We start from the raw sequence: 288,358 nt of genomic DNA on the forward strand, positions 1-288,358 counted from the left end.
TTTCTAATTCGTTCTATGTGGCAAAATGCATTTTAAAAATGCAATCACATATTAGGGTGCTTTATACATTGCTTTTTATCCATTTCAATATACATTTTTAAACATCTCCTTGGGTTATAGAATTGCCTTTTACCTTTTTAATGACTGAGTGATAACCCACTCTATGGAAGAAACGTAATCTACTCCACTGTCCCTGTTGTTAGTTTAGACTGCTTGGGATTTTCATTTTTTTTTTTTTTAAAGATTGTATTTATTTATTTGAGAGAGAGAGCATGAGAGAGAGAGGAAGAAATAGGCTCCCCGCTGAGCAGGGAGCCCAACGCAGGGCTCTATCCCAGGACCCCAGGATCATGACCTGAGCCAAAGGCAGACGCTTAACCGCCTGAGCCACCCCAGGCACGCTGGGATTTTCATTTTTAACAAACGCTTCATGTTATCACAAGTTTAGTCCTCCAGAAGCTGAAAGAAATGGAGTTTGAAGAGCAAGATATTTATTAGGGATTGACCCCCGTGAAACGAAGAAGGAAGAAGCAGGAAAGAGCAAGGGAGAAGTTAACTGTGACCCAGGCCTCATATTTATGGAAAGGGCCCATCAAAGGTAATCTGTTTTGGGTGGAAATGACTGGACTTTTGTAGTGTACAGTCACTCAGTCACCAGATGAGAGCAGCTCTGAGAGGACCATGAGCTCAGAGGAGGCTGCACTCTGCAGCTGAGGCAGACTTCAAAGGGGCTGGTCAGCAGGAGGCTATGTGCTGACCACACTCCCCCAAAAGAAGATTTGGCCAGTGACTCTGTGTCCACCACAGTTGCTCATTTTGTGCACAGTTCTTTCTTCATATTCTTAGGATAAATGCCCAGAAGTGGAACTGCTGCAACAAAGTATGAGTAGTTATTTTTTTTTAAATATTTGTCAAATTACCTTCAAGAAAGATTGTATCACTTTCTCCCACCAACGGTTCATCACCAATGTATAAACACATGACAACTGTACTGTTTTTAAATATTGGAAGGTACCTCAAATTCTTTGGGAAAATGAGTAATATTCTTGGTGTTTTATTGTTGTGAATTTAATTTTAAATTCCTGCAGTAGGTTACTTTTCTCTCTGGAGCTGTAGAAATCTTTACAGAAGGATAAAACACTCTAATGACTGATAGTAGAAGGCAAAGATTTGGATTTGGGACTTCTGATATGTAAACTGCATCATTAAAGAGACAGAAATGGTTGGTGCCTGAACGGACTTGAAACAGAGTTCACAGTACCCTATAGCTCTTTCCATCTGAGTATTTGAGCAAATAAATGAAATTACCATTTATAAAGAAAAATTCATATTTGACGCAGTGTTGTTAGAGAGAGACTAATGGAAACAACCATCATTTATTAAGTGCCTACCCTCTGCCAAGCAATGCCCTTAGGCTTTTACATATACCATCCTATTTAATTCTCACGACTTCCCTTTGAAGTAATTATTATCAGCACATTTTTCAGATGAGGAAATTGAAGGTCAGTACGTCTGGTGACTTGGTAACCTTAGTCATTCAGATTCCCGTCTATGTGCTCGTTACCATCCTGGGCTGTTACCCCCAAAGCTTTAAGTCAAGTTACATAGCAGCGGCTTTAAACAGTATAGTATATGTACATAGTAACTGTAGTAACAATAATTCTCATGAAGCCTGGGGAATGTCTGTCCCTCTCCTGAACTGGAAGTACACGGGAGTCAGTGTCTAACAAGACAATGCTATCCAAAAAAAAAAAAAAAAAAGGCAGGAATTTAAGAAACAAAGCAAAAGAAAAAAAATAAGAGAGACAAATCAAGAAACAGATTCTTAGCTATAAAGAACTGATGGTTATGAGAGGGGTGGGGGGAGGGGAATGGGTGAAATAGGTGGTGGGGATTAAGGAGGGCACTTGTCCTGATGAGCAGAGTGTGATGTATGGAAGTATTGAATCACTATATTGTACACCTGAAACTAATATAACACTGTATGTTTACTGAAATTAAAAACTTAAAATTAAAAAAATATTTTAGTAATAAAAAATAAAATAAAAAAGCCATGTGGGGGGGTTGGTTGAAGGAGGAGGCTATTCCAGGCTAAAAAAAGACCTAACCAAATGCAATTGTGTGGTCATTGTTTGGATTCTGGTCTGAGTTAAGACAGCTGTAAAAGACATTTTGGATCAGTGGAGGAATTTGAGTCTGGATGGGGTATAAAATGCTACTAGGTAATTACTGTTAGCTTTAGTTAGGTGTGAAAATGGAAATATGATTATGTAGAAAAGTGTCCTTTAAAAATCGAGATGTATATTGTAATATTTACGGGTGAAATATAATATCTATCTTTAAGCAGGAAATGAAGGTGATGAAGTAAATAAGGCAGAATGCAAACAATTGTTTAATATAGGAGCTAGGTTTTAGCTATTCATTAGTCTCCTGCTTTATGCTTGTTTACTCCGTATGATGAAAAACGACGTCAATTAACCGGAAAAAAAGAAAAATAAGGGTTTGTTTCCTTTACGAGAGTAAGAGCCGATCTTTACCTTCCTCCAAAGGTGACGCCATCAACATGTGGCCTGAATAGGGCTTCAGGAGCATCACGCGAGGTCCCAGGGAGACTGGACCAAAGAACACGTTCCTTTCCGAAGATTTGATTTTTGTGTGAAAAGAACTCACATAAGCCAAACCAGGAGCCTCCGACCCTCCAGCCCTGCGCACCTACCCAGGACCGCTGGGGACACTGAATAACCTGTCACCTTACTGTCCGACGCTCTGGGTTAGGGCGGGAGACATACCAGGTTCCCCTCCGCTCCCACCCTCTGCGGAGAGACGGGGATGGAGTGGCAGGTACCTTCCATCTCACCCACCTGGAAGCGGGGCGGAGTGGGGCCGGCCTAGACTGGGGGGAAATGGGCGGCACACGCTCAGGCCACTTCCCTCACCTGCCACCAGGAGGGCTCGGGCGGCTGCAGGGGCGGAGAACTTGGGGTAGGGAAGGCCACGCACCTGGCGGCGGGGCCGCGCGCAGCGGGACAGCGGGACGGCTGGCTCAGCAGAGCGGCGCGCGCCGGGCTCAGGCCGCAGGTGAGGCGGCGGGCCGCGCTCCTCCAAGGGGGAAGTTTCTTGGCCCGGAAAGGTGCAAATGTGTGCAGCTATTCCTGGTATGTCAGGCGGGTCCGGCGGCCGCAAGCCGAGGGGGCGCCTCTTACCCGGGTCCCCGGGAGAGGGAAGGCGGCCCGGCGGGCAGAGACGGGAAGGATGCGGGTGTCGGGGGCGCAGTCCCACCGGGAGGAGCCGCGGTTTGGGCGGGTAGCGCGGGAGCGTGGCTTTGGTCACGGTCTCTTGGCGGTCGGTGGCATCTCCTGGTTCAGACAGTCTGACCACAAAGGCGGCTGCGGCCAGGAGCCCCCGGGAGCCGCAGGGGGGCGGACGGAAGCGGCGACTCTGCGGCTCCGGGTGGGCGGTGGCGGGGTGGGCTGGGGCGGGGCCATTCCGGGGAGGGCGGCGGCTGCAGCGCTGCGACTTTTGAAGTCCAAACAGTTGCCGGGCTGGTGCGGCGCAGCGCCTCTAGTCCCCGCGCCCTGTCCGGCTGCCCGGGGCCCCGGGGTCGTTTTCGGGAGTTGAGAGGAAGCCACGTCTTCAAGTTCTTGCGGGTTCGAAACTTCTCCAAACTGCAGAGCGCAACAAAAGGAAAGAGCCCGGGCGCCTCGCAGCTTGAGCAGAGGCCGGGCGGCAGGGCCAGACGCGCGCGGGACACCCCGCCCCTCCGCGCACTCATCGCGTCTTTCTCTCTCCCTCTTACCCTAGTCCTGGAAGGGATGGAGGAGGCCGGGGCCGACTGCGCCTTAGCTTTCGCCGAGGCCCAGAGATGGGTGGAGGTGAGTGCCTTTACTTTTTTCCGCACGAGTTCGTGGCCTCGAGGCCGCTCCCGCAGCCCTGCGCTTCAGCCCCCTCCCCGGACCGGCGCCGGCGCGTGGCAGCCGGTTGGTTTGCAGTTTGGGGGACTTGGCAAGTCCTGCTTCTCGTATTTTTCAACGTCCCTCTAAGCCTAGTGCTGCCCTCCCTACGACGGGCTCGCTGGCTTCCCCAGAGCTCCTGTGCCAAGGGCAGAGTCCGGCGCTCGCCCACTTGGATTTGGGGACCACAAGTCCTTGTGCGCCGGACCACGTCAGCAACGGGGCAGAGGCGGCCCGCGGCCCAGGGCCCTCGGGAGCGGTTCTTTGGGGGTGGTTACAGTGGGAATGCCCGACTCTTACCTGCACGGGCAGTGTGTTGTGTGCGTTGTGTGGGAAGGCAGGTGGAGGAGCTTAGACACTTGAGGCGCACCTGGAGGGACGTTTTCTCCCGCGCAGCGTCTGCAGCCCGGGGGTGGGGGTAAGGATTTTTCCTTATTCAAGGTTGGCCTTGATGAGACTAAGATCTCCTGGGGTCACTCACTGAAGTGTTGTTACTTTCCCAGCTGTGCTTTAGAGAGGGGATCTTCCATTCCACCGAAATGAAGATGGTCTCTAGGAGGTTTCTTCCTCAACGTCTTAAGGTTACATTTATCTGTAAAAAAGTTAATACCAGGACTTCTATTCGTTATTCTACTGGATGAAAAAGGTGACTTTTTAAATGATGCTAGGGAAGTCTTCAGAGCAGATGTGAACCAGGAACAACGGCTTGTTAGAAAATTGTTGCCTCCACCAGCCTTGCAGTTACTTAGAAGTTATTGATGCCACGTGCTGGCTTGTTCAGAGTACTTAAAAATGCAAATTAGGTTTAGAGGTTATTCCAGAGCAAAAACAACGTATTTAAGAATTCCAAAGCACACAGTGCTTAAACATAACTCATTTGTGTGCTCGCTTCGGCAGCACGTATACTAAAAAACATAATTCATTTGTCCTTAAAGAAACAAATGTATATATGTGTGGGAAAAAGGAGAATAAACTTTCAGTGTTACATTTCTAACAGTAAAAGGAATGTGAAATGTGAGTAGCATTACCCACTAGACAGTAGAGGGGGGGTCAAGAAATTCGCTCTTGGTGTCCTTTTTGGACTGAACTTTGAACTAGTCTGAAGGTGATTTAGAAAGGTATGGAGGGAGGGGGAAAGATGTGAGGGGAGGGCATGGGGACCTTGAGAGAAGAATAAACACTGTATTTTGAATTGAAATGAGAGTGGAAAAATTCTAGCAATGCAGTTAAGAGAAATGACTTCCCTCATTCATAAACTTGGAAAAGCCAAGGCGTCCAAAGGTAATTTTCCATTTGTAGTATTTGTTCTGCATAATTTTAGAAAAGAGATTAAACTTGTCTTTTGGTTTTTGAGTGTTGGGGGGATAGGAGAGAGAAAGAAATAGGACGTTTTTAGGTCCCGGAAGGGATGGAGGAGGCCGGGGCCGACTGCGCCTCAGCTTTCGTGGAGTTTGTATCTGCGCGCTGTGTATTGGCTTCAGGAAATCTACAAATATGGAGGATTTCACACTTTTCTTTTTTAGTGTACAGATTTTTGAAATCTAAAGATTCCTTGCTTGTTGTTGTAGCTTGCTCGTGATTGTGTAGACTTTCTGTGAGAAATTTCTAATAAACGCAAGGGAAGTGTGTTGCAATAAAAGATATCATAGTGCACGGTACACGTGCTCATCTTTCCACTCTCATCCATCCCATCTAAACGTGTTTTGTTCACCTTTAGCAGAGAGACAAATGTTGTAAAGGACTTGCCTTATCATTAGAATATAGTTAATGAGATTAAAATTCAAATCATTTTTTCCCTAGTGCCACTGGGAGCAAGGCAGTATGTTCATTGAATATACGTGAATAGTTTACATATTCATGTACACTTTCCGCATGCTCTGGACATTCACAGTGACAGCAGTGTGCTCACTGTTAGGTTTGTTTTATTTCTCCAGTTAGTGTCCAGATTTATTTGCCTTCTTTGCTTTGCCTTTACAACTAAAGCACATATTTTAAAATACTGTTCTTGCCAAAAGAAGCAGAATGGATGACTCCCTTGTTGCCACAATTGCCTCTTAACTCTGAGAACCCCTAATTTAAAGATAAAATATTGATTCCGAAGTGTATTTTATAACATATTTTGGAAAGTGGGGAAGATTATGGTGTAAGTCTTTCTTCTGCTTGCTAATATTCTTGCTTCATTTTCCCTATCATACTTTATGTATAGTGAGGCATAAGTGGGTCGTTCATATATATAAACATATATATATTACATAATCTACTTTGCTGTTTTTTATTCTTAGCTGCAGCTTTGACTATCCTGAGATCAAGAAACTCCAATAACCTTGTAAAAAAATTTTTTTATGATTTTATTTTTTTTATTTTACAGAGAGAGAGACAGCGAGAGAGGGAACACAAGCAGGGGGAGTGGGAGAGGGAGAAGCAGGCTTCCCGCTGAGCAGGGAGCCTGATGCGGGGGCTCGATCCCAGGACCCTGGGATCACGACCCGAGCCGAAGGCAGACGCTTAACGACTGAGCCACCCAGGCGCCCCAACCTTATAAAATTTTGAATGATGGCCAGTGTCCATGTTAGTATGTTCTTGTCATTTCCATTCTCTATGATTTTAAATAGCTAATGTATTATTCTCACAACCAAAGTTAAAGTTTTATTTATTTTATTTTGGGAGGAGAAGGAGAAAGGGCCGGGCAAGGGCTAGTGGTTGTTGTTCTACCAGTTAAAATTGTATGACTATTTTAGATTGTGCTTAAATGGTTTGGAATGTATATATATACTTCAGGTTAGTTTAATATTTCAATTTAAAGCAAATGTAGGAATGTCACCCTTTAATGTAATTCAACAGAATAATACTGGATTATTGTCTGGTCGAAATGCTGTTTGGAATATTAATAATGTAGCAGAGCTGGTTTATGATTAAACGCTGTTTTAAAACCAAATAATGTAATAGTTTAAAGGGAGAGGCGGAGAGGAAGCCTGATTCCAGCAAGGTCATCGAGTTGGTGATGAAGTAGAAATTGCCGGCCGGACCCTGTAATTTTAGACTTTTTCTCTAGCACCTTCTAATTTTCTACACCTAACAGTTGCCTCTGTCTCTCTGTTTTGGGGCACTAAAAAGCTTTTGTAGTGACCAGACAAAATACCAAGGAGATGGAAAACTGGATCTATCACTCATTGCATTGGCTGGTCATCAGTTTCCAATCTGTGGGTTCATGTTGCTGTCTGGATTGAAGTTTAAATATAGTAGTAAATACAGGATGGTTGGAGCAGAACAGGCTAACTTCATTCCCCACCCCCTTGCTCACCTGTACTTCCTGTTATCTCTGAGTTTGATTCTTTCCGTATCACTGTCAGCCTGTGGAAGGACGTAAGGATGCCAAGTTGAGCTCATTGCCAAACCTGGCACCGGAATATGACTCCTTACTCAGTTACTTCCAGTTAGTCTGTTTCTCCACCTACCCCCAAATCTTTCTAAGTGGTTTTTCTCTTTCTCTGTAAACTGCACCCTTTCTGCTAGTGGTTTCCAACCTGTGGTCTGGTTTGAAAGGGTTTGCCTGGGAAACATGAGTCCTCAGTGCACACAAGCATTATCTGTGGACTAAATGAAGGTTGCATGGACTTGTACTATTTCTTTTCAAATGTGTGTAGAATGATGTAAACATTGAATTCATAAAAGCATTTTTGGGGGTGCCTGAGTGGCTCAGTCATTAAGCGTCTGCCTTCAGCTCAGGTCATGGTCCCAGGGTCCTGGGATCGAGCCCCGCATCGGGCTCCCTGCTCCGCGGGAAGCCTGCTTCTCCCTCTCCCACTCCCCCTGCTTGTGTTCCCTCTCTCACTGTGTCTCTCTCTGTCAAATAAATAAAATCTTTTTTTAAAAAAAAAAAGCATTTTTGGTAATGACGTATAATTTCAATGAACAGATATTAAACCTGGAAATACTATGATGGTAAAAATTTATTTAAAAATTTAAATGTTAGGAAGCAGTTCTTATAGTAGCTGTTGTAGCTAAAATTATTTTTTCAAAATAAAAACCTGATTTTGTTAGTTCATTCTTTTCTGAGAGTCATGAAAAGATTTTAAGTCCACGGTCTTTATTTACATTGCACTGTGAAGCGTACCATAGGGTTGACAGCTTTTTACAATCTCATCTCTGCCTATGTATCTATTTTTATTTTTTTCTCTTCTCTGTAACTCTTTGCCTAGCTGCCAGATAGCAGAGAGATTAAGAGCACTGTTTTGTACATTACATACCCAGTACTGCTTTGTCTTAAAATTGGAAGTTTGTACCTTTTGACTACTTCATCCAATTCATGATGATTGTAGTTAATGCTGCTGTATGGTATATTTGAACACTGCTAAGAGAGCAGATCCTAAAATTTCTCATCGCAAGGAAAAGAAATGTTTTTTGTAACTCTTCGAGGAGGTGGATGTTAACTTTTTGTGGTAAGCATTTTGCAATGTGTGTATGTTGTGTCGTTATGTGGTACGCTTTAAACTATTCTACTGACCGGTGTGTCAATTATATCTCAATGAAATTGGGGAAAAAAAAAAAAAGAAGAAGAAGAAGAAAACCCTCACAGGTTTGGGAACAAACCATGGTTCAAGTCCTGGCTCTGCTCCTTAAATGCCGTAGGGCTCCGTTTTCCTCCTTGACCCTTGTGTGCTGGTGGTGCCTGTTCGGTGACCTGCGGACTGTAAAGCAATTAGTGCTCCCTCATCCTTGCTTATGTTTTCCCACTGCCTGGAAGCTGTTCTCTGACCTCCAGACTACTGTGCATGGAATTCGGGTTGTTCCTTGTTTAAAAAGGAAGGAGGAGGTAAAAGGAGCCAGTCAGTCTCTTCTCCGTTGACCTAACACCCATTACTTCTCTTCAGTCCTTCCTACTTGGACTAAAATCAACCTTTCTGGGGGGCCTTTTCTGAGCCAGCACACCTCCACTCCACACATTGCTTCCTCTCCCCTCTTGCTTGTCTAGATCTTTTTGCACTCTGCGGTATAATTCTATCCATTTTTCCATATTAGACTCTGAGGTAACTGAGGGGAGGAACAGTATCTTTATTTCAGGGATTTGGCATGGTGCCTGGTAAATGCTTATTGAATAAGAGTATAATCTGAAGGCTACAGCTTTAACAAAATTTAACAATAGGGTTTTTCTTTTTTTTAAAGATTTTATTTATTTATTTGACACAGAGAGAGAGAGAGACAGCGAGAGAGGGAACACAAGCAGGGGGAGTGGAGGAGGGAGAAGCAGGCTTCCCACGGAGCAGGGAGCCCAGTGCAGGGCTCGATCCCAGGACCCCAAGATCATGACCTGAGCCAAAGGCAGACGCTTAATTACTGAGCCACCCAGGCGCCCCAACAATAGGGTTTTAAAGACCACAACCTATTTTTCACCCCGGTGGAAACTTGCTTCAGTGCCTAAAGCTGAGTTCATTGCTTGGGGGTGGGTTGGTCTGGACCAGCTACAAGATAAGCCTTCATCTGGGGGCCGGCGAGTACTTGCCTATTTACCTAGCATTTTCTCTGCTGCTCCAGCCCTGCTGCGGAGTCCTGTCACTCTCTTCCTGCATTCTGATTAACGCTTGCCCTCATGGGGACTTGCATTCAGTCAGTGTGTTATCCAGAAAATGCCTATTATGTGCTTACTCTGTCCCAGCCACTTGCCAGGTTTACTGATTCAAATGCCACATTCTTAGCCTCTCTGCTGGACCTCCAGCCAGAGGCATGCCCCACAAGGAGCAGACACACAAACACACCCAGCAGCGCTGTTTGATAATTGCCGTAGCAGACGTTTGCCCAGTGTGGAGTGACAGCATGTAGGAGGCAGCCAGAGTCTGCTGGGGGAGCCGAGCAAGCTCGGCTGTAATGTAAATGCTCGAGAGGCAGCATTTACATCAGGCTGCAGTGGGGCTAACACATTTGCCCACTTTGTGGCTTTATAACTTGTAAGACCTTGAAGTTGTATACAGCACAGCTCTTAGGAGTTGCTGAGAGTAGATTATTTTCACTCAGGTCATGTTTACATGCAGAGAAATGCACAGATTTTAAGTGTACAGTTGTAGGAATTCTGTCAAATGTTTATATTCATGTAGCCAGCAATTTAATCAACATGTAGAACATTTTTATCACTCAGCAAAGTTCCCATCCAGAAGGGCACATGAGACTCTACCTCTTGTAGGCAACCATCCTTTTGATTTCCAGCATCTTAGATTTCTTAGTGTAGTTTTGAACAGCCAAGAAGTATCTCGATTGTCAATTCGTTCCTTTTTTCTTTATGTAGCATTTTACTATTACTTGAACACAATGTCTTTGCTTGGAAAATAGGGCAGGAAGGCTGGCAAGAGATGATTGTGCTCACAAAGTCCTCTTGAGAAGGAACTGATTCACACAGTTGTGAATGGGAACCAGGGCGGGAATGCTGTTAGAATAGCCTGACTCCAAGAGGTATATAGGCACACATGTCAAGGTATTTCCTGGGCAGCTGGGAGGATTCCAGGACAGTGCTATTTTGGATCTTTCCAGTGTACTCATGCACTGAAAGTTAGGACCTCTTCTTAAAACGGGGGAAGGTACAAAGAACTTGTATCTTTAATAAAATGGAGTGTTCTTGAACCAGTTTGAGGAGTAGACTCACTGGGTCAAAGGGATTAAATGATTTTTTTTGATTCTTGACCTATTATCAAGTTACCCTCTGAAAGGTTTGTGCTGGTTTGCAACCATTAGCAGAGGTTGAGGGCCCCAGCTTCTCCATCTTCTGGCTAGAATTGGAAATTATCATTTGAGTTTTTTCTCTATAAATAAACAGATGAAAGATGCATGTTTTTCTCCCTCTTCTCAGATCCCTAGTGATGTTAAACATTTATCTAACAGACGACTCTTTGGGCTTCTTCCCACTGAGAAAGTATGAAGCTGAAACAAGGAGGTTCTGTCTCCTCTCTATGAGCTTACGAAAGGCTCAGAGGGCCCCTGGCCTGGTGAAGCACATCACCAAGGTCATGGGCATGGTAGAACCATTAAGGAAGTGTCTCCTGAGTTGTCTTATTTTTCTTTTGGGTTATTTGGAGATAGACCGTCTGAATTCTCAACAAAATTATAAGATGAGGAATGGAACAATTGGCCATTTTGAGGATGTTTCTTCAGCCATTTATAAAGCACAGAAATCCTTAAAGCTTCTCTTAGCTTTAGGAATAGTATCCTGAGTGTGTGGCAGGACATATGTTGCTTCATTCAATTCATTTGGTTCTTGTCCTTCTATGCAGTGCTTTAGCATGCTTGCTGTCTGGATGCCAAGAGTGCTTTGTCTGGAAAGGGACTCCTGTTGAGATTAATTTTCTCCTTTTACTTCCTCCTTCCTTTTTAAACTGCTTGTCAACATAACAGCATTTGAGTCAAAGAAAAGTACTAGTTTTGAGAATGTTAGTTAAGAAAAACAAAGCAGCAAGGGCGCCTGGGTGGCTCAGTCGGTTAAGCGTCTGCCTTCGGTTCAGGTCATGATTTCAGGGTCCTGGGATCTAGTCCTGCATCGGGCTCCCTGCTCAGCGAGGAGTCTGCTTCTCCCTTTGCCTCGCCCCCCCACCCCCGCTTTTTCTCTCTCCCTCTCTCAGATAAATAAATAAAAACCAAGAAAAAACACCATTAATAGATTTGTCCAACCGTTTTGGTTTCGGGAAAATAGATGTTGTAGGAAAACCATTTCATTTGTTAGCATCTGCAGACTGAATATTTTCTGTTGTTCTATATCCCAGAGTTCCTGGCAGAAAGTTCTCAAAAGCTTGTTGAAGGAATGAATGTTTTGTGTGCTGTGAAGAGATTGACTTCTTTAATTAAGGCTTGCACATCTCCTTAAGCCTGTTAGCTGTCAAAAGTGTATTAGAGCCCGAGGAAATGATAAAATATGTGTACCTGTGCTTACTCTTCAGTTTCTGAAGATAATTATTGGGTGTGTTTTTTAAAAAACACTTTTGATGTACTCAAAGCTCTTAAAGGGGTAAGAGTTGTCATCTGTGCACAACTTTGGGAACAGAGGTTTAACATGCTCAGTCTGCCGCTTTGCTCTAAGTAGATAGGCATTGGCACATTCTGCAGCTGACTCAACGCAGTCTCATGAACAGCCTTTCCAAAGGTTGCAGAGTCCTCCCGGATAGGCTGCTTGAGACTGGTTCTCGTTTCTGTGTATACAAAGGTCAGTTTGGTGCTTGGGTGCTTGAGTGCGCTGATATGCTGGTGCACAGCACTAGACATTATGTCTGTTTTTAAGTACAGCGGGGATTGTCAGAGAGAGATTAGAAAAGTTCTCTGTGGGTTCAAAGGGCAACACTAGTAATAACTGACCAGGCACAGTGAGACTTTGGCATCAAGTATTTTGTTGTTTTTTAATTTTTTTTATTCTTTATTATGTTCAGTTAGCCACTGTATAGTACATCATTAGTTTTTGATGCCGTGTTCAACGATTCATTAGTTGCGTATAACACCCAGTGCTCATCACAATACGTGCCCTCCTCAATACCCATCACCCGGTTACCCCCTCCCCTCTGAAACCCTCAATTTGTTTCCCGGAGTCCATAGTCTCTCATAGTTCGTCTCCCTCTCTGATTTCCACCCCCTTCAGATTTCCCTCCCTTCCACTGTGGTCCTCCACACTATTCCTCATGTTCCACATATGAGTGAAACCATATGGTAATTGTCTTTCTCTGCTGGCATTGAGTGTTTTGAAGGTGTTGCTCTAAACAAAGTTCCGTCCTATGCCAGAATAGGCTGACATGAAGAGCGAGTTACCTGCTATGAAGGTTCTACAAGAGAAGGTGAGTGACAATTAAAGCAGCTAGTACTTTTTTCTATAAGTGCAAGATAGGTGGGCAAGTGTATTATCCCTGCATACTCTTATAATGAAGGACTGTTATTAACCAAGGGTGTTTTCTCTGAGGAAAAAAAGGGGTGAGAGGTCAAATAATTTGCTCAGGGAAACACTTAAAACTTGTAAGTAGTGGTTGGGATTTGAACCCAGGTAATTTGATTCCACAGCCTGCCCTCTTAATCACTCCACTGTACTGTCTCAGAGTGACACTGGTCAGTAAATCGTGGTAAAGGATTTGTAAATCAGAAGAGAATGGGCTCTCAGCCCTCATTCCATCTAAAGCTGTAAGATTAGCTATTTTCTGTTTATGACAAGTCCTGCACCCTAGAACAGCTTCTATCTTGTTAGGTTAGCGCCTGGAAAGCACATGATGATCGAAAATATTCTATAAATTATAGAATTGCTGATAGACATTCTTGATCAATTGCAGATTTTAGATTTATATGTTCTGGTATATCTAAGTGAATACGTTAATGCTCAGTAAACCATTTAAAGTGTTATTAAATGGAAGCACTTTTATATGATGAGATTGAGGTATATTATGAGCTAGAAGAGGAGATAAATTATATCTAATTAGTTTTTCTCTAAGACTATTTACAGAAGTATCAATTTCTTACTGACCTACATTTCAGTAGCCCAAGACATACCAGAAATTGTACAGACTGTTACTGTACAGTGCTTCAAAATACATGTCATGTTTTCAGTGAGGATACATTCTAGTTAGTGTTTCATGTGTGTAAGTTCTGCTGAAGGGAAGACCAGGATCAAAGATTTCCTCTTCTTAACTAGGTTGCAATTTGATCTAGATGTCTGAGCTGGGAAGGAAGTGCCTTCTTTTTGTTATACCACCCTTTCGTAACATTCAAGGAAGGGGACTCATGGCCAACCTTGTTATCAACTTGGATTCTGGAATTCTTTCTCATTAGAATTTACAGTCTTTCATTCTACCTGAGGAGGGAGAAAATAAGCAAACATTTTGCGTTTACTTCTTGAGTGGTATGTAATCAATTTGGAACTTACCATATTGTCCAAAGAAAATATTGTCAGTCTGTTAAAAGCATCAGACACAGTCACACCTTCCTTCTTGAAACATTTCCTTCAACCATCTTTTGGATTTTTCTCCCATTTTACTTGATGTTTCTGATTTTCCTTTGCTGAATCCTCCTAATTATTTGATCAGTAAGTATTAGAGTATCCCTGGGTTCATCTTCCCATATCTTCCTTTATTTGTCTATAATCTCTCCCTATAGATATTATCAAATCCATAGCTTTATATGCCTTCTATATGCTGATGACTTCTTTATTTATATTCCTGGCCCTGATGTTGTTTTTAACCTCCCTTTCCCTCCCTCCCATCTTCCCTCCCCCTGGACCGTGTGTGTGTGTGTGTGTGTGTGTGTGTGTGTGTGTGTGTGTGTGTGTGTACATATGTAGATACACACGTACACTCAAGATTTCCAATTGTAGGTCAAATAGGCACATCCCACTTTGTTCAAAACAAAACTCTGAGTTCCCCCCGTCACCTACCTACTCACCCCCCCAGTGTTTCCCATCTTAGTAAATGGCACCACTGTTAACCCACTTGCTCAGGTCTCCACCTTTGAAGTCATTATTGACTCTTGTTTTTATCACACTCCACATCTAGTATGTCAAGAAATTCAGTTGGCTGTATCTTCAAATATATCCAGAATCTGACTACTTCTTGCCATCTCCATTATCCTCTCTGCTTCTAGTGTAACAGTCAGATTCCCCTTTAAAAATGTAAACCAGGGGCGCCTGGGTGGCTCAGATGGTTAAGCGTCTGCTTTCGGCTCAGGTCATGATCCCAGGGTCCTGGGATTGAGCCCTGCATTGGACTCCCTGCTTGGCGGGGAGCCTGCTTCTCCTTCTCCTTCTACTGTTCCTCCTGCTTGTGCTCTCTCGCTCTCTCTGTCAAATAAATAAATAAAATCTTTTTTAAGAAGTGTAAACCAGAAAGAAGACAAATGAATGTCCAACAGACTCATGAAAAGATCCTCAGCATCAGTAGTCATCAGGGAGATGCAAATCAAAACCACAATGAGATGTCATCTTACACCAGTCAAAATGGCTAGAATCAAAAAGATAAGAAATAACAAGTGTTGCTGAGGATGTGGAGAAAAAGGAACCCTCCTGCACTGTTGCTGGGAATGCACTATTGCTGGGCACTGTGGAAAATGGTATGGAGGTTCCTCAAAAAATTAAAAATAGAATTACCATATGATCCTGTAATTCCACTACTGGGTATTTACCCAAAGAAAAACACTAATTTGAAAAGACATATGCAACCCTATGTTTTTTGTAGCATTGTTTACAATAGCCAAATTATGGAAGCAACCCAAGTGTCCATCAGCAGATGAATGGATAAAGAAGATGTGGTATATATACAATGGAATATTATACAGCCACAAAAAGAATGATATCTTGTTATTTGCAACAACATGGATATACCTAGAAGGTATAATGCTAAGTGAAATAAATCAGAGAAAGACAAATACTATATAATTTCACTCATGGAATTTAATAAACAAAACGAACAAACAAAAAGGAACAACAACAAAAAAACTCAATATCTTAAATATACAGAGAACAAACTGGCAGATGCCAGAGGGGAGATGGGAAGCGGATGGGTAGAACAGGTGAAGGGAATCCAGAGCACGCTTACTGTGATGAGCACTGAGTAATGCATAGAGTTGTTGAAACATTCCATTGTACCCCTGGAGCTAACATAACACTGTATGTTAATTATAGTTCAATTAAAAAAAATGTAAACCAGAGATTGTACTTTGAACTCTGCCCTCTCCTCCCCCCACAATGGCTATCCATTACATTTTGAATTAAATCTGAATTTTTAAACCATGGGCCATAGAGTCATGCATGATCTGTTTCCCACTTGCTGTCTCATCTGCTCTCACTCTTTCTCTTACGATTCTCTCATCATACTGGCTTCCTGCTCTTCCTTGGATGTGCAAAGATTTGTATTTTAGGGACTTGGTGTTGCTGTTCGTTCTGCATGAATATGTTTCACTTATTCAGGTCTCAGTTCAAATGATACCCCTCTTCCCTCCACCCTTCCTCCCTCCTTGTAAAATAACATTTCTTGTCACTCCATACTCTTATATTTCATAGCATTTAACACTTATAGGATATAGGTTTTGGTTTGGCTATTACTTTCACCAGAATAGATAAGTGTCTTATGTGCAAGCGCTTACTTTGTTCTCAAGCCTTAAATAGTGCCAGGTATTTAGTAGACACTCAATAAATATTTGTTGGGTAAATGAATGGATGAATGAACAAATGTCTTTTAATTCTTTATACCTGATACGTTGTTAACCCTGTGATTTGACTGCCTCTCTGGCTCTGTTTCCCTGAACAAGACAAGCTGGTTCTGTTATATCAGGTTTTTTGTTTGTTTGCTTTTCTTCAACTTCAGTTCTTTATTGAGCAAGTTCAAAGCAAGTTTTTGGAAAAACAAGTTTAAAGCATGAGAAATTGACTTTGTTCAACCAATTGTAAAAATGCCTGGAGGTAAGCAAGTATAAGATAATAAACATCTCAGAACATTTGAAGAACATTTGAACTTAGCTGAATATCCTGCACTGGGGACAGTATTTTGTCATGCAACTTTGGAGTATTAGTCATGAAAAAGATATTGCCACTCACTGATTAGTGTCCTCCAGCTTGACTAGGGACCCTGGTACTAATTGGAGACAAAGAAGCAGAATACAACTATACCCTGTTTGTAAACAAACAAAAATAATTAAAAAAAAATTGAGAACAGGAACATTTCTTTCTCTGCCCCACTCACACATCAGAGGCCTACCTCATGCTTGCAAAGTGCTATACTTTTTTTTTTTTTGGAATTATTCTGAAATGGCACATAAAACTGAAGAGTAGAAGCTTTCTAAAGAGCTCCCCTCTTTGGAGCCCTTTTTTGGGGGGGGAAAAGGGAAGCTGAAACTCATCATCTGTTTTGATGCAAACTGACTTTGTCTAAATGTACGTTTAAAAAATTACTCCTCCAAGATGATGTCATGAATTAATTGATACTATTCTTTTTATAAATATAATTTTTTTAACAGATGCGAAAAGAGTGGTTCAGAGAAGTTACGTTTCTCTCCCAAGACCACACAGCCGATACCGATAGAACCAGTATTTGAAGTTAGATTTTTCTAACAGAAAAACTCAAGCTCGGAGTCACCTCATTCACCTTTTCTGTTTCTCTCCTGTTATGGGTGTGCCTGTGGTTTTGGCACATACACACCGTTTTGTGCCATTAGTTATTGTGCATGTCTGCCTCTGTCTCTGTTTGACTCTTGCTCGCTCTCTCTCTTTTTAAGATTGGAGTTAAGTTAAAAAGCATAGGAAAGTTTTCAGATTTAATATAAAATGTGTAAATTCACACTAAGATGTGCACAACTTCCTGCTATTGGAATGCAGTGGGTTTAAAGGCAGGGTATAAAGAGAGGGGGATGGTGAGGGCACTTGCTGTGGTGGTTCTTTCTGGGACTTGTCCTGACAAGGAGGAGACAATCCCAAGACAGTGCGGGAATAAATGTGACCATGTTAGCAAATCTGCAGGGACTTTGGGGATCGGAAAAGCATCTGGAAGCTAATAGACAAGGTCCTTCTTGAGCTTGACCAAAAAGATGATGGTGGAAATTAATGCGGAGGGCAGTTGCGTTAGGTGGAGATGGTGCTGGCACAGGCGTGGGTCCACTGGATTGTCTTATGGATAAGACGTTGAAGCTAGTAGTCGACTTGTTGTGGAATGTGCTTATTTGAAGGTAGTGAGAGTTACAAGACGAAATTGTGGATACAGAATTAGAATTTTTCCTTGAAATGACATATCAAGTGATGTTGGAACTCCAGGGACAGAATGGGTCAGTGGAGGGGAGAGACCACATCACATTGAGGATCACGGACTGAGCCTTGGGATAGGTCTTCTATTAAGAAGACAGGAAGAGGAAAGGGAGATCAGGTTCAAAACGCTAGGCAGAAAACCAGGGCAGTGTTAGAAGTCTTAAGGAAGCATTGGTCTCATGAAAGATAGAAAGGAAGGAGTAACAACAGTGTTCAGGATTAGAAGAAGTGGTCATGGGAAAAGAAAGTGGGAACAAGGCCATTGAATCTGACAGGACAGTAATGTCTCACTTGTTGAAAGTATAGCTGGAAAGTGTTAGTGTGAGAGTCAAATTAAGCTTCAGAAAATCCTGAAATTCTTAGCATAGTCTTAGCTTAGGGGCAAGAGGGCCATGAGAGAAGAGGTAAGAAGAGCTACCAAGAAACCAATATTCTGTCAAAAAAGTTATTTATTTGTGTTAGCAAAACTATCTCCAGTTTATATTATTGGGTATATTAGAGGTACAAACCCTTCATATTTAGGGGAAGTGTGCTCTAGGACAATGGGTCTGAAGGAATCATTGTGGTCTGCTATGTAAAGTACTCTTAGTGTATTAAACATCATCTAAGAGTTTAATCTTCTGAATTTAATTTCCTTTAATCTTCTGAATTTAATTTCCTCTCTCCTAAACTGGGAAAATGCCTCTCCTGCCCCCAGGGTTTTTACCTGACAATAATTTGGTGAAGATATTTTGTTTTTAACATTCAGAAAAAAGTATCTTAATAGTTTTGATTTAGTGAAGTCATGTTAATATGAAAACAGACAGTAATCAGAAAGGAAATAAAACACTTCTAACTCTTAAATAGAGATACAAAATAGTTACCATGAAAACGCACAGTTTCAGATCGCTGTGTCTGTTTCTCTTCTGTGTTCTAGCACGGTGTAGTGGCGAGAGTGATGAGGTTTCACGGTGTAGTGGCGAGAGTGGTGAGGTTTCACGGTGTAGTGGCAAGAGTGGTGAGGTTTCACGGTGTAGTGGCGAGAGTGGTGAGGTTTGGGGTAATACTGGTTAGGCATAGCACCGGGCAGACGCTGGAGAACACGTGTCACCGTGGGCAGAACCTAAAGCTTCTCTAAGCCGAAATTCCCACAACTATAAAATGAGGATTGTAAGGTGGCGATAGGTTTAGAAAAAAAGAAGGTGGAATATATGTAGGTTTATTTTAACCTCTGATTTGTGAATACGGGTATTTATTAGTCCTTTTTATAATGTTCTTAAGCTGTGATGAAAATCCCTTATGAGACCTTGAGTTTGGAATGAACAGATGCCTTAAGAGTAATGGCTTCTGTTTCTTTACAGTACTTCTGTCATTGTCTTCTCTCTAGGGATCCCCATGTGCATTTTAGCCCTTCTTTGCTATTGATTCTGTCGGTGGATTTATATAAAACTCAGGCTAGTCGACTTGCCTGAGACTTTTCAAGTTGAAGAATCCCATATGCACTGCATTGTTGAAAACAGAGCCGTATGTTCTTGTCGTCCCTGCTCCTTTCCACTTAGCTTCTATTTGAAGTTCCAGATTAGAGAGTAGGGTGTGTAGATTCCATGTGTTAAGTTTCTTCTTTTCATATGAATTTTTTCAAGTTCCTTTACATTTCTGTTATCTCATTTATTCTTTATCCTTTTACTTTTCATGTTTTATGTGTGTGTCTTTGAGTCATCTTGTTTAGCTTTTCTGCTGTATTCAATTGGAAGAGGCAATTGTAAGATCTTTCTAAGATTAGAGGACATTTTGTGATGTCTTACTAAAATTGAGCCTAATGAGCTATTTTAGAAAGAGAAGCTTTTATAGTTTCCATGAAGAAAGGAAATACATTTTTAGGTGTTTTATTTGAAGGACAGAGTTTAAATGCCTGTTTTTAAGCCAATTTGCAAACATTTTTAGACTGGAAAATGTAAGTCCTAAAAGGTATAACTTGCCAAATAGCTGATACTTTTGAAATTTGGCCTAAGTTCTGGTAAAAAGAATGTGGTTGACAGCCACACTGCAATTTACAGTAATCCTTTTTGTGTAAGGAAATGAATCTACTTGGTTTAATAAATTCCAGATGAGTTTCTGGCTCCTTGATTATTACCAAGTCATTTAAAATTCAGGTTTCATTATTCAGTCAACAGCAACCCTCTCTGTGCTTGCAATGGCCAATGTGATGTTAGAATCCTTTGCAAAACTGAAATGCGTTGGGAGGAAATTGCTTTTTGGCAAGAGTCATTTTGGGGTACAAGCTTATGAGATGACCAGTGACTCAGTATTCGGCATGATCTGGGACTAAAACGTGTCAAGCATCTCTGCTTCTAGCTAGGTAACCCAGGCCATAAGGAAATCAAGGTGAAGACACATAGGAAGTTCTCCTAGTGGCATAAAGGAGAACTTTCTTGGAAGCCCGGCTAAATATTTCTGCTGATTTTTCATTGGTCACTATTATCTGCAAGGGAGTCTGGAAAATGTTATTAGCTGGATACATCACTGCCTTTAACAGTATGGGGTTTCTGTTACTAAGGAAGAATGGGTTGCCAATGTTGGGTTGACAGTGAAGTCTGCTACATGTATTTGCTTTCCTACAGCATTTTGCTTTGTTATGATGGCAATCAGATGTCTTGCTTTCGGAAGAGACCGTATTAGGTTTTTTTTTTTTTTTTTTTTTCCCTCTTACTCCCTGCATCGTCTCTGTCTCTTCAAAGTTCCTTTTCTATTTTTCCCTTTTGGCTTTGGTCTCTTTTAAACCAGACTTTTCTTTTAAACCTCTGATAATCATTGTCTACCAATTTCTGTATATCAAGCTGTGTTCCTCACCCCCATTCCTATCTGAAGAACTGGTTGCCTCCAGATTCTAAATCTTTCCTGGGGAAACTTGACTGCTTTGCTTTCTGTAGCATCTCTTCACATGTCCTGAAGTTGAAATGTCCCGCATTCTGCTCGGTCAGCTACCAGTCCTCCATCTACTTTCTATCTTCCAAAAGTTTGTTGAAAGTTTTCTTCTACTTTTTAGATTCCTTTTGTTCTTGTGAATTAATACCTCAAATTTCTGTGCTGTCGGAGGCAATAATGAAAAATGTGTAACCAGTTCATTGTGTTTAACCAGACAGAAGTCCTGTGTGTGTGTGTGTGTGTGTGTGTGTGTGTGTGTGTGTATTTAAAGTGCATCATGGAATAAGAGAGTAGAAAGACGTGGATTCAATAAAGATTACAAATTTCATACAAGTAAAATAAATGCCACCTTATTTAAATTTAAAAAATCCTACCATACTGTAAATTTGAATTGAGAGGGCTCATATAAATCTTAAATCCACACAGTGCCATAGATGAGTTGGAATTTCTGCCCTATGTTGTAATATTTGTGCTAGTGGTGGGCTCTACGTCTAGCAGTCAGTTCAGAGAGAGCCCTGGTCTCACCCATGCCTTGCACAGCCTGGCTGCTAGGCCCCCTCATTGACCTGGAGGACAGAGTATGGGGGGGGGGAGCGGAATAAGTAGTGACTAGCATGTAATAGCTATTCAATAAATGAGAGTTTCTTTCTTAAACCTCCGAAAAATTTGTCTTTCAAAGAAAAAAGGGAAGCTAACATATATCGAGTACCCATGTTCCAGTCACTTCAAACAACTACATTCCACAGAAAAGAAAACTGAAGATCAGGTAACATTAACAACCTGCCCCAGGAAGAATAAACTGTACACCGAGACCCTGGCTTTAGTCCTCATGTCATCTCTTCCCCATCAGAATTGTTTCCAGTGATGTTCCTTCTGTGAGTGTTTCCCTAAATGAGAACAGTGCTTCACTTGTTAGAATTAGTTGTCTGTCTTTGCTACAAGATTCTTTTTTACTTTTTTCTTAGTTAATAAAACTTTAATATTTTATTTTTTCCAGTTTTGAGATATAATTGACATATAACTTTATTAGCTGCAAGTGTATAATATAATATGCATACATACCGTGAAATGGTGATCACGGTGTTAACATCCGTCACCACACATAGTTACAGACCTTTTCTTTTTCTTGGGATGAGAATTTTTAAGATACTCTCTTCACTGTCAAATACACAATACATTATGTCAACTAGAGTTACCATTAACTCTAGGCATCACACTACACATCATGTTACAGGCTTCTTCAGAAGAGCTCTCAACCACCCAGGACCGTGCCTGAAGCTTTGATGATGGCTCAGGAGAAATTTCTTGAAAAAAAAAATTGTTGAATGAATTCAGTGTTTTGCCTGTACTGTAAGTTCTTGTGGAATGAGACCTGAGCCTTAGTGACTTAGATGTGTAGCTTCTGGAGGGAAGAACTGCTGAGCGAGACGAGGAAGCCATCAGGACAACTGGGAGCAGTCTATAATGGGTCTGGTCTTTCGTGGCTGCAGGGATCATAGTCCACATCTCTGATGACAGATCCCAATAAATAGTTTTCTCTTATTCTCATGAATTTAGACCTATAATTCTGGCGTCATTAGTCAACAGATAATTCACAACCTGACACTCGGAATGTGAGGTGTTTATATATTACTCGAATACAACCTTAGGTGAGATTTCACTAATCACTTAATGTATAGTGATCTTAATTCTGTTTAGTGATCATCTCATATCTTTTTTTTTGTAACTCCTTATGTTTGCATTTAGGTTTCCCACAGCTATTCCCAAAATCTTTTCATGTTTTCTGTCCCTTTGTAGTTTTGCTCTGTGATTGATATTTTTTTTGAGGCCTCTAAACTTGGTAGTGCTGATGCCTCAGTTTATGTGCTAATTTTTTAAGTTCATGGAATATATATTATATATATATCCCATATATATAATGTATATATTCCATATATATAATATATATTCCATATAGAATATGTATTCTATGTATTCTATTTATATTTCCATATATAATATATATACACACACACACATATATAGTTACAAGAAGGATTTTTTAATATTGACTCAATTTCTTGAAGTGCTCGTTTTTGCTCAGGTTGTCACCTGTGACCTCCAGTAGGTCTAATTCATGAAAAATTGAGAAGATTTTGTTTGTTCTTTCTTTGGCTGCTGGACACCTACACGGTTATTTTTCCTTGTCTCCTTGTTGCCGCTCAGGTCCAGCTTCTGCGCTGCCTCGTGTGGGGGAGACTCAGTGATTTCTGTCCATGTGGCAAGCAGTGGATCTGCAGGCAGGTTCTTGTTCCATCTTGAGACACCAACAGGACACTTCTCTGCTCCTAGGTTTCCTTATGCTCTTAGACCCTTGTGTAGAGGGTGCACATCCCTACTTGCTCTAATCCTGGCGACATGGAAGCTGACATTCTTGTTCCCGTGGGGATCCAGGTCTGTTTGTGCATCACTTCTTCCTGGAAGCCGTTGTGGTCACAGGCTTACCTGGGCTCTTCCACTGTTGGTCCTCTAGTTCTCTTGTGCTGAAGGAAGACAGTCCCTACGACATCTCTCTTGTTTGCTCTCTGGGGGCCCAGTACCTTGCTTGGAACTGAATCCAGGGGAGATATATGGCTTGGATTTAAAGCTGGGAGAGAAAGGAAGGCAGTATTTAATATACTTACTTCCTGGTATATATAAAAATGTTTTAGGCTTTCTCTAGACACACTATTAATATTTATAATGTTTTTAATTATTCAGCAATTCAAAATGGTCATTCACCTTTGAAATGTGTTTTTTTTTTAATTTTGGCATTTTTTTAATGCATGAAGATGTTTTTGTATTTCAAAACCTAGACTGTAACATTTTGTCTTAAATTATGACTTTGGAATAAATGTAGGCATATTTTGTATATGAAGGGATCATCCTAGTTATGGTTTCTGAGATGCCACGTTTAGCCTGTGGTTGGTAGACTATAGAACATTTATAGTTACAGCCAGTGGGGAGAAACCCTAGCCAACAAGTTTTATTTGAATGTAAAATATAGGTTCTTGGAAAGGTTATAGCAGTTGGGTTGGCTGTGAAAAAGCTTAGTTTTAGGATGGGCTCTCTGGCAGTGTGAGGACCTGTCTGTGAAGAATAGATTTCAGGATCCTCCTTTCTCTCCCCTTCTTGAGTCACCAGCCTACCTATGAGCCCGACATCACTCTTTAATATTATATTATGTGAATTTATAATATATAATATTATAATTATATATAATTAATAATTAATTTTATTAATAATTATTAACAATCCTTATAATTAGTATAATTATATATAATATAATAATACATGTAATGTAATATTATGTGAATTTTGGACCAAAATGATGGTCTTATTCTTCTGGAGTATTGGTTCTCAACTGGGGGTGATTTTGTGCCCCAGGTGTTGTTTAGGAATGTCTAGAGACATTTTTGGTTGTCACAGCTGTGGTAGGGGGTGCTACTGACTCCTGGTGGGCAGAGATCAGGGATTCTGTGAGCCATCCTACAGTGCACACGTTGGCCCGTGTATCAGATATTTATCTGGCCTCAAATGCCAGTAGTGCCTAAGTTGAACAATCCTGTTCTTGAGTCTAGACTTTTCCCCCAAATATTTTTTGGCACAGTAGTAATTTTTAAAAGTAGAATTACCCTCAGTACTTGAAAAGTTATACTCGACTGTTGTTTTGCTTATTTCTTGTCCTGTGGAGAGCTGTATGTCTGGACATTACAGCTGTAATAGCATTATCAAAAAACTGAGTGGCTCGTACAGGTGATTGTGAGCAGCATGATGTTCCGGGTATTGTTGTGGGAATGTAATGAGGAGAGTGTAGTCCACTTTCAAGGACTGATTAATGAAATGAAGCAATACAATGAATCTGAAAGATAAAATACAGTTTAAAATAGCATACTATCTATAAATAGTCTCCAAGAGTCAAAGAATGTGTATCATGTTTGGAATCCTCCTTGATTCCTTAGCTACGTCCCCTTGAATAAACCCAAGTTATTATTGAACACCCAGCAGTTCTCCGGCGCAGGTTAATACACATTGTTAGGATAGGGAAACCCATGAATTGATGATATACATATTATACCAAAGAGAAAGATTTGATGTGACTGTTTTAAATCACTCCTCTATTCCCTTTATTTGAGAAAAACAAACCTGTTAAGACTTGTGTCCTGATCTTCAATAGTCTTGGTAAGCAAGTATAATTTTATGTAAGAAAAAAGTGAAAATGATATCCAATTCACAGAAGCTCATCACTGGGGATGGAAGTTATTACTAAGTTTTTTGTCATTCACAAGTAATCTTGACTACTAAGTATCATTTAAAAATAAGCTTTAGTGAGCTTCAGCTTTGTCTTTTTTTTTTTTTTTTTTGATCATTTTTATTTTGCTCTTTTAGTACATTTCCCTGTCCTTCTGTTTCAGACTTCAGGTCTAGAGAGTTGAATTAATGACACTTTGTAGTTTAGTTCAGAGTCTGTGATCATGGTACACTAGAATCCTTTTTACTCCCAATCCTTTTTCCACATAGGCAAACAATATGTTTGGTCTGTAGACTTTTGTGTTCTTATAAAATAGGTACTGTTTTCTGTGTACCTGTGCATTACTGTCTTATAAATTTACATATTTTAGATCCCATTTTATGTATGTATTATTTATTTACCAAGCTCTGTTTTATGAAGATTGAACCACGTAGACAAATGGGGTTGTGATAAACATCCTCAAACTTGTCAATGTGTGCCATGGTATATACTTGGAAGTGAGATTGCTGTACCATAAGATATACACACCTTCGTTTTCACCATTAACTACTTGCCAGATTGCCTTCCAGGAGGTTCCCACAGCTACACACTTGCTAGCACTGAACAAGCATTTCTCCTTGTAATTACCTCCTGTCCTCACTGTTGAGGGTGAGTTGTGTCCCTCCAAAAAAGGTATGTTGAAGTTTTAACCCTTAATACTCCAGAATGTGACCTTGTTTAGAAATTTAGTCTTTTTTTTTTAAGATTTTATTTATTTTTTTGTCAGCACGCACAAGCAGGAGGAGTGGCAGGCCTAGGGAGAAGTGGGCGCCCTGCTGAGCAGGGAGCTGGATGCCGGACAATTCAATCTCAGGACCCTGGGATCATGACCTGAGCCAAAGGCAGAGATGCTTAACGAACAAAGCCACCCAGGCATCCCTAGAAGTTGAGTCGTTACAGTGGTAATCAAGTTAACATATGGTCATTTTAATCCAATATGATTGCTGTCCTTAGAAAGATGGTAAGTTTGGACATGTAAGAGACACGCCCACACTAACCATGTGAAGGTGGAAGATTGGAATGATGTGCCTACAAGCTAAGGACACCAAAGATTTACAGCAAACCACCAGAAACTAGGAAGAGGCAAGAAAGAATCCTTCCTTTACAGGTTTCAGAAGGAGCATGGCCCTGCCAACACCTCGATTTCTGACTTTCACACGTTAGAAGTGTGAAACAATAAATTTCTGTTTTCTAAGCTGCTCAGTTTGTGGTAGTTTGTTATAGCAGCCCTAGCAGGCTAATACACTCCTCATCACTGATATTATCCAACTTTGTAATTTTTGCCAATCTCACTGGTGTAATGTGGTATCTTAGATGTGTGTGTGTGCGTGTGTGTGTGTGTGTGTGTTTTGGTGACACCAGCAGTCAAGTTAGTGATCCAGTAAAGAAACACCTGAGGCATAATTCTGAAAGTCCTTGACTGCAGTCTTTAAAGAAAATGAGGTCTCTCAGATTTCGTGATCTAGATCCCTACTGAGTAGAAGAGAGGGAGAATACTAACTCACACAGAGAATCATATTCTCTTTAAGGGGTGACATAGTAACCCTCAAAAACTGTCTCAGGTTTTAATATGCATTTCTAGAATTAAAAATAAGATTGAGCATCTCTTCATATACCTGTTTGGGTTTCAAATATCTTCTGTATGGCCTTCACCTACTACTTCTGTTCTATGAGGTCTTTTCTTGCAAAGAAAGTCTTTACTTTGATCTCACATTCATCCATTCTTATTTTATATTTAAGTATTTTGTGGTTCCTTAAACCATGAAGATATTCTTCTATATATTCTTTTGATACCTTTAGAACTTTACATTCACATTTGGGTAATTAATCCATTTGGATTTTATGTTTGAGGTCGTAGGATGGTATGAGGTAGTAGTCAGCCTTTCCCAGCACTGGTTTTTTTCTTCCAGGTTTCCCAGTACCATATATGGAATCATCTAGTCCTGTTTTTGTTGCTTCCTTGAACATGTATCAAGGTCCATATATACACAAGTTGTCTATTGTGTCTGTATCAATATCACTGTGTGTTTTCTTTAGTTGACTTTGAGCTATGTCAAATCTTAGGTGGTGTGAATCTCTTCTTTCTGCAGTATTTCAAGGTTGATTTTGCTTATTTGTCAACTTGCATTTTTTTCACACAAACTTTGAAATTAGTTTAGAGAGTCCTTCAAGTAATCCAGGTAGGATTTGCTTGAAGTTGCCTAAGTTTCTAGATCAGTGTGGGGGAGAATTGGCATCTTAACAGTTTTATCCCATCTGTGAGCAGGGTTCTTTTTTTATTTTTCAAGTTTTTAACATATTCCTTTAATATGTTTTAAAAATTATGGATGCAGTTCTTACATATCAGGTTAAGTCTAGGAACTTCATAGTTTTTTGCTGCTCTGTGTGGTATTTGATTCAATGATGTCTTCTAATTTAATGCTGACATTAAATTAGTATTGACAGATGTGACAGAAGTTTGTCTTCAGCTTGGGAACTCAATTCTCTCATTAGTTTTTAGGGTTGATTGATTTTTCCCTGCAGATAATCAGATCATCTCCAAATAATGACAACTTTATCTCTTTCCCTCCAGTCTTACAGATATATATACATATATACATACACACACACACACACATACATACATACATACATACATACATACACACACACTTACATTTGTCAGGATCCACAGCATGATGTGGTATCTTTGACTTGTTCTTATCTTAATAGGAATTCAGAAAAGATTACTCTTTTCTACTATTGTATATGCTCTAGTTTGGGGTATATAGCATCAAAAATCAATTGAGTACTTTCTTCTATTTCTGACTTTGAGAGTATTTATCATAATCAGATGTGGAATTTCATCACATACATTTTTGGCATCTTTTAAAGTTATGTGTTTTTTTTCCCTCTAATTCATTTATGTGGTGAAATATACTGATAGATATTCTAATATTAAGCTACCCTTGCTTTTTTGGAATAAATACTTTGTGATGATGATTTAAATATTCTGTTAGCTTTTTTTACTGTATATTTTTCTAAGATTTTTCTCATTTATGTTCCTAAGGAATCAGCCCTGAATTTTTCTTTTTTGGGCTTAAGATTTGGAATCAAGATTTTATTAGCCTCATAAAAATGAATTGTGTGGCTGCTTCTCTTATTCTGTCATGTGTGAAAACCATTTAGTATGGGCTCATTTCAGGGAAGGACTGATTAAAAATCCATTTCTTTTTGCATTTATTTTGGTATTTCATATGACTTCAGAAATCTACCCATTCCTTTTAGATTCTCAAATTGTAGTTGATAGTTTATAATATTCTTGTAAAAAAAACTTTGTGTATCCACTGAAAAAAATGTTTATTGAGTGTTATTGAGCACTTGCTGTATTCTAGACAGTATGGTTGGTGGGAGAACAGCAACAAACAAGTAGATAAAAGTCCCTAGCTTCAGGGACTTACACTTACAAATGAGATGACATTATTAGATCTTTGCTTATTGTCCCTTTTGAGACTGTCTTTTATTTATTTTTTTTTTAAAGATTTATTTATTTATTTATTTGAGAGAGAGAGAGAGTACGTGAGAGGGGGGAGGGTCAGAGGGAGAAGCAGACTCCTTTGCTGAGCAGGGAGCCTGATGTGGGACTCGATCCCAGGACTCTGGGATCATGACCTGAGCCGAAGGCAGTCACCCAACCAACTGAGCCACCCAGGCGCCCTTGAGACTGTCTTTTAGTCATTGTAGTCCTTTCTTAAAAATCTCACCACATTATCCAGGGGCATGTGGAAGTTACTGATCATTTCAGGAAAGAGTTGTGGTTTTGTCTACTTTTTTTGGTATGCATACAGGCACTTCATTGTTTCTGCCCTTCTCTTCAATATCAGTCTTACCTTTTGTTTCTTGGTTTTTACTCTACTCTTATTTTCTAACTACTTAAATCGTTAGCTGACGGGTATAGCGCTTAAGTTACTGCCCTGGGAGACTTACTGCATCTTGCCCCTTCTCTTCTCTCAGTGTCTTGTCTTTTACTGTTTGGTTTTTTTCAGATCCCTGCTCACCAGTGGGATCAGAGCAACCTGGCTCCTGGTAGAGGAGGTCACATGCTGTGCCATAAGGAGAAGGAGCCTTCCTTCCTAAATATCGCTCCATAGTTTGTTACGGTTTCTGCCTTTAGAAACCCATTCGGTGGAGGTTTTGTGATTTTATTTCTGAGTCCTCCTCCTGAGTAGTAGAAGAGATGCTTTATCCCTGTCACGAGTTTCAGGTGGGGTATAGGGTTGGCTGAGAACAGGTACTTTGCCAGTGGAATTTAGAATGTCAGAAGTGTGGAGTCCCCAGGAGGAGAGTTAGTTAATGCAAGACCATGGCCATTTTTATAGACTTGTATTTTCACATTTTGTCTTCTCACTGTGTGCTCTAAATCTCTTATTCTAAGAAGTTTTGATTATTCTCTCCAGCAGCAATTCTTCTATGTATTATTCTGCTTTATTTTTACCTCTAGTGTCTATATCCGTCTCTTTTAAAGTAGTAATTTTTGCTTAGCTGTTTCCCATCCTCATGTGGAAACACTTAAAGGGCTGAGACCCTGGCTTTTTCATCTTTGTGTTTCCCATAGTACTGTATATACATAGTAGGTGCCAAAAAAACCCCAAAAAGGTTGAGGTTTATTAAACTAAATATTGTCAAATGCTAATTTTAGAAAAGGTGGCTTCTTGACATTGGACAGCCAAGAATAAAATTTGTATATATATGAAAGTGCTTTGTAAACTACCAAATGTGACCATGAGCAAGTTACTGAACCTTTCTGTAGTTTAGTTTTCTTATTGTAAAATGCTTGTAAAACCTTTTTTATGGTGTTCAGAGGATGAGACATGTAAAAAGCTCTTTCGATTAGAGCAATAGAGGAATGCAAAAGATGTGGACACCAGAAGCAAGGAAAAGGGTGAGGTTCTAGAAAAGGTAACACAGACACCATGGGGCGTGCCCGAAGAGTGCCTGGCCACCAGACCCACCTTCCAACCACTGCCACCTTCTCCTCTGTTGGCCAATCCAGGAGGCACGGAAACTTCCCTCTGCTGGGACTGTCACGTTCCAAATGTATCTGCACTTGAAGCCCATGATTCCTGTCTCTTTTCTTTTTCTTTTCTTTTTCCTTTACCTTTTTCTTTTCTTTTCATTTCCTTTTCCTTTCTTTCAAGATTTTATTTATTTATTTGAAGAGAGAGAGAACAAAAGACAAAGCGCATGGCGAGCCTGGGAGCGCATGGGCTAGGGGAGGAGCAGAGAGGGAGGGAGAAGGAGGGAAAGAATCTCAAGCAGACTCCCTGCTGAGCTCAGAGCCAGGTGAGGGGCTGGATCTCAGGACCCTGAGGTCATGACCTGAGATGAAACCAAGAGTGGGACATTTAACCTGCTGAGCCACCCAGGTGCCCCAATTCCCGTCTCTTTCCATGCTTTATTTTTATTTTATATTTTACCAACTTTGTTGAGGTATAATTTGCATCCTGTAAAATCCTGTGCTTTATTGAAGATTCTTAAGTCTCCCCCCTGACGACACTGTTGTAATAACATAGGGTTACTTTTATAGGTGAACAGTCTTATTTTTTTTTAAGTGGGTGTGCTTTTTTGACACTGGAAATTGTGAATTATAAATATTTTTATATGGAATTTATAACTTCAAATTCTTATTCTCCTGCCATTTTAAATTTTCTTCTTTTGTTTTTAAAGTTCTTTTCTACTTGCCATTTTAACGTTAAGTAAAAAGTGACAGGTTTCTCTGTTTGTTTTTTTTGTTTTTTTTTTTTTTTTAGTTTTTAAAATTACATTTGTTTCGGGTGCCCAAAATAGTGATGTGACAAGTCTGTATGTGATGCGGGGCTCACCATCTGTCACCATACAATGCTGTTACAATACCATTGGCTGTATTCCCTATGCTGTACCTATCATTCCCATGACTGATTCATTTCGTAACTGGAAGCCAAGATCTCCCACTTCCCTTCACCCATTTCTCCCATCCCCACCTTCACTGTCCCCTCTGCTAACCACCAGTTTGTAAAAGTGACACAGTTTAACTGAGTGGCTACTCATGTCTGACCTTGACTCACCCTTAACCATATGTTAAACTAAATCTCTTAATGTTCAAAAAGTTCTTTTGTGTGGTACTCATGGAATTTTTAGAAACTGATCATTTAACAAGCACTATATAATTTTCATCTGTTTCCTTGCTTTCTTATTTACCTTTACATTCCTGAAGTGGTGGACCATTTTCACAATTACCCTGTGAAGGCCAGCGAGGAGATGATTAACCCTTGGAAGACGACTGAGCAGAGATGTTGATTTAAGCGTCCCAAGTTCACATCTCTTACATTGCTCTTCATACTTTTAGGCTTATACGGTCCTGTGCATTCTCATCTGGTCCTTCCAAAACCCCTCTCCCCTATGAGTGGCAGATAAAGTTCCCATTTTATAGATAAGGAAACTGAAGCCCACTTAAGGGACTTCTGTATAGCTTCCAAATGGTGGAGCTGAGGGCTCCGTTTTTTTTTTTTTTAATTATTATGTTATGTTAATCACCATACATTACATCATTAGTTTTTGATGTAGTGTTCCATGATTCATTGTTTACGTATAACACGCAGTGCTCCGTTCAGTACATGCCCTCCTTAATACCCATCACTAGGCTAACCCATCCCTCCACCCCTTTCCCCTCTAGAACCCTCAGCTCCGATTTTAATCTAATGTCATTTATAGATTGAGTATATTTTCCCATGTTGTTCTTCTAGTTCTTAATTAAAAGAATAAGTAAAGTTTTTTAATTGTCAAATTTAACTCAGTAAGTATTTACTGATTTTCTGGTATATGCCTAGGAGAAAGAAATTATCTTTATGAGGAAACCAGCTGGTTTTTGGGAATAAAAGCAAGTCTTGATCCTGTTGGTAAAGGAGGGGAACCTCTTATTAATTCCCTTTAATTACCCCCAACCGTTTTTTTTTTTCCTTCTGGAAGTTTTCTGATTTTGATTAATCCTGAGAGTTTAAAGGAGTGTTGGTAGCATCCTCTAGCTAAACAGTGCCTTTAAAGTGACAGGTGTGCCAAGTTTTCCATTTGCTGTCGATGCTGATAGTAACAGATAAATGACCTACATTATGGAGGGGGCAAGAATACTGATTATTACTAAGGAGCTTTTGAGTTATCCTTCATGACTGTATGTATGGTTTACCTGATTCTAGGAAATGTAATAATTTTGTTCTCGTTGTTAAATATAAGACTTAGCTATCGAAGATTTTCTCTGAGATATCTGTATTTCATTTATTATTTTTTTGGAGCTATCTATATTTTAAATTCAGATTTGTAAAATGTTTAGTCAGAGTTCAGGCATACTTTTGATTGCTTTTTATATTACATGCTTCTTTTTTTTTTTAAAGATTTTATTTATTTATTTGACACAGAGAGAGAGAGAGAGACAGCAAGAGAGGGAACACAAGCAGGGGGAGTGGGAGAGGGAGAAGCAGGCTCCTGGCTGAGCAGGGAGCCCGATGCAGGGCTCAATCTCAGGACCCTGGGATCCTGACCTGAGCCGAAGGCAGACGCATAACGACTGAGCCACCCAGGTGCCCCTATATTACATGCTTCTTTAATATAACTTAAAGTTCAGTTTTGGATTTAAATTTTGGAGCTTTAATATGCTTTAAATATCAGCCAAATGCTAAGTGTAAGATTAAATGGATTTAGATTTACCTTTAATTGTCTTTAATCATTTACAAAATGTTACACTGAGGGAAACAAGATAAAGACACTGCATACTGTTAAAAGGTAAAAACAGCAACAGGATTAACTGCAGCAATAACAAAAATTCTTCCTGAGGTGTAATGAAAAAAAAGTGATAAAATTTATTGTATTACAAATTTAATTACTGCTTGTTTTTTCTTTAAGAAACAAAACAGGACTAGGCGGCTGAGTGGCTCATTTAGTTAAGTGTCTGCCCTCAGCTCAGGTGTCCCAGGATCCAGTCTTGCATTGGGCTCCCCACTCATTGGAGAGTCTGCTTCTCCCTCTGACCCTCCCCTCTTTTGTGCTTTCTTGCTCTCTCTCTCACTTTCTCTCTCTCAAATAAAAAAAATCTTAAAAAAAAAGAAAACAGGACTTCTAAATATTTAGAACATAAAAACCTCTTATGTTTCAAAAATCTTGTGAAGCATCAGTGCTAATGATGAATGGTGGTATATTTTAGTTCGGGGCCATTTCTGGTCTTTATGTCAAATTTTTAAGATCTAAAACATGCCTGTATCACTTGTTATAAAATTAGAAAAATTTGCATGACTTTTTTAATATAAACTAAATCGAGTTACACAATGACTGAATTTTTTTATGTAAACTAAAGTAACAAAATGACTAAAGAAAAATGAATATCTTTGTCCCTGTGTATTCACATCTAGAAGTTAATATATGCCAAATGAATTTTTTTTTTTTTTTACTAACGGCATGATACGTTTAGAATCCAATAACAAAGCTGATTTTAATTTAGATAACTTCTGGTCCTTGAAAGGATCTTTCTAAATATCTTCATAAGGCAATAATAGATATATGTGTTCTTGGGAAAAATTTGTTTCATAGTTGATAGCTGAAAAATATTTCCAACTAGGAAAAAAGCTTACATCTCTCATTTATGTTTAGTGACTATGAAAATTTAGAAGTGTTTGACTTCTAATTCTTATTGAATTCAGCATGCTATGTAAAATAAGTACTCCAGATTAGACACAGTGCTAGAGTAAAATAAGTTTATCGACTTTGAAAATATATGTTTTTTAGGATTGACTATTTCCTAGACTTTTTTTCAGCTAGTTTCTTTCCAGAAATTCCCTTGATACTCTTCCCTGTACCAAGATTCTTTCTCTAGTGCTGTTTGCTGTGATATTTGCTCTCTCCAGTGGTGCCTCAGATTATTTTGTTTTTATATTTGGTAAATGGGATTTGGGGATGGGGAAAGATGAATGTGAGAAGTCTGTCAATGAATTCTTAAATGGTTTTTTAAAAAATATTTATTTTTTTGACAAAGAGAGGGACTGCGAGAGAGGGAACACAAGCAGGGGGAGTGGGAGAGGGAGAAGCAGGCTTCCCTCTGAGCAGGGAGCCCGATGCGGGGCTCGATCCCAGGACCCTGGGATCATTACCTGAGCAGAAGGCAGACGCTTAATGACTGAGCCACCCAGGCGCCCCTTAAACGTTTTTTTTTAATCTAAAAGGTTGCTTGATTTTAATTTTACTATTCAGGTTGGCTAAGAGAACATAAGAATGTGACCTCTTATCAAGTTGGGCTTCTTGCTTTCTATAGAATTACAAAGAAATGTTTTCTAGTCCTTAAGATCCACCTTAATATAGTTAAACATTTAGAGTGGATTATATACTTATGGATCTCATAATCCCCATCTTTTATACATTATATGTTCATAGTACAAAATTAGTATAATTTTCTTTCTTTTTTAAAGATTTTATTTATTTATTTGACAGAGAGAGAGAGACAGCGAGAGAGGGAACAGAAGCAGGGGGAGTGGGAGAGGGAGAAGCAGTCTTCCTGCTGAGCAGGGAGCCCGATGCAGGGCTCAATCCCAAGACCCTGGGATCATGACCTGAGCCGAAGGCAGATGCTCAACGACTGAGCCACCCAGGCGCCCCTGTATAAGATGATTTTCTGCAGCCAACTTGGCAAGCCTTATTTTTTTTAAAGATATATTTATTTATTTTAGAGAGAGCGTAAGAGAAACACGTGTGCATGTGAGTGGGGAGAGGGGCACACGGAGAGGGAGAGAAAGAATCCTCAAGCAGATTCCCCACTGAGCATGGAGCCCATTGTGGGGCTTGATTCCAAGACCCTGAGATCATGACCTGAGCTGAAATCAAGAGCTGGCCACTTAATGGACTGAGCCACCCAGGTGCCCCAAGCCTTATTTATATGATCATACCTGAGGTGTCCTAAAGCTGGTATTACCCCCATTTAAATTAGCATAGGGCGCCTGGGTGGTTCAGATGGTTAAGCGTCTGCCTTCAGCTCAGGTCATGATCCCAGGGTCCTGGGATCGAGTCCCGCATCGGGCTCCCTGCTCCTTGGGAGCCTGCTTCTCCCTCTGCTTCTCTCTCTCTCTCTCTCTCTCCCCCCCCCCCGTCTCTCATGAATAAATAAATAAATAAAATCTTTAAAAAAATTAAAAAAATTAGCATAATGATATGAAGGTCAGATATGTGTGTAGAATGAAAATTTTTAAATAATATTGTTTGTTTTTGAGGAAATAGAAAGGCTATTATGAATTAAATGCTTCATAGTTTTAAATTTGTTTTCATGCTCTTGGGTAGAATATATTAGATTTTTTAGTAATTTCTTTAGAAATTTAAAGCTTTTTGAAAATTCTCATTTTTTTGGAAGATTTTATTTATTTTGAGAGAAAGAGAGTGGGAGGGAGGGACAGAAGCAGAGGGAGAGAGAGAATATCAAGCAGACTCCATGCTTAGCAGGGAGCCCCACATGGGGCTTGATCTCACAACCCTGAGATCATAACTTGAGCCGAAATCAAGAGTTGGATACTTAACCGACTGAGCCACCCAGGTGCCCCCTCAAATGTTTTAGTGTAAATTTTAGAACTAGTTAAAGTTCAGAAACAAATCTGTTCTGATAGTTTCTTTTCCTGTTTTAAAGGCTATGATTTCTTTTCCATAGCTTAGTAATTTTTCCTTATATATTTTAGATATTTGTGCGGTGCCTGCATGGCTCAGTCGTTAAGCATCTGCCTTTGGCTCAGGTCATGACCCCAGGGTCCTGGGATTGAGCCCTGCATTGGGCTCCTTGCTCAGCGGGGAGTCTGCTTCTCCCTCTCCCTCTGTCTCCCTCCAGCCCCCCCACCCCCAGCCCCACTTGTGCTCTCTCTCTCTCTCTTTTTCAAATAAATACATAAAATCTTTATTAAAAAAGTTCATATTTTGGATATTTGCAAGTTGTCATTTAGATATTTATAAACTTTATATGATGAGATTTACTTTTGGATTGTTATTTTATAAATTAATTTTATTTACTTTATTACTTTATTAAATAAGTCTTATTCTGAATGTATTAAATAACTTAATAGAGTTCTAATTCAGAAGCATTTTTTATCTACCTGGCCTATATTTTATGTGTTCTATAGCTATTCAGTGTTGGTGGCTAGAAACCAGATATCCATATGGTAGGGATTTCTACAAGTGTTGATTGTTACTCAACTAAATGTATAATTTTGATTTAAGATTCTATTTTCCAGGTAATGAAAAGTGTTAGAGGATATTTAGATTAAAAAATCATAAAGTATTAGGACTTTTTTCCCAATGTTTGTTCTAAGAATGTTCTAATGTGTATCTGTCTTAATTTGGAGTCAAAATTTAAAACATTTAACTTGGTAATTTTTTTTGTTATTGACATAGAGCATACTTACAATTTACAATGAAATACATTTTTTAAAGAAATTTTTTTTATTCATTTGAAAGAGAGATACAGAACAAGAGAGAGAGAGAGCAGGAGCAGGAGCAGTGGGGAGGTGCAGAGGAAGAGGGAGAAGCAGACTCCCTGCTGAGCAGGGAGCCCGACGTGGGGCTCGATCCCATACAGTTTTTTGCCACCCAGGCGCCCCATCGATCCCATACATTTTAAAATTTGATAACAGGGGCGCCTGGGTGGCTCAGTCGTTAAGCATCTGCCTTCGGCTCAGGTCATGATCCCAGGGTCCTGGGGTTGAGCCCCACATCGGACTCCCTGCTCCGCGGGAAGCCTGCTTCTCCCTCTCCCACTCCCCCTGCTTGTGTTCCCTCTCTCGCTGTGTCTCTCTCCGTGAAATAAATAAATAAAATCTTTAAAAAAATAAAAAAATAAAACTTGATAACAGACTGGTTTATATTTGGAAGTTGGATATTACTATGGATAATTTTTAATTTTTATTTTTCAAAATGAGATTTCCCCAATGTCTTAATTTTTTTTTTTTTTGGTTAGGATTTAGAAACTTCAAAAAGTAGAAACCTTCCTAAAGTGTTCTCATTTCTGCTCTTAATTCTAGAATGAGGTGGTGTGCTCAGGGAATTGCCCCAAGTTTGGAATAGCTGAACCTTACAGGGGCAACTGGGCACCAGAGGGAATCATGTAAAGCAGATGTGGGCTCTGAGACCCCTTTTTTGGGAGGGGTCTACAAGTTCAAAACTATTTTTAAAACAATACTAAGATTTTATTTGTCTTTTCTTGCTCAATCTCTCAAGTGTATGCAGAGAATTTTCCAGAGGCTACATGATCTGTGATGACATCATTGCTCTCATGTTTAATGGGATATGCACTTATGGGTTCTTGTATTTGAAAAGTTTCTCATTTTAAATTGAATTTTTTAAAGATTTTTTTAAGATTTTATTTTTTAAGCAATCTCTATACCCAACGTGCAGCTCAAACTCACAACCCCAAGCTCTAGAGTTGCACGCTTCACTGACTGAGCCAGTCAGGCGTCCCTCACTTTAAATTTCTAAAATGACAAATACTGATACGTCAGCCTTACATAAACAAGAGCTTTCTGGGGCCTTCAATAATTAAGAGTATAAAGGGGTCCTGAGGCCCAAAACTCTGAGAATGCTGTTCTAAAGAGTTTGGATTTTATCTCGAGTGTGGTAGGGAGTCATTGAACGACTTTTGCAAGAGGTTGACATGATCAGTATTCCTAGCGTGGCTTGTGATGTGAAACACGAAGTTTTGGGGGCCAGAGAGACTAGTTAAACAGCTATTTCTATAATTCAGGAAAGATGCGAGGGCTCAAGCTACTTTTTGTTGAGATAGATGTGGTAGTGCCAAAAGACCCAAAGGAGGTAGAATTCGTTGTCCTGGGAGGGGTTGAATGGGAGGAAGATGTCCAGCTCACTCCCAGATTTCTGATGTGGGATGCTGTGTGCTATTATGAGCCGAGTGGATGTGTAATTTTTTTTTCAGCATTTTAAAGGTAATGTGTGTGTGTCTGCCCACCCCTCCCACCCTGCAAAGATGAATGAATGAATGAATGAATGTTTCACTGTTTTGTGGCTTTTATTGCCCCGATGAGAAGTAACTTGTAATTCAGATCAGTGCACTACACCACGCAATGTGGCATTTTTCTCTGCTTTCAAGATTTTCTGGTTCCAGTTAGTTTTTAGCACTTTGACTCTGATGTGCCCATGTGTCACGTTCTTTGTACATACCCTGCTTAGTAGGATTTGCTTATCTTCTTGACTCACTCCTGGTTTGTAACCCTCCTGGAAGCTTCCCTGGTGTAATCTGAATTTGGCCCCTGTACTCAGAGGGCAGGGAGAGACCAGAGAAAGAGGCAGGCCACTCCCCAGCTGGGCAGGTGGCAGTTTTAATAAGCAAAGAGAACTTACATATGAGTCTTGTATTGGGCAGCGTGAGATGTGTAGATCCCTGTACCTACCTGCCAAATCCTGAAAGTGTATAAAGAGGCCTTAACTACGTTCAGTTACATATACTGTTCAGTCATAGCACAGTCTCAGGACTGTGTCCTTGGAGCACTCTCTGAAGCAGGAGAGGCAAGCAAAGGCCACATTCCAAGGACGGGCAGGAGCTGAGGAGCCTCCCGGTGCCCAAGCCCAGCTTATGGGCCCTTTGAGGTCACATCTTTTTGATGGCACTCCTCAACAATCACCAAACACCTTTCCCAAATTTTGAGAAATTTTGGCCAGTATCTGGCCAAATGTTTTTTCTGTTCCATTCTCACTCTCCTTTTTTCTGGGACATCGGTTGCAATTGTTATCCAGTTATGTTAGACATTTTAATGTTGTTCCACAGATGCCTAGAATTCACTTTTTTTTAATGTTTTATTTATTTATTCATGAGAGTCAGAGAGAGAGAGAGAGAGACAAGCAGAGGCAGAGGGAGAAGCAGGCTCCCCGCCTAGCAGGGAGCCCGATGCGGGACTCGATCCCAGGACCCTGGGATCATGACCTGACCTGAAGGCAAATGCTTAACCATCTGAGCCACCCACGTGCCCCTAGAATTCACTTTGCAATCTTCCATCTTTCTGTTCTTTAGATCGAATAATTGATATTGATCCATCTTTAATGTGTCCTCAATATCTTCAGCGAGTTCACTGACTTTTCTTTGTCATCTCCATTCTGCTGTTAATCCCACCCAGTGAAATTTTTATTTCCGATACTTAATTTTTCAGTCCCTGAATTTTCATTTGGCTCATTTATTGTCATTGTTCTTCAGTTTCATAGCTTATATTTCTCTGCTGAGATTTTCTTTCAGTGTTATGAGCATTTTTGCTTTCTATACTCTAGTGTTGGAATGAGAGCTGCTTCAAAATGCTTGCTAATTAGAGCATCTGGAACATCTTGGAGTCTCCCTTGACTGTCTTTTCCTTTGTGAATAAGCCCCTGTTTCATGGTTCTTTTATGTCAAGTAATTTGGATCATATCCTGGATGTTATAAATAAGTTGTGGAAACTCTTAGTTCTGTTACATTTTGCCAAAAAATGTTTGTTTGGGTTTTGTTGTTGTTGTTGAACCAGGCACTTAATTTGGCTGCAAATTCTGTTTTCTCTGCAGTGATGACAGCTTAGCTCTCACTTCACTTGGTCTTGGCCGTAGCTGCGGCCCTTGGAGCCTGCCTGCACGTCTGTGCTTCGGAGCCATGTAGAGATTTGGGAGGAGTTTTGATGATTTCCTCTCTCTAGCCCTCTCTTGCTTGGCATTCTGCTTTCATTTTCCAGTTACTGTGGTTGCCCTGGACGCTGTTCTCTAGTTCTGAAGCCCAATGAGACTGTGGGTTTTTTACCAGAATTTTCGGCATGTGCCTGGTATAGACAGGGGCCTTTTGTCAGGCTGTCAACCCTAACAACTGAAAACTCATCTGGTGTAGTTCTGTCATCCACATATCGACTCCCCTCCAGTGATTGCCTGCTTTAATCTGCTCTCCAGTGCCTTTAAATACTATTTTTTAAAAAAATATATGTTAATCCTGAGTTTATAGTTCTTGGGTTTTTTTTTTTTTAAGATTTTACTTATTTATTTGAGAGAGCGGGAGATAGAGCACAGGGGGAGAGTGAGAGGGAGAAGCAGACTCCCTGCTGAGCAGGGAGCCCGACACGGGGCTTGATCCCAGGACCCTGAGATCATGACTTGAGCTGAAGGCAGACGCTTAATGGACTGAGCCACTCAGGCACCCCCTGAATTCATAGTTCTTATTTGTGGGAGAGTTGGTCCGATAGGAGCTACTTGGCCATCCATGAAGTGGAATCATATTGTGTTGACATTATTAACTGAGAGAGAGAGAGAGATTATAGAAAGACAACGTAATTCACTGAATTTAATTTTGGCCATGTTGAGTATGATGTTAGCCAACATGGATTTCTCCCCCAAGTGGTGGTTATGGAAGTGGGACTCCTAGACGTGAAGTTTGGGCTGCAGATACAGATTTGGAACATGTAAGCCTACCGATGCCGACTGAGGTCATGAGGATGGATGAATAAGGGAGGAGTGTTTTGAATGAGAGGACTGACCTGAAGTCATAACCCTGAATTCATAGCCATGTTTAAGAGGTAGGCATAGGAAGAAGAGCCCAGGAAGGAGATAAAAATGTAAGTGGAGTAATTTGTAAAGAAAAATTGTTACAGAAACTAAGCAAGTGGTCAGCAGTTCTTAACCTAGGATCTGCTGATCCAGTTGGCTTAGGATTCGGTTTCAGGAGGTTTCTGGACTCTCTCTACAGTGTATGTGTGTATGAATTTTCTAGGGAGCAGGTTTACAGCATTCATCAGCTTTCCAAACAGGTCTGTGACCCACAAAGAGTTAAATGTTGAAATAAACAGTATCAAAGTTCAGAAAAATGAATGAGAACCACGAGTGGCTTCATTAGAGCAATTTCAGAGTGAAGGTGGAAAACCAATTGGAGTTCACTGCAAAGTAAATTGGAGACGCAGAGGTAGTGATAGGGAGTGTAGAATTCGCTTTCAGGAAGTCTGGATGATAAGGTGAGGAGAGATTGCTCCATAGAGGGGAATGAGATTAAGAAAAGCATAGCATTGCCCTGCCTGGCCTCATCTATCACAGGCCATCCTAGCCCTTTTGTGCTTATGCACTGAGTCTTCTAGTTTGTGAAAACTGCTCTTGTGAAAAGCCAGGGGCTGCTTGTGTGGGCAGGCATGCATGCGTTCACAGCTTCGGATCCCAAAGAGGTTATGAGATCCGTGACAGCGAGGACTTCTTTTTTTTTTTTTCCTGTATTTTGGGTGTTCTTTCCGTATAGCACTGTGTATTATACTCTGCTGATAGTAAAGGCTTACTGTGGCTCACTGGCAGAGGTCTCGGGGTATGGGATAGGGCCACGCGCTGGTGGAAACAGGCGTCTGTGCCAAGGGTGGAGAAAACGTCTCTGGCGCAGGGTTACTCTTACAGCTGCGCCCGGATGTCCTCGGGTCCCTGGAGGGACTGCAGGCTGCTCTACACTATGTCGGCTTGGCTTCCTAAGGTTGACCCTTTAGAGGCCCTTAGAACAGGGAAAGGCCTTAGACCTTTGATCAGGAGAAGTAGGGAGGAATGGAATATACACACCTCCCACCCCTTTTTGGGCTTTATTTCTTAATAGGAGAGAAGTGTGATTAGATGGGTAGACACTTGGCTGAACTAATGTGGGAATCCGAAAGGTAGCCTTAGGTAGGGAAATTGAGATTTTGTAGCTTTCTGAGCTCATCCTGATGTCTTTAAGTTAAAAGACAGTTTGTAGGGGCGCCTGGGTGGCTCAGTCGTTAAGCGTCTGCCTTCGGCTCAGGTCATGATCCCAGGGTCTTGGGACCGAGCCCCGCATCGGGCTCCCCGCTTCGCGGGAAGCCTGCTTCTCCATCTCCCACTCCCCCTGCTTGTGTTCCCTCTCTCGCTGTCTCTCTTTCTGTCAAATAGATAAATAAAATGGATGAACATATTGCATCAAAGATTAAATGGAAGTGAATCCCCCACCAACCTTCAATTATAGTAGAAAATTGTTTAAAAAAATGAATCTGCTGGGGCGCTTGGGTGGCTCAGTTGGCTAAGCGTCTGCCTTCGGCTCAGGCCATGATCTCAGGGCTCTAGGACTGAGACCTGCACTGGGCTCCTCAGCGGGGAGTCCGCTTCTCCCTCTCACTCTCCTTCTGTCCTCTCCACCCCCCTCTCTCTCAGATAAATAAGATCTTTAAAAAAAAAAAAAATCTGCAGTTGGCTCCATTTGTAGTAAAGACATTTTGGACCTCACGCTTTTAAGGTGCTTTGCTAAGGAGTAAAATATATCAAATCAGCTTTGGAGTTGCAGTTCCGTAGCCAGCCTCCTGCTATCCTCACCTCTGTGAAGGCCCTGTGTAACCTTCAGTTGCCACTGTTTGGTGGGGAAAACGCAGTTCAACTGTGGGTAGTGGGTGAAAAATAAATCAGATGGCTTCTGAGAAATAGTGCTTTAGGGAGCCTCCATTTTTCATATATTAATTTTTAAGAGTATGAATGGAAACATAATATATACACTATTCCTTGGTTTTGGTACTTAATATAGCTTGACTACATTTATGTATTGACATATAAAAGGTTAAAAAATTCTTTACAGTTGCAAAATCTAATATGTGTAATCACTGTATTTCATTCAGTGGATAAACTAGAACTTAATTTAGCCTGTCCTCTTTTGATAGATACTTACATTTTTTTGGATATTTGTAATAATAAGCAATGCTTCAGTGAATAAAATTGGGCATAGGTCATTTTGCATAATTGTAGGATTGTTCCCAGCTGTTGAATTTTGGTGTTTCCTTTCTGAGGGTCTGCCAGCTTATGATGCCACCAACCACAAAAGAGAGGGTCTGTACCCCTATTGTTATTCTTTGTTAGAAAGATGAAGATGGTATCTTATAGTTTTGATTTTGTATTTATCTGTGTTTAAGAGCAATTTCTTTCTTTTCTATTAACTCCTGATAGCCCCTTCCTCCTTTTTGTTGGAGCTCTTTACTTATTAAGAAGTTTGGCTCTTTGTCTAGTGTGTGAACTGCAGATATTTGTGTGTGTTGGGGGGGAGGTGGTGGTTTGTTTTGATTGTGTTTGGTTTTCTATGAACAAAACTTATTTACATGTAATTGAATTTATTAATCATTTCTTTTATGGTTTCTGGTTTTGTATGGTTTTATGGTTTTGTATCTTAGAGACCTTTCTCATTTCTGGAGTATAAAAATTCTTCCAGTTCTATTTAGGTTATTTTGTGGGTTCATCTTGTGTGCTTTAACATTACTGATTTACCTGGAATTAACTTCCATGAAAGGCAGGAGCTATCCATCTAACTTTATTTTTCCCTCTAATGGCTACCCAGGTGATTTCATTTTTTTTTTAAACCTCTACCTAAGGCCGACATTACCAGTTATGAACCTGATATCCATTCTTCCCTCTTCACTGTCTGAACCCTGGTGTTTGTGAAAATGTCAGTAAAGTCTGATGAAAAGATTTGCTCGTGTTGGATATCTTTGTGCTGAGGGTGGCCACGTACCATGGAAGACGATGTGGCTGAGCTTCTAGGAGAGCTGTTGCCTTGCAGGCAAAGAGGGACAGACTGATGCTCACTCTTTGGTCTTACCCTTTCCTTCTTTGCCTGTTTGAATGAAAGTGAAAAGTGTGGATGCCCAGTATTTGTGGCCCATGAAGGAAATCACTGCGAATTACACTTTGAGAAACAACCTTATGGATGCTGTGAACATCACAGACAAATTTAATGGAAGTAAAAACATTTGTGGAGAAAGTTCCCATCCCTGGCAGTAGAGGTCAGAGTGCTTCTGTGCATAGGTAGTTGGCGAGTTCAAAGCAGAGGGCGGAGAACCGTGGAAGAAAGGAACTACACGGAAGGAAGGACTGAATTCTTAGTTTTCATTTCTTATATGTTGGCTTCTCCAAATTCAACCTAAGAATTGGGGCATACAAAAAACTACTCTGAAATATGATGGCATCTCAGACCAAGTATGTTGGTTTTCTCACTAAGTTTTAGCCTAGGTTTTGAAAGGCAGAGAAAACCCGCTCAAACGAAAGAATCTGCTTGGTTTCAGCATAAGGGCAATATCTTTATTTATGTATTTTTCGTTTGGGTTTTTTTTTTTTTTTTTTGCCAATATCTTGATTTGAGTAGTGGACTAAGTAGTATGCAGTCTTTAAAGAATGGAGATTTTATTGTGAGGAAAATATAAGTAATAATTCATTGACCTACTGGATTAAATCTGCCGGCTTCAGTAAAGTTCATAGTGAGTAGATGGTTTCTGAGTTGATTTCAACTCCCTTTTCTTGTTATTTGTAATTTTATCTTCATGTTAAATTGTAATGGAAGTATGTTCAAACATATTTATACCCTGTATTTCCTTTCAGGATAAAATATTTTGTAAGCCAAATTGGAGTTAGGTGAATGATTGTAAAATAAATACTTGCTTAGGAAGTTGGGCTTTATTTTTTTTTTTTCAGATTGACACATCTTTTCTAACCGCCCCCCCCTCCCACCATCCCACCGTTAGCATTTTCTTTTCATTCCAGAGATAATCTAAACACTCTCTTTTGGAGGATATTCTCTCTTCTATGCTTTTGGAGCCTGAACCAGCAAGATGAATCCGAAGACATCTTTGTGGTTAGAGGCGCTCTCTGAGGTGTGGGTGAGCTCTCTGAGAAAGAGCTCTGTATCTAAATGTTACCCTGCCATTCATTGCTGGAATGCTATTCTTTAAACAGACAAAGAATGAGTTATTAACTTAGTTGAAGAAGGTGGTTCAATGAGACAGGATGCTTGTAACACACAAAATTGAACAGCATTTTATAAACTGGCTTCCCTGTTCGTAAATGTCTCCCTGTAAAAACACGAACACATGCACACACATAGACAGACACACAGATGGGTATCATTTACACAGTGTTTCTTAGAAGAAGCAAAGTCATAATTAAAATGCATGGGGAAATTTACAAACTTTTCCCTAAAACTGCACATGTTTCTGAAAGACTGCATATACAAAATCAGGCTACTGATAGATATAGTCACATTCCTGTTAAAAGTGTCCTTGGCATCCCGCCTGGGGCATGGTAAAAGATCAGTAAATGGTGGACTGGATGAATCGAATTATGCTGTCAAGTATAGCATTTTTAAGTATGTGACTTTCTCTAGACTGAGTATTTGACTGATTTCATGAAACAGTGACTGTTGCTACTCATTAATCTTTATGATTATAAATGTGATTATAGGTACAAAAAAAGATTTTTCAGATCTTGCCCTTTTATATCTAAATTATACACAAAGAAACCAAGCATTCAAGCTGGCTTCTTTGCATTCATATGAATACCTTCTAAGTGTTTTTGACTACAGAGGGAAATGAAGCTGGAGGAAATGTGGCAGGTAATGCAACACCCAGGTTTGGGAGCAAGAATTTGTTAGGTGTTGATTCTCTTTTGAGTTCTGTGAATGTTCCTCTCTTTATATCAATCCACACCTGAAGATTAGGTTTGTCCTGCTCTGGATAAAGCATTCCTTATTTAATGCATTCCACAGAGCTACCAACTGAATGTGAAACTCAAACCTTGTTTCACTAGCTAGCAAAAATGAGAAGGCAATGCATTATTAAAGCTTTTAGCCACTTAGAGGGGTGCTAGGTAAATAAGCTGAGGATACCCCGCCTGCCCATTGTTTTTCAAAGAAAACAACTATTCAGGGGTAGTACTTTCCTGTAATAAGGTGGCAGTTCTTTGGTTGTTACATAGGAGTTTTTCTTAAAAGACTTTTTACTTACTACATGTTTAAAATTCTAACTTGGACTTATAACTTTAAGTCTGTAATTGAAGCTTTTAATATAAAACTGGTGAAGTTTTGTTTCTGGATCAAATTCTGGTAGTGGAGCTTTTATTTTTTTATTATTATTTTATTTATTTATTTTTATTTTTTATTTATTTATTTTTTTAAAGATTTTATTTATTTGAGAGAGAGAGAATGAGAGAGAGAGCACACGAGAGGGGGGAGGGTCAGAGAGAGAAGCAGACTCCCTGCTGAGCAGGGAGCCCGATGCGGGACTCGATCCCTGGACTCCAGGATCATGACCTGAGCCGAAGGCAGTCGCTTAACCAACTGAGCCACCCAGGTGCCCACAGCTCTTATTTTTGTGTTGGAGGTAAGAATAACTTACCTTCCTTTCTTAGAAAAAACCTTTAAGACCTTATTTATGGTATAGAATGAGCCCAAGTATATTTTTTTTTCCTGGATTTGTTTTTCAAAGATTTTGTTTAATTCAGAAGAGACATAGCTAAGAATATATACACCAAACAGTAATGACGACTCACAGTCGGAGTGATAGCATGGCCCTGGGTGGGAGATACAGACCATGGGAAGTCCTCTCTACAAAAATCTACTCTAATACCTTGGACTAATTAGAGATTCATTCACTTAATGGTTTTTAAAAATTGCAATTATTCTAATCTGGGAGATTTAATCATTGTCATTTAATTCTTACCAGTGTGTGTGATCATATTTTGAATGTACGGGGGCTATGTTTTATATTGATGTTTATAAGGTACTTTATGTTTAGGTATTCATTCAAAATTATTTGAGTACCTACTATGAGTCAGCGACTTTTCTAGATTTCTGAGATATATTAGTGAAGAAACTAGACAAACATATAGAATAATGTGTTAAGTTTATTCCACTGTTCAGCCAAGCTTACTCAGTTTGCTGAAAATCTTTTGGTGGAAATTAGCTAGATGTCCCAATGAAAGGGTTTGTCTTTATTCCTGCAACCTTATTGTTTGAGGATGTTGGCTAATGTGGTTCCACAGGCAGAGCTCTGCATGAAGACTTTGGGACATGATGTGTGTGGATGGGATTTACAGAGTATATGGCTTTTCAGTGATGCTCAGAATCTTCTACCACACTATCCCCCTGCACGTCCCTCCCTACTTTATTAGACCAGCTCTACTCCTGTTGGTTTATGCAGGGGAGTTCAGCATAGTAGTTCTCTAAAAATAAATGTTCCACTTTAGGTTATGAATGGAGTAAATGAAATGTTAGAAAATGGAGAATTATTTTCTCCATTTGAAGTTTGCCTTAAACAGACAAGTTGATGGTTTAGATGTTCTTTGATTAACCTTTGTGGTCATATTCCATGTTTGCCTGTGAATTTCATTTCTTTCTTGTCTTTCCAGCTTGGTAAAACTGTTCAAGGACACTAAACAGGTGATTATCTGAAATCCATAGCTCTCTGAGAATTGGAAGTTTGGAAAAGACCTTATACAGCATCTGGTATTTGCTCATGTTTATTGTGCCCACTCCCTGCAGTGAGAAAGTTCTTCTTTCCTCTATTTATAGCTGTTCTGCCTTTGTAGCATACGGAGTCATATGCAGAACAGCTGGAGTTGCTGAGCTTTGGAGAGGAACAAAAGCTTGTTCAGATCAAGAAATGATGGGAGGGTATTTGTATCAACTCTTGCCATAATGCTATGTAACAACCTCACACTGTAGTCTTTGGACCACCTGCATCAAAGTAATCTAGAATGTTTGTTAATGCTGTAGATTTCTGACTTCCACCCACCAACTCAAGAATGGAGGCACAGGTGGGGAATCCAAAGTATTAGCCAACAGACCTGGTGATTCCTAATTTTCAGGACAAGTTAAGAATCACTGTATATCCTCTTGGATAATGGCAACATTTCTGATAGCGGTTTCACATTGTTGTCTCTCTCTCTCTTTTTACTGAGGTATAATTGACAGTGAAATTCATCCTTTTTAGGTACTAAGGTACTGAATTCTGATAAATGCATATAGTTGTGTGACTGCCCCCTCAGTCAAGATTCAGCATCTCATCCCCCCCTCCCCCCCCAATTTCCTTGTGTCCCTTCCCTCCTCATCTCGTCCCTGGCAACTGCTGATCCGTTTTCTGTCTTTGTTGATCATTGTGGTTTTGTTGTTTCGACAATGTCCTATAAATGGAATGATCCTATTTGTAGTCTTTTGAGTCCAGCTTTTTTCTACTTAGCATGACACATGCAAGACGCATCAGTGTTGTTTGTATCAGTACTTGATTCCTTTTTATAGCTGAAAATGAATACAGTAGTCCTGAAATACTGCAGTTTATTGATTTCCATTTGAAGGACATTTGGGTGGTTTCTGGTTTTGTCAATTATCGAGTCACTATGAACATTCATGACAGGCTTTTTATTTCACTTGAGTAAATGCTGAGAAGTGGGACTGATGTGTCTTATCATAAGTATATATTTAATTTCTCAGACATTAACAAACCGTTTTCCACCTTGGCTGCACCATTTTGCATTCCCACCAGCAGTGTGGGAGAGTTCCAGTTCTTTCATGCCCTTGTCAACCCTTGTTAATGTGAGTTCTTAAAATTTTAGCCATTCTACGCGATATAGTAGTAGTAAGTTTGTAGGTATGCATCATACCTTACACTAGTTTTAATCTGCATTTTCCTAATGACTGATGGTTTTATTTGAGCACCTAGCATCCTTTGCTGGACAATGGGCAGTAGCTCCCCGCTCCCCCAGGAATTTATGGATGTCAGGACAAATGACACACAGCTACCAATGGATGTAAAATCACATTTATCACTCATATAGTAAATAGCAAGAGGATTTACTAAGGAGAAGAGCTGAAGTTTTGTTGGGCATGAAACATGCTAAAGAAAGGATTGGTGGTTTGGGAATTTTACCGTGTTTAAGGGGTGGAGCCTGGATGAGCATTTTTTTCAGCCAGGCTTGTATTTTCTCAGAGAGTTTCAAAATTTCCATTGGTGCTAATGGACAGCTGGTGCATGTGGGTGTTCTTATCACATTTTCCAGATGTGGGCTGAAGAGAAAGAGGAGGGCTGGGCGCTTGAAAACTGCAGAAATCAAACATCAGAACTTGAGTCTTTCTCTTTACTACCTGATGATGTTGAGCACCTTTTTGTGTGCTCATAACCCATATGTCTTCTCTGATGAAGGGTTGAGATTATTTGCATATCTTTTAAATTGGATTGTTTGTTTTCTAGGGTTGTATATTCTAGAAGTCCTTTATCCGTTATGTTTTGCGAAAAATTTTAGTGGCTTGATTTTTTTAAAAAACTCTCTTAACGGTGTCTTTCAAAAAGAAGAAGTTGTGTCCCAGTACTAACTGTCGTTTACTGCAATCATATAATTTTATTTTTCTTAACAGATTCCTTCTCAGCTATTCTTTTCCAGCACTTTTAAACCCATGTGCAATATCTTAAATATATCCAGTGGCAGTATGGAGTAGTGGAAAAGAATATTTTTCATGTATCCAAACTTTATCCCTTTGAAATTCTTAGTCATTTTTTTTGCCTTTCAAATTTTTCCAATGGAGGTTATGCCTGGGTGGCTCAGTCGGTTAAGTGTCTGCCTTTGGCTCAGGTCATGATCCCGGGGTCCTGGGATCGAGTCCCGCATCGGGCTCCCTGCTCAGTGGGGAGTCTGCTTCTCCTTCTGCCTCTGCTTCTCCCCCTGCTTGTGCTCATTTGCTCTCTCTCTTTCTCTCTCTCAAGTAAATAAAATCTTTAAAAAAATAAAATTTTTACCATCGAAGGCAGAAAGTCTTGTAGGAAGGGCATAAGATTAGCTAATCTTCTTATGAAAATGTGGTTCAATGAGAGAGAAAAATAGAGGATTAGAAATTCTCTAACATAGCTAGAGGGTGACAGAGCCTGAAGTGGACAGCAGGTGAGTCAAACTTGAAGCTTGTGCTTGTTACCGTATACTGTCTTTTCTTTACTAACCTATCTCTTTCAGTGAAGAGCCTTCAATTTCTCATCTTACAAAGAGTGATTTACAGTTTACAAAGAGCTTTGGATGTCAGCTCTTAGGTAATCTTAGAGGCCCCTTCAAGGTTTGATCTTCTGTGACATTGGGATTTATTAGATTAACTCTGGTAAATTCCACCTATCTTCAGCTATTTGTAAATTATTGTGTAACAGCAGTAATAGTGGACATTTTAAGCATGTTTTCCATAACTTTTTAGTCCTTTATCCTACAGGTAATTTCCCCAGACTTTGTTAGATAAGGAGAAAATGTTTTGCCTCTGAGTATCCTTTGGTGTAGATTTTCCATGGAATTTGCCTTTATTTTCATTTTGCATAGAATTAGTAAACATCCTGTAAAAGGCAGATATGATCTTGGAGTAACCTGGGTTTGCAGTGTCTTGTGAACCCTGCTGGCGCCTGGGAATGAGGCCACCACACCACGTATTTGAGTGTCTTTACCCCTTCTGGCTAGAGCTGACTCATGTTTGTGCAAAGTGGGAGGAAACTGAAGCCTCATCCCACACTATTGTCTTCCGAAAGAATGCCGAAGAGAAACCAATTAAAAGATGAAAGCCTGGCAGTGCATTTTAATCTTCTCATCTGCCTGTCCTGGGTAGCCTCCAGGGCCCTGTCAAGGAGAGGAAGCAGGAGAGCCTGTGGAATATTTACATGGATTTGACTTATGGAAACTAACTCAGTACTCAGCTGTTCATGGTTTGTACCAAAATGACTCATGAAGAACATGTTGAAATGAAAGCCATGTTTTCAGGCTTACCTTTGAATGTATAGCTCTGTGAGGCCTGTGGTGGTGGCTGACAGATCCAAACATTTAAGAATGAGAAAAGATGGAGGAAGCTCTTTAACAGCCTGGATGTAGAGGAAGTATATGTAGGCCATGTCAAATGATAAAAAATAATACAATTTACTAATGAGTTTGTCTTTTATTCAAGGGAAAACAGTTCAACAGTGGCTAACAAGCAGTGGGGAGCACTATTCCTGAGGGATTTGGGGCAAAAGTGAGTTTTATAACACATTAGAAGCAGCAACAGGGAAGGAGGGCATGATTGGCTTGGACAGCAAGGATTTCCTGGTAAGGCTAGCAGGTCTTTGTTTTCTAGGGTGAGGTGAACTAGCTAAAGCTGAGTCAGAAGATTGTGACTGGCGTATGTTAGTTTTCCTTGACCAGTGTTTCTGAAAGTGCAGGCTTTCTTAGGCTTAGATTTGTGACAGGGCAGGGCGACTGGGGTGGCCTCCATTTTTGTGGGTCCTCAAATAGCAGTTAACTTTATCAGCCCCCCCTTTTTAATTTTTTTTAGAGAGAGCGAGCAAGTGAGGGGGCTGTGGTGGGGGAGGGGCGGGAGGCGAGGCAGAGGGAGAGACTCTCAAGCAGGCTCCATGCTCAGCACAGACCCTGAGATCATGACCTGAGCCAAAATCGACAGTTGGACATTTAACCAACTGAGCCACCCAGGTGCCCCTATCAGCCATAATTATGTATATGATATAAGGGGTGAAAAATAGAGTGAAAAATGGCTACTCAGTTCTGTCAATTCACTGGGAAATGAGGCTTCATCAAAACAGGATTTCTCTCTCATGTCCCAGCTACTCCTGACTCCCAACACCAAGGGATAAAATACATTGAAATCAGCTTTGTGTGAGAGGGTTTTAGATACAACAGACTAATAGCATGTGTACAGAAGGGTCTAGGCACAGTCTGTGGAAACAATATCAAAAAACAAATCCTTAGAACAGGAAGAACATTTAGGAGAAGGCAGTACACGTGCAGTCCGTTATCCTGTGGGGGAATGAGGGACAAACTACAGGTTCTGCGAGCATGAAAGGTATTATCGCTGTTCTGGATTTATTATTAGTGACTCTTTATGGGATGTATTTGTATAAAGTGACTGCCGGTTTTATGGGAGGGCTAAAACTTGTCTGTGTGAGGATCTGTTTTGTCAGAAACATTTGGTCACATTGTTATTATCAGTCTTAAGTGACTGGAACTCAGTACATATCTCTCTGTGGCACTTACTATATTTTCTTCTCTTTTTTTTATTGTAATATATTCGAAGGAATGTAAAACTTAATTGCTTTTACCATGTGACTGTGAAATATTAACTCCACTGCCTCCCAATAAAGATTTAATAGTTATTTTTGTAACAATAGAATAATTATGGCATTTGTAAAAACAGTATCAATTGAGACCTTCTTGGCACTTCGGACTGATTCATCACAAAACAAATAGCAACCTTAAAAACAAAATTCCAGGTTAGTACCGTTAGGCTGAATGAAAGTATTGGAAACTAATGGGCTATGCTATACCAAATGGATGAAAACTGAAATGGATTTTTATACTGTAGGTCTATGTAAGTGTTAAAAATCCTAGTGTATGCTTAGATTTCTTGTGCAAATAACAGAAAGCTCCATTTCATTCATTTCACTAAGATAAATTCCTTAGAAAAGGATGGAAAAGTTTCCATAATTAGCCCCCAAATTTTATGCTTATTTTTTTTCTACATCTGTCAATTTCCTGACACACTTAACCCAAGCAGGAAAATCTTTCCAGTAAATCAAGCACCTGGAGTTCACAGATGGATTGAAGAATACCACTACCCCATATTGTTTTGGTTTCCTATCTATTCTTTGCTTCAAATCCCCATAGACATTTATTCTCTTCTCAAACAGCCTGTGAATTTTCAGCATCCTTTTTGGCTTGTCAGAGCTAGTGACAGCTCTGAGTTTCTACACCAAGCTGTCTGGTAACTAGCTGGTTGCTGAGTTCCTCAGTCTTTTCCATGTTCTACTTGTCCACAGCCTAGTCATGCTCTTGAAGGCCTGGCTTATCAATTTTTTTTTTCTTTTTCTTCAAACCTATCACTGACTCCAAAATATTGAATATGTTTCTTCCACTGGCTTCAAGGTTGTTCCCTATGAGATTCCCCTTCGGTCTTCAACTTGGCTTTTCTGCGCACCCCCCCACCCCCACACCCGATCTTGAGGTTGGGGTTATACATTTGGAATTTTTTTAATGCAGTTCTTGAAATCGATTCTACATATTTAAGGAAATTCCAGAAGGGCATGCTTCGTATGCATTTACATTTCCCTGTTTCAGTTTTTGGTCTGTCTGTAAAGAAATCTGAGATTTGTTTTTCTAATTATCCACAGCGCAACATCACTTCACTTAGGCCAAGAGGAAGCAGCCCATTCCACATCTTCTCTTAAAGTTAAGTCTTCAAGAGGATAGTTTTAGAAAGGTACACTTTCCCTGCTGGCTGTACACCCAGAAGTCTGTGACTCCAGGGCTGAGCTCCCCTTTGGTCCCACCATGGGAAGAACTTCCTCCAGGAACAGGACAAAATGCTCAGGTCTGGGCGCCTGGGTGGCTCAGATGGTTGGGCATCTGCCTTCGGCTCAGGTCATGGTCCCGGGGTCCTGGGATCAAGTCCCGCATCAGGCTCCCTGCTCCTTGGGAGCCTGCTTCTCCCTCTGCTTCTCTCTCTCTCTCTCTCTCTCTCTCTCTCTCTCCCTCTCCCTCCCTCTCCCTCCCTCTGTCTCTCATGAATAAATGAAGATGAAATATTTAAAAAAAAAAAAATGCTCAGGTCCCAGATAGGATTTCTAGCCTGTTGACATATCCTTGAGCTGTAGATGTTTCTCAGAATACGATTGTAAACATGTCCATTTTCCCAATGGGGGGCATCCTTACCCTTCTCACTTTGGTTGGGTTGGGACAGAGAAACCCTTTCTAACCAAGGACCTGGGAAGTTGCTGAGTTGCCCTTTCTGAGGAAAGTGTGGGTCTGCCTGGGGTCTTCCGTGGCTCACTCTGCCTACACAGGGCCTCTTGACAGGCCCTCTGGAACTGTTACCCATAGCCCAAGCCCATGTTTTATTGTTTATTTTGTCCTGTGTTTGAAAGATCCTGGGGGGGCATGCTGTGTTTTATGTACATTTGTATATTTCCCAGCATTTGGCACTAATGTGTTTGAATGAAACCTTGATATTTTGTCAATAACAATAGTTGGCAAACTTTTTCTGCAAGGGGCCAGATGGTAAACATTTTAGGCTTTATGGGCCATATGTCTCTGTTAGGACTACTCCATTCTCTCTGCCCATTGTAATGAGAAATCTCATTGCAATCGATTGGAATCTGTGTTTCAATAAAACTTTATAAAAACAGAATGGTAGGTCTGGGTTTGGCTCCGAGGCTCTAGTTTGCCTATCCCTTGTTTAATGTGTATTTTTCCATAAAATTAGGTTTATAAGTTATTTTGTCTCCTATATTGCTTTAACATAGCACTAAGAAAATGCACATAAATTACATTGATTTTGTTGAATGGATGGCTAAACAATTGTTTCTAATGACTGAATAATAATTACTTTTTCTGGTAATACTTCATGGAAGTTTTCATAGAATATATAAGGGATAATTTGTATGTTGTATTTGTAAGTATTTATTTTAAATTACAGTTAAAAATGGAGGTTTAATTTTAGTGAATGAAAAATTTTGGTAAGTCCATTTGAAGTGTACTCTTTAAGCAAAACTGGAAGGTTTTTCTTTTTCTTTTAAAGATTTTATTTATTAGAGAGAGCACGAGCTGAGCCAGGTGGAGGGGCAGAGGGAGAGAGAAGCAGACTCCTCACTGAGCAGGGAACCTGATGCTAGACTCAATCCCAGGACCCTGGGTTCATGACCTGAGCCAAAGGCAGACGTTTAACCGATTGAGCCACCCAGGTGCCCCAAAACTGGAAGGTTTTTCTAAGCCAAACTGTGACTAAGAAGAATGTTTTCAGAAAGCTTTAAAAAATTAGTTTTGCTTCAGGTAATGTGAATATAGCCAAAATATCTCACTGTTTCTAGATTAATGACCTAATGTTTGAAGTATTATTCATCCCATCAATCTCCTGGGTGTGTGTTGGGTAGAGGATATTTGTTCAGTTTAGTTTCAAAATGTAGAATGGTTTGTCGTAAGAAAAAACGCATGATTCGTTCGGTCTTGGCCTGACTTACTGTTAAGTGTAATGGAAATGTTCAGTATCATGTAGAGGTCCTCTCTGCCCCCAGCTGACCTCTGTGTCCTTCCTGTCAGCCTTTGTAACTACCCAAGATGGAGGAGTTTTGGTCATAGTGCTCAAAACATGGCCTGCTGGCCTGGTGCCCGTACTTCCTCCCAGAACTTTCCACTCTGCCCTCTGGAACTATTCTGTGGTTTCAACTTCTACCCCTTCCTAAGCCTTCCTTTTGCCTCTTTCCCAAATGAGAAACCTAGTCATTTTTCTCCTGTAGCTTTCCCCAGTGGAGTTTGCTCATTCCCACCCCCTGCACACCCCTGGGCGGGAGGCAGTGGCCACTTCCAGACGAGGTGGAAAGTTTACATAGAAGTATGTCCGCCTTATACCGCGGGGCTTACCCGTCCGCCTTATACCGCGGGGCTTCCCGGTCCGCCTTATACCGCGGGGCTTCCCGGTCCGCCTTATACCGCGGGGCTTACCCGTCCGCCTTATACCGCGGGGCTTCCCGGTCCGCCTTATACCGCGGGGCTTCCCCGTCCAGCACCCTCCTCCTCAGTCCTACCTGACCTCTCTGTTGTTCCTCTTTATTCATTGCGGGCTTGCGCACCTCCTCCACTGTTTTCCTTCCACCCTAACCCTGCCATCATCTGGGGGATTACAGTGTAGAGTGGGAGGGCCCATCAAGTCCTCTCACCTCCGAAACCATGACTTCCACTGCTACTCCAGCCTCTTTCTTTGACATCCTAATCCAGGATGTCGTTATTTCGTGGGAGGGCTTCACTTTTGCATTGTTAAATCCCAGCATCTCACGCTGCAGCCTGCTCAGCATCTCACCTTGCAGCTTCAGACAAACCTGCTTAGTCAAAACCTCTTCACTTTCTTCCTTCTTATCAGCCTCCTGTCTTTCCCTCCCTTGCCTGCTTAACATAGTTTGCATAGTCTAATACCAGGCCACCATCTTGATGCTGCCTTCAAGCTTGCTCTCTGATCCTCTCGCATCTACCTGGGAAGACCCAGCAGCTGACAGTCTGTTCGAGTATGCTTTGTCGGTACTAGCTGTGGACCTCCTGGACCCTTGTTCTGTGGTCAGTAGCCAACAGACACCAGCCAGTTTCGGGGCTATTAGTCCACTCAGTGTCTCTTATTTAAGAGGTTATTTACCCATGACCTGCAGGAGTTCTATGATCCCCTAATTCTTTCCTACTTGCTTTAGGATCCTGCATGCTTGCAGATAGCTACTCATGTTCCCTCTGGTTACCCAACTTCAGCTCTTTCAACCTGGAACTTCGCTTCATACCAGGTATCCAATGCCTTTTCAAATGATGTCTTCCTGGAGAATAACCTCTCTCCAGGAGATCGAACTCCTTTTTGTCAGGCTTTTGTAGAAGGCAGATAGCACTGGTGACCTTCGGTCTTATTTTGACTTTAGACTTTGATTAGATGACGAAATGGCATCGAAGTAGGCAATGCGAAGTAGTTCAGAGCGTTTCTCCTAGTCAGGCTAGCGTTAATAAGGCACTGTGCACACTCTCGTGAAATCTGGTCTGCTCCTTCCAAGGGCTATAGAAGCTGTAACTTTGCTTGAGATCTCACGCTGAGACACGGGGAAGTGGTGTGTATGGTTCTCCCTCATTCATGACCAGAGTTTTCATTTTGGGTCAAGTGTATGGGTAGCTGAATTACCTAGCCCTTTGTGGTCATACGGTTAATCCAGTGGCCTGGAGTATCAGCTTAGTTTCAAAAAAGTAATGTTAGTTTTCATGACGTAGACAGTGATTCTTCTCATCAACAAAAGCACTCATTAAACAACCACATTTTGAAAAATGTACCAGTACAGCTGAGTAAATAATGAAGGCAATTTTAAGTCTTTTTGTGTAGTACCGACATTTATCCTATTATTAGCTGGTTTGTGGAATATAGGCTTTTATTGTGTGGCCATTAAGGAATTCATCAAAATTTCATATCGCCTGTGTGGGTCCCCATTGTCCATGGCTGCCATCTGGCTCTGCTTTCGATGGGGGTGATAATTCTTTCATGTGGCACTGCCAGTCCCCCTCCCTACCTTTCCTGAATCTGTTTTCCTTTTCTTCCAGCTTGTCCATCTTCTGTTCTCTGTTCCAGGAGGAAGAGTCACTGCCCTCCTCTGTGAGGGGAGAAAAATGTTCATTGATGCTGGTTTTTGGCTTCTCTCTTTCCCCTCAAGACACTGGTTAGGCTTCTTATGTGCTGCCAGAAGCCCTGAGAGTGTTTTTCCACATCCCAGGTACCATTTGTCTGATCTGGGACTCTAGTTTCTGAATCGTGGCCTGAGAGGCAGCGAGGCTGGTTTGCTTTCCCAGCTTCTCCTACTTTCCATGGCTGCCTTCTGTGGATGCTAGTAGGCGGTAACCTGGTCTTGCCCTGTCTTATCACACATATGTTTGTTTGTTTTTAGAAAGTCAAAGTGTTTTTCCTGAGCTGTGTTCTTCCTTTTCTGTAATGCCTCAAGCAGCAGTTTCTCTTTTCCTTCAGCCTTTAGAAGTTAATGATTTCTTATTACTTGCAAGTACTTGTGCGTGTTACTGAGTGGGGAGGGAGGGAGAAGATGTGTAGAACCTTGATCGAGCTTCCTGACTTCAATAAAGTTTCTGTCTAGTACAGAAGAGGAGATGACAAAATCATGGTGACAATAAGGCAGAATGGCCCAACTCCTGAATTAGTGGCTCAAAATCAGTGTCACAAAGATGTGAGGGAGAAGGAATCTTTTTGGAGCAGCAGTATTTGGGGAAGACATTTGAGTTGTTAAGATGGATGAAGGTACTGGAGAACATTGACTTCTTGTGTTTAGGCAGAATCTGGGGTTTATGTGTGAGGATCCAGGGAAGAAGGGCCTGAGGGCAGGTAGGAAGACCTTCCTCTACAGACCAAATGGACCTTTGGAATATTTTGAGCAGTGGTTTTTTGTGACAAAAGTTTTTTTGATTTTTAAGGAGCAATGGGTAGGCATTGAAGTAGAGTAGATACGGAGGAGATTAAGGCAGAGTAGGAGGTACTGAAGCTTTACATCTCTCAGAAGAGAAGGCTAGACCTTGGTACACAGGAGTATGTGGACTTGGAGTGACAAGGAAGGTGCATTCTAATGTTTTGAGTCCAGTCAACTGAGAGGATGTTGGTATTGTGATTTCAGTAGCGAAGTAAGGTATGGCAGTTCAGTCTTTGGTGAGAGGGTGGGGTCAATTTTACACCTGGTTTTGTGGTGATATAAGGGTGCTCAAGAGGAAATGCTCAACTGGGAGCCATGAAGGGACATGCCAGGGAAGGACCAGAGTTGTCAATGTAGGATAACCTGCTTGGAGTTTATACTGGAATGAGCAAGGTTTAGAAGGTGGAGGAAGAACTCTGAGCAGGTGAACTGAAGAAGAATTTGAAGGAGGGAGTGGTTGGCAGTTCAAGCTTCACAGTTTCGAGGAGGGTGAAGTAATCATGAGAAAGCTTCCAGATTAACCCATGCTTGCCTTCCTCCCACACATCCTGTCACACCCAACTGCTCTCTGCTGTGGATCCTTCTGGGTTTTGCCCGAACATCTAGGCTGAGAGCTTCAGTTTGTTATGCCTGGCTGTCAGCCCATATCGTCTCCCTCTGGAGTGTAGTTCTAGGCTTGGAGAGCAGACTCCATCTATAAACTAAATCCAGAAGCTTCACAGGACCCAGATTCATGAGCTCCCTGGTGGTCTATCAGATGAGAGAGAAGCCATCCCAATCACTGAGAGGAATCTTAGAAATCTCACCCAATCAAGATGAATTACATATGTTTGGCCTAGAACCTTTTCTGTATCAGGGGTTTGCTTTTTATCCTAAAGTGCAGATCGTTCCATTCTGGAACTTTTATTATGGTAGAAAGTTATTCCAGGTAGTAGGCCCCAAATCTACACAGATTGTATACTTTAATGTGCAAATTTTTCCGCTAAAAGTCTCAAAATCTATTTGTGTGTTCCAAAATCAGTTTTATAGAAACACATCCAGAAGCTCTTGTATAATTAACAAAGGAGACAGACTAGTGGTATTAACATAAACAATTAGCTTGATTGAGGTATAATTGACACAAAAAATTGTAGGATATTTCTTTTTCCTTTTCATCAAATGTAACTTGGTTTTGTGTTTTTAAACTATTTTGTTGTATTTTTTATGTACTTGGATCTAGCCCTGAAAAATAGAGGAGAGTATTTCCAGGGCCCGTTTATACCTTTGCAGTACCAGAACATGTCAGCAGGGGGTAGCAGAGAACAGTAACTAATTTCCTGCTTGCTTTCCTTAGACTTCCAATAAAGAGCCAAAGCATTTGGAACTGGGAGGAGATGTGGTGAGTTAGTCCAAGTTCTTTGTCTTATAAGGAAATCAAGACTCATAAGAACCCTAGATACCTAACACTAAAACCGTGTTTATCAGAGATCATTCTTAGCAAGACTCAGTAAGGATGCTTCTGGAAAAGGTGGACTTTCAGGTGTCAATCCAGGCTGTTTGAATCAGGACCTCTTAGAGAAAGGCCTGGATTGTTCTAAAAGCACCACAGTATGTAAGTCCATTTGCTATGGTCCTCTTTCTTATGCCATAAGTGTGTTTTCTGCTTTGAAACCATATAAGTAAAGTGAATTATCAAAAAAAACCCATAAATGCATGTAAGAAAACTTAGGGTTATGGAATTGTTTAGATATAATGCAAAGATGACACATTAGAAAATGGAAAGATAGATACAAAAATATGAAAGGAAATATCATAATTTAATATTTAGACGTTTCTGTGTGTAGGATAGAGAGGCTGGAAATTCCATTTTGGAAATTTAGTCCTATTCCTGTGAAATTATATATAACTTTTTAAGGGAGGTAGGCATGTAGAGTACAGAAATTACTTTATTGGCTTAGCGCCTATTGAACGTCTTTTGTGTTTGGGGTACGGATACCATCTAAGGCTTTTTGGAATATCTTTTTTAAAAAAAAATCATCTTTATTAAATTTCAATAAAACACAAATTTCTAGGTGTACAATTTGAGGTTACATATTTATTGAGATAGAATTCACACTTTTAAAGTATACAATTCATTGGCTTTTGGTGCATTCACAGAGTTCTGCAACCATCACCGCTGTTTCATTTCAGAACATTTTCGTCCTTCCAAAAGAAACCTTATACCCATTAGCAGTCACTCCCCATTCTTCTCTTCCCCCAACCCTTGGCAACCACTAATCTACTTTCTGTCTCTATGGATTTGCCTATTCTGGATGTTCACATAAATGGAAGAATCACACAATATGTGATTTTTGTGTGTGTCTGGCTCTCTTCCCTTAGCTATATATTTTCAAGGTCCATCCATGTTGTATCACGTATTAGTACTTCATTCCATTTTACGGCTGATTGAGACTCCGTTGTATGGCTATACCATATTCTATTTATTCATTAATCAGTTGATGCGCATTTGGGTTGTTTTCATGCTTCGGCTAATCTGAGTCATGCTGCTGTGAACATTCACATACAAGTTTTTGTGTAGGCATGTTTTTATTTCTCTTGGGTATGTGATTAGGAGTATATTGTAACTATCTCTTTGCTTCCTAGAAATTCATTTTTGAATGGAAGGAAGGTTGACGAATGGGTACCAGAAGGACTGTGTTGTTAGCTTGCAATAGGAATCCCTTAAGAATTATTTAGGGAACTCTTCTGTTAGTGGTCACCTCAGCTGCATTCCTTAATACCAAACATACACTGGAGACAAAGCATATCATTGGTGCCAGGGGTGTAACTATCAAATTGAAGTTTGCATAAAATAAGTAGGGACTCTCACCTGTAATATAAACACGCTGTTTCCCCAAATGAATGTTTCCCACAGTGATGACTCTCTTAGTAATTCATAGGGAGATAAGCAGATAATTGTTGAGACTTGCTAATGTGTGTGTGAGACATTTCTGCAAAAAAGAAGGATGCCTCTTGACTCTTGAAAACCCATGATTATATTAAGCATTTGAACTATACTTAAAATATCCTGATAATGGATGTTCACATCTATGCGTGCCTCGTGTGCTAGTTATTTAAAAACTCCTTGATCTAGAAAAAACTAATAATCTATGCACTAGACGAGTCTTTTGGTAGATTTTTTACCCCCTTGGGATATTTTTTCCTATTGGCAACAGCCTAAATTGGAGTATGAACCTGTATTTATAGACAAAATGTACTTTATACTTTACCCTTTAGAAGTAGTTTTTATGATTGTTAACAGAACACAAAGTCGATCTGTAAAATCTGAACACATTTGTATGTGTGATGTTTTCAGTGAACTTAACTAGTTGCTAATAGGTTGTCTTGGATTTCATACCTGGATGAAACCTGCCACATAAATTAGCCCTGGAGCAAATCTTCCTCTTTCCTCAGTTTTAATTCTTTCCAGTTATTGTTCATGTTTGGCTTATAAATGGTTATGTTTTAGCCAAAATAATTTGGGACTGTACACTAAATGTTGGTAATTGTACAGGGAAGTGGTGACTTTTGGAACAGAAATTATGTTTAAACTCATTCTTTTTTTTGCACCCCTAAATCTGGGTGTAGCTGACGTTTGGCCTAATGATGATTGAGTGAGAATTTTGAGTGTTTATAAAGACAGTGGCTTTTCATTATCTGGGAATTCAGCTGGGAGCTTCCCATTTTGCTCCTTTCCCTTCCCAGCTTTATGAGGACTTTCATCTTTCCCAAGAGAAGGTGAAGTGGGATGTGTAACTTACATCAGCCACTGAGACTGGGGATTTAAGGGGCAGTGGGGCAGGAAAAAATGTTTAGATTTTTGACCATTATGAGGCTTTTGGATTCCATTTAGAATTCAGTGATCTGTGCAATTCTAATTGCCACTATTTTGGAAGACGGAGAGCTGGCTTTGGATTTGCTATCGAGTGATATTAGCATTGGCAAAAACAGTCCTAGTATTCTCTAGGGTATTATGTAGTACGATGCCAAATCTTCAGAGAGGCCAGTGACTTGAGAATTATGTTGCTTAGAGCAATGTTACTTGCTGAATATACAATATAAGTTAACCAAGAACAGGCTACAATTCAGAGGGTTAACCACATTTTAAAGAGATGCCCAGCCTTAAAATACCATTTTGACTACACATTTCAAAACAGGGTTAGACTTTTAAAGAGGAATTTCCAAGAATTGCCTCATCTAATTTTTAAATTCCTAGTGCCAGGCACCATGTCAGGTACGTCCATAACAATTGTCATTACATGAGTTTTGAATGAATTAATAACTGGGTACCTTCTTAGTATCTTAGATAAAATTAAGAAAGTTAATTTAAATGAGGAAGTTAAATTCCAAGATATCGTTTAGCCTGGAAAAAATTTCAGGTAGCAAATCCATAGTGGTAACAAGCTCTCAACTTTGAACATTTCGTCCAAGAATATTCCCTTTGGAGAAGGTATATCATTAGAGTGATACGCTTCCATGGACTCCTGTGTTTGTTCTTAAACTATTGACAAAACTACAATGTGTTCATTCTTACGCAGTAGAAGGCTACTTTAATAAGGTGATTTCAGGAACTGAGGCAGGTTCTTCCTCTAAAACACCTGCCCCCCGTCCCTCCCACCGCCTTCCCCATCCACCTGAAATGAAACCATCAGTTTGTTTCATTTTGTTTTGGTCTTGTTCTTCTTTGCTTAAAATATTCATAGTGTAAATATCCGTGGGAAGAATAATACATAAATTTAACATAAGGGACTAGTATGTATAAGCTGTATTTCAACCACTGAGAAGTTGGGCGAGTATGTCCTTGAGAGTTCTGTCCTTGAGAGTATGTAGTGTAGCCTGGCATGACCAGGACTTCGTTCCTAATTACACTGTAGAGTTTACTCTGTGCTGTGATAGACCCTCTTACTTGATACTCACTGCCTGTTAGGTAGGGAGCTACTAACTGATCTAGATCTCAACTCAAGCAACCATACTGTAACTCAGTTTCCTTATGTAAGAATGGGGTAAGAGATCCTACCACATATGGTCGCTGTGGGATTAAGGGAGATTGTGCACAAAGTAAGCAGAGTAAGTGTTGGTTCTCATAACCTGGGTACCTGATTCATAGCAGAGAAGACTGAGGCCTGGAGAAAATCAGATACTTACTCTTAGTTACACAAGGAAGGAGTGTGAACCTCCCATCCCAGCTTGTTATTCCTTATTATTCCTTTTTATTTGGGATACAGTACCGGGGGGGTTTAAAAAAACAAAACAAAACAAAAAAAAAACAACAAAAAAAACAGCCCATCCTTTTGGGAAGAACCAGCTTCTCTAACATTGTGAATAACCTTTTCAATAATTTTACTCAAGGAGAGGAGCAAGCAGGTAGACATTTGTTTTATTTAAATTATGTTTAGTTTTTACCTAATGTTTTTGACTGTGTGCCTTAATCCTTGTCTTTATAAGTTTTGGGCATGTGTGATCAATGAGATCTGTCAAAATTACTGTATCATAAATAATAATAAAGATAACTCATGGAATATAAAAATTGGACCTGTATTGTGGAGTTGCGGGGATCATATAGTGGTTGCTTCAAAAATGAAAAAAACATTTGGGGGGAGGGGGGAGAAAGAGTAGAGGAGGGGCAGAGGGAGAGGGAGAAAGAATCCCAAGTAGGCTCCACACCCAGCATGGAGCCCGCTGTGGGCCTCGATGCAACCACACTGAAATCCTGGCCTGAGCCCAAACCAAGAGTAGGATGCTGAACTGACTAACCCACTCAGGTGCCCCCAAAATGAATTTTAATGGAAGAAAGGAGAGAGAGGTGTTTTTAATTCTTTGACAGCTTTAGAGATTGACTGAAAAGCATGGCAGCTCCTTGATGTGTGTGGCCTGGGGCTTCTAGCTTGGAAACAGTGCCCTGTATGGGCCCTCTCATTCAAAGGTGAACACTCGGTTGTCTCCTGGAATGGAAAAATTAAGGCAGAACCATCTTTGGTGAATTGTTTCGTGATATGGTCCTGTGTTCCACAGTGGCTTCTGGTGGTAAATGTTCCTTGGGTTTTGTTTTGTTGGGTTTTCTCGCATTACTTAGGTTGGAATGATTGACATGATGATGATCATATGTATCTTAAGCAGGACCTAGCAGTTGATCGGTTAGAATGTAACTGAATTTGGAATCCATTGCGAGACCAGCTGAAGCTCATAGCTTAGTTTTTGTTGCAAGCATCGCTAGATCCTCTCTTTTAAAACAAGCTCAAATGGGCACTGTGTTTTTATACTGTGATTCCCACAAAAATATGATCGAGAGTGCATTTTGGATTCTAAACATCTTTTACATGGCTGCTTAAAAGGAATTGAAAAATTTAAACGAGATGAGTGTCTGCTGACTTGTGCTAGTGGGTGTTTTGCTGATAACAAGTCTGGTATGAAGTGGTCTTTGAGAAGGTCCCAGAATGTTTGGGATTTAAGTCATGTGGATTATGTGGTCAGAATTGGAATGGAGAGATGCAGCCATAGAGAAACATGTTGCTTATAGTGGTGGGAAATCTCATCCAGCCAGAGGATTAAAATAAAACCATAAAAAATACAGTAAAGGGTATGAAGGTAACTCCCATTGGTTTATTAAAATAATACATTTCATAGCAAAAGAGATGGCTTTTCTGGAATTTGTGAACTTGCATTCATTGACTGGATACTTAGCTGATAATTTTCTTCCTCAATATATGCCCTTTGAAAACTTCCTATCGTGGGTTCTTCTGGAGGCTACAGGTGGAAAGACAGGTTTTGGCAGCAGGGTTTATGGGGAGTATGCTTTTGGCCTGCTGCTCTACCCTTAATATGCTTGGAGAGAGTAATGAACTCCAGGAGAAGCTTCTCACCCAAGAGCCTCACAGTGGGTCCTGTCACTGACTGCTGACAGCTTTTTTCCAATAACAGAGCCTGTCAGCACCCAGGACACAGGGCTGGCCTTGCCTCCAGTGTGTAGTTGATTTTTGTTTGTTTTTTAGAGGAGTCAAGTATTTTTTACATATCATCTGTGTCCTGTGAAGTAGATAGGGTAAATATCTGGTGTCTTGTTTTAGTTAGGTGACTGAGCAGTGGCTTGTCACAAGTGTGTCAAAAGATGGGTCTAGGATTCAACCCCAGGTCTTTTTGTCTGATGTCCCTCTCAGGTTAGTTCAGGTAATGGTTTTCTTTACCTGCATTAGGAATAATATGGAAAGGGGCATGAAAGAGGGAAAAACCAAGGTTTTATAGACGGCAAGGTGTGGCTGTTTGACTACATAGTGATTATGACTCTTGCTTGTGTTGACTTCTGACAACTTAAGAGGGAAACACAGAGTCTTTATGTATTTGGTTCCTATGAATCACACCTCATTACGTAAAATGTATCACACCTCAAATAACTTGCTAATGAGTAAGGTTCAAAATTATTGAACGCAATAGTAATTGTTAGTTTAGAACTCCTAGGCAGTTCGTTCTTTTAAGGTTCTGGAATTTCTTTCAGCACACTGAATTCTTACAATAAGGATAGATTTATATTTTAAAGTATGATTTGATTTTTTTTGAACAAACTGCCTTCACAATATTTTGAGGTCCTTTACAGATCTCTATAATTTGTACACTTTCCAGGATACAGAAAGTAGTCTGGTGGATTTTTATAATGTAGTAAATCAGTTTCTTCCTTTAATTAAAGGATGTTATGTCTGGCAAAACAGATTTTTGTTTGATAAGATGAAACTTTTTATCTTCATTCTACAGATGGATAGTAACAGCTAATTATCCTAGCTAACATTTGTCAGTGCTCCTGAGTCAGGCAAGTGTTGAGTACCTCATTACTTTATCTCATTTAATTCTCAGTAACCCTGTGAGGTGGGTACTTTGTATCGCCATGCACAGATCAGAACACTAGGAAGTTAAGCTGGCTTCTCCAGAGTTACAGGTAGGAAATAGCAGGGGCTCTGGAGCCTGACCTGACCCCACCGGGCATTGGTAGATGTCTGTTGTAGGTTTCCTAATGAACATGGCCCAGGTAGCACTATAGACCGAAAATCCCTGCTATTAATTTATGCTTTCTATGGGGCACCTGGGTGGCTCAGTTAGTTGAGGGATCCAATCCCCCAAAGAGGGATCCTGGATCCAACCAGGATCCAACTCTTGGTTTTGGTTCAGGTCGTGATCTCAGGTTGTGAGATGGAGCCCTGAGATGGGCCCTGTGCTCAGTGTGGAGGCTGCCTGAGATTCTGTCTCTCTCCCTCTTGCTCTCCTTCTCTCTCAAACAAATAAAATATTTAAAAATAAATAAATTTATGCTTTCTTTTTTTGATTTAAAACTCTAGGAAAAACTTTTTTGTTTTAGTTCCTTGGGATGGGTCTTAGATGAGTTTATATTTACACGGATATATAATTTGCTGATTAAAAATTTTTACTTCACAATAATCAGATGTTTTTGGTTACTGAGGTTGCATTAGCTAGCATATACAGTCTGAGCATTTTGTACATGAAAATGTCCAGGGAAACTCTTAACCCACTTATTTTTTCATTTTATTAATGTTTAGAGTGCCATATTCACTCTCTCTCTTTCACACGCGCACACACACACACACACACATACACACTCTCATTATGTATTAAGACACAGATTTCTTTTATCCAGGAACATTGTAAAAAAGATATTGGAACATTTTTAATTTACCAAATTACTTTTTATACCCAGAACAGTGGAGGATTATTTTAGAAGACATATTGCATGGTCTAATATAGTAATTTAAATTTTAAAAAATCTACATACAGATTGAAGACAACTTTTTTAGTTTAGAAACATTTAGTGTGTGATGCAGTTGGGATACTCTGAGTACTTGTAAAACGCTGTAGGTTTTTGGTGTCGGTTGCATGTGGATGGTTCTGTAACTTTCTAGAAAGTTAAACTTTCTGAGCCTTAATTTTCTCACTAGCAAAAGGGGAAAATTAAGGATTATTAAATTTAAGGATTATGTGGATTTCATAGATGAGAAAAATTACATAGCATAAAAATTTCCTTTATTCTTTAAATGTGGGAGATACAGGAAATTAACTCAAATCTGATGGTTTCTGGCCTTTTTGAATTTTTTAAAATGTTAATTAGCTTGTATATCTATTGAACAAGAAATACCTGTGGTTGTTACAGAATAAAAATAAGCAAAAATACATTTAAATAAGGTATAATTTCACCACTTAGAAACAATTACTGTTAATATATTCCATCTTTATTTATATAACACCTACTATAGAGTTATAGTAATTGGTATATTTCATGTATTCCATAAATTACTTTATAATTAATACGTTAAGTGTTTTTTTTTTTTTAAGATTTTATTTATTTGAGAGAGAGAGAGAGAGAGGGAGCACAAGCAGGGAGAGGGACAGAGGGGGAGTGGCAGAGGGAGAGGGAGAAGCAGGCTTCCCGCCGAGCAGGGAGCCTGACGCGGGGCTTGATCCCAGGACCCCGGGATCATGACCTGAGCCGAAGGCAGACGTTTAACCGACTGAGCCACCCAGGCGCCCCTACATTAAGTATTCTTTACAACTAAGCTACTTTCATAATGTGAGTTTAAACTTCATGTAGTTTTCTGTTTTATGGTTTTATTATAATTTAACCAATTTCTTAATGGACATTCAGGATGTTTATAATTGTTCCTATTCCACATAATGCTGTGAGACAATTCTTGTGTCATGTCTCTGCGTTCTTGTCCTGTTGTCTTAGTATAAATTCCTGGATCTGCACTTGTGTGCCTCAGAGTATGCAGACTTAAGACTTCACATATATATCACGAACTGCATTCTAGAAAGGTAGTATTATTTTATAACACCTTCAGTAATGTACAGAGTTTGCCAGATTCCCAGGCTCCTAAATATGGACTGTTATTTAAAAATCTTTGTTTAGCTTTTATATTCTGTCTTCTTTAGAAATACAGTTTAAATGGAGTCTCATTTTATACCATTATTTAGATTTATTTAGATTTTGTATAATTTTAATTTTATCATTTAGATTAATATATATGTATTATATACAAGAATGTATATATACATACACACACAGACAGGTGTAGGTTAATATTTTGACATATGGATGGGGGTGGTCCAAAATCCAGGTACTATGATTTTTGCCTTTCTGTAGTCTTTTTCAAGGAATAAAGCATTCTGGATACTTGGGCTTTCTGAATATCTCTGTATATTTCATTATTTCTACTTAATATTCGGAAGGTAACCCGGCTTTATCTATGGTTCAGAGGTGTTCCTTGGAGAGTTAATTTTCAGAGTGTGTTGTCAGAGTGCTAACTCGAAGGTCAGTCCCTGTGATGAGGTTAAGCTTTAAACTATTAGCTACCCTTAGGTATTTGATTGCATAGCATCTTGGCCATTGCAAGCTAGTAAGTAGGTGATACTTCCCTTGTTTCAGATGCGTAGACAGGTTCAGAGAGGTATTTAACTTGCTTAAGGTCACACAGCTCTTAGGTAATGAAAGTTGAGTATGAATATACTTTTGTCTGACATGAGCCCTTTCTCTTTCCATTTTGCCATTGGCTGCCCTGCCCTCTTGATCGGCCCCATTCAGGCCCGTTGACTGTCACTCTTCACTGCCCTCCATGTGTCAATAGGTACAACTCTTCTTTCTTCTAACTCACTTCTTCTACTCTAGGTTAATGTGGGAACTTAATCACCAGATTGTGTCAGGGGTGGATCATTAAGTATTGGGGGTTCTGAGGGGGCTGTCCTGACTAGAGAGAATGGACTTTGACATCTGTTTTGGGTGTTCCTGGGAATTTTTCATGCCTTTTTGGCTTTGGGTAGGAGTTTCCAGATAAATGAGATCTTACTGTGTTTTCACTAGTTGGGATCAATGCTCATCTTTTTTTTTTTTTTATCATTTATTTTTGAGAGAGAGAGAGAGTGAGTAGGGGCATGTGGGCAGAGGGAGAGAGAATCCTCAAGCAGACTCCCCACTTAGCTCGGAGCCTGATGCAGGGCTCGATCCCAGGACTCTGAGATCATGACCTGAGCTGAAATCAAGACGCTTAACCAACTGAGCCACCCAGGCGCCCCACAATGCTCATCTTGAGTTTATTTTGGATCTCTTTGGGACAAAATTCAAGAGAGTTTGTGCTGCACAAACCATGAGCACCTGGCTAGCTGGGATAATCCATGAGCCACTCAGGCTTTTCCCCAAAGGAATGTACCACTCTGTTTGGATATGTTTTATTGCATATTTTATTTTATTTTATTTTATTTTATTTTTTATTTATTTTATTTTATTTTATTTTATTTTATTTTATTTTATTTTATTTTATTTTATACAGAGAGACAGTGAGAGAGGGAACACAAGCAGGGGGAGTAGGAGCGGGAGAAGCAGACTTCCTGCTGAGCAGGGAGCCCAATGTTGGGCTCGATTCCAGGACCCTGGGATCATGACTTGAGCCAAAGGCAGACGCTTAACAACTAAGCCACCCAGGAGCCCCTGTTTTATTGCATTTTTAAACTTTCTGTTTTACTTATGTGGCTGTGAGGTCCTTGAGGGAAGAGCTTCTGCATTTTTTTCCTTTAGATCTCCACCATCCAGATAAGTGCCTGTAACAGAGATACTCAGCCAATGTTCAATTCATGGGGCAATGGAGCCTTTCTGTAGATTAATGCTGTGTATGGGAAGGGATCCCCTACTTCTTGTGTTTGAGTGTGTTACCTCCTGGCCCAGGCTCCCATCCATAATTACAGAACCAGCTTATGAGAAACTAACTTCTATTCTACAAAATAACTGCTTGTCAGTTAACAGACAATATGCCTAGCCATGGTGATGTTGGGCACCATGGAAAAGATGTGGAAGGCATACAGGGATTGTAGGTGGGCTGAAGACCTAGCTGTGGTGAGTAAGGACAGCAGGAGATTCATAGCTAGCTTAGGGTTTAAGATCAGGGACTTCCCAAATCAGATTCCCAATATGGTATTTCTCCCTGAAGTGGCAGGTGGAGCAAGGACTCCTGCCTGCAAGTGGTGGATACATCTCTAGGGCCACTGGGGTCACTGCTGTTGCCATGCACACTGCCCACACCTTAACTGGGGACCCAGTGTCAGGACTTGTTCTTGGAACAGCTTATTCCTACTGTGGCCTCTCTAAGACCCCCTTTCCTCTCAGCTACTCCACCCTCGAGAGACAGGATCTGTACATATTTTTCCAGTGGCTTCACTAAGGAACATTGGTTGTGGTAACTGTAGGTGGTCTGTTCATATGTCATAGCCTTAAGTGGGGAATTGTCTGTTTAAAGTACATACTGTCTTCCGTGCCTGTCTTTTGTCTCTCTGTGTCAGGATTTCATAACCCTCTCTCTAGAATGTTTCAGTAAATATGGCTCATTACACAAATCAGGGCCAGTTCATGAATCCATTTAAGGAGAACATGCCCTCTGCAATTTAGCTTTGTCATGAAACTTGAGGAATTAAAGGATGGAATTGAAATTAATGATGTGCATAAAGAGTTGATATTTCAAGGTTATATCTTAATCTGTTTTTATTTACTCTTAGTAGGCTAGATTGCCCATAGAATTTTTATAGAAAAGATGTTGGAAATGTAGCTTCTAACTTTTGTTGATTACCTGTAAAATTGTTCCATTACAGAAAACTCTCATCATGTTTTTTTTTTTTTCTGTTTATATTTGTTAATACTAAAATGGCTAATCTCTCTCTTTGTAACATAGAACCACATGTAATTTCCTATAGGGGACAACTTTTGATGATATATGCACATCCTTCAAGATAAGATTAGATGCATATTAATTAATGCTAAATTTGACTTTGTGTATTAACCCTGATTAAGAGAAAATTAATACCCAAATCTTGTTTTTTCAGGCGGTAACAGAGAAGAATTTTGAAACAAAGGATTTTCGAGCTTCTCTGGAGAATGGTGTTCTGTTGTGTGAGTAAGTATTTAAAGCAGTTAAAAAATAATTCAAAAGCGAAGATGTGTATGTGTGTTGTGAGTTGTCTTCACTCCTTCCTCCGTGGCCACCATAGTCACAGATCTGTTTTCTTGGTAACAGGTGAGATTTGATCTCTGCAAATTGACACCCCCACAGTACCAGACAGTAGGAAGGGGTTATCAGTCTCTGCATCTAAAGATAGCATTGGTGAAATATATATTATTTTAAATTAGTAAACAAGAAAGATTCTGTTATTGCTTGATGGGTCAGTAGGGGTGGGTGGTTGAAGGGGAAGCCTTATTACATTGCACCAGCTCTCCCTCTGAATATTCTTTTTTTTTTTTAAGTTACTTATTTATTTATTTTTTATTTGACAGAGAGAGAGACAGTGAGAGAGGGAACACAAGCAGGGGGAGTGGGAGAAGGAGAAGCAGGCTTCCCACTGAGCGGGGAGCCCAATGTGGGGCTCGATCCCAGGACCCTGGGATCATGACCTGAGCCGAAGGCAGACACTTAATGACTGAGCCACCCAAGCACCCTTCCCTCTGAATGTTCTAACATATGGAATTGCCTGGTTTAGAAGTTAATACAAAACTTTTTTCTTCATCTGTAAATAGTGGTGCTTGTAGAACAAATTTAAGCAGTAACGAAGTTTTCTTTTAAGCTTTAAGTGGAGTCATTACATTGCCACCATCAATTTGAGTCAATGACCCATGGGCCATTCGTTCAATAATATATTATTGAAAATCATATCCCAGGTTTTTGTTATCATAAGTAAACTAGGCTGGTGGCATGATTGATGGTATGGAGCCTACATTGTGTGTTTAGTCCCACTGTTTTGTCCCCCAGTGGATGCATAGTGCAGTTAGCCAGGTATGTGACCTTTGGGGGTGAAGGGTAGGCATACCTGTGGGATGTAAAGATGAAGTCCCTGGTGAGGGTGCAGGTTGCAGAAGTGAGCAAATAAATGATAAGAATGTCCTTGAGTATGCACCCACATTTTTGAAAGGGCTTAAGTACTCCAATCTAGACACTTATCGCATAGGTATTTATGGAATCTGTCCACAAGTAAACATTGGGAGTATATGTGCTTGTATTTAGATGATTTTGATTATCCTTTTAAAAGAAGGTTGTTTCAGCAAAGATCAGGAGTCAAAGGGCTTAGGTTTGATTCCTTGCCCTATTACTTTTGGACATTTAAGCTATTGACTTACCATCTGAGCCTTATTTTCTCATCCATGAAATGGAGATCAGCATATCTGATCTGCCTAACTCACAGAGTTGCAAAGTTCCATAATATATATATTAAGGTTTATATAAACTTTCTTTGCATAAATAAAAGTTGTTGCTAGGAAGATGGCCATGTAGATAACAACCTCTATCTCATTAGCTCTGTTAGTAGATGTTCAAATTTTTTGTCTTAGAGCAATATTATTAAATTGAGCCATATGCAGTTGTTGATATACAACCCTATGTGACCTTCAGAAATGTCAATTTCATGTGGTTCTGCCTAATACCTAGCAGAGCAGGCATCTGAAGAAGGGCCACTGGTAAAGTTTAAGGGGTGTTTCTTGTCCTCTTCTGATGTATATTTAGAAATGCCATTGCCAAATATGTTTAAACTAATTCTAGTAGACCACATGGTCAATCTAATTGGTCAATGTTAGGAAATTACTTTATATTAAGTTGAAAACTATAGAATTGAAATATGTCCTAATGTGTTTAGAAGACGGGGGGAATGATGGTTAGAAAGATGCATGTGATCTGAAATCTACCTTATCTATGAGTATGGACTATTTAGAGGTTTGCAGTGAAATAGCTTTCTCCACAATCAGGATAAGCCTTAGGTAGGATGTGTGCCTATGAAGTACTGAGTTGTTTGTAGACATGTGAGAGCATATAGCCCAAACAGGTGATCTTTTCAAAGAAGTCACTTTGTGGGTATATACTGCCAGTGATGAACTATCACTTAAATCATTTTTAGGATTCCCCTTTTTGGGGCATTGCCTCCATAACAAGATCATTAAACATACTTGTGAGACACTTAGTTGTTTTTTTTGTGTGTTTTTTTTTTTTTTATTAAAATGCAATTTATGCACCGGGCTGGTCTCTGAATGATTTGAGGTGATTTGTAAAAACCATACCCAACCTGAGATGAGGAGCTTATTGTTACCAGTGAGGATATTAAGAGTTGATGAAAAACTGTTTTGACCAAAAGTTGTACTGTTAAATACATAAGTTCTACCTTCACAGCAAACATTTGGATGCATGTTTTATATTGGTTTAAAAAAAGTCACTTTAATTCACAACGTCCAAAAGCTCATTCTTAGATTGTTTCCTAGCTGGAATAATACCAATCGGGGGTTTTGTGCATTACCAGATTAAGTCTAATCAATATGTTTGGTACCCAGTATTCTTTAAATGAATGTTTTCCAAAAGTAGCGTAAGTAAGTATTAAGCTATGGTAATCAGCAGTTGTAGTTTACTGAGGGGCATCAAAGCCCTGTGTGATGTTTGTATTAAAAAAAAATCATTCTCTTAATTGAAAATCGCATTATGTACGGCCACTGGTTAATGAAGTATACTAATCTAAAAGGTGTAATGTTGGGGTGGGGGAAAGCCTAGGTAACTCTGTTCTGTATAAATCTGTAGTGAAGAGAGCCTAGCTGGTTGGCCTGTGAAATGATTAAGCAGGCTTCACTGTTGGGTAAACCTACACCTGAGTTCCAATGCCTACCCGGAAAGCACAATCTGCCATTCAGAGTCTGATATTAAAAATCCTGACTCTTAAATTCATGGTAAATATAGTAAGTGGTCTGTCTTTGAGAATATTTTACCCAAAAGAGATCTCAAGTTTTAGCTGAAATATGATTAGGATATTTTAAAACTCTGAATTCATTTTCTTACAGGAAAAGGCTGACTTCTGCTTGGTTCACGGCCAGGAAAATGGATTCTTGTGAAATATGGGTTCTGCTTATTGCCTATTAACAATCTCTAGGCATCCTGGTTCGTTAACATCATTAAAGAGCTTTCTTATTATTTTATCTAATTTCAGCAGTCTTTTATCCGTTAGTCATAGTTTATCCTTTTTGAGCTGGCATTCTGAAATATCAAAGTCAAGAGTTAGAGGAAGTGAGCTTATTATAGCTTCCACCCAACTGGCAGTGTTCTGACATTTCAGATAGTCTAAATTGAGTATAAAACTCTGCACTGAGGTTTTAGACAAGATACATACCTGCATAATGAAGATAATGTGCCTTTATTGTCTTTTAATCTAATTGACTATTGAAGTTAGTATCTTCTGTTAATCATTTTAGTATCATTTAGTTTGATTGACTGTGAGATCTCATTGAGTTGAGGGCTAAAGAATACTCTCTGCTGGTTAAAGTCTGTTACAGTTAATTCTTTTACTGTATACCTTAGGTAATATTTCTTGGCTTTCCTAAACAGTGAGATGGGAACAAAATCTAATTTGGGTTTTTTTTTTTTTTTTTTCAATTAGTAAAAGGATTGACAAGAGTCTGTAAGATGACTTCACCTCCTTGTTAATTATTGACCGTATTCGTTAATCAGTCCCCTATCTGCAGTGTTTATTAGTGTTCACCAGGACCTTACTATATATTTTTAAAAATATGAGATTTGCCACTACCTAAATATCCAAACCTCTCTCACTCTGTGGTTCTAGCTGAATTATTTCTCTTCTCTAAACGTATTTAGTTGAGGCATATCTAGCTAGTGATAGGAGTTAGTAATTTCAGAGTTACTCATCTTATGATAGCAATCTTAGAAATGCTAAAATGAAAACATTATTTACCTTATGAAGTAAGAAGATACATTTGAAGATAAATTTATTGGGTGTGTCTCTGGTTAGTCAGTCTGTACTTACCATCCCTGGAGTATCGCCAGTTCTTGCTTATCCCATTTCAGCCAGCCATGCCTCAGAAGTTTACATGTGAGCCGTATCTCAGAAGTGTGTCTTTTTGAACTTGGCTCAAATTATTGAGAAAACTCTTCTCACACTGTTACGAGGCCTTCTTTTCCTTGGCTCACAGCTTGGAAAGAGTGAATCAAGATGTTCATCTATTTGGTTTGAGAAATCCTATTTTAATTTATTATGCCATGTGACCACTACACTGTCTACATAAATAAAACATGATGTTTTGTTAAAGATGCATTCAGTAGAAGGAGAAAAATTATTTAGAAAATTCCTGTTAATTTTCTATGGGATTCTTGGGTGATTGTTTTAAAGCATAAGACAAAGAACTTTGTCACTTCTCATTAATGCAAGAGAGCTCTGTCTTCTTATAGTTGGAGACTTTCACACATTGAATGGCAGTGATACCAGTGGGCCCTTGGGCTGCTTTGCCGTGTTCCATGTGAAGTCCAGAGGGCCTTCTTTAATGAAGACATTTTCTCTTAGAGTTCTTTCTGGTTTAGAATTTCCTGAGGAGACAAACTGAGGGTTGCTGGAGTGGTGGGGGGTGGGAGGGATGGGGTGGCTGGGTGATAGACATTGGGGAGGGTATGTGCTATGGTGAGCACTGTGAATTGTATAAGACTGTTAAATCACAGACCTGTACCTCTGAAACAAATAATACATTATATGTTAAAAAAAGAAGAAGATAGTAGGAAAGGAAAAATGCAGCGAGGGGCAGGGAATCAGAGGGAGAGACGCACCATGAGAGACTGTGGACTCTGAGAAACAAACTGAGGGTTCTAGAGGGGAGGGGGTGGGGGGATGGGTTAGCCTGGTGATGGGTATTAAAGAGGGCACGTTCTGCATGGAGCACTGGGTGTTATGCACAAACAATGAATCATGGAACACTACATCAAAAACTAATGATGTAATGTATGGTGATTAACATAACATAATAAAAAAAAAGAACTTCTTGAGGAGGACACTTGTTTCCATACATCTCTCTAGCATGCCAACACTATCCATTGATCCTCATCCGTATTATGGCCATTTGCAATATAAGTAATAAAAATGATTTTTCTGGGGCGCCTGGGTGGCTCAGACGGTTGAACATCTGACTCTAGGTCTCGGCTCAGGTCATGATCTCAGGGTCCTGAAATAGAGCCCTGCAACGGACTCCGCACTCAGCAGAGTCGGCCTGGGATTCTCCCCCTTCCTGCTGCCCTTCCCCCTGCTTGTATGCACATGCTCGCATCTCTTTCCCTCTCTCAAATAAATAAATAAATAAATAAATAAATAAAATCTTAAAAAAAAGATTTTTCTTCACTTAAAGTAATATAAGCTTTGAAGTTTACATATTATTTGATAACCCTCTAGTAGGCAAAGCAAGATGCAAGTGTTTAGGTTCATAAAGACAATTTTAAAATTTTATACTGCTTTCTCTTCATGTTAGCATTTTGTGATTGCCAGTCTATGTGTTCTGTTTTTAAGATGCGTAGTCAATTTTTTTCTGTAATTTGATATCTACATATACCAAAACATTTAAAAAATACTTTCTTAAGTTGAAGGCTAGCTTAGCAAACATCAATTTAAAAGTTCACTTCTGTTATAGTAGTCACACTGTACAGACTCATTGCAAATTTTGCAGATATTTTGTATTGTGGCTTCAATCCTGTTTCATAAACCTGCGTGTACCATCTATAGGGCTTTCCTGCCCTAAATATAAATTACTAAGAGGAGAACAGACGCATTTCAGTGATAGGACCTCTGAGACAGAAATGAGAATGATGGTCTACTAAAAATAAAAGGAAGTAATATGTATGCTAGATGTATGAGATATGAGAATTTTATTAACGTTGATCAGCAAAAACTTTACTGAAGTCAGTTTTCATGTAATAAAGGGGTTCAGGTAGGCACATGGAAAACAATGTGTTGGCTGTGAAATAATCCAAGTATGGTAATTCTGGTCAGTGTATTGAGAAGTAAGCTAAATAAATGAATACTGTAAAAAGAACAAATATATAACGGTATCACATCAGTTAAAAGTAGAGCAATTGCCTTATATGAGAGACTTAATCTCTAGAATTTTTTATATATTAACAATCACCAGCCAGAAAATTAGGTCAGATACAAGGGGTTAAAAGTAATAGTGACGGGGTGCCTGGGTGGCTCAGTCGGTTAAACGTCTGCCTTCGGCTCAGGTCATGATCTCAGGGTCCTGGAATCGAGCCCCGCATCAGGCTTCTCCTTCTCCCACTCTGCCTGCTTGTGTTCCCTCTCTCGCTGTCAAATAAATAAATAAAATCTTAAAAAAAAAAGAAAGAAATTAAAAATAAAAAGTAATAGTGACAAGGTTTAAAACACTGTTTTCTTTAGAGAAATGTGTGAGACTGTTCTCTTGGATGTCGAAAATGTTATGGTAAGCTATAAGATTTAAGAGATGAAATGAGAAGCTATATTTCTACGTAGGGTAATAGATGTCAATTAATGTCAGTTAATTTATAATTTTAATCCAATACTCATGTTAAATCTAGTCAGGCTTGTCTTTATAAGTATTTTAACATTCACATGGAAGAATAAGGTTAGAATAGGAAAAATTCTAAAAATAAAAATTTCTGTGAAATGAGCTTGTCCCAACATTAGAACATGTGAAAAACATGACAAAGCACAGTAATTAAAAATTATGGATTGCTTTATAAATGTGCATATTAATATAGGAACAAGGTCCAAAATACATTCTTACATGTAGGAATTTGTGATAAAGGAGATATGAAAACATGCAGAAGAGATAAATCAGTTCATTATATTGGGATAAATAATTGTCTAAGAATGAATTTATCAGCCCACCAAATAGCCTAGGTTAAGATAATAGAAAATAATAATAGATAATAGAAAAAAATAAAAAAATAAAATTGAAGAGTTAAAATCTTTGGAGGCAGTTTAAAATTCTAAGCTTTGAAGGAGAAGGAAAAAAATAGATTTAAATCTATATATAAATAGATATTCTGACAACATTCTGAGAAAAATACATTAAGCAAAATGACTTAAACATTATCTAGATTTCAAATAAACTGGTGAGATAGATACATACTTGAAAACCTCAGTAGAGGGCGCCTGGGTGGCTCATTCGTTAAGCGTCTGCCTTTGGCTCAGATCATGATCCCAGAGTCCTGGGACTGAGACCCACATCAGGCTCCCTGCTCAGCAGGGAAGCCTGCTTCTCCCTCTCCCACTCCCCCTGCTTGTGTTCCCTCACTTGCTGTCTCTGTCAAATAAATAAATCTTTAAAAAAAAAACAAAAAACCTCAGTAGACAAATGAGCAAAGGATGTGACCAAATACTTCACAAATAAAGAAGTACTACTGGAAATAAGCAGTAAAATCTTTACCTTCATTAGTAAGAAATAATTATGTGAAAACCAAATACTCTGTTTTAATTGAAGGTGGTAAATAATTTGAAATGTTACCAAATGATGGCATATTATGGCAAAATGGTATATACTCAAAATGATCAATTGAATATAAGCTGGTACAGCTCTGAAAAACAATGTGACAATACCTGTCATGTAATTGTATGCTAGTTTTTAATTAATATAAACATATATTAACTTAAAAAATTACAGGACTTTTCCCAATAATCTTCCCTTTTGGGAGTTAAAAAAAATAGATTACAAAATGGGGGAAATATGTATAAAGCTTCTTCCTAGTGGAAAATATCAAAAACAACTTAAATATCTACAGTGTGATAGAGAAAATCAGTGAGATCTTGTACATCCCTGAAGAGTGGTGGTTAGAAAGGCAGGGCCTCTCTGTGGAATATCATGCAGTGAGTGCGGTGCGCAGGCGCGGAGGGATGGCACTGCGGGTCTAGCTCTTGCGGTGAGATGGATGCACGAATGCTACCTGCTGGCCCAAAAGTAAATTGATTTTGCATTGCCAAGTTCCTTTCCAGACAAGTATCAAGAGCTTGACGCTGCTGATTTTATTTCTAGAAATAGAATATAAGAAACTGTAAGGAGCAGGGATGAAGATATGCATACAGACCTGCATCGGAAGCATTTTCACAGTGGCGAAAATTCGAGTGATCCCAAGTCCACATAAGGGAACAACGTATCACTCTCATTTGCATGAAGGGGTGGAGAGGAATTTAGAGATGTCACTTAGTAGTAAACAGCAGAACCAGGGCTGGAACCCAGAGTCCCCCTGCTAGGTGCATTTCGCTATTGATGTGGTATTCGGAAATGTCTTGAGGAGTCCGTTTTCAGACCTCTCAAGCTTTGCTCAGCTCACTTCAGGATGCTTCAGGCCTAGCAGGGAGGCTAAATAAGAGAGTTCTATCATAATAAAACTAAATCATCACGTGTATTGATACTGACTTTTTGCTCTTGCACACTTTCCCATCTTAGCACTTATTGTTAACTATTTGTGTTCCAACTGAGTAATGTTCAAAATTACCACAGGAATTTTAGGAATTAAACTTATATTAATTTTACTACCAGTCTTTGAAAGTATTAAGGTGACCATAAATTTTATATTGAATGCTTTTAAACTTTTTTATTTTATTTTATTTTATTTTATTTTTTTAGAGAAGTGGGGAAGGGCTGAGGGAGAGGGAGAGAGAGAATCTTAAGCAGGCTCCACACCCAGCATGGAGCCGGATGGGGCTCAATCTTACAACCCTGAGATCACGACCTGAGCCAAAATCAAGAGTTGGATGCTTAGGTTGGATGCTTAACTGACTGAGCCACCCAGGTACCCCAAACTTTAAAACTTTAGATTATATATACTTCTCACTTTACCCAAGGAAATGTGATCACTACTCAGAGTGGTTTTTATTTTAGAGATATTATAGCTTATGCATTTAAATGGAGGTAATTAATGAAAAATCTTAGTAAAGAATTTGCTTAAGATAACTTGTCTAAATTAATATATCTGATAGTTTATTCTCTTGGTCAACATTTGACAAGAGAAACAACATCAAGGTTCGACTTGTCTGGCAACAGAAAACCTAACAGAGGGGAGGTGTCCTTTTTGGGAAAAGCTAAAAACCATTTCTCATGTTTGAGTGAAATGAAAAGGTAACATTTTTCTAATTTTATTTCTATAAAGAAGGTAGAGGTTTTGAATCACAGAAAAATTTCTGTATTAAAAGATAGCGGGTTTTTTGCAAATATTTTTAAAGCACCTACACAATACCAGGTACACTGCTAAGTGTTAAGGAGATATTTGGAATGAGAGAATTTCCTTGTACTTAGTTTCACTGTCTGATTAGTGCAGTGCTCTGTCTTTAGTAAGCATTCAAATATTTGTGGACAGAGTTGCATCTAGAAGAAAACTAGGCAAATGAAGATGTGCTAAATAACAGATAAAAAATCATTTTTCTTTAATTTGTAAGGAAATATATAATGTCTTCATTACATCTTTAAAAATATAGTTACCATGGGGTGCCTGGGTGGCTCAGTCATTAAGCATCTGCCTTCAGCTCAGGTCATGATCCCAGGGTCCTGGGATCAAGCCCCGCATCTGGCTCCCTGCTCCGCGGGAAGCCTGCTTCTCCCTCTCCCACTCCCCCTGCTTGTGTTCCCTCTCTCGCTGTCTGTCAAATAAATAAATAAAATCTTTTTAAAAATTTAAAAAAATGTAGTTACTAATAGGAAAATTTGACTAATGTGGGGATATATATTTAGAAAATGTAGTCAGCAGAAAGATAATAGAAATATGTATGTGTGACTGACTGACCAAATAATTCATAGGTTAGAAAGTTCACTTTCATATGCTCTTTGAGGTCAGTGTCTCTAGGACATTTGGAAAAAATCTTTGGAAATAGGAAATTGAAAAGGTGTCCCTGCTGAAGAGCTTTCTGGTAAAGGGGAAATGAGGTTTGGCATTTGGAACTAGTTTCTGGAGACTAAGAGAGCACCAAATTCTAGTTCTCATTGAAACCATTTATAACTGATCTAGATGTTACACTGAACTTTATGTACAGTTTTCTTGGAGTGTCACCTCTGAGTTATATTTAAAAGTCAGGACACATTCACTGGTGACAAGGTTTCAGAACAGAGGCAGCCTTCTAGCATCTGTTATGTAACTCAGCTCCTGTTGGAGGAAGTGGGCAGGATGTTTTGGAGAGAAGAAGAAAAGGAAGCAGACAATAATGCAGGGATGAGCTGAAGGAGAGGGGTTGCAGGCTTTTGCCAGTGTGGTCTACCACCGCAAATAGCAAATGACTAGGTGTTTCTCTTCTGGTTTTAATCTTACCAAAAGAGCAAATCTCTGATGTGCTAACAAAACACATAACTAGGTTTATGCCATGGCCTGAGGGAAGGCTTGGGGGAGTTATGGTATAATTATACTTAGGATTAGTGGAATGGTGGGCTTGCAGGCAGATAAAATGGTCCCTTGACTGCCTCTACTTCCTTGTGTACAGAGGCAACTGGAAGATTATCATGTTATATGATTCTTAAATAGAGCCAGTGACCTCAAGTGAGTGTTGCCTTTACGAATTCCACATGTGTAATTGAAGAACCCTTATTATGCAAAGAAGTTCTATTTATAAAAGTAGTGTCTCCCTTGTGTGGCACTTGTATTTAATTTGGTATAAGACTATGCCCCTACTTTTTTAGATATCCTTAAATTTCACAGAAGTTTAAATTTTATGGAATCTACTTTGAAATTATGAAATCTAGGATATTTTCCTCCCTAGAAGAAATACCCTAAAAGGTTTTCCTTTAATTGTATGTGAAAATAATTATTTGTGATTCATAATTTGATTGGATGTTCAGTAGTTGCCAAAACCATATGTGTATTTTCTCCATGTTCTAGTGCTTAGAACTGATACCATTTTAACATTTGACAAAGTAAAACAGCATTTTCCTCTGGTGATGCAACTTTTACAGGGTAGTTTGTGTGTTATACAGAGGGTTGTTTTTGCCTTGTGGTTATTTCTGTGTTTGTACCCATACTAGGAGGCTCCGGAGTAGAAAAGGAAGCCAGTCCACAGTGTGTATGTTGCTTCTATGTAACTAACAGCTGTGGAAACTTCTGATGAGGGAGGAAGCAACTCATTTTGGGGAGACATCATTTATCTGTGCTGGTTCCTTTACTTCCTTCAATCCCTTCCTTTTGCTGCCTCGAATGCTCTTGGTATTGCTAACACTGTAATATAAAAATGATAAGTAAAGTAAACAGGTAAATTGAGTGATCTGGCCAGTCATCAGTGACTCAAATGGGCGGGGGAGGTATTTATGACACTCTTCCTCCAATAAAGACAACCAATGCCAGACTTTTCTGACATTTGATAAGTTGGCCCAGCTCTTTTTAGTCTCTAATTTTTATGCCACTGAAAGATTACATTTTTTTAAAGATTTTATTTATTTATTTGAGAGAGTGAGAGCAAGAGAAAGGGAGGGAGGGAGGGAGGGAGGGAGAGTGAGCAAGCACATGTGCACATGCTTGAGCAGGGTGAATGGGCAGAGGAAAAGAGAGAAGCAGGCTTCCTGCTGAGCAGGGCGCCTGAGATCCTGACCTGAGCCAAAGGCAGACACTTAACCCACTTAACCAACTGAGCCACCCAGGCGTCCTGAAAGATTACATTTTAAGATCCAAGTTACGTTAGGAAAGTCACTGCCAAGCTAGTGGTCAACAACTCTTTGAATTTCTTGATTTACACTATGCCAGAATAATGTTGCTATTAAGTAATGTTCCAGTTATTAGTGCTTCTATACATTGCATACCTGGTAAATAGGGAACAACTAGAAGAATTAATTTGGAACTGTCATTTCTTAGAAGCCTGCTCAAATTTTTTTCTAGCTTCTTGGCGAGCCATTAAAGAAAAATAATTCAGCTATGAAGGGAGAAAGCCTTCCTTCCTACTTGGCTTTCAGTGCACAAACAAGAAATTAGGAATCAGAGGGTAACCGTTCTAGGAAATGCTTAACTGAGGGGGAAACTTTATGTATATTAAGTTGTCTAAAGATCTTTGTGTGAAGAAACTATGAAAACAGAAAAAACATCTTTTGTTCACCAGACTAAATCTTCGTAAGCCATCGTTGTGTAATTTTGAATCTTGCTGAACAACATTCTGAAGGTTATTAAATTGAGACCTTTGTCTTCTTTATTTTTAGCACATTCAAGTATATATATAAATCTCTGGAATGTTGAAGGAGTGACATTCCACAAGTGTCAGATTTTTTTTTTTTCTGTTGCCCATTGTGAGGAGGAGACCAGTAAATTAAGAATGTTTGGTTCTTTCTCCTATATTTGCTTTCTTTTTGGAGCTCCGTTTACAGAATAAAGAATTGCTTTTTGTAGTTAGATTATTGAATAGGAAAATCACTGTTTTAAATTACTGTTTTCTGACAGTGACTAATGATTAATTAACCAAGCTAGCATTAGTAGAAAAGCATTACTATAGTATTAAATGTCTCCAAGGCTTAGACTGTCTCACTGAACAGCAACAAAAAACATAGAGTTCACAATAACTAGATTTAGAACCAAGAATTATACTCTACGTTACATTCTTCAAAGGTGGCTTCTTTCCTTGTGTTCTGGAATGTAGAGACTTATGAATATCTTTGCAGATTCTGTCATAGCAACTTTAATGTGTTCAGTATTAGATTCTGAAGTAACTGTTAGTCCATTTTGGGGAATTCTGGTACATTTTAATTTTTATCCAGTCATTCTGTTACAGTAACAAAGCAACCACTCACATATTTTAATGAGTTACCAGTAAGAACTAGCTGGCCATTGGGATGAGTTCCGCTGCACCCTTTAAATCTGGCAAAATACAGTTGTATTTTGTACCCATGGATAGATCTAGGGAATATTATGCTAAGTGAAATAAATCAGACAGAGAAAGACAAATACTGTGTGATTTCATTTACATGTAGAATCTAAAAAACAAAACAAACAGAAATAGACTCATAAATACAGAGAACAAACTGGTAGTTGCCAGAGGGTTCAGGGTAGGGAAAATGGGTGAAGTGGTATTAAGAGGTACAAACTCTGATAATAAAATAAATAAGTCATGGAGATGTAAAAGGAATATAGGGAATATAGTCGTATATATTATATAGTTATAGGGAATAGAGTCAATAATATAATTACTTTGTATGATGACAGATGGTAACTAGACTTATAATAGTGATCATTTCATAATGTATATAAATGTCTAACCACTATGTCATACACCTGAAACTAATATATTATGCGTCAACTATACTTCAGTAAACAAATCTGGAAAAATAATGTGGTTTGAAATTACCTTTTAGAATAAAAAACAGTTTGAGAAAAAAAATTAATGAAAATGATTAATAGAAAAAATTATTCTTAGGTCCAAGAGAACTAGATTATTGTAACGAAAGAGATTCTTAAACTGGCTCTTGGAATAGAATCAAATACTACCTTTAACAAATGTGGAACTATTTTTAGGGACATGGCTTTGAGTATAGCAGCGTGTCTGTATGGTCTGAGAGGACACTCACCATTGTTTGCAGTGAGGTTCTTCTTACTTTGTTTCTTGACTTGTTTTCTTGGTTGTTTGCCTTTTATTGGGCCCTTGGCTCTAAGTCACATATGGGGGATGGACTAGTGATATACAAGATTTTTGAAAATGTTAAAAAGAATATGAAACTGATACTGGCATTCTTGTAATTGCATATGTTATTTCTTTATTTACTTTCAGTTTGGTTAATAAACTTAAACCTGGCGTTATTAAGAAGATCAATAGATTATCCACACCAATAGCAGGTTTGGTAAGTAAAAAATTACCTTCAAAACTGGATTTGTTTGTTTTCAAAATGTAAAATGGTGAGCATAGACTGGTACTCTTATCTGGAATTATCATAGAAATTAGGTTTGGGGTTTCTTGCTCAAGGAAAGTGTTTTTAGTGATGTCCTCCTATATCTTCAGTTTTTTTCTGTTTCCCTTCTGCTGGGAGACTTTTATTTTTTGTTGTTGTTTGTTTTGCTTTTTGTGCCCTCAAACTTCATATATCCCCTTTCTTAGCTTATTTCTTCCACAAATTGCATTTGTTTATGATCACCTTCTTTCTGAAGCTCAGCCCTGCATACTTTGTTTGCCAGTTGACCACACTTTAGGGAAACTCTAGATGTTCCCCAGTTGTTACGTTTCTCTTGCTTCATGCTTATGCATAACCCTCACTTAGCCTGCAGATCTTGGAGTGTATTTGCAACAAGTTTGCTTTATATCATAGATTTCCTACCAGAGTTCTGTGTGATATTGGGTAGGTCACTATCTTCTGTTGCCTCAGTAATACTACCTATCAGATGACTATGAGATAAGTCTCTAGATTCTTTCTAGCTTTAAATTTGGATTCTGTGTATGAAAAATACCCCACACTGTCATTATATGGATACTCTAGTGGATCAATAATTGAAAGACCAATAGAAAGGTGGGGCTGTATCTTTGAAAAAGAAGTAATTTATAATTAAGTACAAATGATGGGTTATTTTCAAATTGTTAGCAACCCCTAAGAATCAAGGCTGATGACAGGAGTCAATTTAAAAAAATTAATTTTGTAAAACACTGAAGTTTAACACAGCTACTACCTGGAATTATATATATATATATAAATATTATATATAATATTAATTCCTTCTTTCTTACCAAGTTATTTCTATTCCATTTCTATCATGACATGATTTCTGTCATGACATGATATTTTTATTGGTCTCAAATTTGGTTAGGTATAAAAAACTATCGTGTGCATATATTGTTATGTGAATATATATATATATGACTGTATAGCAATATACATATATGTATGAATTACTTCTATTAATATAGCAAGTCAGAAGATATTATTTCAATAATAAAATTGAAGAAATTTGGTTTTCAATTCTTCCTAGGAAGAAACATTCAGTTTAATAAAAATAAAGCCTTACATGAAAATCATTTTTATGAAATAACTTCTGTGAAAATTAAAAGTTTGAATCATATTGAAAGTTTTTTCAAGTGGCTCGAGTTATTCTTACTATAATGTTTAGATTTTGAATTGTCATTTCTTGAATCAATTACACACATTGTAAATGAAATTAGCCTTTGATTTCAAACACCCTTCATATTTGGAATACTTGAATTGTGGTGATTTGTTGTTATTGGCCACTAGAGGTTTTATTCAGTCTTCTGATTCTATGATTAGATGAAAGCCAAATGTATTTTATATTTAAATCCAAACATCTCTCCAACTATTTCAGTTTCAAGCATGGAAATTCTATCTGGTTTGGATTTTATCTCTAGACACTAAAATGAAATGTATTTCCGGAACATTAACTGGGATGATTTCCCAAATACAGGACACTGAGCATTTTCAATGGGATGTAGGAGCATAAGAATAACCACAGTTGCAGAATTGGGCTGTAATTGGTTTGAAGTTGTCATCATGCCTCATTTGACTCCTTCTTCTCACACTTGTGTGTCAGGATGGTTATGTCAGAATTTCTTGAAGCCTCAATTTGAAGTGTGCATTAGAGCTCCAGCATCTACCTGGTAAGGCTGTCATATATGCGTAGAAAGGGATTATGTAGGTAGTCTGACATACAGATGCTAAATGAATGTTGTTTTGTTGCATATTAATTTTTTAAACAAATAATTGAGTGCCTACTAGGTCGAGAACTTTTCTAGTTTATAGGGATATATTGGAGGAATAAAAACATTAAGGACATTATCCTCAAAAAGCTTACATTTTAGTGGTAGAACAGGATCTAGCAAATAAATTAGCAAATGAGCAAGAAATCACCGGATATAAATGTGCTGCAGAGAATTATAATAGACTGACATTTGTTGCACACTTATGAGCACTCATAGTTGGACTATGAAGATTGACCTCAAAAATTCCTCAAGGAATATGTCAGAAGCCTTTGTTTTTGATGTGTATAGAAGAAAGATAAAAAACCCAAGCTGGACTCTTTATACTAGTAATTTCTGTGTTCACAGCAACTAACATAATGACTGATACATTTGGAGGTAAAATATTTATTTTTTAAAGATTTTATTTATTTACTTGAGAGAGAGAGAGAGAGAGAGAGAGCCCAGAGGGAGAGGGAGAAACAGACTCCCCCCCACCCCCCGCCCCGAGCAGAAAGCCTGACGCTGGGCTCCATCCCAAGACCCTGAGATCATGACCCTAGCCTAAGTCAGACGGAGCCATCCAGATGCCCCCAAAGATTTTTTTTAATGAATAAGTGGAAAAGTTTTCAATTGTGAAAAATAGTAAGCTCTGAAATTAGATCTTTGAAGGGGATAGTATTATAGGTTGAATTGTGCCTTCCCCCAAACATAATATTTTGAAGTCCTAAACCCCAGTACCTCAGAATGTGACCTTATTTGTGAATAGGATTGTTGCAGATAATGTACTTAGTAAAGCTGAGGTCATAATGGAATAGGGTGGGCCCCTAATCTAGTATAACGTCCTTATAAGAAGATGACTATGTGAAGACAGGTACACCCAGGAAGAATGCCATGTGACAACGGAGGACTGGGGTGAGGCATGTATAGGCAAGGAGAACCAAAGCTTGCCAGCAAGCCACCAGAAGCTGGAAGGGGCAAGGAATAGTTTCCTTACAGGTTTCATGGAATCATGGCTTTGTAGACACCTTGATTTTGGACTTTTAGCCTCCAGAGCTGAGGGACAATAAATCTCTGTTTTAAGCTACCCAGTTTGTGGGGCTTTGTCATTGCAGTGCTAGGAAACTAATACAAATAGGTAAGTTTTTTTTTTTTTTAATTTAATACTTGCTTTAAAAAATTTTTTTATTTTAAAATAGAGATTCACAGGAAGTTAAAAAAAAAAAACAGTACAGAGAGGTCTTCTGTGTCCTTCACCCAGTTTCCCCCATGGTAACATTTTGCATAACTGTGATATGATATTAAAACCAGGAAAGTGACATTGGTACATCTAAAGATCTTAATCTGATTCACCAGTTTTATATGCAGTTAATGCTTTTTTAGTAACAAAGAGCAGAGGTGCTTTCAAGCTAAGTGAGATGAAGTGTTTTATTTTAAGGAATTTTCAGAGGACTCTGTCATTAATTTGGTGTTCAGCCATAAATATGATAGTCACATTCCACATGATTACTTTTTCTGCCCCATTGCAAACAGGAAATGGTGTCTCTCAATTGAGGTTCCCAAGAGAAGAATCTGAATAGATCAAATTACCTTGTCTTTCCAGGCTACAGATATCATAGGTCACTAGCCAGCTGGTGGATGCGTTCCTTGAGAAGAGTGTCCTCTTGGCAAAATGGGCTATGGTTAGGAATGTCGGTAGCCTTTGGCTCACTGAGTTCAAGTGTGTGGGTTAAAGAGGGTTCTGTGAATGAGGTTTCTCTGGGGTAGATAATATTAAGTTAAATATAGTAAGAATTATATAATTTCTATGCTCCAAGCCCTGTTTTCCATTACTCCCTTCTTATTCTCTTTCCTTCTGCTATAACTTTTATCCATTTCATGCCAGTTACTATATTTGCTTTGAAGCCAAGGCACTGGATTTACTGTTTATAGATGGCCCTATGTGAAACACATGGAATATCCTCTGAGCAATGACAATGAAGAGAGATGTTTAGCTGATTTAGAAATGTACTGAATGCTTCGCTTGAAACATTCACATTATTTTCTGAATGTTTTGTCTTTGGGAAGGCATTAACCATGTTCTCATAGATTTAGAGAGACAGTTTTTCTCACTTGACTAAGTTTTAATTTTTAAAGAAATACATTTTTCTCTATCTTTGTATTCTTCACAAAGCCATGCTAAAAAAATCTCACCCAAGAGTTTGAGTTTTCCAAAAAATTAACCAGTGTTAAGTGTGGGTATGTTCAATTCATTGAAACTCAAAACTAAAAGTGTATTTGGGAATTAAAAAACTCAACCTCAAAACAGAACCGTGAGAAACAAGCAAGATATTCTGGTGGTGAAAAGAGCCATTGAACCAGAATAATGTTTACCATCTGATGTGTTAACGTGCATGAAATACAATATGTGTAGAGAACATCAAGGAAGTTATTAACCCTAAGACTTACAGTTGTCTTGGACCCCTAATGATTTAATTGTATTTACTAAAGCAAGGTTGCTCAACTTTGGCACCACTGACTATTGACATTTTGGGCCTGATAATTCCTTGTTGTGGGGGGGGGGTCTTGTGCATTGTAAAATGTTTAGTAGCTTCCCTGGACTCTACTCACTAGATGCCAGTAACACCATGTTCCCCACCCCAAAGTTATGACAGCTAAAAATGTCTTCTGACATTGCCAATGACCCTGATGGGGTAAAATCATCCCTGACTAAGAGCCACGGAGCTAGAGTTAAGAAAGTAAACAATACCCCTTTACATGGGCTAGTTTGCTTACTGAGTATAGATTTGAGTGATCTACTTATGCCTGCCATTTCAATTGCAGTTTCTTTTAGAAAAGAAATGGTATTCTAGAAAATTTGGTTTGAATCATTTGTTTGAAAGTTTGTGTCTATTAGTGGGCTTAATAGAAAAATCTTCTTGGGGTGCCTGGGTGGCTCAGTCAGCTAAGCGTCTGACTCTTGATTTCGGCTCAGGTCATGATCTCAGGGTCGTGAGATGGAGCCCAGCATCGGCTCTGTGCTGGGTGTGGAGCCTGCTTAAGATTCTCTCTCCCTCTCCCTCTGCCCCCCACCCTGCCCCTCTCTCTCAATTTCTTCAGTATATCCACACTTGCTTCAAAAATATGAGCTGAATTTGAGCATCTTTCCTCTAAAGGGTTACTCTTTCAGATTATTTTCGAGATTGGAATGCATAAGGTGTGACTGTAGAGACTGAGAAGTTTGTTTCCTCATGAATGCTATAGAATGCAGGAAATGGGCAAAGATGCCAGCTAGCTTAAGCTGTTGGACGTGTCCATTTCTCTTGTGTTCATAATTGTTACTTCAAGAAATAACATCAGTCTACGGGTCCATTCTTACTGCCATTTTTCAAAAGGTTATTAGTGGTTAATGTTCTTGTGCCTGTGTAAAATTATTCCTGATTCATCTTTACTCACTGTACACTTGGGCGTCAGCAAAGTAGTGTGACCTAGTCTGTGCCAAGGTCACTATTGAAACATCTAGTTGTTCCCTTCCAGCAGTAATAGAAAGTGCACCTGAGGAATTAGCTATAAAATTTAAATATTCTCATCCAGGTTTTATCATAGTTTTAAAAACCCACTCTCAGGCAGTGACTCTATGTAGCCTACTCTTTTTCCCAAGGGTGAGGGGAACACGGGGGTTGGGAGAGGGGAGGTTTGTGGGACACTGAGCTTGTGAGCTCTTTTACAAATAAAACCAAAATGTGAGACCTCAAGACAAGAGTGTTTTCAGGGAAAAAGCCCACTTCTTTTTCCTCTCCTTTCTTACCCAAGTTGAAATAATATAGGAAGAATGAATATAATTATTATTTTCATTCAAGGGGGCACTTCTCTGGTTAGGAGGCAGGAATAAATTTTGTATGGTTGAAAAGAAAATACTCAGGGAACATTAGAATGTGACTTGGATGAACAACCAACACATGCTTTGCTTAAAAGAGTAGTGACTAAGGATCGCTCTGTACTGGGTCAAACTCAGTATGTGTTTCAGAGGGAATCCCTCTCTAGTTGGTAATAAAAAAGATACATTTGTGAATGTATTTCGATGTTGATGTATATAAAACCTGGTAAAAAGTGACACCATGGAAAGATATGGGAAGATGGTATCATAGAGTGCATTTAAAATAACCATTTAATGCTAAGATCAATATTGTCTATTTTCTGTTCTTGAATTTTATTGCTGATTTTGTAGATTTGTTTGAGCTCTCCACCTAGCACATTTGGGATAGGCTTCCACCAAGTAAAGTCTTTTTGATTCACTCATTGTTGCTTTTTGGTTGTGTAGCCATATAAGGGCAGCATTCATGCAGAGCTGATTCTGGCTGCCATGATCCCCATCTCCAAATGGATGGGGGACAACACTGACGAGGTCCCCTCCCATAACACTATTTCTGCCTTAACTCTTATTTAGACTTCATATTCTCATTTTCCTCACAGTTGATAACAAATGAAGGCTAGATATTTTATAAATGACCATGTTTTTAATTGTTGTTTATTTCTCCCCTATCACTGTATTGGAATAATTTGTAGATGTGGAATCAGACCTTAGTGTTTTATTGAGTTAAATGATTTTTTTCTTTTTCTTACATTTCCTAATAGAGACGGGAGATTAAATGATATCAATAAACTTGATTAAAATTGCTCAATTATGGTTTCAGGATAAAAACTGCACTAAAGAAATCCTTTTATCTCAAAGGGAGGTTAGACCACTATTACAGGTTGTATAATTATGCCTCAAACAATAAATTTTAACTATTTTTATTTTTCTAGTCTGTCAATCTGATTATTTTCTTTGAAAACAGGACACCAATAACAAAAACGTGGAATGCTTTTTCTTAATGAAGTTACAGGAAGAGTACTCTAGTGTTGCCATTATTTAATGTATTCTTACATTTATGTAAGAGATTATAGCATAAAAGCTAGCCATTTACTAAAAATAAAGCCACTTTATGTATTGAAAATGATATTTTCTGTGGTTGTACTTTTAATTTTTTTCCAAAGTATATTGGAATTTCTGTGGATCACCATCAGTATTTTGAAGTATTTTGGGGTTATCCAATAATTAAGTTGAGAAAACAGACTAAATGGGGATTATGCATTGGCTGTTTTCAAGGTAACAAATAGTAGATATTAAATATCCAAATGCCTTAATACCTCCATATAAATGGCAGATAATAAGTCAATGATAACTGAGTTATTTAGAAAGAAATTTTAGGTGATTTCCTCAAGAGTCTCCTTGTCTCCTTACTTCTCTCTGACTCCCAGTAAAGGTAAGTATCACTAAGAATGGAAACCTAAAAACTTAGTGTCAACATTTAAAGTTGTTTCCAGTACCCTCATACTGATGCAGCACTGTAAATCAGGAAACTCCTGTTTTATTTTGTGCCACAATTTCTTAGTCATGGCATTGGCACACATTTAGGAGCACTTCCCTAGAGTTCCAAAACTTGTTTTTAAATCTAAGATGAACATATACTAACTTTCAGCCTTGAGGGCAACCTTTTAAAAAAAAATTAATGAATTAGAATTCCTAATGCAACAACATGATTAACTTGTAGAGTCAAAGAAAAATTGATTCAGAGTAGGATTATATCTTACATGACAGTTTTATTAAGATACTAAAATGCTTAGAACATCTCTCTTTAGGAACCTTTTGTTATGTAGAAATTGGAAACAGATCAAATGAGGTTAAATAAGAAGTAGAACCCAGATGTCAGACTGGTATGAGCACATTGGTCATTTGATGGGTCTTAGGCCCTCCCTAAAAGTATTTATTGGACACCTATGTGCCAGGTACTATTCTAGGAACTTGGAACACAGCCACAAATAAGGCAGAGAAAGTTCCTCCCTAATGGAGCATAATCAATAGGTCAATAATAACCTGTAAGGTACTAACAGTTGTCATGCAGAATGTATAATACCTTGTCAGTTGCCAATAATTACACTGAAAAAATAAAGTGAATGGGTAGAGAGTGATTGAGTGAGTGTATGAGAAGTATTTCAGAAAAGGTGCTCAGATACCCTATGACCTAGCAATTGCACTATTGCGCCCCGTGATGGGTATTAAGGAGGGCACGTATTGCATGGAGCACTGGGTGTTATATGCAAACAATGAATCATGGAACACAACATCAAAAACTAATGATGTACTGTATGGTGACTAACGTAACATAAAAAAAAAAAAGGGGGCTCAGAGATATCTTATTTCTGGAGCTGACATTTGACCAGGGACCTGAATGAAGTGAGGGAGGGGGAAAATATGGGGATCATGGGACTTTCTGAGACAGAAGGAAGACAGGGAGGATCAAGGCAGGATCAAGCTGGTTCAGGAAAAGATTGTGGGTCTGGAACTAAGTGAGGCAGATAGGGACGGGCCAGCAAGGTTGTATAAGGCTTCATAGGCTTTGGTGAGTAGATAATATTTTACTCCTAGCATGATGAGAAGCCACTGGGGGCTTTTGAGAGTGGTTTAATTTGTTATTAGAGATCATTGGATGCCTGTGGTAAAGGATGTACATATCTGTGACTATACTAAAAATCGTTGAATTGTACCCTTTAAATTTATATTTGTATGTGAATTCTATCCCAATAAAATGTGAAAATAAAAAAATCACAAGTTGGTATGTGAATAATAGACTGAAGGAAATCAAGAAGAGAAGCAAGAAGGCCAGTTAAAGAACAGTTTTGGTAGTTGAATGACTAATTTTGTGTCGGCTTGACTGGCCATGGAGTGTCCAGATAATCGGTTAGACATTATTACATTATTCTGCATCTGTCTGGGAGCGTGTCTTTGGATGAGATGAACATTGGAATTTGGAGATTGTGGAAAGCAGATTGTTCTCCCTAATGTGGGTGGGCCTCATATAATCAGTCAAAGGGCTGACTAAAACAAATATGTCAGTCCTCCTGTGAGTCAGAGGAAGCTACTCCTGCCTAACTGCAAGAACTAAAACATTGGCTTTTCTTGGGTCTGGAGCTTGCCAGCTTTGAAACTGGAACTTACTTTCAAATGGAACATTTCATTGACTCTCCTGGTTCTCAGGATTCTGGACATGCACTGGAAGTAGACCATCAGCTCTCCTGGGTGTCCAGCTTTTAGATGGGCAGATCTTGGGACTTCTCAACCTCCATAATCACATGAGCCAGTTCCTTAAAATAAGTCTCTTTCTCTAGATATATGTATCTTGTTCTGTTGTCTAGAGAACTCTGACTAATACAGTAGTTCAGGCAAGAGGTGATGGTGACAATATTGGGAATGGAGGAAGTGGTCAGAGTTTGTTTTGATGGAAGACCATATAGCGCCTGTAGGTATAGGTTGTAATACCTGTATGTAATACCCGTCAATCTGTAATAGATTGACAGAGAAGCCAGGGTCTTTGCATCAGTAGTTTATTGAGATAGTAAATAAGAAATCAGAGGGTTGGTGGAGGGAAGGGAAGAATCAAGGGAGAAGCTAGAAATTGAGGCAGTTTACATACGATTACAGATTGGTAAATGCCAAAGTGATCAGTGTCAATCTTAGATATTGTTCCCTGACAACATCCTGAAAAACATGATTAAAGTGATGGTTTGTGATTATTTATAAGAAAGAACATAACACTAGAAGCCAGTCTTGTCCACCACAGACAAATGCTCTAAAGCAACATATTACTGGGCTGGTCCCATGGAAAGTCCAAGAGACCAGCTAGAGGTCATAAAATGGCTCATGATGGATTTTGTTTGACTTCACTGTTTTTGCTTATTTCTAAAATTTGAGCCAAAATTTGCATACCCTTAGATTTCATGTAAAATCCTAATCTCTGGCTTCTGCATGAATGTGGCAACAGCAGGCCTGCATTCTCCCAAAGCAACCATTGTATGGGGCATCCTGTGGACAGGATGGGTCTCTGCATTGCTTGTTCTCTGGTCATTTCCCTAACATGATGCCCATTTTATTCATTTTTGGCTTATTCAGTCATTTTACCAGCCTTTCTCTTTTAGACATGTCTTCATTCCTGCAAAGTGTCTGCTGTGGCCTTGGTAGAGTCAATGTGGAAAAAAAGTAGACCAGGTAATATCTATAGGTGATATCTTAAATAGTTGAATAAAAATGCTCACTTTTAAGGAGCTAAATGGAAAGCCATGTAAACATGGAGAGAAGTTTCTGCAGTTTGCCTTAGGGCTTTGTACTTGCACTATTTTCATTTATTTAAAAAATTTTTTTAAAGATTTTATTTATTTATTTGACAGAGAGCACAGACAGGGGGAGCAGCAGGCAGAGGGAGAAGCAGGCTCCCCGCTGAGCAGGGATCCCGACGTGGGGCTTGATCCCAGAACCCTGGGATCATGACCTGGGCTGAAGGCCGACGCTTAACTGACTGAGCCACCCAGGCACCCTTGTGCTATTTTCATTAAAAAAAAAAAAAGATGGAATAAGAACATAGGAAATGTATTTAGTCCTCTTTGTGGATGTTAGTCAATAAGCGTAGTTAATGTACTGAATATAAAAATCTGCAGTTTAAAATGATCTAGAGTCATAAGAGTCCAGCCATTTTATATTATCTGCCAACTTAATTATGCATTTTATGCCTTTATCCATGAAACCTCCCGTGATAGAATCACATGATTTTCATTTCAGATTCTTTATATCCACCTTAGTTTTATTCCAAATTTCAGTAGCCTCCTGGTTCATTAAAACTCGCAGGTCATCTTCCCCATGAACTGTGATGTCATTGTGAACTGGTTGTTGCCCTTGTATATCTCAGTTAGCCAACAGTATGATTTAGATGCCACAACGCAAAGTACCTGTGGCCTGTGACAAGAGAAGTAAGGTCCACTTACTGACCACTTGCTATATCCTAGAAACTGCCAATCACATATCTGTTTCCTCAGTAAATCTTCAAAATCACTATTACTCTCATTTGGCAAGAGGACTATTGTTAGTGACCCATCACGTGATGACTTGGACAGTTAAGCACATCTGGAGTCCTGTTTTGAGTTACAGATGCTTGATTTTAAGAACGGAGGACCTAACAAACAGGAACCTGTCTGTAAGGAAGTATGATTGTTGTCATAGGCAGAATGGCTCCCAATAACGTTCATGCTCTAATCCATGAACCAGCCAATGCGTTGTGAGGGGAGGGAACCCTGGGTTCCAGGGAGAACTGAGGTGTAAATCAGTTGACTTTGAGATGAGTGGATCTGGGATTATCCAGGGGGGGCCAGTGTAATCCTGAGAGTCCTCATAATTGGAAGAGAGAGTGAGAATTAGTTGGATGGTAGTGTGATAGAGACTCAGGCTGCTGCTGCTGGTTTTGAGGGTGGAGGAAGGGGCCTCTAGCAGACGGAAAAGAAGAAAGAAATGGGTTTTCTCCTAGAGCCTCCAGAAGAAACGCAGCCCTGCCAACACCTTGATTTTAACCCAGGGAGACTGATTTTGGACTTCTGACCTCCAGAACTATAAGACAATAAACTTGTCTTGTTTTCAGCCACTGACTAGTGGTGATTTGTTTCACTTGTGGTGAAAATGAATATAGGAGTTAAGAGCACAGACTCAGGGATTGAACTGCTTGGTTTGAATCCTAGCTCCACCACTTGCTGGATGACCTCAGGTTAGTCACATACCTCTTAGGCCTCAGTTCCTTCATGTGTAAAATGGGAACCAAAAGATTTCATAAGCTTTTTTAGTGTGAATTGGAGATAATTTGTGTAAAGGGCCTCAGCATGCTGCCTGGCATACAGTAAGAACTCAGTGAATGTGAACTTGAGAAAATCAGCTATTCGGTGGAGGGCCAGTTGGGACGACAGGAGAACCGAAAAATGTCACAGAGGGACAAGGGGTGTTGAGAAGACCAGGGATATTTGAAGAGAAGATGTGAGGTTGGGGCAACGTGTGGAGTGTATGAGGTAGGAGAGCTGTCTAAGTAGCTAAGAGACTCTCGTGGGAAAAAGACGGGATTTAATTCGCATTAAGTAGGCAGATTTAGGATCAGTGTTTTACAATTACAGCGAGGGAGTCTTTGGACTTTTTTGACATGGAAATGACTAAAAGTAAGTCAGCCTCACAGGGCAAGGAGTCCCCGGGGCTGGAAACGCTAAAACAAGGGCTGATGACCCAGACACATCACCTGTAAAAGTGAGTCTCGGCAAGCGGGTAGGCGCAGTTGCACTGAGAGTGTGGATTCCCAGCTAGCCCTAAGGTTTTACTGTGCCGTTTTCCTTCGTTAAATGTGCTTTACTGCTTCATACGATGTGTTTTGGCATCATTATGACATGCTTCTTTAAGCAGTTACGTATTTGTTTTACTTTGGAGCAGAGAACACGGATAATTTGATGACAGAACGTTTTTTTTTTTTTTTTTTCCTTTTTTTCCCATTTTGTTCACCCACTTTTGGCAACCCCCAGTCTGGTCTCAGACAGAACTTCTTAAGCCTCTATTTCAGCATTTTGTGTCCGTTTCTCCTCCCTCCCTCCCTCTCTTCCTTCTTCCTCCCTCCCTTCTTTCCTTCCTTCCTTCCAACAGAGTAGGTACGCGTTAGAACTCCTTCATTTCGGATATATAAAGTTTAATTCGAACACCATGGAAGACTGTACCTTAATCCATGCTGCAGTTTGACAAAGCCTGTTCCTGCTTCTGTGTGGTTAATTGTGACCCAAGTTGATTAAGCATTTCAGTAACCAGCCCTTCAGCAGGGCACGGCCCTCATGCCTTTGACCTTCGGCTGCCCTCGCTTGCCAGTGCTCTGTTCTGCCTCTCTGTATGGTTTTTGCTCCTCCTTTGCCAAGCAATGTTGGAGAGAAGCATGCAAGCCACTTGGTGACTTATGTATAATCCCCTGGGCCCTCAGTGTCACTTGGCAATTCCTCTTAAGCATTCCTAGTTGGTTCTTAACTCCTCATCACATATGACAAAACTTGACTGTCCTCAAATCCTTTGCTATCAGCCCATGACTGAGGCTCTTTGCAGCGAAGCAAAGGAAAATGTTCTGCGTACTTTTCTCACAAATAACTACTGAAGTTGAATCTGTGTGTTTACCTACATATTGTAATTATCCCCTGCAGGTCTTAGTAACACAGTTTACATTTATTCACTAAGCCATAAATAAGAAGATGAAGTCTCTAATAATAAAGCTAGTGCCACTGATCAAAATTGCAACCACACCCCTTTCCTAATGGAAACTATGTAACTAAAGTGCACATTTGGATATATCGTGGTCACTCCAGCGCTTGGGAGTTGCTTTAAAATAATTTTGAATGTTCACAGTTAGTGTATCACAAGAATGGAATTTGAGTACTTTTGGGGATGGCCTAATGGTAAGCTCCGTAATCCCCAGGTGATTGCTGCTCATCCTAAGGAGAAACCCTGCTGTAAATCCTAGTTGGAAATATTTTCCTTATTTTGTTATTGGCCAGAAAACTATGTCTGCAAAGATCCAAATCACCTGGAGGATTTTCTTAGCATGTGGATTCTGACTGAGTGGGTCTAGGGTGGAGCTAGAATCTGCATTTCTAACAGGCTCCCAAGTGATGCTGATGGCGTGTGGACCCCATGTCGAGTACCAGGAGGTTGGGACAGCTGTTGCCTAGTTGGGACTACTGTTGCCTAGTACATGAGCCTCACCTACAAGGTGATTGAGCGCTCCCTCGAGAGATTCTGATGTGGCTGACTGGGGACTGTTATTCTCACACAGAGACTTAGTTCAGTTTCTCTGCCTCAAACAGTGGTTACAACCTCTTGATTGTTGGCATATACTTCCTAACTTTTTGTCACTGTTAACTCTAGGGACAGGAGACAGGGGCTTTTGTGCTATATTATAAATAGAAAAGGAATTGAGGTCACCAAGTCTCTTGGCCTTCAGATAAATTGATCTGCAACACCATGTGCCCAGGTTCAGAGGAATTGGATGATGTGCTCTCTTTTTTTAATCAAAAAAAAATCTTGCTTGAAATAGGCATAGAAAGGCCAGAGTGAGCACATGAGGAACATTTGGTTCACGGATGGGGCCCACGTCCATGTGACGTCATTCTGGCATCTTTGGTTTAAGGTGGTGACTGTATGGCCCTTTTGACTATACAGTCATAGCCCTGAGCACAGTTTTACTCTTTTTCAGAATTGGTTAGGATTTTGATCTTATTCAGGGCTTCTGTAATAAATCTCTTTGTCTTTATTTAAAGAATCCATTTTTATTGATGACAGCTCTTGACCCTCTACACTCAGGAAATTTTTGCAGAAGTAGGTCTAACTGGTTTGATACTGTGAGTAGACATTCCCCATTTGCTGTGACATTTTAGGTTTCTTGATACAAAGTATTCCCTCTGTAAGTTAGAAGTCTTGAAATTGTATCATTAAAGATATATTTAAGAGAAATATATAAAAGAAACATTTTTTAACTTTCTCCAAGTGAAAATGAAAATGACTTTGTTCAGCGAAAGATCCTAGGGAGGTATAGCATAGACTTTAATGAGGATTTAGACTTTTGTGTAACAAAAATGGTTGAATGTGAAAGAGAAAAACGTATACCATGATGCCATTTATGTAAGTGAGATACATAAGTGAATCTACACTTTAAAGGACATTTAGATTTTTAAGCACATTATAGAAGGCACCTTTAAAAAATAATTTATGGAGGTGAAATTCACATAACAAAAGTAGCCATTTTAAGGTGAACAATTCAGTGTTGAGCAGCCACCAAACATTTCCATCTCTCCCAAGTAAAACATCTTACTTCCTGTTCCATCCTCCCCCTCCCCAAACTCCTATCAGCCACGTCTGTATCCTCTCTCTAAGGATTGATCTATTCTGGATATTCCACATAAATGGAGTAGGTAACATTTGTGTGTTTAGCTTTTCCTTAGCATCATGTTTTGGGGGTTCATCCATGCTGTAGAATGTATCAGTACCTTATTTTTATGGGTGAATAATATGCCATTGTATGAATATATCCCAATATGTTTATCTGTTTCTGTTCATGTACATGTTTTAGTTGTTTCTACCTTTTGACTATTGTGAATAGTGCTGCTATCAATGTGCACACGTACATGTACTTGTCTGGGGAACTCTTGAATTCTTTAGGGTACATTCTTAGCACCTTTTAATGAAGAGCAGTGGGAGTGAATGGGAGCATGCGATGAGGAGAAAAATATAACAAAATGAGAGAGTCATCCTTATACTGACTGATATTTAGGAACTTGCTAAAATATATTCAATCGTGCTTGCTTCGGCAGCACATATGCTAAAATATATTCAATCAACCCTGGGCCCTTGACACTTTCCTCAGCTACTTCCATCCCTGATAGGAGAGCAAAGCGATCTGCTGAAATGACACGAGACTATGGTACTGGATAAGTGCTTGGGGGGAAGAAAGTGGGATGAAGGGCTCTGGAAGGGTTCATGTCATGAAAGACCCATGTTACCTCTGGGTCCAGTGTTAGAATATTCATGTTGGCCTCACATTCTCCTTCTCATGACTCTCTTCAGGATGTGTAATGGAGACAGAGGGGCGTTAAGATCCCAAAGAAATGTTCTAAATTAGTCCCCAGTGGACTAATATAAACCTGGGAATATTGTAAATTTTTGTGGATTCCTTATCTTTCCTCAGTTGTGAGCAAATAGTGTTCCTGACTCACTAATCTCTCTCTCATTTACCCTCGCCCCCTCCACCTGTTATGATTAACTTTGTAATTGATTCAAGGCTAAGGGGTGGAGAGGGTTTGGGGGAGAATATGAAAATCTTAAGCCATCCTGCCTTGTCTGTTTAAATAGTCTGCTTTTATTCATGTCCTAGATAAACGACTCTGAAAGGAGCTATTGCAGATCTCCTTTTGTTTTGTTTTTGTGAAGCCACTTTTGGTCCTCAGTGTGTAGAAGTGCAGAAGCTTGGTGCTGGCTTTTGACATGAAGTATTGAGGGTTGGGTTAGAGAGGGCTTTCCTTCCTTCCTCTCCTTTGCAGAGAGCTGTGTGCCCTAGGGAATGGGGTACAGATCCAGAAATTACTCATTTCACAGATGAGGAAAATGGGGCCAGAAAGGCTGATGAATGTTTCCAAAGCCACACAATTGGTTAGTGGCCGAGCTAACTTAGAGTCCTGGCTAACAGTCCAATGAGAAGATGTTTCATGTTTGTCCTTTGTTTTTACTTTATCTTTGCTGGCTTCAAGTGAAAATGATCCCATTATTGAAGACTAAATGCTTCCCTTTTAATATGTTGAGTGGGGTGTGGCTTCTTGATGTTCCAACAGATACTAAAAGTTTATTTTATAATTTTGTATCTCCCCTTAGGCAACTCTCTGCCTAGGTCTTTTGAAATCACAAAAAATAAATTACCAATGGGCTCAAGTCCAGTAAGCAGGATTTACGTTGCAATTCTGATCTTAATACAACTTGTTCCTGCTGCATAGGATGTTGTGGGGCCTTGTTTGTAAAGTTTGTCTTGAGCATCATCGAACTCTTTAAAAGAAACTGCTTTTTAATGTAATGGCTTTATTTAAAACTAGAATTTAATCATAATCTATTTTTATTGTCTCGAACTATAATCACTCTAGATTTGAAGTGGTTTCTTTCTAAATTAGGTGGGTGGGTTTTGAGGCATATGTGGCTTTATTTATTCTCATCAATAGGTACATATTTGTCAACCAGATGAATGCTATTATGTTTTTAAAAAACACATGAAGAATTATTTTGGCTGTCCATTCAATAGGTTTACTTTCAGTTTAACTTTGTCATAATATTTTATAACACTTTAAACATTCAGAACCACAATGAATTTGTGGGAAGACTTCTTTTTTTTTTTTCTTTTCTCCTTCTTCCTCCCCCCTTTCTTTTTGTGGGACTATTTCTAATGGTTTTTCTTCCTCTTTAGAGATGTGCTTTTCTTCCTGTAGGATTTGGGGTACTAGGACACCAAGCCATTTGTTCTTGTCTGCTTCTCTGAAGGCCAGTTTTAGAACCATTAATTTGAATAATTGAGTGATGAGATAGTATAGGTTTTAAAAATTATGTGAGCTTAACAAAATGATCACTTTTGCTCTTTCTGGAATTTTGCCAACATATTATTCCCCCCTTTTTCCACTAAGTCAGATCAAACACCTTCCATTGAGTTGTTCAACTTTTGACTTATAAATTCTTTTAATCTTCAGACTCTTATTTAAAATGATCATGGATTGCACAGTAGCCAAATTATGTCCATCAACTGATGAATGGATAAAGAAGATACGGCATACATACACAATGGAATATTACTCAGCCATCAAAAAGAATGAAATTTTGCCATTTGCAGTGACAAGGATGGAATTAGAGTGTATTATGCTAAGCCAAATGAGTCAGAGGAAGACAAATACCATATTATTTCACTCATATGTGGAATTTAGGAAACAAAACAGATGAACGTATGGGAAGAGAAAGAAAAATAAGAGAAAAACAGAGAGGGAGGCAAACCATAAGAGACTCTCAACTACAGAGAACAAACAAAGGGTTGCTGGAGGAGAGGTGTGGGGGGGGCTGGGCTAAATGGGTGGTGGGCATTGAGGAGGGCACTTGTTGGGATGAGCACTGGGTGTTGTATGTAAGTGATGAATCCCTAAATTCTACTCCTGAAACCAATACTACACTATATGTTAATAAACTTGAATTTAAATAAAATCTTGGGAGAAAAAAAAATAAGCATGGATTTCAACTTTCAGTTGTGTAGTTCACACTGCTTTCTACTGATAGTACACTAAAATAACCTCTCTTCTCTACAAATACTTTTGTTTTGAATGTCCCTTAGTCCCTAATAGTCAGTATAGCTTTTCTCTTGCCATGCATTTGCTTACCCTTTCCCTAAACCCCCTCACTCTCCAAGAATCCATGCTGTTGAATTTAGCCTCTTCATCCTGGCTTCTCTATCATTCCCTCCCACTTTGCTGGGCCACCCTGCCTTTTCTCATGGGGATGAGCTTCTCCATATGGGACAAGAGTAATTGTATTTCTCCAAGGGGCACGCTGTCTTCTGGTTCCTCACAGCCAGCCGTTAGGGAGGTGAGTTTTCAGGGAGGCCCTCTCTCGCTACAGATGTGGTGGTGCCAGTGTGTACAAGTGCTTGAATGTGTGTTGGCATGCTAGCAGGCCATTCTCTTCCCCGAGAGTCCTAACAAAGAGACAGTAGAGTCCCCATGCGATCTTCACAAGCTCAACCTCCTAAAAGAGAAGAGGGAAGCTCCAGCTGATTCTGCTCACCAAATGTGCATCTGTAGTAGCCAGTGTTTGGGCAGCAGTTGACAGGAATGAAAAGCATTGGTTTGTGAAAGGAGGATTTTGGTTTTTGAAATTAGCTAGGAGGACAACCTAGATTTTCATTTTGTTGGAGGCAGTTCCTGAAGCAGGTGCAGGGTGTGAATAATGTACCACACCTAAACTATGTGATCTGGCCAATGAACATTAGGCTTCTCCTGGGTCCTATAGTATGGTTTCCCTGTCTGTCAAGAGCCAGCTCAGCAACCGAACCCAGATTCCAGGTGTGGTATTCCACAGTCGTTCTGCAATTTGTAATCATAGAAACAGAATGTTCCTCCTCTTATTTCTTCCCTGCCAACAGTTTCTGGGTGGGTGAATGTCAGTAGCTGGAGTTATTTTTAAAGAGGAGAGGTGAGGCTTGTCGTGCAAAGCTGAGAAGAGGGCGTTTGTTTGCAGAGCAGAGCTGACATCAAAGTGTAGATTACTGCTCAGTGGCTAGGCACTTGTCCTGTAACAGGTAATGTTTAACGTGCCGGTCACAAAGATCACAGAACAGCGTATGCCCAGGCATAAGCTAGCACTACTGTTTATGCTCTGCAAGACTGAAAGGCTTTACATGCCCATGTAATTAAAAAAAAAATGTATGCATCAGTCTTGCTGCCTTCTTTTTTGCTGGCTATAATTGGACTTTGAAGCCTAGAAGTTCTATCATAAAAATCTGTACCCTTTGTTTGAGAGAGAGCTCGGCTAAGCAATCACTTTCCACTTCTTTTCACAGGATAATATAAACGTTTTTTTGAAAGCTTGTGAACAGATTGGATTGAAAGAAGCCCAGCTTTTCCATCCTGGGGATCTACAGGATTTATCAAACCGAGTCACTGTCAGGTAAGTTTCAGTGGTTTGTTATCTGTTTTTTCAGCTTAGGGCTTGTGGCTGAAGTGCAAAGAATTTCTGAGATTTTATGATTACTGAAAAATCGTTCCTCTGTCTTCCTCTGTTCTCATTCCGAAACTGATTATTTAAAAAATAGCTTAGGGACTATGAATGTGAAGCTGTCTGTGATTGAGACCATGGCATGTTGTTATTTTAACTCTCTATAAAACTAAAATGGTAGTTTATAGTTTAATGCTTGTCCAACATGGTAGTGTTTGGTTGCTAATGGTGAGGGTGCACGTTATAGAGTGACTTTAGAGGTTATATTATAGTTTACAGAGTAAAAAGAATGATTTTTAACATGATCTTTATATATTTGGAATTAAGACTACAAAAATGAGACTGAGACAGTGGTTAAAGAGACTTTCTTTTGTAATTTGGAAGGCAGCGATGCCTGGCACCAACATGGAATGCTAATGACCTTGTCAATTGTGGATGATTTCTAAAAATGAACTGTTTTTCACTATTTTAATAGTATAGATGAGAAAGTGAAAGTGGGGTGAAAATGTGTGCAGGTGTCTCTTGTGTTTTAGATGGAAAATGGTGTCATGTAGGAGTGTATGGTTTCAGGAAATCTGGTTTTAAGCTCCTATGGGATTGTTTTCCCCCCTATAAATCTAATTTGCTTTCAGTGAATCAGAATAAACTCGTGTTACCAGATAATCGTGATAGGAAAATGATTTAATTTTGTAGAAATGATTCTTTATCATGGCCCTTAAAGCTAATTAACATTTTTTAAAAGGAGAATATAAATACCTTATTCTAGCTGTAGAAATAATAGAAATGGAAAGATTAGTTTCTACCATTTTAGACAAAGATTTAGTTTATATGGTTGATATCCTGTTGTAATAGCTTTAAAGCTATTTAAGAATTGATGGTAAAATCTTAAAAATGGCCAATAATTTTTCTTAAAGAAAAATAACCCTGTATATAAGTATCATAGTACGCATGGTCTTTTAGTAGTAGAAGCTAAAAGTTGAGATAGAATTCATCTTTTCAAAGCCTAACAGTACATATTTTTAAACGAACAAGCCATTTTGGACTTATATGCTTCCAGTTCTGTTGAATTAGCATTTCTAAACTACACAGCCTTGGTAAGTACATAGCAGGAATGGGTCTGCCTGCATTTCTGATTAATTGGAAGATAGCTTGTTCCTAAGTTTCATCACCAAAATGGCATGTTTACTTCTGCGGTGTTGTGAGGTCATGCTTGATATCCATGAAAAATAACTGCATGGATGACTTTGTTTTATTTTTCCTGATCAGCCTTCTCTGAGACTTATCTGATGGGCAAAAAAAGTTTTCACTTAGAAAGTGCTTTATTCTCAATGAACAGGGACAACTTAAGGAAAACAGCCCCCCCCCCCCACAATCATACTGTTTTGAAACTCTGTAGCAGATGTTTGAGTAGGCTACTGATTAGGCAAAACATGTTTGTTGGCTTCCAATTCCAAGAATGCTCCTAGCAAAACTTGCCTGGAATCTGCTTCGTGAGATGTTGGTTCTAAAGTGTTTAGGAAAAAAATCAGTACCTGGGTTCAGTCTCGAGGGAAATTAAATCACTGACAAACTGAAACTGGGAGGTCACGTCCGTTAGAGCTGTAGTAGGAAGTAAGCAGAACAACTTGTTTCAGTGGAAACCACAAGTTCATAAAGGTGTGCCTAGGTAGTACTAACAGGAAAGCCTGAGAGCCTGGACTCTGCTTAGGAACATTTCCCCTGATAATTCCATCTTGTTGGACCAAAGAGCCCAGGGCTTGACCTTGGGCCTGCCACAATGGAAGCCCAGGAGGCTCCCAGTTGTGAGACCTGAGCAAATTGACAAATGGCTTATTTAAAAATGTTGGCTATGGCTCTTCTGCCCTGAGATTGCAATTTTATAAAAGGATGCAAGTTTATGGGAAAGCAAATTATTGGTTACTAAATATCCACGTTTTTCTTAGTTTTTAGTTTTCTTATATAATGCGGAGACTTCTGTAGGTCAGATCCCCTCCTATCATTATTGTAGATTAAAGGACTTGGTGTTGGTTAGACTAGTGGTTTTCAACTGGGAGCAGTTTTGTTCCCCCAGTGGACGTTTGGCAGGGTCGAGAGATAGTTTTGTCGATATAGTTGGGCTGGGAGTGCCACTGGCATCTCGTGGGTCAGGAATGCTGCTAAATACCCTTTAATGGACAGCATAGTCCCCATAACAAAGGATTTTCCAGCCCCAAATATCGGTAGTGTTGAGGTTGAGAAACCCTGACTTAGCCTTGAAATTCCTTATTTCCACTCTGCCAGCAAGCTAATCATGTGGAAATGAAGGCTACTGACTGACTTTACATTCTGCTAAAATGTAACTTTTTACCCATATTACTATAATCATTTATGTATTTCCATGGTAGTATGTTTGCCCATTTAAAAAGGAAATCTCATTATCACTTGAATGTGCAGTAATGTGTCAAGTAGACTTGACATTATTTTGCTCATCTGTATACATTAAAACTAGCAAAAATGGGGCAAAGTACTCGATTATTTTAAATGCTCTCTCAGAGCTCATCTGCTAAGACTGCATGAGCAGTTCATAGATGAGTGTGATCTAACATGCGTGTTTGTATGACACGCTGAAACCAAATAGGAGAGGACAGTTGATAAACCTCCATGCTGGCAAACATGAGGTATTTCTTGTTAGAGGGCAGCAGTGATTAAAAAAAAAAAAAAAAAAAAAACCCAACCCCTCTCCCCCGCCCCAAAAAAAACATGGATGGCGCTCGGAGCCAGGAGAGTTGTGTGGGGTAGCAATGAGGGGGGGAGCAGAGGCAACCAATTTAGAGAGATGTTGCTAGTCAATAATTTCAAAAATCCAGACCCTAACTACAAAAACTTATTTTCCAGCAACTACAGATTTGCAATAAAAACTTTTCCACTGGTCAAACAGAACTAGGGTACTCTGTATTTCTATAATTATACATATTAATACGTGATCTAAATTTTCTTTTTTTTTTTAAAGATTTTATTTATTTATTTGACAGAGAGAGAGATACAGTGAAAGAGGGAACACAAGCAGGGGGAGTGGGAGAGGGAGAAGCAGGCTTCCCAAAGAGCAGGGAGCCCGATGTGGGGCTCGATCCCAGGACCCTGGAACCACGACCTGAGCCGGAGGCAGACGCTTGATGACTAAGCCACCCAGGCACCCGTGATCTAAATTTTCTAACAATTACTTCTTGTAAGAAGTAGTTTGAATTTTTCCAAGTGTGTTTGAATTACTCATTTATTTTAGGACTGCATATACTCAAATATCAGTTAATACTTTTAATTTTGACATTCCTGACTTGAATGAGGAGGATTCATCTTGACACTTTCTTTTCCCCAACAGGAAAAGCAAGTTCGTGAGTTTGCCTTCATGAATTACGGTAGATTGAGGTTGAAGTTACCCTAGGTGAGATGTTTACCGAGGCCATGAAATTTAGCTCCTGTACCAATGAATAATGGTATCATTATTATTAACCATTTCCTAAATATCCCATATTGAACTCAGAAACACGATCCACAGAGAAGAGGTGGTGTGACTCCTACGGAGCTGTCTTTGCACACTTTCTATAGAAGGCCTGTAGCAGAGTAAGCACCCTCACCCCAGCCTCACGCCACAGCGCCCTGGAGAGCTCCAATAGCAAATGTCATGCTCTTTGGGGTGGCATCTGGTCATTCTGTGGCACCAAGCAATTGCTTGTTGTAGAAAGCAGCTCAACAGAGTGGTCTGGAGGTTGTCCTGTATTAGAGGAATCAAAGTTGGCAGAAAGGCAGAGTTGAATATTAAAGGTTTTAATTTTATATTTTTAGCAACTTGGCTCCGAAACAAAGTCCCGTATTTAAACCATTGCCCTAACGAATTACATATTGAAATTTTTAAGCTGAGAATTTGAACAGATTGTAAACATGTTTCTTCTTTCTACCCCCTTATCATTCCAATCCAGTTTTTAGCACTTCCTTAGATGCATTCTGTTCATAATACAATTACAGGATGGCCATGCTTTTGAGCACGCTATTGCATTTATGCAAAGAAAAATTATTTTCTAGTACAGACCCACTCTTCCATCTAGGCTATTAATATTTTAGGTGTAAATGGTAATTTTCAGTTTTTAAAAGATGTCTATCAAAGGGAGGGTACAGAAATTAATTTTTTTTTACACATACTATTTGACAAAGGAACAGTAGTTGGAAACAATTAGTGTTAACATATTTCTGTCATGAAAATAAAGGAGGCTCAAAACGATATTTTAAGGATTTAACTGTTCTCTAGAGCTTCAAAAGGATGCTTGATTTTGCGGCAATACTATAAAGTCATTTCTCAGAAATCTGGTTCCCAGATGGCACTCGAACAGCCTGCCAAATTGAGCTTGGGATATGAATGTGTATGTGAGTATTTATTTAAGATTATAATTCATGTAAGTAAAAATATACCTACTCTGAAGAAATTTTCATAATTTTCTGACTTAAACCTGCTTTTAGTTTTTTTTCATGCCCTTCAAATCTTAATCTGTTTTTTTTTTTTGTTTTTTTTTTTAATAATGACATCCAAACTTCGATCAGTAACTTGAGCATGGTGACTTCCACCTGTCAATTCATGTTACCCTTTTAAAAATGTACTCTTCCTACCTAGCTATTAGAAGGGAATGAAACAGAAAGGAAGTTTGCACTGCACGCATCTCTATCCCATTCAGTGATTCTCAGGTGTTAGGTAGTGACTGAAAGGGGGCATTAATTCTTTCGGGTTGTGAAGACTCTGCTTAAGGCCAGAAGCAAAAATGTATGGATGTGTTTTCAAATGTTCTTTAATTGCAGGGTTAGATTATCGAAGAGTCTGCTTAGTTGCAGAGAAAGGTTGTGGAATAAAAGGGTGTGACCCATACTGGGACAAAGCTATAAAATAACTGAAGATTTATGTAGTATCAGTTTCTCTCTATTTCTAGTTCTTAACTAACTTCTCAGATAGTTAAGTAAGTTTCTGAATGCCAACTCTCCATCCTCAGGTCTTCACTCCTTTAAATCCCCAAAGCCGTGGGGCCTGATTGTGTCTTGGCTTGCTGGGTGAGGCTTGATGATGTGGGTTTTTCTGGCCCAGGGTCTTTATATTCGAAAGTAACCTGATCTGTGTTTGTTGCTGCAGAGTCTCACTGGGCAGCTCATCTGCTTAGCAGTTGACATGAATTTGTTCATGAGAGAATAATAGAATTTGCTTCCCTTGACCAGCTAGCATTTGTTTTATAACAAGGTCCTTCAAGGGTTAAAGAGACAGATTGTTGTTGAAGAGATTCTCCTGTCTTTCAAATTATGACCTGTAGGGCTGCATATGTTGAATTAATCAAATTTTAACGTTGCATACACTATAATATTGGTAGCCCCGTCAGTCACTTTTGAAACAGAGCTTCACCAGTAACTAGAGGTGTTAAGCATTGCTTTGCTCTGAGTTTCTTGCTATATTCTGGTATGATTTACCTGATCATTTGTGTGAGGGTATACGTGTGAGGTGTGTGTGCTTCCATGTATTTTGGGAGCTACAGAGGAGAAAATGGCACTTAGTTCAGTAAGGGGAAATTTTGGTGTCAGAAGTCATTTGCTTGTTTGTCACGTAATGAGCACTGATTGGGCATTTTCTCTATAGCACCTAAAAATGAGATGCCCAGAAACCACTCTTACAAGTCAGAATACCATGGAGCCTGCCCTTAGTGGGGCTCCCATTATAATTAAGGAATTGTCCCCATAAGTTCACAGAGTACATTGTTTTGAGATAAATGCACAGGCTTCTCTGAGTATACAGAGATGAACAATCCTTTCAACTTTTTAATTAGGAAAACACTTCGAATGGGAGGTGACATTGATTTCCCATCTGGGCTTTGAAAGCACTTTTGTTTTCATTTATATCTAAATTTTCCCTGGACTTGAGACTATTTGAGGACAGGGACAAGTACATTATCCCCTTATTTCCTTAGTTCCTGACACCTGAAGTGTTAAGTGTTTATTTGAAGATTGTATTTTGTTTGTTTATTTAAGTTTTTAATTTTTTTATGATGTTGTTAGCCAGCATATGGTACATGATAAGTTTTTGTTGTAGTGTTCAATGATTCATTAGTTGCATATAACACCCAGTGCTCATCCCAACATGTGCCCTCCTTAATACCCCTAATTATTTTGACTTCCTGGACATTCTAAAGCCAGGTTTGTTTTTTTTTTTTTTTTTTTTAATTTTATTTATTTATTTGACAGACAGCGAGAGAGGGAACATAAGCAGGGGGAGTGGGAGAGGGAGAAGCAGGCTTCGTGCAGAGCAGGGAGCCCAATGCGGGGCTCTGTCCCAGGACCCTGGGATCATGACCTGAGCCGAAGGCAGACGGGTAACAACTGAGCCACCCAGGCGCCCCTAAAGCCAGGTTTTGAAGATGGAAACTTTTTTTTTTCCTTTGTCAAGTTTTCCCCTCTTTCAAAATTGCAAGGCAGATCTGGCAAAGCAGCCGTTGATCTCTTGGTTTTAATTGCCTTTTATGTATCATTCCAGAATATTATGTAGCATATTACAACATAATCTAAAATTGAGACAATTGAAAAGAGACATGTGCGTTTACCTCAGTGTGTAGTACACTAAAATGGAAACTTCGGACCTTGTGCCTTTCAAAGTAGTTGGTGGAAGTCTTAATATCTATGCTAATGTACAAATGATAATCACTAATGTTTAATGGACATTTGAAGGATGTTCTGAGCTTGCTTATGGGAAGTTTTAGAAAAATTTTAATGTTTTCATATCATGATCACAAGTCACTTCATTTTGTGAAATAAATTTTAATATATGCTTAAGACTTTTGGGTGGAAAAATATGTTGGCTATATAGGTAGTTGGAATAGTTTATAGAAGTTCAAGGGCAAGAAATAAAATTTTTTAAAAGCAGGGACCAATATTGTAGGTAACTTCTTAGAAAGAATGCTTCAAGAAATGTTGCCAACAAGTTTATAGTAAGACTCATTCCTTCCAAAGTCAAGCTACCTGCCTTGGTACCTCTTACCTTTGCCTAGCATTAAACACCAAAGTCAGTAAGAAAAAAGTCACAAATTACCTTTGACTTTGATATGATAACTTTGACTATGGCATGATAACCATTTGAAGAATATGAGCACAGAGAAACTTGAAAATTTTTTAACATTTCATTTGAACTATTTCTACTACCCTTTAGGCTGTGTTCCTATCACTTTCCCCCAGGATGGAACAAAAAGTTCAGTCACTGTGCATCAGTTGTCATGAACAGATAAGCATCTAGGATGAGAGTAGGGCTTTAGGTGTCCCTTGACATGGGTTTAATCCCATCCCATTCAGTCACTGGGTAGCTGAATGACCTTAGGTTATTTTTCCTCCCTGTGATAACTGCTTCTCCGTGAACAAGACGGATATCACTGCTGCTTTCTTGGAGCTTAGCAAGTAACCCCATTTGGGGAATACCCCTACCTCACAAAGATGTAATGATTACAAAGTCAGGTGTGTAAGGTGTGAGCACAGTAGTGCTCAATAAATGGTGTTGAATTATAATTGTGATCATTTTCATAATTTGGCTGTCCCTTCTTGACCCTATGAAGATACATGTCCCCGGCAGAAGAACATGAAGGAAAAAAATCTGGCTCCTGGATCCCTAAATTGTGACAATTAGCTATAGGCTTTATTTTTTAATAAGAATTTAGGCCTTTTTAGACTTAATCCCTTCTTTTGATTGGGAGCAGATATTAAAACAGGTATGTTTTTCTGACATTTATGTGTAGTCAACTTTTTACAACTTATTTTGTTAGACTAGCAAAGCTGGAAACCAGAGAACAGATAGCTAAGTTATTTGCTCTCGCTCCTGTATATGTGGGACCAAAAACAATTCTTTTTTTTTTTTCTTTTTTTTTTAATAGGATTCTTTTTTTTTTTTTTAAGATTTTATTTATTTGACAGAGAGAGACACAGCGAGAGACGGAACACAAGCAGGGGGAGTGGGAGAGGGAGAAGCAGGCTTCCTGCCGAGCAGGGAGCCTGATGCGGGGCTTGATCCCAGGACCCTGAGATCATGACCTGAGCCGAAGGCAGACGCTTAACGACTGAGCCACCCAGGCACCCTTTTTTTTTTTTTTCTTAGAGAGAGAGAGCATGAGTGAGTTGGCATGGGGCATGAGGGGGGAGGGAGAGAGAGAGAATCTTAAACAGACTCCATGCCCCTTGTGGGGTGCAGTCTCATGACCCTGAGATTATGACCTGAGCTGAAGTCAGGAGTCAGACACTTAACCGACTCAGTCACCCAGGCACCTTGGGACCCAAAACAATTCTGTTACCTTTTATGAGAACTCAACTTTTTGTATATTTTTTGAATTGTAAATGTTAGTTTGATTTGCATCTTTTTAAAAAGTTTGTTTCCATATTTTAAAAACAAAAACATATAAAATCAGAATCAGTCTATACACAAATCCAAATCTAAAACTTTATTTTTTCCTTTTATCATCCCATTTTTTTCCCCTTCATTTCCATGAAAAGTGTGCCCTTTTGGCCATGAGGAGAGGAAGTTATCCTTTGGATAGGCAAGATCAGATACTGTTCTCTGAAAGGCTTTTGTAGAGCTTATGAATTTTTTTTGAAAGGTGTTCATAAACTTTAGGGAACTCCAAAGCACACTCCAGCCATGTTTTCCACCAGACAGAAAACTTAGCTGCTTCTTTTGGGCATCTCCCATCTGTTTTGTCCATCAAAAGGCTACTATACTAACAGCATAAAATCTTGATTATATTATCTAGAATATTTGTGGTTTTTACCCTGGACACTATAAAGAAAATCATAAATAGCAATAGGCACTATTTGGGAGGTCAAAAATCTTGCTGCTTACTTCCAGATATACCCAAGGGGGGAAAAGTCAAGAAACTAGGAAGCACACTTATATGTTAATACTCTTTGAACATAACATAACTTGATTTTTTTTTTAAGTTTTACAAAGAGCCTTCCTATCAAAAATGTTAAATCGATTGGGTGTTAAGTAACATATTGCCCATGTATTGGTTATTTTTAAGAGTGTAGGTTAATGGAGTAGAAATGTTTTAGGGATAATTGCCCAGGTATAATTTGTCATGTTGAGCAGCCTTGCCCAGTGAGAGTGGCTGCTGGTGAACTTAGACATACCTTTTTTGAGTATCCCTACTGAAGTGACCATCCCAACTGAACTGTGACACAGGGTGATGTGTTCTAACTTTTTCTTAAGAGTTTAGTACCATTGCTTCAGATACCACTGACCAAATATGCCCAGTAAACCTAAGAAAACATGCTTCAAAAAGGGTTACTGAAAAGCCTTCTAATTTCAGGGAAACAAAGTATACTTGCCATATAAATTTAAGTAGCGCACCTTGAATGTAAATGACAGTGTACTAAAATTCCATTTTAAAAATGTGCTTGAAACACACTTCAGGTAAACCAGTTTTTCTTAAGCTGAAAAGGGGGAAAAATAGAGGATCTTGGTGGCCTGGGGGGAGGCAGCTGCTATGAATTAACTACATTAGCTACTTGATTATCAATTTAACAAGGATTTTCTCTGTGTGCTTTGAGCAATTTGGGGGAGAAATCTTTAAATAAATATCAAGTATCACTGTTACTACATTTTACTCTTTCATTATATTATGATAATATTGGCTGGTGGATTTTTTTGAAAATGCTTTTGTTCTGTACTTTTTTAGTTGACTGAGACACGGAAATACTCTTCAAAAGAATCAGTGTATCTGGGTAAACAATTTGGCTGACATGTTACTAGACTACTTTTGGCTTAATATCGAGAAGAAAAAATGTCTACTAGATAATTATCTCATGCTCTATTTTGTACATAATAGTGTGTATTCAACTATAGAATGTGCAGGAGTGCATACACACTAAATAAGAACATATGTGAAAATTTGTGTAAGGCTTAAAAGAGTGAAGCATCAGATCCTGAGGGTCTCCAGATCTTTGTTTATTTTGGTGATGAATTCGTTATACAAAGGGTGTTGGTCCCTGTCTTAGAGGAGAAAAATCAATAGTATGACAACTACATATGGGTGTCCAGAGGATGCTGATCCCAGACTATTAAGAAATTGAACTGTGTATCTTTTCTCATACTTCCCATTCTCCATTTAATTCTACTTGCTAGAAAGAGGCAGGAAAAAAAGTCCTCTATTAAAAGACTGTGACTTCCACGGAGGTAAGCCTTGGGCCATTGGAATGGACCTGACGGGCTGATGAGGGTGGGTGGTTGAGTCCTAGCCTGGAGGTATTGAGTCCTTTCACTTGTAGACCTTCTATCTTGTGGCTTGTCAACCACATCCATCAGATACTTAATATTCACCGTGTACAGATCCTGAATCCTGGTTGGGTACAGGTAAAAGAAGTCCTCCTCCTTTTCTACCTCAATCTTAAGACCCAAAGTGAAGAAGATGAAATGCATTGTGAAGTCTTAGTGTTTGCTTTTGTGTCTCAAGGAGCACTGGCATGATTTATAGTTGGTGACTCTAAGGGAACGCTGGGTTCGGAGGGATGAAGTAGGTAAGGAAATCACAGTGCTAGAGTGTCCAGAGTATCTCAAATATTCAATTAGGTTTAGACAAACCAGATAAGAGTGCTCAGGCACTGCTATTACATTAATTATCTTGAACCCAGTAACAGCCCAGCCACGTATTACCATTTTGCTTCTGTTTTGTTTCCAGTGGGTGAAGTGAAATGAGTCAGAAGAGTAACTTGTTTCGCTGTATGACCTTGGACAAATAACAGAGCTAGAATTTAAATTCAGGGGTGTCTTAGCCTACTTAGCTTGGACTCCTTCCTCTATATTGTCAAAATAGACTTAAACAACCTTAAAAAAAAATTGCTGCTATTATTTCTAGTGCTATATGACTGAAATTGTCTTGAGTTGTTTTTTAACCAGACCAGCTAGATCCAAAGTGGATTTGTGTATGTGATTGGTATTCCCTCATTTGATACATGGCAAGTATCTTTGTATTATGATTTAAAATTTTTTTACTAGTTTGTGAGCCATGTAACTTCAAATGGATCTAACAGTACAATATACCATCAAATTTCAGATCACTAATAAGCTCTCCTAATTTTAAGAGTGTTAAATAAACCACCTGCGTGACTTAGAATAGAAGAAATATGCTATGTGTATGGTCTTAACACTGGTTAGTTGAAAAACAATGGAGTCTTTGGATTTTACTGATATGTACACATAAGTTTTTAAGTTTTATGACTTTCACACAGACATTTATGAACATTCAGTTGTATTTGCCATTATAATGGAACGTTCCTGTTAAAGCCGTGGATTGTAAAACCCTACTAATCTAAATTGCTCAGGCTCATGCTGCCACACTTTGACCTTTGTAGCACTGGCATGGAAAGTATCTTTTAAAATAGAACGGGTAAATAATTTATTTAGAATAATTTCTTACCAATTTTTGATGCTCTATTTTACTTGTTAAAACCAAACTAAATTCTGACTCCCTCCCCCAAACATTCTTAGCATGCTTATTAAAAATATATAAGATGGAAAAAATTATATATAAGATGGGATATTTTTATTATGGTTTAGGTCATTGTATATTAAATCTCATAACAAAAGCTGTAATTATAAATAATTTGAAGTCTTGTTTGAAAGTCCAAATTATAAGCAAAAAAGATGAATTATAGTCCTGTTACCTAGTATAATGGATTAAAGAAAGTTTACTTCAGTACATTGCCCAAAGTCCTGCTATCGGTGTAGCCATTGGAGGGTTAGAAACAGGTGGTGAGCACAGAGCATCAAGTGTAACAATAAATAGCACAGTCTAATTCCAGTAAGATGAAACCCCTCTCTCATTGCAGAGAAGAGTAGGGGATCAGATAGTGACTCAGAAAGGCAAAGTCCAAGAAATGACTCAAGCACAGAAACACTTTAAAAATTCCTTTACCAAGACTTAAGATAAATGGAGTAATCACTCCTTTTCCTACAAAGTCATTAGAAGTTATTTCTTGCTAGTTCTTAAACATAAAGCAGCAGGAGTAATTGCCTTTCATTAGTAGGAAGGAATGTTTATTAAGCTCCTCCTTTGTGAATGTGATGTTTTAGACTGCCAAACACGGATGAAAGTCATAGGAGCCCAAGATATGGACATAGGAGAAGAATATAAGGAACAATTTCCTTTTAAGTAACTGGTGGAATGGGTCTGATGCAATAATAGAAACACTTGATTTTTAAGACTAGTAATATGTAAAGAGGAAAAGTACTGTTTATGAGAGAGGAGGTGGAGGAGAGTAGAAAGAAAATAACATTTGAATGTTTTAGTCAATGCCTTGTGTAATCTAATAACCACTTTGTAAGATAGGGCGGTTGCCTGATTTTACAGATATGGAAACTGAGAAGTTCAGTGGCTTGCTGAAGGTCACATGCTTAGTTCAAGTGGGAACCCTCATTAGGACTCCTAACCCAGTGTACTTTCCATGATAACATTCTGCCTCTAAAGTATGCCCTAATGAAAGATATAAAGATTGAATAAAGTACTTTTTTTTTTTAATGTGTTCATATGTATTTGTCAGATATGACCTCCGTGAAGTTGGTTGGGTAGGGAGGAAGTTTTGGAGATACGGAAGAATTTATAATTTTTAGATCCTGTGGGTAAGAAATTACCCAGACTTTTTTAGAGGTAGAGTGCTGTCAATAAGTGTTTCTCAAACTTCGGTGTGTGTATAAAACACCTTAGGATCTGGTTCAAATGCAGATTCTGGTTCATTAGGTCCAGGCAAGGCTGGGATTCTGTATCTGTAGCAAGCTGTCAGGTCATGACAATGAGGACCATGCTTTGACAAGGATTTCAGCATCAAAAGCTGGTGGTCACACACTGGAGTGAAGGTTTCACAGAGGTGCTGGGGGAGATGTAAGGCTTGAGTGTGGATTGAAAAGATGAACGGGATTTGAGTGAGAGGTGGGAGGGATGCAAGGAGATTGGCACATTGGTACAGAGTTCGAATCAAACATTTTTCAGAGCGTTTGGGATGTAAAACAATGAGTAAAGTTAAACAAGATCTCCACTTCTGAGGCCCTCATTTTTGGGGAAGTGGAGAGTGGGAAGCACAAGGAATGCATTTCCAGGCCAGGAGCTTGGAGGCAGGATGAAGGATGAGTTGGGCCCAGTTTGAGTGGTATCTTGAGGATCCTGGCTAGAGAGTTTAAGTGTTATCTCCTAGGTAATGGGATTATTTCCAAGAGCTTTTGAGCATGAGGTTCCAATTTTTTTTTTTTTAAGATTTTATTTATTTATTTGACAGAGAGAAAGCACAAGCAGGGGGAGCCTAGGCAGAGGGAGAGGGAGAAGCAGGCTCCCAGCTGAGCAGGGAGCCCGATGCGGGGCTCAATCCCAGGACCCCGGGTTCATGACCTGAGCCGAAGGCAGCTGCTTAACCGACTGAGCCACCCAGGCGCCCCAGAAGGTTCCAATGTTAAAAGCAGAGATTGATAAGGATGGGGTAATGAAATAGTGCATGAAGTAGATTGAGCACTAGGCTGGAGGCTTGGAGAGGGGTTAGGAAATCGTTGGATGGTTTGGATAAGGATGACAACTGCGGAAAGCTGTGAAAATGTAAATTTGAAATGCCGAAGATGTTTCAAGTAAGACAAGATGGGGGTTGATTAGTATGAAGGAGCTAGAAGAATCTGCTTTTGAGCTTGTGCAACCACTAGCAGAAACAGGGATGGAAGATGGAAGTGAAGTTTCAACACATTGCATTGGACAGGACAGTAGAGCATCCACACACGGAAGTGGAGTCGTCAGGGTGATGTTCAGAACTTGTGGCTGGCTGTGTGGATTTGAGAGTCCTCTGTGAAGAGCAAACAGGCGTTTGTAGGGGAATAGCCCAGCTCTGAGGAAGTGAGGGTGGAGAGGAAGTGTAGCTGGCTAAGGACCCCTCTTCCTTTTCTTCTCTGCCCCGCCCGCGCCGCCCCAACAATCATCTGTGTAAGCGCATCTGTTTCTGACTCCCCTGTTCCATTGACCTATTATATTACCTCACTTTCTGCCTGTGCTCCGTAGGCTCTGGATAACTTGGTAGCTTGAACCATTCCTTCCTTCGTTTAAACTCAAATAAAAGTTCCCTCATTTTGTTAAAGTTCAACTTTGTTTTCTGTGGCACCTTCTGGAAATGTGAGGCCTGATTCCTTATCCTGGGAATTACTTTGCTTTGTAAAAACTGGCAGTGGGTGTGTCACACCTTCCAGAGAAGCATCATGGGCTTGTCCTCCTGGCCCAGCTGGATATTCAAGTCGGTTTAGAGAATCTAAGGTCTCTGTCTGTCTTGGCCTTGGGGTCCTTAATTTGTGAATATCACTGTTTGTGTGGGCTAGTGTCAGCCGTGCCTAACCCTACTCATTTACTCTGTGGATTCTCCTACACAATGAGCAAAAATTGTTGTTTGCTTGCTTTTCTTTCCTGCCCTCCTCTTTTAAATCCAAACTCTGTATTTCCCACACATGACTGTTCCCAAAAAAGAATACGTACAACTCCTGGCAGAACCATTTCAGGCACATTGCATTTAAATTCATATGACCAAATGTATTGATCTTCCCATTTCCCCTCCTTGGAAACCCTCCTCCCAAACAACAGCACTGAAAACAAGCCCACGAAGTTGACAAAATGATGTTCAATTCACCCCGACAATTTTATAATCAAAAACTACTTCCACTTCTATCTATCGAGTTTGAAAAAGAAAAAAATACAAAAATATTTTAAGGCATGTGTGCCACCAGGGTATTTGATTCAGTGTATAATAAATATATGTATGGATGAATGGATGAGTTCAACAAACATTTATTGAGCTCCTACTATGTGCCCAGCACTGTTTGAGGTATTGGGCATTCAGTTTCATGGTGAAAAGGACAAGGCCTTGCCATTCTTAGGCATATATTCTCATAGAGAGGGCAGATAATGAATAAGATAATGTAAGATGGTGATAAGACTATGAGAAAAACAGAGGAGAGGGCATGTCTGGAAGGTTCTTTTGGATACACTATTTTAAGCATATGTTGAGATAAAATTTTACATGCAATAGATTTAAAAGCACTAATAAAACTGGAATTAATGTTTTATTTGAACAGTATCATAAATAATTTTTAGAACCAGAAAGCAGTACGCCTGAAACTAGTATCTTGTGTCAACTGAACTCGAATAAAACAAAATTTTTTTAAAGATTTTATTTCTTTCTTTATTTGACAGAGCGAGACACAGCGAGAGAGGGAACACAAGCAGGGGGAGCGGGAGAGGGAGAAGCAGGCTTCCTGCTGAGCAGGGAGCCCGATGCGGGGCTTGATCCCAGGATCCCTGGGATCATGACCTGAGTTAATGACTGAGCCACCCAGATGCCCCTAAAAAATTTTTTTAAGAGCAGAAAGGCACGCTAATTTCTAAAAGTTGGGGTCCATTTGTGTGTATACATGAGTCCTTTCCTCGTCAGCACCTGTACTCCCAATGTGGTGAGCTGCTGGCTAGCTCTGATCAGGTGATTAGATGCTTATGGTATAGATTATGCTTATGGATTTGGTATTGTCCATTGCTCTCCTCACATCTTGTGTGTAAACTTGAACTGTGCATTCACTTACGAACCCACCATGGCTGCTAGTCTACCATGTCACTCACTGCCAAGCACACCCACAGACTTTCAAGGCATTCTGCCTTCTGATCACTTTTTGGTTATCCACCTGCATTTTTTTTTCCCTTTCACACAAGCTTTGTCAGTTAGGCCAGCTTCCTCTCTTTTGCTTCCCCTAGACAGTCACTCTTGGAGTCCAGGCTCTATCTTGCTTCATCCATGAAGCCCTCCCTCACTAGGAGAAGAAGCCAGATATTTACCAGTCCCAGTTCGGCCAATATGGCCTATGTGGGCATTGGCCAGTTCCCGTACCTCTTTGTCCTTTGATTTATTTACCTGTCAAATGGGGGAAAACACTAATACTTGCTGCATAGGGACCATTGTGAGGATTAAATGAGTTATCACGGGTAAAGAATTTAGATGTCATATAGTAAATACTTTGTTAGGTATCTAATTATTAATTACTATTGGTACTTTTTTATGGTAAAATCTTGGACTGCTCTTTGTTCTCTGGACTCCCATGGTTTGTACAATCTACATGACATTTTTCTTTCGTTTTTTTACTTGTATGGTAAGTACTACTCTAGTATATCTAGAGCTAGGTGGAATTAAAAAACACTTGGTGAATGACAGAGTAGGTAGGAGTGTGAACACTGGGGGCACAAAGCATACTTAGAGATGGATCTTATCCACTTGCATGAAATGTGAGAGGAGGGAATAGACCCAAGGTGCTAAGAGAAAATACCACTGAGTTGCTGCTCTGTTTTGACTCTTAGATAAGGCTTAATTTGCGGATTTTCTCATGGCAGTATTCTTTATTGTGGTACGAATACTTAGCATGAGATCTACCCTCTTGCCTAATTTTTCAGTGCACAATACAGTGTTAACTATAGGCACAATGTTGTTACACCAGATCTCCAGAACTTATTTATCTTACATAACCGAAATTGTATAGCAGTACAGCAATATCCCTGAAAAGCAATACACCATTTCCCCCTCCCCCATTCTGTGGCAACTACCATTACACTATCTTGTTTTGATGAGTTTCACTTTTTTAGATACCTCATACAGATGGACTTATGCAGTGTTTGTCCTTTTGTGACTCGCTTATTTCACTTAGTATAGTGTCCTCCAGTTTCATCCATATTGTTGAACATGGCAGGATTTCCACTTCTGGGTATATATCCCAAAGAACTGAAATCAGGATCTTAAAGAGCTAACTATACTCCCAAGTTCATTGCAGCATTATTCACAAGAGCCAAAATATGGAAACAATCCCCAATGTCTATTGATGGATGAGTGGATAAAGAAAATGTGGTGTAATACCTACAATGGAATATTATTCAGTCTCATAGTATTATTAATTTTGTATGCTCACCTCAGTTTAAATCCTCAGGCTTTGATTCCCTATAGTTTCTTAACAAAGATGCAGGTCAGAAATGCTTTGTGGTTAATAGTGTGGCTGAGTCTTAAGAAAGGGTTGAAAGGATACATTTCTTAAATGAACTAAGCAATTTGATTTTATCCTTGGAAGAATAAGTGAGAAAGGGAAGTTAAGGCATCTGTCTGTACGAGGAAAAAGGGGAGGGAGAAACCCTTCTAGGAGACCCTTGGCATGTGTGGTGGAAGGAGAGGTGTAGTAGAGGGACTAGAGTGGTTTTGCCTGGAGAGAATGGTATGACCCAGGAGATACTCCTACAGACTCTATGCAACATACTATAATGGGAGAGGAAGGAACTCTAAATACTCTTGCCCTTATATACAAAAAGGTTTTTTAAATTGATATTTAGAGTAAACTAAGAACTCTAAGCCAACTAAATCTAAATCTTAAGGGATGGAAGGCTAGAGATGTAGGAATATCTCACGATCACTTGATATCCCTTGGATATTTGGATTGCCGTGACAACAGTTGTAAACACAGGCTTCATTTTAACTGATAATATTCAACAGTGTTCTTAGAAAGGAAAAGATGAAAGCAAAATGTTCGTTTCTGCATCCTAAATGTAAAGTACCTAAAACCGTCGAATAGCCCACTAATAATTTACTCTTGTTTTAATCTAGTGTATTATTCTCTTGTTTTAATCTAGTGTATTATTAGGAATAAGTATTTTTACTATTTCTTTAAAGACTTACTTGTAAGTAGATACTTTGTCCTCCTAATTCTAGTGACAGTTGTATTAAAGTGTAGAAATAGGAAGAGCATTGTTTTACCAAGAAGTTAGTAGTAAATCATCTTGTCTAAGGGCCTTGTTTGTAAATAAATTCATTCATAAAATGAGAATTATGGAATCAGGAAGGACCTATTTTAGGTATACTTTTGAACTTTTAAATATTCAACCCCCACTCCTAAATATATTGGTCATGATTCTCTTTCTCCTCCTCTACTCCTAAGTAAATAATTTGACAGTCTGGTGTGTGATCTTTTTCTTATGGTCTATTGAAACTTTAAGAAATTTGGGGGTACATCATTTGAAAGCTTATTTTTATGTCAAAAGATTGCTTTTCTGGAATGACTTTGATAACTTATTATCAGTTACTTTGGGATTTCAAAGGCATTTTTAATTTCATAAGATTTAAAAATTGAGGTAGATTTTCAAGGAGATAAATATTCAAAGGTGTCAGCCTTCAGATCTGGAGCATGTTATCCCACAATTACAATCAAATATATGAGGACATCTATTTATATTGGTTTGGAATGCTAAGTCATGTCATACAGTTGACAAGTGTTCATTGTCTCATTTGGACTTACCAGAAGGGCCCTCTAGCCAGACCAGTAAGTGTCTGTGTTGTCTTTCATATCAATTTTAAATTTGCAGTGAGAATTGTTAATTTCAGAAATGCTTTTAATGAGTATTCCTTTGTAAGAGGCAAAACTCAGACTTTCAGAGCTGGAAGGTACGAAAGAGAATCTCATTTGATGTCCTTCTTCCACAGAGGAGAAAGTAGCTCAGAAGAAGTTAGGTGGCTTTTCCAAGGGGCCACCAAGTGAGGTAAGACAGCTGTTCTGACTTCAGTCCCACCTCCTGGGTTGTGTGTAGTTATTTCCACTGGACCTCACTCCCTGCTTAACCAGAGCAGCAAATGACTTGAACAAGGGTAGTATTTCATTTTACGTGGTGTTAACCTCATTTGTTTCAATGACTGGCTGTTCATATTGGCATTTAATGTACATTTTAATTTATTACTCTATTTTAGATATTTAGTGAACTGAATAGAATAAGAGCTAGCATGAAGTTTCTTTCTTTTTTTTTTTTAAGATTTTATTTATTTGTTTGACAGAGAGAGACGGAACACTAGCAGGGGGAGTGGGAGAGGGAGAAGCAGGCTTCCTGCGAAGCAGGGAGCCCGATGCGGGGCTCGATCCCAGGACCCTGGGATCGTGACCTGAGCCGAAGGCAGACGCTTAACGACTGAGCCACCCAGGTGCCCCTAGAATGAAGTTTCAAAGGAAACTACCTGCTTGAAATCAGCAGACCAGAATATGTTCACATTGTTTCACATTTTTACCATGTAAAGAAGGAAGTTTACCAATGGCAATTTAATTTTTTGATGCAGCTACCATATATTTTCCTTTATCCATGTTTTGCACCTCTTTTCAACGAATTCTGTTTTTGTGTTTTAAATATGATGCCGTTATAACACTATTTACTCACGGCTATTTTGACAGAAACTGCTTTGATATTGTAACTTTTTGTGTAAGATTTTCTAATAAGGTGGCCTCGGATTCATGCTCATTTAATCTTTTACCACATTCAGATGAATTATTCCAGCATTATTTAATTCAGACTTCCTTAACTGGGCTAAACAAATTAGAGATTGGGCAATAGGAAAATATGTTGAGACTGCATGTGTGTGTTTTTTTAACCAATTACTCTTCTTTGCAGATGTAAAATAGGAGTGCATGCTCTGAGGAAATTGTAAGGTGGATGCATCAAAAGTAACTTGCTAGAATCTCCTGAGCAGTATTCCTTTAAAACCAGAAGGTGTTGACTTTTCAGAACATCAGTTCTGTGCTTCTTGCTTCTTGAAACATTCTGTTCTGTGGACCCGAAGCGTGTTTTTATGCTTAAGTGTTCTCTTCTGGATCCCTGGGAGTGTTGGTGCTTATGGAGTGTTAAGTAATAAACTCAATGACTTTCTCCGTCCTTTAGATCCCTGGACCAAGACCTCCTGAGAGCCAGCTCAGTGTGCTGTGACAGCAACAAGTCAAGTGCATTTTTATGGTGCCCTCTTAAGCATGCCTAAGCACAGTGAAGCATGTGAGGTTTATTCAGTGCACACTTGAAAATCATTGGCAGGAGTTCCAGGCTTTTCGCTTAATTTTGAGTTTCTCTGTGCTTTTTGTTCTAAATTCTAGTTGGGTGAGTCTAGAGGAATTATGTTTCATTTTAACTTCCTTTTTCAGAGAAGTTGCTAAACTAGTTGAAGCTGTAGTTTCAGTTAAAGATGTTTTCAGTTTTCTATATTTATAGGGCAGTGGCTCTCAATCATTAGCATGCATCGGGATCCCTTGGAGGGCTCAGAAAGCCACCTTACTGGACCCCAACCCCAGTTGCTGATTCCATAGGTATGGAGTAGGACTTGAGATTTTTTTTTTTTTTATTTCCAACAAGTTCTAAGGTACATTGGATGCTGCTGGTCTGGAGACCATGGTTTGAGAACTTCTATTGTAGGGAATAAACCAATGAGAACTACTCCAAAGAGAGGGTATGTGAAATTGTTATCCTAAGAATATTTTTACCTCAGGTTATATTCTTAACAAAACCCCTATTATATGAATAATGTTTATACCAAGAAAAAGATTAGTCCTCAGAGTTCCTTTGGAGGTGGTGATACAAGTACTTAAGTATATTAACATTAGTAACGTACGCAAGTGGATGAATAATGGTATGGCTTCATATTCATGGAGTTATTTTCCGTATACCCAATAGTTCATACCCATATGAGCTATTGGGTCTCCAGAGTGGTGGTGTTTTCGGGTAATGGCATTGTCCTGTGGGACTTTACTGGAAATCGACATTTAAGAATTAGATATGTGACAGATTCTGGGCATTTAGGCTGAAGGAATGGCATATTTGGCTCTTCAGCGAGAATTAACAGGTCCTGACTTTCTTGACTGAAGTCAGAGAATAGGTTGGGATACAACAGGAAATGGCTGAAAGATGGAAATGGGGCGCGTAACTAAAATTAAGTTCAAGATTAAAGCCTGGGAGCCCTTTATTTTAATGGGGATGAGAGGGAGTAAATGACATAGTCAAATGCCCCCTTAAAAATGATTCTGGGTACTTGGGTAGGTTTTTAGAGAGAAGCTAAAGTGTCTGTTTTAAATACTGAACCAGAGCTGAATTGCATTCTATCTCTGAATTCATAGCATTCACAGTCTAGTGGAAGAGACCGCAGGGGAGACGTCCATGGTACATGATAGTATAGTGGAATGTTCTAAAAGCAGTCTGCATTGGGTATACGTGGGATCACATGGGAGGGGCCTCTAGGAGAATATAGGAAGTCTTCAGAGGCAATTGAAATGTGAGCTTAATCTGAGAGAATAAGTAGCTCAAAAGAAGGGGAGAATAGTCAGGAGACTTCTAGAAAGAGAAAACCTATTGTCTCCCATGTAGAGATGGGAGAGAATTCTAAGGATGTTTCATGGAGAGAATGTTGGGTTTGTGCTGGAGCAGGTCAAGAAATGAGGTGACTAAAAGTGGCCAGAGCGTGAGTGCAAATGCCACACTTGGATTTTACTCAAGGGAAATAAGCCATAAAAAATAAGGATGTTAAGGAAGGACATAGAGAGAGCATTCCGTTTTAGGAAGGTTCTTCAGTCACCTCCATGAAGGAGGAGGGGGAGGTGTGGAGAAGACTGAGGACAGGAAATAGGTCTGAGAAGCAAGAGATGAAGACAAGAGATGTTTAGGAGCTAGAATTGATAGGATTTGGTGGGTAGGGAAGTGAGTTTGAAGGAGAAGGAGCTGTTTGAGTTAATTAGGGCTTAGCTTTCTGGCTCTGAAACTTAGCCCTTCGCCGGGTCAGAAAACATGGAAGAATGAACAGGATTGCGGATTAGGTGATACATGCATTGGAGAAAAACTTACTAAATTTGACATTCTGAGCTGGGATAATGCTAGTGGGAATAGGGCACATCTGAGAAAAGTTGTCTGGGAAGTACTAGCTGAATTTGGGTTGGGCTAAATATGGTGAAGGTGGGGAGGGGGGAAAAGAAAGAGCTCCTTAGGTTCTTTAGTCTCAGAAATTTCAAAAAGGAATTTGCAAATAAAATGGAAAAATTGAAGTTGATTGCAATAAATGCCAAGTAGTCTGAAGGATATTGCATTGAATGTATATTGACCTTGAAAGTTAATTGAAAGGCAAAGTTAGATTAATCTGAATTTGAAAGCCACTTATGTTATTCCTTTGAAGTATGTCCATTCTTTCTCAGTGGTTTATATAGGATGATTGGTGATACTTTGATAATATTCTGAAATTTCAAGTGTTATGTGGAAGGCTGAATAGGAAATGGAAACTCTGTCACAGGTGGTATATGTAAATGGAAAAGTTTTAAATAATGCACGATGTTGGCTTTCTAATAAAAGAGGTAGCTTTATACAAATTGCAAGAAAGATAAACCATGAAATATTAAATTAAAAATAATTTTTTAGGAGGCACCTGGGTGGCACAGTGGGTTAAGTGTCCGACTCTTGGTTTAAGCTCTGGTCAGGATCTCAGGGTCCTGGGATTGAGCCCTGCATTGGGCTCCATGCTCAGTATGGAGTCTGCCTCTCTCTCTCTCTCTCTCTCTCTCTCTCTCTCTCTCTCTCTCTCTCCCCCCCCCCCTCCCTCCCTCCCTCTCTCCCTCTCTCCCTCTCTCCCTCTCTCCCTCTCTCCCTCTCCCCCTCTCCCCCTCTCCCCCTCTCCCCCTCTCCCTCCCTCCCCCGCTCCTGCTCATGCTGTTTCTCTCTGTAAAATAAATAAATAAAATCTTCTAAAAAAACACAATTTTTTTTGGATAGTCAGTTCCTCAGACTTCATTTATTTCTACTCAGGAGGTAGATTGGTTTTGCTTTTATGCGTCTTGGGAGTTTTGGAAGATATATTAAGAAAGAGAAATTCCCCATTATCTTACTCCTTTTTCTAATGTCACCTCTAATACTTATATATTTGTAATTTTGCTATGGGACAGATGTCTTTGTGGATTTTCACATGAATGTAGTGACAGTTCAGCTGTGAATGGAGTTTTGTTGACACAAATTATGTGCAGGTAGCACTGTCGGCCATGGTTGCTGTGGATGAAGGTTAAAATGGACAATAGGAATAGGTGCCCTTTTTTTTTTTTTTTTTTAGCCAAATGATTCTCCTATTGCTTTGAGTTGGCTTTTAGGGGAGATGGATTTGGGCTTGAATTATAGCTATATAGGAAAACTTCTAGAAAGTCACTTAATCTCAATAAGCTTTGGTCCCTTATCTGGAAAATGGGGATAGCACTGACTATAGAGCTATATTGAAGGGAAATCTAAGCTGCCTATGAAATGCGTAGAGCAATGCTGATGTAGGACATGTGTTAGTGTCCTGTGGCCACTGTTTAGTGACTTAAAGCAACACAAGTATATTTTTTTCATGGTTCTGGAGGTCACATGTCTAAAATGAGTCTTCAGGGACTCAAATCAAGGTGTCAGCAGTTCAGGTTCTTTCTTGAGGCTCTAGAGGGAGAATCTGTTCTTTGCCTCTTTGACTTTTAGAGGCAGAAGGCATTCCTTGGCCGCTGGCTGCACATTCCAGTCTCTGCCTCTGTGGTCCCATCCCCTTCTCCTCTAGTAGTCAAGCCTTCCTCTTCTTCTCTCTCATCAGGACACTTGGGATTACCTTTAGGGCCCAACTCGATAATCCAGGATATCTCCTCCTCTCAAAATCCTTAACTTAATCACCTGCAAAATCCTTTTTGCCATGTAAGGTAATGTTTGCAGATTTCAGGGATTCGGATGTGGACATTTTGGGAGAAGGGGATGTTTGTTATTCAGTCTGTGATAGTACTCAAATTTTCAATATTGTGAACAGAAAATAAAGAAATAGAGATGGAATATTTGTGTTTAAGTTAGGAAAATCTGTAATAGTACGTTATGAAATATCAATATACAATATATTTTATATACAGATGTATTTTATTTTTTTTTAAGATTTTATTTATTTGACAGAGAGAGAGAGACAGCGAGAGAGTGAGCACAAGCAGAGGGAGTGGGAGAGGGAGAAGCAGGCTTCCCACTGAGCAGGGAGCCCGATGCGGGGCTCGATCCCAGGACCCTGGGACCATGACCTGAGCCGAAGGCAGATGCTTAATGACTGAGCCACCCAGGCGCCCCTACAGATGTATTTTAAAGACTGTACCTGGCCATTCTGGATTGCATGAAAAACAGGACCTCATATATTATTAGATAATAGCTTAAATAAGGTTTAATTGGAGGGCCATGTAAGTTGGTCAGACTTTATAGGACACATTTTAATATGACTGTGATAGAGAAAAATGAAGATCTGATGCATTCTTTCTTTTTTTTTTTTAAGATTTTATTTATTTATTTGACAGAGAGACATAGCAAGAGAGGGAACACAAGCAGGGAGAGTGGGAGAGGGAGAAACAGGCTTCCTGCCAAGCAGGGAGTCCAACGTGTGGGGCTCAATCCCAGGACCCTGGGATCATGACCTGAGCCAAAGGCAGACACTTAACAACTGAGCCACCCAGGCGCCCCCTGATGCATTATTTCTTACCACTTTAAATGTGAAGGATAAGCAAGCTTGAATGCATTTTTCCAGGGTAATGAGAACTCTGACTCCTAGCTTATACTAAGTTGTAATTCTTTGAGCATTTGGTATGTATTTGCTGAGTGTCCGTTACGATGCAGGCACTGAGTTAGGTCTTGCCCTTGGATCTAATAGTAAGTTTTTCATGAACTTCTCAGGTGTTTAGTCATTGCTTGGCTGTTTCCTTTGCTCACATATTTGATATCTTTTTCTAGATTGCAGTAATTAAATGATGTTTTCCACTAATTTTCAGCCCATGGGAACCTTGAGTGTGCTTTATTTGATTAAGAGGAGTTAGTTAAATTCTTAGATCCTCTAAGACAGTGGTTCTCACTCAACCATGGGCGCTTTTGCCCCCCAGGGGACATTTGGCAATATCTGGAGACATTTTTGATTGTCATGGCAAGTCTGAGTGGAGTGCTGCTGGTGGATAAGGCCAGGAATGCTGTTTGACACCCTACAATGCACAGTATCATTCCCCCATAATGAGGAACTATCCAGTTCAAAATGTTAATGCTGCCAAGGTTAGAAACCCTCCTACTCTAAATTTATATTGCCTCCATGAACCTTTGGATTAAATAAAATTGTGGAAAAATTAAGGTTTTTTTTTTTTTTTCTATCTTGGAATTGCTCCAGTAAACATTAGATAAAGAGAGGCTTATCTAAAACAGGCAAAATTTAGGACTAAAATGGTAAAATTGGGCTAGGGGTTTTTTTTTGAAGGGGAAACAGTACTAATTTTTCCCATAGTGGAAATTAAAATTTTGAAACAAGTATTAGAGGCAAGGGAGAATAATTTACTTCTAAGCAATATGGGGACTTTTGAATGTGTAGGATGAATAAATAGTTTAGTATGTTTTGACAACATGGAATTGTACCAAATGCACACATAGCACATTTAGTGTAAATTACAGCTGAGGAATTAGCAGTATGATAGCTTACTAATAATGTATGTGCTCTTATGCTTTGCTACCAGGAATGTTCATGTGTATCAGAAAAGAAATACATTTTTACATGCTAGGCACTTTAAATATATCTCAATTGGGGTGCCTCAGGTCATGATCGCAGGGTGGTGAGATTGAGTCCACTGAGTTGGGATCCATGCTCATTGGGGAGTCTGCTTCCTTCTCTCTCTCTGTCCCTCTCTCCCTCTGCCCCTCCCCCCACTTGCTCTCTCTTTCTCTCTAAAATAAGCATATATATGTGTGTGTGTGTATAAATTTTCACAAATTTAAAGGTATTATATATATTTATATATCACAAATATATAAAGATATAGCTTTTTTCTTTAATATAAGAAAATGTGCCTTCAGGAAACCAAAAGATTTTCCCATTTCGTCTTATTTGTGCTTAATTTATAATCTTACTTATTTATAGTTGATGAGTACTTGTTTTACAGAAACTATACTCATAAAGGCTTAGCAGAGGTGAAGTACAGGAAATCTATAATTTGCAGTTCTCTCACTCCGAGAATTATCGTGATATATTTCATTTACTTAGAAGTCTTCTATCAAGTGCTCTGGTGGTTTTCCATGTGTGGAATCCCATAATGTGTTATATGTTCAAGATGGTGGAACACATAGCTAAACTTTTGCTGAAAAGATGGTAATAGGGAGCTTCTGACATTGTCTCTGGGAGACAGATTTACACAGGATATAGTTATTGCCATAGATAGGTTTTGAGCCAACACTTTGAGAGAATATTGAGAGACCTATTTCAGGATAATATAGAGACAATTATTTTTTCATAATTAAGAAAGAAGTAAATTATTTTAAAAATATATGATGGTGGAAAGTGTGAATGCACTAATACCCAAACACGGTCTTAGTCTATGGATTTTAGTTTATGGAAAGTATGGATCACATCAAGTCTTAATAGTTTTATGACTGGGAAATTTTAAGCTTTTGGAGTCCCAATTTCCTACTTAGTAATCATTAGATGCTTCTGGGGATTAAAGGAGATAATGTATAATAATCAATACAATGATTAATATAAAGTGCTTGATAAAGGCAATTATTTTAATATACATTATATAATTAAGCATAAAGTGAGCCTAAAGCAGAACACAGTTGCAAAATACTTCATAATACCAGTGTCTCTTAAGATTTAATAACAGTTGTGCCAAAAAATATGAAAAAAAATTTCAAACTTTAAGTAAAATGGATCTATTGTTGCAGGACATCTCAGAACTTTAATTTGCTTTTGTGTATACTTGAGAAGAAAATAGACAACACTTCACAAAAAAATTTTCCACCTTAAATCCTGTTAAAATTTGGCCATCTTCTCCTGTATAATGGTACACAGTTTGAGAGACACTGACTTTGAAAGTGCCTCACCTAGCACGTTCCAGTATCATGATACTGGAAGATTTATGCTTATAGTTGATTTTCACATTGATGTTGAGCATGGGTTTGAGCATCTAGAAGGACACCTGAGATATGTAGTTCAGTATTCTCCTAAATTGTATCTTTAGGACGTCAGTGGTTTTGACAAGATTTTTGTTGAAAATTCCTTCTTTTCCCAGCAATTCCTCAGCTCTTCTCTCAACAGCATTTTTTGACCCTTTTGTCCCCTCTCCCTTCTTCCCTTACTCCTGGCATGCCCCTCTCCCCATCACACGGGGTGGGCCTCTGTCTACTTTGCTGGTTTCTCCTCTACTTCTTAACCCTTGTGTGTTGGGTTTTCCAGAACTCAGGCCCTAGACCTCTTCTCATCTACCCTTATTTTCTAGGTGATATTATTTTAGCATTATGACCTTACATTTCATCTCTATGCTGACAGTTCCCCAGATTATATCTCCAAGCTAGATTCCTAGCTTGAACACCTTACTTCTGTGCCTAATTACCAATTATTTCCCATTTCTACTTTGTCTGGTCATGATGGGTACTCAGTCCCACATTGAGAATTGCCTGTTTTTAGGTTGCAGTCTAACAGGGAATATACATGTGTGAGGCTCCAATGTGAAATCAGCCGTATGTGATAGCAAACATTCCATAAAGTAGAAGAGAATTACAAAGAATCTGTGGTTTTGAGAGTTAGAGAGAAAGCCCACCTTTCAGCCTCAGTGTCATTTTTGAAGTGATGTCAGTGTCTTCGGATGCATGCGGTTTTATTCCTTTCTTAGTAGCATGTGGGAGGGTGTGAAATTTAATAAATTATTTTTAACAAGAAGTACTTACTTGATTGTCATGTTTGGAAAAAGCATTTTACATTGCTAGGGCAAAGACTGTTGAATTTCCAAGAGTTTTTTCTCACATAGGTAAGTTCAGAAATCACGAGTTTATCTCTTTGTGCTAATTACCTCCAGGTTTCATGCTGTTTTCCCAAGAGTCATTTTTACAGTTTCTACATTCAGGTGGAACTGCATTTTGCAACTATGGGAGATGAAAATCTGTGAGTCACATGTGTCTAACATTGCTGGAAGATTGTCCACTGGAATGCAGTTTCATTTTTAGGGATGAAGGTGGGAGGAAAGGAAGAATTTCATTTTTTTTAAATGCAGCTTACTTGGAGAGAAGAAAAGAATAAGTGCGGTATTCTAAGAATTCATCTTGAACTTGTTACTCACAGGTGTTTTCCTCCTGCTTGACGCAGTCATTAGAGAAGGGTGCTGGTATTTGCTCTATATTAAATAATGCAGTGCATGAGCTTCCATTAATAGAAAAATCGAGCTGCTGTTAATAGAAAAAAGGAGCATTATTTGATCTATTCCTAAATTGCTTCTTTGACTCCTGCATTTGGAATAAAAACAAGCCATTTCCTCAAACAGTAGTGTTAGAATTTGTTTGTTATGTTTCTGAAAATTTCACTTAGTACTCTTTAGGGTTGCTCAGAGTTCCCTCCTTGCTCCCGTGACAGTAGAGGCGACTGTCTTGTTGCGTATATAAAAATGATGCCGCTGCTGTCCTGAGAAGGACATCTGCTGTGAATTGTGTCCGCTGTCTCCCACTGCCACAAATGTGCCCCACCCCATGTCTGACAGATTGAAAGCGGTTGCTGTCCGCACACTTCTACTTGTGACCCCTTATGAAACCATGACTCAGGGCCTCATTTCTTGAAATATTTTTAAAGTTGTGAACAGGTGGCCAGACTTCATAGGCAACAACTGGAGGGCAGAGATTACTTAGTGGCTTGGAGAGCAACCAAGTATCTTGTGAGTCCAGTTTCTGTAACATCAGCCTGGTTTCCGAAGAGGCAACATCCAGATCAGCTGGTGCCAGGCAGGGCAGGGCCAGACTAACTCTAGAAGGGTTGGGTCCCTAGCAGGAATCCCCGTATTACTCATTCTGGCAAGTTGCCTCAGGAAGTGGATGTGGATGCCTGGGGACAAAATCACCCAGTGAGTTGCAGTTGTTCTGAGGAACAAAGGTGGAAGCTTATTCTGGGCCAAGAAAGGAGGACTATAGGGCTGTAGGATTAGGGGCCAAAAGAAGGATGAGTATGTGTGGCAGGGAAGAGATGGGTGGGGTAGGAAGCTATACTTGAGCGCCATAGAGAATTCCAGATTCCTTATTAGCCAGCGAAACTTGGAGTGGCAGGTGAGACCACACTTCTCATCTTTCCTATTAGGATGCGGGGAAGTCTCCCCCCACCCCACCGCCGGTACCTGAGGGAAAAATAATGCCACTCTGTAAGACGTTCCAGCATGAATTTTTAATCATGTTTCCTTGATGATTCAGTGAGACAACTCTATTTTATCTTTACCAATTGGTGAAGGCTTGGAGAGGATGGGGGCTGGGATTTGGGGGAGGAAAGATGATTTTGGAGCATGGAATGTTCAGTTCTTTGGGGACTATGATATTGTGGCAGAGCATGGGGAGATTGGACCTTTCACTGTTGCAAATGAGGGAGTTGGTACCTTGAAGAAAAGGTGTATCGAGATATGGGGCAGGAACAGAGAGAATAGGTGTTTAATAGGATAGGTGTTTAAAACTATGAAATTTTACCTGATTTGGTGAAAAATCCTCTCCGTCTCTTGGTCCTTCATCTGCTGGACTGGCTTTGTGAGTGGCTTTAAGTAACTTCTACATAAACGCATTGAATTCAGGCCTGTGGCTGATTCCAGAGATACAACCGTGAGTCAGGCATGCTCCAGTGCTCTGCAGTCTACCGGAAGAGATGATGGGCAAGGCCGTGGTGGGCGGGCCCATGCATGTGGGCCGGGGTTAGCTCTTCGGATAAATAGAAGGTATTTGGAAATACTTTTGATGAAGTCCTAGAACACAGCTGGCTGCCCCAAGCTATAATAAAATTATAATTTCATCCTTTGTTCCCAAACTATGTTATCAGATATCAGGGAGATAGATTTTGGCCATGTAGGAACTTTTTGTTTTTTGGGTTTTTTTTTCTGTGATTTTGAGCATTTGGACAATTTGAGGGTTGGCCAAGGCAGTTTCTGTTAGAAAAAGGACGGATCAGGAGGGCTGGCTTGATGCCAGTATAGCTGTTTGGCCAGTGATAGTAATACCACAGCAGTTTGCCTTGCTCTTTGACCTTATTCTAGAAATATTTTCTTGTTCAAAGCTTTCCGTGGCAAGAGGGCAAAGAAAACATAGCATGAGAGTGTCTTGGATTGTGCTTCACAGAAATGTCTCTTCCAGGGAAACACGTTATGTGTGGTGAAACTGGACTGTCCTCTGGCCATTTCTCTTCCCCCACGCTGTTTGGTTGGGATGGATAATTGGAGGATAGTTTTGAAGTGTCTCCTTGACAGATCTGCTTCAGTTAAGCGCTTCTTAAATTTCTCATTTAAGCCCAGCAAGACTGGTACGTTGTTCCTAGGTGGGACTATGAGACTTCCATACATGACCGAGTTCTCAGGGCTAGTCAAAGCGGAGCCAGAATTTGCCGCCAGAGGTGGGACCCCAGAGCCTGCCCCCTTAGCGAAGCTGGCTCTTCATGGAAGAACCTGGCATGGGGATCTCTGGAAGAGAGCTAGAACATCCATGTGGATTTTACTTCCCTTTGCTTAAAGGTGGTCCTCTTGATTGATGATACACACTAGTATTTTAAAATAGCTTCAGATAAAGAAAGGAGGAATCAGACCTAGAGCTTCCTGGTTAGAAATATACCAGAAGCTATTAGGATAAGGTAGTTACAGATGGATGTGTTCGCTGATGGGCTCACTTGAGAGGTTGTGCCTCTTTTCTTCCTGACCTCCGGCAGAAGGTTCTGAGGTCTGTGATTGGCATATGTTTTCTGGCCCTTTGTCAGGTTGCGAAGAAATTACCGGAGCTATTTCATTAACAGTGGAAGATTATATCTGCGTTATACTTGTGATTTTTTGAATATTAAATGCAATGTTCAAAAATTAATGTATGGAAAGGCTGGCAACATAGACAATGGAATAATTCTTTGAAACTATTAATGTTTCATCTCTATCCCTTTTTATGGTAAATTTGGGTTTCAAGGAAGGTTTAGATTCTTTGGCTTTTGTCTTTCCGAGCTCTGCTGGGAAGCTTTTCATTGCAGAGACTAGCACTTCATCTTTGTACTTAGCACTCTGAAGTTGGTCTTTTTGTTTTTGAACCTCTGCCTTTTTTTGACTTATTGATGTACAATTGTAAAGAATTCCCTTTTGTTGCAATTTTAAAGGTAGTATTTTAAGAAAGAAGCCCCATTATGGGTATCAACACAATTTGAGTCAATTGGATATGTTTTAAGCAAGCTAGTGCAATTTAACTGTTGTTTGAGATCTTGAATATTTATTAGGAATCTCCTGAGCTTTTATCATTTTAGGCTTTCTCTTGCTAACTTACATTTCTGCACGCTAAATAAATATATTCAGTCAATATTTGAGAGCATCTGTGTACCATGCACTGTGCTAGGCATTGTTACTAAAATATTATGTGGCTGCCAGGTGGTAGACCTGTCCTAAGACACCTGGGATATGGCAATAAACAAAAACACAAAAATCCTTTTGGATTCTGGTGGAGGAGAGTCATAATGAATACATGAAGTAGATGGTTAGAAGTACAAAAATAAAGCAGAGATGAGAGATAGGGAGTGTCAGACAGGCTGGTTGCAATTTTAAATATTTGGGTCCAGCATGGCTTCACAAGGAAGCATTTGTGTGCAGCGTGGTGAATAAGTGGGCCCTACCCTCACATCGCTTCTAGTCTAGTGATGACTGCTTCTTGATGAGTACTTACCATGAGGTTAGGGATTCTGCTAAGTGCCTGTGGACATTTTCTCCTAATCTACTAAACTGGGGAGCATTGTCCCCAGTTTCATCAGAAGGAAACGGAAGTTTGTGAGAGTGAAAGTGCTCGGATGAACATAGTTAGCAGGATCTAGATCTGACCTGAAGCCCATGCTCTTAAACATGGCCTTATAGCTTGTTCACTCTTTTTTTTTTTTTTAAAGATTTTATTTATTTATTTGAGAGAGAGAGAGAGAGAATGAGAGATAGAAAGCACGAGAGGGAAGAGGGTCAGAGGGAGAAGCAGACTCCCCGCCGAGCAGGGAGCCTGATGCGGGACTCGATCCCGGGACTCCAGGATCATGACCTGAGCCGAAGGCAGTTGCTTAACCGACTGAGCCACCCAGGTGCCCTAGCTTGTTCACTCTTGAAATGTTTATGGAGGAATTAGCCAACTCTGTAGATTGGGCTTCCTTGTTTTTGGTTCTGTTGTGTTGGGCAGTAACTTGGTTGGCTCATGGAAAGTCGGTGTTAGCATGAGCTTCCCCTCAAGCCTGTTCTATTTAAAAGGCTTTGGGTTGGGCCCAGTGGCCACAGAAGGCAAAGAAGCCACGTGGTTACTGACTTCCATCCAGTGAGATGTATTTGTTACGTGTCGGAGATTGGCCTCTGTTGACTCTAGCAAATCATTGACTACTTGAATTCCTGGCACTGCATTTCAGTGATAGGATACTAATTTGGCTGGCCTACGTATCACTGTGTTCAAGAACACATCATAAATGCTCATACTTAGAAGGGAATGTACAGTGTGTAAAAGGTTACAGTGCCAAAGTTACTGCTTATTGTGTTTATTACAGAATAGACCATACCTTGTATTTATAGTGATTGCTTTATCGTAATAAATAGTAAATGGCAAAGGAGTGTGTTGGAATAGAAACCTTTATGGACGGATGTGGAAAGGAGGTCAGGGGTTCAAGAGCACTCTGTTGTTCTTTTGCCCTCAGTGTACTTATGATAGCATTCCACTCAAATCATCCCACTTTCAGTGGAATGGCAATTTTCAGCAATCTGTCCTTGGCATTGAGTATTAATGGTTCTTTTGTGCTTTGGCTAATTTAATTTCTGTGGTGTGTGTGTTGATCATTCTTCTAAAAAGAAGCTATCTATTTTACAACCCTATGTGTTATTTTTTATGGTCAGTTTTTAGTAATCACCCTCCATTAACTACTTCCAAAATTAAATCTTGATTTTTATAAGGTGATTTTACTTAGGAGATAAGCTATGATTTGAGCACTTAGGCTGTACAGTTTATTCTTTTAATTTACTTTTTTGAAGTGTAATATACATATATAAATGATATGCATTATAAGTGTACAATTCAAAGACTTCAGAGACAGAACACACTTGGGTAGCCAGCTTACAGTTCAAAATAAAGAGAAATATTAGTGTCCCCCTCCTTTTTCTAATCTTTCCACCATCCTTCCCCACAAGGGTAACCACTCTTTTAGCATCATATCTTTGTTTTTGTACTTCCTATGAATGAAAATGACAATCTGTACTGCTTGTGTCTGACTGCTTTGGCTTCTCATTGCTAGACTGAGTCATATGGTTACATGCAGTTGCGGATTGCTCATTCTTGTGGCCATATAATATTTCATTGTGGGTATTCCGTAATTTATCCATTCTGTTGTTAAAGACATATATGCAGCTGCCAGATTATTCTATTATGAAAGGTGCTTCCATAAACCTTCTCATATATGACTTTTGGTGAATATACGTAAGCATTTCTATTGAGTATATACCTGGGATTGGAATTCCTGGGTTCTAGAATACACATATACTCAGCTTTTATAATTATTACCAAATGGATTAAAAGTTAAAGTCGTTGCACCAATTTACATTTCCACAGTAGTGTGAGAACTTGTGGATTTTATTTTTGTCCTCTTTTGGCGTAGGTAGGACGTACATGTTGTTCTAAGGTCCATTTCCCTTCATGCTTGTTTTATAGAAAGGAATGGCCATTAGCTGTCTCACTGATTCTTTGAAAGTTAAGTTAAATGTTTGTGTCTTCATTCTCTCCCCTTTTTCTTTTCTGTATACAGGTCTTATATGTTAGATGTGTATTTTATGTCTCTCCTATATACACATGACATATATGTATATACATTTTATCTGGAAAATATACCACTTACAGACTTTTAGGCTAGAAAGCCACCTTAGAGGTCACCTGGTTCTGGTTTCTCCAGTCTCTGAATTAGCAACGATCTTGCTTCAGTGCGTCTGGTGACGGGAAGCACATTAGTTTAGGGTGACCCCTTGTTAAATAACTGATGTTGCTTCTTCAATACTGTGGTGACATCAGCCTCCTTTTACCTTCTCCCATAAATATCATGCCCTTTCACAGGTGAGGGGGGAAAACTCATGATTCTTGTGACAGAGTGAAATCTCTTCAGGCAGAGATTCATGGCCATTTTTAAAACTGTAATTCTTAATATCTGCAGGACCTTGACCTCTGAGCATTTTGCTCGGAGGAACTTGGGTGAAAAACCCATGGATGATGGAAAAGAAAACTCCATGCAAAACTTCCCCCCTGTTCTTTAAGGTTTTTGTTTTTTCCTGATTTTTGTGCCATGAGGCACACTGGCCTGCCCCACTTTTGAGTGGGTTTAAACACTGTTTAAAATGAAAATACAAAAAATGCAAATAATGCATTAAAAAAAATCAGACTGTAATAAAAAAATGAGAAAAAGAGACTTGCTTTTTATAGAAAATGGACCATTCTATTTCATGAAATCATTGAATATGGAAAAATTCTGATGGATAATATGCAGTCTGAGGTTTTTGAATGTCCAGGTAGTATTAATATTCATAGAATGTTAGAATAAAAATGAGATTTTTCTACTTAATAATTTAAGGCTCATAGATATTACTTAATAGGCATTTTCTTTTTTCTTTACAGGCAAGAAGAGACTGATAGGAGAGTGAAAAATGTAAGCTATATTTAAGGGAACATTATTAATGGGTTTTTACTTACATGTTCTGTAATAAGGCAGTGGGATCTAAAAATATCTGATATACTGTGAATCCTTTTTCTAATGGAATTATTGTCAGTAGCCAGCCATTCAGGGGCTCAAAGTATGTTTAAATAAGGTTAAACCATATATTCTCTGATGTCAGGGTTTAAGGGGGAGGTGAAATCTGTGGGGTGGGTGCCTTCTTATACGTGAGTAAGGTGGGAAAGACAAATGAACGTGCTTCAAGTCCTTTAGAGGAGTACGTCAAACCACCAGATCAGACTTTAAAGAAAAACACTGAATGTTTAAGAACGCTGGGTAATTGCTCAATGCAGACTTACATGCCTAACATTCTGCACGTTAGAAGAATTTCTAAAAGTGGGACAGCTTTATTTGAAAGAAAAATACAAGAGAACCCTATTAAGGAAGCTGAGAATTACTAATTTTAAGGGTTCAGTCTGTAAGTTTGTTAGAAAAATTGATTGCTTTAAAAGTTTAATTTGCTTTCTTCATCAATGTTTTCCTTTATATGTACCAGCAGAGTATACAAATACCTGTTGGGATCTGAGCTTTTGGTCTGAGAATGTGCTCAGAGACAGAAATCTGAGAATAATTAACATTTTTAATGACCCTTCTCCTTCATATAATGTAGAAGAAACTCCACTTTTCAACCTAGATAGATATGTTATCTTCTGTCTAGAGTGCTCACCTGCATTTGGACTTGCAGTTAGTTACTAAATAGACTGATGTTGTTCTCGTGGAATTTTTCAAGGTTTTGATAACACTGTACTGGTTGGGAAGAAAAGCACAAAGTAACCCATACTATCATGGACCCTATCTTAATTTGAAAGCCTTTGAGAATCTTTTAGGACAAGCTCTGACTAAGGTAAGGAAACCACATCTGGATGAGATGACTGTTGTTCCTCACACTACCGCTTTCCCCACCTCCCTGTGTTCCTTTCCTTCCACTTCTCCTCTTCCTTCTTCCCCTATTCCAACAAATATGGCAGCTCCTATTACCTTTGCTTCACTCTAGATTGTGCTGGGTTATTTATTTGCTGGCTTTATATGCCCCCGCCAAGGAGTGAGTGAGTCTAGGTATTTATTTCTTAATTTTAAGTAATTCAATGACCTACTCATTTGCTTCCTTTCTAAGGCACTTGATCTAACTTAACTCTTTCTACCGTAGAAACTCAACCTGTAATAGAGAGTGCTTTAGGACTATTATTATGTGTGGAAGTTACTCAGTTTCTCTATCCTAATATCCTGCCCTGGGTTATTATATCTCTGATGCCCATACTCCAGTTTCCCCATGATTCTGCCATATTGCTTCTATTTCCTAGAGAGCAGTAAATGCTGTTACGTGAAATGTGCTAAGGGGTTTAAATTAGAATCTTTTGTTTCAGACACATTTCTAGTCCTTTATATCTTGGAGTCTATGTTGCAGCTTTTGAATGCTTAAGGATTGTTTGAGGAGAGTCCAGTGCTAGGGCTGACCATAGTTGTATCAGATTTTCATTTATAAGATCCAAATGGGAAAATTAACTTTTTTTAGGGGGATATTTATCCAGGGGAATTTGCAGTGCTCAGAAGAAAATAGGTAGCTAAAATAATATGCTATCATCTAATTAATAGTAGTTGCTCCATGGATTTTTATGATGATTAAGTGACACTCTACTGAGAAGGTATTTAACATTAGTTTCTGGCACATTGTAAGGATGTAATAAATGTTAGTTACCATGATTGGAAGATAGAAATTTTAGGTTAGGATGAAAATGAGCACCTTGCCTCACATCTGCTCTGATCTTCAAATACTTTTGCCTGAGCCCAGCCACATACATCATAGAAAGATGAGATTATAGAGCTTAGAAGGTTAAGGTATTCCTTCTTGATTTTTATTGTTTTTGAATTGTAGGGAGTTGATGGTACTTCACTCAAATTTCTTGAAAGAGTTAATTCAGGTTATAGAGTTATCCCGCACGAGCGTTGTTCTGGATGTTGGGAGAACACTTCACAAAAGGCCCATCCTCCTAGAGCACTGCTGTCAGATGGAGACAGATGAACAGATTGGTCACTGCAGTGGGAGAGGATAGGCTGTGACGGATGAATGGGTAGGTGGCTTGGGACATGAGCAGAACCTTGCCTTACAGTTTTGTCAGCCAAGAAAACTTCTAGTTAAAGATAATATGGGACTTTGGCTCCTGTATTAGTGCTCTCTTACAGCCTTTGGTTCTTTTTATGGCAGTCTGACTCAGGTTGAATAATCCTAGTACAGCGTTTTTGCTGGGGAATGCTTTATTCAAAGCCGTTTCCTGTCATCAGTGTCAAAAGCAGAGTAGGTAAAACATTTTGATAGATAAAACTACAGCTGTTTCCATTCCATTATTATGGAATGGGGATGGCCGTAAGAAGGGTGTATATATATGATCACTGTTTTGCATCTGTTCTGTTAACAGTCACTGTGTTCAGGTGTTTCACACTGAAATAGATAATGCTTAATGGCCAGTCCAAAGTGTCGATTAAAAAACACACTTGGCAAGCTGTTGTACCTGAGTCATCATATGAACTGGAGGTGACTCATTTTAGGTGACTGGTCAGAGGGAAATCCTCATAAAAACCAGGTACCAGGGCCAGACTCGGGTTCTTTTATCACTGAAGTGGCCCAACATCAATAACTTGGACATTTTATGAGGTCAAAAATCATCTTGCTCTGTGTCAAGGACTCTGAGCTTCAACAAGTAGGTATCTAAGAAAATTTATGGATCGAAAGGTTTACTTAAAATTTTTAAAATCTCTTTCTATTTTGAGAAGTATTTGGCGGTATCAGCTCTAAGCCCAGCTTCCCCATCTCCTTGGAAACGAGGTACAAGGTGTAGGTGCTTATGTTTTCATGGCACGATGTCAACTCTAACACCAGGATGTCTGACATCTGATTTATATGAAATCTCACATAAATCCAGTAGATCTTAGGAGTGCTTCATATATTGGTCAGAGGGTTGAACCAAGAATCGACAGATCCAATCTCAGCCAAAAGCATGCCCAGGACAATTGCTAATTTGCATTTTGCACATTCTTTTTTCAACTTTATCCATACGTTAAAAATGTTCGTAATTGAAAATTGAAAGAATCATACAACAAATACCCAGATATGTGCCATCTGACTCAATTATTAAAATCTTCCCATACTGGCTTTACACGTCTATCCATTCATCTGTTTTTACAAAATCATTTCAAGGTAAATTACAGATCTCTCACCTCTAAAAACTCAGCATGCATCTCTTAGGAGTAAAAATATTCTTCCATATAGCTACAATGTCTATGATACTGAAGGAAATTAATAAATGTTCCCTACCACCAAATATCAAGTCCGTATTCCAAAATTCCCAACTGTCTGTCAACTTTCTTTCATGGCTTATTTTATCTGAATTCTGATTTAATCGAGATTCACATATTACCTCTGGGTGTTAGAAATTCCTACATTCTTCAAACTGTCTTTGTAGTTTGCTCATCAGCTAGAATTTCTGATTTGTACACTAATGACAAAATCACCTTCACTGTAGGAAATAGTCACTAGGTATTCTTTGATTACTATGTACTGGGACTATGCTAAGGACTTTATAATTTTATTGATATTCTCATTGTAAAAAGTCCAGTTTTATTTTGCCATTAACATTTTCATAGAGAAATGTTATTCAAAATAATGCTTATATATATATATACATATATATATATTTTAAGATTTTACTTTTAAATAATCTCTGCACCCAACATGGGGCTCGAACTCACACCCCTAAGATCAAGAGTCACATACTCTGCTGACTGAGCCAGCCAGGCACCCCCAAAATTATGCTTCTAAATTAGGTTCTATATAATTTACAAACCTATGGCTAATCACGTTTGTCATATGTTTATGTACCTCTTACATGAGCCAAACAAATACTTATTTAGGTTCAGGGAAAGTAAATTTTGAATGCCCATGAGCAAGTCTGCTTTTCTTGGCAGATCTAGGTTTTTCATACTCAACGAAAATGAGTGAATTCTGTGGTGTATGCCTGCTGCCCTTGCCCTTCTTTCTGTTTTTAAAGTTTTTTGTTAAGAATCCATAACACTTACAGTGACTTTATTATAAACTCTCCAAATATTTCCTGGAGGTAGGCTGACTATAATCTTATTTTTTTTTAAAGATTTCATTTATTTATTTGACAGAGAGAGACACAGCAAGAGAGGGAACACAAGCAGGGGGGAGTGGGAGAGGGAGAAGCAGACTCCCCACTGAGGAGGGAGCCTGATGTGGGACTCGATCCCAGGACCCTGGGACAATGACCTGAGCCGAAGGCAGACGCTTAACGACTGAGCCACCCAGGTGCCCTGACTATACATCTTATTAACTTACCTCCTTTTGGATATAAAAATTAAGGTTGGCTTTTTGCTTTAACTCCTTTCATGTTTATTGCCAGATAACTGTAAGTAATCGTTGATTTTAGCACTTGAATGTTTCATTAGCTTTTCTTCTCTTAAAATGTTCCATTATTTTTAAATAAACTATACTCTTTTATTGAATAATATTGAATACCTCATTTTTTAAAAAATACCTCCTTATTGTTACATAGGTGCCAAGTATTGTGGGAAAACATTTACAGGTTTATACTCAGATTTTTGCCAGATTTTCTTTTTACGTTTCACAGAGAAATCTCATTGCCTCGCTTATCAAATATAGCACAACTTGAGCTCTGCAAACAAGTCCTGACTGATTATATTTTTGGAAGTTTATGGTAACTTCTTTAAAAACTTTTCTTTAGGCTCTTGAAGACTCTAGCTGTCTGAAAAGGAGTGGCAGGGACAGTGGTTACGGTGATCTCTGGTGTGCTGAACGTGGAGAATTTCCTACTTCTTCAGGCAACCATAAGCGAGAAGATTCCTTTGAAAGCTTGGACTCCTTGGGGTCCAGGTCATTCACAAGCTGCTCCTGTGATAGTACTTTGAGAGGCGGACGTGAGGGTGAGTTGCATTTTTTGACTGTCAGTTTATTTTTTATTTATTTGTATGTTAAGAGAAAGTTGGGAATGGTAGAGAGGAGAAAAATGGAGCAAAAACTATTGGGGCAAAAATTTTACAAAGATGTGGATTTTTCATAGAGACTAGAATATTGGGGGTTTCTTTTTCCTTTCCTTTCTCTTTTTCTTTTTCTTTTCCTTTCTCATTCCTTCCTCACTGTATCACCACTAGAATGGTAATAGTTTCACTTTTTTTTATCCTTCCATTTAGAGGAGAGTGGGGAGACCATTAACTATGACCTGTTCAAATCAGTGATAATCCATTCTAATTCTCTTCTCTCCAGATTCAAGTTTAATAATCTGTGCTCTGAGGCCTATTCACGGATATATCTACACATAAAGAAGAAAGATTCTATAAAAGTCTGTTCTAGTTCCTGAATAATTTCCTCCCCAAAAGATAAAAAATTTCTCTTAAGGAAAAGCAAGAAAAATATTTCTATAATTCTCTCCCCAAAAATGATTGATACCTATCATGATAGAATATTATGCTAAACTTTGATAATTCAAATAGCCATACTAGCATGGTGTTAGAAAACCTCTTTTGCTTCTATTAGTCCAGAGCAAATCCAGGACAGAGTGAAGAAAGAGCATGTAAATGAAAGTTACTCTGTTATGAGAGGACCCTTCTTTCAAAATCCTAATATTATGGTCAAATCGGTTATTTAAATGCATGTCTTCTTCCAATGGCTATTGGGTGATGTCAGAAATTTCTGACTATGTACTTCTAACAATTCAAATTTGGATAGACTGAAACCACCAGTAAATTTCTGTGCTTCTACCGTCAACATGAAAACATTGAGAGTTCTGGTCATGAATTTGTGCTAGATTGTTAGGGATTTTACCTTGCTGATTATATGGATAATTACTTTTAAATTTTTACTAATTTTTCCTAAGGTTCTTATTATAAAACATTTAAAACCTCAGCAAAATTGAAAGAATTTTACAGTGAAGACCCATGTTCCCGCCACCTGGTTCTACCATGACGTTGTACTGTGGTTGCTTTACAACATATTTACCGCTTTCTCTATACATTAATTATACATCTTGTTTTTCCAAGGTACCTCAGAGTACATTACACTTGTCCTAAATACTCACCATACAGTGATCAACAATCTTGATTGTTGTCCTGATATAAATTTACATAAAATCAATGTACAATGGATTTGGTTTAGAGAAAGACAGTTAATCAACAAATTAAGTATAACCAACCCCCAAATTCTTAGATTTTAGAGTAGTAGTGACATTTGAAATAAAAAAGAAAAGTGAATAGCTATCTAAGAGTTAACCTTTTATATTTACTGTTGCATTTGTTGGTTGTCTGCTCTTGAGTGTGACATTTTCATAGCCTAGATGACCAGTACAGATTCAAGGAAATAAATCTGAGTTTATAATTCATCTGAGTGATTAAAGCTGTAAAAGCAGAGGCTGAAATTCCCAACGCACTATATTGCTTTGTCCTGACTGGATAACCTAAAACATGCAATGTTTAAATTTATATCCAGCCAACAGAGAATAACGGGGACAAAGACTGAAGGCGTGTGGAAATAGACATCTGGCGCTTCCCGTATGGTGGCCCGTGGTGTGAAATGAAAGTCCTCTCCTCAGATACTTGCTGGAGTGGATGCCTGGTACATGTGACAGAAAGCAGAAGGCCACTGCCCCACTGCTTCCCGATAGTGGGGAAGGAGCTGCAGAGCTTGTTTGAAGAGGGCGGAAGTAAAGACTTAGTCCTTAGGACTGAGGAGGAGAAGAAAAGCCCACGGGCTGCCCAGACAATCAAACTTTTGTAATCCATGTGCTGAAATTCTGCTACCTACTGAGTTGTAATTCCAAACTGATCACCACCATTAGGATAATATTTTTAGGTTAACAGCATTGCAAAGTCACATTCCTTGGTTTTATATAAAACCCCTGACCCTATCAAGAGTATCTGCCTACTCTGTAGAGAACTCCACTGGACTGAAAAATAAAAATACTTTAAGTTTAAAAAATTCCAACGTAGAACAATCTCCCTGTGTGTTTAAAATTTCACAGTACACATTTTGGCAAGAATCTTTAAGATCTTTCTTACTTGCAAAAAAAAATGTCGTATTTAAGAGGTGGTAAAAATGAAGCACCAGATTATTGACTATTAACCCTCCTGGTCATAGCTGCCGCTTCCTCCCTTTCTGCCTTTTCTCCCTTATCCTGTTCCGGCCTCCTGGTCTCACAGGGGCGTGTTCAACCACTTCCTGTAGGCTGTTCTCAGTGTTATTGACTGTGGATTTCTGGCGAGCAGGAGGGAGGGGACCAGATCGCCTCCCCCGCAGGTTAACCCTACAGGTGTTCTGGGTGTCGAGAGGCTGCCGCTCAGGTCCTCAGGTACAGAGCACGGCCATGCTCCCAGAGAGCACAGGCGGGAAGCAAGCAACATTTGCAAACTTTTTTTTACAGATACACAGGGGCAGGAAGAAAAGGGCAGAGAAGGGAGACAACTCAGCTTGGATCTGTAGTAGTATTGTGTAGTCTCTTTTCTTCCTGTGTCTTTAAAAAGAGCAGACTTAGTATTTTATGAAAACAGATCAATATTTGTATCTATCTGACCTTGAGGTGTATCAAAGTGCATTCTTTTGAATTTGTGTTTGAATGATTTGGGATCAAACACAAGGTTCCCAATATTTCCACGGCCACCCTCAGAAAAAGCCTTGAGTTGTGTGTGTTCATTTAGGAATGAGATTTGATATTCCTTTGGACCAAATGATTTCTAAAGTCCCAACCTCCTCTCTGATGTGTGACTCTTGCTTGTAGGGCTATCACAAGGATCTGGCCAACCCATTTGTGATATTGTGCTTTCTGCTACTCTTTCCATGTTCTCCCTTCTCTCTTGCCTCACAGAAATTTGAGACGTCATGCTTTATTTTAAATTACAGACTCTCCCTTGAATGACTCTTTGATTGCTCACTCTTTTTGGTGTCTTTGACTCGGTCGCTGCATTTTAGTCATATGTGTTCCATCAACACATTTTATGTAAAGTCACAGTGGCAAGAAGGATTGGGAAGAAAAGGAGTTCAGCGGTTAATGGGGACTTTATTTGCTTAGAATGTACAACAGGAAAAGAATGTAGCGCATGCGCCTCCAGTATGCAAAGCAAGTTCCTCCTAATGGATCTTATCACAACTTCATGACAAATTTCTAAAAATATTCCCCAGAGTTAGCAGAAGAGCCCTGGGTTTCTAAGGGAAAGACAAAGCAGGCATGCTGTGTGGGTTCAGTTAGACAAATGATCTGGAGAGTAAAGCAAATTCTCTTGCTTTTTTTATAGGTTGTGAAAGTGACACAGATTCTGAATTTACATCCAAAATGCAGGATTATAATAAAGACGATATGTCCTATCGGAGGATTTCAGCCATTGAACCAAAATCTGCTTTACCGTTCAATCGTTTTTTGCCCAATAAAAGTAGACAGCCATCCTATGTGCCGGCGCCGTTGCGGAAGAAAAAGCCTGACAAAAATGAGGACAACAGAAGAAGTTGGGCCAGCCCGGTCTATCCAGCAGCAGATGGAACATTTCCAAGGTACTGGGATGCAAGCTGATGATGGAGTTTTAAAATTCAGTATGCTTTGTGAATTTGCTGGGATTTTAAATATGGGAAAAGGAATGGTTCTTAAAATGTATTTCATAGATAATAAATTTCACTAATGAAAATGTTTTTTTTCTTACCTATATCTTTAGTCATGCATATCCTGATGATATTTCTTCCATTTTAGAGTGTCAGCCTAGGATATGCCGGTTCTTTTTTTAGATGCATGCCTTTCGCCTATTGACATCTTTTAGCTTATTGGATGACTTCTGTTTTTCATTGTGGAGCTGTTATTTTCTTCCATTTTTTTTTTCCCTGTCTTGAGTGATCTCAGTGGACACACAGAGAATCCTCTAATTTCACATCAAATTAGCAGAGCAGAGTGGGATTTGTCAAATTCAGCTTGCTGTCAGAAGGAGGTATATGGTTCTGAAAGTGGTTCGGACTCCGAGGATGAACGAAGGTTGCCTGATATAGTTTTGGATGACTTAGCCAACCGTAGATTCCAAGTGAAAAAGAGGCCCGAGTGTTTCATCTCGAAAACCACCTCTCATAGCTCTTGCTCACAAAGGTTTCCTCCTGCTGACCCATTAGCCACTGGGCTGTACGAATTGACGAGGTCAGAAAAATTCTCCTAGATCAGAATGTCTGTGATGTTGATTTTAATACTTAACACCCCAGATTGTTTGCAGTTTGTCTCTTTTTAACACATCTTATAATTACCTTTGGCCCTTGTGTATCAAGCTATTCTCTAATTAAAATGAGATGCCGTTATAATGCCTTAACTTTGTTCTAGGAACTATAATGATGAGAGTGCCAACTAATTTGTCTCATCCAGTGGTATAAACTCTGTGAGCCAGAGAGCATGCCTTTTTGTTCTGTGTCACAAATTGTCATTCAGTATCTTAACCGGTTGGATGTTTTGAACAGTAACGAGAGGAGGACTTGGGGCACAAATGTGGAGAACTGGCCAAGAGTACAAGAAACTTCAAACTCCTCTTATTACTTGGAAGAGGAAGAAGAAAAGACAAGTATACCCAACACTGTAAAGGATGATCTATATGTGCGAAAGCTAAGTCCAATCATGCCAAACCCAGGGAATGCTTTTGATCAGTTTCTTCCCAAATGTTGGATCCCAGAAGATGTGAACTGGAAAAGAATAAAAAGGGAAACTTACAAACCATGGTATAAAGAATTTCAGGGATTCAGGTTTGTCTCTGTGCATGTTTCTGTTGTCCTAGTGTTCATTTGGCACTCTGGCTAGGTGCATTCTGTGTGTGCTTCTTGGAAAGAGAAAGGTTACTTTTCTCTTCAATACCTATAGAACTTCTATAACTGCAAAAAATAATGCTGCTTAAATTTGAACCTTAGGATCTGGATCTTAGGAAGCCTTCTGCATGACAGGATTTTCAGTGGTTGTAGTTTCCTCCAACTTTCTCCTTCCCTCCCTCCTTTCTCTGCATCACTCTACAGTAGGAGGACTTCAGATTCGGAGGATGAGGATTTGGGCTCTGACAGAAGCTCCTCCATTTTTAGTAGAATCCAAAAAGCAAAGCGTAGGCTAGACAGCAACTGCCAAAGACGTTCACTCCTGCTGGAATTGGCTACCAAAGGGGCCAGGAACTCCCGGGACACGCAAGCAGCCAGGAGAAGCCGCGGTGCTGCGGATGAGCCCAGGTGTACCTGTGTGCATGAGCCTGCCCGCTTTGAGCCTGGCCGGGGACATCCGGGCCAGCGACTGCTGCTGTGTTAATCTCTGACCATGATGCGCTGGATCTTGAAACCTCGTTCATAATATTTAGTGCAAAAGCCTACTCTATAACGTCTTGCTTTCTGTGGGAGCAGATAAGCTTGGAAGTCTATAAAATTAAATATTCTTCAGCACAGTGATGTACAAGATAGTACACAGTTACATGGGAGCAGAGTCAGGTCTTTGGGAAAACTATTTCTAAAAAGCATTTGCAAAAGTTGACCTTAACTTAGGGTTGTGTTCTGTATGGAGATGTGGAGAAAGGAAATAACTTTTATTTACTTATTTTTTAAGATTTAAGATTATTTATTTGACAGAGAGAGACACAGCGAGAGAGGAAACACAAGCAGGGGGAGTGGGAGAGGGAGAAGCAGGTGCCCCACCGAGCAGGGAGCCTGATGCGGGCCTCGATCCCAGGACCCTGGGATCATGACCTGAGCCAAAGGCAGGCGCTTAACGACTGAGCCACCCAGGTGCCCGGGAAATAATTTTTAGATAAACACCAGGGCATGCAAGTCTGGTGGGAAAAGGCAAAGAAAAGATTCATCAGGGTCTTTTTGAAAGCTTCGCAGCATTTTATTTTATTTTTTTAAATTCTGCTGACTCCCTGATTGCATAAAGTGCTTGATGACCAACTCTTCAATCTCTGTGCAAGATCATTGCTGCTTCTCTGGGATGGGGACTACATCACCGTGGCTAACAGAATAAGGAGAGGGTGAAAGCAAGTGTGTGTACGACAGGGAGGGAGGTGTGCTCTGTCTACGTTCTAGCCCCATCAGTTGGCCTGGATGGTGCCCACCTTTCTTGAGAAGTACATTTTGCCTTTGCTTCTTTAAATGGTATCCAAGAAGGTCACGGGTGATGACATTAAAGGCTAGGCTTTCTTCCAAACAAGAATCTCTCCCATGGTTCCCTAAAATAATTCACCCATGGTAACGGGCTAGTTGATCTGCTGCCTAATTACCTTTTCTACCTAAACTTAATAAGATTCTCCCTTCCTTTTTCTTTTCTGTGCTTCAGTCAGTTTTTATTACTTCAGGCACTCCAAACATACTCTGATGACATCTTGTCTTCTGAAACAAATATCAAAATTGATCCCACTGCCGGCCCAAGGCTCATAACACGCAGAAAGAATGTCTCTTCTGCACCAGGGTGTAAAAGAGATGACCTTGAGATGTCAACCCTAGATCCTGACTTAGAAAATGATGATTTCTTTGTCAGAAAGACTGGGGCTTTCCATGCAAATCCATATGTTCTCCGGGCTTTCGAAGACTTTAGAAGGTTTTCTGAGCAAGATGATCCTGTAGAGCGAGATATAATTCTGCAGTGTAGAGAAGGTGAACTTGTACTTCCAGATCTAGAAAAAGATGATATGATTGTTCGCCGAATTCCAGCGCAGAATAAAGAGGTGCCACTCTCAGGGGCCCCGGATAGATACCAACCAGTCCCTTTCCCTGAACCGTGGACTCTTCCTCCAGAAATTCAAGCAAAATTTCTCTGTGTACTTGAAAGGACACGCCCACCCAAAGAAAAAAGAAAGAGCTGTAGAGTGTTAGTGCCTTCCTACAGGCAGAAGAAAGATGACATGTTGACTCGCAAGATCCAGTCTTGGCAGCTGGGGACGACTGTGCCTCCTGTCAGTTTCACCCCTGGTCCCTGCAGTGAGGCGGACCTCCGCAAGTGGGAGGCCATCCGGGAGGCCAGCAGACTTAGGCACAAGAAACGGCTGATGGTCGAGAGGTCAGAGTGTGTTTCTGCAAGGATTTTGCTTGTCATGGATGGTCTTGTATAACTTTTCTTGTGTGAGAAAGTGGCATTGTATTGCCCAACTCTGCATGTCACGAGCCATTTTGAAGCATCCTGTAAAAATGTATATTGTTGTGAGAAGCCTGTTGTGATTTCTTAGAAAAAAGTGCAATTCCATATTTGCACATCGCTAAACTATTTGAGGCCTGTTTAAAAAGGTGTAGACCCAAACCTTGCCTTTGGCCTCAAGGAAGACTATGGTACTATCTGCAACATGACGTTTCATGAAAATGTTTTCCAGTTACGTCTACAGACTTTATATTTTCATGTCCAGGCTTTTCTGAACCAGTCTGGTTGTAGTTTGGTTTTCTGTGTTTCCCATATTTTGGAGTATAGGATTTATGTGTAAACATTTCCCTTAAAATATGGCATTGCAAATTTCATTTAACTTAATTATGATTTTTGTTTTTGACCTAGGTTTCCTGGACTATCAATATATGACTTTTTATAGTTGAAAATTCAGTGCAAACTTTATTAAAATGCATGAATGTTATTTGCTGTCGGCTAAATTTTACTTGTATGTAATTATGGCCATTTTGATAATAATGTGTCTGCATTTATGTGTTATGCAACTTGCCATTTTGATGTTCAGCTTGTTGAACTTTGGGATGGACAAATACAAGGTTGATTAAAATCAGTAGATCCAAATCTAACTTTTATCCCTGGCAACAGGAAGCTTTTTGTTATGGATTTGTTGGTTCAAGGTAAATTAGGAAACTCTTTATCTCGCTTAATTTGATTCCTTGAGATATGAGATCAATTAGAAATTGAGACATTATCAAGAATGTGATAAAACCTTTTGAGATTTGTCCATCTCTAGTTAGAATCTTAAAGACATTGAACATTTAGAAAGTAACCAACTGAAAAGTGACTTTTCATTTTTGGTTTTCTGATTTCTTAGACTCTTTCAAAAGATTTATGGTGAGAATGGGTAAGTTTTTTAGTTCACAGTGGAAAAAAATCTCTGCATATTATTTGTCCTTCATGTAATATGTCACTGCACTTCTATCCTGGCATGTCACTAAATGGGGATGCTGTGTGCTGTGCATGTAATTTTTTAAAAATGGGAAATTTTTTCTTAATTTTGCAACCTAATGGTAATATTTCTGTGTCTGAGTGCTCAGTGCATGAAGTGCTATATGACTGCAGTAGATTTTGTTTTTATTAGAAATTTAAAATTCAGGTCTTTTTTTTCCCCCTTTCTTTTCTTTCTTTTTTTTTTTAACTTGAGTTGATTAAAAGTAACACAGTTACTTGCCTAAGATTGGGTATATTTAATTTAGTATTTGCTACATAGACTAACATTTTCACTTCTGGATGTTGAAGCCCAAATAAAGTTATTTTAGAAAATTTTAGAAAATCTATGATGGAAAAGGAATACTAACATTCACTTTGAAGTTGGAATTCATACAGTTGGTATTATCTATATACTCCCTGTTTATGGGGAAATTGATTGATTGATTTTAAAGATTTTATTTATTTATTTGACAGAGAGACTGCGAGAGCAGGAACACAAGCAGGGGGAGTGGGAGAGGGAGAAGCAGGCTTCCTGCTGAGGAAGGAGCCCGATGTGGGGCTGGATCCCAGGACCCTGGGATCATGACCTGAGCCGAATGCAGACACTCAACCGACTGAGCCACCCAGGCGCCCCTATGGGGAGCTTTATTAGTTGGGATGAGGGATGACATTAGTCTTCCCTTAGTAGAATTTGGAAACATTTTCATGATTCCTGATTAGGGTAAAAATTTATAATATGGCTATGTCACAAAGCCAAAATCAGCTTCCCAAAACTGCAAAAATTAAAATCTTTTAAAATTTTCTGGAAATGTTTCCCGTTTCTAGAGTAATAGAGAGTTAAAAGCAAATGCTACCATACTTTTACTTTTTACTGCACACTGTAGAATCATTCATTCTTCGTGCAGAATAACCAGGTGGCTGCATCTTAATATTTACCATCAGACTTTCTCTGACTTTGTGAATCTAACTTCTAATAGTTTTTGAACAAGAAGAAAATTTAAGTATGTCAAATATTTTAATCTGCCTAAGCCTTAGTAACTAAGTATCTTCCCCCACCGGGATTTATGTCATCTCTAAGAATTTTTAGTTGTGATAGCATTGGATAATTTTTAAAGTGTAGAAACCTTGGAACTTAACTTAAATTATTATTTGAAGCAATATAACCATTCTAGGGGTCAAAATTTAACTGAGTCAAGGGCATCTAATTGCAAGTACTTCTCAGCCACTGATTTAAAAAATCAGACTACCAGCATGCTTTCAGTGTGCTGTGCGAAGGCACATGATTCCCTATCCAGCTCCTCAAGGGCTTAAAGCTTTCTCATTTGTGAGGGTGAATGAGGCACTTGTCAGCATGATGCTTAAGCATCTGCTCATCTCAGTTCATCACAGGAGAGCTATTTTAACGGATGAAAAATCTCTGCTGCTTTGAGCATTTTGAATGAAAACTTCCAGAACTTTCATCGCTAATAAGGCTTGATTATAGAAGCAGTTTGTTTTTCTTAAAGAGGATTTAAGTACATGGAGTACAGGTACTGGATGAGAATGTGAACATGTACAGCTATTTCAGTGACTCCCCGTGTTTCTCCATAGGAATGCCCTGTATGACTGGGCTAAGAAGAGAGAAGAGAAACCCAAATGCCAAGTTCAGAGAGCAAGGGATTTTTCTGGCTCTAGCTAGCAGCAGCAAATACCTTCTGTAGACTATTTCCAGATTGTTGCTTGCATGGTACACTGTTTATTTTAAAGTTTGTCCCCCTTGCAGTGTAGTGCCAAGGTAACACAAATAAAGCAAGGTTATCTGTAAAATGAGACTGATGAATAATGCATGACTTGTCAGATAAAGGAAAGTAAAGCAAATACGTCTTCAGAAAACTAAAGTGTGTTTCATACCACTTGTCATCAAAACCTTTTATATGGGTTTTTTTTTCTGTGTTCTATCAGTTACCAATGGTTTTCTTAAACTGGTTTGCTGCAATGAAAACAAAAAATTGGATTGGGTATAGGCATTTCATCTAGAACTTATTTCCTGTTTCTAGACATGTTCGTATGACAGGAAACAAGTGATATTTCTTAATAATATTTCTTGGACATAATGTCCATTTTTAAACTTAAAATACTTACCTGGAAAATCTTTATTGCTTAACATCCTGTGATTGAAAAATGACTGCCTATAACATGAATGCTTTCCTTTTGGTTAAGGACCAGGTGAAAGAGAAATGCACATTACCTCTTAAAGACTTAGCTTGTTCATTTTGGGCTTGCTTTTTGTTGGCATTTAACATCTGTCACTCTGTTTATTTTTAATATGCTTTCTATGTGGCATTTTGTCACGCATGCTTTTGTGTTGCATGGATTTGTCTGTATGGTTCCATGACATTTGAAAATACGGTTATGATGCCTCTCGGCAGAAGCTGTGAATGAGAAAGTTGTTGTAAGGGTATGTAGTTACAATTTGTAATAGGACTAAGCCATTCAGTCTACTGCCAGGATCAACAGGAAATGAAAACTGATTGAAGGTGAAATTTTAATCAAAGACAACTAAGAGATGTATATTTCATGTATGGGTTATGGCCAAAAGATTCTGTAGAACTGTAAGGACACCTAAGACAACAAAAAGGAAGGGCAAATAAAGTGGATGTGAGTGTCTGGGGATTTTGTCCCTAGGGAACACTCAGCAATGTCCGCAGGCATCTCTGATTATTACACTGGATGGGTTGGGGATGGGGTTTTCTACTAGCCATCTGGTCCTTTTATATCCTGGGATGCTGCTAAATTGTCCTGCAAGACACAGGACAGCCCCCTACAATAAATAATAATTTTATATCCCCAAAATATCAATAGTGCTGCTATAGGGAAAACCTGATTTAGACTGTAAACCTATAAATGAAAAGTTTCTTATGTTACATTATCATCCTAGTTTGTAGTCACTCTAAAGCCTATTGTCCAGGTTTTAGTACTGATTATGCTTCAGAGAATTCCTACAGCACCTAATAGAAATATACTAAAAAATGCATAAATAAGTATATCCCTATCTTCCTTTGAAAGTTCGGGACTCCAGGAACCCCAGAATTAGTATCATGGAATTTCTACCTGCTGTTTAAGGCAATCAGTGATTTTATATTTAGGACATTTTCTACATGTTGGTCCTTTCTCATCCCTTACTTCTTAGATGTTACTTCTTAGACTATCTCTAGTCTGTGAGGTAGACTGGTAGGTATTAGACGCATTATAGATACATGAAGAAAGAGACACAGATATTGCAGCATTCCCAAGGACATACAGCTAGTGAGTGGTAGAACCAGACGCGCGCATCTTTTAATGATCTAATCCAGGTAGACCAGTTGGCAGTGTGGCTGGCACACAGTAAGCCCTCAGGAGTTTAATGTTATGCTGGTAATTCTGATAAGGAAGGAAAGAATTCTTCATGATCTGGCTGAAAGACTTCTGTACTCAGAAAGTTCTAGATTTTATCAGTGTGGCCTGGGGTGACCTTGCTAATCTGAAGCTGTTTTGGGAGTTCGTTTTCAAGAAATTCCATGCAGTCATGTTTTCCTTCATAAGAATAGTTGGTGTAAAGCACTGATAGTTATTAAAATACAATCGGTATAACCTTCCGCCTTTTCTTATAACAACGCTTTCCTTGCTTAGAAGATGAGGACCTGAGGCGCAGAGAAGCTAAGTGATGTTAGGTTGGGGCGCAGGTCAGTGGCATGGCCACCCCAGTGCTCGGTTCAGCCTGCATGGAATGTGCTCAGGCTTTCTTTAGGTAACTGTACACCCTCGGGAACATAGGGAACTCCCGTTCCCGCCTGAAACAAGGATTAGTCTGCTCTGGACAGTGCTGGGCTCCCTTGGTTCACAGGTAGGAGGGTCACTCCTACTGGGTGCCAGCCTCTGTGCTCTTTTTTAGGGAGTCTGTTAAAGTCTGAGCGCAAAAAAAGTCTTATTCTTTGAAGTTATAGCTTAATTTATATTTTCAAATTCACATAAATCAGGTTCATATATAGTCATACCTAGTTAGGTATATATTTTTAACGATCCAGTGTATAATTTGATATATATTCCATGTGTAATTCCTTAATACTCTTTAATAAATCTTACAAAGCTTTCCTTATAAAACTTTGGGGAGGAATTCTGATTTATTATACACACACAAGATGAGACATTTCAAATTTATTTTGCTTGATTAAGTATGATAAAACATACTTCATTCTTGCCATGGGTGTTAAATGCATGTATCCTGTATGCTTTGTTATGTGTTAATGTGTTTTTCTCCAAACAACATGCGGACTTGTGAGGGAGATAAACTAAGCGTGTGCGCACACACGCACATGCACACACGCACACGCGTGCGCGCATGCACACACACACACACACACACACACGTACACTGTAATGCTGAATGTAAAGCCAGGAGAAAGGTATAACTAAAGCAGTAGAGGAGTGGAGAGAAAGGCCAGACCACTTTTGGCATGGAAGTGGTAGGAATTATTATCAAAGTGGTAGAATATTCTCTAGATTAACACATTTATTAGCACCTACCGTGGGCTGGGCACTCTTCTAGGCATAGGTGATATAGGAGCAGACAGAAAAAAAATCCCTGCCTTGTAATCTTGCAGGATGAGGCAGGTGAAGTGTACATAAACATTTCAAATGACAATAAATGCTATGGGGAGAAATGCTATGGGGAGAAAGGTGAGGGATAATGTGGCCAAGGGAGAGGTGCATTTACTCCTTTGTGTAGGGTGGTCAGGGTGGGAAGCACTGAGGTAATGTTCAAGCGGATGACTGGAAGTGAGAGAGAAGCCATATGGTTGGTTGAAGAGCCAGTAGAAGAGCAGGAGGTTGGGCACAAGCAAGGAAACCAGTCGGCTGGAGCAGTGTGAGTGAAGGGGGGACCATGATGGGAGATGAACAGAGAGAGGTGGGCAGGATCCAGGTAATGTCCTACATCTTGGAAGAACCTGCTTTTAATTCGTGTGAAATGGAAAGAAACTGATGGGGGAAGTGTACAGGGATGTTACTATCTGAGTGTAATTTTGGGAAGATCCCTCTGGCCATGGTATTGAGCATGCACTATTGGGTAAGAAGGGGTAGAAGCAGGAAGACTGCTTATTGTAACAGTCCAGGTGGGAGATATGATGGCTTGGATCAGGGTGGTAATGGTGGAGGTGGTGAGAAGTGGTTGTGTCCTAGTTATAATTAGACAGTAGACTGGCAGGATTTACTGATGGGACCAGTCATGGTGTATAAGAGAAAAAGAGGCATCTGGGATAACTCCAAGTTTTTTGGCCTGTAATCTGGAGGATGGAGTTGAATTTCATTGATGAGTACATTGCGGGTGAGTAATCATGTTTTTGGTCTATGACAAGTCAAGTTCGAGTAGTCTGTTAGACTTTGAAGTGGAGAATGAATAGAAAGTTACACACACCCAATGCGGTGTTTAGTGTATCAGGGATCCTGAGGAATGACTGGCATTTAACAAGGCATATATACTGACGAAGGGCTTTCTTGTTGGAACAGTTGAAGACAAGACTCACTGGATCTGGAGGCTGGGTGATAATTTAAGCTACTTTAAAAGTCTAGGTAAGAGTTGGCTGTGTTCTGATCTAGGGTGTTGGCAAAAGAAGTGGAAAGAAAAAGACACTGAATAAGAGGACTTGATAACTAATTGAAAGTAGGGAGAAGGGAGAGGCAAAGGTGAAAAATGGTTCTTAGGTTTCAAATGTGGATGATTGGAAGCAGGTTACACCATTAACAGCCACAAGCAGAAAAGCAGGTTTGGGGACAAGATTGAGTTTGGCTACATCAACAATAACCATGTGTTTAGTGAGTTATAGTTTACAAAATCCTTCCTAGATATTATTTCAATTGGTCTTTTTACAACTGAGGTGCTTAGGGGATATCCATGCAGATATTTATTCAACAAGTAATTGGAATTGAGTCAAGGGAAGGCGCTGTGTGGATTGGGAGTCATTTGCATAGAAACTAATTGAATTCCTGAACTGGCTAAGGGCAAGCATGTTACAAAAGAAATGTGGTGATAGCAAACTCTCGTCGGGAGGGCGAAGTTTAGGCCCAAGAAGGAGATGTAGAGTTACTTAAATAACTTACTTAAATAAAATTAGAGTCCGTTCAAATGAAATAAAATCCAAAGTGCATTATGAAACTTCTATAGGAAAGCACATTTTGCATACCCCACCTTCAAAAGCTCTTTTTCATTCCTACCTGCTCTCCAGTATTCATACTGGGCTATCCCATTCTCACTACCCTCTTCTCCAGTGCAACTGACCATCCCTTCTATGTGCCTCGTTTCTAACACCTCACTCTGCTCATTGGTTCTACTCTAGATTGAGCTCTCTGAGAGCTAATCCTCAGTACATAGTCGTAACAGGGTCACACGTTGGGAGACATGCAATCTGCCTTAATAAAACAGAGGACTGTAAAGGTCATTCCATTATAACTAGCTGCTAGAAACTACCTATGGTGCTTTGAGAATAAGTCTAGTGCAGTGGTAGGGTGGATTTTAGAGAATCCCAGAGAAGAAGTAACACGTTTATTTATGGTAATGAACCTGAGGAGAAAATATCAGGTAATCATTAAATTATTGAATAAGTGCCCAGAAAAGGCAGCCAAACCTTAAAAGATTATCTTTGGGGGAGATAGAAAAATATAGACGATTCTAGTAAATATTTCTCTCTAAAGTAATCCTTTTATGCATGGACCACTCCAAATATGAACATTGGATTATTTTTTCAGGCTCATGCAGGGTTCACTTAACCATTTTGTGAAAGAATTCACGCTTGAGTTGAGTGCTAGGCTCTTGTTTCTGCGTTTTGGAAAAACACCATTTATCTCTGTAGTGTTATTTCTGTGATAATATCACGAAAACGTCTAGGTAGTACAGCAGAAATTTAGATGGAATTTCCAAACGAACAACCTTCCAGTTTAACCCTAAATCCGGTCATGTGACCCTTGGTTACCATGGGTATTTTGGTTGTAGGAGTAAGTCCATGAGTGATGTCAGCGTGGAGGATGTTCAGAACTTGCGTCAGCTGCGTTATGAGGAGATGCAGAAAATAAAATCACAACTAAAAGAACAAGACCAGAAATGGCAGGATGTGAGTACTTTTTATGTTGGGAGTTGGGAAGACTGGGAGAGTATTTTTATTTGACTCTTCCTTGCTTCTCTTAAAAGAAGATCACGATACTTGAGATGATTTTCCTTGCTACAGAATTCAGTCCTACAGAAAGTGTGATCGGCTTCCTTTGAAAAGACTCGTACACCTTTTTGGCCTATCACTGTTGCCTATTTTAAAGGCCTCTGTGAAAAATATAATAGGATATTTATTTTCTAATATTCTCTGAGTTCTCAAAAATGTGAATCTGCTTCCTTACAGCATGGTTAATTTGTTCCCTTGCTTTGGTTGGTTGAATTTGGGGTATGACTGTTATTGAAGCTTGTGAAGGGAAAAGACTTAGCTCAAAGTTTAGAGGAGCTGGGGGTCCTGAACAGTCTTGGGATTAGCAGGAAGAGATGAAGGGGGTTCTCAGAGTTAACAGAGATTTGGGGAGAAATAAGAAATATAACTAGGAGTAATATTTTGGCTGGAGAAGTCATTGTCTGATACGAATCAAAATGAGATGTTTTCATAGAGCTGACTTATATCCAGATGTTTATATGGACACAGACTTACTATTTAGCTTTGTCCCTGCGGGGGAAAAAAAGCTTGACCTTTTTTTGAAAGGGGCAATTGTTACAAACCAAAAGAGTGTCTAGGAATACAATAGATAAATTATACAGAGTGAACCCAAAGGATTTTGAGGGTAACTTTATAGGAAGAGTAGAGTGTTAGAATGAACAAAAGGGCCAGGGGTAGTAAATCTTCATTTTCAAAGAGATTAAAGCCTATGAGATGAAGAAGAACCTTCTGCCTTGGCTGCATTTCTCAATTCCAGTGTCTCTTTTGGTTGGGAACTCGATTTAATGATCGAGAAACAGTAATTCAGTGTCACTTTGCCTGGATACATGGGGACAGTTTGGGTGTGAAAAGAAGTATTGAGGGGTTATCCGTTAATGCAGATGAGAATTCATGCTGATTACCCTGTAGGACTAAATGCACACTGCTTTTATCCTTTTTGGAAGTGGTTCATACTGACTTCAGGCTGTTTTTAAATAGGAATGGCCCTGTCAGCTCTTAAGGGTATAAACCAAACTAGTTTAGTCTGAGATTTTGGATGTGCTTCTCTTTGGACTAGAATGCCACTAGCAGTTCTTAGCATGGCATTTCTCTATTTTGGAGACCTAGAAAAGTCTGTACCATCCAGAATGTCTTAAACCCTTGAGTGTCACAACCAGCTTAGGCTGCTAGGGCTAATTTAAAAGCAAAATCAGGTTGATTGTCCTGGGGTCTCCCAGCTAGGTTAGACTTCTATTCCTGGGAATATGGGAAACAGGTCCACTTTTCCTATGGCATCTTCCTTATTGCCCTGTTGTTGGGTGGAGTTTACCTGCTTTAAAATCATATCCTCAAGCCTGACCTCCCCAGGAAAGCCTTTTCAAACTCTGCCCTCCCCTGCCTGAGGTAGAATTGACCACTCTCTCTGCTTCAGACCCCCGCCATCCTGTGCTGTCCAGTCACACGCATTGCTGAACTTTTATTTACAAGTCCCTCTCCCTTCCAGACTAAGGGTTCCTTGAGGGAACCCACATCTTACGCATCTGCATGTTTGTGGTCCTCTGCCTCAAATTAGGGATCCAGCTCAGTGTATGTTAAATTAAAGACAGAGTGTGCACTTATGCCTCACCATTCCAATCCTGTCTCTGTTCCAGTTGTACTAGTGAAATACATTTCACACAACAGCCAGATTATTGGAGTAAGATGAAAATGAATTTGAAACAGTTCCGGATCCTTCTGACCTGGAACCCAATTACAGGCATTTAGCAGGCTTTGTGAAATGGGCAGGGAGGCAGAAAAACAGTAATGGGGTCTATCTTACTAGGTCAGGTTTTTTAGACAGACACATGAGATAAAGGTTGGTACAGAAACGCCAGCTATAAAAAGCAAAATTAGGCCACCTTGGCATCGAGTTGGAGTGAATAGTTTCAGCGATGTAATGGGATACCCTGGCGCTCTCACTGTTAGAGAGGGTGTGTAGAAATTCAGGTATGCCTGTGCTGATGTGATTTTCTTCTGTCAGGATCTTGCAAAATGGAAAGATCGTCGAAAAAGCTACACTTCAGATCTGCAGAAGAAAAAGGAAGAGAGGGAAGAAATTGAAAAGCAGGCACTTGAGAAATCCGAGAGAAGCTCTAAGCCATTTAAGGAAATGCTACAGGACAGGTAATAAAGCTGAGTGCATCTCACGGTTGGAGTTACCAGTGTTAGAAATCCATATTTTATGTAAGGGTAGGATACCAATATTAAACCATAAGCAAATAGGTGTGAAACGGTCAGGATTTTGCTCTGCAGTGAGAAAGCAAAGTATTCCTGTAATAAAGAGTGACTTGGATTAACAAAAGAAATGGGTGCTTAATATAGGTGGGCATTCTTTCTTGATTTTTACGTTGTATATTCAAGTGCAGTATTGGGTGGTGTTGGCCATCTTTGGTGCAGAAAATAAACTACCTTTTCTACTTTTAAAATGAATTTAGGAATAGAATGGCCAAATAAACCCAGCTCCCACTCATCTAAATTGTGTAAAATAACAAGTTCCTTTTCATGTTTTAGTGGTGCAATTAAAATTCTATTTTAAAGGAAGACAATATAAGCATAAACATAAGGGGTTTATTTTTGGCATTGCAACAGAACAGGATAAAGGTCCAATTTAAAAGTTCCTGTAGAGCAGTTACTGTGAGAAACCTTGGAATATTTATAGGTCAGGGGGAAGGCAAATATGCTCTAAGGATAATGTCAAAAAGGAAATGTGCTGTCAGGTAAAGTTAAACAAAGCTCCTTTGTGCCCTAGAAGCAAATGGTAAACACAGTTTCATTCACTTAAGAGGTATTCCCTACTAAATGGTAGTGATGAGGATGTGTCATGAACTTTTCTATAAATATGAATGGTGTCTTTAATCTGTAGTAATTGTCCATGCAAGTTCTATCAAGCTATATGAAATCATACACTAACTTGACCTTAACTGAAGTCTGAGTTTTTTGTGGTCTTTTGTTTTTACTAAATTATTTTAAATTGCATACAGGAAAAAATACAACCCTGTAAGGGAATCCACATCTTTGGAAGATTCAAATTGGTTGTCAGACAATCAGTTATATTTTAAGTGCACTAATTTTGGAAGATTGATAAACTTGTAGGTAAAACTTCATGAATGTTCCCTTAGTAAAATATCCTCATTTTCTTTCTTTCTTTTTTTTTTTTTAAAGATTTTATTTATTTGACAGAGAGAGACACAGCGAGAGAGGGCACACAGGCAGGGGGAGTGGGAGAGGGAGAAACAGGCTTCCCACCAAGCAGGACCCTGGGTTCATGATCTGAGCCAAAGGCAGACGCTTAACGGCTGAGCCACCCAGGCACCCCTCATCATTTTCTTATTAACATCTCTTTACAATTAAAAAAATCCCTCTGAAATATTTGAGAGCCTCTTTAAAAACAAGAATCAAGTTCCTACAATCTTTTAGTGTGGCACTAAAAAAAAATTACATGTATTTATACTCCTGTTAATACCGTGTTGGTTATTGGGTGAAGTCAGTAGCCTTTTTTATTCTTAGTCCCGTTTTATGTTACTGCGCAAGTAACCTCTGTCTCTCCACCTCAGTGTGTCACATGTGTAACTTGGTGGTTATGGTGTGCTTCTTCCTGCTAAGGGAATCCCGAAATCAAATGTCCACAGTTTCCTCGAGGAGGAGGTTGCATTCTTCTGATGATGTATTGAATGAAGAGATGCTTTCCCCTACACCGACCATGTCAGAAGCAAGTTACCAGAGCGAGAGAGTGGAAGAGAAGGCTACAGCATATTCTACAGAAATTCCTAAACAAGATTCCACGACTTTTGCAAAAAGAGAGGCCGCTGTGGCCGCTAACATTCAGCTTCCTTCTAAAAGCCCCATGGAAGAACAACTCCCAGACTCTTTGTCTTCTCAGCATTCACTGACTACACAAACAGAGTTGACTCGAGTTTCAGCCTCTCTCCCCAGAAGTTTCCAGAAAACTGATACAGCCAGGTTAACATCTGTGGTCACACCGAGACCTTTTGGCTGTCAAGCGAGGGGAATCTCATCACTCCCAAGATCCTACACGGTAAAAAATGTGTTCCCAGTTCATTTAGTCTGTTCTCAAGAGCAAAATGTTGGGGAACTTGGGTAGAAGTTTGAGTTACCTCTACTTGATGTAGAAAATATGCATAACTTACGTATAGGGCCATTTTGTTTCAGCTGATTAGTTTCAATACACATTTAATGCTTAAAATGTAAGAACTCTGTGGAACTGATTAAACTTTAAATTCAATCAAAGTAAGGCCTGATACCTTTTAAAGAATGAATAAGCTGCTTTCTAAGGCAGAACATTTTTTAGTGTTGTATTTTCTCAAATGTAGCTTTTGTGAAGTGTTAGGCTGAACCATATGAAGATGCTAGTAGTTGTTTTTGACCTACACAATAGCAATTTTGCGTGGTTTAACCTAAATATTTTCAGACGCCTTATGTACAGCTTTCTATTTTTCTCTGATTACCTGCTTTATTAGAACTTGATATGCTTGAATGTGGTTATTAAAATGTATCTCATGGTTCTATTTATACTGGGGTTTTTAAGAATATAGAACATGGAATCATTTGCCCTGAGAATGAAGCAGTATTGCATAGCTGAAAGTGGGTGTATTAATTTTAACTACGTAAGAGGAAGCAGTATAGTGTTAAGATCAATGCTCAGATTTCTTTTACCTCTGCCAGTATAGTATCCTAAAATCTAAGAAAAAACTTGAAAAGATTTTCAAGGTAAGGAAAACCTGCCTAAACTAGCCAGGAAAGTCCTTATCGTTATAGTAAATAAAATAGAGATATATTTGGCAGCATAAAAACAATCAAATGTGTATGACTCATTAGTAACAGTCAAAAGACCACTTACAGACTCAGAAAAATATTAGTAAAATGAGTTTTAGATATAGGGTTAATATAACTAGGATTTAACATGTTCCTACAAATTGGTAAGAAGACAGGCAAGCAGTAGAATAATGGATATAGAAATGAGTAGCCAGTTTCAGGGAGAGCTCAAATGTTGGATAACATAAACACATCGAAGCATGTTCAACTTCATGAGAGGAAGAATGAGGTGTACAGCTTTTTACACATCAGACTGACAAAGATTTAAAACATTGAAAATGTCTAGTGTTGGCAAGGATGCAGAGAAGTAGCCATTCTTCTATATTCCATTAGGAGTACACTGCTACAATTTTTTTCGAGAAGATAAATAGATATAAAGTTTGTATATTACATTTTTTATAATTTCATATTATAAAATATCCTTTGGTCCAGCGAGTTTTCTTTTGGGAATCTATAAAAATAGATTATATTCATATTTATATAAAAATATAAAAATAAATATTCCAATTATAAAAATATGTGGGTACTTGTTGCAGTGTTTTTGGAAGTTACAGAAAACTCAAAACAACACTGAATGCATATCAAGTGCATAAATTGTAGCTATACCTACAATGGACCATTCAGCAATTAAAAAGACTAGTCTAGAGATCTGTCTGATGACCTATCGGGGTGATGTAAATGAGCAAAGCAAGTTTCAACAGTGTGTCTATAATATCAACACTTTGTAAAAAACAAGTCCTCCTCCCACTACAAATGTGCCTGTCTGTTAGCATGAAAGAATGTGCTCCGAGCTTTTAGGCATAGTTGCTGTGGGAGGTATGTTACTTCTATAGTTTTAAAGTATTTAATGTATGTGTTTTTTAAACAGAAATCTAATGACACCAACCTTAAAATGGCGTTTCCTTTTTAGATGGATGATGCTTGGAAGTATAACGGAGATGTAGAAGATGCGAAGAGAATGCAGAACAGTTTGGTGAGCACCTCTGTGCCGAAACCTGACATAAGCTTGCTTGTTTCCAGCAAGTCCAGTGAGAGAGAGCAAGCAGTGGTGGGAGAAGGTGTGAGGGGGCTGCAGTCTCCTACACCCTCCTTCTCATCACTTTCCCAGGACCAGGCTGCCACTTCTCAAGCCACTCTGTCTTCAACATCTGGCCCCGATTTAACATCTGAGTTTGGAGAAGGGGGAAGCTCACCGCAGACAGAGGTCTCGAGATCACAGGTGATTTTGGGAGGCTGCCTGTCACCCACTGCTCAGAAACATGAGTATTGAAATCTGGAAGCCATGCTTCTAACCTCTAGGCATTATTATCTGGGCTGATAATGTGGAAAACGATATTGCAGTTTATTTTTAGCACATCTTGGAAGAAGTAGGCCTCTTCCACCTTTGCGTTTATAGATCCAGATAACCCTTGTGATGTTGTGTGTGTATCGAGGCTTTTTGGACCTATCTCTTTAGGGCTTGGCTGTTATTTTCTCTCTTCAATTCAGCAACAGTTGCCTTATACTTCTAGTGGTCAGCAGTCCCTGGTTCAGATGTAGGGGTCACTTGGGAGGTTACAGATTTAGGTCTAACAGGTAATTGGGTAATAAAAGCCCCTTCTCAGGGAAATTAACTGACCACGAGGGGAAATCGGTACACGTGCTAGATGCTGGCCTCTAGGGACATGGCATTTCTTTCCCTATAATATTAACCTTCTTGTGACTTTTTTTTACAGATCTGTTTATTTATTTGAGAGAGAGATTGAGCGTGTGAGCGAGCAAGTGGGGGAGGGCCAGAGAGAGGGGGAGAGAATCTTTGAAGCGAACTTCCCACTGAGCGGGGAGCCCTACGCAGGGATGGATCCCACCCCCCATGAGATCATGACCTGAGCCGAAACCAAAAGTTAAACGCTTAACCGACTGAGCCACACAGGCACCCCAGCCTTCTTGTGACTTTTAATACTAATTTAGAAAGTCTACAATTTTGTGCCTTTACTTGTATCTTAATGGGAATATTGAGGCTTTGTTATATGACAGGCATGTTCCTTAATGTTTGGAGTCTAAACAAATAGACTATCAGATGAAGAATGGGGGGGCATCTGTAGTTTTTCCTACTTAAAATCACCATAGATAGCTTTTAGGAGAATTGCTAGGTGATGAATGTAGTATGTTTTATATGTAAGCTAAAAGTCATTGGTTGTCTAGAGTACAGAAAGCTTTTCTTAAAAAACAAAAAAACAAAACAAAACAAAAAAACCAACCTTTGTCAAGCAGTTTGATAGCTGTATGAACCCCTGAGCATGAAGGCGCCTCTGTGGTTCTCTGGCTTAGTCAGACACTCTCTGCTGCCTTATCAGGGTATGTGTGCATTCCAAGGCACGGCACCAAGTATATAACTGGGCCTAAATTATATTAATGAAAGAACTATGTGCACTAAGTTGATATGGCATATTTACCACAGAAAAGCTTTACAAGTTTAAGGTTTTTTTTTTTTTTTTTAAGAATTTATTTATTTGACAGAGACACAGCGAGAGAGGGAACACAAGCAAGGGGAGTGGGAGAGGGAGAAGCAGGCTTCCCGCTCAGCGGGAGCCCGAAGCAGGGCCCGATCCCAGAATCCGGGGATCATGACCCGAGCTGAAGGCAGATGCTTAATGACTGAGCCACCCAGGCGCCCCCCCCCCTTTTTTTCTGATTATGAAGTACTTTGTGCTTGAGAAAATTTGGGAATGCAGGAAAGTGATATGATAAAAACGATTGGTAGACCCGTCTTTCAGAGATAATCTTTGTTAACATGGAGGTATATTTCTTTGTTATTCCCATGCATATTGACAAACATATATCTAAAAATAATCTCTTCAGCTTGCTAAAAATCCTTAGCTATCATTTTTTTAACTTCATTTTTAAAGAATTGGAAATCTATAATTAACATCCTAAATTTCAGTGGATGAGAACAGTAGCCTATGGTATACTTGGAGAACCTAAGGTACCAGTGGATGAATAATAAAAACAGAAGCAAGGTGTCTTTTGTTTTATGGACGTGCGTGTTTGCCTTCATGTTTTCATATAGCAAACCTGACAAAACAGCCTTATTAAAGTATTGTGCACTAGGTGGTAGAACGCCCTCAGCGTGGCAGCTGACTAGTCGCATCCAGGGATTAAGACAAAGAGGCTAAGTGTGGTGTTGGATGTGTTCCAGGTTATTGCAGTTCAGGAGAACCTGAATTAACATGGCATGGTTTCAGGTTTCATCATTAATGGATTCATGCCCCTTTGTCTCCAAACTTGAAATGGTATCCTACCAAGCAAAATTAGGCTTTGCCAAGTTGAGTGGTTGGAATTCTTGCGCATATATATAGATCACACGGTGACTCGCCCATCTCAGAGTTGCTCGGTGTATCCACTCCTACACTGTGGACAGTGCTACTGCTCAGGTAGCATCACCTGCTCTTGTCACCGAGAAGGAGCTTTCTGCCTCGGGCATGGTGCCGTGAACGTACAAGATAGCCTGGGACGAATAAGTCAAGGGTGTTTGTAATGCTCTTCCAAGCGTTTGTCCAAACTCTATAATTCTAGGTGTTCAGAGAATAGAAGAATAAAAAATAGTGTGTCGATGAACATCTAGATGTTTTGGTAGCTTTGTAAGTGTTCTTCGGGTCTTCCTTCTCCTTCTTACCTCACGCTTACGCCAGTAACATCCTTTCATTTCTTCCTCCAGAATCTCCCATGGTGGTCTTCTTGTCTCTCTCTGCTTCCACTAGCCTAATTCTCAGGCCCTTTCCCCATCAGTGCGAACGTTTTGTAAATCTTCACCTGTATCTCTGCGTTCTCTGCAAGGCTGGTGTTAGATTGACTTGCATGATGCCAGGCTGCACTTGGTAATTTCTCTGCTCCAGAGCCTCTAGTGGCACTCTGTGGTCTGTTCAGTGAAGTTCAAAGCACTCAGGGGAGCACTCTGTCTCCTCAACACTGGTCCCGAGCTCCCTTTGTAGTGCTGTAACGGCTGCTTCCTGAGCACTTGCCATGTGCCGACAGGCTACTTGGGTGATTTCTGAGTCCTCAGGGACCGTGTATCCCTGTTTTGCTATTGTGGAAATTGAAGCATGAGCAGTCACGTGACTTGTCCAAGGCCATACAGGGTCCTGAGTGGTGGAGTCAGGACTTGTAACCAGGCACTCTGAACTCAAGGTCGCCTGCACCACAGAAGAATTGGAATTCTGTGACCGAGCCACACAACACTGCTTGCTTTTTCTTAAACACAGTGTACACTTTCTTCAACACATCATAGCTACTTGTTCTTATTGTTCCCAGATTCGAAAATGCTCATTTCACCCATATTTGCCTTGTGAAGTCATCCTGTTCTCTCAAAGCCCAGGAGGGTCACTTCCTTCATGAATCAAGACCTCTTCTTCCCCTAGTTGGAACTGAACTTTTCACCTTTGGTGAAAGTTTCATTTGCTGGATTCTTCCTCGTTCCAAATGTTCATCATTTCTCCTTCACTGGTATTCTTTGTACCCTCTGCAGCCTTTACACGTAGTTGGCACTTATGTCTTTACTGACTTGAATTGCATTCAAGGCCTTGATCAGCAAACTGAAGTATGAGCTTGATCCAGTAGGTAATTTAGGTCCTCCTAGGCTCTTTTAATGTGGGAGTGTTAAGATTAAGGCGTATTTTATGACTCTAAGCACTGTGCTGTTACATAGAATTATTTTAAGGAACCGAAGTCGGGGGGGCAGAAACTGGTTAGGAGCCTCTTACAGAATTGTGGTCATGAGGTGGTTCATGCCATTAAGAAGAGAAAGAACTTAATATAACCTCATTTAAAATCTGCCCACAGAAATTTCTTTCCCATCTCCAGTGTCCAGGTGGGGTTTCATTTCTTCCCATTCCCTTTTCTGCCCTACTTCTCTTGTGATACTGTTTCTTTTCCTCCCACTTTTTCTGATCCAGCCTGCCAGGGCAATCGTGACGGTGACCCCGAGGCAAGGGGAGAGTGTGACCCCATAGCTCTTCATCTTCCTCCATCTGCCTCACAGATGTGGCTTTGATTAATTTCCCCCTGATTGGTCTCATTGACAAGGTTTTGTTTGCTTTTCTGTCTTGTCAGAGCCCTCTTCTCTCAAACTCCATCCAAATCCCCATTTCAGAACCTCTGCCCCAGATTTTTTAAAGTGCTACCCAGAAGCCAGATGATACAGATGGAAGGAAGGAAGATTTTTACATGTTTACTTCCCGATCACCAAGCCTGCAACGGGGCCCCGTTTGAATAGCACCCAGGGATAATGCTGTCCCAGCTTCCTCCCACACACTTCTCTAGACCCTACTCCCCGGGAGGGCAGGAAACAAGCATGTCCCGATCACTGTTAGCACAGTACCTGGATCTGAAAGTATTCGTTGAATGCTGCGTTCTCTTGGCTTTAGAGCTAGGTATGTGAGCATTAAATAGGACTTTGTTTAGCTGACCTGGAAACTGCTTAACCAGCAAATATATCATACGTAACATTGTTTCCATGCATAAGAGAAAATAATTATGGGGCACGGACCTTGGCAACTCTTTAAGTGTTTCACTTAATCTTACCAATAAGCTTTCAAAGTAGGTGGTATTATCCCCACATTTAGGAATGAAATACTTGGTGATTTGGAAGTTACATAACTTGCCCTGGGCTGGTTAAGCACTTAGGCCACAACTGTAATTTCTCTGACCCTAATTTTTTGGAAATATGACAACCTCCCAGTTTGAGAACTGCCTTATGTGTAGTTAAGTCTCCAAATGTTGACTTAACTTTGCTGTATCTCTAGAATTTTAGAGCCAACAGGGACTGAAATATCTTCTGTTGCATAAAGATAAAATCATTCTTAAGATTGTTTCTGAGGAAAGCTATATAGTTTTTGAAACTTACCAGCATTGGATCAGAAACGTGGGTTTTCTGAAATGTAGTTTGAAATTTACCCAATAGGCAGTAAGGAGCTACCAGCAATTTTAAAACGGGGTGCAGTAATGATAATTGGCACGTTCCGTGACTACCAGTCTGGCAGCCGTGTAGGAGATGGAGGGAAAGAAGGGCGGGGGCAGGATCACCAATTAGGAGGTGGCCCCAATAGTTTGGACCATGGTCTCCCCTCGAAATTAACATGGTAACCTGAAGAGTAACAAAAGGATGGGAGTAAAAGTAACAAAAGGCTAGATTGATGGCTGGAGGACTTGAGATCGCTTTATTAAATGCATGGGTGCTGCGGGGGTGGGGTGGGAGGAAGAGGCCCCGGTGTTGCTCACTTGGGCATCTGGTCAGATAGTGATGTAACTGACCAATACTTGAGAAGCAAGAGGTGGAAAAGAGTAGGTTTGGGAGGAAGATCCTGAATTTAATTTTGGATATATTGGGCTGGGTCAATAACTGAAGACACAGCAGGGAAGGTTATTCAGGAAAGCTCATAGTCAAAAAGACAGAGACTGGCTCAGGAACGACAAAAAAGTGAGGATGGGAGAGCAAGCAGAGGACCGCATTCATGAAACTGTGAGGTGGTGGGACAGACGGAGGAAAAGATGGGAGAACGTGGCTAGTGGGAGACACAGAAGACAGTTCCTGAAAGCAAGAAGAGTTGGTGTGGTGCCTGGTGGGAGGAGGACTGAAGATGGATTTGGTAGGAAAGAGATAAACTTGAAATGGGTTAAGTGATGGACTGAAAATACCACCTGCCTCTTGGAATGGAGAAGTGGATGAAGTAGGTAGAGATGTGCCTTTCCTGAAGGAGAGTGGCTCCAGGGCCAGAGCAGCACCGTGAGGGGGCCACTCACTTAGGTTCTAACCCCACCCGCACCCTGAAAAAACGATGCAGAAGAATCATGTGTACAAAAATCAAAGTTGATCTATTTCCTCTGTTACTTACGACTGTAGAGCCCAAATCTGTGTTTTGTGTTTTGTTTAATTTTATCAACTTCAGTAGGCTTCCCTTAACACATTTATCTAATTGAAAAAGTTTGGGGAAAATCGCTTTCTGACCTGTTAGTATGTAAGACTGGCCCTGTTTTTCATCAATTCTCATCTTTGGTGATTGGAAAGTCTAAATTCATCAGATGTCCTAAAATTAAATCCTGTCATTGCTACTCTAGATAGATCATCATGTTTTTGCTAAAAAGCTCATCTTTCAGTGTGTACTTCCGTATAAATCGGATCTAATTTGAGGGAAATTATTTTTAAATGGTGATATGTTGATAACCACACTTTATCTTTTCTGGCATAGACAACTGGAACCACTTTATCAGTCATCAAGAATCTAGATTTCCCTTAAGAACTTGGATTTCTGGTTCTATCCATTTCAAGCAGCAATTCCCCCATCATCGTCTTCTGAGGCACAGATCCTTTGTGGAATACCCACGTGGCATGTATCTTGCAGAGATAAATAAGGAAGTAGAAATCCTAACTGAAATCACTGTTGAACAGTTTGTGCTTGACTATAATTATAGATATGTTCCCCTGCAAGGAGTCTATGGGCTGATCTAATTCAAGGACCTAGGATTCCAGAGAGATGCCTGAGGGACTGCCATCATGGGCAGGCCACGCCATTGAAATTATAGCTTGTAATTGAAATTATAGCTATTCATTCTAATCCCTTCTATGTATTGGTTTGGGAGGGAGATGGTCTACATAAGATTTTCATTTGAAAAGAGGGTTTTGCAAAACAAAAAGCTTGCAAATCCATGTCATTATGAGAGAGAAGACCCTGCCAGACTCTGAGACATGCCTGAGGTCACCTGGTTATTGATAGAAAAGGACCTGTAATCGCTCCTGTGGTTCTTTTCTCCTTTGCCTGTCTACAGTCCTAAGGACCCCCACACCTACAGTCTGCCAGGCTTAGCCACAGTGAGGCTGCCCGCTGTTAACTGTTTCAGAGAGGTGGTTATCTGCCCTTCTATGTGATACGGTCAAGTAGAGGTTTATTTCCAAGGTAAGAATATCCTTCTGTGAGACAATTCTTCTGGTCTAATAAAGCTGTGAGACTCTTTCATCTAGAGCGCAAGCTCATTCTCTTTTATCCTATATTTGGTAGAAAAGGATAATGTTTGCTTGTTCTCTCCCACAAAGTATTCTTTATGTAGTTTGAGACTATTTATTAAAACTCCATCCTGTCTTTTATTCTTCAAGATAAAAAACATCAGTTAGTGTCTTGCATATCTAACCTATCATTTTTCCTCCCCCCTTGTATAGCAGTGGATTCTGTGCTTTACTTGGCTTTAAGTCGATTTTCTTTCTTTTTTTTTTTTTTGGAGGGTAAGTGTAGCGAAGATGACCACTTATCTTCATTGAGTCATGTCTAATTTAAGTGTATGGTAGTTTCGGTTAAAGAGAAGAACTAACCACTAATTTTTTCTATTCATAGCAGAGTTTTATTCTGGAGATTGGTGTTCGTCAGGCTGATTATTAACATGTTTTCACTGCCTGCATCGGGGTTCCTGTATTTAAACTGCTTTACAAGCTTTCTGATGAAAACTTTTCTATATTATTAGCTACAGATTTTTATTAAAATAATTCCATACTCAACTCTGGAAGAGTCAGTAATTATTTTTCGAGAGCAAGGACCATGCCTAATCCATCTTTATTTCCCAAGTACTAAGCCCCGTGTCTTATACAGAATAGATGCACAATAAGTGTATGTTGACCAGATGAATAAGTGAATGTTGTTATAGCAATTCTGTGTCCACAGAATGTAGTAACTTCTTGGTTCGGTGCCTTCCTTGCCTTCCTTCTAATTCTTATGTAATATCACTTTTTCGTAGAATAGAGTCACTTGGGTTTAAAACTTGTTTGAGAGGTGGAAAAACTTTGGCATAAAGCTTTATGAATTGCCCAGTTAGCCCTAGGTTCAGTTTTAACTGCCACATTGAACTGGAGAATTTGTAGGTCTTTTTTTCCTGGAAAATAAAGTGGCTTTAGGGAGAACTTCTTTTTAAACAGTAAGTCTAAGTTCTTAATGTTTTAAATCAAAGACTGAAACTAGGCTGGGAATTTCAAGTTAAGATTCATGTCTACTCTTTACCTAAAACAAAACATATAAATTATGAAAGGCAATTGAAATTTTCACAGACGTCGTGTATTTTACAACTTAAAACATTTGTTTTGGAAAATGGCTGCAAGTTTGTGAAACTGAGCATTTGTTGCTGTGTAGTATAGTGACGGAGTTGGAAATAGAGGTCTGCCTGTTGTCCGGGAGGCTGTTGTTCTGGGGTTTGTTGTGGCTGATGTAACTTCGAGGAAGTTGTGACTTGTTGCTTCAGTGTCTCAGTAGGGACCCTCTTGGCATCTGACCCTGGTTCCTCAGAGATGACATAGCTCAGCATTTTGCAGCTTGTCTGGCAGCTCTGCCCTCACCCCTCGATCTTCATGTGGCAATGGGGCAAACAGTCGCCTTGCCAAAACTTCAGGTGCCCATTAGGGGATGGTCCCAGTCCTAGTTGAGCTCTACACGTAGCTGAGTCATGTGTTGATGAACCCTTCGAAATTATTCAGCTAAATATGTTAAATGTTGGAGATACCTTTTTAACAAGTACGATGGCATTTTAAAAACCATTTAAATATTTTTTTTGCATTTCTAAAAATGCTATTGTATTGAAATATATGATATGTAACATTGTATAAATTTAAGGTGTACAATATGTTAATTTGACACATTTATATATTGCAATATGATTGCCATTGTAGTGATAATTAGCACCTCAATCACCTTATATAATTATCCTTTCTTTTTAGTGGTTGGAATAATTAAGTTATAGTCTCTTAGCAAGTTGGATTATAATACTGTGTTGTGTATGTTCACTGTACTGTGCATTAGATCTCTAGGGCTTATTTACTAATAGCAAGTTTGTACCACTAAACACACACAACATGCCTTCTCACTCCTTTCCTGGGTAATAACAAATGGTCTATAAATTAAACCCAATTGTGTAGTGGGCAAATGCCCAAGCTTTATTAATGCCCAGCTGATTTAAAATATGAATATGAAGAAAAACATCTGTTGATGTGAAGGTTTCCCTTGTTTTAGCAGAAAAATAATAAACTCACTGATACGTATATAAATGAAGGTTTTACCAAACCCAAGTTAAAAAGATTGATGCTTCTGGTTTATCATGAAATAATTCAAGTGTACCTTGCATATAGCCTCCCTTCTTTCACGGATAGACTTTCCTCCATGTGGGTGCCAGGGACACCTGATCCCACCGTTTCGTGTTTGTTTTCAGGATCAGTTCAGTGATATGAGAATCAGCATAAACCAGACTCCTGGGAGCGGTCTTGACTTTGGGTTTACAGTAAAATGGGCTTTTTCTGGGATCTTCGTTGCATCAGTCGAAGCAGGTAAATCATAGATTTGGCTCTACTCAACTTTCTTCCCCTTGTTATCCTATGCTGTTCAAAAAACCCTCCAGAAATTAGTTTATGTGATATAGGAGGAGAAAAACACATGTGAAAAATGTAGCAGTAAAGTGAGGAGATGCATCCTTTTCCCTGAGACTAATACCGTTTCTTCTCCTTGCCTAATTAATTTTAGTTTTGTAGAATCTTAATCTTGTGACCTTTACAGAATTCATTTGTCAAAATTTTTCACTTAATATTTGAAATGATTCCGTGCAACACTTAACTGAAAATTTTGAAAGAACTGTCCATGATTGGCCATGGTTGTGGTGGATATATATATGCTGTATAATAAATTGGTGTTTTCTGAGCATCCTAATATATCTATAGCCCATGGAGTCCTCAGGATGCTTCTGGACTTGTACAAAAGGAGTGCCCCTCCCCCACCCAGGGTTCTACCAAGTCAGTCACAGGAACCCTGAGCAAAATATTACCACAGAGGCTAAAATTAAGCTACTGTTAATTAAGAGGAGTTCTTCATTTACATATTTTAGCTATATAAAATTGCATGCTAACTCTAGTCATTGTTTTTGAAAATTCAAAGACTATTTAATTAGATAATGGTAAGTGCTAATTGTAAGCGGTTTTAAATATCCTTGCTTTTTTTTTAATCCATTCCAGAGTACATTTGGTTTTGGAAGCTCAATTAAAGTACAATATATTTCACATCTTTAACTTAAAAATAATTTAAAATTTTCTTTTTTCTTAGGAAGGTAATAAAGAAATTTTATTGAGCAGATGAGCTTATTCCTCCTTTACATGTTAATAAAGATACATACTATAGAATAAAAAATGCTTTTGGTGCTTTGTATGTTGTAGGTACTCAAATATTTGATAACTTTAAAAAAATTCCTGATTCTGGTCTACCTGAAAAATCTAAGAATGGTTAGTTGGGATTAAAAAGTCATTTTTTTTCTCTCAGTAAGCAATGACTAGCAGGATGTGGATTTTTTTTGTTAGGAATTTTTTGTTATTGGTTCTATAATTTATTTTGCTTTATACAGGTAGCCCAGCAGAATTTTCTCAGCTACAGGTAGATGATGAAATTATTGCTATTAACAACACCAAGTTTTCATATAAGGACACAAAAGAGTGGGAGGCAACCATGGCTAATGCTAAAGAAACTGGAAACCTAGTAATGGATATCAGGCGCTATGGAAAGTCTGGTGAGTTGGTTTTACCACTGTCTGCCTTTCTCAATGGGGAACTGGTCTTTGGCAAATGGTTATAACAGCTTGCTTCAATAACTTTTTTCTCATTTTTTAAAATTTTTTTGACTTCGAGGTATTTTGTGGTTATGCTGAGACAAATCTTGAACAATCCTTCCTTGACTATTCTGTCTGAAAACTTTTCACTAGCAAATTTACTGAGTTCTACATTATTGATTGATTGATTGAGATGCTATACTGACTCTGAATGCAGGTATTAACTGAAAGCTATTGTAATTGCATCTGCATTTGGGAGTCTCATAATAATTTTGAGTATTAAGAATTACACTATGATTTTACTTTCTCAATAGCACCATAACTAACTGCTGGTGTAAGAGAGAACATGGTGGGTCATATTCCTTTTCATGCTCAAGGAACTTGCAATGTAATTCTACTATTTTGTTCCTTAGTTGTTGAGGTTGGATGGGGAATGGCATTAAGCTTCCCCCTCCCTGCCAAATTATGATCTCAAAATACGATATTCAGTTCCGGCTTATAGAAAGTGTCAGCGAATTTGCTAGTCTTTTCCTTATTAATATGATCTAACCCTTGTGTTTTCGGAAGATGATCTGTTGGTCAAAACACCTGCACTCTTTACTTCTTTCCCACACTACCTGATTTGTTTGTATGTTTTTGTATGTACATTTTGTGTATGTGCATTCAGTAACTTTGTTCTTTCCACTTCACCATTTACGTGTACTCATTTCTTGATCATCATGTGCCAATCAGACTGGGCCAAAGACCAAACTTCCCTGCCATTTACACGGCATAAAACCCTCAATCTCACCAGTATGGCTACCAAAATTATAGGTTCACCCGAAACAAAGTGGATTGATACAACTTCTGGAATTTACAACTCAGACAAATCTTCAAATCTGTCAATAACAACTGATTTCTCAGAAAGCCTCCAGCATTCTGTAAGTATTTTGAGAAGTGGGAGTATTTGTGTAGAGCAAAGCATCTGTAGGAAGTGTGTGTGTGGGGGGGAAAGAATTTGAACAATTTTGATGCTACTTGAAAAACATTTAGTTGAATAAGGTAATTTATAGTAATGGGAGTAAAATGTATTTTTGACAGTCCTAAAGCAGTACTCATTGATAGAGTAATAGTTATATAATGGTAAAAGCAAAAGATCCCGTAGTAGTGTTCTATAGGTGTTTCCTGCTGATCTTCATCATTATACCCATTTCTTAAATCTTTGTGGATGTGAAGTAGTAATGACGTAAAATTATGCACTGTAAGTTTTCTATGCTTTCTTTGGCCTTTAGGGGTAAATTGCACACAATTACTATATCTTAAAACCTCATGAAGCATTTTTAGTTCTTGTGTAGATGAATTTGATGGGTAGACTTAGATGTGTGGTTAAGAGATACTCAATTACGTTGATTAAAAATAATTACAATGTAGAAATTTTTCTAAGTATCAAAGCAATAGTTAAATTTAAAATTTCAAATGTTTACATTGACTCCCTAGATATAGTTGTTGTTATCCTAAGATATTCTTTTATCTAATAAGGAGATCCTGCTACATTGTGTAAGAAAAGCTTAACTGCTGAAGAATCCTCTATGCTTGTGTTGCTTACCCATAAGTATAAGCTAAGTGAACTTAATTATTTGGCACATCATGTTTCTTGGAAAATTAATGACTGATTGAACTTAAAGTCATCCATGCTTATAGATAGGTGGTCATTAATCCTTTCACAAATATTAAAAAAATTTAAAAACTTTTCTATGTAAAAAACTATAAGAAATACATTAATATCCTGTAAAACTCATCTTGTTAAGATATTCTCTCTACTGGGAAATGCATTATTAAAACCCAAAGTCCAATTGGAAAGAATGTTGTTAACTGGCATTTTATCCTTTCCAGAATACTGAATCCAAGGAAATGAATGGAATTCGTGATGAAAGTACTACTTTTGAATCAAAAGGTAAACATCACCATTATAACTAGGTTTATAATATAGAAGTCACAGCATTCAAGTTCTGCTATTATGAAAATTAATATCAGTGAGTCAAAGAAAAACTGATCTCACTGCAAGTTGAAACTAAGAGGTTAGCATGCAGATCCAGTTGCAGACAGGTGGAAGGGCATTCAGTTCCAGGGTTCTGGAATAGTTCAGGAACTACAAACAAAGGTTGGCAGAGTGTCCAGGAGCTTTGAGTGACTGTGTGTCTAAGTCAAATAAGAAAGACTGGTTTTCCTGAGGCCATTAGCCTTCTTGCTCTGGTATGTTGGCAGAGGGAAACAGTTAAATCTGAAACGATGAATGAGGTTTCCTTTCTCCCTTTATTGTGAAAGGGACAAGTTTGTAGGCAGCTAATATTAATAGAGAAATGGCAATAATAGTCGTTAGCCAGAGGACCCATTTGTAATGAAAAAGCAGGTGTCGTATCTAGGGAGATCTCATATGGTGGAGTTATCACTCTCTTCCTTCTGTCTGTCCATAAATCATTGTTGCCACATGCTATATGCTACTCCTTAGGCATATAAAATAAATAAGAAAGATCTGGTCCACATAGGCAGGGAACAAGACCCAAAGAAGACAGAACGCCTGCTATCATGAAACTAGACTCCCACCAGCTAGGTTTTCACAGCAGTTTGACGGCTTTGTATCTGCCTTTGCCAGTTCATAATACATTAGGTCAAAGCCAAACCAAGTTTATAAATTCCCCTTGATTGATGATTTATTTTGGTATTTAATTTCTGATAGTTAGAAGTGACTGCATGATGTAATGTATGGTGATTAACATAACATAATAAAAAAAAAGTGACTGCATCTTAACTGATACTGCATTCTTTATCAAAGGAGTTTTTAAAACAAACCTGACTTATTTTTGATTCACGATGTTAAATCCAAGACATCCAGGTCCCATTCTGCCAGTAACTCAGTTAAAGCAAACTGCTAAGACACCAAACTCGTCATTAGTGACTATGACTATATGCACGCCTGTCATGTGAGGGTTTTCTTTAGACAAGCACCAACTAGTATGAAGTAATAATTGCATTTACATATTATGAATAAACTTAAGTATAAGAATCATTTGCCGTAACCTTGCAACACATCTGTAGAAGTCAGAATGTTTCTTTTCTTTTCTATTTTTTTTTTAATCAGAGCGAACTCCATTTGCTTAAAGTTAGTGGCTATAAGATGTTAAACCAAGGCCAAATACTTTAAATAGAAGAATATTTTAATTTGGACATTTGTTTTTATTTTATCTTTCTCTGGGTATTAATTTATCTTCTTCCTCCCCACTATTTCTCAGTTCACTTTTTACTTAGCACTGCAAAAACTCTTAGTTACAAATACTTTTCCCTGGACTTCTAGCTTTTGGATTGATTAACCTAAGCAAAACATTTCAGTTTCCATTTCCCTAAGGCTGTGTGATCTAGCACGGAAGTATTTTGGCTTCTATGAAACTATGATGCTATCTGCTAGAATTTATTAATAAAATAATTAGTTCCATTACTAATTTGGATGTGGTATAGATTACTAAAATGTGTGTCTTTGTACATTTAAATAATCCATATCCTCTATGGCTATCAGTTTTGTCATTTTACAACTAATGCTACAGTTTAGAAAGGTGTGTCAAATACCATTTAGTTTTCCAGTGGTAAGAGATTAAGATGAATGACATGGTATTGACATTTTTTTTTTTTTATTTTCCAACTAGCATCTGAACCTATTTCTTTGAAAAACTTAAAAAGGCGATCACAATTTTTTGAACAAGGTAAACTACCAAGATGACGATTCATGCCCTTTCATGGAATTGTTCCCAATCTCCACTCTGTCCTCATAGTCTTTGGTGCTGGGCACTAAGCCTTTTCACTTTGGCTGCCATTGTGACCAAGCAACATAACCCATTTCCATTCTTTTCCTAGGGTCATCAGGCTTTTCTTACAGTTCATGGGTCTACCTCTGTGGTAATGGGTCTTTGTGTGTCTTGTGTATACCTCTGAATTTTTTTTTCTAATTAAAAAAAAAAAAGGTTGAGATGCTGTTTAAACACACACTTCTTTCCACTGGGTGGTGACAGTAAGAAATGAGGAACTTCACTTACGCCTTACTGCTTCCTACCAATTGCATACTATTAGATTACACCAACACCCAATTGTTGAACTTTTGAAAACTCTAACTTTTGGTAATGGAAAATGCTCTTACTAAAGAGCAGAGTTGTTTATTGCTATTGGAATGATGGCTTTGGCGTGTTAATAGGACCCCCCTGTTAACGCTGAAGTAAACTAAATGTAAATTTCGGTTGCACTTCTGAACACGTGCATTTTGAACCTCCCCGTGTTGGTGTAGTTGGGTCCCTCTGCCTTCTATGCTGTGCATGTGGCATTTCTTCTCCCTCCCACATCTGCCTAATGCCCTGTCTCATGAATGCAGTCGGAGCTTGTGCTATCAAGAACTTAAAAGTAATATCCAACATTTGAGATGCGATGGCACAGAGAGGAGTGTGCTGTTGGTGTCTAAATGTTATTGTTTCTTACTTTTAAGATGATTAAAAACCTTTACACACTTGCCTTATACATAGATTTTTTTTTTTTTTTTAAATCTACTAGTCTTTCTTTGGTGAATTAAGGTTTCTTTTTGACCATAAATAGGAGTAGCTCACCACTGTGCATGTACAAGGTCTATTTGTGTCAGTATCCTTAGTGTTTTTTGTATTTTTGTTAAATTCCTGTTTTTCTATGGTAATTTAATTGAAACAGTATGATACTCCTAGCTCAAACAGGCTACATAAGACAATTCCCTCTTTCTCTGGTCTGATTTTCACTCACTTTTCTTCAACAGGCTGTTTTAGGGAAGGATATTTTCCTAAGTCTCAAAGCAGTTTTCTATTAAAAAAAAATGTTTAAGTGAGTAATTTATTTGACAGCTGAGGTTTCAGGAAAATTAAAAAATATTGTACGATAGTGCCTTTCATGAAATGTACTTACTTATTATTCTTGTACAACATACAGACACATATTCATGTAGCATCCCCTGAGAATAAAAAGAAGACTATTAGGCCCATAAGTTTACACATGAAGTTTGAATATTTGTGCTTCCCTTTCAGAGGAATGGAAAGGATTTCTTGAACATGTCTTTGTGGTGTCTTATTTAAATAAAGTAGCTCATTAGCAAAGAGATCTGGAAAATCTGATATAGAGCTGTCACATTGTCATTAAATAGTGGCAAGTAAAAACTTGGATTTGGCAGATGTTATAACATTTGAAATTCTTTTTTCCCCTGTTGGGCTCAGCTGTGACATACTACCTGGTGTATTCATAAAAGAACCCTAAAACCTCTTCAGAAAACACCAGCCGTCCAGCTCTAGTACCAAGGGCTAGGGGGTACTTTCAGCATCCATAGTTTCTCTCTCTCTCTCTCTCTCTCTCTCTCTTTGTTTTAAATGACTTTGACTTTGGAAGATGAGTAACAGATGGAATTGAAGAGAAAAACTGAGATACTGCTGTGGTTTAAAAAGAAACCAAAAAAACATTGAGCTCACTTAGTATACTGGCATAGAAACAGCTAATATGACTCTGAAAAAAATTATTTCATAGAAATGAAAAGACTTATAGGTTTTTTTTTCTTCCTTTCCCACATGGTGCAACACAGGAAGCTCAGATTCTGTGGTTCCTGACGTAAGTAGCATTCATTTGTTTTTGGAATAAACAAGGTGACCTTGGTGGGACTGAATTAGCACATACTAGCGTTGCTGATTTTCGGTTGCATAAGAATTTGTCAAGGGGTGGATAGTCTTTCCAAGTTGAAAGGACCCATTTTGAACCAGAAAGCCAAACCTCCCCTGGTGCCACTTAGGCCAAGGATGGTATGAATAATTCATGTAAGCGAAAGTGCTTCCGTAGATGACTGAATGAAGTAATATGTTCTTCCTTTGTTTGCGCATCTTCTCTTACAACTGGTTTAGCTTCCAGTTCCGACTCTCAGTGCCCCTAGCCGCTGGGCGTGGGATCAGGAGGAGGAGCGGAAGCGGCAGGAGACGTGGCAGAAGGAGCAGGACCGCCTGCTGCAGGTAGAGCAGAGTGACGTGGGCCCACGGGAGCGAGGCAGGCTGGCTTTCCCTGGTCAGTGTCAGCCAGCATCGGGAAGCAAATTAAAAACAAAAAATCAAAAGCTAATAACCTCATAATTAAATCTTTTGCTAGGCAGCACATTCTGCATTCATTACATTTCTAGTTTGAAGCTTTCCGAGTCCTCCTTTTAAAATCGTTATTTACCCTGTGTATTTTTTAGGAGGCGGCACTATAGTTTTGTGGATTTTCTTATGTATGACAGGTGTATGAATTGTAAGGACTTCCACCCCGTAAGCTGTGTTGCAGAGAAAAGAGCTCCATTGCAGAGAAATTCGGTCCCCCTTGCAGTTAGCTAGGGGTTTTAATCAATTACAACTGTGGTAAAGCGTGGCTGTGGATTCAATTCTGAGTATCTACCTTTTCCCGAGACTGCTTAATTTGATATAAGCTAGTTCGTACTTGAGGGATGAAAGTCCGATTGGTGAAAATAATATCACCATCTTTAAAGATTGAGGTGAAGGGTAGAGCTAGCAAAAATGCTGGTGAAAAAAAATCCTGTGTAACATCATTAATCTGTTAATTAACTAATTAACTAATATGCTATCTCTCCTTATAGGAAAAATATCAACGTGAGCAGGAGAAACTCAGGGAAGAGTGGCAAAGGGCTAAGCAGGAAGCTGAGAGAGAGAATTACAAGTACTTGAATGAGGTAGTAGTGTTGGAATGCGCTGTGTTCTTCTCTGTCTCAGTGAAATTAGCCAAGATGGAAGATCCTCTATTTCACCTGGCTTTTGCCACATATCCACTTATATAAGCTCTTTGAAAAACACAAGGAGCTCTGATTTGTCAGAATTTTGCTCTGATGTTTCAACCTTTCTCTTAGTTTCTCTACTGTATCATTACTGCTTCTATTAATGGACCCTAACTGCATCTTTCTCTTTGTACTTCTATTTCACCCATGTGTGGCTTTGTTGGCGATAAAACTTTTAACATCATTTCGAGTGGAAATCGGGCCAACTACAGTCAGTCTCTCAAACTGAATATAAATAAATGAAATTATAGCGATACACAGATTCGGATGGGTTTCTCTTTGCCCCTGGTCATGTAGGAACTGATGGTCCTGAGCTCAAACAGCATTTCTCTGACCACTCGGGAGCCTGCCGCGGCCACCTGGGAAGCCTCCTGGGGTGAGGGGTCCAAGTCATCAGACCGGGAAGGAACCCGGGCAGGAGAGGAGGAGAGGAGACAGCCAAAGGAAGGTGCAGTGGAGGACCAAAGAAAGAAGTTGCAGGACCAACTCACGCCTGAGAAAGAGAGGAAACTGAAGGAGCAACAACATGAGGAAGAGCCAGAGCAGAAGCAGTGTCACGAGGAGGCCCAGGAGCAGAAGCACCAGGCAGAAAGGGAGAGGGAAACTTCAGTCAAAATATACCAGTATAGAAGGTTTGTCCTACAGCCGAAGGGCACTGTGATGTTTTTATATTGGCTTGGCTTAGCTCAGTCCATTCCCCACTTCAGAGGCTCCTAGTTGGTCCCTACCATCCATTTTCTACACAAGCAGCCCAAGGGAGACCCTTTACATTGCACACCTGATCCTGTCACCTTACAACTGTTCAGATGGCTTTCCTGTCACATTAGAATACTACCCAGGTGCTCGCCGTGACCTAGAAGGCTCACGTGACCTGGATTGTGACCCTCTGGTCTACTTGGCTTCCTACCACTCTTCCCCTCGCTCTGTCTGTTCCAGCCACACTGGCCTCCTTTTTCTTCCTTGAAAACGTCCAATGCATTCTGCCCCTGAACATCCGCATGTTTTAGTCCCTGTGCTTGCAGAGAGCTTCCCTCACCTCTTTCCTTGTCTTCCTCATTTTCTTTAATAAGTCTCTGCTCAGATGTCACCTTCTCAGACTTTCCAGAATACCTTATCTAAAAGATGTGCCTTTTCCCCACACCTTCTCCTCATATGCCTTACCCTGTTTCATGTTCTGTATTGGTTGTCCACTGAAATGTAAGAATTACATTTAATACTCTTTTTGTTTTGTTTGCTTCAATAGCCCAGCCCTAGAACAGCGGCAGGCACTCCGTATACAGTTGTGGGATGAATGAATTGCAAATCTCTGTTGGTATTAATAGGTCTTCTTTCTGCAGTGATTGATCGAAATGCTTCTGTATGTTCAGTTTTCAACCCAGAGACCATCTCATAAAGAGGCTAGAATAACCTTGTTTTGATATCAATTTCTCAAACTCAGGAAGAGTGTTAAAGTCTAATATGTTGACCATAAACTCTTCTTTCTATCTTTTAGGCCCGTTGATTCCTATGACATACCAAAGAGAGAGGAAAAATCTTCAGGGCTGCTTCCTAGTGACAGGTATATGGGACATTTTGTTGTAATTTAGTTGGAATAATTGACTTGAGATGAATATTTGAGGGCTCGTCTAGATGTATTTTAGAACTACTTTAGGTCTTGATCTTTTGTGGGATATAAAGAGATCTTGCCGGTTGATCTTTGTATGGACTAGCTTTTGCTGTGTGACCAGCTACCCCTAAACTTAGTGATTTAACATGATTTTGTGGGTAAGTATTTTGGGCTGATCCTAATTGGCGGTTCTTTTAGTTGATTGGGCTCCTCCTACATCTCCTACTAGTTTACTAGGCAGCTCTGCTTTGGGGAGTTGGCTGTCATCTGGGACAGTGAGAACAACTAGACCATGTTCTTTCAAGATCCAGCAAGCCATTGCAGTCTTATGTACATGGTGGCTGAGCAGAGAAGAGAGAATTAAAGAGAGGAGGCATGCTAGGTACCTTGCTGTCTATGTTCTGAACTGGCCCACCAATGCTTCTGTCACATTCTATTACCTAAAGTAAAATCACAGGCCAGCCCAAGTTCACAGAACAGAGAAAAACTTTACCTCTTTATAGGAGGAGCCGCAGTGCAAGGGGAACGGACACAGGGTAGAATTGTGTTCGTTTTGTGCAACTGCCTTAATTTTTATTTTAAGGCGGTTATAAGCAACGGCATCAGCTTGCCCCAGATGAAGTTACATGTGGACATCTGAAATGAGAATTGTGGCCTACCCTGATGAGAACTACTGGTCAATTCCAGGAAATGTTAGCTACCTCTTAAAATTTCCTGAGATATAAATTTAATGTTTAAAAGTAATTTTTAAAATACTTGGCAGTTTTGAAATTGCTAAGGACTTCTAAATAGACTCTGTCTATAAATATCCAGTGTATGACCATTAATTTGTGTTTTCAGAGCTGACATTTCTTCCTTAGGAATTTACCTGAGAGATATGGAAAGATTCATTTCTACAGGCAACCAGGCTGATTGAGTAGGACTCCGAGTAGATAGGGAAAATTAATATATAGGTAGTAATGGGCTGACATTAAGCTAGAAAAACTTTTAGTGATGGATGCTCTTATTTATAACGAAGGTTTCTGAGCAACTGTGGATCATTAAATGTGTATCTCTCTTTTTTAAAGATATGCATTTATTTATATATTTATAATCTTTATGCAGCTTATAACCTGGAGACAACAATTATATTGCAGAAGAAAACTTAACAAATCCTGGAAAATACAGAACACTGCCAGGCAGTTGTGGTGTAGCATGCCTTAGAGGCGTTAAAGGGTATGGCTGGACATGTTGCAATAAAATTATTTTCTGTGTTAGTACAAATGAAACCACTCATGAAAGTTGTCAGCAGTTGCGATACATTATGTATTATACTTTATTTTATGTTGTATACATGTGCATATACATTGTATGCATGTACATATGATAATGTATATTATTCATTATTACCACTATTGTTTGAAGGTGTGTTGCTTAGTAAAGTGAGAATGAGACCAGGGCGGGTTGATACAGAAACTTAAATGTTGCCATTACAAAATCAGTTATCTTCAGAGGTTGCCTATGCCAGGATGCTTGAATACCTCTTTGCACAGCTAAGGTAGCATTTGGTCAGCAGCTGTTTTGGAGGAAGTACCCAAAAAGTTGATTTCTTGACCCTTGGGCAGCATGAAGGAAAGGACAGTATGATGTTAGGTGATCTGATGACAGACGCTTGGTAGAGCCTGACGGTTGAGATCTGGAAGGGAATCAAAGTATACAAATTGGTAAAAAAATCATAGGCTTAGTCATCCTACAAACTGGAGAGGATCTTCACATGTTCTTCACATGCTCTTCTCTCATTTAGAGATGTCACTGTTTTCTGCTACCTTGTACAACATGAAAAATTCCTTTTTAAGAAGATAAATGTAGCTTTCAACAGATACAGGAAATAAATCAACTGCTTTAAAAAGCAATCTTTTTGGTGTTCTTACATCATAAATGTAAAAAAGATGTTCTTAATGAGATGTCTATAATATGTTGTGTTTTGTGTTATAGGAATAAATCCAGATCCACAACTGAACTGAATGATTACCCTACAAATAAAAATGGTAAATGTGATTTTTCCCCCAAATTCTTCAGCACAGTTGCTTGTTTATGCTATCACATGCTATGATCAGTATTTTTAAAGTCAATATATTTCAGATTCATTAAGATAACATAATTAAAATACCAAGTATTTTTAGCGTTTGTGTATAAAAACAAAACTATCTTATGTTTACTTTGGCTTTACTTTATAATGGAGGGGGTACTGGGAGATGAAAATGGTTTTAAATAGCTAATGAAACGTGGAAATTTTTCAGTATTATTGATAGTTTTGTATAGATTTTATCTTGCAGCCAAGGAAATGGGACAGAAAAGTTTTCTGCAGAATACCAGGGGACTTAAAAATTGTTTATAAACTTGAAATTGTACATTTAAGTGTCAAGATGTCCAAAAGTCCAAAATGATAATGATTTTGCTAACCTGGCAAAAATGATTTGGAACCCGATATTGTTAGTATAAAGTGTATTTTTAGGACTGCATGTAACAAATTATATAACTAAGGAAAAAAAAAAACACTAAGCAAAAAGCATGATTTTAAGCAGCGTTTGCATAACAGGTTTTGGGCAAAGCAGGTGCTTGCTAGTCAGTTATATAAATGAATGAAGGTCCAGGTGAGGACTGGGGTGAATTTGGTGGACATGTCCACTGAGCGGGTAGCCACGTGAAAGAATGCAAGCCTGCCCTTGCCATGTGGGAGAATGCAAGGCCATTGTTTCCGTGGTTAAAGAGAAGTTAAAAACAATGTGGATTTTCATGTTATCTTTTAAGTGCTGACAAGGATAAATAAAATTTAAAGCGCTCTGTGAGCCAAACCGCACATCTACAGACCTTAAATGGTCAGGTGGAAGCTAGTGTGTAACCTCTGGTTACAGCTTGTAGAATTTAGTTTCTATTGGGTCCTATGATCACTCCTCCTCCTTAACACTGAGGAGCTTCCATTTTCTGGTCCTACTCTAAATTTCCAGCTCTTTTGCTCTTTTTGTTATTAGGGACCCCTGACTAAAACCAAAATTTTCTCTTTCGCAGTTGCCAATTGATCAGATGCTCTCTGGTCTTACTTGTTTGGATTTCTGGGTTTCTTTTCCCCTTGAATTTGCCCCTAGCCACCATTAAAATCCATCAGTACTTTAAGTACTTCGATCTTCAGTATGTGTTTTCTTCCCTCTACTAACCGTAAGCTCTTGAAGAGCAGGCAGTGAACTTATGAAATATTTTATTGAAAAACTTGGTTATGCCAATAAGGCACTTTTAAAATAGAAAATATTTAATTTAAAATCTGACCAAATTGATAGGCTGTGGGCACCCACCAAGGTAAATATAGGTGGGCATGAGAAAACTTTGGCCTTGTTCACTGCTTGCTGGAAGATGAACTAAGGCAGAGATGCACTGTGAATTTAGAAAAATTAACAACAGCGGTAAATCTGGAGAGTGAAAGGAAACAAATCCTTAGATGGAATTTCCTAATCCAAATTAAAGGGGGAAGAAACTTCAAAGTTACAGACGTTTTACTCAAATCAGAAATTAATCAGCAAATCCAAAATGAGACAAAGTCTTCAGGATAAAACCTAACTGAATCGTCAGCATGTATTCTACATCCAAATTATAGCTTTGTCAGTTTCTCAGAGGACGAACAAGCCTGTTCACAGTCCTTGGTTAACATTTGGGTTACTTGGATATTGTTCAGTTTCACAAAAGCTATTTTAGCGGTTGAAGGTGCTCTCATTCCTACAATTTGGTCATGGCTTACTGTAGAACTTACTGTAGAACCACGAAGACTTGAGTGGAGTCAGCTGGAGAAACAGGCATATAAGTCTTGCTCTCCCCCGGCGGAGTGTAAGTTTTTGAAGGCATTGTCACAGCAAGTTTTCAATAAGCCTATGTGTTTGGTTGATTTAATTTCAGAAGGAAGGGACAAGTGGAAGAGAAATTATTTGTAGGCGAGCACTTTGTAACTTAATAGCGCTGAAATCAATGCTGGTTGTTTGCTTTTTTGGGCAGCCTCCTTAAGTCTTCCTGAGTCCACTCTGTGGCATGCCTCTGGGTGTGGAACTGGAATTTCCAGGAATCGCAGATTTGACTTTTAGGTTCCCATGCAGCAGTCTCACTGAGAATTGATGTTACATATGTGTATAGTGTCACATCTTTTGCTACATTGTATCTGGAGGTTTATCCACAATCTCCCCCCCCCCACCTTTAATAATGTGCTAATCCAGCAGCTTCTGATGTGTTTTTAATTTAGGAGGCAATAAATATTTAGACCAAATTGGGAGCACTAGCTCATCACAGAGGAGCTCCAAGAAGGAACAAGTCCCATCGGAAGCAGAGTTAGAGAGACAACAAATTCTTCAAGAAATGAGGAAGAGAACATCTCTTCTCAATGACAACAGCTGGATCCGGCAGCGCAGTTCCAGTGTGCATAAAGAGCCGATCTGTCTGCCTGGGATTATGAGAAGGTGCGGGACTTTTTAGGAGTTATTTCCTCTTCGTACTCTGAAGCAGATGTTTAATTTCTAGACATGCTGGTTACCTTGGACAGGAGAGATGTCATAATTTCTTCTTGTCTTATTTAAGAGTTAGTGGAGAAGGGAAAATGCAGCAGATGTCATTGCGTGTATGTGATCGAGCATGTATTGAGTGCCACACATATGCCTGTTACTTTGTCTCCATCATCTGACTTGCTCTGGGGAAAATGTTTTGAGGCAGGGGTAGTGATGCTGTTTTTCCATATGGAGAAACTGTGGCTCAAGCGGGGAATACACTTGGACAAAACCACATGGTAATAGGTTGCAAAGCTGGATGTAGAACTCTGAAGTGCAATTCAAGCACTTAAATGTCCTTCCTTGGCTGCTGAACTGAAAAAGAAAATTATAATTTTTTGATTTTATTTTTTTTATAAGGAGATAATGGTTTTTTTATAAGGAGATAATGGTTCAATTGGAATCATGATAATAGTGTTCACAAAGTGTGAAACCTAATTTTTGTAACTTTAAAAAATATAGATATAAATTAATTGGAGAGGAGAAGATGAATATTCTAAAAGATGTATCTTGAGTAAATGAATACTGAAGCTACTTTTATTAAGTGTTTTCACAGGTGACAAACTGAGGAAAATTTGTAACACATTCGAAAGGGCTATTTATCTCAATTTACAAGTAACTTTTGTAAATCAGTAAATAAAGTGTGACAACTTTATAGAAACATAGACAAGTGATATGAGCAGAGAGTTCATAGAAAAAGAAGCAAAGTCAGTAAACATTTAAAAGATCAGCCCTACTCCTAAAACAACAATCCTGTATCTCCTTATGAGATTTGTAGAGTTAAATGGTTGATTAACTCAATCCAGTATTGACAGTGGTATAAGGAAATAGGAATTCTTGTTCTCAGTTGGGTGGAAAGTTTTTCAGTGTTTATTAAACAAAAGTTTTTACGTCCATACCCTGTCAGCAATTTAGTTCCTGGCACTTTATTTCTGAATGTATTTGGATAAGTATGCAAAGATATATTGAAGGATATATTCTTAAATGTTATTGGCAAAAAAGAAGCAGAGTATCTATTAATAAGAGTACTTAGTGCTTGCTAAACAAATAGTGGCACATTGATAAACCCACTAAGTTTTGAGGTGGTGTATGAGACAGCAATGTCTCTTTCTTTTATAGTGGTATAGTATTCTGCCTTATCACAAATCATATCAAAATTGGGCAGCTCTTTGGATGATGTTGGTTGGGGCACTTGGACAGTTATAGTCCTTCTGAGCAGGGGTTGGCAATTTTTTTTTTTTTTTTTTTGTATGAAGGACCAGATCGTAAATAATTTTGGCTTTGTAGGCCACATCAGTCTCTGTCACATATTCTTTGGTTTTTTTTAATGACCATTGGAAAATTAAAATTACCCTTAGCTCACGATCTGTACATATCCTGACAGTGAGCTATTATTTGCTGTATGTCTGATGTTGATGCTCTCCTGATAGGTCCTCGGGAGCTATTGGTGGGGAGCTGCTGGTCGGGAGCTTCTGCTCCCTTGCAGCCCCTCCACAGAGTTGCTTGGGCTGCCTCATGACATGGCACCTGGATTCAAAGAGGAAAGCTTGCAGAAGATAAGCCCTAATGTGCGAGTGTTTACAGACCTCCATTTGTATATGTTTGCTTATGTCCCCTTGGCCTAACATGTCATATGGCCAAGCAGAAAATCAGTGGGACGGGACCACACAATGGCATGGATACCAAGAGGATGATTCACTGGGGGCCTCTAAAGTGCTGTCTTTGTGTGAACTGACTTGAAGATAGCTCTGAGATAATATATTACCTGGAACAAAGTGAGTTATGAAGAGTATACATTGTAGAGTAATCCCATTTGTTTAAGAGTGTTAAACTCATGAACCCATTGCATATGTATATAGACATGACTCTACTTGTGAATTTGTCTCTGTATGAAAATCTGTATGTAACAGAAAAAGTCTAGAAGTTAACAGTGGTTACCTCTGGGAATTAGGGCAGGTACATTTTGGTAAGTGAGGGTGGAGGGAAAATTTATTCTTCCCTCAAATACCCTTCTATATTGCTTGGGTCTTTCTCATCACAATGATGTAGTACTGTAATTTTAAAAGAAAAAAATAGGGGAGCCTGGGTGACTCAGTCATTAAGCGTCTGCCTTCGGCTCAGGTCATGATCCCGGGGTCCTGGGATCGAGCCCCACATCGGGCTCCCCGCTCTGCGGGAGGCCTGCTTCTCCCTCTCCCACTCCCCCTGCTTGTGTTCCCTCTCTCGCTGTGTCTCTCTCTGTCAAATAAATAAATAAAATTTAAAAAAAAATACATATTTCAAACTTGGGATAAGAGTTCAAGTTTTAAATGTAATAACAAAATTGACCTGTTAGAAATAAACCATTTAGGGACACCTGGGTGGCTCAGTTGGTTAAGCGTCTGCCTTCAGTTCAGGTCATGATCCCAGGGTCCTGGGATCGAGCCCCACATCTGGCTCCCTGCTCAGCGGGGAGTCTCCTTCTCCCTCTCCCTCTGCCTGCTGTTCTGCCTACTTGTGCTATCTTTCTGTCAAATAAATAAATAAAATCTTCTAAAAAAAATAAACCATTTATAATTTGGAGTCAGTCTTTGTAGATCAGAATTAATGTAAGCACTTGAATTCATTCAAGAGAGATTTTCTGAAAGTTGTATTTAAATCAGTTTGTGAACTAAATTCGATTTTACTGTTTTAAATAATTTTTGAGCATCTTATTTATTTATCTATATATCTATTTGAGAGAGAAAGACAGAGCAGGGGGAGGGGCAGAGAGAGAGGGAGAGAGAATCCCAAGCAGACTTTGCACTGAGTGTGGAGCTTAATGCTGGGCTCGATCCCAGGACCCTGAGATCACAACCTAAGCTGAAACCCAGAGTCGTCCACTTAACTGACTGAGCCACCCAGGTGCCCCAACTCTATTTTAAATGCATATTCAGTTTAAGGGACGTGGTTGGTGAATGCTTCTATAAGATGGACATTAGACAGTCGATTAAATTCGGGGTTTGGGGTGGGAGTGAGGACTGCAGAGTAGGAATTATCTGGATTACTCTGGAATCAAGGAGACACTGGTTTGAAAGCCAGTTCCACCACTAACTAGCTCTTTTTCATATGGGCAAGTTAACTTCTAGAGATATATAAAAAAGTGTGAAGATTAAATAAGTTAAAAATTTTGTGACCGTGTTAGTCTAATACCTGACATATGTAAGTTACTAAATGGTATTTTTCTTTTGGTTGGGCTTCAAAAATTAAGACTGATATGTCTAATCCATTGAAGATTTAAAGGAGGAATGTATGTCTTGGTAGTAGTTTATTAAAAAAATTTTTTTTAGTATTTTCTTTTCCACTTTGGTGTTTTTTCTTTAAGCACCAAGTAAATGAAAATAAGTGAAGATTAATTGAATATGAAACATCATGATGTTGATGAAAAGAAACTTTAGTTATTAAAGGTAATTTTTTATGTAACTGGACTTGTTAGATTAATACCTACTTATAAAATACATAAAATGCGTATTTTAGGGACTATAATGATGTATTGATTCTAGTTGAATGTATTATATATCTTTTTTTAATTTTATTATGTTATGTCAATCACCATACATTACATCATTAGTTTTTGATGTATGTGTTCCATGATTTGTTGTTTGCGTGTAACACCCAGTGCTCCATGCAGTACATGCCCTCTTTAATACCCATCACCAGGCTGACCCATCCCCCCACCCCCTCTGCTCTAGAACCCTCAGTTTGTTTCTCAGAGTCCATAGTCTCTCATGGTTCGTCTCCCAAAATCGGAGGGGGAATGTATTATATAGTCTTAATGAGCTCTTTCCATGTTTCAGAGGTGAATCTCTAGATAACCTGGATTCCCCAAGATCCAGTTCTTGGAAACCATCCCCTTGGCTCAATCAGTCTTCAGGAATCCATGCTTCTTCCTCTGTTCAAGACTTCAGTCGCCCCCCGCCTCAGCTGGTGTCCATGTCAAACCGGGCCTACATGCGGAATCCATCCTCCAGCATCCCCCCTCCTTCCACTGGTTCCGTGAAGGCCACGGCTGCACCTTCTCCCACACCACGCAGCCATTCTCCTTCGGCATCACAGCCAGGCTCTCAGCTCCGCAACAGGTGAGGACCTTTGTCTTGGGGAATTTTTCATTAAAATTTCCCCAAAGTCTTGTCCAAATTTTCTAGTGAAAACCAGAAACAAGCCTTTGAGAATCTGTCAAATTCACTGTTCCTTTACCAAATCAATTAAAGGCTTCTTAATGGCTTTCCATGCTACCCTAAGAGCATTTATGGATGTCTTGTGAAGCCATTGGAGACCTTTAAAACATGTACCTCATTGCCAATGTCTCGTTTGCTTTTGCCTGTGGTCAGTGCAGACATACTCGTATAATGCTCAGCACGGAACCATAAAAATATACAGTAGCTTATGAATGCATTTGCAGTTTATGAGTAAGAGCAGTATTATAAAATGTTTGACTTTGATTGAGACTGTAGTACCAACTCTTTTTATAGGCACTAAGTTGAAAAGGAAAGCATTATAACCAAGCTCCATTGTCTGTGGAACTTTTAACAAGCTGAATAGAAAAATGTTAAGTAGTTAGATAATGCTTTTTTTGTTTGTTTTTGGTTTTCAAAACCATTGCTGGCTTCTTATCTAGTTTGCCAACATTTTGTTCAGACTACATCGACTGAATTCTGTAGGTTATATGCTGCAGGTACTGGGTAAGAGTTTTAACTATAGGTCTTGATTCCATTTGCCTTTTGATGTGGAGGAAAACACAGATATCAACATGCGTTGGGTTTTGAGGTTTGCACAGCTTCCCTACAGACGACCAGTGCGTCCATGAAGCCCACACAGCAGTGTTTCTGCTGTCATCTGAAGGGGGTTCTACCGGCATATAGTATTTTCCGTTGCAAGTGAGGTCCTGAAAAGTAAAAACACGGTGATAAATATTGGAATGTTTTTTAGCTGTCAAGGGATTTTGTTAAGAAAACATATCCATCTAAAATAATGTTACTTGTACCAGGATCTCTAAAATGTGTATCATGGAGTTTGACTTAAGAAGGGGTGCAAATGTGTGGTAAATGTTGGGCAGAGATGAAGGCTCTTGAGTGGGAGGAGGCAGCATCTACTCACTGAGAGCTCCACCCTAGGAGAGCAGGCAGGAGACAGGCGGTTGGCCCTTCTGCCCTGGAGAGGTTTCTGTCTCGGAGGTGGTCCTCTTGTGCGAGACCCTTGGCAGTTCTGCACTTTCAGAGTCACTAACCTGGGCCAGTACTGTGGGATGCAGTGGTACTAAGTGACCTTTACCTTCCCACCTGGGACAGGAGAGACTTGCATCCAAAGGAAAGTCGCCACCGTCCTTACCTGTGCCCATGGTAGCTGTCAGCCACTTGTCATCTCCTCCTCCCAGAGGCAGTCCTGGAAGCCAGAGGCACCGTCAGGAAAGCCCTGGTCCTTCTGTATAACTAGAGGAGCAGGTGAATGAGGAGGAGAATGGGAAGATAAGACTGAGATGGTAGAAGGGGCACGGTAGAGCTTTCTGGGTGGAGCTGGGGCTTGCTCTCTTAGGGTCCGGCCGGGTGTGACGGGAGGAGGGCTGGGCTTTGGCTGGTGACCTGGCTGGATTAGAGGAGAGGAAGACTCGTGCTGAATACAGATGTGATCTCAGGAGAATAATGTCCGGAGTTACAGAATGGACGAATTACACCGAAATTGTTAATTTACATGAAGGAGGTGTCAAGGGTTTCAGAACCGCCACGCGGAGCTCCTTCGAGGTACAACACAGCATACTTTGGTTGGTTGGTGACAGTTTTCCTCCCACAGATCTATACTTTCCTAAGAATTATTAATGTTAATGCCAGAGTGTGATTTTAAGTAACCTTGATTTGCGCCGATGAAAGCCTCCCTTCCGTTCTCGTTCCGTGTCTAGGTCAGTCAGTGGGAAGCGTGTGTGCTCCTACTGTAATAACATTCTGGGCAAAGGAGCCGCCATGATCATCGAGTCCCTGGGTCTTTGTTATCATTTGCATTGTTTTAAGGTGAGACCGAGACGAACAGCCTGTAGGCCCGCAAAGCTTTGCTTGGAGAGCGCATGGCTTCTTGGCGGGCTGGGTGTGAATGTCCCACTAACCAACTCAGTGCTACATTTTGTCAGTCTGTGCTGCACTTTGAATCGCAAATTGCCTGTTCTCAAATCTTGAACCTAGTCTCAAAAATTAAATCCAGAACACTGTGCACTTCTGGTCTTTAGTCTGTTAAGATTCTATGAGTAAAATTTACAGCTTATATGTCCTTTCTTTAACATGCTGTCACAGGCATACTTGAAATATAATTTAGCAGTGTTATTAACAGCATGGGGACATGCAAATCGGAGTGTCTGAGAGCCTAGCTTTGATAGGGAGGGTATGTAAAGAAGAGCATTGTCAAATATTTTTACGATTGCAAAGCCTGCTTATACCTGATGGGTTTTTGCACATAAGAACTAAACCTGTAATTTACTTCATTTTGCATTCTCTGTCTTTAGAGACACATCTGTGTGATTCTAGAACTTGCATTGTGCCAGAAAGAGACTCTGGTTCTTATTCCTGGAGTCCTGCAGAACACAGCTTGCTTAAGCCCGTGTGTCGCTGGCTTGAGTAGTTCCTGGGCAGGCAGAACCAGTCAAAATAATCAGTGTTTGGGTATGTCGAACCAATATATGCAGTCTCAAAGTGCAAGTGCCACGTGCAAACACTCGTCAAGCTGGGGCAGCAGGCCACCAGGCATTGCCCACCTCAGAGGAAAGTGCCAGAACCCCACTCCCCATTCACTTCTCTGGTTCTTCCATGTAATGCCTTATCCTCTCACATTCCCCTGTAAGAAATGAAGACTCAATTCTTTCCGGCCAATCAGCAGATCATTTTTACTCTTTTGGTATATTTAGAATGATCATTTCGGCTCTTAAAATTAGACTTATGTATTCTTTAATGTCTCATCTGGCAGGCTTGATTTTAATCTACTAATTATCTTTTGGGCTTTTTTTTCTTTGCTGAAACAATTCTAAGAGCTTAAATTTGCATTCTGCTCAGTTTCCCCCCTCCCCGCCCCGGGAGTGCCCTGAGAGTTCTCCAACTGACTGATTGTCGTGGTTCTTTTTTGTCCCTCAGTGTGTGGCCTGTGAGTGTGACCTCGGAGGCTCCTCCTCAGGAGCCGAAGTCAGAATCAGAAACCACCAACTCTACTGCAACGACTGCTATCTCAGATTCAAATGTAAGAGAGCAAATCAGGGAGAAAATTTCTTGTCTTTTAAGGAGACCACGGGTTCCCATGCATTTCCCTGAATCTGCAGCCATGTCCCCCTCAAGCTCCCTGCCTTAGAATTCCAGGCTTTAGGAAGCTTTGTGTGTGCCCCCGCTTCAAAGCAGGTATGGTGAGTGGGTCAGTGCTCCAGACTCCATCCACTCTCGGGAGGGTTGAGGGGCCAAGGAGTTGGAGAGGGACACCTGCCTGAGTCAGGACGGCATCCATTAGAAGAAACTTCTAATGACTTGAGGCTATCAACAAACCCAAACAGACAGTTTAAAATGATCCTTCTGGGTAGACTGTAATCTGTTTCTTGGCTAAGAATCAGTCCCTCATTATCAGCTGATTTCTGTTACTTCACAGTGGGCTTTGTTTCTGTGACTTAGAACATGACCAACTTTAAAAACAGTGGTTTGAAAAAGGTAGTAAAGAATAGCTTATGCTTTGTTACTATATAAGCATATATTAGTATGATTAATATTTTTAAAAGGAGAACATGAATTCTGATTTTATGGTGTTTGGGTGTCATTTTTGGGAAAACTGAGTTTTTCAAAAACTTCACATGCGAATTTGTGTCTAAGCATGTTTTTGTTTGTGTGTTATAAAACCGAGGCTAGCTCCAATAGATTGCATATCGTTTATAGCCACATAAAGACAACCATTTACTGCTATTGATATTTTGGACCTTGATGCTGGTAACATGTGTTTCTTCCTTATTGTGAAAGGGTGTTACAAGTGGTATCAGCAAAACCATTTGCTTTTGAACTCTGAGGTATTTACATGGCCCTTTATGTGAAGAGTGCTTTGAAAATGGTTTCAGCCCGGTCAACTCTCTTTTATCTGTCAGCGGGTTGTGAACCTTCGCTCCCCGGCGTCCAGTCCTTTTCTGGATATGACCACTGCGGTTGGAGAGTGGCAAGGCTGGGCACGTAATGGCGGGAGTGTGTGTATGTGTGTGCGCTTTTCTCTCTTGAATCAAATTCCCAAGCCAAATAGAATTGATTTTTGAAATCTTCAGGGGAAAATTGCCCATGCCTTTTCTCTCCTCCAGTACAAATAATAGAGAGTTGAGTGTAACTTACTTCTATATCAGCAGTTTATATTTACTTCATTTTTGCAAAGAAAGGGTTCTAGAACCGAGGCTGTGATTTGCCTTGCTTTATCTTAAGTGAGTGACAGGTCACTCTTTTACCTCACGGGGCCATTCTCTGAGTGATTACTGCTATGTATCCCGGGCGGCGATATCCAAGTATTTCTCTATCCTAAGTACTTTTCTTTTTTTCTCCTTGCCTGATCAGCTGGACGGCCAACCGCCATGTGATGTAAGCCTCCATACGAAAGCACTGTTGCAGATAGAAGAAGAGGTGGTTGCTGCTGATGTAGATCTATAAATACATGTTGTATTGTCATTTTTGCTTTTTTTTAAAAAGGATAACACTTTTTTTTTTTTTAAATTTTTTGCCTCTCTAGATTACATCAGAGTATTATAGTCTTGGTAGAACCTGTATTTTTGTTGTTGTTTATTTATAAGAAGGTGATTCTGTGTGTGGGGGGGGAAGTGCAGTATTTACTTTTTGAATTCAACATCTTAAAAGCACAAGGGAAAAATAAGAACTTAAAAATATTTTTGACGCTGATATTGATCTAGTTTGACTTTCTAGTGGTGTTTTGAAGAGGGTTATTTTATTGTTTTTTTTAAAAGGTTCTGAAACATTATTTGAAATAGTTAATATAAATATATAATTGTATTTGCTCTGTTTATTGTAATGTATACTAAATTAATGCAGAACCATATAGAAAATTTCACTAAAATCTACCCACAAATTTGCTTTCTGTGTCCTTCTTTTCATCTATGTAATTTGTGCTTTTTAAAAAAATTTTTTTAGCATATGTGACATTTTATTTGCTTGATGAGGGGATCTCTGTTTTCTTCACCAGAATGATCACTAAGCAATGCCCAATAGAAAGCTGCTTCTTTTCATTAATACAGAATCATCATGGTTTGTATACCAAAAGTTTTCTCCAGGAACTAATAAGCCTTTCTGTTCCACTGCGTTTGTAAATAAACTTGCTGATGCATTAAGGACTGGTTCTCTTTTTTTCTTCTGTGTGTGTGTATGTGTTTGTCTACCTCCCAGACCTTTTAGTCCCATTTCAGTATTAAACTTGTGTTGATATTTTTTATTTAGCATCTTTACTGAGATAAAAAGTGACATATAAATAAATTTATATATTTAAACCATACAATATGACAAGTTGGATATGTGTGATTACCTATGAAATTATCACCATAATCTTGATACTGTTTTTACTGAAAAATTTCACTAGGAACTTTATTTCTGATGGAAGGTTGTTTCTGAATGCTGTACACTTCTGTGGTAAGAGGTGAAATGAGTGGTGAATTGTTGGATCATTTGGATAAAATCTTGAATCTCTGCTTCCCCAGTGATAAAAGAAAATAGCAGTGAGTTTAGAAAATCTATAGAGGAAAAAAAAAACCCAAATGTACTTTGTTTTAGAAATCTGGAATGGTGAGGCAAGAATACAAAACTTTAGCATGCGTTGAGCAAAAATACCAACTTGCATGAATCCTTTATAACAGTGAAAGTGGAATGGATAATTCTAGGGCATGAGAACTGTATTTGGAATCAGTTAGAGATAAGAAGCTCTAATATAGGGGAAAATTAAAAATTTAGTTTGCTTTTGTTTTTTAGTACTTATTACTTTAATAATCTGAAATGAAGAATGTGCTTATTGGGGCACCTGGCTGGCTCAGTAGATAGGAGCATACGACTCCTGATCTTAGGGTTATAAGTTCAAGCCCCATGCTGGGTTTAGAGATTATTTAAAAATAAAATCTTAAAAAAAAGAATGTGCTTATTGAAGAAAATTGATCAAATGCTCCAAAGCATAAATATAACTCTCAATTCCCAAACTCCAAAGACAAGAGCTCTATTTGAACTCATTCTGTATCTATTTACCCTGTATTCTTAGCATTGGATTGTGAATTTTTCTGTGTTCTTAAAATCGTTTCTATTTATTTATTAATAGTTGCATAGTGCTCCATTGTTTGGTGCTTTTAATGTTTAGTTGATAATTCTGGGCGTATTTCAACTGTTTCTAATGAACATTTTAATATGTATGATATGATTAGCTATATCCATATAAATATATTTCTAACTTAAATCCTGTGATGGACTCATATCTTATTTCTTTATATTTTCATAGATATGAGATTACTGCCTCAGAATATAAGCTCAGATTAAAATATGCCTTTTTAAGGCTGTCATGGTACATATTGCCAAAGTTCCTTCCAGAAAGATGCCACCAGCTTAGATCCCACAGGCAATATGTGGGCTTGTCCATTTCCATACATGCTCACCAAAATGAATTTCTGTTGCCTTGTTGTCTGCTTGATGTGCAGTAGCCCTCAATATGCAGTAGCTGTAAAAATTAATAAATAAACCACTGCTTCAATTTCTGTCTTGTTAATTCCGGTTGTTCAGGTCTCTAGTGCAAGCTTTAGTTCATATGTGGTGATTTTAGTTTTCTGATCCGACATCTTTTCTTTTAGTCCTTTTCATCTAAGCCTCATGTCTTTTCATCTATTCTGTTGACTTTTCTTCTCAGTATGTTCTTAGGACTTTTTTCTCATGTTTCTCACATTATCTTGCTCAGTGATGACAATTTTGTTAGTACAAATTGTTAGGACAGTTTTCAGAGGTTTTCTTCTAAGACATTGGTTCTACAGGACCTCTGTATATACCCGTGAGTATGTGTTGCTTCATCTAGGAACAAGGAAAGAGGCAGTCATTCAATATTGTTTATTCATACCTTATGTCCCTGGCAGTTTTGGGCATTGTAGATAGAACAACACGTAAATTCGAAGTCTTGCTTTTAATTGTGCTTAGATTTTTAGTTGGGAGAGAGAAAGATAAAGGCACGAAAATATAACCCATGATAAGGGTCATGAAGAAGAAGTGACACAGTGTTAAGGAGGATACTCAAGTGCTGGCAACGAGAGTTTGGCCGTGCTTTTTATAATTATAAAGGGTTGTCAGAGGCTGCCTCTTTGACCTTTGAGCCAAAGCCTGAAAGAATGAGGGCGCAAACCTTACAGGGGAGGGGAAAGCATGGCAGACATAGACAACCGCACGTGCAAAAGTCTTAGGGTAGAATATTTGGTGTGTTCAAGAAGCCACCGTGGGGTTAGAACAGAATGAGAAAGAGGATGGGAGATGTGGGGAGGGAGGGCACAGGTCAGCGGACTCTCCTGGGACTTCGGCTCTTACTTTGAATGAGAGAGGGAGACATTGGAGGGTTGAACAGAGGAGGGAAATGAATTACCATTTTATAAGGACTACAGACCACTGTGTGAACAACAGACTCCAGAAGGGCAAAGGTAAAAGCTGGGAGACGGGTCTGGACTACCCTGAAATTGTCCAGGCAGATGTGTTCTTCAGCAGGGTAGGGGCAGGGCAGGTAATGAGGAGTGGGCAGATGAGGCAGTGTGTGTTTGTGTCTTGAAGGTGAAGCTGACAATCTGATGACAGGTAGGATGAATTGTGAGAGAAAGGGAAGAGTCAAAGTCTAAAGTGTTGTCCTGAGGAGCTGAAAGTTAGAATCTTCATTTTCTAAAATGGGTAAGGTTGTGGGTAGAGCACATTTGGGGTGGTGCGGTGGGGAGATCAGAAGTTTGGTTTTTAAACATGGTACGGTGGAACAGTCTATAGATGATTAATGACAGTGTGGAGGAGGCGGCTGGCTCTGCAAGTCTGGAGTTCAGGGGGTCAGGCCGGAGAGATGGATGTAGAGCCATCAGGATATAGATAAATCCTAAGCTGAGAACCGGGAAGACCTCCCCTGGGTTCTGAATAACTAGAGAAGATGTCCAAGGATGGATTCCTGAGAAGACTGGAACCTCTGCAGTGCTAAATGCAGAAAGGAAAGTAGCATGAAAGTTTGTTCTATGCAAGAATGTACTCGTGGCTTTTTACCTAATTTTCATTTATATCACAGGGTGAGAACTACCAAAAAAAAAAAAAAATAGAAATGTTCTGGATTCCAATGGCTACATATGGAATAGTCAGCACTGCCTATCAGAATTGAGGGACAAGACTAATAGGATATGGCAGGGCTGGGATTCTACTTTAACATCCATCCCTGCAATCTGGAAGAGGGATTAAACACATGTTAATATAGGTCCCAGGTCATGTCAGTAAAAATAGCCTTAACAAACCCTAATTTGTCCTTAAAATCCATGAGACTGAGACAGGAAAAAAACCAACTTCAGGATTCTTGTCATAAAGCACGTAGGTGCTGGGAGTATATTTGATGAATACAGAGCAATCCTTCCTCTCCTATGGAGAAGAGGAGCACATACCCACAAGACTCTTGTACCCAGTGTGAGAGGCCAGGGAACTACAGTGTGTGAGAAGCCACGAGGCCTTTACACTAAGGGAGAAGAAGTGACTTCCCAGCAGAATTTATATTTGAACAGCATCTTTAAGAGCAGGCACAATCTTAGCAGATCATGTAGAAGGAACAAAATCCCATTTGAGTGGAGGCCAAACTCCCACAGTTTGTTTCCTTGCTTTGCATTCCCATCAAAACCATACACCATTTGGCCTGTTTTACAGAGGAATGGGAAGATCCCTTGGTGGTCTGTGTGTGGTAGTGTATCCATCTGAGGGTCTGGCCTAGGGTGGGGATACCGCAAGAAGGAATAAGGTGAGAGATCATGACTCCGAAATGGGACAAGACCTAAACGGTATTTATGGAAAGAATAGCTCTGGGACCTCAACCTTGAGTAGGTTGGAGGTGGATGCTTTTGCTAGAGATGAGCTCTGTTTTAGACACACTGTAAAGTTGACATGTGAACGGAAGTCTCTAAAGGTAGCTGGGTTTAAATAGAAAAAAATGGTGTCCATTGTTTGTTCATTTACATGATCAAATTAAAGTTTATGTATTCACCTGAGAGGATGTCAAGGTCGATTCATTCAGCAGTTTAATGTCATCAAAGACCCATATCATTCATCTGAGGCTGTTTGGCCATTCATGAGGGTGGCCTCATCCCAAGGGTAATTACTACCATGGTTACAAGATGGTTGATAGGCTTCATGCTTCCTCGTTCATATGCACTGGAAGAGAGACTGACTCCTCATTGCTCTTAAGTGTGTAGGGGAACTTTTTCAGAAGCCTTTAGAAAGACCTCTGTCCTCATTGGCTGGACTTAGGCTATTTGCCTATATTTGAAACAAGGGTAATCCTATCCTCTGGTAATCCGGACCCCCTTAAGTAGAGTCCAACTTCCAAATCATGAAATTGCTGATTGGAGTATGATTGAGTAAATGTTGGGGAGTCGACCACAACGTGTACCATTGTTAGCCTTTATGAATTCCCTAGAAAATTGAGTATTTGCTTTGTGCAAGACCCTGTCCTGCATTTATAATTAAAACCTTGTCAGTGAGTTTCTTAACAATACAGAAGACACAGGGGGAAGAATGAGAGTATTTCCTTTTATCATATCCAACAAGGACCATTTGAGGGAGTAGTTGATAGAAAATTTAATCTGTTCAAGCAAATATAAAAGATCAGCTCGTGGTGATGAGGTGAAAAATTGGGAAACTGGATAATTTGTGAATACTTTGTTTATATAAAAGTGTGCAAAATATACTTTTTCGGGTTTCTTCGATAAAAATTCATGAAAGGAAACCATGGGTTAAATACTCATCTTTTTATGATTAAATTTTAAGCTTCTTGAAATTATTGATTTTATATGCTATAATCCCATGATATCATTTAACACATTCAGTTGACCCCGTAACTCTTGAAGATTCTGTTTGACAACTCTGTGTGAAGCTTTTTAGCACTTTCACTATTCAAGATCCTCAAAGCTCTTCCTGGTAGGTATTGGTAAGTACTGGCAAGACAGTGAGTATTTTCAACACCAATTTTATAACACAATCCTGTGGAAGATTATTAAAGCGTCTTGCTATTAAAATTAGATTAGAGAAAAAATAGGATTTATTTAACATTCCATAGGAGAGGCCTGGCAGAAATCAGGAAAACAATGCAGCAGTGTTTTTTAGGTTAATTCAGGCTTTTAGCTTACATATTTTTGCGTGCTACTTGCTGCTACTTTTTTTGTTTTTGTTTTTGTTTTTGTTTCAAGCTAAAATGCCTTATTAGATCCGTAATGACTTCAGTGTCACAGACCTGCATGTGAGGCATTGATCTGCCTGTTGCTACTTGAGGCTAAATAGAGAGCTCCTCTTGCATTTATCAGAAGCTCATTCTCCTTTCCGAGCTGTTCCATGGCAGCAGGAAAACATCCGTCAAAGATGGCCAGAGGAAGTCTGTGTGTGCTCTTAAATCCATTTCTTGCCTCCAAATCAGATGAGCTCCCTACAATCCCTTAGTCATAAAATGACAAGTTGGTGGCAGTTTCAAGTTCAGAGGTATAATGAAGTTTAAGATGGACATGATGCCTTCATTCTGATTATGTGTAAGTTCTAGTCTGGGGAATCCAGCTCCTAGATGCAGAGGAGGCCAGATGGGAGCAGAGAGGAGAGAAGACAGGGAAGAGCCTCTCCTACTACCTGAGTTCACTTTAACAAGTGTTTATTGAGTACTAACTATGTGCCAGGTTTATTAGGGACATGAGAGCAAATGTGGTATTTTCATACCGTGAGGTTCAGCTATGAAAATTAAACATTTTTGTCATTGAAATTAGTATCTACTTACAACCCCAGAGTCATGGCCCTGTGGTGGGCCTGTGGATCACTTTGTTCCCCCTGGTTTCTATGCCAAAGGTCACTGCAGCCCTCTTGTCTTCTCTGGGCTTTCTAGTTGGTTAGCCCTACATGGTGGCATCCCCTGGGGTGTCCCCTTCCCCATCTGATCAATGGCTTGGAGGTCTATGCAGTACAACCTATCCAGGATTCTGCTTCGGCATCCATCTCTTCTCTTCAAATATGTCACTCCCATGGTCAACATGTCTGCTCTATTAGCAAAAGGTCATCTCCCCCCCGCCCCATACTCAATCACAGGTTCCAGATTAGGATGGGGGCATTACTCAGCATCCCACAGCCACTTTGCTATTTACCAACTACACATAGAAGTTAATACCTTTCCCTCATGCCTCTTTAAAGGGAGTATATTAGGATGATTCTGACAAAAAATGTTTCTCTCAAATTGTATTTATACATGTGTGCTCATCACTAAAAGATTAATAAAATGGCATTTGTAGTCTCAGTCGACTTAATTTTCAGTGGGATGATGGTGGTTCCAATGACTTGGACACTGCCTGCTTTTCTAGTTCATGAAGCATTTCTTGTGGGAGTGGTCTCCAAAATGAGGTGCAAGCAAGATGATCCACTGTGTTGTAGGAAGAATATATTATATTCATTAACGTATGTTTCAAAAGGAAAACTTGAAGCTTCTGTAATAGTTCAGAGAAGGGTTGACACACCCATGCCTGTCTTTATGTCTGTTAATCACGTGTGGTACAAAAACCACGAAGTATCCAATGGCAGGCTGGGAATTCCACACCGTGCAGGGGTTGACGATGGTGCCCTCGGTTGGCATGTTCTGATGTATTACAATTTACTTGTGGCATCACCTTGCAAGATTTGAAAAAAACTGAGCATGAAGAGCATGAAAAAGAACCTCTACGAAATTGTCAGTGATGTTTGAAGTGAAGATTCAACCTGTCTTTCACATACTACATAAACATACCACAAGGATAAATGTTTACAGGTGTCTTTTGCAGATAGTAGAAAGACAAATCCTCTGGTTCTTCCTGCAGAGGTTAAAATAGCTGAGATACTGGCAAGAGCATAGAAACCGACACACCCGTGTGTTCCTTTGGCAGCAAGTATTAAGGGAAGAGGCATAGGAAACATTGCTGAAGTCAAGAAGAAACAAACCTGAAACAATTCGTTGTAGGAGGTTTGCTATTGGCACAGGTATCTATCTGCACCATATCTCAGCGTGTGGTATTTGTTAAATTCTGTTTCAGTGATGGAATACAAGAACTATTTCTTATAAGCCCTCAAAAGGGAAATATCCCAGAAGACCTAATCAACTGTAAATTATTTCTGTATTACAAATTATTTGTGGTAAAACTGTGCATGTTTACACATTGATGAAACCGTATTTTGGAATAAAACGGAGGTTACAGGACATAGGCACAGAGTTTTCTATATTATCACTATGATTAAGCTATTTTTACATCATTTTCCCCAAGTTTTAGCTTTAAATTGTAGCCAGAAATTCACAGATGTTAATTTTATAAAGATCTTTTTTCATGGATTTGATACACATATATATTGTGAAAGGAGTCCCCCAGTTGAGTCAATTAACCTATCCATCACCCCACATACAGTGGCGCCCCCTTATCCTGGTTTTTGCTTTCTGAGGTTTCAGTTAAAACCCCCGCCCTGCCCCAGGATCCGGAAGCAGATGATCCTCCTTTTGACTTTTGATGTATGGTCAGAAAAAAATAGTGGCCTAAGGCTACCCCATGAGGCCTACATCATTCACCACTTCGTCTCATTACCTAGGCATTTTATCATCTCCCATCAAATACAAGAAAAAGGGTAAGATTTTGAGAGACCACATTCAAATAACTTTTATTACAGTATATTATTATAATTTTATGTTATCAGTCACCGTTAATCTCTTACTGTGCCTAATTTATAAATTAAGTATTAGCGTAGGTATGTGTACATAGGAAAAAAGAATATATGTTGGATTTGATACTATCCATGGTTTCAGGCATCTACTGGAGGTCTTGGAATGTATTCCCTGAGGATAAGGAGGAGATCGCTGTATTTCTTCTGGTTTTTTTTGGGTGAAAACACTTAAGTTCTCAGCAGATTTCAGTATACAATACAGTGTTATCAACTATGGTCACCATTTTATACTTTAGATCTTCAGACCTTATTCATCTTGTAACTGAGAGTTACTACTCTTTTATCAAGCTCACCCTATATTTCCCCCACTGCCCAGACCCCTGGAAACCAGTTTTCTTTTCTTTTTTTTTTTAATATTTTATTTATTTATTTGACAGAGAAACAGAGAGAGAAAAAGCACAAGCAGGGGAATGGGAGAGGGAGAAGCAGGCTCCCCACTGAGCAGGGAGCCCAATGAGGGGCTCGATCCTCATGACCTGAGCCAAAGGCAGACGTTCAACTGACTGAGCCACCCAGGCGCCCCCTGGCAACCACTCTTCTAACTCTTTAAAAACAAGATCTTTACCAGACTAAAATAACACTTTGTAATCAAATAGAGAATGACCATGAAAATCTTGGGAGTTTTTTTTTTAATTTTTATTTTTGCTATATTTGATGGCAATAATGTTCGATGTTTTTGTTTTCTTTACTCTGTTTGGCAGTAGCTGAAGATGTTACCCATTTTTTTTCCTTTGCAAGAAAAGTGTTCCAAATTTGTTGACCTCTTCCTTTTCCTTGGCTGTCTGTGGCTTGCCTAGTAGATATTTAAAGTACAAAAACATAAACTTAATAATCTTCTTGTACAATAAACGTGCTAATTTAAAAATGAATAAAAAATAACTCCTTTTGAAAAAGCATAGGCCATAGAATATTTTGAAAATTAATGTTTAAAAAGTTCCCATTTTCATAGGGTTTTGTTGCAAAAAAAAACCCCCATAAATATTTCATGCATAACAGTTCTCATTGGAAACTAATATGTTTTAAAATATTTTCAAATGATGCATTTTAGAGTTTGAAGTAATTTGTTTAGGTATACCCACACAAGATTCAATGAGTAACTATAATGAGATGAAAATTTACCAGCTCATTTTTAAAAGCTTTTATTTTAATTTCAGTTTACCAGCTCATTTTTAACAAAACTTCTGCCTAAATGGTAGATGGCATAGAACAATGAGCAACTGAAACCCAAAGAAGCAAATTGAATTGAATTAAGGTGTCTCAGACCAGAACTGGAATTTAGGCCTGTCTTTTCCTGTGTGGATCTTCCCATCTTACATCCTTTTAATGTATTTTTATTACCCTAGGTGAAGAAGATTTACATCTGCTGGAGAATTGGACCATTAGCAGTGGGACTCACTCTATTTGGTTATAACACAGCTGGGGGTAGAAACTTGAACTTCCAGAGACCTGCATCTCCATGGGAAAAGCCGTAGGTGAGGAGATACAGCACGAGGTCTCACCCTGAATCTTGCTTTTTCCGTAAAGAGCTGTATTGTTTTGTTCCGCAACTCCTTGAGGGTTAGATTCAAGTTTTCTAATTATTTTGTATCGCCTTCATGGCAAGTAGCACGTATGAAGTCAGGACGGTGTAATGGTTAAGACAACAGTGAGTGTTGAAAGTCACAGGATCTGTGGCGGGGCATCTACTAGATGTATGACCTTGACAGACTGACTTTCCTCTCCCGGCCGCACTCTTCTCATGTGCGAAACACAAGGAATAGGCAGGTTACTAATTGCCTGTATCTCATGAGCTTCCTGGGACCAAGAACCAAGTCAACTCCTGTAAAGCTCTTAGAAATGAGGCTGGCAAACAAACAATACTAGTTAACTCTTGGCTGAATGGTGATGGCTGAGTTTTGGAAGAAAGAATAGAAGCTATTTTCTAAAACCTTTACTTCGGCTTTTGAGATGAAAGCGGATTGACACAATCTTAGAAAATTGACAAAGAGCATAGGGTGCGCCCGTGTTCCTAATTTTGGACTTTGTGAGGATTTTTACTGCACAGAATTCCTTTTCTGTACTTATAACACTAGGTGGCAGTGTTGGCACAAGATGGGAAAATCCAGAGTGGGTTTTGTTTTTTGGTTTCTTTTCTTTTCTTTCCCCTTCCAGAGAACTTTCTAGTCAGCTTTTGAATCTCTGATCAGTCCAATATTAGTAGTCTGAGCACAGCCCAGAGCTGAATCCTACAGGAGACTGGCTAAAAGATTAACAGGAAATTTAAATGATCATTGTCTCCTACGGGCTTGTTGAGTCCTGGAGAAGGTAAGGCCTTATTTCAAAATCAGGCTTTGGCCCTTTTTTTCTGCTTGGGAATGGATTAGGGAAGGCTTCCGCGCGCTAAGCAGTGGCCTGGAGAGACCGTGCCTCTCCCTGGAAACACCCCAGCTTTGAGAGGCTGTCATGTTTCAGGAATTTCCATGCTTCCTCCGCTAATGAGCCAACTACCCTTTGCAGTGGGGATTTGGCTGCACTGTTTCTTGCTGACTCTCTTTATGGGGCAGGCAGATATTTGCCAGGACACTCGGGTCTTGATTTTTAAAATTGCCCGTTTTTTAAAATACGATTTCGATTCATTTTAGATTGTTTTATCTGGGGGTCCTCGAAGAAAGGTAAGAGTAGATTGCTAGAATTATCACCTGTTAAAGTGAAAAATGCAACTGACCCAAGTGGGCAAAGGCATAGGGCCCACAGGAGTATGGGGGGGGTGCTCCTGTTCCTTCTTTGAACTGCATGTTCACGGTGTTAATTGAACCCAAAGAGTTTTCATTAGATCAACTCCTCAATGGATTTGGGCATCTTTCTTTCTCTCTCCCCACACATACCCACATTTTTATTCATTCAAACCACAAATATATTTTGAGTGCCCACTCTGAGCCAGTCGCTGATCTCAACAATGCAGATAAAGCAGTGAACAAAACAGGCCATGTCACCCCTCTTACATAAGAGCTTATATTATGGTGGGAGACACACAAATATGGCAGGTGGTAAGTGCGGGAGCAAAGTGGTATAAAGGGGGTAGTAATGGGAAATGAAGGCGATTCTATTTTAGATAGAGTGACCAAGGAAGGATTCTTGAGAATGGTGATGAGCAGACACCTGAAATTGCTGAAGTCTGAATGTTGCTGTCACCTTTCCCCATTTATATGTTAAATTCTAATGCCTACTGTGATGGTACTTGGAGGTGGGATTTTGGGGAGGTGATTAGGTCATGGGAGTGGATTAATGTCCTTATAATAGAGACGTTAGATCCCTTGTCTTTTCCACCATGGGAGGACACAGCAAAAAGACAGCCATCTAATAACTAGGAAGGGGGACCTTACCAGACGCTGAATCAGTGCCTTTCTCTTGGACTTCCCAGCCTCCAGAACTATGAGCAACAGATTTCTGTATATAAGCTACCAACCTATGGTATTCCCTTATGGCAGCCTGAGAGGACTAAGACATGAATGAAGTGAGATTGTGAATGTGCAACTTTCTGGGGTAAGAATATTCCAGGGGGAGGTACATACACATGGTCTGAGGAAATTGGGGCATGAGGCATGGAGGCAGGAGGGGTAGATACAAATTGATGGGGCTGGAAGCTTATGAAAATTAGTCACCCTCCTTAAAAGAGAATACAAAAATAAATACAAGGGTGAATATGTAAAACTCTGTTACGTACAAAATACTTTTGAAAATGTTGATATCTGGTACTGAAATATAATTTTTTTCTTCCCATTTGTTCTCAAATAAACTTTTACAGATGACAAAATTGAGTCTCTGAAGAATAGTTTAAGGCCACAGAGCAAGTGAAAGACAACCAGGATTCCAACCAGTTTACCTGGCCACAAACCCAGGGTCCCATCCCCAGCCCACCACGACCCTGGGTGAGAGGGCTTTTATCCCCTCCATCTCACCTTGGCCAGTTTCCTGGTAGAAAATATTCTTTGTGACTCTTAAATCAGGATTTTCTTACATGGTTTGACTTGGCTCTTTCTGCCTGTGGGAGCCCAGCCCTATCTAGTCAGAAGCATCTAGAGACTTCCTTTTGTTTTGCCACAACCATTTCTTCCTGGTGCCATGGAAGGTTAGCCAGGTGGTGGAGGGCCTAGCAATTTAAACTCCCTTCCTTCCCAAAGGAAAATGGTTTTATTGCTTAAGAGAGGTGAAGTAAAGGCATATCTGTACTTGGTATCCATTAAACGTCCTGCTTAAACTTCCCTCAGCCCTCTCCAGCTGGCTAGAAGAAAACATGAAGAGGAGTGATGAAGCTTGGACTCTAATTCTGCCTTTTAAAACACCATGACCTTGGGGAAGTCATTTTACCTCGGCAGGCCTCTGGTTTCTCATCAACAAAATGCGTTATTTCGCCTCATGCCTGAAGTGGGCTTGTGTTACCACTAGGGGGCAGGCAAACACAACCCCTGAGGGGTTTTGTAGCTGCCACACGAGTAAACCGTGCAAAGTTTTAATACAAATAATACAATTATAAATAAATTAAACATGTTTTAATAAAATATGGGCTTTCTGAGAGGGTCTTTGAGGACTCTCAATTCTGAGCTACACTCAATGTTGTTTGGGTTGAGTTGCCTACATTGTAGGTCACAACAGTGTTTAGCATTTATTGAGGGCTTACTGTATGCAAGACATAGGTCGTACATGTTGCCTTTAATCTGCACAACAACCTGTCCTTTTCCCAGAAGGACCCTGAGGCTCGACGAGGGTAGGGAACTTGCCCAAGGCCACTCAGTCCCATTGCCCCAAGCCAGACCCTGCTTTTAGTCCCATAGTTCTCTCTTACAGGCCCCCCGAGTGTGTGCACACGGCCCACTCCAGCACTGCCGTCACCCAGCAGCACGATGACGCCGTGGAAACACTGCTCTCTTTGTAGGAGTGACTCCGATTTCAGAAAACCGCAGAAATTGCTAGTATGTAAAAGATGAAGTCATGACAGTATTTCCCGAACATTACTGGATTCACCTGCCGTGTACACCTCCACTCATCCCACACAGCTCCAGGGCCCACACCCTGCATTGCCACGCACCCTGCTACTGCTCGGAGGCCCTCCTTCTCCGGCTCCTCTGCTGTTAATATGTCCACACGGTGCACACAGGAGAGGGGGTTGTAAGCCGCAAGGGCCCCCGGGATTCATCACAGATGCTTCTTTCTGGCCCTGAGCAATCATGCCGCCGGCCTCCCCTCCCCACCTCACCTTAGCTAAGGTTTTGCATGGACCTGCTAATTCTCATGATTTCCAGCCATGTAAATCAATGTACGCTTCCTAACACTACCCAGCACTGAAAACATCCTTCTCCCTTCCTCCTCACCTGTTACTTCTCATTTTTCACCTCAGGTTCAAATGTCTCCTCTACAGTGCTTTCCTTAAATATCACTACTCAACCCAGAATGAGCCTTTGCTTAGATTTTATTTTCTATTTTATTAATTCTGATACTATGTGTGTCATTTCTCAGATCTCCTGTTTCATGTGTTTATAATATCTTCCTAACTGGACTGCAAGTTCCTTGAAATCACTGGTATTTCTCCAATGTTCAATTGAGTATTAATAATAGTAAATTCTCACTGACCTGGATTCCATGTCTGGTCCTTATTTATGAGGCAGGGATCAGGTCCGAAGCATCATTTCAGTAGCTCAGTGGACCATTGGTATGCTCCCTGGGTGGCATTCATGAGAACCTATAACGTTCCCAGTTCCGTGCTTTGTGTTTTAATGCGTGGTCTGCTATCATCCTCTCAGGAACCCCATAAGGTAGATGCCATTATCATTTCCACGTATGTAATGACATATGTAGTGGTCAGTAGTCTTGTCCAGAGGTGTAGCGCTGCCTGGAGCAGGATTTGAATCAGGCAAGTCTGACTCCAGAGCTCTATCTACCTTATGTCCAGACGTTGGTACTGCTTGGTCTTGAGGTTTCGGAGCGGGCTGTGGGGGAGAGGACAAAAATAGGGAAAGTAGAGTGGGGAGCTGGTGGAAGTCTTCTTATTCCACACGTTGCATCTTCCTATAGCCCCGAACACCGTGAATCATTCTACTGTTGTCATGAAGTGTTTGAGACTAGAGCTCTTGCCGAAATTCTGTGAAGTAGCTAAGTAGCTGCAGAAGATGCAGAAATCTTGGGAGAATGCAGAAGATGCAGAAATCTTGGTAGAATGCATAGCTCTAAAAAGAGTATGTACCCCAGCTGATTCTGAACAAAACGTACTATTTTGGACGGTAATCTCTAAAGCAAAAACAAACAACAAAAAAACAAATCCCTTTGAACTGAAACGACTCAGCTCAATGTCAAGTAAAAGTAAGTCCCCAGTTGAGGTTCACTAGGCTTTTGTGCTCTTCCCAAGCCTTCTCTTGATCCTGTTGCTGCTGCGTGGTCACTGTGGGGACAGCTCTTAGCACTGGGGGTGTGGTCAAGAGGGGAAAAGTGGACTGGTGGGCTCTCCCTGACCCTTCCATCGGCTTCTTTGAATCTGTTGTCGCTGCTACAGAATAGGAGGCCTGGCTCTCAAAATATTCCCAAGTCCCTTACTCATTGGTTAGTACTGGTGTTAATATTGAGAATATCGAACCACTGGACTGGCCTAGATAGCAATCATCAGATAATAACCATAAGCAACTTGTGCAGACAGTATCAATTAAATATTGGATATGGTTAGTCCAAGCATGTGCTTTACTGTTTCTCTGCTAGCAAACAAGGAAGAGGTGGTAAAATTAGCTCTTGGCTGGACTTCGGGTAGCATAGAAGATGGGGGCTGGTTGCTGCATTGGCAATTCTGGTGGGTGCTCAGGGAAATACTAGGGAGTGATGAAATTATATGTGGTATTCCTACAACAGAGGGGCAGGTAAGTGGTACCCAAACCTGGCTAATTATCGGAGTTATCCCCTGGGTTAAAAAAATACAGATGCTAGACCCTACCTATGGTCTGTTGAACTTCTTTTTTAGCCCTGGGGGATGAGAAGCTGTCTTCAAAAAACAAAAATTCCCCAGGTGATTTTGATAATCAGTTTAAAGAATAACATAGTTGAGGGAACATTCCATCATTGTTCTTTACTTTTTCTTGAGACTTCTTCATTTCCTGGTTGAGATCCAGGACGGTTTCCCTGATTACAAAGGTCAATTATCTGAGCAAAGGGAGAAGTGGATGGAACATTTAGAAAGATTTATGCCATCCTTGTGTGTGTGTGTGTGTGTGTGTGTGTGTGTGTGTGTGCATTTGAAATGACTTCATAGTCAACAAGAATGTGATATTATAAGCCTTGGTTTCATTATGTGTAAAATGGTAATGGTTATAATAAAAATGCTGATACATGTAAATCATCCCAATAGCATCAGCTGCGCATCACTGCCAAGTTCATGGCTGCTGTAGGTAAACTTTTGCCTAATCCCACAATCAACCTCGGTTTTTTTTTCTTTGAGGTTAAGAGAGTTATGATTTATTCTCTTCCAAACTTTTAGTCTCTCATAGACTTCCCGACAATAGAAAAAGACCAGTACAATTCCCTTAAAGACAACTGCCCTTTTCTTGGGCTTTCTATTGTAGGACAGCAGTTTTTGACTCAATAGATTGGCCAGTGGGAAGTCTATACTGAAATCAGAATTATGCCCGTGAGTCGGCTTGGGGATTACCTCAATAAACTCTGGGAAATGGGACTCTTTCTGCAGAAGAATCAATAATACCTGGCTTGGAGCCAGTTCTGAAACAAAGGATTATGTCACTGGTTATAGTACTATTTCTAAACTGAGTGATGCAGAGTGTTCTTAGCTGTCAGAAACTGACAAAAATGAATACGGTGATTAGACACTCTTTGTATTTATCAGAGACTCTAAAGCAGAAAACCAGTGTTGGAGATTCTGTGATCACTATAAAAATAAACTCAAAAAATTAAAAAATCAGATCAAAGTTGCAATTCCCAATCAGATGTCTCTAAAATAAATAATGGGGAAAAGAGACTTTTAATTAAAAAATTTAAAATCCTAATAAACAAATGTCTACTATGAAAAGACCAACTAATAAATTATTTAACAGATATTTCTCAGGAAACAAAACTTTTTTTTTTTTAAGAGGGAGAGAGGAGTGGGAGAGGGGCAGAGAGAGAGGGAGGGAGAAAGCATCTTTTTTTTTTTTTTAAAGATTTTATTTGTTTGAGAGAGAGAGTGAATGAGAGAGATAGAGAACATGAGAGGGGGAGAAGCAGAGGGAGAGGGAAAAGCAGACTCCCCGTTGAGCACAGAGTCCGATGTGAGGCTCGATGCTGGGACTCCAGGATCATGACCTGAGCTGAAGGCAGACAACCGACTGAACCACCCATGTGCCCCAAGAGCATCTTAACCAGGCTTCACCTCCAGCACAGAGCCTGACGCAGGATTCTGTTTCATGACCCTGAGACCATGAACTGAGCTGAAATCCAGAGTCTGATGCTCAACTGACTGAGCCACCCAGGTGCCCCAGGGAATAAAACTTTCTAAAGAGTGGGCATGGGAAGGATTAAAAGGAAATAATAAAATGTAGAAAGGGTGAAATTTTGCTTCAAGATATTCAGTGCTCAAAAAGAAACTGAGTTCCTTGTATCCAATTGTATTTTATAACATAGACTCGAGCATATTGTTTAGGATAGTGTATCCCAACTGTTTAGTTGCTGAAAATTTCATTTTTTCCCAACATACTCTGTATAATAGCATTTGTGTTTTTATAACAATTGGGGTGATGCATATTTACAAGGCCACAATTAATAGTATTTCAAATTGTTATATATAATGACAAATATATATGTTAAATCATTGGTATTTTATAAACCAGAACAGCACATATAAGCTATATATGATTGAAAATAGTAGCTGCTTTATATGCAAGAAAATTTGTGCAATCTACAGACAATGTTTGAAGATGTATGCTTTGAAAATATGGATTCTTTTGCCCTCTTTATATTAGCTCTCCAAATTTCCAGCTGATTCATGGCCCACATATCTGGCATCACTATTTTATAGAGTGAAAAGAGGAATAGTGGATGATTGATGAACTTTTTCCTGAGACACACTGCCAGAAGTCTCTTGACTGAAATGTATTCTTTCCTATTTGTGTCTGTGTTGACCACCACTTATATCTGGTAAAGCCCATCTTGTTGATTGCAAACCTTAGCAATTCTAGTATGTGACTCACTAGTATAATATGGGACTAGAACAAGAGAACTGGGGGAGAGTGTCCAGTGTCTAGTATTGGATTGGGACCTGGGGTTAATCATTTTGTCTCCCTTTTTATGTGCAACATAAAGACTCTACCACTCCTGTTATTAACCCAGCTCACAGGGGACCAAGAGGAATAAAGTTAATAAGAAGGAACAACCTGAAAGCTTTGGCTGAAAGGTATTATTTAAACCACTGGAGAAAACTGTCCAATTATGGATAAGGATGTAGAACTGATGTAAACTTGCGGGTTTTTTCCATTTATGTAAATTAATGGTAAGAGGTCTAGAACATACAATTTTCTTACTTACATTTTATGCTTTTGCTACTAGATAGAAATAAAGGCACCCAGCTGCAAAAGAAAGTTGGAAATAGTAGGACCGAAAGAACTATTCTTATTGTTTTCCTCGTGCTGTAGTTAGCCTGGTCTGTAATTCAGGCTACACGTTCTGGCCAAGCCTTGGACATGGGCACCCACCCGCCTCCCATACCATGCATACCCAGTACTCAGTGCAGTGTAGAAGATTCTTTGGAAGTTGTTTAGATGGATACATAATAATTTTTCATACATTCAAAATACTGTTGATTCCTTGAACTCACAAGAGAAAAACTCTAATCATGGCAATATTAAGTACTACAATGAACCACAGAGTAGCAGATGGGCCCTGGGGTAAACTGTTTCTGTACTATTGATTTACTTATTTGGTTTCCTTGTAAAACATCCGTGACCTGAACCATTGCTGCAGCATACAAATACAAGTTTCCGATCCAAGCCAAACATTAAGATTCTTTCTTTAAAACAATCTGAGTGTTTTTTGGAAAGCACCAGGAAGGCTGGTTATTGTCTTGGGCCCTGGAATTCAGAGTTCTGCAGTTTGATCAGGTTTGTGAGGATGAACTCTCCCCATAACTTCTATCAAGACACCACCAATATGATTTAATTTCCAGAAACTTCTATTTAGAGCTCAATATCTGTTTGGCATTCTGTTGTAAACTATCATGACATGAGACACGACATTAAGATATGATTTTTGTCCTTAAAGAAATACATGATATTTATAGTATTTTTATAATTTCTTACGGTTCACAGAAGACATATAAACATATCAGATACAAACTTAAATGCCTCAGGGGCCACGTAGACAGTGTCAGTGTGTGGAGTTGTCTGTTATAAGACCTTAGGGAGTGGTGGGGACCATGGTCAACTGGGATGTGCATTACCCTCTTAAATTCAAATTCACATTTAAAAAAATCTTATTCTGTTGTTCAAATGAAATATATACGTGGGCTAGATTTACCCTGTGGACCTCTTTTTAGATACACACACTCTCATTTGAGCTTCTAACAACTATTTGAAGTTGACTGCATTGTTTTCAAATGAAGAGACAGTAGCTCTGTGAGGTAAAGAAGTCTTGCTAAGGTAACTTAGCTAGTAACTGGGAGGGCAAGGGTAAGAACTTGAAGTTCTGTGAACCCAGGCCCAGTTGTTTTTTTAAAAAACTTTTGGGGCAGGAAGAGGCAGAAATTGCCAATAGTTTTGGCACCTACTCTTCTTATATCTAAGTTATCATCCAAGAGCTCCTCCTCTGATTCTGACTGATACCATCTCCATATTTTCACACAACATTAAAGAACGTGGTATGTGTGCATAATACCCTACAGTTAACATGCTTCAGATATGTCAGAGGTCTCTGAGTTGTTTTCAGTACATCAGTTTGCTCTCTGAAGGCAAGAAGTTTCTGAGGAAAATAGCTTGATGCAAATGCGGAGCTGCTGCCTTCTGAGCAGGCTGGTCTGTCTGGAGTGGACCCAACACAGAACTTCAGACCTCTCTAGGGCTGTCTGAGGAGAATGCTTCAGAGAATGAGTACAGATGAGAGACTTGAGGTACTACCTTCAGGCCAAATTCAAGTGCCAAAATATGGGCTTTAGAGTCAGAAAGAGTTGGATACAAAGTACCTCGTCCTGAGTGACCTTAAGCAATCCAATTAAATCCTCAATGTCAATTTTGTTGTTTGAAAATGGAGAAAAAATTCTTTGGGAACTAAGTAAATATATTTAAACCAGGTGTTAAGAGCCACAGGTACGGAACAGTAGGTACTTGGTAAATGCTGGTTCTGCTCTCTCCCTTTTCCTTTCCCTTGTGCCCATTGGAGGAGGCTTCCAGCCGTGCTGATAGAAGCTGGGAGAGGGTGTGTTCTGAGCACTGGAAGACCACAATCCTCATCGTCACAACGCGTACAGGGTCGACAGGGCCAATATCTGCCTTGGGAGGCACCAGATATTTCGTCACTCTTAAGGGACAGTGGACAGGAAATAAGTTATGACAAACAAAGTTCAATTTCTGGAAACTGAAGGGGTCGCATGCAGATTAGTGTAATTTTTATTACATGTTCTATTTTTGTCCTGTGAGATACTTAATTTGGACTTCATTGTGCCCATTGTGAGGCTTTTGTTCTGACGCTGTGAGTTTAATTATTTAGTTATTTATGAGTGCATCTGGGCATAAGTGCTACAGTTTTATTTTGGTGACAAATTTATGGTCAGTGAATTTTAGTAATTAATGAATAAATTATTTCTCCTTCATAAATGCCTCTGCAATTTGTGATTTCCATAACAATTCTTAATACTTAAGAAAGGTTCTTTATTAGTTGAAAAATCCAGTGCTAATGGAATCAGGAAGGGGAGATTTAAAATTGCTTTAATTAACTGTGTTAATTAATATCCAACATGTGTAAGATATTGGATTGGCTTTGGTTGGCTTGTTTAGAATTTAGTTGCCTAAAATCTGCCTAATATGAATGTACTTTGTTTAAAGAAATTCTAATTCTTTTGTGAAGTAAATGACAGGAATAAAAGGATTTCCTCTTTTACAATCTCTGATTCCTGGCATATCCCTGAAATTTGCCAAAAGAAAAACAAAATCAGCACATGCAAACAAATGCGCATATTGACTTTCCAAAAAAGAAAACCTTAAAGCCACTTTGTGGATTGATTTCAAGGAATTAGGGCAGCTTATGAGAGTTTGTAGGTTTCAAATCTTTTTCAAGAAAATCAACACAAAAACTTTTAAATAAACCATATTTTCCACAAATCACAGCACTACGTGGACTGGGGCAAAAAAAAAAAAAAAAAAAAAAAGAAGAAGAAGAAGAATCCCTACTTCCATGGAGCTCACAGGTGAGTAAGGATGGAAGACACACAATGATTTAATTGGGAAGCTGGGAAGAATTTGGAGAGGGAGGAAATGCTGAGTGTGGGGCATGTGCAGAAAAACACGTAGCCCAACAGACTGTTTCCCTGAGGATGATGAGGCCCTATTTTTAGATCCTCCCAGGGTTAGCATATGGTTTCTCAGTGGAAAACACCAAGAACCATTGTTGATTTCTTTTTTTCCCTCACACACCCATATCCATTTCATCAACAATTCCTATCAGCTCTACTGTCAAAGTATGTATTGAATCTGGACACTTACCACTCCCACAAATATCCCATAGTCTAAGCTCCTGCCCAGACTTCCTGTTTCCACCTTGACACTCTCCAGTCAATTCTTCACCCAGGAGCCAGAGTATTTCCTACTCTGATCTAGTCACACCGGGCTTCTTTTTTCTGCAACATGCTTATTCCTGACCCACAGCCTTTGCACTTGCTATCTCCTCTATTGGAATCATTTCTTTCCAGATACTCCGAGGCCTCATTTACTTGCTCATTCAGGTGTCTGCTCAAATGTTACCTCTCCAGAGAAACCTATCTGATTACCCCTATTTAAAATAACCTCCTTCTATGCTCCACTGACCTGACTTCTAACTTTTTTAAAAAAATCATAGTACCTGTATCAATCAGAGTTCAAGCAGAGAAATACATATGATATCTGCATCTGTTCCTGGACCACAGTCAGGAGGGGAAGGTAGATGTAGAGTGGACAGATCAAGGACTGGTTGGGACCCAACAAGGACAGATTGAAACCTATTTCTATTTTTTGGCCTTGAACCTTGAAGACAAGGGTATCCTGCAGAAACCAAAGCCTTTGACCAGAGAACTACACACACCTGGTCAGGAGTCAACCTGGCCCAGGTATCAAAGAAGCAGGAGGAGGATCGGGAAAGGTGGTCCCAGCTACTGCTTCAAGCCAGGGTAACTCAGCAGATCGTCAACAACCTGTTTGAGCTACACAAGGAACGGATGCTCTTCCCCTTCAGCTCTCCACACCTCCCTAGAATCCTCCTCTGGTCTAACAGGAAAGACATGAGAAGTGGAACACTGGGAAATGTAGTTCAGCACAGCCAAATAGACGCATGACAAACCCATCATGATATCTACAGTACCTAACACTGTGCTGTATATTTATGTGTTCTGGGAAAGCAGCTATTTTTCCCTTGTTCTCAATAGAGCAGTACTTGGCACATAGTTGGTACTCAATAAATATTTATCAAATGTGCATAGCAAGTATCTAAAGGTGAATATATAGTCAACATACTCCTGGGTCTGAGGACAGGAGTAAGGGTCAAATGAAGGGGTCAGGGGAGCAGGCTAAGTGAACTGGTAACTGATTTACTGAGTAAGCTGGACCACATTTGGAGCCATGAGCAGGAAGCAACTCTGTCTTTCTCCCACTGCCCCTTCAAACACACTCTAGACTCAGACTTCCTGGACAAAATTTTAGGCAGCACCCATAGCATTTATGATATGCTTTATTCATAAGAGCAGTTTTATTTTAGTGGGGTTAATATTAAACCATTAAACTTTAAATCAGGCCATAGCATTTCCTCACCCAGGTTGGTTCTGCTTTGGGCTTGGAAACCTACAGTAAAGGAAGAGTTCTCCCTGCCAGCCTTCTGCCTCCATCCGCTACCTCTTACTATCACTAGCGGCTGTTGTTGTGGCTCAGTGTTGGGCCACACAGACAAGGGGGTTAGGGAGTAAGGGAATTAAGTCTTCTGGGCTGGTGTAAGTGTAAACTGCCATTGATGTCCTGTCACGGTGTGAATGTCCTCTATTTCTAGTTCTTTCCATCATGGGAGTTTTTTTTTTTTTTTTAAAGATTTTATTTATTTATTTGAGAGAGCAAGAATGAGAGAGAGAGAGAGAGAGCACATGAGAGGGGGGAGGGTCAGAGGGAGAAGCAGACTCCCTGCTGAGCAGGGAGCCCGATGTGGGACTCGATCCCGGGACTCCAGGATCATGACCTGAGCCGAAGGCCGTCACTTACCAACTGAGCCACCCAGGCGCCCCATCATGGGAGTTTTGAGGGTTCTCTAGCTGTTTCCCCTGCCTGGAACCCCCAAACTATTGCTTCTTTCTCCTCCTCACCCTGCCCCACTGACATGTGTGGGGCTGTGGCATGAGAAATAAACCCTTGTGTTAAGTCACTGAGAATGCCGGCTTTTGGTGATATAAGCCAGTGTCACCTATCTTGTCACAAAAGCCTGCACAATGGCTCATGCTAAATTCTGCTCAGTGTCATTGTTGCTGCTGGTGGTGCCCACTGTCCTCTCCTCTTATTTTCAATACCAGAACTCAGATCCAAGTAGCTAATGATAATCAGAACTTGGACACCAGAGCCAAGAGCTGAAGCACAAGGTCCCTGAGTCTTGGTCAAAACACAGCTCTTATTCAGTGTGTGTGTATGTGTCTGCCTGGGTCCGTGAAGAAACAGCAGGCCTCTGATGGGAGAGGGAGAACTGTAAATTCCAAGAGGCTGGTACTGACTGGAAAAAAGAGGAGAGAACTGAGCTGGTAAATCACATCACATAAGCTTCCCTATCTTGTATAGACTGTGCAGAAGGGTGAAGAGTTGATGAGATAGAAGATAGAGACCTTTGTTGTTTTGAAAAAGAACCGCCTCAAGAGATGTGATATAGAACTGAGTGGATCCTGGGGCACCTGGGTAGCTCTGTTGGTTAAGCATCTGACTCTTGATGTCTGTTCAGGCCTTGAGCTGAGGGTTGTGAGTACAAGTTCTGCATTGGGCTCCATGCTGGATGTGGAGCCTGTTTGAAAAAAAAAAAAAAAAAAAAGGTGGATCCTGAGAGGCGAGCATAGAGGATATGGGAGTTAAATTGTGAGGTGAGAGATTTTTTTAAAAAGCAGTAGATACAGAGATCAAGAGATACTTTGAAGGAAATAAAAAAAGGAAAGCCAGTGTTGACCATAGACATTAAGGGTGGAAGGGAGATGAGTCAAAGTAATTAAAAAATTTCAAGGCTCCAAGGTTTGGGAAAATGCATAGTAGTGTCATTGGCTATGACAGGAAATATTTGGGGAGAGGGATAATTTTTGATGGAAATGTGATGAATTTGTTTTGGACGGGTTGAGTTGCAGTGACTTTGAGACATCCAGAAATGCCCAGTAAACAGTTGGTAAAGTACTTCTTAACCAGGCTGAATTTCCTTTTATGTCCAAGTACAGAATAATTAGGCTTCTGATTATTGGAGTCTTTAAAAAAATTTTTTGGGGGTCAAAACTGGAGTCAAAATAATACTTTTCAAGCACTGGATGTATATCTTAGGGTGATGGAGATATGTAATATCTCCACCATTTTGCTATCCCTTATTCTATTTCCCTTCCCACCACAATAATTGAGGAATCTACCCTTTGTTCACATTGCTAATATATTTATAAAGTGTGGCCCCACTGATCTTTCATGCCTTTGCTAGTTACAATTTATTTTCTGACTTGACCTTTCTGACTTGGCCTCTGCATGTGTCAAATTGTCTTATATACGTCCTTGATCTTTTGCCCTGCTAACATTTTGCATGTGATTACATTTCAGAGTTTGGAATCTTCAATCATGCAGTAAACAGAGATGCTGCATTAATTTTAAATTCAGGAGATTGGAAAAGAGGTCAACTTGGAGCTCGACACAAACTGAATTTCTGTAGGAGGCAGCGTGCTGTAAAAGCCTGTATTTCAGCCAGATGATTGGTGAGTGACCCTTGTCGCTGATATGCAGGGAAAGACAGAAATGATTTGGAGGTGACAGCTGAGTTAGCGCATCACTACTGGTCAGTTTCCCATTCCCCTTGGAGACCTAACTCTAGAAGATACCAAGGACTGTTATGACCAGGAAAACGTGGGGGTTCAGGTCCCCATTGGGTCCCCAGGTTGTGCCAGGAGAACGTCTGCCTTGACGAGAGTCAGTTAGTGCCTTTTTATTTTCCTACACATGGCAGAAGTATTTGGAAACAGCTCCCTTCTCCCTCTGAAGTTGTCATTCAGCCAACCTCACTGGCCAGTTCTTTCTTCCCTCAGTGCCTTTCGCATACACAGTGCAGACCCAACTGTACTACCTGCCACTGGGTGTGGTGATTGTCAGTCAGGTGGGGGACATGTGTCTCGGACAGATGTATTTGACATGCTTATTCAAATACGCCCTGTGCTTGTGGAGTGACCTCTTGCCGTTGCCAAGACTGGCTTCTTTGCTTCTGCTTGGGAGGCAGAAGTGTGTTCTTCCATCACGTCCCCATTTCTAATCTTGTCAAAGCAGACATAGAGGTGAGGTTTCCCCTTTTCTTACTTCTCAGGCCAGCTCTGCAAACTGATAATGTTATTGCCCTGGATTGTATAGATTTAAAAATTAAGAGAGAAAATAATGATGAGTAGTAATGAGCATAGGGCGAAATAATATATGTCTGAAGTGTGAGCTGAGCTGAGCTGGGCACAGACAAATGCGCAATAAGGTTTTTCAGATTATCTCTGTGGACAGGGGTGCATCAGAATAAGTAGGGGGACTCTCTTTCAAAAATACCCACCTAGGTTATATTTTCACCACTTCCATGACAAGCAATAACAGATGATACAGCTAGAAATTCACTGTGAATTTGACCCATGTAGAGGAGGAAAAAACATTGAGCACTAAGTCCTGTGTGATTGATTAGAATAAGGTGAGAAAATCAGTGTTCAGATTGAAGCCTTTACTGATAGCAGAGCAGAAGCTGAATATGAAAACCAGAACAAACATACTCCTAGAATTCAACATTTCCAAGTTAAGTAGACTTAGAATTAGATTAGGCTTCTTTATGCCTGAGGTTTAATAAGATTAGAAAGTCATGTTGCAATTATGCATGTTTTGATGAAAAGGGATAGTAATACTTAGCACATGATTCAAATCATGGAGCAGAGCCCTGAAGCCTAGAGCAGTGATGATTGCCCATGGTCCATGTGGTGTAATGCAAAAACCCAGGCTTTGTAGATATAAGAGTCTGAGTTTGATTTCTTGATTTGCCATTTGACCTTGAGCAAGTTTCTTAACTTTGTTTAGCATTGATTCCCTCCTTTGCAAAACCAGGATGTTAATACCTGTCATTCAAGTTTATAGTAGCCAGTAAATAAACTAAAATCTGCAAAACAGTGTCAGGCATGTAGTAAACACTGAACGAATGGGGGTGCTAGTATTATTATATATGCTTAGAAAATAAAGAGTTAGGAATAGAATTTGTACCCTCATTCTAGGATATAGCTTCTTCCTTCCTCCCTCCCTTCCTTCCTCCCTCCCTTTCTTCCTCCCTCCCTCCCTCCCTCCCTCCCTCCCTCTCTCTCTCTCTCTCTCTCTCTCTTTCTCTCTTTCTCTCTTTCTTTCTTTCTTTCTTTCTCTTTCTTTCTTTCTTTCTTTCTTTCTTTCTTTCTTTCTTTCTCTCTCTCTCTCTCTCTCTCTTTCTTTCTTTCTTTCTTTCTTTCTTTCTTTCTATCTATCTTTCTTTTTCTCCTCATATAGCTCCTAAATCAAGTTCCCATTAATAAAGACTAGCATTTGTAGAGAGTTTGCACACATTTCACGTCTGCTATTCATGACAAAAAGGAGGGGGCTAGTATTTTAATCCAGCTGAAATGGTAGGGGACATTGACTTTGAGAGGTTAAAGGACTTTGCTCAATAATGCTAATAAGAAATAGAGTTGGGACTGAATCCAAACTCAAAGTTCTCCTGCTCCAACCCACTCCAGCTTTATTTCTTTACAATCAAGATTTTATGGGTCAACATTTCCTCCATTCCCTAATTAAAGGGGCAGTATTAGGGCTCCCCAAACATACTCTTTTTCTTATTCCACATATATACATATATTTCTGATATGGTAATATAAATAATATATTGAATCGATTGAACTTTATAGGGTACAAGTGGAAAACCAATTTATTATTTCTCATTATTGTCCTTTAAACATTGTGGATATTATTCCCGTAACTGGAATGAAATCTTAACCAGCTTCTGATGTCTCCAGGCAATGCTAGATAATAAAATGTCAACCGACTTTCCAGCCATGGTGATAGCTGGTACTTGACTAACTCTTATAAAAACAGAAACAAAGGTAAAACTAGGCAAATGTATATGGAGCAACTGTTTTCAGATGATAGACAACAGGCAGTACTAGACTGTAATCTCTGTGTGAAGGAAAACACATGAGCCCATGATTACCCCAGATTTCTGACTGGAGGCACTTTTAGACCATGGCAAGGAATTTGAAATCCAAGCAAAACACCACAATCTCACTGTGGTGAGATGGCAGAGTTCGGGGTTGTTATGGCTGAAACTTGCAGGGATGGATACCTGAAAGGAGGCAGTTGGGCAGAAAAAGAGCTTCATAAATCTGCATAGGGGTTCCCCTGAATCTTTGGCCAAATACTAAGCTGCATGTGTAGAGAGACTCTGCAAGGCCTGGCAGCAAACAGCTACTTAGGGAATTATAAGCTGACCTGCAGTTTTGGTGATCACAGAGTTCAGGGTGGCATTAAAATTCAGATCAATCAAAATAGAGAGATCTCGTTGAAACTTCAGGCATTTAATTGGGATCCAGAAAGGCCACAACTCAGATAGTGGGCTGCTCTGGCTTATGAAAAGAAGTAGGAAAATGTGTTCTATAATCATTAGATAAAATAATCAATGGCAACAGACCCATAGATGACAGAGATATTGGAATCAGCAGAAAAGAACTTAAACAGCCATTATAAATATATTCAACGATTTAAAGGAAATGTCATAATTAGTTAAGAGATGGGTAATCTCAGCAGAGAAATTGGAATTATAAAACAAGAACTAAACGGAAACACTGGAACTGGAAAAAAAATATATGAAATGGATGAGTTTCATCCATTCTCTGGATGAGTTTAACAGAAGATTGAACACTGTAGAAGAAAAGATCAGTAAACCATCCAAACTGAATCATAGGAAAAGAGCCTAAAAAAAGAAATGGCCTCAGAGATTTGTGGGGCAACATCAATCCATATAACTTATGTGTAACTGAAGTTCCTAAAATAAGGAAGGGTGAGATTGAAGCAGAAAAACAAGGAAAAAATAATTGCCAAAAAATTTCAGATTTGATCCCCAAATTTGAAAACAAGACTAAAACTATTTTTTCAACATTATGTTGGAGATATATAGTATAATAAGGTATAACAAGTAAATTTAGCAAGGTTTCAGGATTTAAGATCACTGTACAAAAATGTTTGCATTTCCATATACAATATAACAAGAAATAATTGGGAAATGAAATTAAATGTCAATTCCATTGTCAACAGCATCAAAAATTATAAAATACATAGGAATAAGTTTAATGAAAGATGTATAAATTCTCTACACAAATGACCATAAATCAATACTGAGAATAAAGACCTAAAGACATGGAGAAATATACCATTTATGGATTACAAGATTTAATAGTATTAAGAAATCAGCTCTTCCCAGATTGTTACATGGATTCAATATAATGCCAATTAAAATCCAAGCAGGTTTTTTTTTTAAATAAAAACTGACAAGCTGCTTTATATGGAAATGTGGACATAGAATAGCCAAAACGATTAAAAAAATAAAGAACTTATACTACTCAGTTTCAAGGCTTATTTTAAATTATAATAATCAATATATTACTATAGATATAAGGATAGATCAACAAAAAAGAAAAAAGAGTCTATGAATAGACCCCCATATATATGATGTTATGGTTTTGAAGATGACTACAAATTCTTAGATACACCTCTGATCAGGATGTGGGGTTCTCTTAAATCTGGATAGTCCTATGACTGCTTTGATCAAAAGAATACAATGGAAGTAACACTACCTAATTTCTGAGAGTAGGTCATGAAAGGCGATGTGCCTTCTGCAGGTTTCCTTTCTTTTGGGGGAGGCCAGTCATTGAGTAAGATTGACTAACCTATGATTGCCATACTGGAGAGGTCATGTGTAGATACTCTAGTTGGCACTCTCAGCTGAGCTCCCAGTAGACAGCCAACATGCCAGTCATGTGGGTGTGCCCCATCTAATGTCCAGCCTAACTGAGCCTTCAGATTGCTGCAGAACCACACAACATCTGAGTGTATCCACATGAGAAACTCCAAGTTAAGAACTGCCCAGCAGGGGCACCTGGGTGGCTCAGTCGTTAAGTGTCTGCCTTCGGCTCAGGTCATGATCCCAGCGCCCTGGGATCCAAGCCCCGCATCAGGCTTTCTACGCAGTGAGGAGCCTGCTTCTCTCTCTCCCTCTGCCTGCCACTCTGCCTACCTGTGCTCTCTCTCTCTCTGTCAAATAAGTAAAATCTTTAAAAAAAACAAAAAATAAATAAATAAAAGACATGTTCTTTTTTTAAAAAATATTTTATTCATTTATCTGACAGAGAGAGAGAGAGCACAAGCAGGGGAAGGGGCAGGCAGAGGGAGAAGCAGGCTTCCCACTGAGCAGGGAGCTCAATGCGGGACTCGATCCCAGGACCCTGGGATCATGACCTGAGCCGAAGGCAGACGCTTAACGACTGAGCCACCCAGGCGCTCCAAGACATGTTCTAAACCTTTCATTTCTGTGGCAGTTTGTTATGCAAGAGTAACTGGATAATTTAATGAGCAAATGAGACTTTTCAAGAAATGGTGCAGGAACAAATGGATATCTGTATGAAAAAAAAGGAACTTCAATCTATACTTCACATCATACATAAAACATTAGTTTAAATTGGAGGACAGAATCAAATGCAAAGGGGCGAATGGGCGGGTTAGTTGGTTAAGTATCTGACCCTCGGTTTCAGCTCAGGTCATAATCTTAGGGTTGTGAGATGAAGCCTGGGGTCGGGCTCCATGTTCAGCAGGGAGTCTGCTTGAGATTTTCTCTCTCCCTTTCCTTCTCCCTCTGCCCCTCCCCCAAAATAAATAAATAAATCTTAAGAAAAAGAATCAAATGTAAAGACAAAATGTACAGAGCTTCTAGATAAACACATTGAACTAAATTTATTCAGTTAGCCAACGTATAATACAACATTAATTTTTGATGTAGTGTTCAACGATTCATTAGTTGTGTATATTATATGTTGGCTCACTGAACATAATAAAAAATTAAAAATAAATAAATAAATTTATTCAGTGGCATATACTCAGTAATAAGAAAGAAAAATAACCTACTGATATATACATCATCATGGATGTACCTCAAAAACATTATTTGGAAGAAAGTAAGCCAGACACAAGAGTACATACTATATGAACCTACTTACATAAAGTTCTAGGGTGGGTAAAAAGAATCTATAATGGTACTGAACAGTAGTTGCCACTGCACAGGGAATGAATCCTGGCTCTGGTGTCCTCTCTCAACGTCCGGTCCAACAGGCTGATTATTTTCTTTTGGGTGCTTTTGTGAATTCCACAGAAATACTCATGCTGGGCTCTCTAATTGTAATTCTCATAATCTGAGTCTCAGCCTCTGTCTATCCAGCAGCTCATCCTATACTAATTCTCTCTTATACTTGGGGAATCTCCTGAGCAAAGTTCACTTTAAGGCAGCTCTAGATCAGCTTTCTTCCCAATGTGGCCCACATGTTGCCACTAAAAACACTCACAAATCCTTGTCCCACCATGAACTGTAGTTTGTTTCCGGTGTAGGGTTTTACTCTGTAGCCATGAGCTTCAGCTTCTTGCCTTGCACTTCCTCCAGCATGGTTCTGATATCTGTCTTTGGACCCCACAGATGCCAGGCAATCAAGGTCAAATGCTCTTAGCTGTTCACTAGATGTTTCTGTTACTTGCCCTCCCCCACACCACCCTCCAGGAGGGGAAGAGAAAAAAATTCTAGCCCTCCAGAACTTGCTGCAGTAATATTGCTCGCAGTCCCTCTAACTTCCATCTTTTTATACCTCAGGAGAGTTGATAAGGAATCATGGCAGCACTGAATTCTTACCATTCACTTTGCAAGTTCTGCAGAGGTGATCTTGCCCTGCACTTTGTAACGTAGGGGTACTTAGTACCCATTGTTTGCTTTCTTCAGCTTTAGAGAAAGGTAGAAAGAATCCAATTTTAACATCTTGTTATGTGAAGGGGTCATTTCAATGCCCTAGAAGCTGACTTTTAGCTGACATTCTTGGTGTTCCAAAGCAGAGCACTTTTACTAAATTATTGGCTGCAGAAAATCTGTCAGGAGATTCAGTTTGTCCACAATTAACATTAATGTCAAGTGTGACAGCTAATTCTACGGTGCTTTCAGCAGTGAAAATTCTCTTGTCTCACCAGTCTTTCTGCCGCCCACAAATAAAAAAGCTGTCAGTGGATATAACTAGTTCTTCTCCATTAAAAAATTCTGTGTTCTCACTTTAGAATTTTATTTTTAAATAAAAAAAATCAATGTATTCAATACTATCACGGGATAAATCATAGTCTCACTGTTATTAAAAGAAAGTTTTAGTTTATTTTTGTGTTTTTTAGTTGTATGGCAGTATAAATGATACACAAAAAATGCACACATTTAATGTGTACATCGTGAGGATTTGGACATATGCCTATACCTGTGATACCACCACCACAACCAACATACTAAGCATATCCTTCACTTCCAAAATGTTTTTGTATTCGTGTGTGTGTGTGTGTGTGTGTGTGTGTGATGGTAAGAACACTTAACATGAAATCTATTCTCGTATTTTATAGTGCACCATACCATATGGTTAAATATAGGTACTACGTTTTAGAGCAGATATCTGGAACTCACTCATTTTTCATTACTGAAACTTTGTACACATGGATAAATAATTCCCCATGCCCCCAACCCCTGGCAACTACTATTCTATTCTCTGCTTCTATGAGTTAAAACTTATGTCATTTGCTATTGGAATCTGCAGCCTCTGTTGCTATGACAAATATCTGGGACTGAAGTCACATGACCTCCATGTTAACAAGTCATGCCAAACAAGATGATTTAGTCATGGACTTCCCGAAAAAAATAGTAACTAGAGTGAAAAGCCAACCAGAACCCAAGAGTGTGTACTGACTACTGTGGCTTTCTTTGTGAAGAGCAGATTTTCTACTGGAAAGTTAAATTTTCTTCCCCTCCTCCTCCCCCTCCCCTCCCCCTCCCCCTCCTTCTTCTTCATTTCTTTGTATTGCTCTCTATGTGTCATTTTTAGTTACAAAATTGGTTCTCTCTTAAGAAGAGCTAGTGATTTCCATTCTGAAGATGGCGACATAAAATTGGCATTTCTCTCTTCCCCTTTCGGCTTATCCAAAAGCAACAAGAAAAGAATGAGAAATGAAAACATAATACCTGTCTCCAATGAAAGTGAGAGATAGCATAAATTTGGAACAACAAAGTAGATGAAGTATTATACCAATGGTGCTGATCAAACCACCCCAGGTCAGGTAAAATTAAAACGATGTCCATGTGAGTAGATTCTAGAAACCAGTGTGCTTTTCTAAGGTAGAGTCTCATGTAGAGGTGCAGAACTAAAGCCCTTGCCAGGAAATTGGGAGAAAGGTTCACTGGCTGGCATGGAAGTTTTCCCTCTGCTTGGTATTGTTCTGAGAAATGAGGAACAACATGGCCGAAGGAGGAATTACATAGGTAAACAATTTGCAAGAAGCAGTCTGTCCTTATGTAAAGACAGGGCCTTTACATGATAAAACTCCCCACAACTGACAAACTCCACAGCTGGGGAAAATGTAAGTTCTCAGAGAGCTCACAGATACTACTATGTCCTGGCTCTTTCCCCACATGACCCTCATACATATAATTGGTTCATGAAAAACTTACCTCATGATAGGGAAAAAAAAGAAATCAGCGTATATACATATAGTTATTACTAGAAAGAAGAAGAAAAGGAAAACAGAGACAAATTGCTGATAAGGAATGCTCAGTAGAAATACATTGCAGATGAACATTGTACCCAGATACATCTCCAGTGATTAAAAAAATTAAAGAGGTAGGGCATCTAGGTGGCTCAGGTGGTTAAGTATCTGCCTTCAGCTCAGGTCATGATTCCAGGTCCTGGGATTGAGCCCCCCATCAGGTTCCCTGTTCAGTGGGAAGTCTGCTTCTCCATCTATGTGCCCACGTGCATGCACACATGTTGTGTCTCTCAAATAAGAAAATAAATCTTAAAAAAAATGAAAGAGGCAATTGCTCTAATACAGAAAAGAGACAAAGCAGAAATATAAGGCGTTAAGGGGAGCTGGTTAGAGAGTACCAAGAGATGAACTGTGAGCCTGCAGAGTTCAGGAAAAAGTCAAAGCAAATTGAAATAAAAAAGAAATAAAAACTGCTATAGAACTAAAGGCAAATCGATTAGCAGCATAACAGAAACCCGGCACTGATGAAAACACAGTAAGGGGCGTGATAAAAATGAACACACTGAAATAGAAGCAAAAAGTTAAAAAGATTAGAGAAAAAATAATAAACAGATGAAGGTGATATGCATAAATAGTGTCCAAAAGAGGAAAAATGGAAATAATGATTCAGAAAAATATTTAGACAATCTTACAGATAAAAGAAGAATCTACAGTTTAAAGGGCATGCTATTTCCTGGAAAAATTTTACCCAGAATCATACATGTAAGCTTCAAGTAAAAGAGAAATTCCAGTCAAAAACAGGAGTCTATGCTCAGACTTCGTTACAGAAAATAGTGGTGGGCAGCACTTAAGAATTTTATACCCAGCCAAAATATTAGCCCTATATTAACATAATAGACATTTTTCAAGTTAGAATGCAGGGACTTTTGACCCTTTCTTTAAAGAACTACTAAAGGAGAGGGGTGCCTGGGTGGCGCAGTTGGTTAAACATCTGACTCTTGGTTTAGGCTCAGGTCCTGCTCTCTGGGTCCTGAGATGGAGCCCTGCATCTGGCTCTGCACTCAGTGCAGAGTCTGCTTGGGATTCTCTCTCCCACTGCCCCTCCACCCGATGTGTTTTTTCTCTCAAATAAATAATCTTAAAAAAAAATAAACTACTAAATGATAAACCACAGCTAATCAGGGGATGAATGGTAAGTATAGCAAAATGGTGGTGGTACTGAATCTACTTCATTGAACAAAAACAAATATGGCTGCAAACAACATAAATGCTATAAGCCGTGACAAATATTGGCAAGAGGTAAACAGAGAGAAAAATTTGTTATCCATTTTGTTGTTTTTCTCATCTTTTACAGTGAAACATTGAAAGATATTATGTAAAGCTGATGAAACAATGAGGGACATGCAAAGGGTCACGTAGCAGCGGGAGAGGTGTCTGCCTATGAGGAGGAGTATTTTATCACCAATCTGTATTACTGGTGTTTATCACTGTATTAATGACCTGACTTGGAATTGGTTTTGTTTTTTTGTTAATTTTTTTTGTTTTTTTTTCCCTTTTTTAAATTAACATAATGTATTATTTTTCTAAGGAACAATGTGCATTCTTACTGCTAGCACCTGGCATGGACTCTCCCCACAGCCTTGTCCTTGGGCATCCTCTGGATAAAAGCACAAGTATATTTACCATTACAAAGCGAACACTAAAATGATAATATCATCAGCCAAATGGGGCAGCAGAGTAGAGGGAGGCGAGAGGAAAGGAAAAATATATGGGCTAATTTCGTTTTTGGTCAAAGCATAAAGTTAATTGGTACTGTAAAAACACGCCACTGTGACTTTGAGTAGGCAAGGATTTATTAAATAAGGATTGCCTGTGGCACAAACCATAAAGGAATGATTTTTAACCCATAATAATTCTAAGAAACTTCTATTCCTTGAAAGAAACGGAGGATTAAATGTTTTATGTAAAGTCATAGATAGAAATCTAATCACAGAAAAAAAATTCTTCCACATCTTCAGAAAAAAGTCAAATACAAAACTAAGGTAAAAAACCAAAAAAGACCATACAGGGAAAGGAAAAAAGGAAAATAAGGAAGATATACTTTTCTTCTGAAGAAAATGAGATGTTTCCCTCTCCTCCAGATGCCATGGTCTCTTTACTTCCTGACTCGCTCTTCTTACTTGGTTCTCTTTCCCCTCCACTTCCTGCATGCAGAAGCCATGAGAAATAAAACCACTTTTCTCTCTTGGAAAAGCTTGTGGGAAGGGTGTGTGTGCTGGCACTCAAACAGAAACTATTGTCAGCAGTTGTTGCCATCACTTTGCCTCCCTTTAATTATGCCCGAGACTTGATAAGGCTCAACACCAGTGCCGAGCTGTGCCCGTCACTGAACTGAGAGTCAGCATGCGGTGAGGTAATAAGAGGAGAGGTTGTGGAGAATGATACTTCCGAATTTAAAATGTAGCTTTGCCTTTCACTCTCTGTGCAGCCTCCTTACTTCTCCAGGCTCAGCTTCCTCATTTAGAATATTGGAATAAGATACACCTTGCAGAGTTGTCATGTGGGTAATGAAAAGTAACATTCATTGAACACTTACTGTGCACCCGGCTTTTTTTTTTTTAAAGATTTTATTTATTTATTTGAGAGAGAGAGAATGAGAGATAGAAAGCACGAGAGGGAAGAGGGTCAGAGGGAGAAGCAGACTCCCCGCTGAGCAGGGAGCCCGATGCGGGACTCGATCCCGGGACTCCAGGATCATGACCTGAGCCGAAGGCAGTCGCTTAACCAACTGAGCCACCCATGCACCCTGTGCACCTGGCTTTTTAAAGCATGTTACTTTGTGTTGATTCATTGAATTCTCACACAGATTTGATGAGGCAGGTACTGCTATCATTCCCATTTTACAGATAAATAAACTGAGGCACGGAGACAGGAAGCTACTCATTCAAATCCACACGACTAGCTAATGGAATAACTGGGATTATGAGCCGTGGCAAACTGATTCTAAAGCCTACGTTCTCAACCTCTTTGCTCTACCATCTGTTGAATTCAAAGGATGAGAGGTAAAATGTGTCAGGTGTCCTATAGCAATAAGTAGGTGTCAAAGAATAAAACTGATCCCAAGAAGAGCTGGCCTCATTGGTGTTTCAGGTCAAGGCATGGAGAAGTCAGGTAAACTGTTGATTTTCAAACCGCCATGAGAAGGAGCTGAAAGTTCAGGAAAAAATGAAGAGACAGAAGGGTAGTGGACATTCCAGATAAGTAGGAGTTCACCTTTGGAGGCCAGAACAAAGAGAAGAAGGTTTGGAGCAGATGTCTCTGGCAACCCACATTATCATTCCTAAAGAAGTGAAGTTGTCAGTCTTGAAAAAGAGGCTTCCAGGGAGGAGCCTGGAATATCCTGGGGAACGGCTTTGAAGCCATTTTGTGGGGGTACTGTGCAGACTGAAAGGCTTCTGTTACTTTCAGTTCTGAAACTCAGGGGATGCTCAGTCAGTTTATCTGTAATGAGTGGAGTTAACTGTCATTGCTCTCAACACGAAAGTTTCAATACTTCATCAGTGAGCTGAATAGATAAGCTTCTTTTTCACTTCAGTGAAAAGAGTCACGGTATACACACCAACTCACCTCACCCACATATACACACATTCACATGCTCACATACCTACACACACACATGCATACGCGTGCGTGCATGCACCTCCACACACACCCCCATGGCCTTTTCAGGTTGTGAGTCCCAAAGTCCTCCAATCTGTTTAATTGCCTTCTGTCTGAGGTGAAAACGCCATTGATCTGCCCGTGTGGAAGCCTCCTTCTCCCTGTGTGAATTCCGCCTTTCAAAGAGAGCTTGCCAAGTCCTGCAGCGACCACGGGAGCTGACTTGAAATGGAAAGCAAATGTTCAGAAGAAAGGAAATTGCTAAATGCATTGCACCTTGAATGCAAAGGCCTATTTTTTGAGTTCGGAAATAGAGGCCTTTAGTCCCCTCCCTGAGCCTCAGCCCAGAGCCCAGGTGCTGGCTGGCAGCACAGCCCATTTGACTGTGGGCAGTGAGCAAAGACCTTAGCCTCCCTGTGCCTCCACTTCTTCAAAGCTTCCAGAAGGAAAGGAACCTTATCCAGTACTGCAAAGGATGAGCCTTCCAGCTCACCTCATTCTCTGCGGCCATCCGTCATCTCTTGACTTCACGCCTCTTGATTTCCAAAGTCCAAGTAACTCACTGTGTTACTCAGGCACTCCTGCGTCCCCTACATGGTAACAGCAGCTGCTATACTGTTTGCCAAAAATATTTATCTCCAGTCACGAGCCGTGCTGATCTGACAAAACAGATGCATTCGTAATGCTTGCTTTACGCTGGAGAGGCTCTTTGCTCTTTGGCTCCCACAGAGACCAACCTGGTGGGGGTGCAAGGCCAGACCAGCTGAAGGGAAAGCCTCAGGGTTCATTCCCCACCTGGCCTCCCAAACGTGCAGGTACACAGTGTGCAGAGCCCTTCCTGTGCACTAAGGGGGTGCGGGCACATGAGCACCCCCATTGGCCCCTGGTCTTCTGTTTTTCCTAGGACAGTGTATGGAAGATGCGTTGTTAGGCCCATAGGAGGTGCAGCCTTTTGCTGAAATTACTCTGTACACCACTGTGTTGTTTAGCAGGGATGAACGGCTATTTGGATGAAATTAGATTCTAAATTTAAAGCTACACGGGCATGAATTATGTACTGACCGGGCCATGGGATTGCAGATAGACCCTGCCACCTCTGTACCTCAGGCCACCCAAGGAAGATGCTATTGATCTTCTGGGGTTCTTGCTAGAGTCTGAGTTCAAACAAGCTCTAAAAGATAATGCCATGGTGACATTGGAAACCTTGGTGAGAAGAGGACGGTGGGTACCTGCAGGGCTTAGACCCTTCCACATATTTCTATCTAGTTGGCAGCATTTCTTTTTCAAGTGACAGTGAATGTATTGTTACATTCTGTGTAACAGTATGTATTGTAACATTCTGTGTGGCTGAAGGAGATGTGTCCTGTTTTTTAAATAGTTGTAATTAAAACAATGTAGAGATAAAAAAGGAAATGAATTAAATCAAGCAAATAAAATATCAATCAGATGGGATTGGATGTGTTCAGAGTGCTATGGACTCCATGCTTCCCCCTATATGAGGTATCTAAAATAGCTTCGGGCACGTGGGTGACTCAGTCGGTTGGGCGTCTGTCTTTGGCTCGGGTCACGATCGCAGGGTCCTGGGATCGAGTCCCTCCTTGGGCTCCCTGCTTGGCGGGGAGTCTGCTTCTCCTTCTGCCCCTATCCCCCTCGCTTGTGCTTGCTCTCTCTCTCAAATAAATAAAAAAATTAAAATAGTCAGGTTCATAGCATCAGAGTGAAATGGTGATTGCCAGAGTAGGAGGGAGGGAGAATTGGGGAGATGCTAATCAAAGGGGTATGGGTTCAGTCTAGCAAGATGAGTACATTCTAGCGATCTGCTGTACGTCATTGTGCCTGTAGTCAACCATACTGTGTCGTACGCTGAGAAACTTGTCAAGGAGACACATTTCATGTACTTTTACCAAAATAAAATAAAATGTTCTATAACAAAATCAAATATAAAATACAAATCAATCTAGGAAAAGTGCCAAAGGCACACTAGGAGAGAGGATGTGAGATCAAAGATGACCTTTTCTAGAAGTGTTGGCCCCATGGCTGTTTGGTGAGTGAGGTCGGCGTGTCATGGCTGTGTGAACGTGCTCTGCTTGTCATCAGTGTGACCGCAAGGAAGGTAAGGGGGATGCTGTCCTTTTTGGCACTGTGTCCACCTTACCTAGAGACACTCTGAATATTTGTTGAAAGAACATGTCAGTGGAATTGCCCTCTGCTGCAAATGCGTAGCCGTGGATTATCTTCTCCCAAAGACGCACATGACCTCATGGATTTCTGAGTCAGCGTGGGCCTGATGCTCTGTTTGTGTCAGGGAGAAGCAATGGCAGTAGCCCCCGATCTTCTGGCTCTCCACGCAGGAATGCGGAAGTTGGACTGACTTAACCTGGAGACCGACCACGGTTCTGAGCCTACTCAAGAGGAGGGGAGAGCCCCAAGAAGATTCCAGCTCCCCTAATAAGAAGAGACCTGAGCTGGCTTTGGTACGCGCTATTCGATAACAGAGATGTGCCAATATTTATATCCAAGTCCCTGCAGGAGTTCACTCTATTCACATGTAGAAATCAATTCATAAACTCTTTGAATCAAGGTCCATACAAAGATGCTGACTTGGTAAGAAAGGCCTGGGATTAAGAACAGAGTTTCCAGCATGGAGAGTGCAGGACAAGAGCCATACGAGACATAGATGAGAATCAAGCCTACAGCAGATTAAAATATTTTTTTTTAAATATTATCTTTTGGAGTGAGGAGAAATTATTAGCTAATGTCAAAATCTGTTTCATACATCGTGAAATTCGTGTTTTATAATTACGAATCATAAAATACACATATCAAAGATGTGGACTCAGTTATTCTCAGTCAATTTCTAGAAAGCTAACTTTAAGAAACCCTCCTGGTTTTGTTATAAGCAGACACCTGGGTCTCCTGGCAGCCTGCGAGGTTCTGAGTGGGCCAAGTGAGGCAAGCTGGTGTCCTCACAGAATTTTATCTTGAAGTAGCTTCTCCCTGGCGTGGTATGGTGCCCATTAGTTTATGGATGAGGGAAGCAAAGGCAGTGCTCTTGTGCTCACATGTTATTTATCTGCAATTCTTTCAGACTGATAGCCAAGTAACAGTTCTTCAGAGAGGTTGGTGAAGACCTTAATTCGGGTTTCTGGGAAGAGGTGGAGGGAGTTAGCTTGGGGTAGGTAGGTCTTTGCTGTCTCTCAGGGACTATGGTTTTGGAAGAAGCCTCCCATGGCCTCTTCTACTCTGTAATTTTGTCTGAGAGGAGTCACTTGATACAACAAAAACAACACTTGGTATTTATTGAGTATCCGCTACGTTTTGGGCTGAGGGGCTGTGTTCAGTATTTTATGTGTACCATTACTTTTTTTTTTAAGATTTAATTTATTTATTTAATTTATTTATTTGGCAGAGAGAGAGCAGGAGAGCACAAGCAGTGGGAGCAGCAGAGGGAGAGGGAGCCTGATGCAGGGCTTGATCCCAGGACCCCGGGATCATGACCTGAGCCGAAGGCAGTCACTCAACTGAGCCACCCAGGTGCCCCTGTACCGTTACATTTTAAATGGTGAGGACAACCCTCTGAAATCAATAGTACCATGTCCATTTAGTGGATGGGAAAATTGAGGAGTAAAGAGATTTAGAAACTTGGCTGTAGTTAGCCAGAGAGAGGTCCTCTTGTGAAGGTATCGCTGGGAGGGGTACAGGACCCCAACCGAGGGAATAGAGGAAACCAGAGAGAAACTCTGCAGAGGCTGCACCAGCTCTAAACCTGCCGTGAATGTGTGCCACAGGCTGGACCTTCCAGGCACCACTGTGTGTGTGTGTGTGTGTGTGTGTGTTTATAATACCTGATTATGGTTTGGGCCAACTGAGGATACATTACTAAGGCTAAGTGCAATGCCACACAAGTGGAAACAAAGGATCATTTCCTACCTAGATACCTATCAGATAAAAGTGATGCACGCTGCTCCCCACAGGAATGCTAGAGTAACAACTGATAATAGTATCTGACACTTGCTTCACCAAGTCCTACTCTTCCAAAATGATTTCCCGAGACCACCCTCATAACGATCTTCTTTTAAGGCCCATCTCCTTAAAATTAGACTCCTTGGAGGTCAGGATCAGGGGTTGGAGTGGCTACCAGCTTCACTTGCTCCTTAGCCACGCTGCCTAGGTTTATGCCATAGTGCTTATTTCCCCACGTTTTCTGAAATTTCCCTGATTGGGAAGTGGAAGTTGGGAGAACAATGAGGCCTGTGCGAAGCAGAAATAAATCTTCTTTTAGAAACATTATGTTATAGTGGTTCAATTTCTTTTCAGCTTCACTAAAGCAGATCAATGTGCACGCAAGATAGTCTAGAAAAGAAAAGAAAAAAGAACGTCTAACACGATAAAGGTTTATTTGGCAGGATTTCTCTCAGGGGAGGGAGCATTTTTGTGTGCATGGTGGAGAACTTCAGTAAGTTGCTGGGGAGGGAGAGTAAGACCCAAAGGGCTTGCCCAGGAAGGAAAGGAGAGTCCCCTAATCACAGGACATCACAAGAAAGGAAATTTGTGGACAGAACAGGTAGATGCAGAGGAATGGAGGGTGGGAGATGATCCAGAGCTGAAAGCTCCAGTAGCAGCACAGCTGGAGGAGGTTTTGGGGGAAGAAAAATGTGCTCCATGAATTTTTAAGTTGGTTTTTGTCTGTGCTTTGGCAGGTCCTTTCTCAGCTTCGGCTCTTCCACTCCTAACAGAATACTCTTCAGTCCAATAGACGTCTCTCACTCTTTTTAGGGGGATAGAAGTGGGTACTTTTGAGCAAATGTGAAGAAGTTTTTCTGTGTTTGGGGCAAACAGAAGTAGCAGGTGGGAATACAATGGGTAGCTGACGTCTGCATTACAGAGTGATAAGTGATAATAACATATTAAATAGCAATCTTTTATTTTTGTAATTGAGAATATTGCATTTATATTTAGAGTATTTAATTTTGCTTTGGTATGATCCTATATTTTCCTTTTTTATTTTTATTTATTTATTTTTTAAAGATTTTATTTATTTATTTGACAGAGAGAGAGAGAGAGAGCACAGGCAGGGAAAGTGGGAGAGGGAGAAACAGGCTTCCCGCGGAGCAGGAAGCCGGATGTGGGGCTCGATCCCAGGACCCTGGGATCATGACCTGAGCCGAAGGCAGACGCTTAAGGAGTGAGCCACCCAGGTGCCCCTATATTTTCCTTTTAATAAAAATATTTATTTATTTATTTTAGAGAGAGAGAGAGAGCGAACACAAGCAGGAGGGGCAGAGGGAGAAGGAGAGAATCTCCAGCAGACTCCCTGCTGAGCATGGAGCTGACCGGGGCTGCAGCTCACGACCCTGAGATCATGACCTGAGACGAAACAGAGTCAGATGCTTAACCGACTGTGCCACCCAGGTGCTCCTCTGTCTTTTCCTTTTTGTGTGATATTTCATATGACTCCCTCCAGGAAAGCTAAGGTGGTCAGTTACCTGCTGGCAGATAATGCTACTTGTGGGTAATCTGCTGCTTTTTCAAATGAATTATATGTTTTTGTGACTTTTTCAAAGCACAGTCCATGGCTTGGCAAGCTGTCTGTTTACAGTACTTTCCCTTCATCCATGGTTTTGCTTCCTGCTATTTCAGTTACTGATGGTCAACCATGGTCTGGAAGCAAACGGTCCTCCTTTTGATGAACTGTTAGAAGGTAAGTAGTAGCTTAATGCTGCAGTGCCTGTATCATTCCCCTCATGTTATCTCAACACGGAGGCGTTTTACCACCTACATCATCACAGGAAGGGTGAATACAGCACAGTAAGATATTTTGAGAGAGAGACAACATTCACATAACTTTTACTACAGAATATTGTTGTAACTATTCTGTTTTATTATTATTGTTGTTGATCTCTTACTGTGCCTAATTTAGAAATTAAACTTTATCATAGGTATGTATGCTTAGGAAAAAAAACATAGTATAGATGGGGCTAAGTACTATCTGTGGTTTCAGGTATATATTTGGGGCTTGGACAAGGGAGGTCTACTGTCCTCTACTGTGGTACAGAGATACCATACACTCTCCTGGAGAACTAGTTCTGAGTTGCAAAAATAAGAAAATAAGATTACAGGAGAGAATGCATTGTTCATGGTGAGTGAAAAACGCAGAGGCAGATAGGAATGGAGAGCTGTTTGCCCCGCTGGAGGAAGGCACTAGAGACTTTTGAAGATAATATCCTTAACATTTATATGGCTCTTCATAGTTTTAAAGTGCTTCCTGGTAATTAAGAGTCATTAATCAGATATTAGCTGCAGGTCATTCAATGAATTAGCTGTTGATTTAGACTGAGAGCTGTGCAGAATTTTGCAGACTGGGAATAAACATGATTCCTCTTGCATTTCACAAAAATTTTGACTTTCTTATGCTCATTGAGAGTTTTAATGTGTGTGGGTTTGCATTATGGATACCAATATGTACTTATTAGTGTATGAATTCACATTTATATAGAATACTAATTTATAACTTATTAGTTTGCTCTAGTGGCCCCCCTCTATCTGTGGTTTCACTTCCTGCGGTTTCAGTTACTTGCAATCCAGAAGCAGATAATCCACCTTCTGATGAATTATCAGGTCAGTCATAGCCTAATGCTACACCACAATGCCGACGTCACCTACCTCACGTCATCTCGTCACTCAGACATTTTATCATCTCACATCAAAACAAGAAGAAGGGTGAGTATGGTATAATGAGATATTTTGAGAGTGAAAGAGAGACTATATTCTAACTTTTATTACAGTATATGGTTATAATTGTTCTATTTTATTACTGTTGTTGTTAGTCCCTTACTGAGACTAATTTATAAATTATAAATTAATCATTATCATAGGTATGTATATAGGAAAAAGCAGTATATATAGGTACTATATACCTATGTGTGGCACTCTCTGTGATTTCAGACACGCAGTGAGGGTCTTGGGATGTATCTTCCATCAGTTAGGGGGGCCAACTACCTTTACAACACCTATGGAGATAAGACTATGCAGGGAAACTCTTAAGTTTGAGAAATGTCACAGTGAAAGTCATCACTGAATGCCCTTCCCTAACACAGGGGGGCACGCTGGCATGGAGAAGCCAGGAAAAGCATTCAATAGAATCTCCTTTCTTCTATAGTTTGAATGTTGCCACTTGGATACAACAAAAGATTGGAAGGGGATCTGGAATAAATACCATTTTCACTGCAAGTGGATGCCTTATCTAGCTGGCTATTTCTACGAATCATAACTCAGTTTATCTTCAGTCTAAGCTGAAATAAATTATACATGTGAGACTGAGATTTATTTGGCATATTTATGTCTAAATATGAAGACTCACTTATTTCCCACTAGCATTTCTGCATACCTGTTCTTCCACCAATTATCACAAGTAATTGAGGTCTGAGGGAAGCCATAGATTTTTGGAGTTGAGCTTTTTGGAAATTAATGGGGACTCCTTTGGCTTTGATGCTTGAATCTATTAATATGACTGTGACTCTCCTTTGTTTTCCTACGAAGGCTGTGAAACGGTGGTTATTTCTACCAGCAGAGCCTCCACATTTCCCTTCTTCCTATAATCCCTACACAGTCTCTGTAGCCAGTTGGCCTGGATTTGAATCCTGATTCTCTGACTTACCAGCTGTGTCACCCTGGGCAAGTTACTTTGCTTCTCTGGCACTTGGTTTACTTATCTGCAAAATAAGGAGTAATTTCTCTCTGCCTTCAGGTGTTAGGAGGGTTAAATGAGTAAATATTTATAAAGTGCTTAGTACAGTGTCTGGCACGTTTGTACTACTACATAATTATCTGTTAAACCTATTAAAGGTTTCACATTTCAAAAACACCTTGCTGAGTCAACTATAGAGGATATTCTATTAATGTTTACTAAGTCTTTTTAAAATTCACGTTTTAAAATACTTTGCCAAAAAATGAGTTCAGATTTCTTCAGTTAGCAAAAAAGAAATTATACTTTGCTATGGGTGAACTTTAAGGAACAAAAACTGGCTAACTATGCACTATAAAAAACTGCTTTCCTTGAAAATACCAGGGGCCTGAGGGCTGGGCCGAGGGCATTTGGGGGTAGTTATTGAACGTTGTGGACAAGATGGCAGGGAAGAGAAGGGCTGCATGAAGTTTAGCTTCTGGGGAGTCATAGCTCACTGAGATTGCTCATTGCTGAGTCCATGGCAGGACGCTCGCTTGGCAGGTCTCAGCAAATCTTACTTGGAGTTCTTCAGTTTTAGTCACACCGTATTTCACTGCTATATGGGTTAAGGAAAAGTCACAAAGCAAGGCAACAGCTAGAAAAAGGGGAGTGATTTGTTTCATGAATGTTTAAAAATTTCCCCAATTCTCAAATGGAACAATTTCCATTAAGCCAAAATAGCTTAATGCTATACGACAAACTTTTAGAAGGCCAAGTTTTCTCTACAACAAAATAAATACAAAATTAACAGGCTATTAAAATTCCTAAACGATTATATTATATTGTATTTAGAACATTTTTCCTTGGAAGCAAAAATTTCAGGATCCTCGTAGGATGATACAAATGAGGTCAGGAAACTGAAATGTGCGTGACGGATGCTCTAGCCCAGAGTCCACTGTAGAAATAGTTGTCCTTATCTGATATTTCAAAAACTGATACAGATCTGGTATTTCTTCCTAAGACTGGCTCTGTATTCTCCTTTTTTTTTTTTCCACAATGTTGATTCGGGTTATGAGGATGATTAGGTTAGAGCGGGCTAAATTATAGTTCAGTAACAAATGACACCACCTCTGACTGGTCACCGACCTCTCCGTTCTGGTTAGTGCGGCATCCTGGAGCCAAGTATCCTCTCCGCTCAAGGCTAAAACCTTTGCCCCTTTTGCTCTTCCTCACCCCTCTAGCTAGAGATGTTTACTGCTTGTTACTCAGTGCAAGGCTCATAGTGAGGACTGGAAGCACCTCTGCCTTCCTCAGGGACAGATAACTTGCCTCGACTTCTCCCTCAGAAACAGATTTTACCGGAGCCCTGAGGGTGGAATGTTTCCGGTCCCTCCCATGCCACTTCAAGCCTTTGTTCTTTCTTTAAAGATTTCATTTATTTACTTGACAGAGACACTGTGAGAGAAGGAGCACAAGTAGGGGGAGTGGGAGAGGGAGAAGCAGGCCTCCCGCCAAGCAGGGAGCCCGATGCAGGGCTTGATCCCAGGACCCCGGGACCATGACCTGAGCTGAAGGCAGACGCTTAACGACTGAGCCACCCAGGCACCCCTCAAGCCTTTGTTCTAAACTGGTTCCTGGCAGTCCACGTTTGGCCTTTGAGAATTCATTAACATTTTAGCTGGGTTTTTTTTCCCCTTACCTGCTTTTATGGTGGCTAACTCCTCCTCCCAGGCTCTGGCAACTGTGACAGTCATGTGTCCTTTCCTCCTTTCAAGAGTTTGGTCCCATTCGTACTTTGCTTGGTGCCTTGTAACCTCACCTCTCTGATGGCCTCAAGAAAAGTTATGATTTTGTAGACTATCTGACTTTTCTGATTGTTAGGGTGGGAATGATGTTCTGCAACTTTATGCATTTTAAGCGGAAGCTGAACTGATATTGAAGACTTCATCAGACTGTAATTGTCTATGCTTCTATATCCCAGACAGGAGATGTAGAAAGGCAAAAGTTCCAGAAATTTAGAGGAACAAGCTATATTTGACCCAGCCAAAGGAGCATACTCTTGTTCATCTTATTAATGAGGCAGAAACCTGGAGACTCCGTATGTCCTGTTCAAAAATTTCTGCTTAGCTAACCATTTCATGTGGAATTTAATCATAATCTTTCTTATAGTCAAGACCACTTCAAATTGGCCCCCAAAGGCTTTTCTCAACATCTCCCAGCATGCTCAGCGGCACCCGTCCTTCAGCTGCAGGAGTTGACAGACCTCAGAGTGGGGTCAGACTTCCTTCCTTCAGAATCCAGAGTGGGCCACTTGTTAGCTCTGTGCCCTGCGGCTAACTGCTTAACCTCTCCATGGCTCAGCTTCTTCATTTGTAAAAGGGAAAAGGTAGTAATACTTACCTCATAGGTTTGTTATGAGGTACCCAATATGGTCTAGACTATTCCCATTTCTCTGAGAACCTCCTCTGTAAAAGTAGAATATATAAAACACTCATGTTCAGCTCAGGTTCAAATTGGTATCACATTTCCCTTTGCAGTTCTTAAGATTAGCCTTTGTGAGCAGGTAAGAAAAATGAGCTACTTCCTATGGGAAAGTAGGAGGTCCTTCTCATCGCCTTAGGACAATAGATAAAGCTACCTGGTTTGATGAGTTCTACAGTGTATATCATCATTCCCAAGCCTTTTCTCCCATTATCCTGTTTAGCTTAAAATCTTGTTCTTACTGAAAGAGTGTTATAATTAAATAATAATTGACTTGAAGTTCTAGCTATCTATGGAGTTTAAAAAAACATGAGTTCTCTGGAAGGTAGCCCTGCCCACTCTTCTTGCACTAGGAACCACTTAAGGAAGTAGCCAAGGAAGGAGAGGACAATGTGTTGTTGAGACCATCGGGAGTGTATACATGGCTGAACCCTGTTAGGGCCCCTCTATAAACTTCTAAGATTCTGGCAGGTGGGTGTGGAGATCTACTCATCTTGCAGCCACCATAGACAAGCCTCATAGGTTCCTTTGCTTGTTAATACTGCCACCTACCATTCTGGGGTGACTGGCCTCTGTGTCTGGGGACTGGTTTCAGATTTCACTCAGAGAGCTCCCCAGGTTTTGAACCAGCGGAGGGAGAGTGTTCCCTCTCTCAAACTTAATTTCTGAGTTCTTTCCGGACACCATCCACATGTTTATGTATTTAGTGCCCTCAGAAAGATCAGGCCCTGGAGGTATTCTGGGTGGTAGACCTTGCTCTAATGAGTTCAGACTTTGCTCTAATGAGTTCAGACCCTTTAGATATACTTAGCTGAGCTTACTGAGTGAGGAAGATGGGTTACAAAAGGTTCCTGACACTGCTTTGTTTACTGAGATGAAGTGAGTAATCTGCCAAAAGAAAAGACAAAAGGAAAATAAACTTCAAGGTTATGTTGTAGCATATGCAAAAGCCATAAAAATTACCTCTAGCGTCTGGAATTGCAGCCAGGTACAGGATAGGGGCAGAAAATTTTCTGAGGTGGAGAATGCTCATTGTGCTCATTTTTAAATCCCTTATCCAGCCCATCCCTGTGCTGGGTGCATAGTAGGTCTGTTGGTTGACATAGCGTGTACTGAACAAAAATGTATTGTTTGATTGATGCTTATAGGAGCTGACTTATTTTGTCACAATAAAAAAATAATCCTCCATAGGCTTTGAAAATGAAGATCACAGTCTAAGCAGATGGCTGTCATTTAAGGAGAATCCACAGTGTGCCCATCTGTGTGCTAAAGATTTTATGTAGGGTGCCTCACTTATTCTCAGAAGAACCTGCAAAGGTAGAGATTACTATTATTGCCTCCATTTTTAGTATGAGGTATCAGTGATAGAACCAGGATTTGGAACTGGTGTTCTGATGAGGTCTAGGAGACAGGGAACTGAAAGAGAGGTAGAGGGTTCTTACCCTCCTTTCTGTTATATCACTCCTGCTCTACTCTTCATCCTGAGATGGGATGAGGGCTCCCATGCCCGGGTGGCAGGGTATGGACGACTCATTTACATATAGATTTCTTTTTATAGACTGGTGTATGTAAAATCAAGGAATTGATAAACACCTCCAGCTTGCTGAGCCATAATTAATTCCTATGCCATATTCCCCATTTTTAATGATTAAAAAAGTCATACTTCCACTACTTCCTCTGTCTAACCAGCATTCATTAGAACTATTGTTAGCCTAACAAATCCCCTGGTACTCATCTTAAATCATCTTCTCACTTAATTTCATCCCCTTTGTTACTCTTAATCCTTTCTGAATAATGTCTCATTCTACTGCTTTCTGGATTGATTTGAACTTCTCACTCTTTCCCTGTGGATTTTGCTTGTCCAACATACTTATTTCACTCTCGTTAAATTTCCTTATTAGTCAGCTCTTCCACTTCCTAAAGTGTTTTGTGTTTCATTCTAAATGATTTCTGACATTTAAATTATTTATGGTTAGGAACTTTGCAGAACCAAATGCAGTATTTTCCAGAATTGTACAGAATGTGCCTGGGGGAAAAGCCTAAGTGTACATCCATCATTTCCATCTTCTTCTTTAGGGACTGTTGTGAATGAATTGTGTCCCACGAAAAGCTAGGTGGAAGTCCTAACCCTTGGTACCTATAAAAGTGACCTTATTTGGCAATATGGCATTCCCAGATGTAATTAAATTACGATGATGTCACAATGGAGTAGGATGGGCTCTTACCCTTAATCCAATATAATTGGTATTCTTATATGAAGAGAAGAGACACAGAGAAAAACAGGTGGGGGAACGCCTCATGATGACAGAGGCAGAGATTGGAACGATACATCTACAAGCCAAGGAGTAGCAAGGATTGCTGGCCACTCCAGATGTTAAGAGGACGGCATGAAATATATTCTCCCCTCTAGAGCCTTCAGAAAGAGCATGGCCCTACTAACTCCTTGATTTCAGAATTTCTAGTCTCCAGAACTGTAGGACGATGCCTGTTATTTTTGTTGTAGGACATTCTGTTATTTTAAGCTACGCAGTTTGCAGTAATTTATTATGGCAGCCTAAGAAACTAATACAGGGGACGAGACCATTTCCTGATTTATTCTCCTCCTCACCTTGGTTGTCATGGCATTAAAATACTGGGCACTCAGTATACAATATATACTACATCATATATTCCTGGCACTGGGCTGATTGTAAGCATGTCATATCTGATTGAATCCTCATAGCCCCTTGACTTATTTTTCCTGATACACAGATTAAGAGACTGAGTACTGGTGCGGTTGAATCCATTCTAGTTAGAGGTGGACCTTGAATCCAAATGGATTGACTCCAAAACCAGTACTGTGGACCACTATGTTTTTCTGCCAACCACTGAAGCAGTATGATCATTTTCTTTTACTGACTTAACATTTTGAGGATTACAGTCTGTGTACAGGTATTCTAGCTTCATCATTTCATTTCCAATGCTTCTGGCGTCCTCTGTCCCCATTATTACTACTCACTTCTCTTCTTTAGATACATTTTAGTCACTAGTAAATTATAGAATCAGATCAGGAGAAACTTAATTATTATTTGTTTATGTCTCTGAGGAAGAGTATAGGTCAAAACAATTTCTCTGAAGCTTGCGATTCAAGATGTGTATCTCGCTATTAGGACACAAATATGCCATGTCTGCCTTTCCTTCAAGTTATAATTTGGTTAAAAAAAACTATTCTTGGCTGAAACAAGGAGCAATAATCAAAGATTCCTTGGCTTCATGTTCTGAGGCAATGTTTTGAAAAGCTTCTAAAGTAAACCAAAACCTTTTGGCATGGTTGAGAGAAAAGTCTGGAAAGGAGAAGCTCCTGCAACTATTCTCCCTTTCCTTTGGTTACTTGATTTCATTTGGTTACTTGATTTACATTTTAAACCTTTATTTTTGGGTTATATGTTAATAAAAAATATCTTAAAGTTTTATTTTATTATCTGTAAAGCACTTTCATATATATTATTTCATTTGATTCACACAACACTCTTGAGATACAGTCAGGACAGATACTGTTATTCTTGTTTTAGGAATGAGAAAATACACTTGTAGAGGTGACATGTTTTGCTTAGGGTCATACAGGCAGTGAATGGAAGTGGGATTAGACCCAGAGTATTGTGGTTTCTAACATCCAGTTAAATTTTCATAAATCAATGCAACTTAATAATAAAAATTAACATTTATATTGTATATTTAATCTCATAATCCTCACAACCACATTATAAAGTAGGTTTCTAAAATTGCTATTTCACAGACCCATGGCCAGAGACTTAAAAAAGAAGCTTAGGAGGGTTGAGTAAATTGCCCAGGTCCCATGGGTTGTAATGGTACAGAGGATTTGAACCTACCACAGAACATACTCTTTGCCGTTTTAACCGTACATCTTCCCCAAAGCAAGCATTTGTTAATGGGATGGTAATACCAAGGAATGGTTTAGGGGGTGATGATACAGGAAAGTTGATCTCAGCCTGGAATCAAAACCACGAGTTTAGTCAAACGGGCGACCAGAGGGGTAGTGTAATTTGAACGAAAAGGCATTGAGTAGTCCTCCCTCATCCACAGTTCCGCTTTCCGCAATTTCCTTACCTGCATCAGCCGGGGTCGGGAGCGGATGAGCCTTCCGACGAATCATCAGAAGGTCAACAGTAGCCTAACCCTACGTCGCAGTGCCTGCGTCATGCTCTTCTCCTCGTCTGCTCGCGCAGGCTTCTCGTCTCACAGCATGACGAGAGTGGTGAGTACAATGCAATAAGGTATTTAGAGGGAGAGAGACGACATTCACGTAACTTCTGTTAAGCACATTGCTGTGACTGCTTCTCAGCCTTTTGGCTAAGGTCAGGTGTAGTATTACAGGATATTCTTATGATTGTTCTATTTTATTATTAATTATTATGATTCAACTCTGTACCTAACTTATAAATTAAACCTTATCTTAGGTATGTACATATGTATAGGAAAAAAGCATATTATATATATACAGGGTTCAGTACTATCCGCGACTTCAAGCATCTGTGGTGGGGGGGGGTGGGTAGGGGAACATATCTTCTGTGGATCGGGAGGGACTGCTGTGTATTTCTTTTACATTGAAACTTCAGTTGGGTCCAAATTCTCTTGGTTCCTAACTCACATCACTTAAATAATCCTTATTCTGACAGAGCACTTAAATAATTTACTTGACTTTTGAAATGCGTACTCATAGGCCTTCTCCCCTGTTAGTTTTGTTCAGGTACCCTGATGAGACATGAAGAGCTGAAATCCTTGAGTGATGATGCTCTCTCTGTGCCGTTAGGTGACAGATTTCAGGACCTGACAGACAATCTAATTGGTTTAACAGTGATCAGACTCTTGAGAAGTTAAAACCACCTTCAAATCACAGTGACATGTAATGGGGGAGCTTGAAAAAAAAAAAAAAACCTCCATTTTTTTTTCCCCTGCACTTTATTGTTACATGTACTGACCACATTTTTTTTTTTTTTACAGTTAAATCTTAGAGACAAAGATTTTTTTTCTTTTCAGAAAGCAAGCTGGCTTAGGAACTTTGAATGTTGTCTATTAAGCAAATGTCTCTGGACTCATTTAAAAAAATAAATAGAAATCTCTTATTTAAGAGATGCTTGACAGAAAATCTTTGCACACTCACCATTGATTTATTGACTTCACTGTATAATACTTAGATTGGAGGATATTGGAAGATTTTCTTTAAATCATTCATTGAATACCTTTAAAGTGAATTTAATCTTCAGAGATATTCAGAACCCTTATTTCCAACGAGGAAAACAGCCAATTCACTTGGAATTGTTTGTATCCAAATATCAATGTATGTGAATTATGTTTACTTTCACATGTGCCATCTAATGAAATATTCAGAGTAGCTTTTCATTTTTCAACTAATCTTAAATAGTTTATTCATCTATAGAGTCAGGCAAGCATTAAATCACTTCCCAGAATATTGACAAAAATCTATTTTCTTTTCAATTGCAGCATATATTAAAACCCAAAATGAATTTGACATTGGAATAAGTGATTAATCTAATTTGTACTATATGTAATTAAAAAGCCTAATGTTGAGGATATGTGTGTGTGTGTGTGTGTGTGTGTGTGTGTGTGTGTGTGTGTATGTATACATTTTTTTCTTTAAAATTTAAATGACTTACTTTTAGGATGTTTGGTGATTTTATTGGTTGTCTTACTAGCCTGGTCTCCACATGTGCTGGATTGATTGAACACATCCAATACATTGTTTCAAATAGTCCACTTCAATACAATGGGATGCACTGTTACAGCACCTCTTAATACTAAAGAATTTATCAGCCATCACTCCATAGTGAAGGGTTTTCTTATTTATTTATTATTGTATTCAATTAGCCAACATATAGTACATCATTAGTTTTTGATGTAGTGTTCAACAATTCATTAGTCGTGTGTAACACCCAGTGCTCATCACAACTCGTGCCCTCCTCAATACCCATCACCGATTACCCCATCCCCCCCACCCCCCTCCCTAGTGAAGGGTTTTCTATGTTTGTGCTTTGATTCAGTCTATTTGTAGAGGGCCAATTTAATAACATAAAACTATATTGACCTTTGTAATTGTTCTTCCTGTTAACCCAGCTCCAGGAACCTTTGAATTGAGTCCCTTGGAGAGGTTTTGCAGGATATTTGCCATTGGTATTGTCATAGGGTCTGAGATAAGGGTTACCCTCGGAAAGTTGGAAACACAGGTTGGGAGTCAGACAAAGCTGGGCTTGAGTCCAAGCTCTACCAGTCACAAGCTGTGCAGGCTTGAGATGTTACTTCATCTCTCTGAGTCTGTTTCCCAATCTGGATCTGTAAAATGAGAGTGACAATCTCCTTTACAAGGTTGTTGTGATTATTAAATCAAGTGAGAGTTCCTTTGTAGAGCATTTAACACAGTCCGACCCATAAAAGTATTCATAAAATGGTGGCTGTTGTTATTCCCTGAAAGATTGCTGAAGGTCAACTTCCTCTTTTTCCTGATGAAGCAGCTGAAGCATATGGAAGTTACGACTTTTCTGATCTTTTCTGGATAGTAAATGACAGAGCCTGGACTAGAAGTCAGGTTTGCTAACATCAGTATGGCATTCTTTCCAACAGACAGGTATTCCAAAATGTGTATTCTTGAATACAGTCTTCACAGTTTTTCCATATTGACATAAAACCCTGCTATTATTTGCTTAATATTTTTCTGTATGTTTACTTAAGTAACTTTTTCACTTAAGTAAATTTGTTTAGAAATTGTATGCCATTACTTTAAATATAAATTCAGTATCACTTTCAATGTCATAAACAAAAGATAATTATGAAATAAATTCAATAACACAAAACAAACTTATTATATTTTAGCTAGGTAATATGAGGAGCAAGTTCAATGGGAGAACACTTTGTGACATTAAGGAATCGGCACCCTAATAGTAAGAAATGAAAAAGTAGAAAGAAGTTATGGTACCTTGCTGTAAAAGACTAGCCATTTGCACTTGGTTTGAGAATGGATCAGAATGGGTGAGGACAATGGGACAAAGATTGGTCATGGAGTGAGTAAGTAACCTGAGTAGAAAGTCATTTCTGTTTTGGAAAGGTCTGAAACCATCCCAGACTCCCTAAAAGGATCTTACTTGTTTAAGAACCTACCTAGTCTATTCTAACGGATTCCTCAGCCATCCATCCCACTTTCCTGTCGTCTCTGACTTTCCACGTTGGTTTTACATCAGCTGTTGCTGTTACTCTTATGCTAATGCCTGGAACATGAGTTTTACAGCAACGAGGCAATCCATTTCCAGTGACAGGTTGTAATGAACTAAGAGGGTTACACTGTCAAGTGCACTGTGGTGGGAGTGATAGCAGTGCAACTTATACATCAGTCAGATTGCCAAATGTCCTTCTGCATGCTCGTTGGGGATACAATAATGTGGCTGCATGCAGAACAGATGGGGTGAGACATGTTGGCAAGAAACCTTCTCACCAGAGGTTAAACCTGTAGAGTTTTCAACAGCAATGTGTGAGTCATTTCTCTGTCTCAAGTCAACATTTTAGGAAGGTAATTACTGAAGTGCACACATGAGAACAGCACTACAGTTCTAGAAATGAGGAAGTCAAGGAAGTCATACATATGACTAAGAAACTCACAAGGAAGCCCCTCTCCTTCAATTAAAAAACCTTTCTGTTCTCATCTTGTCACTTTGATTCTCTTCCTCGCTTTCCTTTGTTTATCTCTTTATATTTTTCTTTCTGACAGATTATCATTCAGTTTTTCAAGTAACTTAAGTCGGTCCCCTTCTAATTTCAACTTACTATTTTTTGAGGTCTACAAAGGAGAAATGTCCAGTTTGGGAAAATAAGGGCTTGAGGAGATTGTAATCAAAGTGAAATGAAATGTGAAATATATGAAGAGGATAAAGATAAAATGGTTATCCTCAAATTCTAACATGAGATTTTTCTGTGAAGTTAGAAATGGTAGATATCAGATGCAGAATAAAACCCCAGGTAACTGACATTTAAGGGATCTATCCTGAGAGTTTTCAAGAGAGTCTTTCAAATTATAAATATCAATGAAGTATAAAATATCTCAAATAAAGTTGAAGAAAATATACTGAACTGTATGTGTATTTCCTCTAGACTCTTAAGGAGTCCTTACATTATAAACTGATGCCAAATTATGACAGTGGATGATTGGTTGGCCGATGATATGAGGATGAGCAGTTTGATAAATAAGCAGTTTATGGGGGTGGGGGCGGCAAGAAAATATTTCTGTGATGCATTTGGTAGTAAATGCATAGGTGAAGCTACCCAAACAATATTTAATTTTATCTGTTATTTGATGGTAACACTGGCTGGAACAACTAGCCAAAACATGTCATGAATTATTTTCTTTTCATTTCTTTATAAGATATATTATGGATGTATTCACTTTATAGCTATGAGCACTGCTGAAGTAGACATTCTTTAATTTATCCCAGATTTCTATGTTAAGCTATATTGAATATATGAACCATCACTTTCTTAACCTTAAAATTCTGTTAACAACACTATTATTTGCCTTTTTTTTTTGAGAACTACTTTTTCTCAAGGAAATAAGTGTGTGTGTGTGTGTGTGTGTATGTGTTTTTTAAGATTTTATTTATTAGAGACAGAGAGAGAGAGAGAGAGAACAAGCATGGGGGAGAGGAGCAGAGGGAGAAGCAGACTCCCTGCTGATCAGGGAGCCTGACATGGGGCTCGATCCCAGGACCCTGGGATCATGACCTGAGCCGAGGGCAGTTGCTTAACCGACTGAGCCACCCAGGTGCCCCTTGTGTATGTGTTTTAAATAACATTCAGAATACTACTGTGTTGCTTCTAGTAAATTGTCCAAACCACACACATTTATGTCTTCTGGGTCTGGAAAATATTGTGGCCCAATGAATTTGAATTTCTCCACATATCTTTTATTTGCAGATGCCATAATAGCATACTTGAAAAATTCTAGAGAATCAAAGTAAAGCTAACTTAAACAATAAAAAATTCAGCATAATAGCAAGATATAAAATTAATATGCAAAAATCAATAGCAGATATGTACACAAGTGACTAGTTACAAGTTATAATGGAATAAAAACCCTTTTACATTAGAGACAGAAAGTAATACATATAAGAATAAATTTAATAATAAATCATTCTGTTTTGAGAATCAAATGAGAAAAACTTGTGAAATAGCATAATGTACTGTCAGTATAGTATTAGTATACCTGGCATTATGTTGGTTATTATTAGTAGATGGTGAGTAACTTGAAGACAAGAGTCCTATCTAACTCAACTCTATCTTCTGCAGTGATAACCAACATACTGGTCATACATTAGTGTTCACTGTGTGTTTGTTGCATCCAGTGGGAAGCATGCAATTGATGGCCATTGGGAATTCCCAAAGAAGAGGTACAAATGTTCCTTCCTGGTTTTATGTGGTGACTAAGCATTCCTGGAATGGAGCTCTGTTTATTTTGTGCATGATCCTTGCAGAAAAGTTCCATCATAGTAAAAAGAATAGTGGTAGCTGGACTGAAAACCCCATTATCTGTGGAGATTTGCGTGCTGATGGTAATGCTGTATTAGAGTCTGCCAAGTTTGTCCACTGGGGCTCCTGAAAGGACATTATATGTACATTCAAAAAGCAAATATACTTAAGGAACAAATTATTTATACGAAAAATTTAAAATGCCCTTCCACTCTGTAAACACATAGGATGATTAATATTCAGTATCTTTCTGGCAGTTCTAGTCAACATAAAATGAGAGGAAGGAGTGATAAGCTATACATATTTTAGAAAAGAAGAGATAACTTTTTTTATTACATATGACATGAAAATTAACTATTTTTTATGAGTTAATAAAATAGCTATTTTATTACAGATGACATGAAAAGCCATTAGGAATAAAAAGATTTTAGTAAATATAAGATCAACATATGAAAACCAACAGCATTCTCTTATACCAGAAATAACTTGTTCGAAAACATAATAGAAAATTTCTAACCTATGATAGAAAATGCTTGGGAATAATAAATAAATAAAAATAAATAATAAAACCCAGTAGGCTTTGAATTTGATGTCATCTGTCACCGTTACTTTTAGACCATATAAAGGTACCTTGCTGCAGAAGCTTGCTCACTGGTACCAAGCCTCAGTAGCTCTCAAAATCCCACTTCAGAGTGCATCCTTGGAGAGGCAGCAAGTTTGGTGGTGAGAACATGGTCCAAAGGGAGGCTGCCTAGATTTGAAACCTAGCTTCAAGATATAATAGGTGAATCACCAGCAAACACTGGTCTTAATTGTCTCATCTGTTAAATGGGGCTAATAATTATATTTATGTAATAAGGCTGTGAATATTCAATGAGTTAATACATATAAAGCAGTGTCTGGCACATTGTAGTTGCCACACAAGTATGAGCTTCCATTAGGATTATCACTGTGTATCCTGCTTGACATCATCCACTGTGTGGTCCTACTTAGTTCCCCCGTAAGGCACTCCCTTAACAGTTACACTGAAGTTAATTTCATCTCCAAAATGTTGTTAACAGGGAAATGATACATGTGCCCAGCAAAGATGGGTCGAACTCTCAGGCTTGAAGGATTTAGGCTTGTTCTCCGGAATGTGCATTCCATCTCCCTACTCACAAACCCCTATGAAACCTCCCTGATGATTTTATACAACTATAAGGTCTGTCTAATGGAGAGGCGTGCCATATTCCAGATGAAATTCAATATCATGGGTGTGACAGTTCTTCCCAATCCAAATTTATACACTTAATTCCAGTGTAATAAACTCTCTCTGCACTTTTTTCCTAACTTAGCAAGCTAATTTTAAATTTTGATTGGAAGACTAAATGTACCAGAAAAGCAAAAAACAAATTAAAAATAAAAGAAGAGGGGCACCTGGGTGGCTCAGTCATTAAGCATCTGCCTTTGGCTCAGGTCATGGTCCCGGGGTCCTGGGATCGAACCCCGGGAAGCCTGCTTCTCCCTCTCCCACTCCCCCTGCTTGTGTTCCCTCTCTGGCTGTGTGTCTCTCTCTCTCAAATAAATAAATAAATAATCTTTAAAAAAAAGAAGAATGATGGTGTTTGCTTTATTATAAATCTAATGAAACAATAGAACTCTAGTGATGGAAGCAGTCTAGTGCTGATATCTAGTACACTGTGCATATGGTAGCCATTAGCTACATATGGCTATTTATATATAAATTTATTCAAACTAAATAAGATGAAAAGTTAGTTTTTAGCCACACCGCATTTTCAGTGTTCAAGAGCTACATGTGGCTATTACATTAGATAGCACAGATATAGAGCATTCCCATTAGCAAGGAGAGTTCTGTTGAACAGGGTAATTCTAAAAACAGATATATGATAATCCAGATAGGATAAAGATGGCAATTCAAATAAATGGGTAAAAGTGGATTTTTTCAGGAAAATGTTTAAATTTTTTTCTGTTTGGAAAAGTCTATTAAAAAATAATAAAATACTCTGAAGCCATAATGAAAAATAGAACAAGTAAGACTACATCAAAAAGGAAACTTTTCTGTAAGAAAAATATAAAGAAAATAAAGGATAGATGACAACCAGGAGAATTTTGAAGCCTAACTGACAAAAAGGGCTATGTAAAGAACTCTTGAAGATTCATTTTAAAAAAAAGTGAATTGGGGCACTTGGGTGGCATAGCCAGTTGGGTGTTCTACTCTTGGTTTCAGCTGGGGTCATGATCTCGGGGTCTTGAGACCGAGCCCTCTGTGGGGCTCCATGCACAGTGCAGAGCCTGCTTGGGACTTTCTCTTGTTCCCTGTCTGCCCCTACTTTCCGCATGCTCACGCTTGCGTGCTCTCTCTTTCTCTAAAACAAATAAATAAATCTTAGAAAAAAAATGTAAATCTTCAGTAGGAAAATGAATAGAATATATTAAAGATCAATTCAAAAAAGAAAGAATGCAACGAGCATTTGACTTATGAGTAGATGGTCAGTTCCTCTAGTTAAAAAAAATGCAATTAAAACAGCATTGAGATATGCTTTTTTACCTGTCATACTGTCAAAGTTTGAGAAAGAATAGACACAAGACTTCTTTCATACTGTTAAAAGGAATAGAGATGGCTACCATATGTTTGGCAAGAAATTTGGCAAGAATATAAAAATTTAAAACATACTTGCTTCTTGACCAAATAATACCACTTCACATAAAGATATACTCATATGTAAAAGATTAATTGCAGGACTATTTATAATTCACTCCAAATAGAAACACTATAAATGTCTATCTATAAGAGATTTGTTAAATTAATTATGGCATATATGCACATACATAGGGTGCATCTATATGCACATACTTAAATATGTGCATGCATAACAAAAATACTATATAGCCATTAGTAGAAGTGGGGTAGCTCTGTATGTTCCATTGTGAAGAAATACACTCAATGTACACTGAAGTAAAAAGAAAGAATATGACTTCTAAATAAATATTATACATTTTATAAATTTATAATTAAAAAATTGACTTACGAAATTATTTATAAATAAAACAAAGACTATGATGTAGAGTATTACCCAAATTTTGTTAAAAAGTTTCTTTTCTCTCTCAAACATGTGTATTTTTCATATGCTTCTTAATAAGTCTAGAAGACTTAAAACTATATCATGCTTTTAAAAATAAAAATATTCATGTGGTAATATAAGAGAGTAGAGTTATAGATGTAATGAAAAATTTGGGTAGCCCGAGAAAGAGGGCTTAAAAGTTTTCAGAAAATGATTTATGCTGGTCAGGTTGAGGTGGACAGTTTTTGTCCACCTATACAGTAGGTGGACAAAATACTATGGAGGTCCCCATGGAGGTGCCGCTAATTCTAACTTGGGGGAGGTAGAACAGGAGAAGGGGTCCCAGAGAATATTTGAGTTGGTTCTGAAAATAATAGGATTTTATTGTTCCTCCTTTTTCACATCAAAGAACCAAGGCACTAGAGGATTTTCTGAAGCACTTAGCCCAATGCCTAGCACACTGAATGCTCAAGAAAAAAAGTGGGCATTCTAGGTGTGTGGAACAAAATCTGCAAGACAAGGTGTGAGCATTATGGTTGCTTAGGGGAAATGTAACTGGGTGCCTGGTGCTGAGGATTGTTGTGAATGGCTGGCAGCCAGGGAGGATGGAGAGAAGAGAGGACGGTAGGAGTGTTTTGAAAGATAGCTTGGGTCAGAATATATAGGACATACTGCTTGCTAATGAGTTTAGGCTGTATCCTACCACTGAGCAACGGAGAGCTAGTCAAGGGTTTGGAAGAGTGATAAAGTAAGATCAGACATGTTTTAAAAGATAAGTTTGGTGGTAGGATGAAGGATGACTTAGAGAAGGAAGAGGCTAGAACTCTTCAGGGTGTTGTGTGTTCATACCAGGCAGGATGTGATCCAGAACAAATGTATTGACAGTGGAAGGTGAAGGAGAGAGCAGACAGGAGAGAACCTATGAGTTAGTATTTGCAGAAGCTATAAATGTATTACATCCACCTCACAGCATGTTTTGGCTACTTCCCGGACATTTCACACCATCCTTCCCTGTCATGGGTTTTGTCTGTTGCCCTTCTGCCAGGTTTCTCTTTTAGGAGCTGCCTGCCAGCTATTGAGGCTAATGTGGCTTTCTGAAATACCATAAGGCTTGGAAGCACTATTGAATTAAACGTTAATTAATTAGTGAGAGGCACCCTTCGTAAAACTGATCCTTTTTAGCCAGAGAAAGCAAAATATCTAAATGTAGAGTATAAATATGACTGTAGTTCACTGTAATTGTGAAGAGTATGAAACAATTTACCTGATGGTGTAGGGCAGGTTTAAAGTGGGTTTAATAGAAACTCATTGCTGTCCAACTTAGACATTTGATCAGCGTTACCCTTCCCTTTTTAAATAAAGAAAACAGAAGAGTACAAATAAGGGCACTGAGTGACTCACCAGCTCCTTCTAGGCAGCCCTGCACCAGGAATCGTTTGGAGACAGATTTCTCTTCCTCCAAATTCCCTGTGCTGTCTTGTGGACGTTTCTGCTAAGGAATCCAGCCAGGATTGAATGGACATGGGAAGAAAAATTGAAGAATGCCTGGGTTTTGGGTCATTTTCCTCTCTGGGAATCACCAGATCTTTATCCCTTTACAAGGAAAGCACCATGCTGATAGTTTCCACTGTAGTGATTGCTTCCCATAGTTATGGTGTTCACAGAGAGGCCTTCCTGTGTACGATGCCAGGCTTGGTGCTTTATGAGGGAAGCCAAGAGACTTGAAACTCAGTCTGGGCCTTAACGAGCTTGCAATTCAAATGACGAAACCAGACTAAAAAATGGGGAACAGTTAACTCAGTGTGAAACTGTCGGGGGAGTGGCTGTCCATATGGTTTGCACAGTACTAACTACATGTTATCATCAGGGATAAGATAGTCTTCAGTCTACATTTGGTTCTTGGGCTACCTGAAAACCCCTCTTGTCTCACAATGGATTGCTCAGCCAGTATGTCACTGACCCTGGGTTGCAAAGGTTGAATAAGAGAATTCCTTGTGTGACTCAAGTTGCATTAATCTTAAGGCATTCAGAAGATGGAAAGATTGATTCAGCCCGGAAGCCTCTGATGCACAGTTGACACTGAAGGATGGATGTGTCAGAATAGGCAGGATCTGAGCAACTTTACATCTCTTTTAGGTTCAGGAACTCAAATGCTGATGTGATGCTATCCGGGTCCTTAAAACAAAGCAAATTCTGAAGGGAGCAGGACACACCAACAGTATTTCTCAACACACATATACTGAGAAACTGCTCAGTAACAGCTGCTGAGCCACACAGAGGGGAAGCAAGATGAGAAAGACATGCCTCCCACCCTGGAAGAGCTTCTTGGATGAAGGTGGAGAAAGATCAGACTTAACATCTTTATATTTTCTGCATCTATTGGAAGATAACAACATCTTGTACATCTGGCCAAAGGTAGGCTGTTTTCTCCATCCAGGTGAAATGGGAGTGAAACATATGGAATTTCAATTAACCAGTCATTCAAGCCATGCTCTCATGAGTCTCCTTGAAAGGTCTTGAATCTGGGCCAGTGGCGTTGGGGCTGTTTACTTTGCTGACTTCAGTGACACTGGGCTTCCTGCCCTAAATTCTAAGAAAGTGCATTTGTCTTCTTTTTAAAACCTAATCTTCCCCATATCCACCAAAGAACTAGAATGTTACTTTACCGCAGTAATCATTAAGTCTGAAGAGTAATGGTTGGAATATTTATTGATGTTTGAATGACTTACATTTTTTAAATGTGCTCCAATGGGAAAAATACTTAAATTCATCTGCATGCTTAATCTTTACATGTTTAGAGATTCAGAATTACTATCAAATTTCTACAGTTATGGTGGTGAAAGAAACCATTGTTATACTGATTTGTTTAATTTTTGTTCATAATTCAGCAGTATTACAGTCCTGAAGTCATATTCATCATCTTTCCTGCATGCTCTTCCCCTAGGCTATTTGTCTTCCTACTTTCTACCCTATCTCTGCTCAAGGCATTCAGTACCCTTCCTGTAATCAGCAAGAATCTGAACACTGGGAGCCTCTTTGGCTTCTCCCCTTCTTTTGTCTCTATATCTAGTTACTAGTCAAATTATGTCTTGCCATGTTGCTTTTCCCAGGTCTGTTCTTTTCTGTTACCTCAGTAATGAAATCTAGTTTTTAATTGCCTTTAATGGCTGTGCAAAATAAAGACTACATCTCCCAGTATTTCCTTACTGCTGGATGTGTTTCTGTGTCTTTGACCTAACAAATGAGATACAAGCAGCAATGCTGTACAGCAACTTCTAGGAAGCTTCTTAAAAGACAGTATATGTGCTCTTTGTCATATTATTTTTTTGTCTATGTGCTTGCTCCCTGGCTGGAGCTCAAGCAGCCATTTTGAAACATGAGGCAGCATGTGATGTGATGAGCACTGGGTGTTATACACAACTGATGAATTATTGAATACTGCATCTGAAACTAATGATGTACTATATGTTGGCTAATTGAATTTAAATTAAAAAAAAAAAAAGAAACATGAGGCAACAATGCTGAGGATAGTGGAGCAGCAAAGATAGCAGAGTGGTGGCCTGCCAGTGTGGAGCTCCCCTCCCAGCTCTGGACTACGTAACTGAATTTCTTTTATGTGAGAGAAAGATAAATTTCCGTCTTTTAAAAAGGCCACTGTTTCGGGTTCTCTCTTACATGAGTCAAATCTAATCCTGATTAGTACACATATGCTGCTGTCTCTTTCTTGCCATTCTCACTATTGTTATCAATGTCACAGGAGACTAAGAAACATAGTGTAAGCCAGACAGTGGAAGGCTTAGCAGCCCAGCCTCTGGAATAATTCTTGTTTTATTCTTTGCTCTCTATCTAGCTGTGTATCTCTCTGCCGCAATTTCTTCATTGTTAAATGGGGACCACAGAAGTCTACTGACAGGAATGAATGAGATAATGCCTATGAACAACTCATCTGCATAGAGTTCAGTGGCAAGTACTCCATAAAGGATAGCTTCCCTTGATATTATAATACTGTATAATTTGATCTAAGAGAGAGATCTTAGAACAAATGCCACCGGACATGATACACTGATATAATGATTTACTAAATAGTAACCTGCCAGTCACACTCTCTCAGCTAAGTCATTTTTATGTTTATACCAATATTTATGTTTACATTTGAACTCAAGGTGCCCAAATTTATAGGCTGTATTAAATTACAGGCTTGCAGCAACTATGCTGCATTTGTAGATGTGGCATATTTCTCGAAATATTTTTTCTGGCATCATCTTTTATACCGTCTTCTTTGGCATTGGAGTCTCTTGTGCCCAGCTTTTCTAGTTTCTTCTATAATATTTACCACACCTGGAAGATTATTCTGCTTTTTGCCCTAGGTTTTCTTTATGCAAACAGAAGGCTGTGAAACAGAATGTTTTCCAGCCAATCTCAGAAACCAGCTTATTTCTGGATTAAAATTCAAACATTCAGTTAAACACTTCTGCCAAATCTCATACTCCATCTTTTTTTCTCTTCAAGGATCCTTTAAAAATAAAGTTTAAAAACATTGATTAAATATATTTATCCCAATAGTGTTCATGACCCGGCTGAAATCTGCAACATTTTTGAATTATTCTTAACAGCCTAATGTGTTTTATTTTATTTTATTTTATTTAAAGATTTTATTTATTTATTCATGAGAGACAGAGAGAGAGAGAGAGAGAGACAGAGACAGAGACAGAGAGAGAAGCAGGCTCCCCGCTCAGCGGGGAGCCCGATGTGGGACTCGATCCCAGGACCTTGGGACCACAACCTGAGCCGAAGGCAGACGCTTAACCATCTGAGCCACCCAGGCGCCCAGTGTGTTTTATTTTAAATTCAGCCTTCAGGACACCTGCGTGGCTCATTCGGTTAAGCATCCCACTCTTGATTTCAGCTCAGGTCATGATCTCAAGGTCCTGGGATCCAGCCCCACACTGGGCTCTGGGCTCAGTGGGGAGTCTGCTTGGGATTCTCTCTCTCCTTCTCCCTCTGTACCTTCCCCTGCACTCTCTCTCTTTCTAGAATAAATAAATAAATCTTAAAAAAATAAAATCAGCTTTTGCTCAGCAATACAGTTGTTGATGCCTAGTCTGCAACTGTAGCCCAACAACTGTAGCAGATTTCCCCGTTACTCTAGTCCACTTGCTCTTCTCACTGCCTGGTTCCCGGGTTGCTTCCTAAATCCTCCTACACATCACGGCACAGAACTTGATCAAGTCACTTTCTTGCTCAACAGCTTTGGTTCACATAGCTGTTTTTTCCTTAGCTGTCTCTCTATTATATTTCCTATTCTTCCAGACAAATGCCACCAGCTCCATGAAACCTGATACGTTCCGCCAAATATGGTAACTTCCATTCTTATGCCTTCCCTTACGAAAAGGGAAAAATTCCTCCAAAGTATATATTTTATAGAATTATTATGTTTCACCTCAAATTATCCAACTTTCTTATTCATGACTGACAAAACTGAATATGAGTGAGCTAGACTCCCCTTGGCTTCTGCCATGTTGAGTGTTTCTTTTCCGAAAGGTCATAAGGAGGGTGGTGGGGCAAGAGGTTAGAAATCCAGGACCCAGAAATGTGAGTAGAGGCAGAATTCGTGAACAGCAAAATTGGAGAAGTCAGAGAAAGAAATTAAAATTGGAGTTGACCCAAAGTTTAAATCGTGTTGGATTAATGACCAAGCGAGTCAGAAACAAGCAAAGCTGAAGGAAATTGATAATGGGTCTTGGGAAATCACTTTGATTTTTAGCCCAAGTTCATGGCTAGCAGGACCAGTGGAAGGTAGATGATGGAATTGCTGGATGGGAGATGTGGAAGTACAAATCCAACAGGACCAATTAGCTCTGTATCTTTAAATGGCCTTAAAAAGTATTTTTCCATTTTTTTTAAAAAGGTTGGGTGGTGTGACATTATTAGAAGGAGAGGCAGATGGTGTCACTAATTTGGACTGTCTCCCAAATTATGCCTCTTGGCTCTGATCCTTGGATTGTGGATCACATTCTGTATTGTGTTGGGTGGCCAACAGCCTCTTCAGGCAGAAAGGTAGAAGTATGCTCAGTGATGAGCTAGAAGTGGAAACCCTTGGTTGCTATGGAATGGTGGAAGTTTGCAGAATTAGCATCATAAAGGTGGGGTTTGAGCTAAGTCAATTATTAGTACTTCTGCAAACTGCAAGTTCTGGATGTCCCTGCAGAGTTAATGCTGTGTATTAAATTGGGGGATTTTCATGGGCCAACTGTGGGTTTCTACTGAAGGCAAGGCTGAAGGCCCTGTGGTGGTTTTTGTGAGTGGACACCTTACCTCCTGGAAGCTGTGTTTTCCCTGTAAGTGTTACAATCTCCTAGTGCTCCCATATTGTAGTGGTACTGTGTGTATGTGTGTGTGTGTGTGTGTGTGTGTGTGTGTATCTAACTCTCTTAACAGAGAATTCAAAGCAATTTGGACTCTCCCTCCATAGTTCTTCCTTATCTCTCACTGAGACTCTTCTAATAGTCTCCTAATTGATATGCTTCTAGCTCCAGCCTTATATCCCTGCAACGCTTCATTTAGACTGCTGGGAAATCTTTGTGAAACACACAAAGCTAGTGGTTTTTCATGGCCTAAAGTAATTTGGCCACATATCTAAAGGTGACACTCACCCACATGCCCTATAAAATGCAGTCTTTTATTGTGCAGAAATAGCACTCCACATCCTGACTTTTCAGTATATCTCTTGCCTTACACCACCGTAATCCTTTGCTTTATTCATGTCCCTCTGCATGCAGTTTACTCACACTCCAGATTCTTTCTTGTACATGTGCCTTGTTCACAGTACTGCCTCTGTTTGAAAAGTCCTCCTGAGTCTATCCTATTGAAAAATTTATCCTTCCAGACTCAATCCAAATGCAATATTTTTAATGATGACTTTCCATGCTCCTTTAAATAAGTGACTTAGCTACTCTCTTTTATCTGCTTTAATATTCCATGTATATGATATTTTTTATCATAAAACTTATTTTTAATGTTTTATTATATCTTCATCATGTTTATTAGGGGATAGAAACCCATTATGATTATTGTTTTACACAGAAAATATTCATTTAGAGTTACCAAATATTTTTACCTGTTTTAAAGATTTTTTTTTAATTTATTCATTCGAGACACAGAGATACAGAGAGAGAGAGAGCATGAGCAGGGGGAGAAGCAGAAGGAGAGGGAGAAGCAGACTCCCCGCCAAGCGGGGAGCCCAATACGGGGCTTGATCCCAGGACCCCAGGATCATGACCTGAGCCGAAGGCAGACGCTTAACCATCTGAGCCACCCAGGCGCCACTTACCTGTTTTAAAATTTACTTTTCCTTTCTTCTGACATGTCCAGGCTTCCATTTGGGATCATTTTCCTCCTGCTTGAAAAACTTCCTTTACTATATTATGTAGTATGAACCACTGTTAATAAATTCTCTTAGTTTCTGTTTGTCTGAAAAAAAATCTAAATTTCATCTTTTCATCTTCATTTGTTGTTGTTGTTGTTTTTTCTGTGTATGGAAATCCATCCATGTTGGAAGTTTTTTTTTTTTTTAAGTATTTTGTGGCTCCTGTTGTTTTTGTTTAGAAGTCAGCCCTCAGAAGTGAATTGCTGCTCCTTTATGGTAATAGGTCAATTTTTTTTTTTCCTGTGGCTGCTTTTAAGTTTTCATTTTTGTCTTTGGATTACACCAGTGTTTGCACCTAGGTAGTCTTCTCTTTGTATTGATATAATTTGTAGTTTTTAGGGTTCCTTGAAACTGTGGCTTGATTTTTTGTTGTTTCTTTCCAATTTTTCCTCTCCCCCTTTTTAATGGGACTTCAATGTGTATATGTTAGATTTTTGCACTGTAACTTTTATGCCCCTTGCATAATTTTTCTATTCTTTTTTCTCTATGTTTCAATGCTCTATGTTTCAAAACTATATTTCTAATATAGTCTAACTATATTTCTAATCCCAATCATAATAAAAAAAAGTTTTCAATTATTTAGTAATGACATTTCTGTCACAAAGACTTGTGAATTGAAATGTTCTCCCTAGGCACTCTTAGTAACTTGATGTGAAGGAGGGTGTTTTGGCTGAGACTCCTAGAAGCACATGAAGTTTGTTATCTCATTCCCCCAGAGCACCTCTGTTTCCTCTGGGAAGACAAGTCCTTTAACTGTCAAGGATTTCTCAGAGGAAAGGCTCTAGCCATTCCTTGATTTATTAGGGCCTTGAATTTAATTAGAGTTTAGAAATATATAGACATAGTTGAAAGACTGGGTTGGCTCACCAAAAGCCACATTGAAAGGAGGCCAACACAGTTAGTTCTTGAGATCTTGAGAGAAAAATCATATAAATGTGTAAGGAATCATAATAGAGTGGGCCACAATGAATGTGATTCCACATGCAGTGCAAGGCTGTGCTTGGCCTCCCTCCAGTTCAGCCCTACCAGATGGCTGTACCCCCTGGTAGTATGATAAAAAGGATCCTGGTAGACAGGTATCCATACCTCTCCACTGTGGGATTCTTCCTTTTCAAGGCTGAACGTCTGCCAAAGGTGTTTCTTTATGCCTGAGAACCAGGTAAAAACTGAATGAAGACTTGGCAGAAGATGGTGGAAATTCCAAGGCATTAGTATTGGAGAGTGAAGATAATTTATTCCTCAAGGGACATTAGTGGTTCAAGGAAGAGCATAGCCTTTGACACACAGGCATTGCTGATTAGGGTCATGGTTAGCAAATGGAGCCAGATACACAGGGATAATTGTAGTCAAAAGAGAGGAAACGTAGAGCCAGAGTACAGGGACTGTATTCTGTCCATATATATATTTTAGGGACTGTATTCTGTGTAAGATACTTCCCTTCTCCCTATTGTGGACTGTTATGGAGTGAATGTTTGTGTCATTCCCAAAGTTATATGTTGAACCCTACCCTCAGTGTGATGTTGTTCGGAGGTGGGGCCTGTGGATGTAATTAAGATTATATGAGTTTAGGAAGGTTAGAGCCTTTGCGAATGAGATTAGTGCTCTTATAAGAGTCACGAGAGAGCTCTCTCCCTCTCTCTGCTCTCTGCTGTGTGAGGACTTAATGAAAAATCAGCAGCTTGCATCCCAGAAGAGGGCCTTACCAGAACCCAACCATGCTGGTGCCTGATATCAGACTTCCAGCCTCCAAAACTGTAAGAAATAAATGTCTGTTGTTTATAAGCCACCCAGTCTGTGGTACTCTGTAATAGCATCAGAACTAAGACGGGGACTCTTAGTGTGACTTTAGAAAAAGAGGGCAGTGGGGATGCAGGTTCTGTTACTTAGAAGGTGAGAATCCTTAATCTCACTTTAAAGACTAAGGGCCTTTGACCGTTTTTTTTTTTTTTTTAAGATTTTATTTATTTATTTGAGAGAGAGAGAGAAACAGCGAGCGAGAGAGAGATGAGCAGGTGTGGGGTCAAAGGGAGAGGGAGAAGCAGACTCTCCGCCAAGCAGGGAGCCTGATGCGGGGCTCAATCCCAGGACCCCTGGGTCACGACCTGAGCTGAAGGCAGATGCTTAACTGACTGAGCCACCCAGGCGCCCCGTAAGGGCCTATAATTAAGACTTCTGAGTGGGCAGAGCATGAGGGACGTTTGTGTTACACAGATAAGTAGCCCTGAAGACATTCAGATCCAGGGAATTGTAATCCTTGGAAAAGTCAGGATTTCTTGAAAACCAAGTAAGAGGTGATTCGCAATATGTCTGAACACTGGCCAAAGAAGCTAGAGCCCTTTGTAATACAGGACAATATTAAAAATATATTTATCCTCTTGAAAAACTCTTTAGCTTTAACTCCAGCAAATATACTGAACACAGGCATGTAAACTGTGAATTTTTATCTGTCTACCCAAACTACCTTCTCTAATTTCCATGAACTGTTGTTTGAGAGGGGATGGCATTTAGATTTTTACAAAGATAAGTAAGATATTTCTCCCTACAAAGATGCCATTTTTTTCTGAGTAAAATATATATTGGTATAAATTATTTTATGAACTGAGAAATTTATACAATCTTTTGGTAACAAATTGCACAGGTGTTTATATATTCATTTTGTTCTTTCGGTGAGTGTGAAGTCACACACAGCAAGTGACCAAACACCACTGGAATGGCTGACCTGCAGAGTCAAGGGACTGAGGTCCATTTAGGAAATATTCTTTCTAGGATGTGGTAAAAGAACCTCTCAGTTTTCTTGAGGCCTATACCTAACCTTCTCAAATCCTGCTTTTATTACCAGTGATAAAAACTGCTCATATAGGACTCTACATGATTATAGTCAACCTGTAGGTAAAGTTGGGGATTTCTCTTCTTTTGCCTCAGAAAGAAGGTATGTTAGTCCTAGATAACCCAGAATGGTAAAAACAAACAAACAAGCAAACAAAACAACAACAACAACAAAAAACATGCCTAAAACTTGTAGAGTCTCCACCCTAGAGAAAAGGAGTCAGATAATGGTACAGTCATAGCAGATTTAGGAGGTTGAAGTGAAGAGTTCACCAGGATGATGACAGCAGCTTCCTGGGGCCATGAAAGCCAGGGTGCCAGGAGCAGCAGGATGGGAAACTGGCAGGAGGAGGGCTCAAGAAGGGGAGTGTGCTGGGTTACAGGGCTCTGGATTTAGGCACATCTGGGCCACAACCATGCCGCTGCTTCCTTCTACCTCTTTTTTTTTTAATTTTTTTTTAAAGATTTTATTTATTTATTTGAGGGAGAGAATGAGAGAGAGAGAGAGAGCACATGAGAGAGGGGAGGGTCAGAGGGAGAAGCAGACTCCCTGCCAAGCAGGGAACCGGATGCGGGACTCGATTCCAGGACTCCAGGATCATGACCTGAGCCGAAGGCAGTCGCTTAACCAACTGAGCCACCCAGGTGCCCCCCCTTCTACCTCATTTATCTTTGCACAGCAGTGCAGTGCTTTAAGCTTTAGTTTCTTCATTTGCAAAGTTGGAATACTATTAAGACTTTCTTTGTGTTATATTAAATAATAGATGCAAAGTGCTTGCTTTATTGTCTGGCACATATTAAGCATTCATGTAGTAATAACAGCAGCAGTGATAAATAATTAATTATTCATGTAGAGACTTCCCTAAAATCTTTTTTAAGAGGAGGAGAGGAATGTCAATCATCCTTGTTTAAATACTTCAGGATAAGGAGTAGGGAAAAGGAAGAAATTGTATGAAGGGAGCCATTTCAGAAGATGAGAACAATACTTCGATATTTACTAGATACTTTATAGTATGTCAGAATATTGTGATGGGATCTTGAGTCAGAGATAGAATTTGTGGACTTTTACTTCTTGAAGATAATTAATGTCCAGGGAGGAATATTATAGTGATAAAGAACTGAAAGGCTGTTGCCAGAAAGCACTTAGGGATGTGCAAAATTATTCTACTGTTCCAAATAAGAAATGGTGGGTGTAAGAAATGACCCCTGGCAAAGAGAGATGGCCTGAAAATGCATTATGAAAAAATAAGATTTCCCAAAGAAGTTAAGGAGTAACATTCTTGAAGATGTTTTTTTGATGCAACTATATTTGTAAATGCAGTAGTTTCTTATTTTGCACAAACTGAACAAAAAAATGTGTCTAACAACAAACATTTGCACTAGGGATGCTGGGCCTTGGCCTCTTAATGCAGAGCAAGACATAGCATCTGCTCTGAAGGAGCACATAAAACAAAAGTAATTTTATACCCAACAGTGCACTGCTGTGGAGCTATATTTGTCCGATAAAGCCATAAATGCAACCAGACTAGAAATGCCATTTTCATGCTTGGAAACATAATCTAACTTCATACTAATTTGAAAGTCTATATGTTATCTGTTCTCTGATTTGGAAGTTTGTCAAAAAGCAATGCAATTCTGATCTGACCATATATTAAAGGCATGAGAACATCCATCTGTAACAGTTTTTATTATTTTCATCATGGAACATGGAATAAAATGTCTGATAACAGAAGACACCATATAGATATGTGGTCATTTTGCTGTAAAGGACCATCTGCCTACCTCTGTACAACATGGTTGAAGAGGCATAAAACGAAGACCCAAATCCCTTTATATTCTTGAAGACCAGATGCCTTATGACATGACTGATGGTGGGGAGAGGTCCACCCCAGTGTCTGTCCAGAGGGTAGACATTGGGTAATAGGCAAAAAACCAGCTGTCAGGAATCTGAAGCACCATGGCATTTTAGGATTTCATCTTTACAATTTAGCACGAAGCTGAAAAGTTTAGATTAGTAATTCTATGAGCAACCTTAGAAAAATAATAGCACTGTAGAATAGGCAAATGTAGCTGTTTGGTATATTATACTAGCTATGGCCAGTTCTTGGAAAAGTTATATTCTTGAGTTTTGAAATAAGCTCAGTGTTTTTTTCTTTGGAAATCCTGAATTTAGTGTTAAACATAATGCAGCGGACCAGGAACTCAAGCATGAGCCATTTTAATCCTGTTCCAGATAGGGATTGCTCCGTAAACCTGGTCACTGGGAAACAGAAAAGTGTTCCAAAGCAGTTCCGCCCAAGGCAGAAGAATTTTATAAGGCTTGACAGGGCACTGGGTGTAAAATGAAAAGTAGTAACAATGATTCCTTTTCAGAAATGAGCCTCTCACTTTTGCTGAAGTATTTTAATATGCTGCCCGATTAGAGACAATGTAAGAAATGAGCCTCTCTGATTTTCATTTTTGGCTAAAAGTCTTGGCTTGCTGTTGGGACAATCTGTTATTGCTGGCTATTGCTCTGGGGGTGAGTTAATGCCAGCCATTCAGATGCTCACTAAAATCTATATTCACGTGGAATGATGGTTTTCTTCTTCCAAGTGATCAGCTTGCCATTATTTTTTGCAGCACAAGCAAAAAAGACTCCCTTTCTGCCCCTTGGCCTTGCTGGAGTTTTGGGTCTGCAGCTCATATTCTCCATACTTGCTCAAGCTCGTTAGTCAGTTTACAGCCATCTGTCTTTATACCATTAACCCACTTGACTGGACAGCATACTGTTCTTTCCTGTCTCTGTTCTGGTAAATTATGTGCATCCTGAGTTGTTCTAATAACATGCTGTTCTAATGACAGCTCCCTCAGAGGGGACCTGGGTAGAGACTACCTCTGTGAGAATCTCAAGCAGTGGCAGATTTTGGCCCTGGAAGGGGTGGGGAGCAAATGGGAGGGTCCAATAAGGGCAATCCTTGATTCTGCTATAGGAACAGTGAAACAATGGAAAAGTGCCATCTTTTACTGGCCAGTGGATATGGCTAGAATGCAGGGAAGCATAAGAGAAAGTCAAATGGACCTGAAGCACTTTTCCAGGCTTGGTAGAAAACAGTGTGCGAAGGAGAAAGACCACATGTATGCAGCTGGTGGTGGGGCATGAAGTTCCTCCTCTTCTTTCTTTAACTGGTCCCATTCCTGCCACATCACGGATCGTCTCCCTAAATTCTGCTCATGGTGCTGGGATAAGATAGAGATAAGTAGATAAGACCAGCCTGGGCTTTCTTGGAAGACCTCATACAACTTGAGAAGCAGAGCTTGTACCCGTCTTAAGAAGAGAAGGCAGGATTTCTGGGAGCAGAGCTAAATTAATGTTTCTGTTGCCTTTCCAGAATTCTATGGCAGACTTTTAAGAAATGCTGAGAGGTGACAGTATCTCAAGATATTGCATGCTCTTTCAAGAAAGAAAGAAATGAAAGGGACAGTGGCTATATGTGAAGCAAGGAAGTAATGTATCCTTTCTCCCGTTTATTTATTAAAATTCAAGTTATAAATATAGATTTATGGATATGTATTTTATTGTATGGGTTTTAATCCAATTTTATCATTTATTTCATTGCTCAAATTTTTCTCTTTTGGCCAGGAGGAGCCCCTTCATGTTGCTTCTTGCATCTAGGCTTGTATTTTCCCTGCCCCATACTTGGAATCTACTACTTCTCTAAGGGGTCCTGGTTTCCTTTATTAGAGAATGATGTTTAAAATCTAACATGTTGGAGCTAAATATATTAATTGTTGTTAGGATATCATTGCTACTAGGCCCTTTCAGGGGACAAAACTAGGAAATATATGTATGTATATGTACACATGCATATATGTGCATCTATATTTATTTCTATATCTATCTGTAAAAGTATTAAATTTCAGGGGTGCCTGGGTGGCACAGTCAGTTAAGCATCTGACTCTTGGTTTTGGCTGGGGTCGTGATCTCGGGGTGGTGGGATCAAGCCCCGTATTGGGCTCTTTGCTGAGCACAGAGTCTGCTAAAGTTTGCCTCTCCCTCTCCCCCTGCCCCTGTCCGACTTGCTCTCTCAAATAAATAAATAAATCTAAAAAAAATTAAAACTCAGTTTATACTGTTACTCTCATTCCAATCTGCCACAATGGGGTCCTTCCCCCTTTTCTTATTTTTAACTGCCTCCCTTACCGGTAAGAAACTTGGCTTCCATTATTGACACGATCCTTTCTTGTTTGTTCAGTTTTAGTATACTTACAAGGTAGTTTCAGAATTGCTAACTCATGCCTCTGTGAGAAACACATTTACTGACTCGAATACTGTATTTGTGTGTAGGTTTTTTTGTCTTTAGGATCTAGGCTTATTTTGACAATACATTTTATTTCCTCTCAAATTTAGTTTTCAAGGTGACCTTCTCCAAGATGAGCTATAGTGAGATAATTATCACTCAAATAGATTTTTGGTGGTACGGGTTATCACTGGAGCACAACAATATGCAAACTGTTTGTAGATAACAAACATATTTGTAATCTGAAAGAAAAAAATTCACCTAAAGTTTGCTTATTTCATAATTAGAAGTAGACACTTTGGTATAACGTCACCATTTTTCCTAGTATCAGCTCAAACATCAATATTTCTGTGAAGTCTTAGAGCCACATACTAAATTAAGAGGGGGAGACTTTACCATCACAGACATTTTAGATTTCAGTTATAGAATTAATAAATCAAAGTGACTCAAAAGTTTACTGCAACTACCCTTTTGAACAGAACTTTGCTCCTTTAGAGAATTTCAAAATAGCAGATATTAATCCATATTATGTCTGTATATCTATATTTTTATATATTATGTGGTAACTTCTTATAAATTATTTGCACAATTTATAACCTCTGAGACTGATTTTTTTCCAAGTTTGTATTTAGTGGTAATTTTCAAATCCAAAGGATACACAAACAATTCTTTAAAATTCCATCAAAAAATTAAAATAAGATCACATTGACATTTATACCTATTAATATGGCAAAACTTAAATAATGACAACGAATAAAAATAATCCATTCATTCAATGCATATTAGTTGAGTCTATTATATGCTAGATGTTGGGAAAACAGTTGTAATTAAAATGGACAAAAATCTCACTCTTCACAAACTCATATTCCAGTGGGAGAAAGATGGGCAATAAACAAAATAAGTGTAGTGTATAGTATTCGAAAATGGCAAATGATATAGAGAAAAGAAAGCAGGAAAGGTAGGCAGGAAGTGTCAGGTCAATTTAATCAGGATGGTCAGGGAAGGTATTATTGAAAAAGTGACAATTATGCAGACTTTGAAGGTTGGGAGGGGAGAATCTGGGGGTACAATCAGCATGCACACCTCAAGGCATGAATGTATTTCAAGGACTAGCACAGAGGTCAGGATGGCTGAAGTGAAATGAATTAGAGGGGCTTTTAAGAGCTGAGGATGGAAAGGTAGTGAGGCGGGTACAGGGGCAAACAGAAGCAGGCTGAGAGTGGAGTGTCTTGAAGTTAATGTTAGGGCTATAGTCTTTATTTTATTTGCAGAGGCAAGCAGTGGAGGCTATTGATCAGATGTGAGATGTGATCAAGGTCCTGTTATTGCCAACTAACTATAACTCTTCCAGAAACTCAATTCCATACTCTATGACTACCACCTCTTGTCTTTTCAGTTTATTTCCTCTAGAAACCCAACTTCAATGATTCTTTGATCCTGTGAGGACCTCCAATCCATTGATCTCAGCTCTTTTCTCTCCTTTATTCCTTGATGTCTTCCCCTACTTCTTAGACTGGTGAAATCCTATGGTTGGTTAATCAGTATGATCATGCCATTGACTGCACCCAAAATTCCCTTGTTCTTCTTTCTTTTCTTTATAGTTGTTTGGCAAAATCATAACCCTGGTTAAATTTAGCTCCCCACATTTTATATTTGAACTGGTGCAGCTAAATGGGGCAGGAGGGAAATCACATCTTCAAAAACTAGTCTTACTTTGAATTCATGACCATGAACCTCAAATACACTCTGAATGTCTCTAGGCAGTCATCTCAGGCTTTACACTCCACGAGTGGTCTTCATGCTCCCACCCTCCTAGATGATTTATCACCTTCTTGTCCTGCTTGAAACCTGCAACACATTCTCTTTATCTTTCTCTTCTTGCTTACTATCTTACTAAAATAATTAAGAAAACAGAGGATCATAGGGGAAGGGATGGAAGATAAAACAAGATGAAATCAGAGAGGGAGACAAACCATAAGAGATTCTCAATCATAGGAAACAAACTGAGGGTTGCTGGAGGGGAGGGAGGAGGGGAGATGGAGTAACTGGGTGATGGACATTAAGGATGGCACGTGATATAATGAGTACTGGGTGTTATATAAGACTGATGAATCCCTGAACTCTACCTCTGAAACTAATAATACACCATATGTTAATTAATTGAATTTAAATTAAAAAATAAAGTAAATAAAAAATGTATAAAACAAAAAATAAATGTATATGGAATTAAAAAAAAAAAGAAAATCAAAAGCAATCTTCCACAGACTTCCATATCCATCTACCCACTATCAGTAGCTGCCTGATGGCTTGTGCTTTCTTGCCTGCAAACAGAAATAAACTTCAGTGCTACTATCTAAATCTTACTCCTCTACGTTGTGCACTGGATCTCATTTTTCACTGTCTACTAAAGCATACCATTTCTCCCATCCCACAGGGTCAATTCATTTACTCTCTTCTGAAACACACTCATTAATATGTGCCTGCTCCCCTCATTAAAACAAAAACAATTAAAAACAACAACAAAACCTCTTCCTTCGATCCCTCTTCCCTCACCAATCCATTCCTTTGCTCTGCTTTACAGCGAAATTCTACAGAAACATTGTCTCTGCTCATTGACTTTGTGTTCTTTCCATTCTGTCTTACATTTATCTCCATTAGGGTTTCATCTTGACCATCACCACTAAAATTGCTCTTGTCAAGGTCTTAAGGTCACCTTACCAAATCCCCTGCTCACTTCTCAGTCTTATGTTACTTGATCTATCATCATTATTTGTTAACAGTCAATTAATCGTTGGCTTCTAGGACACCAAACTCACCTGGTTTTCTTTTTACCTTTTTGATGGCTCCTCCTTAGGGTTCTTTGCTGGTTCTTTCACTGTTCCCTGCATCCTACTAATGGAGTCCCCAGAGGCTTAGTTCATGATTCTCTGTTTTATTGACACTCATTTTCTTGCATCTCACCTAGTCTCACGGGTCTAAATATTCTTCATATACCAACAACTGCTAAATTTGTATCTCTAACATAGACCATTCTCTTACATCTTACTTCCATCCACTAGGATATTACTTTGACTGTATCTTGAAAATATATTCAGTATACTTAGAATCTGATCACTTATCAACTCTAGTTCAATTACCCTGATCTGTAGCCACCATTATTTCTCACTGAATTATTACAGTGACCTCATAATTGGTCTTTCTGATTCAATCCCCCTATGCATTTTGTCAGCACAGTGGACAGTGGACAAAATGAGAATAGACTCTATGAGGTACTAGTGTGAAAGCAGGGAAACTTGAAGAGAAGTTAGACAGCAGTAGAGGTGGTAAGAGGTGGTCAGATTCCAGATACATTTTGAAGGTTGATCCAATAGGATTTGCTGATGAGAGAAACAGAAGAGTCAAGAATACCTTCAAGGTTTTTGCCTCGAGCAGTTGAGAACATGGAGTTTGGTGAAAGAATGGGGGTTCTACGTTACCAATAACTCTTATATTTTACAGTTTTTTTAAGACGCAACATGGCAACCTGTATCGTAGGCCTTTAAATATTCATACTTTTTGAACCACTGGTCCTATTTTTGATTTTTTTTCAATAAAAGGAAAAGGCTCTGTTTACAAAAATGGTTATTATAACATCGTTCACAATGATACAAGATAACATGGAAAATAGGTACAGCATAACATTAAGTGAAACATGAAATGATATATTTACTAATAGGAACTGGAGGGTATTATGCTAAGCAAAACAAGTCAATGACAGAAAGACAATTATTGTATGGTTTCACTCATGTGGAATTTAAGAAACAAAACAAGATCATAGGGGAAGAGCGAAAAATAAAATAAGGTGAAATCAGAGAGGGAGACAAACATATGAGACTCTTTAACTATAGGAAACAAACCAAGGGTTGCTGGAGGGAAGGTGGGGAGATGGGGTAATTGGGTGATGGGCATTAAGGAGGGCAGGTGATGTAATGAGCACTGGGTGTTATATGTAACTGATGAATTACTGAACTCTATATCTGAAACTAATGATTAACTATATGTTAACTAATTGAATTTAAATAAAATAAGCTAATAAAAAAGAATACTGTAAAATATTAATGGAAGTGGATAAGCCAAAATCAGTATTTGTGAAAATAAATCAGTTAATTATATTAGGCCCATGAGAAAATGAGCTATTCATTTTTAAGTTAAAATATTCTTAGTTTTTTGTTTGCTTATTTGTTTCTTATTTGAGTGTCATAACTAAGACCAAATTTTCTATTTTAGTCTTTATGACATGTGTGTTTGCATTCTGTGTATTCACTAGTTGTTCAAGCCAGTAATCTGGGATTTTGCTTTGTCACATTTTACCTCTAATCCATCAGCAAATCTTGTTGTCTCTACCTTCTAAAACAAACAATATTCAAATAATTTCTTATTACCTTCACTGTTGGTACTCTGGTTCAAGTCACTCTAATCTCTCATTTGAATTATCATACTACCTTTTTAATTCATCTCCCTCCTTCTGACTCTCAACAGTCTATACAATGGTACTTTAAAAATAATATCTGGGGCGCCTGGGTGGCTCAGTCAGTTAGGCGTCTGCCTTTAGCTCAGGTCATGATCCCAGGGTCCTGGGATTGAGCTCCAAGTTGGGCTCCCTGCTCAGTGGGGAGTCTGCTTCTCCCTTTGCCCCTCCCTCTGCTTGTGCTCTCTCTCTCTCTTTCATATAAATAAATAAATAAATAAAGTCTTTAAAAAAGAGTATTATCAAATCATGTCCCTCATCTGCTCAAAACCCTACAGTACCTTTCCATTTTACTGAGGGTAAAAGCCAAAGTCATTACAATAGTTCATAAGACCCTACATGATGCAGAACTCCTACTCTCTCCTTTTCTCTCTCTCTTTTTTTCTTGGTCCCTGGCCTACTGACCTTCAGACTGTTATTTTTTTTATTTTTTACTTTTTTTTTTTTTTTACCTTTTGACCCTCTTCATCCATTTTTCCCACCCTCACCCATCACGAATCTGTTTTTTATATCTATGTGGTTGTTTTTTAAATTTTTTTGTTTTTTAAGATTCCACATATAAGAGAGATTATATGGAATTTGTTTTTCTGTCTAACTTGTTTTTCACTTAGCATAATGCCCTTGAGGTCCCTCCATGTTGTCACAAATGGCAAAATTTTATCCTTTTTTATGGCTATAATATTCATTCTATATATACACACCATAATTTAAATATTCATCTGTTGATGGACACATAGGTAGTTTCCATATCTTGGCTGTTGTAAGTATTGCTGCAATGAACATGGAGGCACATATATCTTTTTGAGTCACTGTTTTCATTTTCTTTTGATAAATACCCAGAAGTGGAGTTGCTGGCTCATATGGTACTTCTATTTTTAATTTTTTGAGGAAACTTCATAGTGTTTTCTAGAGTGGCTGCACCAATTTACATTCCCAACAATGGTGCACAAGGTTTCCCTTTTCTCCACATCCTTGCCAATTCTTGTTATTTTTTGTCTTTTCAATAGTAGTCATTCTAACACGTATGAGGTGATGTCAAATTATGTTTTTGATTTGCATTTGCCTGATGATTAATGATATTGAACATCTTTTTATGTACTTGTTGGCTATTTGTATATCTTCTTTGGAAAAATGTCTATTTAGATCTTCTGCCCATTTTTTTTTTAATTTTTATTCTTTTGCATGTGACTATCCAGTTTCCCCAACACCATTTATTGATGACACTGTCCTTTCCCCATTGTATATTCTTGCTTTCTTTGTCATAAATTAATTGACTATATATGCATGGATTTATTTCTGGGTTGTCTATATTGTTCTATTGACCTGTGTCCACCATAATGTTTTTTTTTTTTTTTAAGATTTCATATATTTATATGAGAGAGTGAGAGAGAGGGAGAGAGAGCAAGAGAGCACAAGTAGGGGGAGGAGCAGAGGGAGGGGAAGGAGCAGGCTCCCCGTTGAGCAGGGAGCCTGAGGTGGAGCTCATTCCCAGGACCCTCGGATTATGACCTGAGCCAAAAGCAGACGCTTAACTGACTGAGCCACCCCAGTGCCCCAATACCATACTGTTCTAATTACTATAGCCTTGTAATATAGTTTGAAATCAGGGAGTGTGATGCCACCAGCATTTTTCTTCTTTCTCAATATTGCTTTGGCTATTTGGATTTTCTTGAGGTTCCACATAAATTTTAGGATTATTTGTTCTATTTCTTTGAAAAATGTCATTGTAATTTGGTAGGAATTGCTTAGATTTCTTTGGGTAGTATGGACATTTTATCAATATTGATTCTTCCAATCCAGGAGTATGGACTTTTTTTTTTTAAGATTTATTTATTTATTTGAGAGAGAGAGAGAGAGAGAGAGTGCAAGTATGGGGGCTTGGGGCAGAGAGAGAGGGAGAGAGATTCTTAGTGGATTTCATGCTTAGTAGGGAGCCCCATGTGGGACTTGATCGCACGACCTTGAGACCATGACCTGAGCCGAAACCAGGAGTCAGATGCTTAACCAACTGCACCACCCAGGCACCCCTGGACTATCTTTTTATGTATTTGTGTCTTCTTCAATTTCTTTCGTTAATGTCTTGTAGTTTTCAGTATACAGGTCTTTCATATTCTTGGTTAAATTTTTTCCTAGGATTTTTATTTTTTTGATGCAATTATAAATGGGGTTATTTTCTTTATTTCTCTAATAGGTCATTATTAATGTATAGAAACAGAGCAGATTTTTGTGTCCTGATTTTGTATCCTGAAACTTTACTAAATTCATTTATTAGTTCTAACAGTTTCTGATGCAGTCTTATTGTTTTCTATAAATAATATCATGTCATCTGCAAATAGTGACAGTTTTATATCTCCCTTTCCTATTCCTTTTTCTTGTCTAATTGCTCTGGCTCAGACTTCCAATACTATGTTGAGTAAAAGTGGCAAGAGTGGACATCACCATCTTTTTCCTTATTTTATTTTATTTATTTATTTTTAAGATTTTATTTATTTGACAGAGAGAGACACAGCGAGAGAGGGAACACAAGCAGGGGGAGTGGGAGAGGGAGAAGCAGGCTTCCTGTGGAGCAGGGAGCCCGATGCGGGGCTCAATCCCAGGACTCTGGGATCATGAGCTGAGCTGAAGGCAGACGCTTAACGACTGAGCCACCCAGGCGCCCCTGTTGGAAAGGTTTTGATCACTAAGTCAATCTTACTAGAATGGTTCTGTTCAGGTTTTCTATTTCAACATGACTCAGTCTTGGTAGGTTGTATGTTTCTAGGAATTTATCCATTTCTTCTGGGTTGTTCAATTTGTTAGCATATATTTATATTTGTTTATAATCCTTTACATTCCCCCCGCCCCTTAGTGAGTCAGTTTCATTTATCTTTCCAAAGAACCAGTTCTTAGTTTCATTGATCTTTTTTTTTGTCTTTTTAGTCTCTGTTTTGTTTATTTCTGCTTTAGTCTTTGTTATTTCCTTTCTTCTCTAACTTCAGGCATGTTGTTCTTTTTCTACTTCCTTGAGGCATAAAGTTAGGTTTCTTGAGATTTTTCTTGTTTCTTGAGGTAGACATTAATTGCTTTGAACTTCCCCATTAGAACTGCTTTTGCTGCATCCCACAAATTTTAGATATGTTAAATTTTCATTCTCACTTGTCTCAAGGTATTTTTAAATTTATCTTGATTTCTTTGACCCATTGCTTGTCCAGTGGCATATTGTTTAATATCCACATATTTGTAAATTTTCCAGTTTTTTTTGTGTAATTAATTTCTAGTTTCATACCATCGAATTTGGAAAAGATGCTTGATACGGTTTCTTTTTAAAAATTTATTTACTTGAGAGAGATAGAGTGGGGGAAGAGGGGCAGAGGGGAAGGGAAAGAGAGAATCCTCAAGCAAACTCCCTGCAGAGTACGGAGCCCATCATGGGGCTACATTCTAGGATCCTGAGATCATGACCTGAGCTGAAATCAACAGTCAGATGCTTAACTGACTAGCCACCCAATTGATCTGATATCAATACTCTTAAATTTATTAAGACTTGTTTGTGGCCTATGATTTATCCAGAATTTTACATGTGCACTTGAGAAGAATGTGTATTCTGCAGTCTATTTAGATGGACTGTTCTGTATATATTTATTAAGTCCATGTGGTCTAATGTGTCATTGAAGGCTGATTTTTTAAATTGATTTTCTATCTGGATGATTACTTCATTGATGTAAGTGGGGTATTAAAATCCCCTAATACTATTATATTGCTGTCTATTTCTCCCTTTAGGTCTGTTAATATTTGCTTTATATATTTAGCTAGTCCTATGATGGGTGCATAAATATTTATAAATGCTGTGTCCTCTTGTTGGATTGACCCCTTTATCATTATGTAACACCTTTTTTGGTCTTTCACTAGTCTTTGTATTAAAGTTTATTTTGTCTGATATAAGTATTGCTACTCTAAGCTTTCTTTTTTGGTTTCCATTTGCCTAGAATATCTTTTTCTATTATTTCACTCTACATCTGTGTGTATGCATACATCTAAGGTGAGTCTCTTGTAGGCAGCATATAAATGGGTCTTTTTTTTTTTTTTTAAATCCATTCAGTCACTCTGTGTCTCTTGATTGGAGAACTTAGTTCATTTACATTTAAAGTAATTATCAATAGGCATGTACTCATTGCCATTTTGTTACTGGCTATTTTTGTAGTTCCTCTCTGTTCCTTTCTTTTCTTGGTTTCTTCCTTTGTGTTTTGATCACTTTCTTTAGCGGTATACTTTACACTCCTTTCTCTTATCTTTTGTGTATTTGCTGTAAGTTTTTGCTTCGTGGTTACCATGAACTTTGGCTTTTGCTCGTCTTTCATCTCTCTTTCAATTCTGAATGACAACTTTGCCAGATAGAGTATTCTTGGTTGGGAGTTCTTTTTCTTTAGCACTTTGAATATATATTTGTACCACTCCTTTCTGGCCTGCAAAGTTTCTGCTGAAAAATTTGCTGACAGTTTTATGGGGATTCACTTGTATATAACATGCTGTTTTCTTCTTTCTGCTTTTAACATTCTTTATCTTTAACTTTGGACATTTTAATTTTAATGTCTCTTGGACTCATCTTGTTTGCAACACTCTGGGCCTCCTTGTTCTGAATGTTGTTTCTTTCCTCAGGTTAGGGAAGTTTCAGTCATTATTTCAAGGTTTTGGCCCCTTTCTCTCTCCTTCTGGGACCTGTATAATGTGAATGTTAGCCTATTTGATGTCCCATAAGCCCCTTATGCTATCTCATTTTTTTCTTTTCTTTTCTTCTTTTTTTCTATTTGCTGCTCTAATTGGGTGAATTCTACCCAATCACTTAAGACTTGTTTGTTGCCTAACATACAATATATGTCTTTGAGTTGACTAATCTTTTCTTTTGCTTCAGCTAGTCTACTAATGAACCCCTCTAGTGTATTTTTCAGTTCAGTTGTTCTATTCTTCAGCTCTGTGACTTCTGTTTGGTACTTTATTATATTTTTCATCTCTTTTTTGAAGGTCTCACTGTGTTTATCCATTCTTCTCCCCAGTTTGGTAAGCATCTTTATGATCATTACACTGAACTCTTTATCAGCTAAATTACTTATCTCTGTTTCATTAAGTTTTTTTTTTTCCTGAAGTTTTATCTCATTCTTTCATTTGGGACATATTCCTCTGTTTCTTCATTTTGCTTGACTCTCTGTGGTGGTTTCTATACAGCAGATGAGATAACCACCTCTCCAAGTTCTTGAAGGAGGTGAGCCTTGCTGGTCAACCCTGTCCCAGTTCTTTGTCCTCTCCCAAACCTTTGTGCTTCTCCAAGCAGCCTATCATATTTTTAATAGCTCCCAGTATTTGAAGATATGCGAAGACCTGTCGGTATCCTTAGGAGGATCTCTGCACTCAGTCTGCTGGCCAGGGGATCTGGTGTTGTCTCCTGAGCTGCAGTCACAAAAATTGGAGCTCCACATGAGTGTATAGAGTTTTTTTCTGGGAGATAATGGCAAGCTGGAGCAAGGTAGAGAGAGTGCCAAAATGATGTCCTCAGCCTACGTTCCTTGAGAGGAGCCCCGTAATCTACTAGATGTGTGTCAAAACAGAAGCCAGCCTTCAGACTAAAGCTCCAGGACGAGTAAAGAGGCCTCTTTCACAGAAAGACTGGGGTTGTACCTCATTCTGCTATCTGCATAGTGCCCTGGGTTGGTGGGAGGGCAGCCTGTCAAAAACTGTCTCTCTAATTGCCATAGTCCTGTGGGGCCCAGGAGTATAAGGCCTTCTGGCCACTAGAGTCAGGTGATCAAGGGACTTCCCCTGGACAGCAGCTGCCAAAACTGGGGCATCAGATGTAAAAACCAAGACACCAGCCATGATGTAAATCTCACACAGACACTGGTGCTCTGGGGTGTGGCAGAGGGAGATGAAAAGTTAGTGCCCTCCCTCCAAAGTCTCTGAAAGGATTACAGTCAGTTCCTAGATGTGTGTTTAATTAGAAAATATGCTATAGCCATGATGGTTAGCTAATAGGCCTCCTTTAAAGAAAGAATGAGCTCTCAAGTCTGTTGCTTCTTACTGTGCCCTGGGTGTGTTAGCTGTTTAAGAACTCCTTATCCATTGGTTATAGTCCCGTGGGACCCATGAGCAAAAGCTCCAATGGCCACCAGTGTTGGGCTACATAGAGGTGTTCCCTGGCAGCAATCAAAAAGTTGGGGCACCAGGCAGGAGTATGAGCTCCTTTCTGGGTGACACCAATTACTACAGTCCCATGGGACCAGGAATGCAAGCTTCCTTGGCCTCCAGAGCTAGATAGTCAAGAGATGTCCCTTGGGCAGCAGCCATAAAAATTGGGGACAAGATGCAAGCAAATGTTCCATTCAGGGAGATCTGGTGCTCTGGAGAATAGCAAAGGGAGAGTGTGAAGATGGTGCCCACCAGTCTCCATTCCGGGAGAGTGTTCTAGCGGGCTCCTGGCTGTGTGTGTTAAATTAGATGCCTGACTCTCAGGCTGACACTTTAATATAAGCAGTGGGTGTCCTTTACTTTAAGTCTGGGCACCTTTGGCTGTCTCTGAGCTTGACCTGGGGCAAGTGAATCTGAGTATTGGGCCCTGTAAGGCAGTCTCCCAGGTCTCTACAGTCTTGTAGGTCTTGTTGGTTTTCAAACGTAGATGTTTTGGGGGCCGTGTCTCAGGTGCAGGTCTTAAAAGTCTTAGTGCCTGATGTGCCCTTCGCTACTTGGGGAGAAGCTCCAGGTGTAAAGTTTTCTCCCAGTTATGGATCACTGCACTGGGGATAGGGTTTATAGTGAGCTTGTGTCCCAGGCTCTCAGTGTGGTTTTCTTCTCATTTGTTCAATGTGTAGTCACCACTCAGCAGGCCTTTAGTGTTTTTTTGAGAGGAAATTATTCCACATGTAGCTGTCAACTCAGTGTGCCTATGGGAGGAAGTGAGTTCAAGATCTTCCTGCATTGCCTTCCTGATTTGGAACTCTTGTTTTGAAATAGTTTTGTATTTATAAAAGGTAAATATGTTAGAAATATAATTTAGTGTCATCTCTTTAATTTAGACAATAGCTGTATCTTTTTATACATTTTTTTTCTAGAAGGCATTTACTTTTGTCAAGTGATGAGAAGTTTAGCAACTCATTATTTAAATTTACAAAGATTTTTAATCGCTATTTATAAATAAGTTCTCACAGACTTCTACCCTGAAAGTTCTGTTTCACCCCAACAACCTCGTACTAGAATGCAGAATCAAGGGATTTGATTTCAAGGCCCAGCCCTGTCAGTTTTTCACTGTGTGGTTTTGATTGAGGTAGGTAACTCAGATCAGGTTTTGTGTTTGCAAAATGGAGATATCAATCTCTTTTCCATGTACTTGATAGAGTAGTTGTGAAGATCAAAAGAGATAATGTATCTTAAAATACCTGAAAAACTATAAATCACTACAGAATGTGAGGGATATGATAATTTAGGTTGAGATCACTTCTACTTCATTCTGAAAATTTTATCCTTAGGTTTTAATTATCATATTCTGCTTCCAAAAGTGATGCTTCCCTTTGAATGCAAGTCAATTATCTTTAAAAAACTAAGCAATAATGGAAACATAGCTTTTCAAAATAAGAGTAAAATCGTAGGATGTTAATAAACCATGTGATTGTCTCACAAAGATTAGTAAAAAAAGTAGAAATAGGCATAATTTGTGGTATGATATTATACATTCTAACTGTGCTCTTAACCTGAAAAAAGAATTCTAGCAAAAGTTACACAAAATTTTAAACACTTGAAAAAAGGAAGTAGCAGACTACTCAGTCATCTTATCTATACTTTGAATAGGTCTTTTGGATCAGGTGAAATATGAAATTACTTTATTAAAAAAAGGTTAAATTTTCCATCTGGCCAATAGTATATAGGAAGGTGTCCTATGCACAGAGTCTCAGAGTGCAGAACAGCATCTCATTAATCACCAGCACTTTCTTGAAGAGGAAGATTCACAAAGACAGTAATCCAGGTAGAACTGAAGAATAGAAAAGTGCCAGCTTTACAATTTAAAAAGTTGAAATTATGGCTCTTTTAAGAGAAGCAGATTTATGCAGCACGTGTTCAACAATCACAAACAAAAGGCAAATGAAAGGGTTTACTGGTCTGCAAGAAATCTTTGCATTCTCTCCAAAGCTGCATATATGTTATGGGTGATAAAATTCATCAGGATAAAAATAGAATGCATTGTAAATTGAGAGAAGCCAATTATTATTTTTGAAAGGACAACAAAAATTTGCCCAAAGTTTATAGCTACTGCTGCAAAAGCTATACAATAAAAGCAATGTGATTATACAGTAGTTTAGCTAAAAGCAAATCATCTGATGCCAGAGTAAATGGACAGAAATAAACTGCAAAGTATATCTTTGCACATAAAAATGGGAATCAGTTTTGGCTTAGATCCAAGCAGAACTAAATATAAAAAAGGAGGAAAGGCATGGTTTAAGAAGTGTTTCTTCACTCCAGACTGCAGCTCTCTTCCTTCCTAATTATGTGCATCCAGCTTTCTCTGCAGTGGCTTCTGAGTAGAAGCAGACTATGTCTGCCAAGAAGGTAGGTGACTTAACCATTTTGAATCTCAGTTCGGTCATCTATAAAATGAGAAAGCAGAAGATCTCTAAATTCCTTTCCAACTCTTCAAAAAAGAATACTTCTAACTTCCAGTTTTATTGTTATCCAACTTAAACACCAATTTTAGGAGGGTAGGCTTCAAGTATTTTTGCTACAGACTGCTAAGTTGATTGTTCTCTAGGACTATTTGACATTTTAGTTTTCTTTATTTTCTCTTGTATCGTATTCTCTGCACCCTTGATCCCATGTCTTCTTTTCCTTGGCCCAGTCCCTCATTTTGTTGGAACAAAATCTCCAGTAGGTCCTAACGAAGAAAAAAAATGCATGGGAGGTGAAAATTGGGTTCCTGCATATCTGAAAATGACTTTATAGTGTCCTCATTTTTAACTGATTGACTGGTTTCAGAATTCTGGGTTGAAATGCATTGGTCCTTCAGAATTTTAAAAGCATTTCTCTATGGTCCTTTAGGGCCTGTGGTGCTGTAGATAGGCCAAGTGCCATTCTGATCCTTATATCTTTGTTTATGAGTCTTTTTCTCTCTGAAAGTTTTTAAGTTCTTCTCTTTATTTCCAGAGGACTGAAAAATGTTGTGTGGGGTGTTTTTAAACGTTTATTGATTTATTTTTATTGTGCCTATTGAACTGGATGTTCATTCTCTTCTGTTCTTAGAAATTTTTCTTTTATTTTGTACTTTACAACTTTTCCCCCACTGTTCCCCCTAATCTGTCTTTCTGCAATACCTATCAATTAGATGATTGATTCTCTAATTTCCCTGTATTTTGTCTCTCATTTTCCTTCTCTCTTTGTTTTACTTTCTGGGATGTTCTCCTCAGCTTTATTTCCTAATCATGGCATTAAATTCTTTATTTCTGTCATCAAATTGTTCATACCCAAGAGTTCTATTTTGTTCCCTGAAAGTTCTCTCCTGGACTGTTCTGTACTTTCTGTCTTTCTGAAGAGCTTAATTTAATTTTATGTTTTACTGGAGTTTTTCTTGGACTTTTCCTTTTCTTTTGAGTTCCTTATAGCTATTAATTTGTCTTGGTCCTTCTTATTTATATTGGAGACTTCCCTAAAATGTCCAGTGAACCTTAGATGTCTACTCATTGTTAAGATAGAGTCCTTAAAAACCAGTTGGAAGCTATTTATATATTGGTAGGATTTATTGAGGGCTGTTTTGTGGCTGCTTCAAACCCGAATATTCCCCAAGGAACCTACAACTGTTAGTACATTTGCGGACCCTCCCTTGACCAGTGGCCAGTTTCCTCAGGAAAATTCTCTTTAACTTCTGACTGGCATGGGGTCAGAGTACATGGGAGCAAACTTGGCATCCCTCCTTCACATACTCCTAATGTGCCTGTGTCCTGAATCCCTAGTGTTGACTCATACTGTCTGCCTAAGTAAGAGAGCAGCAGCTGGACTGTGTGGGGCTCTGGAGGTCCAAGTGCTTAGTAAACTCTACTGTCATCAGTCTCTCCTCCATATCCACCTTTACAAGTATCATTGGTCTCCAATTCCTAAATCTATCTAATGTTCTATGGCACTAATTTTCTTGATTATTTATCAGCTTTCTTAAATTAGGTATTTTCTGGTTTTCCAAATATCATTGATACCACCTTACTTCTGTCATTTATTTTGTTCTCTTTGTGTTTGTGTTTATTTTTCCTTTTTTGTCATTTTAGTTGTCATTTTGCATTTTTGGGTAACAGAGTAAATCCATATGTTTTTCCTTTCATGTTGAGGCATAAATTATAGTTAGCAAATTCTGGATAATAAAACAAACTAACCCTCCATTCTCTAGGTTTTAGTGATTAGCACAATAGAAGTTGATTTTCTTTTATGTAATTGACCAAGTGTGTGTTCCTGACTATTGTATATCTTTCCTCCATGTGATAATCCGGGGACCCAGGCACCTCCCATTTCATGGCTCATCTATCCCCTGGGACCTCTTTGTCTTTGAATCAAGCTGGCTGAACCAAAAGAAAGCATTGAGAATACTTACCTCCTTCTTCAAAACTTTGGCCTACAAGTCATAGGCATTATATTTTGCTAATTTTATTAAGAAATTGCCACATGGCTGCATAAAAGGGAGGGAACAGGAGCTGTTGGCTGCTGGGGAAACACAGTATTTTGCTTGCCAGCTAATCATCTCTGCTAGCCTTCCCTTCTGGCTACCAAATGTCCACTTGTACCCCTTTTCCCCCATATATAGAACCAATTTACTCCCTTCTCAATAAGGATAGCCTAAATTTCCAATTTTATTTCTTCATCCATTTCAAAATCCAGTAAACCTGGACAATGTCAGTCATTTGTATCAGATGCAGATATGGCTCCTGAAGGTTTGACAACTTACAGAATAAAAGACAAGTCCCTTTATTTCCTGACACCTTTCTGTGCACACACGTACACAATGTACAATGATGGAGTAGTGGCACCTGTCTAGAAAGAGAAGAATTGATAAACTCAATAATTATTTGTTTGTAGCAGTGATAGAATCCTGATGGCAGGATTCTGCCAAAAAAGGAAATTCCTTATTTAGGAACTTTATTTATTTATTTATTTATTTATTTATTTATTTATTTATTTAACAGCGAGAGAGAGAGAGAGAGAGAGAGAGAGAGAGCGAGAGAGAGCGAGAGAGAGCGCACAAGCCATAGGGGAAGGGAGGGAGGGACAGAGAGAAAGGGAGAAAGAGAGAATCTTTAAAAATTTTTTTTTAAATTAACATATAATGTATCATTTGTTTCAGGGGTACAGGTCTGTGATTCATCAGTCTTACACAATTCACAGCGCTCACCATAGCACAGACCCTCCCCAGTGTCCATCACCCAGCCACCCAGCCCTCCCACCCCCTCCACTCCAGCAACCTTCAGTTTGTTTCCTGAGATTAAGAGTCTCTTATGGTTTGTCTCCCTCTCTGGTTTCATCTTGTTTCATTTTTCCCTCCCTTCCCCTATGACCCTTGGTCTTATTTCTCAAATTCCTCATATCAGTGAGATCATATGATACTTGTCTTTCTCTGATTGACTTATTTCACTTAGCATAATACCCTCTAGTTCCATCCACATCATTGCAAATGGAAAGATTTAATTTTTTTGATGGCTGCATAATATTCCATTGTGTGTGTGTGTGTGTGTGTGTGTGTGTGTGTGTGTGTGTACATATATATGTATACACACACACACACACACACACACACACACACACCACATCTTCTTTATCCATCATCTGTTGATGGACATCTAGGCTCTTTCCATAGTTTGGCTACTGTGGACATTGCCGCTATAAACATTGGGGTGCACGTACCCCTTTGGATCACTACATTTCTATTTTTGAAGTAAATACCCAGTAGTGCAATTGCTGGGTGGTAGGGTAGCTCTATTTTCAACTTTTTGGAGAACCTCCATACTGTTTTCCAGAGGGGCTGCACCAGCTTGCATTCCCACCAACAGTGTAAGAGGGTTCCCCTTTCTCCACATCCTCGCCAACATCTGTCATTTCCTGACTTGTTAATTTTAGCCATTCTGACTGGTGCGAGGTGGTATCTCACTGAGATTTGGATTTGGATTTCCCTGATGCCGAGTGATGTTGAGCACTTTTTCATGTATCTGTTGGCCATTTGGATGTCTTCTTTGCAGAAATGTCTGTTCATGTCTTCTGCCCATTTCTTGATTGGATTATTGGTTCTTTGGGTGTTGAGTTTGATAAGTCCTTTATAGATTTTGGATACTAGCCCTTTATCTGATATGTCATTTGCAAATATCTTCTCCCATTCTATCAGTTGTCTTTTGGTTTTGTTGACTGTTTCCTTTGCTGTGCAAAAGCTTTTTATCTTGATGAAGTCCCAATAGTTCATTTTTGCCCTTGCTTCCCTTGCCTTCGGTGATGTTTCTGGGAAGATGTTGCTGTAGCTGAGGTCAAAGAGATTGCTGCCTGTGTTCTCCTTTAGGATTTTGATGGATTCCCGTCTCCCATTTAGGTCTTTCATCCATTTTGAGTCTATTTTTGTGTGTGGTGTAAGGAAATGGTCCAGTTTCATTCTCCTACATGTGGCTGCCCAATTTTCCCAACACCATTTGTTGAAGAGACTGTCTTTTTTTCCATTGGACATTCTTTCCTGCTTTGTTGAAGATTAGTTGATCATAGAGTTGAGTGTCCATTTCTGGGCTCTCTATTCTGTTCCATTGATCTATGTGTCTGTTTCTGTGCCAGTACCATAACTGTCTTGATGATGACAGCTTTGTAATAGAGCTGGAAGTCCGGAATTGTGATGCCACCAGCTTTGCTTTTCTTTTTCAACATTCCTCTGGCTATTCGGGGTCTTTTCTGGTTCCATACAAATTTTAGGATTATTTGTTCCATTTCTTTGAAAAAGTTGATGGTATTTTGATAGGGATTGCATTAAATGTGTAGACTGCTCTAGGTAGCATAGACATTTTCACAGTATTTGTTCTTCCAATCCATGAGCATGGAACATTTTTCTATTTCTTTGTGTCTTCCTCAGTTTCTTTCATGAGTAGTCTATAGTTTTCTGAGCACAGATCCTTTGCTTCTTTGGATAGATTTATTCCTAGGTATCTTATGGTTTTGCGTGCAATTGTAAATGGGATCAACTCCTTGATTTGTCTCTCTTCTGTTTTGTTGTTGGTGTATAGGAATGCCATTGATTTCTGTGCATTGATTTTATATTCTGCCACTTTACTGAATTCCTGTATGAGTTCTAGCAGTTTTGGGGTGGAGTCTTTTGGGTTTTCCACATAAAGTATCATATCATCTGCAAAGAGTGAGAGTTTGACTTCTTTGCCGATTCGGATGCCTTTGATTTCTTTTTGTTGTCTGATTGCTGTGGCTGGGACTTCTAATAATATGTTGAATAGCAGTGGTGAGAGTGGACATCCCTGCCACATTCCTGCCCTTAGGGGGAAAGCTCTCAGTTTTTCCCCATTGAGAATGATATTCGCTATGGGTTTTTCATAGATGGCTTTTATGATATTGAGGTATGTACCCTCTATCCCTATACTCTGAAGAGTTTTGATCAAGAAAGTATGCTGTACTTTGTCAAATGCTTTTTCTGCATCTGTTGAGAGGGTCATATGGTTCTTGCTCTTTCTTTTATTAATATATTGTATCATGTTGATTGATTTACGGATGTTGAACCAAACTTGCAGCCCAGGAATAAATCCCACTTGATTGTGGTGAATAATCCTTTTAATGTACTGTTGGATCCTATTGGCTAGTATTTCGGTGAGAATTTTTGCATCCATGTTCGTCAGCGATATCGGTCTGTAGTTCTCCTTTTTGATGGGGGTCTTTGTCTGATTTGGGGATCAAGGTAATGCTGACCTCATAAAATGAGTTTGGAAGTTTTCCTTCCATTTCTATTTTTTGGAACAATTTCAGAAGAATAGGTATTAATATTTCTTTAAATGTTTGGTAGAATTCCCCTGGGAAGCCATCTGGCCCTGGGCTCTTGTTTTTTGGGAGATTTTTGATTACTGCTTCCATTTCCTTAGTGGTTA

General features: G+C 39.4%; 1 protein-coding gene and 1 pseudogene across 8 annotated transcripts; one reads left to right on the forward strand and one right to left on the reverse strand.

Annotated features, from left to right (window-relative positions):
- The first annotated feature begins 3,812 nt into the window (after window positions 1–3,812).
- LMO7 (LIM domain 7) lies at window positions 3,813–196,280 on the forward strand. Of its 8 annotated transcripts, XM_088022207.1 has the most exons (34): window positions 3,813–3,872; window positions 70,525–70,595; window positions 84,193–84,262; window positions 103,080–103,186; window positions 137,734–137,764; window positions 138,561–138,674; window positions 142,588–142,786; window positions 146,144–146,396; window positions 146,737–147,021; window positions 147,333–147,611; window positions 147,879–148,079; window positions 149,173–149,892; window positions 150,860–150,889; window positions 157,979–158,096; window positions 160,177–160,319; window positions 161,799–162,231; window positions 163,939–164,247; window positions 173,244–173,358; window positions 174,420–174,581; window positions 175,353–175,540; window positions 176,493–176,553; window positions 178,298–178,354; window positions 178,506–178,547; window positions 180,232–180,257; window positions 180,545–180,649; window positions 181,267–181,359; window positions 181,759–182,093; window positions 182,954–183,019; window positions 185,042–185,094; window positions 187,329–187,542; window positions 191,442–191,723; window positions 193,538–193,646; window positions 194,754–194,856; window positions 196,188–196,274. In XM_088022207.1, exons 1-34 carry the CDS (start codon window positions 3,813–3,815, stop codon window positions 196,208–196,210), a joined length of 5,457 nt encoding a protein of 1,818 aa, XP_087878333.1. In that variant the 3' UTR covers window positions 196,211–196,274. The 8 variants fall into 8 exon arrangements, with proteins under 8 accessions (XP_087878333.1, XP_027961899.2, XP_087878334.1 ...); XM_028106098.2 differs by lacking the exons at window positions 3,813–3,872; window positions 70,525–70,595; window positions 84,193–84,262; ... (2 more) ...; window positions 178,506–178,547; window positions 193,538–193,646 and adding an exon at window positions 102,499–102,582 and having other exon boundaries at window positions 175,434–175,540; window positions 196,188–196,280; XM_088022208.1 differs by lacking the exons at window positions 3,813–3,872; window positions 70,525–70,595; window positions 84,193–84,262; ... (2 more) ...; window positions 138,561–138,674; window positions 142,588–142,786 and having other exon boundaries at window positions 146,167–146,396; window positions 146,776–147,021.
- LOC114211529 (protein FAM204A-like) lies at window positions 41,193–54,715 on the reverse strand (annotated as a pseudogene).
- Window positions 196,281–288,358: the final 92,078 nt, after the last annotated feature.

Source organism: Eumetopias jubatus, unplaced genomic scaffold, assembly GCF_037043125.1.
Source record: "Eumetopias jubatus isolate StellerSeaLion01/CBP00866 unplaced genomic scaffold, mEumJub1_p1.0 scaffold_3, whole genome shotgun sequence".
NCBI lineage: Eukaryota > Metazoa > Chordata > Mammalia > Carnivora > Otariidae > Eumetopias > Eumetopias jubatus.

Coding starts and splice junctions, on each gene's coding strand:
- LMO7 (XM_088022207.1), top strand. CDS start 3,813: ATGGAGGAGGCCGGGGCCGACTGCGCCTTAGCTTTCGCCGAGGCCCAG. Junction 147,022..147,332: donor GGGCTGTACGAATTGACGAG/GTCAGAAAAATT, acceptor TGTTTTGAACAG/TAACGAGAGGAGGACTTGGG. Junction 187,543..191,441: donor CTGCCTGGGATTATGAGAAG/GTGCGGGACTTT, acceptor TCCATGTTTCAG/AGGTGAATCTCTAGATAACC.